This window comes from Podarcis tiliguerta (genome assembly GCF_965153285.1).
Source record: "Podarcis tiliguerta genome assembly, chromosome: 2".
In the NCBI taxonomy this organism is placed as follows: Eukaryota; Metazoa; Chordata; class Lepidosauria; order Squamata; family Lacertidae; genus Podarcis; species Podarcis tiliguerta.
In genome coordinates this window covers 82,597,886-82,886,243 of record NC_139535.1, presented here as the reverse complement: position 1 = coordinate 82,886,243, position 288,358 = coordinate 82,597,886, and the positions used below count along the sequence as shown (strand labels likewise).

Here is a 288,358-nt window from a genome sequence, read left to right as displayed (position 1 = left end):
TTCCCCCACCCCCATTCACTTTCATTGGAAACTTGCATGCTGACCGTCCCCTGGAACTTTTACAACAGACATAAAATCTGATGGCAGTAGAATGAAGGCATTCAGCCTTTGCACTTCCAGCTCCAGCTGCTATCCCTTTGCATTTGCAAAAAGCCAAGTCCTCAGCTCAAGGGCAGAACCCCTTAGTATGGCTTTTCAGGGCCAAAGGAAAGAAGCCTTACCTCATCTCAGAGCAGAGCATCACTTGGCAGCAGCATATCAAGACCATCCATGCCATAGATGGGCGAAGCCCCTGCTTGCCTTTGACAGCCTCTCTCTCTTTCCCTTGCCAGAAGTGGTTTGGTCAATGTGCGAGGATGAAAAAAGTGCACCAAACAACAGGAAGATTTCCTCAAAGGCAGCATCCTTCTCACCAGCACAGATGTGTTCCATTAGCAATATATTGCTCTGTCAATTAGAGCAACCATCAAATAAGAGTGTTTGATATAAATATTGGAGGTGAGGCAGAAGTCAAATCCCAGCTCTGCTTTGGGCAAGTCACAATGTCTCCAAAAAAATGCTTTGTCCCGGTACATTGCAAAATGCAGATAGCGTGGGGGGGACGACGACTTCGAAGCAGGTCATTGCTGAAGAGCTCTGAGGAGGTTCTGTTTTATTCTAAGGCAGGGCTGGGGAACATTTTTCAGCCCGGGGACCACTTTTCCTCCCAGGTAACCTTTTGGTGGGGGTGGCCAGAATCAAAAGTGGTCAGAGCAACAAATGTGAGCTTTCACACTCCTCTCTCATCCATCAAGGCAGACAAGAAGCATGATCATGTTTTAGCCAGGCAAAAACACCCAAGGAGGGTGCTAAGCAGATGTGGTGAAAGGTCCACACCTTGGGAAGAGCCAGGCAGAGTCCTGGAGGAGCACATTTGGCCCTCAGTTCCCCAACCCTCTTCCAAAGAAAAGTTGGTGTTTCTAGCCTTTATGGTTGCAGAGAATAGGCGATCTCCCTTAAGAGCTGAAGAAACCAGAAGGAGACTAGGTGGCCTTTACTCAGCTTCCACCTTCTTCCTATCATTACCAGTTCCTGCCCCTATATAGTCCTGTTGCCATTTATTGCTCATGAGTCTTGATCTTTGTTTACATGCCAGTACTTGACCCAGGGAACCAGCAAGAAGAGAATGACCCCATCCAGGTCAGCTTCTCCACAGCCAGCCAACTTCCATATGGAGCAGGGGAGGAGGAAGATGGGGGGAGAAACAAGATGAGGTGTGACACGTGCGGTCTTCTGTGGCTTTGTCGCTTTAGAGGAAAAACATTGGCTTTTGTGATTTTCACAGCACAAGCAATAGCAATGGCAGTTTTTAAAAGCATAGGGGGAAAACCTCCCAACTAGTGACCCAGAATATTTTTAGCCTAGTCACCGAACTGAAAAACAGGGGCATAAGAATGTCTCAAATGATAACCAACTGGAATTCTGGTGCGAGAGCAAAACTTGCACAGAAACCAAGCACATCTCTGCATTGCTAAGCTACCCATTGTCTTTCAACAGCATAATTGGGGGGGGGGGAGGGATAGCATGTAATCTTAAGCATTCTAGCAATGTCACAGTGGCACACATTAGGCTTTATTTCGTTTACCAGTAGAAGCAAGCTTTCTTCCCGCTTTGGTCTTCTAAGCTCCCAGTGAGCTAGAGAGATAAAACGTTCATAGCAGGTATCAAGTGTGGCCTATATGACTCGGTGCCTGTTCTGCATAAGACCCAGGCAGCCTCATCACTTGCTTGGGCACAAGGTCAGGCCTCAGAGAAGAGCTTGTTACCTGGTGTCAGCTCCAGGCTGCTCAGAGGCACTGGGTTTCTTTGCTGTCAAGTCAGGTGCAGAGTGACTGACAGGTGTGTGAGTGAGAGAGAGAAGCAGAGCAGAAGCACAGCAACCTGGATCTGGTTGTCAGGGAAATGCTGATGTCTCTCAGATGGACAGAGAGTCCCTCTTCTAACTTTATAGTTAGAAGCTACAGACCATAATGTAGTACACCGATTTGAGTCAGGATGTACAGCTTAGAAAGGCGGAAGAGGCCACCTTCCATAATAGGCATGTCATCCTTATTGTAGCAATGCTGTGAGGAGAAGAGATTCTCTCGGCATGGAGCCAGCGCCTCTCTTCAATCAATCCTTCCCCTAACAAATAGGTCAGTCAGCGTACCTGTCAAATATAGCTGTTCTAGGCCCTAATCCTGCAAAGACTCATTGCAGCCAGATTAAAGGTGCATTCAGACATGTGGAATAGTGTGTTTGTTTTCCTGATTATAATTGTTTTCATATTCCTTGCAACTCTACAATTCCATCATCCTGCCCTGTTTTCTAATGTTCCAGTCACACTGCAGTAACCTGTTGCATTATGGAACTGTGCCTTTTTGAGTGATGATACTGGCATGCCACACTAAATTTCATCCACACCAGTGGGCATGGTGTGACACAGTGAACATCATCGGACAATGATGCTATTCCCCCACCCTCTCTCCACATGTATGTTTCTGTTTCCCCATGATTCCCCCACAAAAAACCAGCAGGAAAGAACTGTATGCTGATATATCCAAATTTCATCACTTTATTCCCACAATTTTCTGGGTTAATTTTCTGGGCAAATTGGTGTGTTTTTTCTCTGAAATCAAATAGCAAAGAGTTCAACACTAAACATGTTCTGTGTTCCACTAGCTTTCAAGAAGTGACTTTTACATCATGTGGATGTTCAAATATAATGCAGAAAGTAATAGTTAAGGGGGTGCAAAAATTGTGAAAGAAAGATAGAGAGAGCCAGCTACTTCCATCGTTAAGGAAACATCAGGGAAAGATTGAAGGATGAGGCTTACTTAGACTCTTAACATGCTATTAGGTTCGTCTGGTGTTTTTCAGGGCCTAGCTTAACAAGAGGTGGTTAACACAAGAGATTAATGAGGGACTGCTTAGGATCTGGCTTAATTCCCAAGCAGAGAAATGAATTGTTTGCTGCTGTTTAATTCACCCTTTAATGAGACTACCTTAAAGGTAAAGGGACCCCTGACCATTAGGTCCAGTCATGGCTGACTCTGGGGTTGTGGCACTCATCTCACTTTATTGGCCGAGGGAACCGGCGTACAGCTTCTGGGTCATGTGGCCAGCATGACTAAGCCGCTTCTGGTGAACCAGAGCAGCGCACGGAAACGCCGTTTACCTTCCCGCCAGAGCGGTACCTATTTATCTACTTGCACTTTGATGTGCTTTTGAACTGCTAGGTTGGCAGGAGAAGGGATCGAGCAACGGGAGCTCACCCCGTCGCGGGGATTCAAACCACCGACCTTCTGATCGGCAAGTCCTAGGCTCTGTGGTTTAACCCACAGTGTCACCCGCGTCCCTTGAGACTACCTTACTGTTTACTATAATGAGGGTGTCCTGCAGGCACCCTGTACTCGCCCTCTTAAGACACTGCCCTGCTGCACTATTGATGTTTTAGGAATGTTTCTGGCTGATTGATAGAACTTAGGTCAACTCTGGTCTAGGAAAAAACATTCAGTGATCCTGGGTGTCATAAAAAAGGCCTTGGGAACATCATTATACAATGTGCTGGCTTGGGGCTGTTTGCATAACTTACAAAACTCAAGGTCTCGTGATGCATGCTGATGGCTACATAATATATGGTGTCCACATCATAATTCAAACTAAGATTTCCCAGAAGCTGAGTTAAAAGACACCTGGTGGGCTGAATAGGCAAGCCCCCTGCAGAAGACTCTCCAGGATCTAAAGTGGCAATTAGTCACAGAGTTAATCCTAAAATGCCACCGAAGAGGTTCAAACTTCCTTGAGTAACAAACATGCCACTGCCTGTGATTATTATCGTTGTGGTGCTGTAGTATTATTTTTCCTGCTGTTATTATCCACTGCTGTATAATTGTTGTTGTTGTTGTGCTTGTTTGTCAGTTAATAATGCACATTCCTTACTATGTTCATTCCCATAACAACCCTGGGGGGTGAGAAGTGGGGCCGTTGTAGTTTCCGGTCAAAACAGGAGATGCCCCAAGCAGCAGTTGCTTCTAGAATCAGGGAGGCGCTATGACTCATGCCTGCCTAGAACACTTGGTTTCCTCTCCCTTTGAGCCAAGGTCCTCCACATCCAAACCCAAAACTCTTACCAGACACCAGACTTTTTTGGACTGGGCAGCAGGCTTCCATTGTCCAAATGGAATTCCTGGCTTTTGTCATCATCTCCTAGCACACGGAGCTGGAAAAATAAGTTCGAGTGTGTCAGGGGTGAAGAAACCTTTTTCAGCCCGAGGGCTTCATTCTCTCATTCTGGGCAGTCTTCCAGGGCTCACGTGCCAGAGCCAGAGGTGGGTAGAGCAATAAATGTAATTTTTAGCTTTTGTACAGTAGACTAGTTTCTACACACACACTTCTCTCTGACTACCAGCCAGACAGGCAAGAGGCATTGCCAGAATTCAAGGCCACATTCCAGCCAGGCCAAAATACTGGCCTGGGAAGCATTTGAAAGGGCATATAGAGAGGCCTTGAGGGTCAAATTCAGCTACCAGACCTGAGGTTCCCCATACCTGATGTACATAGTGTGATTTCAAACCAGCAAGAAAATTAGCCAGCTGCCATTTCTGGCTATTTTCGTTGTTTGTGCTTCTTGCAGTGAAGAATGGGGCATTTTCGTTGTCGTTTTTCTGGTTGCTAAAATGATACTACAGTATCATCCATGGTGCTGAAAGGCATAATCTGATCCCTCTGTACAGTCTGACAGGTCATGCTCCATCCTGAAAGAATCCTTGTGCCTACCAACATGGCAGAAACACAAAGGCATTCCTGGTGTCTGCCCCCCCCCCCCCAAAAAAAATTCTGGCCCATAGAGCATAGATGTCAACATTTCCCTTTTCTTGCGAGGAATCCTATTCGGAATAAGGGAATTTCCCTTTTAAAAAAGGGAAAAGTTGACAGCTAGGCCATAGAGAGAGAGGCCAGAGCCTAAGCATCTTCTGGAAATTTTAAGACAGAGGTGGGGACAATACACACACAACAGAAACCTTCACTTCTCCCACCTGAGCAGAGAGCAGAGCTTTTAAGCGTGGATCAGGCCAGCGAAAGCCACTCTCAGCTGCACTTTCAAACACATCCCTCATCAGATATGGCAACCTCCTGTCAGGGAAAGCAGCATGTCAAAGGTGCAGTTTGGGCACCTGTCAGGCAACCCAATCCACACCTTTTGCTGAAAGACCTTTTACACACACTGGTGTTTGGTGTCAGTGCTTAATGGTGGTTTAGGAAGGAAATTAAGAAGAGTTACTGCTGACTCTTTTTTCTGATGGGATTTCTGTGGTATTAAACCAGTTGAATGAGGAGAAATCTGCATGCAGAATCTGAGCTTGTCACACACATAGCTGATAAAGGCACCAGATCCTGCGGGGGGGGGGAGGGACTTGACAATGTTTAATCTTGATCTGTTTCATTTTAATGTGACATTTTCATATGTTTTAAAATATATTGCTTACTGATTCATGCCTCTGGTACTAGGCAAGCTAAAGATGTAAATAAATTAACTAAGTATCCAGTGGCAGAGATTAACAATGGATTCCATGGAAATGATTACAGGATTATGTCATAAAAGTCAATGCACTGAAACAGTCCTCCCGCATCTTATCTGTGTGGGGATTTTTTTTTTTCTGCAAGGGGGAAAAAGAAAAAGAAATCCAAATTCTATTACCTTTGAAAATGTATTTCTTCTTAGATAATTAACTTTCTGCATCTTGATCTTTGCCGAGATTCAGAAGAAAAATGCCATTCAATTAGGAATTGTTACAAAAGAGCGTTTTAGTTGAAAAGAAGCTATCTTCCATCATGACGTAGGAAAGAAGCTGCCTGTGTCAAATCAACCACCCGCAGAGGAAATCCACAGGGACCAGGCAGAACCACCATAGAACGTCAACTGCATTCTGGTTTGGGGAGAATAAGGCTGATACTTTGAAGATAAGCAATTGGGGGTGAAGGAGGAGGGATTAAAAATACCCCAACGAAACCGAGTCGCCTTGCCAGGCAGATACAGTTTAAAGCAAGGCACATATATCTCTATGCTACACCTTATTTGCTACACCTGAATGTCTTTGATTGCAAGGAATGGGAGGGGGGAGTTGCACATACACACAGAAGGACAGTGTCTTTGCCCTACATACCTATATGTCTGCAGGTCATTAAACAATCCTATTCTAGCCTTGCCAGCTCTTGAAATACAAAGGATCAAGGAACAACACAGGATGAAGCTGGGAACTCATACAGGTGGAGCCACAGGGTACTGTTGATGTTTGGTGTAGAGCATGGGCATAGCCAGGGGGTGCAAGGAGGGGAAGCTGCCCCCCCCAAAATCAATAAAAATATGTAGCTAACTGAGGTTCTGCCCCCCTAACAAAAATCCTGGCTACACCCAGGAAACTTGGTGAATTAAGATTATATGAAACACAAACATTTATCTCACTTTCCATCTCTGTTCCATCCCCCCTCAGCAGTTGACATTTGGCTTACATTTATTGGCCAATATATGTATTGGAAAATTCAGGGAAAAATAAATAAAAAGGAAAAAGAATGCATAAATTAAAACAAAAAAAAGTATGCAAATGAACAGTGACAGCCTCTCCCCTTTTTGTCTATGGGAGAGAAACCCCACCATGAATATTGTGGTGGATTTTTATACCTGCCTTAGGGATTCTGGTCAAGACAGACCAGGGTTGACAGCAATTAAATATTTCCCTTTTCAAAGAGCCTTTGTACACCCCCTGCGCTCCGAACTTTGTGAATTATTCCGAGTAAAGCTGGCTTCAAAGCAGGATTTGAGACCGACATTGAATTAAGTTTGCTGTGTTTGGATTTGCTTTTGTGGAATCGTGCAAACGTTAGAAACTGCTTCACATGAATTTTTAAGAGACGCAGCATGGAATGGCTTTACAGAAACAAACAAGGAATTCAGGTCTGAGAACTGCTAACCTGCCCGGTACCTGTTATTTGCTCTCCTCTGCAGCTAATAGCAGCCTCAGGACCACTAAAGTAATGGCACAAAGAAAATGGGGTTAACCCCAGAAGCAGTGAACCTCTTTTAGCCCGAAAGCCACCGGTCCCTAGTGAAAAACCTTCGGAGCAGGGCGGGGCATGCATGCTAATTGTGGGTGGGGCCAGAGGCAAAAGTGAGCAGAGTAAGTGTTGTGACTCCTACCGCCAGAGGTTTCTGAACACTCTTAAAGCTCCGCTCAAGGAAGGAAGAGGAAATACACAGTTCAAAGACACATTCTGCCCAGACAACATCACTCCAGAAGGGCATGGTGCCAGACTGGTGATAGGTGTGGCCTAGGGAAGAGGACTGCTATAGGGAGAACCAGGAGGACCAGATACAAAGCCATGGAGGGCCACATTTAGCTCCCATGCCTGCTGTTTCCTATTCCTGCCCAGCCCCAGCACTGAATCTTCGATCCAAATCTGGAGAGAGGATGGGTGTTACTGCTTTTTAACTGGGGGGGGGGTATCTTTCGAGACCTGACCACAGATCTCCCGTTTAAGGCTCTTTCTGCAACGACGAAAAACTGGGAGGGGAGGGTCTTTCAATTTGTATTTCACCCTTCCAAGTGTCCCTATTTTCAATGGACAGTCCCTGATTTACAGAAGCCGTCCCAGATTCTGATTTGATCCTGAAATGTCCTACTTTTCCTTAGGATGTCCCTGCTTTCATCAGAGAAATATGGGAATGGAGTTATGCGACCCCCCAAACCTTTAGAAGACATCTGAAGGCAACCCTGTATAGGGAAGGTTTTTTGTGTTTTTATGTTTTATTATGTTTTTATATATGTTGGAAGCTGCCCAGAGTGGGTGGGGCAACCCAGTCAAATGGGCAGAGTATAAATAATATAATGATGATGATGATTAAATAGGACAGCCCTCTTTTCGTCAGAAAATTGTTGGAGGGTATGCAAAGAACTTAGGGCTAATACAGGTGGTGTTGTCTGCAACATACTTGTAAAATATGGGCATCATACATTGTCGACCCTGTGCCAGTTAGGGTTCCCAGGTGCATGAATCCGTGGACCTTTAATGATCTGTAGGACAGCCATAGTTTAGGTTCTTCCTGCAGGAAACACTAGTTTGAGACCTGTGTTTCCTGCTGCTGTCATCACTTGTGGGGCTAACCTACCTGAGTGTGATGGCTAGGCATGGCATTGTAAAGGGAGGGAAGGCTAACCACCACCACCCTGTGCCTTTTCATCAGTCAGAAAGCCCTCCGAAGTCACCAGCCTTTTATTGCCTGGATGAGAAGTATGACTTCAACATCACATGGGAAAAGCGACAGCAAGGCCATCTGTTATTCTCCAGGTCCATGAAAGTAATGTAACTACTAAGCAATTATTCTGGGGCGTGGGTGGCGCTGTGGGTTAAACCACAGAGCTTAGGACTTGCCGATCAAAAGGTCGGCGGTTCGAATCCCCGCGACAGGGTGAGCTCCCGTTGCTCAGTCCCTGCTCCTGCCAACCTAGCAGTTCAAAAGCACATCAAAGTGCAAGTAGATAAATAGGTACCGCTCCGGAGGGAAGGTAAACGGCGTTTCCATGCACTGCTCTGGTTCGCCAGATGCAGCTTAGTCATGCTGGCCACATGACCTGGAAGCTGTACGCCGGCTCCCTCGGCCAATAAAGCAAGATGAGCGCCGCAACCCCAGAATCGGTCACGACTGGACCTAATGATCAGGGGTCCATTTACTTTTACCTTTAAGCAATTATTGGGATGGATAGATTTTGAGATAGATATTTCCCATCACTCAAGCAAATGCAGATTAAACGGGGGGGGGGGGAGAGGAGAAGTCTGAGAAATGTTTTTTTTTTTTTTCTGGGATTTGTGTCTCACATCACTGAAAGCAGGTAGAAGATGCCCCGCTTCCACCCCCCATTTGGCAATCAACAAGGCCTAGAAACCAGAGAAGGAAGTTGAATGGGGAAAGGAAGGATAGCCAGAGAAACCAAACATGACTGGAATTCGATGACTAAAAGGGCCCTTTGTTAAAGGAGAGTTAAAATAAAACCATGACTTCGTGTAAATGCTGGAAAGGTGGGCGGTGCAAATGTGAACTTGGGTTTCTGTTTAAGAACAAGTCTTACAGCATTTTTACTTCTAAACACACACGTATGCAGCGCTCAACATTTCCAGTTTGTTCCCAGGGATGTTGAGCTTCAAGGACTTCTTTTGATGTCACTTTAATTCTTTGGGGAATGCTTAGCTCCCTCACCCTCATGTTTCAGGCAACAATATTAATGATATCTTTAACCTCCACAGATTCAAAAACTAAGAAGAGCTGTAACTCAGGTTCACATGGCACATGTGACTTCAATCTAAATGCTGTGTTTTAAGCTGTTAACGGCCACATGCATACTATATGTTTAAAGCACACTTCCCCAATCAAAGAACCCTCAGCACTGTAGATTAAAGGTGCTGGGAATTGTAGCTCTGTAAGGGGCAAACTGCAATTCACAGAATTCTTTTTTTATGTGGCAGGATTGCTTTGAATGTGCTTCAGAGGTGTAGTGTGTACACAGAGTATACACAGCCTCTGACCGCAGTCTTAACCCTACTTACCTGAGAAGTAAGCTGCTCCATTGAATTGAATAGGACTTATACATTATTAGGATTGCACTGTTATGTTACCATTTTCCAGCTGGTATCTTACAGAATGCACTACAGTGGTACCTCGGGTTACATACGCTTCAGGTTACACACTCTGTTAACCCAGAAATAGTGCTTCAGGTTAAGAACTTTGCTTCAGGATGAGGACAGAAATTGTGCTCCGGCGGCGCGGCGGCAGCAGGAGGCCCCATTAGCTAAAGTGTTGCTTCAGGTTAAGAACAGTTTCAGGTTAAGAACGGACCTCCAGAACAAATTAAGTACTTAACCCGAGGTACCACTGTACTTGTGCAGAGCTAATATTGACAAAATATCAGAGAATAACGTGTAAAGTATTTAACAGAGATGGGACGGTCAGATAGTTTTCTCTCAATGTCCTTTATTCCAAGTAGGGAAGGGTGAACCGGTCGGTTTCTATTTCTCTCAGTTTCTCATTTTTCCAATAGGGTTGGAAAAATCCGCACAGATAAGTTGAGCTTTTCTGCCCAGACACTGCTGCTGACTGCAGTATTCCAGATATGTCCAGGAAATTGCAGCTGTATGGCAACCCTAAATCTAACATTCGGTTTTCCACATTAGTTTGCATTTCTTAGTGGAAATGCCAAAATTAAATGGAATTTAATGAATCCCATCCAAGGGTACTGAGTCCCAAGATGTGTATTTTTAATGTTCAGGATAGTCAGATAAGCCAACCAGCTCCTTAAAAGCAGCACCCAGATTTCTACCTTGACAATGCCTGTCTCTATGCTTGTGGATACAAAGCCAGCTAGTGAGTTACTTAAGACTCAGACTTGATTTGTCAGCGTGTGGAATATACGGATTTTATATATAAAAAACTGAATTATTTCCATTTCCTCTGGAGATTTCTAACAGATGCACACAAACATCTAGGTCTGTCTTTTCTAAGGTATGGGTCCATAATTCAGGCATATCAAAAGCAATAGAAGCATTTTCATTAAATATGTATAAAAACCAGCCTAGAAATACTGATATCCCTTAAATTCGTTAGAATGCCAAACATTTAACTTTGGGAAAAAACCAATTCGAATTTTAAAATGTGCTGCTTAGAATGATATTAAAATAGGATTTTCATTCCATTCCCTCCCCACCACCCACAAAATGCATAAACTCTAAACATTCTATTTTGCTTAACTATTTTCAAAGGTCAGCAGGAGCCCAATTTTGTGAAAGATTAACATAAATATTCCAATTCAGTGTTATAAATATGGAGCAGCTTTGACTGGCTCTCGGATTATTTCCAGCAGATGCAATATTCAGGACTCAGGCTACAATCCTAAACACACTTTTTCCTGAGTGTAAATCCCATTGATCCCAGTAGCATTTACTTCTGAGAAGATGTGTAAAGTATTGACTGCATAGCTGCAACCTGAATTTCACTCCCTCTAAATCCTATTTGCTGATTTGTGACTTTGCACTCAAATTACATTCAACGTACAGTACTAGTGCTGTCCTAAAGATACATACCTTCTAAGCACACCGAAACAAACAGGACATTCCTTTTTTGGCACAAGATCTCGACAGCCATTTTGGATGCTGTGATCTTACGAGCTCTTGCCCTGTGCTCTTGCCCCAGGAAAAAAGCTGAAAAAGTGAGAGCGAGGCACAGGTCACATGACTCGCGTCCCAGTTTTGTGTAGGAAAAAGTTGGAATGTACGAATCTAGTAATCTTGATTATTCTATTGATCATGCTGTTCCCAACCTAAGTTGCCAGTTTCCCCTGAAGATTCAGGAGCCCCTTGTCTTCTTTCTGAAGGTGTGGCCAGTGTCCTGTCCAAAGAACAGAGCCAGGATATCAACAGGTTCCATGTCTACTTGTGAACCTTAAAATCACGTCCTGGAATATTAAAATGTAAACAAAGCACATGGACCTAGGTAGCAGACAGCAGACGTTACATCACAAAATTGACTTAGATCAGGGCTGACAGATGTTAAACCATCTTGAACTCTTTGAAAATTGGCCCAGGCTCCATTTAATTCTCACCTGAGCGCACACACACTGAATTTCTGCTTGGTAGTGAATAAAGTTACTCTTTGTGTCCCGTTGACAGTACTCTTACAATGGGTGTGCCAGCCTGTGGCAATTCAGTTTCAGTCGAAGATGTTCCAGCTGCTTCTTGATTGCCCTCCAGCCGAATGGGATTTCCCACTTCACTATGCAGGTGAGCAGAGAATGTCATCTCTGAAAGCACCCATCTCTAAAAGGATTAACCTCTGTGCCTTTGTTCAGGCCAGCAAATGGGGGGGAGGGAACTGTGTGGATTAGTTAATGTCTGGAATAGCCACATTAGCATTACATTCTGAATTACTTGTATGTGCAAATGGAATGTTAAGACTTTCTATATTTGGTGCATTCTTAAGAGAGTCGTTGGCCCAAAGGCAAGTAGCACGGCTTGCTGCAACCTGCTAATAATTCAGTCACATCTTTGAGCGAGGAAGAATCTCCTGAAATTAAAAGTGATGCCTGCAAAGGTCTCCTTTATCTTAAAGCTTCCTGCCGGAGTTAAATTATACATAACAAAGCAAGTTTAGCTGGTAATTGTATTAAAAGGTGGAGGTGGTGCAGGTATGAATGGCAGTGAGACAGGTGAGGGCTGCTTTCCCTGGGAGCTCTTATCAACCTGAGGAACAGCCATAGACATGCTTCATTGATTTTCAACATGAAAGGTCAGCTGCTAGCTCAGTTACCCTTCTGCTGTGGTAACTTATGCACTATGTTTGCGGCGGTTTCAGTGATGAATATGCATGGGAGCCAGCTGTTCAGCTCCACAGAGCTTGTATTTCCCAGCTTAGTTCGGCTCACCCCTTCAGAAGGAAAAATCTAGGATCTTTGTAGGAAGCAAAGTGCTACAGTGCACAGATAAAAACAATCAAATGCAGGGAATAACCAGTTAAAGCCCTCCTCTCTCAACTGTTTCAACCTCCCCAATGATGGCTAAACATGCCATCCCCATTAGTACTCCAAAGGACAATGGATTTACCTTCATTGTACATCAAAAGCTCACAGCTAGACATCCTGGTTGCTCCCTCTCCTGCTGGTCCCCTGCCTGCTGTCCTCACCAGACTACACCATGGGGACAACTAAACTAAGCAATGCAATCTGCCTAGCAGGAGCCATGCTATGTGCCTGCATAAAAAATGGTTTCAGAAACAACTCCAAACCACAATCCCCGTTTTTTGCAAGATTGCCCACTTTGCTTATTTTCTGCAAAAAAACCATCCATGATCAAGGAAATTTCGCATCTGGATGAAGCTGGCTAGAAGCAATGTGGGTAGGGTCACTGTCCTATTAACAATTAGGTAGAAAAGAGTGTTTTGGACACACTTGGCTTCCTCTCTCCTCTGCATGGAAAATGCACCTGCCAAAGTTTCTTCTACCCAGATGGCAACAGTGCAAAAGTAATGTTCTCCTTTGCTTCCACTCACCCTAGACTGACTGCTTTATGCTGTTTTTTCAAATAATTTTATGGATTTATCTTATTAATTTTCATATCTAGTGGTGTTGTCCATTTTGTAAAATGTCCTGGGAATATGCTGGAAGGATGGTATAAAAATAATCTTTAACAAGTCAAAACCAAGCTTGCCAGGCAGAGTCTACTCTAGTTCTATGAATGACATGAATCAGATCAATAGGAGAAGGATAGATAAAGACATGAGTTGAGGTTCTCCAGGTGAGTCCTGCCCAGAGGAAACAAAAGCTCACCTAAAATAGAAAACGTTTCACTGGCCAGCAGTGAATGGAACAAAAAGTGCTCACATTGTACCAATAGGAATGGGTGGCTGGTGGAAGATCAAGGTATTCAGGTCAAGGCATTCAGAAAGGGAAAATAGAGCCAGGAGCAGTTAGGGACATGAAGAGGCAATTTGGATCTTGAAACTTTGCAACCTGCCTTGGGAATGTTTGACGGATGGAGTATAACTATGCCTGTAATAAATTAATTACATAGCAAATAATGTATCCCTTTGGAATCATTTGCACAACAGTAGGGAAACCCATCTCACACTTAAGAGAATCAGTTTTCATAGATCTCTATAGATATGAATATGTCATGGAAACACTGGGTACAGACATGCATACAAATCTAAGTTTAATACCAAATCCTAGAGACTCTGAACTCCCAACAAACTCTCAGCCTCAGTTCCTTATCTGTTAAACAGGACTGATAATAGTAATGACCGAACAGTTGTGTGCATGATGACAGAGAGTGTAAATAACTTTTCAGACCAGAAATGCGAAGGATTCCTAATGATACAAACCTTCTTAAACCCAATCCAGAGAAGGCCTGAAGAGGCAAAGTGGCAGTCTGGATTATAACACACACACAAATTTCTCCCAGCAGTCTCCCACAGCAGAATTGATTTTACAAAGCAGCTGGCATAAAGTAAATTTAATATGTAAAAATCCAAATCTGAACTTTTCCCAGGCGGTGTAGAAAAGTATTTGGGTGCCCTCTAGCGGATGCATTGGCAGGTACAATGAATAACAGTACCCCTGTACACCTTTCATTGTTGCAGGGTGCTGTTACACAACTTGATTTACAAAAAATGTGCTTTCCCACTCAAGATTATGTTGACTGAAGAGGCAGCAAAGAGAATTGAACTGCAGTGGGAGGAATCTGTGCTTCTTGTTAGGTCATGTGATCAAATTGCCCAAATCCTTCTTTCCTGCCCCACCTTCAATCACGCACATTTTCCTGCTGAGCGGTTGGTAGCAAAAGCTTGGGATCTTTTAGGATAATGGAAGCTTTTAGCCACCAGCTTCAATAAAACCACAATTTTGCCTCAGATTGGAGCTCAAGGGAACCTTGAGCTAGCGAGGAAGAACATTGACTGGAAATCATTTTACACCCCCTCCCGTGTGTCAGGTCTGCGAGTCAAGAAGCGCAAGTCAATCCCATTTGCTCCAGAGATGATGCTGTGATGTGAGGCATGTGGAGGAAGGTGGATTAGGAAAAGGAAGGCAGAGGTTCTGAGATAAGGGACAAGCATAGCACAAAAATAAGGACACCGGGGCTGATTCACCAAAGCAGCAAGCTTGTAAGAACAGCCTCCACTGAAATTTTGTTGGAGGTGATGTGAGATTGCATGAAGGCTGAATCCATGTGCTTGATGGAGAACCCGTTTTGTACATGGAAACCATGTACAGATACTGTAGATCAGGGATGGGGGGAATATTAGCCCGAGGGCCACATTCCCCTCTGGGGAGCACATGACAGTGGTAGCAAGAAACAGAGGCAAAAGCAAGCAGAGCAACTAATGCAAACTTTGCCTTTGTACACCAGGCTAGTTCCTACACACACTCACCTCCCCCACCCTTGCATCCAGGAAGATTGCAGGCAGGCAAACATGCCCAAGTGGAACACAAGGCAGGGTTAGTGAGGGGGTATGGCCCAATGAAAGAGTGTTTTGCTAGGCAGGGGATGTGGCCTGGGCAGAGTCCTGAGGGTCAGGACTAATTTGGACCCAGGCCTAAGGCTCCCCATCTTTGCTATAGGATGTAGCAAATCCACATCCATTAGGGCCATAGCTGTCAACTTACAGATTTGAAAATAAGGGACCAGCAGCCATGAAAATAAGGGACCTGCAGCCTCACCTGTTCCAGGCACTCCAGTCTTCCTGTCCTCCTGCAGTCTGGTCAAACTCATGCTGGGTAGCTTCGAGAACACTGTCCAACCAACTTTGTAACCAGAGATTCAACTGAATAGAATCTGAATCACATGCACCACAAGGCCTATGCAGCCTCAACTTAAGATGGCTCCCCGGCCTGGCTTTGCACTGCAAAGTTTGCAGCAGCAAGTGCAACAAAATGGCGTCCAGCATTCAAAAATCCCCTCAGCTTGCATTAACTAGCCACACACAAGGCATGCAAGCTCCACCCCCAGTCGTTCTTAGACTTCTTATTGGGTGAGCAACACAGCCAAGCAACACAGTTGGAGCCTCCCTCCTCCCTGGCCGGCAGGGAGGGAGGGAGAGGAGCTGCTTCCTTTGAAATTTAAGGGACATTTAAGGGACATCTATCAATAAGGGACAGCGGTGGGACATGGTGCTGGAATAAGGGACTGTCCCTTCAAATAAGGGACACTTGACAGCTATGATTAGGGCATCTGCTGTCTCTTATGAGAGGGATACCGGACATGAGCAGGAATAATTCCCAATACCCCTCATGTTCAAAAATAATCACATGCCGTCATTTGGCGCCATGCCCCAGCATTTGTCTTGCATGGTCTCCTTGTATTCAGCCCCCCCCCCGAGGGGTGGATTAGCAGTAATACAAGCACACTCTGCAATTTTATTCCTCATTCAGGTCTGTGCCAGAAGCTAGATTGTTCACGGAGCTAATCTCCCAGTACAGTGAGCAGGAGTGACAACCACTGTAAAGCAGTTCCAACACTGCAGGGACAACAGAACCAAAATGCTGGTAGAACAGGCGAGATGTTGATTCTGTACTTCCTCAGAGAAAAGAGCTTCTCAGTTTTTTCATGACTATAGCTGGAGCTTAGCTTACAGGTCACAGGAAAGTAACTTGCTGCAGATTCCTATCACACCAGGATTGTTGGTCATTTCACGACTCCATAGGAGGTAGAAAAAAATGCTCAGAAAGAGTTGTTTGGTGGAAAACAGGGGTGGGAACCCTGCAACTCCCACCCCCACCCCAGCTACTAGGACTGGCAAGAGCTTGACTCCAACATTTGGAAGGCCACAGGTTCCTCATTGCTGATCTAAAGTGAACACCTAATGGCTTTTATGATACCTTAAGAGATGCATGCACAATATGTCACAATAATAAGTCCCATTCAGAATGGCAAGTAAAGACTTCCAGGATCACATGCAACTTGGCATATTCAAGGAGACAGAGGCCGCAAGTCAAACTAATCTGGAAGTAAGTCCCATTAAACACAATGGGGCTTCCTGCTGAGCAGACACAAAAAAGACTGCACTATTAGGTGCCAAACCAGATGCATCTCAAGCACTCTGAGCAACAGCAGGGTGTGTTGTTCCAGTCGCCTTTCCTATCCAGTTGGGTTTCTGAATTCAAACATATGAAAAATTAAGTGGGATAGTTTTACGAAGATAATATTAGGAAAAGCTTCCTAATCATAATTGTTCTGGATTATGGCTACAATAAACAAACTCAGTAATAACTGGTAAATGAAGTAAGTTTCTGAAGGACTTAACCCTCTCCTCAAAATATCAAGAGGAGACAAGTATCTTAACGAAGGGGAAGGACTGTAGCTTAGTGGTAGACAGGGGCACATCTACTATGAACTAATGAAGCTTAAGCTTCAGGGCCCCTTAATTCTGGAGGGGCCTCAGAATAAACTTTAGTCCACCCTGCTTAAAAGTTTGGGGTCTAGTAGACCCAGTTTGAGTCACACAACTGAAAGTGATTATTTTTGTTGTTGTATATATTTCAACAATCCCAAAGCTTGAGAGTCAGTAGCAGAGATGTTGTAAAGGGGTTGTGATTTGTCCAAGCTTCAGGGCCCCCAAAATGGAGGTCCGCCAGTGGTGTTGGAACACATGCAGAAGCCTGCAAGCAAGGCCAGGAAGAATTCCTATCTGCAACCTGGAGAACTGCTGCTTGTCCATGTAGACAATCCTGAGCTGGAGGGACCGATCTTCTGACTTCACATAAGGCAGATTCCTACACTCTGATCTTGTCAGGGACTGCTGGGGTTAGCATTCCAATGCATCACTGCATCCTTGAACACAATAGCTTTCGAGAGCCTTTCCAAATGTGCAGTGGCGTAGCGTGGGTTGTCAGCACCCGGGGCAAGGCAAGTAATTTGCACCCCCTAACCCGTGGATTTGCGCCCCCTTACCCTAACCCCCAGATGTTGCGCCCGGTGCGGCCGGCCCCCCCTGCACCCCCCATGCTACGCCACTGCAAATGTGGAATTGCTGCTATGATTCTAAGCTTTTTGTCTTTTTAGCAGAGGCGAATTAAAGATGCACACAGAGCGGTAGAGTTGCACAACACAGAATACATTGTGAAGGAGGGGGACATGACACAGTTTTCTGAACTGAAATTTCAAACAGAATACATCACAAACATAAATACGAATGTGCCAGGCCTGGGGTTCACAGCGCCATGTGACTAAGCACCAACTGAAACCAATGCAGACAATAGGCACTTGGATCTATGGACAATAATACTACGGGAAGGTCTGACTATTTCAAACAAAATGAACTATTATCTCCCTTAGGAACAGCAAGGGCTTCTAAGCTTTGAAAAGCTCATCAACTTAAAAAAGAACAGTTCAGAACTGGAATCTTTGTCTAGCAGCAGCTGCTATTAGGCATTAGTGGACATGGGGGTACTTCCAGCGAAGGATGGCACCATCAGCGCTCACGCTCACAATGTATTTGTTGTTAGGGCAGATCTTCAGGCGGGTGATGCTGCCACTGTGGCCAACCCCAACAAACATCACCTCACCCTCGTTGTAATCCCACACTTTCACTAGGTGGTCATCACCTCCTGAAGGGGAGAGAAGGAAGGAAGGTTAGACTTTGTGAAAGACTGCCAGCAATCCACTGAAGGAATAAGCAAAGAAAAGGGGCAGCTGCAACAAAATGCTGCAGTTTGGAGAGCTCCTGCTCAAGGTTCCAGGCAGCCTGCCCGTGGCAATATATTTCAGGAGTCCCTAATCCATCAGCACCAACGTGTCCTCAGCAACACGCAACCCTTCATGCTTACCAAGGCTCTCCCAATTTTTATTTTTAAAAGGTTGGGGGTATTTTGTTGGGAGGAATTGCTTTCCTTGTCCATGTTTTTGTTTTGGGAGGGCGTGGATGTTTTGCCTGGGTTTCGGGGGAAGGAGGAGCATTGCGTCTTTCATGTTTCTGATCAATTATTTTGTGGTGCAGAATGAGGTTCTTAGCTTTCCCAACGTACTTCCAGGCCCCAAAGGTTGGAGAACCATCTGCACCATCACTAAGTCATCTGCACCACTTCGTCCCCTCTAACAGTCAGCATTCTGAGCCAGTTAAGTCTACTCAGTGAGTTGCTTTGGGTTTCCTCTCCGCTCGGGATATTTTTCAAAGTGTTATTGTAGTTATGCAAACCTTTGACTTCCCCCAAGGCTGCTGATACCTTTGTTTTGTGTGTGGGTGGTGCCATTTTGGAAACAAAAGGACCCATACTCAGAGAAAGAGTATATATAGAATGAATTTTGGGGCTAAAATGGGCTGGAAAATGGTGGTCCGAAGTGTTGTGCAACATGAATGGAGGAAAGGAGCCACGAGCATGATACATGAATGAAGACTATGGGGAGCAGCTCCCTAATCCAACAATGGATTTCAACAGGGACCTCAGAGCGCAGTCATTCACAATAATGATTATCATAGAAGCCTATACAAGTCTACTCAAAATTAAGCACCATTGAGTTCAACTGAGCTTATTCCCAGGTAAATGAGTATAGGATTGCAGCCTTTCAGAAGTTGCCCACTACCATATTTTTCAAAGTCAAATCTCATTTTCTTTCTGGCCTTTACAGAGTTTATCTGATTTCTTTAGTTTCAGTTCTCAATAGCACAAGATCTTGTCAGGAACGAATGAGAAAAGGAGCAAGTATCTCTGCAGAAGGAGAACAATGCCTCTCCAGTATAAGGTTCATTTTTTAAAATTCAACTTACCAGTGACAAAGACGATTCCATCTGATGTAATATCCATCCCATTGATAGAACCAGACAGGGAGCCCTCCAGGTCTCTGATTGGGGACCCATCAAACACCTCCCAGTAACCAATCTAGAAACCAGAAGAAAACCTGGGTGAGAGAGCCTTCCTCTGTGCAGCAACAAGTAACCTATTTCATACATTTACTCCAAGAGATGTCTGAGACATGCAGCCGGGTACTTAGGCAGTAACCCGTGTTGCTGGGCTCATGTCCCAGTGTTTCCTTTACTCACCTTCCGGTCTGTGCCACTTGTAATAAGCTGGTGCTCATCAGGATGGTAACACACACATTTGAACAAGGTGTTGGCCAAGATCATCTGACGCCTCATGAAGCGACTGGGGATGGGGAAAAAACACCCAGTGTTTCTGAGGTTACATATTGTTAGGTTTAAGCAGATCCCTCCACCAATAACTCTTACTTTTCAGACCCTGATCTACTGATCTGTCATTTATAAAATAGCCAAGTCCCCTTCAGCTGCAGAGGCATGCACTGAAATCCCAGAAGTCCCTGGAGTCCACCCTGCTTTCCCCCCCTTTTTTGTCTCTTCAAGATAACCCTCTTAGTTGAAAGAAGAAATTAGCACAATACTGTGGCTGCAGACAGCCACGATTCCAAGCAAGAATGGCCTTACACAAGATCCCAGATAATGCATGTTCCGTCGATACTGGCCGTGACACACTCCTGGTTATTTTTCTTGATCTTGATGCATGAAATAGAAGAGATGTGCTCTTTCATGACCTCTTCCAGCTTGCGCGTCTCCTTGCCAACCTCCCATACTCTCACCTGTAACCCAAAAGCAGAATCTTCAGAAAATGCATTTATATAGTGTCTTTTTCTAAGTGCTTTATCTTGGCAATCTATAAATATCCCGTATATTTTGGGGCCAGTATCATTATATCCCCTGTTATAATGTGAACTATACGTTGATGTGAACTATCAACGTGGGGCTTGAGCTTCATAGGCTCTTGGGTCTGCTCTGCCACAGGATATATACACCACACAGTTATTCAGCATGCAATGGCGCACAACTGGCCATGTGTCTCATTAAAAAGAAATGTGTTGTAGGTAGGAATCAGTCAGTACAAAAGTTGGTGAAATCTGCAAAGGAGATCCAAGGACTTTGAGGGCTCATTACCTGGCCTTCGCCTCCACCACTGATGATTCTTTTGCCATCACTTGTGGTAGCCACAGCCGTCACACCCATGCTATGAGCATGTTCGATCACGTACATTAGCCTCCCAGTTTCTGGGGTGAAGGCACGGATCTTCCCATCATTCCATGCTAAAACAATATAGAAAGATTTTGCTAAGTCTCTTCCACTTTTCCTTCCTTCACCTGGTGTTTTGCTACTTTCACAGTCATTATGGCTGGAAGCAGCAAGAAAATGCACAGTTCTGCTATAGAGCTCGCCAATGTCCAGATCATATGGCTTTGGTGACCTGCTCTCACCAAGGAAAATGCTAAGGAGAAGATATGGCACTCACAGCATCACTCTTCAGCAGGTGATTTCTATGTAAGAAGAGTTTAGGTCTGTGGGGATTCAACAAAACTACTCTCTCTCCGCTCCATGATTCCAAATTATGCAGTGGACAATTGTAGCTCAATTACCCATAATGCAACAGCAGTAGTTCTACAAAGACCTTAGAAAGCACTGGGCAGACTCTAATGACAGAAGGGTCATTAGGCTAATGACAGAAGGACAATTTAAAGCAGAGGGCAACTGGCTGTGGATACAATTCTACAATAAACTGGAACATGCAAAATGTATTTACCTGAAATGATGCTCTTGCCATCCCTCATAAAATCTATGGCATGGCAGGTCATGTTGGGGACTGTTATTCGTAGCAGCTCCCTGTTTTCAGGTGTATACCACACACGGATATCATTCTTGGAGCAGGTGGCAAACAAGTCAGATGTACCACTATGGGAGGCAGGGAAGCTGGCTTAGGAAGATTCAAACAGAATTGCTGCTAACTCTCAATAACCGCAGTATTAAAATGCCAGAGCTGAGCCACTGGGCCATATTCCCCTGAAGGCCTTTCTCATTCAGAACACCCAACATAGTCTTTTGAGAAGAAACTTGACGTGTCTAAGTCCAGCTCAAAAGTGAATGTTATAATCACATTATAGCAAATCCACACAGTGATAATTAAATGACCATAATGGAGAATAAGATCTAACCACTTTCAAACTGGCTCTCAAGGTAATTCAGAAATGGATGAGAGCTTGAATGTCACAGATCTGGTGATTTGCCCAGTGAGAGAAGATAATAGATATGAAGCATGTAGAATACCATGAATCAATGGGTGAGCTTATTACTTGCCACTTTGACTGGTGCTACTGGTGTATAACTAGTTCCGGGCAATTCTGATGGAAACCAGAGCAGCAGCTCTAGGGAGCAGGTGTGAGTAGAAAAAGGTAAGGGACTTGTTACATTTTCCCCTCCACATGTTCAAAACCTCCAGGTTGACTGCTCAAAGGAGTTGCTGGATCTGGGGTAGGGCAAACCCTTTCCCTAATGCTGGACTTGGACTGAAAGTCCTTACAGCAGGGATGAGGACCCTGTTGCCCTCCCAATGTTGTTGAGCTCCACTTCCCATCAACCACAGCCAGCATGGCCAATGGTCAGGGATGATGGGAGTTGCAGTGCAGCAACATTTGTAGGCCCATGAGTTCCCCAACAGAGAGACATGTGCTAAGAATGTGCTAAGCATGTGCTAATTATGTTAAAGCCCCAGCTTTGAGGACATTGCATTTCAGTGCCCTTCATGGCTATCACACCTTAGCTTCCAGTCATGTTTCGTTACTCCCATGAGCTCTTTACTTCCACTTAGAAGAAATAATCATAATCATAATCATAATATTTATAGCCCACCCATCTGGCTGGGTTTCCCCAGCCACTCTGGATGGCTTCCAGCAGAATAATAATGATCAAGTGGTATATAAATGCTTTAAACAAATAAATAACCCCTCATAATCTTTGCTTAAAATAACATTATTCTGTCAATCTCATACTAGAGTCAAGCAGTCCATCCTCTGTACACAGAACAGTAGAATACTACAATCACTTTGAAGTATTTCCGAATAAGTCAAGACAGAAAAAAATAGTTCACAGGTTGCACTGTATGCTGCTCAGAAAGAGAAAAGAGATGAGTAATTCAAGTGAAAGCAAACAATAGCCATTCCATCAAGCTCATCTGAACAGCTCTCACACAGGAGGCATGAATCACACGCAAGCGTCAGATTACTGTAAACCTCACAGGGCTGTCTCATTAAACAGAAGATATGTCTGTTGGCACTCCGATGACAAGGGCGACCTGCAATTGTTCCCAGCACTCGTCTTGATGTAACTTAGCAAAATGTTTGACATTGCATGAAAGGTAGGGCAAGGGAGACAGCTGTGGCCTACAAAACCCACCGTGTCCTTCTGCCCCATACTGCCAGGCTCCATTTGCAGGAGACAGCAACTGAACCATCATTTCGAAGAAATGTCACGGTCTCCGTGCTGACAGCAAATGGGAATTCACCTGCCTATTCATGAGGGGAATTCAAACAGATGATGAGCTAGGACAGACAGCACAGCATATGGCACACCCAGAATCTAACCAAGCAAAACACCTTGTGAAACACAACATTGCCACTGCAGTGCTAGCCATGGATTAATTTACATTCAGCGCTTTAGAGGTGGAAAAGAGGGCAGTCAGACTTGCAACAAAATAAAATGCCATTCAACTGGCTGCAATGCACCCGTTTCTTTGTTGTAAGCTGCTTTCAGCATGAATTCTGGGTGGGAAAGTGGCATACAAATAAAATGAATGGATTAATGTCCCAGCTACTTGGGATCAGATTTCTCCCAATGTGGCTCCCACATTTCCATGAACAGATTGGCCACATGGTGGGGGCAATTGAAGTGGGTCTTTCTCATGGGATCAGTGTGATTCTGCACACCTGACTGAATCAATTACATACAACCCCAATTATAAGGGAACTTTTCATGGAAAAAGAGCTTCCATGAAGCTGGGGCTGCATGTAAAGGACACCTTAGAAATGAAATGGAATCTTTTCACAGAAATGCTCCAAAGGCCTTGCAGACCCAGAAAGAACATGAAGAAGACTCTGCATATAAATCTGTGTATAAATCTACTTGCAGTGCAGAATTTGGCAGGTGTCTAGTCATCACTGAAAGGTAAGAGAATGTGAGGGCCATATTTGCTGAAACATCAATGAGCAAAGCAAATCTTATTGGAGAGCAGCACTAGCGAGAGTGTAACCCCCCCCCCCCCCGCCAAGCTCCTATTATGTGAGTATCCAGCTGTTTCTTTCCATTCATCCTTGCCCAAAGTATTCTATTCTCTAAATTCTCTTCTTTTCCCCAGAATGTGCCAAACGCAGAGCACTGGGATTGAATAGACCTTGGGCTTATTAGAAAGAACCACCAACTTGAGGGTTGCTTCCAACATTATTTATTTGCTGGGTGTGCTCGCATCTTTTCTGGGAAAACTTACGTTTTGCCATGCATCTTAACACATTGGTTTGCATGCCAATATCTTTGAAAATAACATAAGCAGAAATGCTATGATACGTCTCTGTGCAGTGTCAGCATAGGGCGCCTTATCCAAAGCTCCAAGGCAAAGCTATTGTAACCATGCAGGGAAAGCAGAGAGAAAGCCTACAAAGAATCAGATAGTAAAACCACAACCTGGTGCACACCAGATGTTTAAGACTACAACCCTCCAACCCCATTCCATTGCTTTCTTGTCTGTCCTGCTTCCTGGAATTTCCTGCAGGCTAGAGCCTACAGTTTACTAGCTGGTTTTGTTAAGACTAAGTGCCCCCCTTTGCAAATCAGTGAACACACAGGACCATCCAAAAGATTAAGATTGCTGCCTACATAAACTCACTGTACCTTATACATATATGCAGGATTAACAAAATTCTTTGGATCATACTTACTATGGGAAAATGATATCATGAATGGCCTCATTGTGGCAGGTGGCTATGAGCTCATCCCTAAAGTCCGAATACGAGAACCGATAAATCTGTGCCTCCTCAGTGCCCACAAAAAACTGGTGTCCCTGCCCTCGTGGCGTGATGGATGTGACAGCACCTTCCAATTGAACTTTTCTGTAAAGCCAAAAGAAAGTTCGGTACTGAAAATGACTTTTTTAAAAGACCATTCATCCTACCCAGGCCTTGCTTGTTTAAGTTAATGTTTGTTTTGTGCATTGTTATCCTTTCTTCCACCAATAGCCCATGGTAGGACCTGGCTTCAGTACTCGGTCTGTAAATTGAGAGATTAGGAAGCATTTAATGTTCCTGTTTCTCCTATTAATTGTTGTTGCTGTTGTTGTTATTAATGCTTCTTTGTGATTTTTTTTTAAATCATGTTCCAAGAAAAAGCTGTGGATATTTTCCATAATCTATTAACTGAAATTGGCTGAAAAATAAAATTGGTTTATTTTTGAGCACAACTGGATGACAAGAATACACTTTAACAAATCTATAGTTCCGCATTGGATTTTGTGAACTGAAAGCCATCAAATTAAGCTAGCAATTCTTGTGTGAAGATCCATATTTAGTGATTTTGGTCTGAAGTTCTCTTGACAAAATGGAACTTCTAATTTCATTTTTCAGTCAAAAGCTCTCTTTTCTAGTGGTCTAGCTAAGAGCACCAACACTCTATTCTCTAGTTTCTCTGCTTACAAAGTAGAAACAAAATGTACTGTATTTTTTGCTCCATAGGGCGCACCGGACCATAGGGCGCACCTAGTTTTTAGGGGGGGGGAATAAAGGAAAACACACACATACACACCGGTCCAGGAGCAGCAGCAAGATTGTGCGCAACCTTGCCACCGCTCCCGGAGCTTGCAGGGCTGGGGGCAGGGAATCCCAAGTTTCCCCTGACCCCAGCCCCCAGAACAGGCAGATATCCACAAGCCTGGAGAGCGCAGCGGGAACTCCCGCCGCGCTCCAAAGGCTTGCGGATGGCTGCCTGAAGCCTGGAGAGCGAGAGGGGTCGGTGTGCACCAACCCCTCTCGCTCTCCAGGCTTCAGGCAGATATCCGCAAGCCTGGAGAGCACAGTGGGAACTCCCACCGCACTCCGAAGGCTTGCGGATAGCTGCCTGAAGCCTGGAGAGCGAGAGGGGTCGGTGTGCACCAACCCCTCTCGCTCTCCAGGCTTCAGCGAAAGCCTGCATTCGCTCCATAGGACGCACACACATTTCCCCTTCATTTTTGGAGGGGGGAAAGTGCATCCTATAGAGCGAAAAATACGGTATTTGGCATTCAAAATAAAATTCAAATTTTGTTTTAATAAATTCAAAACTGACTCCCCATGGAAAAAGTAGGTGGCATAATGTAATCATACATTTAGTTCATTGTCCTCTAAATTGTGATCATTAAGCCTGCTGTCCTATTGGAAGAAAGTCCCATTGAACTCAGCCGATCTGAAGTCCAGTACCATCTAACTAAAGCTCATGCTAAACAACTGTGAATTGCTGTGCCATTTTGTGCAATGTATGTTTCACATTATTTCCATGTTGAATGCAACTACCAGGGTGCACTAATATCCTTGCTAATGAATGTTCAGAAACTCACTTTATTACTTTATAGTTCGATTCTGAACAAAGAGCTACAATTCCAGCTCCTGTACCAATGACTAAGTCTCCCGTCTTCAGTAATAGCAAAGATGTCACTCCCTGTAGGGGGGGAAAAGCAAGATTAAGACACTTATATGCTAGCCAAATCACTGTATTTGTGCAGGATTATTGGACAGATCAGAGTATTTGCCTTGCAAAGGTGGTGTGTATGCAATTAAGATTACTCTTTTACCAGTGCTGACTTATCAAAAGAAGGAAAGTTGTTGTTATTCAGCAATGTAAAAATAACCAAAGAAAGAAACACCTTTTACAACTCTATTCATATCAGGTTGAACACCACCTCCCTGGACAGACAAGCACATTCATTTTATGTGGTCCATTAGTATTTGTGGTAAGCACATAAAATATGATGTGCATTCCCCAACACAAAGTGTGTATCTGCAGGAAGTGGGAGCTTCACAGTGTTCAGGTTCAGCAGGCTCTTCCTGCATCTTTTTCTGGGTCGTGGTGGTGGTGTGTGTCTCCCCTTCACACTGCATGCACGTGGCCTTTTCCTGAGAAGTCACATAAAATGTCAAGTGTCTTTTAGAGTTAAAGATCCAATTCAGGAAAATATAGACATAAATTTAGGAGAAGGACATTAACAGGATGAGTTTTTGAGAATGAATGGACAGGGCATGTAGAATGCTGAATGGCAATGAAGAAGGGAGGACTGTGAAGCACATAAGAGGAAGATCACGACAAGAAGTCTTCATTAAGATTATTTACATGATAAGAGAGTGCTCTCTGAGTGTTTCATTGCTCATTTAGCAGTCACATAAGAACTTCCTTCCTGAACCAGATTAATAGTTTATGCAGCCCTCTATCTTCTTCCCAAAATGTCTCCATTTGTCATTTCTGCATTTATTTCAGCATAGGGCACCAATGGATGATTCTCCTCCTCCCTTGATTATTTCCAGGTTTTTACTGCCAAACACTATGGGACACCCTCAGCAATCTTAGGTCTGATTTGTATCGCAGAGATAGCTAACCTGAGGCCCACCAGATGTTGTTGGTATGACCCACAACTCAAAGAAACTATGAGTTGTGTGGCAGAGAAGAAAGAGACTTCATCTTTGTCCTTGACAGAAGAACTTCCAAGACAGCACAGCCCCAGCTAAGGGACAGAGCCTTGCCAGTCTCTTCCAATTTGAAGGAGACCCCCAGTGCACCATTGTCTTTCCAGCTCCATAGGGGTAAAAGGCTGCAGAACAAGGTCCCTCAAAAACCAGCAGGCTGCAAAGATACCATAGTGAGATATTGGAACTATCCAAGGTCCTGCAAGTGTTCCAAGTGCTTTCAGTTCCTGCCTTGGCATCTTGGTGGGGCACTGCTGCACTTTCCATGAGCCTTGAGCTATTGTAGTTTAAGACAGTTGAATTTCAGCTCCTATCAGCACCAACCAGAAAGGCCAATGATCAGGGAAGACAGGAATTGTAGTCCAAAATCATCTTGAAGATAACAGGTTCATCACCCCTGTCATATATGCAGCCAATCAAATGAACATTTATGAGCAGAGCTCTTGTGAAGTCTGGGTAAATTTTAACCATGCAAACACAACCTCATAGTCTTCCTCAAACTGACAGTCCAAAACATCTGGAAGACACAGCTCCCATTATCCCAGACCATTAGGTTTGCTGTCTGGGGTTGATGGGAGTTGTAGTCAAAAACATATGGAGGGGGGCAACAGTTTGGAAAATGTCATATTGTTTCAGTGTTGCAAGATGTAGGGTTGCCATATTTCAAGAAGTAAAAATCTAGACATCCCAAAAAATTGTTGAGGTTGGGTTTTTTTTAGGAAACGCCCCAAAAATGTGATTTCTGCTGCCTTCCAAAAATTCCCACCAAATTATCAAATGTAATGCCCTTCTAAAACAAAGAGGCATAGAAGAAACATCTGTGAATGGTGTGGAACAAATTATTAGCCAAATGGTAGGTGTTCCTGTTCTCTATAAATTATTATCCAGAAGCAGGATTACTTTTAAACACAAATCTTTCTTAGGGGTGTCAATGGGACTTTACAAGTGTCCAAATATCAAATCCACATCAGCTCTGTTTTTTGATATGTTGCAGGATACTACTTCCTAAGACAGGACTTGGTTTGAAGAAGGGGAAAAAACACACAGTTGGCACAATTACATATAAACTCTCTTACATTTGAGAAGTTTCATGATGACAGGTTTTCACTACCTTGCTAGGTAATGTGTGGTGTTAACACGATCCTGCCAGGGCTTTAATTTTCCTGGATAGACTGCTGACATCACTCAGTCCTAAACAGCTTGACTTGGAAGCAAGTTCCAATTATTGCAACGGAATCATATCAGAAACCAACTAACAGCTACCAAAAAAGAGAATCTTCAGACGGACAAGGCCTGCCTGTGATGACTGTCCCTTGAATCACAGTGAGAAAGCAGATAGCTTTATAATCCACACTTGTTATTCATAATGCTCAGTAGTTCATATTAATGATGCAATACTCCGCTTTACACCCTGCCATTTCCCTTGTGAGCGAAACACAAAGGCTGCTGGATGGCTTAACATTTCTTTTATTATTTACATGTTACACAAAGAAATCACAGCCATGACTGATTCCGATTACAAGAGATAACTTCCAAGCCAAATAAAGCTCACTTATTTCCCCGCAGGAAAATGAAGCACTGCATCCATCCTAATTGCTTTCAAATGTAAACATCCCAATATCTCTGATAAAACCCCTTTCCAAGACACACAATTCTTTCTTTTTACTTGAATAACTCAGGCTGCAATGTGTCTATAATGAAATGCCTTTTTCCTTACTTTGCTTTCAAAGCATCTTTCATTGTCAGTTGAAAATAAAACCATATCCAGATAGTTACAGTATTGATAACTCGGTGGAGAACATCTCTGCTGCCTGCTTCAATGCATTTCCTATTAAACCAACTATAAAAAAATCCCAATGATTTAAATGGCAATATAATTGTTTTATTTTATTTCTTTTAAATCTGAAGCCCACCCTTCATCGAGTTAATGATCCCAGGGCAGGTTACAGCATGAAAAGATTAAAAAAAGATCCCAGTCAAAGAATGAAAGCAGATAAAAGATCATAGTCCAAACCATCACATATTATTCTAAACTGTCTTAAACCTACTATAGTTGACCCCCATTGTTTAACAGATCAGCTGAACACTATTAAGTAAACAAGGCTGGTACCAGCTATACTTCAGAAGGGAAGGGCATTCCGTAAGTGGGGGTCACCACAAAGAAGGCCCTTTCACACATTACTTCAAGAAACAGCTACCCTGGAGAAGGGTCAGAAAGAAGGGCCTATCCTGAAGATCTTAAAGACTGGACTTGGAGTCTGGAAACAATCAGCTACATATTTAATGGAGGAATATATTCAAAACTTAAATAAATAAAGGGATTTATGTGAATGGGGTTACTTGCTTTACTTTTTATTTACCTTTTTATTTTTTGTGGCATTTCATTCAGTAGATGTTACTGCAGTTTATTATATTTAAAATGAATTATGAAGCTCTGCTAATGAGATCCAAATTTGATAAAGTACTGAGCTCCAGAAGCCAGCATGAGAGTCTCCTTGTGTGCTATTTACAATGTTTTATAGAAAACATGTTTTCATGTACATTGTATCTGAAAGCTGAGGGGTTTTTTTTTTAATTAAACCAATTTCCTGTCTTGTGCTTCTGATGATATGGCTGAATCCCTCATAAGTCTGAAAACTAGAGAAAGAAGAGGTGAAGATATAGCAAATAAATAATCTTTAACAGGTGTTTGGTGACTGGAGATTTTGCTTCATGTCAAATATTTGGATTGTGATGTTCTGCTCCAGTTTTATAGGCCTATGATATCAAATCAACCATTAACATGTCTCTGGCCCATGTGTGTCATACATTAACAGGCAGCATATCCTGGGTCCTTCAGACATTATGTTAATGGAGTACACTATCATGAAATAGAATCTCTTTCTAATGTTTTTGTTGGCTCTAGACAACTACTGTCTGGCTCTAGAATAAAGAATATTTGAAGGACAGTATACTTTTTCTATCTAGTCTGTGCAAACGAGTAAGAATTAGCTTGCACATCTCAAACTGTCAAGAACCATCCAAGCTCTGCATCTGTCATCAACGTCATTTATGCAAAAGACTTATAAAGAACAAACAGAGCATGAGGCTCCTAAATTACAGTTGATGAACAAATATATATCTCCCTTTGAATAAAGATTATGACTGATTTGCTCACTACAAAAAGTAATTGTCCCTAGTGTGATGTCATGCACATTGAGCACCACTGACTTCAAGTGATTGGGTATTGTTGACTTTGTTGATTGGATCATGTATCGTATTCTGTCTGAGTACACTGCAGTTGTTTTACTGTGCTTGCCATTGTGCTTTTGAAGGTTTTTATTATTTTATTATTTTATGACTGGAAGCTGTCTCAAAGCTGCTTGATGAAGATGATGATGATGATGATGATGACAACGACGACGATGATATGAGCATAGGCCCAGGAGGGGATAATTATTTGCAAGATGGGATGAAAAAGATAAAGGAATGAATCCTGATACCATTTTTAAAAAAGAGTCTTAGGACATCTTAGAAGCTAAAACAAATATTGTGGCATAGGTTTTTGTTGGATAGAGCCTACTTCATCGTACACATTTTTGTGGCTCGATCTATATGAAATACCATGAGTAGAGCAGAGAGAATAATGTACCTTCCTTCAAGTTTTTACTTCATGTATGTAACAAAGCTCTAGTCCACAAAAGCTTACATGTTTAATCCTCTATAAACATACAGTGATACCTTGGGTTAAGTACTTAATTTGTTCCAGAGGTCCGTACTTAACCTGAAACTGTTCTTAACCTGAAGCACCACTTTAGCCAATGGGGTCTCCTGCTGCCGCCATGCCGCCGGAGCACGATTTCTGTTCTCATCCTGAAGCAAAGTTCTTAACCTGAAGCACTATTTCTGGGTTAGCGGAGTCTGTAACCTGAAGCGTATGTAACCCAAGGTACTACTGTATAGAAATATGTGTTTAATCTTAAAATGCCTCAAGAGTCATATCCTGCAACACACACACAAAGAGATATAGAGCAAAACACATATAGATTATATTAGGAAGACTCCTTTAGGTCAGCATTCCACAAGCTGGTGCCTTCCAGATGTTGTTGGACTACAACCCCTATCCGCACCAACCAGCATAGACAATTGGTTAAGACTGATGGGGGCTGTAGTCCAACAACATCTGGAGAGTACAAGTTGAGGGAAGAGTGCTCCAAGTGAGCAGTCCACATCCAAATTGTTGACATAATTTATTAGACTAGAATGGAGAGGGGAGAGAATCACACTGCTAGCCACATGGTATTTTCCTTCTCCCTTCTGTAGAGAAGAAATGCTGCTCCTCTCGCCATTTAATATTCAGTACCAGTCAATGCAGATGCTGTACAGTCATAGTTAGAAGGCTTATAATCTACAAAAGGCACATGATGTAAAGGCAAGTATCATAGAGCAGTGAGTGAAATATCAAATCAGGGTGAGTCTAGAGTAACTCAGGGAAAGCTTTGCTGATGAAGTAGGTTTTTCAGGAGGAACGGAGGAGAGAAGGGGAAAGCTTTCCTAATCACATGATCAGCATAGCACAAGACACAAAGATAGGAATGGGAGAATGGGGAAAGGGAAGCCAAGAGCAGATCTGGAGCAATTCTGACTTAGGATAAAGGGGATGCATAGGAAAAATTGAGTGGGAGGACAGATATGATTGAGAAAAATTGTCAACAGAGAGCAAACAGAAAACAAGTAAAGACTAGAATTCTGATACATAGCCAAGAGTCAGTGTATGTAATGAGGAAAAGAGCTGATATAATTATGAGAGTGTTGGGAAGTGCAGATTAATTTCACCAGGTATTCAAAACTGCCCACACAAAGATGCTACCATTTGGTCAGGTAGGCGGAGGAGCAGTTAGAAATATGAACAAATTTAGCACCCTACTAGATGTTATGTCAGGAAACCCATGCCCAGATTCCTGTACTCTACTATACATAATACTAGTGCTTTTGTCATTCCTCCTAACAACAGTTCTGAGATATTAACTTTGGGTTACATCTTTCATGCAGAAGGACCCATGTCTAACCTTGGCATCAACAATTAAAAGGATCAAGTAGCAGCTAGCACCAGTTAGCATGACAGTACTGAACTAGGTAGACAAACTGTCTGACTTTGTATATGGCAATTTACTATATTCCTAATACTTACTGTTAGGGATCCCAGTTTACAGTGGGAAACGAAGGTTGGGAGAGATTTGCCCACAGACACTTAGACATACCATAGTTTACTGGAGATGTGAACAAGTCCATGCCCAACTATCAGGTAGTCCAGAGAAAAGAAGCTAGGTAAGTGGTAAAACTTCCCTGCAGATACACACCAAAAGGCAAGGCGGAGGTAAGCTCAGTCTGCACCCAAATAACAAGTTGCTCAGAATGAAGGGTGCACCCAAAGTCAGGAGTTTTACACAGGATCAGATGCAACTATATTGGCACTTTGTCACCTGACACCTGCTAAATGTTTGTTACAACCAGAGATTTTGCTCAGCAGGAACTCAGCTCTGGCACCTCTTAGGTGGGCACCATTGCCATTATAAGAGAACAAGGGAGACGTTCATGGTTCTGGCACCTCTTTTTCTAGAAATAGAGCGCTGGTTACAATGGTTGGTTGTTGCTATACTATCTGCATGGCTACACTCTCTGCTAGTGAGAGGTGGAGCACAGCAGCCACTTACCAGGCTGAATTTCTCCTTCACTGGGCCAAAGGTACTCATCAATGTGCTTTTTGTATTGAGTTTGAGGACATCACCAGTGGATGTCCCAATATAAAAATAACTGTCATCATCAGTCATCTGGGGAAGAATGAAGAGGAGAAAGATTAGCACACGCCACACCTTTTAAGATGACAAGTAATCCTAAATTCATTGTCATAATTTCTTTTGAGTGATATAGGATAGAAATTTGATGCCATCTCACATAGGACCTGGAAATCACAGGGAGAAAGTTCTTCTTCTGTGTCTTTATGTCTCAAACACTACTGCTGTTCAGCTTATTTATTTACACACTCGGAGACAGATGGATGCCAATCAATTTACTTATTTTATTAAACTGTACCCCACACCTTCTAAAAATATTTTTACGTGGCACAATTAAAAAAAGACTAAATTGCCAAAAGGTATTAGCAAGCAATGAAAACAAGCGATAGCAAAGTAAAACACAACAGCCGAGTTCACTAAAGCAATCCAACTGTTAGATCAGCAGCTTGCTTACCATAGCACATGTAACTATTCTTTTCAGCTGCCCTGTTTGACACTCAGTTGGTCGGATTTTTCTGTTGGGTAAATCCAATTCCCATACGCGAATGGTTCCACTGCAGCCAAAAAACATATTTCAAAATTGATTCTAAATAGAAAAAAATGTCACACAAATTTCTTGATCATAGTATTCAAAGGTGAATCTACTATTTGTCTTCCACCTACCAATGCCTGGCAGCTTTCGAAAAGTATATGCCAACTAACGATGTGTCACTGCAGTGTATTAAGAAGCTAAACACAAACTCATTCTATTCTCTTGTTATCCAGGGACAGAAGACGGAACTGGTTGGTTGATTAGATCATTTCAGAGAAAATAAATATATTTTCTGACCATAACATAAAGCTCCCACATACTACATTATTTTCTATGGAAACTGCCTGCAATTGGCTATAAGTAGTAATCATTCAAGATACAGCAAGCCCCAACAAAAATGCAGGTGACTGATCCCTCTGCCTCACTCTCTATTAAAGCAGATGATTGCATACCATGGGTGATGAAAGAAAGAAACCAGCAATTTCAAAAACACCCTCCTTCCAGTATTAAAAGGCCACAGTGCAGAGCAATTTTACATTGCCCGGCCATTGTAAACGTTATAGGAGGTGTCTGCTGTACAACCTCTTGTTAATCGCAAAATTTGAAGATTTAGCTCTTTCTCAATACACTGGTAAGTTTAAAACTGGTGGAAATGCCTGTCAGGAATCCAAAACCATTCCATCATTACTACTACAGTGGTGGTGCCTTGGTTTTAGAACAGCTTAGTTTATTAACAACTTGGAAATAGATCGCTGGTGTTCCAGTTTGTGAACTTTGCCTTGGAAGCTGAACATGTTCCGCTTCCTGTTGAGTGTGTTCCGTTTGTAAATTGAGTCCCCCCGCTGCTAATCAGAGGCTTCCTGTTGAGTCTGTCAACTGCTGAGTCCCAAGCACCCATGCAACACAGAGGTGATATTTGGAGCTTTTGTTTTTGTTATTTTTTTGTGTTTTTGTTTGTGTGGCTTTTTCATTTTTTTTATTGTGATTTGTTCTTCGTTTTATGGGATTGACTTGTGACTGTGGATTATGATTTCGTTTTTGTGACTTGTTTTTGTGACTGTGTGGAACCCAGTTCAGCTACTGATTGATTGATTGATTGATTGTATGACTGCAGAAATGGATAAAAGCCCCCCCATAAAAACAATGACTATCATCAGTGCACGTAAAGAATTTTAAAATTATTTTTTATCACCTACAATCCTGTCTTATTTTATAGTACAGTACATTGATTATTGCTTTCATTTTATGGATCAATGGTCTCGTTAGATATTTAAATTCATGTTAAATTTCTGCTTTAGGGGTTGTTTTTAAAAGTCTGGAACAGATTAATCCATTTTGCATTACTTTCTATGGGAAAGAACGCCTTGGTTTTGGAGACAGACAGGTTTTGAAACAGACTTCTGGAACAGATTAAGTTTGGGAACCAAGGTACCACTGTACTCAGGAACACTGAAGGAGAAGCCACTCTCTTGCTCATTCAGCATTCCTGACATTCACTTTTGTACAATGAAATAGATTTGCAGAGTTTGAAGTTCTAAAATGAAATGGGTGCCTTTGTCACAAACAAAGCCATACCTTCCAGCAGTAATGAACATTTCATCCCTGCAGTTGGAACACACCAATGTGGTGGGGTTCCCAGCACTACGTGCAGCAGCAGGGCTACCACAAATGGCCTCTTTCTTTGGGATGCTCCACACCACCACGCTGCCAAAAAGGGGAAATAATTTTTAGCCAGTCATCCATTCATTTAACATTGTTCTCTGGTCAGCCTACAGCATAACGTGATAAAATACAATGAAGAACTTCCTGCTGAATTATGGCTCCAATGTAAGTATGCACAAAATCAGAATCTTAGAAGCGTGACACGTAGAATTGGGTTCAGGCATAACAACAAACCATGGCATGGCATTACAAAAACAAGCAGTCCAGGAGCTGCTCAGTCTTCCATGCTCCATCCTCCTCCCCTTGCACCTGCTGCTTTCCTATCTTCAAATGCTGGTTTCTGATTCCCATTTACAGGGCAGGCACAAACTATAGGTTGCCAGTTCAGATAAAATGTTTCAAATCAGGAAGATAGGCAGAAAATCATGGAGAACAAGAGACAGGAGCACACAAAACCCGCAGCTCCTTGACTCCTCATTGATCACTAAACCATCATTTTACATCATTTGTTACATAGCTGTTCTAAAGAAACTGATTTTTCCATTTTGAAACACTCCCCCTGCCTAAGTTAAGTCCAACACTCAAAAGATAGTTGGGTAGAAGTGAATCTCATCTGGACTATTCCTTGGGACATGAGTACCTTAGAATTAGACTGTAAATTTAACTTTGCCAGTGAATAGGACTGAGGCTATTGACTACAACATCTCCACAACATCACAAAACATATTGATGCCAATATTTCAGGTGTTGCAAGCAGATAAACTGTTACCAGGACCCAAACGTGGTGGGGGAAGATACACTTTACTGGGACTAAGATCAAGGGGGGGGGTGTCCAACCTAACTTATTTTGCTGTATCAATGTACAGTACTTAGTAGTCAGATGTTATGAGACTTGCTGGAGTCAATCAGGAGCGTTAGGGTAGAACAAGCATGATTGTGAAGTGTATGTGTTTGTGTGTGTGTGTGTGTCCAGGCTTCCAGGAGCCCACCCACCATTGGCATTGTATTTTAGTCTGCTTTATTACTTAACTCACAAAGATTGAAGGCTGATTCTCTTAACCCTTATTTTTCTATTTCTCTTACATTTGTGTCAAGAGTTAGAGATAGAAAGGCCAACAGTGTAAACGGTAAAACTAGATCAGTCAGACATGATTTTGACTTATTTAATTGACAGACCAGTTTGCAGCAGCTTTGGCACTTGTGCATATCAGCCTCATTTCAAAAATACAAATACATCATCTGCTAATTTCTCCCAGCTTCCACACATGTATCTTTGGGAAACACATGAGTAGGGAAATGTAATGTTGGAGTTGTTCTGAAAAGAACTCAAAGCAAATAAATGGAAACAGACATAGACAGACAGGCATAGACAGGGGTTGTCATCTACTTCACATTTGATTCCTGGTTTATATAATGAAAAAGGAAAAAGAAAGCCACTTTTCAATTAATGTTACCTTCCATCATCCTGACCTCCCAGCGATACTAGGTAAAGGTCATTTGGAGAGAATGCTAGACTTTCAATTTTACCCTTGTGAAGTGAGAGCCGAGTCAACATCTCTTTTTTCTGGTAATCCCATAAAATTATATCAGCCTGGAACACACAAAAATAAGTATCAGCATAGTAACAACACTTAGGTCAGTTCCAAAACATGTGATGTGAAAGATACTGGAACAAAACAAAACCTGAAATTTAAAAAGCCATAAACAACTCATCTTAAACAGCCCTACGGATCAGCTACAGGCTTACCGAGTAAGAGAGCTTGCTGAATCAGTTACCTAACACAAGCATATCTCACTTTAAAGGCAAATGGCAGGGCCAAGAAGAATGTACCAACACAAGGCAGAAGTGCTGAAAAACATGAATGGTTTGACGTGATCCATATTTTTAAAGCATTGTCAAGTTTCTATTCAGTCTTCAGTCTAGGTGTTTACACAGTAAGCAACACTGTTGGCTTCCATATAAGGAAGTAAAAGTTTCTAAGGCAGAGATGGCTAACCTGTGGGCCTCCAGATATTTTTAGAGGTAGAGGTCCAACTCTCATCAGCTGCAGGCAGCATGGTCAGGAATGCTGGGAGCTGTAAGCCAACATGGAGAACCACAGGTTAGACACTCTTGCTTGAAATGATTTGCTCAGGGCCACATGGTATGCTATGAAGTAAATCAGAAATTCAACATCTTCCTTGTTGTTTAAAATTTGGCTTGCAGCATCCCCCTCCGAATTGCATGTTTACAACTGCACTGGGCCCACATGAAAGTAAATAAAACAAGGTTATTCAGAGGTATTGCTCATGGGTGTAATGTTATGAGACCTAAACCAGTAGACACGACACAGCCTAAAGGCTAAACAACCAGGCCGGTATTGAGAAACCAGATATCAGAACCATGCTTTTGCTAGGTCTTTGTTTGCAGCATCCACTGCGTGTCCAATACATTTTTTAAAAGGTGTCCTTTTATCCACCTTGAATCCCATGAATGTGATCTGTCCAGAAGCCACATAGGATCCACTTGAAGAAACCGTGACACAGGAGACATTGTTGGTGTGACCGTGTAGAAAAGCCTGAGTGCGAATATTTATGCCTTGGACAATGACTGTGCAGCCCAAAGGGTAGATGAGGTGCTCTCGATCTGGGTGGCAGATGAGGCCAAAGGGTACATGCCCTGTAAGCAAAGGAAGGACATGAAAGAGAAAGTCAGAGTCATGTTCTAGGGAACTCTGAGCATTAGTTAGCTGCACTGAGGTGAGGGAGGGTTCTTCTTAGATACCTTCTACTTTCCTTTCCACATGCAGTAAATGACAGTTCGTGATAATACCGTATGAGCACAGGATGTCTGTTCCATGCTAACCCACGCTGCTCAGCATACAGACTGCTCTGCACTTCACAAGTGTTTGATAATGCTTCCTGCCACTCAGATTTTCTCCCAATCTCTCATTCCACTCTGCTCTTTCCAGGCATTAGGGAATATACTGAACTGAATACAGAGTTTGATCTAGCCTAAAGTTTTAAGGCAGAACTCTGTGCTCAGACCCTTTTTGATCCATACAGATTGGCTCCCAGTCCGCCCTACCTTTGGGCAGAGATCTAAGAGATAGAAGGTTGTGGTTCTCAGTTGCTTTAAATATTTAACCTAATTTTTTCCCCCAGTTATGGCTTCTGGGAGAATGCTGAAGGAGCTCCCATTCCACAGTCTGAACCGCAACGGGATTGCTGAAAAACTTAGATGCTCAAATCTTTTCCTGCAACTCTGTGCTTCCTCCAAATCAAAACGCACAAGTCTCACTCACTCTGTGAACTGAACTCTACATTTTATGTCCCCACTAAACCCTTTAAAATGCAACTATTGTACTTTCCGTAAAAAAAATGCCTAGTCGCCAATGCTGGTTTTCCATTGTTTGCTTTTCATGGAAAGTTCCCCAAGGTGAGCAAGTATTCTGAACTGAAGCTCCTCCTTTAATATATTACAAACTTACAGAGAATGCCTTCAGCCAGAGAGGGCATCTGGTTTGCTTCCATGAGGACTTTAAAAGCACACCAAATAAAGCCCAGCAACTGATCACTCCTCCATATCCAGACCCCTGAACCAACTCACTTCTCATTTCTTGGTACTGCACCCTAAAGACTCCACTAGACTGTAAACAAAGCTCACCGAGGTTACATCCCAGAACGTTATTTTATTTTTGTGTTGGTTAGACTTTCCCCTTGGTATGCTCAGAGCAACTAACAAAAGAACCATTGCACAAAACAGTTACAGCAGTTTGGTATAAAACCGTAAGAGGCACAAGCTTTGTCACAGGAAAGCTTATTCTTGATTGAGAGACTTGGAAAACTGGATTTGGGCACTTCTCTCGGCCGCTGTCAATTATACGTCTTGCTGCTGCAGCAAGAATGGAAATGGGAAATGTAGGGATGGAAATGGGAAAGCTAGATTTATTAGCACTACCCCCACTTCCCCACAACTGGCGGGTAAAGTACGGTATATGCACGTGCAAAAGTATTTTTTTAATACTTATATCTCGCCATTCCACAGCTCTGAGAGGCGGTTTTGAAAGCCACAGCTAGGAAAGAAGGCAGGTGCCCTTGAGCATGGAGTAAGACGGCCCTTCACCAGCTTCCGAAACCGGGGCGTCCCACTTCTCCAGGCACCCGACTTTGAGCCCCGCCACCTTTTCTTCCAGCGAGCGAGCACTCAGCGCCCCTGCCCCCTTCACCTCACTCAGGCACAGGCGACAACCTCCCCGCCCCTCTTCTCGCCTGGTACCATTGAAGCCGATGATCGCCTCCAGCTGGAGGCCTTCCAGCTCTTCGTTGCTGGACCCGCTCTCCCCGTTCGGGAGGGCCGCCATGGCCTCCTCCTCCGGCGCTCAGGGGTTGTGTACGGCCGTCGCCAAGGAAACCGCGCAGGCGCGCAGGAGGCCCGCGCGCTCTCACACGCCTCTGCCCCAGGACCTCTGCGCGCGCGCGGGCGCCTCTTTGGTGGAAAGCAAAGGAAGCAGAGCGTGGCTTCGGTCCACGGGAGGAGACGCGTCTCTTGGTTCCTCCTCCTTTTGAGGCGCCCGCAAAGCTACTCGGTCGGCGGGCGAGAGGGGGCATCATTCTGAGCTGTGTGGGGCAGCAGGTTCCTTCCTCCTGCAGACGCCTAAGTGGGGACCACGAGGGTTCCTTCTGACCAGATCATAATAACCCCAAGCACGCTGTTAAGACGCGGGTGCGGAAGGGGCTCCAGGCTCCCAGTGGCCACCTGCCCCGCATCCCTGGCTTGATACAGTTCGTCCTGTATTTCAGGTCTCCCCCCTCTCTCTCCTCTCCAAATACATATGTTTGAAAGGTCACGAATTTAAGCTCTGGGTTGCAAAGCACAGGCAGTTACAAATTCACGTGTGTGTCAAATTCCAGAGGCGCCATCCTGTTAGGCTCATAGCTGTCAACTTACAGATTTGAAAATAAGGGACCAGCAGCCTTGAAAATAAGGGACCAGCAGCCAAAATAAGGGACCTGCAGCCTCACCTGTGCCAGGCATTCCAGTCTTCCTGTCCTCCTGCAGTCTGGTCAAACTCAGGCTGGGTGGCTTCGAGAACACTGTCCAACCAACTTTGTAACCAGAGATTCAACTGAATAGAATCTGAATCACATGCGCCACAAGGCCTATGCAGCCTCAACTTAAGATGGCTCCCCGGCCTGGCTTTGCACTGCAAAGTTTGCAGCAGCACGTGCAACAAAATGGCGTCCAGCATTATGGTTAGGCTGCGATAGGTTGCAATGGATTGCTTTGAAGTCACTTCAACACCAGATGGAAATAAAATCCCAACCACCCTGCTTCACCTTGTCCTGTATTTTGTCAGAACAAAGGTGGCAACCCTAGTTGGACTTCAGTTCCCAGCAACAGCGCCTTTCGCCAATGGCCCATAGAGAGGGATGGTGGGAGTTGGAGTACAGGAATATATATGGGCGACTGCAGGGTTCCCCGCACCTGCTATGAGGCGATGCCCTCAGCTCCTTGAGGAGAAGCTGCAAATCTCAGCGAAGGCTTCATAGAAAGAGTGGGAAAGGCCAGCTTTTCTCTACGTTCTCCTCAAATCCTCCCCCCTCTCCAAAAGCGTTCTTTGTCAGTTTAAAAACTGTGTGATCCTATGCACGTTTACTCAGAAGTTAGTGGAGTTGTGTCTTATGGCCAGGAAACTATGCATAGAGTAGTATATGGGAAGGTTGGAGGAACTGGGTATGCTTAGCCCAGAGTTGAGATGTGATGCCACTCTTCAGATGCCCTTGCCGTGTAGAGAAGAGCAAATGGACTTGTTCTTTGCTGCCACAGAGAGCAACAGACCTAAGGTGAATTTCAGTTGAACAGTAGGAGACAGTTCTTTATAACAAGGGCAGTTCAACAATGGGATCAATTACCTGGAGAGATCAGAAGACTTCATGACTGGATGTCATCAAGCAGAGGCTGGACATGGTTTTCCCTCTAGATTTTCTGCTTAAAACAAGGTGTTGAATTAAATGGCCTCCAAGCCTCTCCCGCCTCCTTCCCAACTCTCTGGTTATTTTTGTTTATTTCTGTGTTTCTGTGCTGCTTTTCTGCCACCAAATGGCTCTCCAGGAAGTTTACAATTGGTGCTAAAAAGAAATCATATGTAAACAATCAATATCTCTGAACAATACTGTCTAACAAACAAATTAAAATAGACATCCAGTTATGAAGGACAGCAGCAGTTAAAACCGTCCTCAAAATTCAAAACAGGAGAGCAGGATGCATAAAATAACTGCTTAAGGAGACCTTTTTAAAAGGCTGCTTTTAAAAGCTTTTTGAAAGGTTGCTATGGTTACATCTTTTTTACACCACATAATAACCACATATTCAGGTGCTCCTGAATACATATGCATAGTCTGAAGTATGGAATGGGTTATTCATTCCCTAAACAGCGCTTCCCTGTCTATGCCTTCTTCTTCTTTGGCAATCATTCGTAGCCGAGTAAGATTGTCTTCCATAAACACAGTTTTAACAATGAGTCCGTAAGTGACTGTGGAAGCCAATTCTGGATCCACACATCCTTCCACAGTCGGGACATTGGTTTCCAGGTGGGAGTTGATCACAGTGTGGATTTGCCAAGCATCCTCTTAGCACTTTTTTCCTTTGCGTCCTGAGTTCGAGTGTCTTCAAAGCCCATGACACCTTTGATAAAGGCTGTTCTCCAACTGGAGTGCTCGCAGGCAAGTGTTTCCCAGTTGTTAGTGTTTATACTACATTTTTTAAAATTTGCCTTGAGACAGTCTTTAAACTTCTTTTGCTGACCACCAGCATTACTCTTTCCATTTTTAAGTTCGGAATAGAGTAGTAGTTGCTTTGGAAGACGATAATCAGGCATCCACACAACATGACCAATCCAATGAAGTTGATGTTGAAGAATCATTGCTTCAACACTGGTGATCTTTGCTTCTTCCAGTACACTGGTATTAGTTTGCCTGTCTTTCCAAGTGAAGTGTAAATTTTTTCGGAGGCATCATTGATGGAATCTTTCGAGGAGTTGGAGATGGCGTTTATAAGTGGTCCATGTTTCACAAGCATACAGTAAGGTTGGTAGTACAATAGCTTTGTAAACAAGCATTTTGGTTTCCCTGAGAATGTCCCAGTCCTCAAACACTCTGCATTTCAATCAGGAGAAAGACGCACTCGCAGAGCTCAGGCGGTGCTGGATTTCGGCATTAATGTCAGCCCTTGTGGAAAGATAACTGCCCAGGTAGCAGAAGTGATTGACATTTTCCAACGTTACACCATTGAGTTGGATTTGTGGTGCTGCAGAGGGGTTATTTTGTACTTGTTGGTGCAGCACTTTGTGTTTTTTGTGCTTTTGTTTTGTCTATGTACCATGACATCTGTTGATGTGTGAAGCAGAAGGGCTCAGAGTCATGCTCCCAGTCACCTCCCCAATACATATGGAAACAAAAGTCTCCTCTTTTCTGTGGCATAATTATGACTAAATGTTGATCAGCTATACAGACAGGGAGATTTACAGTGCAATGAATACACGTTTGCTCAGAAGTAAGCCCCACTGAGTTCAATAGCACTAAGATTCTGTTTAGGGGGAAATAATCGGTTTCTTACAGCTCTTTGAAGATCTTCTTTTATAATGTTGCCATGTAGAAATGTGGAGTAGAATACATAACCTATACAAACGTCATAGCTCCAAAGAAAGATAATTGATGTGTGCTTCCTCTCACCTGTTCAAATTCACCTACTCGTATCATGGGGGAGCCTGGTCCCTCTCAGGAAGCTGAATTGGAGGTATGTTCCCCCTCAACTCCACTGAAACTAGAAGTCTGGGCCTTACAGTGCAATCCTATGTGTATCCAGGCCTGTTCAATGCGACCTTATTTCCAGGTGAGTGATAGAGGGTTACAGCCTTAGAAAGCTCATCTTCATCCTCCGTGGTCTGTCCAAACCACTTCCAAATGGTTTCAGAACGTTGAATAACTGAACAAAGCATAAATAGAATATTGCAGGCACTGATAACAAGATTCAACATTTTCTGAGATGGGATCTGGAGGAGCTAAATCTTGCCTTTCAGGGAAATTCCAGGGCCCCATCACTCCCAATGAAACAATAAGGAGCCTCATATGCACTGCTCTGCTAAGGCCTAGTGAAGATGACTTGTTTCTTAGAAGATGCCATTGTATCAATATACTAAGTTTTAATCTCCTTAGCTACCACAGGGAGAGGAGAACAATTAGGAGATATGAGAATGCCATAGGGACAGTGTAAATCTCTTTATGTTTATTTTTTTAATGTTCTGTGCTGGTTTTTTATGTGGATTTTGACTTCTTTTGATGCTTTATATGTTTTCATCTTGGTTGTATTAATCTGGTTTTCAATTATGCTTTGATGTGTTTGAACATGCTGTTATATTGTTTTGTGAATTGCCCAGAGGCCTTGTTTTAATGGGTGGTATATAAATGTCAAAATTTAAATTAAAACAAATTAAATAAAATAAAGCCTGACATGCTAGAAGCTAAATCCTGGCTGGAATCAGGTCCCAGACAAGTTCTTATTTCTGCTCACTGATGCCACAGGACACCTAGCTCGCTCAACTGTTTGAAAAATGCTCCAATGTCAAGTAATCTTTTGAGGGAGAACCACTCTTCTCCTCAGGCCGTAGCAATGATTGTTGGGATCACTGCAGCTTCTTAGGGCTGCCACTATACTCAAGCTGTAAATGGACAAAAATGTGTAAGCTTCTGCCTTTTTCCATATTTTTAGGATTCTGTTGAGAGAGTAATGCCAGGATTAAATATTTATAGGGGCACTGCTAACAAATTCACCCAAAGTGTCATTAAGGGTTCCCTGGAACGTGGCAAGGCTCTTAGCTGGATTGGGTGGTTCATTGTCAAATGCACATTCTGGGAGCTTTTCCTTTTGCATGGAGCAAAGCAATCATTTTTATAAACTAAAGTGTCTTGAATCAATCTGCTTCCCGCCCGCCTCTCTTCCAGTTGACTTGCTTCCTTTCCTTCTAGCTACTGTAGGGTAGAGAATCCTGCTTTTGATAGGGGCTGCCCTACTTTCAGGCAAGCTGCCACTATTTTAGTTTTTTCCTAAGGTAGGACAGGCAGCCAATTATGCTATCTTTGGCAAGTGCTGGTGTGTGTATCTGTGTGTCCTACTTTATCAGGCATCTGTACCTGTTCTGACTAAAGGAACACTTTTTCTCATCAGGAGTCTGTGTGCTTTGTGGAGATTGAACAGCCTGTATCTGCCCTGACTCTGCCTTCTAAGTCTGGTTAAGGAGCTGGTGTGTTTCTCAATTCACGGAGCACTGGTCATACCTATGAGAAATTGGTCAGACAACCTATTTCTGCTCCTCAGGACAGTAGCAAGAAGAGTGACCCACTCAGGATAAGAGACCTCACTGGGGCATCTTGCCCAAGGGCCTCCCAAAATCTGGAGCTGACACTTAGCCATGTGCTTATCTGCCCATGTGTACTTACCTCAACTGGGTCTCAGTTCATGCCACGTTAAACTGAGATGGTGTGGCTAGTTATTGATTGGTGGCTACTGCCTGCCTGTGTCAATCTGTCACATTGATCATGCCTGCTTTCCACAGGACAGGTGCAAAGTCTTTCATTCCTACCAGTCTTTCGAATCTTGCCGCATTTATGCCTGGGATATCATTGGATATCAGTTCTGAGTTTACTTAGATTGAGAGATGGCTAAATAGTTGAATCTGCATTTTCATTGTTGAGTGGGCATTTGAACATACATTTCCCCCACGTCGCTCAGTGCTGAACTCAAACTGGTCTGCCACAGTGACCTTTGTAAAGAACATTATCCCTTAAGCATCTCTCATAGGCAGAGACATTCCAAATTGGCTTCCATTTTTAAACTTCATGCTACCTTTTCTAGCTATCTTTGCAAAATTCTGGCCTTTCACCAGAAGTTCTTGGCCGTTAGGATATTCTGATATTAGGATATTAGGATATTCTGAGGATTTGGGGCTCACATTTTAGACATTGTCTGGTCTAACATTCGAGAAGGAATTCGGCACAATTGGGAACTTTTGCTCCCCAAGCTGAATAAGTTGACTATTAGTGCTTTAAGTGACTGTCAGCCTTTAATCGCCCTATCTGATCCCCAGAGTCCACATCATGTGCCAGTTTCTTCTGCCAGGCTTATATTTCAGGTAATGGGGGTACATGCAGAAGCCTGCAACATCAGCTTCACTGCATAGGGAGGGAGGTCCCCTGGCAGAAAAGGTACCTGTCATTTCCAAGGACACTGCCTTTTGGTGTTGCATAAAATGTCAGAAGATGTGTGTGGGAAGCTGGTGAACAGACACATTCTGGAGTAATTGCAACAATGTGCATATACTGTAACATCTGAAGTTCCTCACTGGCAATAGGTGTAGAATAAATGGATAGGAATATATCTGTTTGCTGGATTTATGCTAGGGTAAATTCTATGCATTTATAGTTCTACTGAATGAGAGCATAGGGAAACAGGCTAACTCTTCTGGGAATGCTATTAAGCACAGGCAAATCTATGTGGCCTTTTCTGTCCTGCACTCTGGGCATCCAGTAAGAGGGTCAGGTAATGCCAATGCTGCTTCTAGTCAACGTTATTGATGTAGTTCATCTGTCCCCCAGAGCATATACTACAACGCAATTCCTAGGCATTAACTAAACATTTTTAGAACTTTATTCCCACTAAATTCCTAACAACTACCCTGCTTCATTTCTTGATTCTGAACCAGATCAATTTTATTTTAAGAAGTCTTTCTGGTACACCCAGGAAACCCAACAGCACACTCCCCCATTGGAAACAGCCTAAGTCAACCATATCTTACAACCGTGCACACAAAAATGTGCAGTTTGGAACAATCCCTTTAAACAGCTTATTCCCAAGCATTCAGACACAGAGTCCATTTAGACACTTGTTTTTGTCTGCTTGCATTAGAATGTATTAAAGTATCCCAATAGTACATTAAGTAGTTAATGCGTGTTGTCTAAATTATACTCTTCCAGGAGATGCAAGTTCTAGTTACCATGTGCGGAACATTTTTTTTCAAGTGGCTGAATGCTGAGTTAAAGTGATCATGTCAGATCTTCACTTCTCTCTATTGGCTGCCATTCACATTCAATGCAAAACTTATTTACTTAGTAGTATTTTCATGGCATTCCCCTACCCTGCTATTTTGGTCCTTTATTCTGATATATCCCTGCAAGAGACATTCCCCATCACTCCTCTGTCACCCATGTTCACTCCCAAGGTTTCCTGCTCATTTCTCTCTCTGGTTATCAGTGTGCTGGAACTCCTTTTTAGATGATCTGTGATGGAATTATTATATCTGTATCTGTCCCCTGACCATAATCACATAGTTAAAAAAAACTCAGTTATGACCTTCATTACATTTCTTTGTGCTTTTTGTCATTTTACCTTACACTGCCATAGCCTTTTTATGCTACCTTGGGTATATTGATCAGTTATGTGTTCGATAGATAAAGAAAATAAGAGCAAGAAAACAGAGGTGCAATCAGGAACATATATACTGAACACATTTTCCAGAATGGTAGTTGTGGTAATTGCTTGAAAACAACTGGAAAGAGTCTTGTTGTTACACTTTAAACTCTAAACCATTTATTAAGGCACAAAGCTCTATGGATTAGAGTCCACCTCCTCAGATGCAACAAGCCTTATCCTCAGGTACTCTTCTTGTTTGCCATCCCAGAAAGCATCTGGTTTAACAGATAGGCTCTAAAACCTACTAAGTGTTGTGTATCTCAATGCTACCCATATGTATAGACTCTGTGCTTTAGTGAATGTGCTATATACCTTTATATTTTGAACAACAATGATGCTTGTTGGTGTCTGGTGTCAACCATGCTACCAATCTCTTTGTTGTAAATATACATCTTTGATGACAGTGAGATGGCACATAGCATTGTTTATTCATCAGCACAGGAAGAAATGTGGAATGATTGGCAGCCCTGAAGGGCAGAGACAATTTTATTTCCTTTCATCTTTAGGATGTAGGTGAACTGGGAAAGTAGGTTCCCTGTTTTCATCCCTCGTCTAAAAGTATCCACTCTTTAAGAGGAAAGGGCCATTTTATGGCAAATCTTTTGCTGACATGTCTTGATTATATCCAGCATGATGCCCAGAGGAACTGCAGAACTGTTTTGAAGTGTTGGTGCGGTGGGAGGTAGTCCAGAGAGCAGCCCAGTCACCAGATGTCTCCTGCCTTTTTCTTGAGAAGGTCTGTGGTGGCTCAAGGGCATTCTGAACTCTTGTTTTGGCCATAGGGAGAGGCTACCTGCTTGTCTGTCTGAGTCTGTCGTACAGATGCAGAACGACACAGGTGTGCATAACAAGTGCTGCTGAATGTAACAGGAGCTTTACAAATGTGGCCTTTTATTCTCCAGAATTACATTTTTAAAAGAGAGGCAAGAATTAAGGGCCAAGGGAACAATGTTGGTTGTGCTCTCTCTCTCTCTCTCTCTGCTGGCAAAATCAGCCACCCTGCACAACAGTTAAGCCAATGTATACTATTTCTCATAGTCAGGTGATTTTAAAGACAGTTGTTGGTCCCTCTGCTTAATAGTATCATAATCTTATGGGGCAAGAAAGAAAGATCCAGACAGTAATCATTAAGTCACCGCAACAAAGTTTATATTATATTGGCTGCAGTTGGGGTGGGAATTATGTAAAGTTTGTAGGATGACCAAAAAAACCCCAATCAAGAATAAAATAAAATAGCTGGGAAACAAAGGATTTGGTTCTGATTTGCATATGAAGATTAAATATTATCTTAAGAGCCTCCCTTCCGCACTCAGTGTGGAGAAGTGAAAATGGAAAAAAGAGGATATGTTAAATGGAGCACATGGCAGCAACATTTCACATGTGGGAACATGCTTCAAAAGCATTAATTATTATAACAAAATTTGAAAAACAGTACATATCTCAAAATATAAAGATACCTGAAGGAAAATGCATCATACACAAAAAATTAGATTGATATACATTACCTTAGAATTTATTATTTCAATGATTTATACACTCATTTTAAAAAAGCAAAAAACAAAAACACCTGCTGTTCTTTTGCTCTAGTATATGACATTATTATTATTATTAAGCTACTATCTATCTTTGCCCCAAACAATCCAATATAAAAGGAGTTCTTGGAAATTTTCATTCAGTCTGTCTAATAAAAGTGAGCAGACCGCTTCTGTATCGTCATTAAAATTAAACCTTTCAAACATCTAAGTAGAACAGTTTTCAGAGCAAACGACAAAAGCAGAGGTTGGGAAGATGTGGCCTCCCAACTCCCATCAGCCCCAACAACATGGTCAGTGGTCATGGTTGTAGGAGATGGAGTCCAACAACAAGTTGGAGGGTCACAGGTTTCTCATCCCTGTGGTAAAATAATATATTTTTTATTATCACCAGAAAGCCTTAGAGACATACATTGGTTTTAGCTCAGGGGTCAGCAAGGTTTACCTCGCCTGGGTCAGTTCACTCCAGTGGAGATCCCTCCGTGGGCCAGATAACATGCATGCCCACAGTTTTCAGCATCTCCACATGCACAGACGTGATTTTTGGCGCCGCGGAAGTGAGTCACCGCGCTGTGCCGGTTTAGCACAGCATGCGGGGGCTTGCCAAGCAGGCAGCTCAGTTCAGGGGCAGCTCGTGGGCTGGTTAAACGACCCCTGTGGGCTGCTTGTGTCTCATGGGCCTTAGGTTGCCGGCCCCTGTTTTAGCTGGTATTTCGTCTTATTAAAAAACTTTTCATATACAGTGGTACCTCGGGTTAAGCACTTAATTTGTTCTGGAGGTCCGTTTTTAACCTGAAACTGTTCTTAACCTGAGACACCACTTTAGCTAATGGGGCCTCCCACTGCCGCCGTGCCATTTCTGTTCTCATCCTGAAGCAAAGTTCTTAACCTGAGGTAATATCTCTGGGTTAGCAGAGTCTGTAACCTGAAGAGTCTGTAACCTGAGGTACCACTGTACTATAGCTACTACATCAGTTTATTCACATTTTTATCCCATCCCCCCCCCCATCTTATTTATAGTTGGTTGGGACTATTTCCCTTTGTTCGTATTGTTCACTAGAAAGCCTAGTGCCAAAAGTCTTGCATTAGTGAACAGTTTCCAAAATGTGTGAAAATGTTCTGCTCCTGACATCTCCAGATATCACCTTGTGTCATTTCTTTCGCTACCAGTTGTCATGCCCAGTGCTGTGGAGACGAACGTCAGCCTGAAATATTGCATCTCATTGGCGCTATCAGGAGTTTTGAAAGCCCCAGACTTCTAGAAGCTGCACCTGGAAGTTTTCTTGGCAGAGAGGAGGGTTGTCAAATGTTTCGCAGTGCTCCGTTCTCCCATGATGCAGATCAGCGTCAATAAACAGAGCTTGGCCTCCTCCACCACCTGGGGGAAAACGAACAGAGATTTGTTATGGGCTGTTGCTGGCTATGAAAAGCAAACTGAAATGCTGTCCTCTGTTGTATGATCAGTAGCAGATTTCATTGCTGTGAAGTTAAATCTGAAACACTCTGATTGGAGGACAGCAGCATATGCAGGGACACAGAAAAGAAATGTGTGTACGGTATATCGGCCCCAAATTTTGTATTTTGAGCAAACCACCTGCTGAAACATAGTACCAACCATTCAAATGGCTTCATCTAAATAATTGAACTGGTGAAAGACAGCGAAGGGATTAATCTTGCATTTCCAGAGACTAAACCTGACCTAAATTTCAACACGGTTTGCAAGGAGCTCCAAAATAAGCTTTTAAACTGGAAAGGCATATGCCTATCTTACGCCAAAGTACTTGGGAATATTTTCTGTGCTAATGTGATCATGTAGCCTCCTAGTGGCTGTCATCAGTAGCCATAGTTTTCTCAAGCTGCGTGTGCTGCTAGGTTGCTCACGTATAGCACAGCACCCCTGCATTATATATGAGCACAAAGGTCTCTCAGTTTAGATTAATGCCTCATTCTGCATGCAAACAGTGTAGACCGTAGGTGTATATTGCTGCATGCTGCATGCAAGCAGTCAGGCCTCATTGTACCATCACTGGTAGGCTGTCAAGTTGATATTATTTGTGCTACCTTGCATAGAGCTGTACCTGATACCAGTGCAAGGCTTCTCATCACTCAGTTCCTCTATGAAATGTTTTGGTTTATCCTTTACTCCTAACAGCAGGGATGCGGGATCTGTTGCTAAACTGCAACTCCCATCAGACCCAACCAGCATGGTCAATGTTTAGGTGTTTGTGCAGGACAGGTCACATGGCACATTCAGTTCTACCCCAACAACACCATGCCACTGCTGCCTCCTTTCCCTGCCAGCAACTGCCGCTTGAGGCAGCTTCCCCACTCTAACAATAGGGCCATTCCTGGGCACCAGAAATGTCTGTGGCACTACGGTCTCTGTGACAGCTATAGTGTCATAGTAGAAGCATAGCTACCTATGATGATCTCTTTCTGAGTTCCAGACATGAACATGGAGGCTGTTTTGGAAGGCAGCTTGAAGTGTCGAACTGCCAGGAATGGAGAGAGGCGGTATTTAATCATGTCCAGCACTGGCACAGTGAGGTGGTTTGAGCTGGTTGTTGAGTGACCCTCGGAAGAGAAGGGAGACGGAGAGCGCGGGCGTGGGGATCGAGGCAGAGCTTTAGCTTGTTCCGGCTTCTTGATGAACACCCACTCGTATCGCTCCATTTCTGGGTGAACCTTTCAAAGCAAAAGGACATAAATCAAGTATATTTTTCCATTGCGGTTGCTCCGCTAGGGCAGCACAGGAACAGGAAGGCACGTAGGAAAGCTGCCTGAGCCCATCTGACTGGCAAGAGCTCCCCAGGGTTTCAGGCAGGGTTTCACTACTTGGTGAAGCTCCTCTGCAACTTCTGTACATGCAGGAAGCTCACAGTGTTCACATGCCATGCTGCACTTTCAGAACAAGGTGGCGCAGAAGAGGAAATTGCAACTCTTCTACAGCCGGCTGGCCGCCTTACCTAGTAGGGGTGTTGAGACTCACAGCTACATTTTGGGATAGGCAGAGTGGGCTTCAACTTAAGCCTGAAAATGCATTTTGAGGCCCACATTTAATTTTTACTGCTTATTTATATGGTGTTGGTGCTGCTGGTGGGACCCACTTTAGTTCAGACTGTGATCCAGTATTGGTCAGGATGTGACCTACCAGTTGAAGGCCAATGAATAAAAGGACTTTAAAAATTGTAAAATCAACCCAATCTCCATTGCGGGAATAAATTTTAGACTCACTGTGAAAACAAAGCATTCTCCTGTGCCAAAGAAACTTGATGTCCCCCCACTTTTTTTCCTTTCGCTCCAGTCGGAGGACAGAAATGCTCCACACACCTGTATGGAAGGAAGAGGCAAGAAGCAATGAATTCTGTCATTTGTCATTCCTAGAGGATCTCAGAAAAAGCTGAGGAGCCAAATATATATATTTTATCACAGAAGATTGATAGGGTCACTCCCTTCGAACGCTTTAATTGGAGCAGCACAGCCATAACTGGATATGGCTATGTACCAAATAGAGTAGTGTCACAAAATGAGATACCATCACAGTCTTTTAGCCATTTTATGACAGCATAATAAGCAGATAAAACTGGAGCAAATATTAGGATAGGGACTTTGGATTGACAGAGAGCTTAAGGTTTGTAATTTGTGATCTCTCGCTGTTAATTAAACTAAATTTTAAAATGTGTCTTCCCTTCAATGACATGCAGATCTGGGGTGTCTAACAAATCAAAGAAACATGAGTTACACGCTATAATTCAAGTCTTCTTTTAAAAAGTTTTAAGCTACACAGCATGAAACCAGAACATTAAAAAGTTAAAAACTTTAAAGAGCACCATAAAATTCCCCAGAAAAGTCTTGAAGGCTGAGCCTTCTTGGAGAGAAGATTGTAGAGGCAAAGCACCACAACAGAAAAGGCCTCTCCTCACTCACCTTTGATCACCTAGACCAGTGGTTCTCAACCTGTGGGTCCCCAGATGTTGTTGGACTACAACTCCTATCATCCCTGAGCTCTGGCCTTGCTAGCTAGGGATGATAGGAGTTGTAGTTCAACAACATCTGGGGACCCACAGGTTGAGAAAGGCTGACCTAGACAGAGAGGGGGTCCTGAGCAGGTTGAGGTGGAAGCAAGTGTTCCTTCAGGTACCCAGCCATGAAGATAAGCACCACCCACAATGTGTCAATGTCACTTTAATCTAGTTAAAGGAAAGCCTGGACCATTTCATGTGTTACATTTTGAAGTGTACACTTAAGATTGTGAGCGGAAAGCAATGCGTTGTCCTTGGCTGCAGCTCCCTGTCGAGTATGAAAACTTGGTGGAACAGAACTCAGTTGTGGTTCTTTTTCCTTTCTCAGGAGTGAAACAGATATGCAACTGGCATGTAACTGACATCCAAAGTAGTGTGGTTACGAATAAATACACTCATTCATTTGTTACGACAAAATAGCTTTGCCTGCCCAGTATTGCTGCCTTTAAGAGTGACCCAAGAAAAGTAATAGTGCCTTCTATCAATTCTGAAAGAACAGTACTGTTTGGAAGCATCCCTTTCACCTGGGGGTAAGGGAACCTGTACTGTCCCGTGTCTCGAAACAGATGCTCTTTATAGCCTTACTAACCATTCTGACCCAGATCTCAATTTGCCTCCACCATCCCCACTCTTTCCGATTTGGCAAGCATTAGAGTAAGTTACAGATATGAACAAACAAATGCTTGTGTTCACTATTCAGCGAGCATCCTTCAGCAGAGAACTTTGGAACTTGTTGCTAGTCCAGGCAGCATGTACAGAGTACTCTGCCGATGGTTTCTGACATTTGTTATTTGCGTTTTCAGCCTAGACCCATAGAAGAAAGGCCCGACCCGCAGGTCTCTCGGATGCTCAGAAGAGACTTACTTCCCCCAGTGTGGTTTTTAACAGCAGTACCGTTGGTTCGTAGCCTTCACAGCAGGAATAAAACCTGCAAGAAACAAAGATGGGAGAAGGATGAACTAATGTCAGGGAAAGCAATCCCATTATAGCACTGAGGTGGAAGTCGAATGGACTGTGACCTGTCAGCACAGTACATTCTACTTTAGTGCATTACTAGGAAGCCTGGAGCAATGAAAGCATCAAGGTGAAAGCTAAACTGGCTTCCTGCATATTCATCCAGATCCACTGCATGCTTTCCACATTAAGAACAAGAGTCCTGCTGGATCAGGCCAAAGGCTCATGTAATCCACCCAAGCTGCCTGTTGCACTCTATGCTCTTCTGTTTCTTCTTGGGCTGGACCCCATGATGCTTTGCGTCCTCCTGCCTGGGTTTGCGGGAGGATTTTCTGGATTAAGTCCACTGCTGGTGCAAGAAGAAGTAACGCAGGGAGGAGATGGGATGGCTCTGAGTTGCAACACTGATACTGCAAGGTCCCTGCAGAAGTTGGACGTAACTTCACCCCTTTGGTGTTTTCATGCATCACAGAGAAATCTGTCTGTGCATCTCTTTTGATAGGTCTGGACGTTACTAGTTTAAATACCTGGAGGAATAGCAGTACGTAGTGACAGTCATCAATCTCCTTGTGCTTACCACTGCTGTGTTAAACAGGCAGCTTTTGCAAACTCATAAAGGAGAGGTGGCAAAAACACTCCTCCGCTCATTTTCAGTATTGTTTAGGGATGTGTAATAACAGGCAAGGCTGGCATGCTATTTGAAGTTTGAAGCCAGAATTTTTGCTCAGTGGTGCAGGTAATTGCTCAGATAAAATTTTAAGCACAACATAATCTCAGGGGTACATGCAGGATCTTGACATATGATTCCTAGGTCTGAAATCAGGCAGCTTAATTGTGATTGTGAAAGTATATTTCTTTGGATATGGGTGTGTCTTAACTATTATTTGCCCCAGGACTGTGACACTGATCAGATATCTTCTGAGAGGGCAGGGGGCACTTTCACACTTCTACCAAGCAGACCATCTGGGCTGTTTTCTAACGAGATTTGCTGTTGTTACATGTGTCCCAGTGTACCTGGCCAGACTTCAATATTTACGTTCTTTTATTTTGGAAATGTCAATAGAAAATAGCTCTAGGCCTATCTTTTTGTAATGACAGAATGGCCAGGTGCTAGTATGAGATGCATGGCCTGCAAAGTGAGTCCTGGGAACTTTCCAAGGTAGTCATCACAAATTCATGGTTGACCCTTCTGACATTAGCAGGCTGCAACCCCATAGCCACTTCTGCGTGCACATTTTCAAAACAGCGGGGGGGGGGGGGAGGCAGCAGCCTCCAAATGATCACTGGCAGCAGCCTCCAAATGATCCATGGAACAAATTTAAGCAGTCTTTCCCCTCGCTTATTTGTGTGTTGCATTGAAATCCTAACATTTTATTGTCCAGCTTTTTTGCCTTTTGCTTTTAGCCAGTCCTGTTTCCAGAAGGCTTCTCTCCGAGCAACATGCCGTATTTTTTGCTCTATAAGACTCACTTTTTCCCTCTTAAAAAGTAAGGGGAAATGTGTGTGCGTCTTATGGAGCGAATGCAGGCTGCACAGCTATCCCAGAAGCCAGAACAGCAAAAGGGATTGCTGCTTTCACTGCATAGCGATCCCTCTTGCTGTTCTGGCTTCTGAGATTCAAAATATTTTTTTTCTTCTTTTCCTCCTCCAAAAACTAGGTGCGTCTTGTAGTCTGGTGTGTCTTATAGAGCGAAAAATACGGTAAATGTTATCGGTCAGAAGCATAGGAACACTTCCTTTCCATCAGCCTGCAGCAGAGGAAGAGAAGGGAAGCAGGGCCACTCCAGAGAGATCAGCTCCATTTTGCTCCTTCTCTTCTTCAGCTGTTTCCACCCCAACTGATCCTTATACAAACTTTAAAAACTGCTCCTGGAGTTTTCTTATTCCCTTTTTATCATGTTGTATCATGCTAGTCTGAGAGCGCACACTATTATCGATCTCATGTCAGCTACCTTGGGAGCCCTTTTGGCTGAAGAAATGTTTTAAACAAACATTATCCCTATGGCAATTTCTGCGCAAAAAAAATTAAAAAAAAATTCATTGGGGCACATTCTCACATTAATTCTTAAGCCTAGATAAATGCCCTGAATAATAAGCAACAGTCCAGAATCCTGTTCTCACAGTAGCCAACTAGTTGCTTCTGGGAAGCTCACAAGCAAAAGCTGAGTGCAACAGTAGTCTCCACACTTGTGATTCCCAGAAACTGGCATTCAGAGGCATACTGCCTCCAACAGATAACTTCTTCTTGTTGTTATTTATTAAATTTGTGTGCCTCCTTTCTAGGGCCAGATTTAGGTTCGATGAGGCCCTAAGCTACTGAAGGGATGCAGGTGGCACTGTGGGTTGAACCACAGAGTCTAGGGCTTGCCGATCAGAAGGTCGGTGGTTTGAATCCCCGCGACAGGATGAGATTGCTCGGTCCCTGCTCCTGCCAACCTAGCAGTTCGAAAGCACGTTAAAGTGCAAGTAGATAAATAGGTACCGCTCTGGCGGGAAGATAAATGGCGTTTCCGTGCGCTGCTCTGGTTCGCCAGAAGCGGCTTAGTCATGCTGGCCACATGACCTGGAAGCTGTACGCCGGCTCCCTCGGCCAGTAAAGCGAGATGAGCGCCGCGCTGCAACCCCAGAGTCGTCCACGACTGGACCTAACAGTCAGGGATCCCTTTACCTTTTAAGCTACTGAAGGTAATGGGGCCCTTTATATGTCCAACTGTCCTTTGTCAACAACAAATTGCCACTGTTTTTTGTGTTGAATATTTTAGGGAGCAGGCTAGCAGGCGGGGCCCATTACTTACACATCATAGGAGCCTACACAACACAAAACACTGTTGCTGTATGTAGGTTTTATTTTATTTGTTTTTTATCTTATATTTTGGAAATGTACATCCAGGTTTTTTTCCCTTTACATTTTTTTGGGGCCCCCAAGAGAGTGGGGCCCTAAGCTATAGCTTGTTTAGCTTATACGTAAATCTGGCACTGCTCCGTTTATCTGAAGGTCAGAGGGTGGTTCACAACATAAAAATAAAAAGTGAGAACACAAAATACATAATAAACCCAAACCCAAAAGCAACGCACCATTCCAAGGCAAACTAACACACTTCACAGGATATTACCTCATTTCCTCCACAACCTTGAATTATTCCCCAAGCCTCGCTGAATGAACTAGCCCTGTTGTGGCTTGTAACCATTGATACCCATATCCATGATTTTTTTCTCATTTCCTTCTAAAGCCATCCAAATTAGTGGTCATTCCATAGGTTAGCTATGCACTGTGCAAAGGATTGCCCTGAGTCTTCACTGGATAGTCCCAAGTCTTCTAGGGAGAAAAATCTCTCTCCACTGGTTTAGCTATGTACTATGTGAAGAAGTATTTCCTTTTATGCTTCTTGAAACTTCCCACATTCAGCTTCACTGGATGGCCCCAGGTTCTAGTATTATGAGAGATGAAAAAAAGCTTTTCTTCTCACCATGCGTAATTTTATAAAACCTCATCATGTCTCCCATTACTTGCCTTATAACTAAACTAAAAAGCCCCAAATGTTTTAACCTTTCTGTTCATTTTCTTTATCCTGTTGAGAATTCTGATGGTTTGAAACTCACTGTGCAAACTTACCTCTGCAAGCTGTATCCATTTTCTGAAGTTGAGAATATGCGGACAGGTGAGAACAAAGAAAATCGTTCAGGGATCCAGGACCAGACAACACGCATTTCCCGAGCAGTAACAATGGTGGAAGAGAAATTGTAGGCATTCACAGTGAGGTGAAATGGTTGCCTGTACAGCAGAGGAGAGAAGGGGGAAATAATTAATCCTGTACTGTAAATAGCTCCATAGATCCCAATCCTGAGGACAAAGATTTTTCTTCCAAAGATACTGCTAACCAAACACACAGCCAGCTCTTCATATGTTATGTCCAATGGTAGTAGACATAACAGACTGTTGTGTCAGTTCCAAAGAATGAGATCCAAAATTAGTCAAGGCAATTACTTTTTCCTACCGTTGGAGAGAATGAATGCAACAATTGGCAATGTGATATAGATTAATTCTAAAGCAGCTGATTCAGAAATATCAATTTACCAATGCCATGTGCCTTTGTGCTTCCTAAACCCCTTTGTCACTTGGGACAATCATGGTCCTTTTTGTGCTTCTACACTGAAGCCACAATCACACCATACATTTGAAGCATTATCAGTCATGATTTCCCCCCAAAGGATTATGGGAGCTGTAATTAGTTAAAGGTGCTGAGAGTTGTTGGGAGAGTCCTGTTCCTCTCCCAGAGCTACTATTTCCAGATTGGTTTAACAATCAATCCCCAGGGAACTCTGCAAATTGTAATTCTAGGAAGGGAATAGGGGGCTGCTATCAACTTTCAGCACCTTTAACAAACTACAGCTCCCAGAATTCTTTAGTCGCAGGTCAGGACTGTTTAAAGTGGGGACCATAGTGCTAGCAGGAAAAAAATCTGTATGAGATTATCCTATGGAGATTGAATGTCTCTGGTCATCTGTAGTTGTACTGTGTAGTGCTCTGTAACTGACTTAGCTGTGGTGTTTGGTGAAGTGCTTCTCAAAAGAGAATGTGCAATATCTAAAGCAGAGTTGGAAGGGACCATGAGGGTCCTCTAGTCCAACCCCCTGCAATGCAGGAATCTTTTGAACCCACAACCTTGAGATTAAGAGTCTCATGTTCTACTGACTGATCTAACCGGATGATGCCTCATGGCGTTTTGTACCTGTGCTGCACTGCGGTCACTCCTTTCTCCACTAATGCCTTCCTGTTGGCCATTTGAAGGAGCCAGATTTCTTTGCGGGAGAAAAGCCGGATGCTGAACGCCTTTTCCAGAAGCTTGTCGGTGGTCATGTGCTCACGAATGTCCTGCATGAAACGCCACAAGTTCCCTTTGATATCCACCACCTCCAAGCCTTGCGAAGCCACGGACAGCTGGAACTGCTTGAGCAGGGCCAGCGCGATCCGGTAGAGGACTTTCTGCCCCTCCAGAAGGTACACGTCAAAAATGCGGATGACATAATCGAACGGGAGGCCATCGAAAAGCCAGACCAGCCAGTCGGAATACACCTCAAAGATGTTGTCCGATGAGCTCGCTATCAGGCGGTGGGCAGCTGGGCAGTGTTTGTTAGCCAGGTCCCCAAAGGTCATGCACGAAGCCTCGTGGGTGAGGAAGGAGTGGTCAATGTAGGAGGTGTGGGGAGCATTGCAGTAGAGGAGCCGGCAAGTGTCCTCAAAGCACTGGCCCTCGCTTTGGCTGTAATGGAGCATCAGGGCAGTCACAGCAGGAAGCAGGGGGCAGTAGGTGATGTCGGGGTATAGGCTGGAAATGCAGATGAGTATCCTTTTCACTGCAGTTACCCCTTCTTCAGAGAGGCAGTATTCGGGCATGATGCTGCCTTCCAGGAATTCAGGCAATGGGTCAAAGCTCTCGTTCGGGGCTTCAAACAGCTTGCTGGCAACATCTCTGTAGACTTCAGCGTCAGGGGTCATGAGCCTGCATGGTATGTGCTGGATCACATGCTGATAAGCCTGCGCCCTCAGAGCGTGACTTCCTGCCCAGCGCCCTTCCCTCCCCAGCTTTTTGAGCTCCTTCATAGACTTGCCATACAGGTGCTCGTGACTGTCCTGCTGTTCGTTCAGCTTGGGCATCTTGGTCTGGTCCACAAATTCACTACAGCGTAAGCAGGAGGCTGCGTCCATGTCCATCGCAACCACCGAAGGGATTTGCAAGGAGGCCTTAGATAGATCGGCGGTCTCTGTGGAGCAAAAGCACCATGGTTCAGCACGATTCACATCTCACCATTGGGCAGATTGCTTAAACTGTTCCTGACAACCATGGGTGAAAAGCACTGGGATTTTATCTGGTCTCTTGGGAGTTGCAACCACAGACAATTCCCACTTAAAATTTAAACACAAGCACAGGCTTTCATTTAGTCTTCTAGGTATTTGGGGATGCTTCCATCTCTCATGTGAATCAAAGCTATTTGCTCATCATTAGTTATAAAGGTAGAACAACAAAACATTTAAATGTGAGTAAGCATAGAACATATGGACGCGGGTGGCGCTGTGGGTTAAACCACAGAGCCTAGGGCTTGCCGATCAGAAGGTCGGCGGTTCAAATCCCCGCGGCGGGGTGAGCTCCCGTTGCTCTGTTCCAGCTCCTGCCAACCTAACAGTTTGAAAGCACGTCAAAGTGCAAGTAGATAAATAGGTACCGCTGCGACGGGAAGGTAAACGGCATTTCTGTGTGCTGCTCTGGTTCAAAAGAAGCAGCTTAGTCATGCTGGCCACATGACCCGGAAGCTGTACGCCGGCTCCCTCAGCCAATAAAGCCAGATGAGCACCGCAACCCCAGAGTCGGTCACGACTGGACCTAATGGTCAGGGGTCCCTTTACCTTTACCTTTAAGCATAGAGCAAGGGTGGTGGACCTCAGGCCTGGCGGGCTGAATGTGGCCCTTCAAGTCTCTCTGTCTGGTCCTTGGGACTCTCTCAAAGCCATACCCACCATTAGCCTTGCTTCTCACCCTCCTTGAGTGTTTTTGCCAGGCTGGAACATGTCTTTTAACTCTTTACTTCCTTGGGTGGAGCAGAGATAAGGGGCGTGAGAGCGTGTGTAGAAACTAGCCTACTGTCCAAGGGTAAAACTTCCATTCATTGCCCCACCCATGTTTGCCTCTGGCCTTGCTCAGCAATGGCACGCGGCCCCCAGAAGGTAATGTGGCCCTTGGGCTGAAAAGGGGTTTCCAATCCCTGGCACGGAGAATGTAGATCCATATACACATTATGCAACATATAAACATAGGCTTGTTGGTTAGGAAATCAAAATCATTAGGCATTGTTAGAATGGATAAATGGTATTCTAAAACTGATTTATAAACCACACTTTATCTTAAAGTGGTACGAAAAGGCAAAAGGAACAATTTGCATAGCAACAGGATTTTCAAAGTGCATTTTCCCAGACTGTATTTGGAGCCTAAAATCTCCCAAGTAGGGAGTTCAGGAACCTAGGAAGTATTCCATAGGCTTCCTTCAGAAAGCTTCAACTCCATTTAGATCTGAAATCTCCTAATGTGAAATTGTTGGCATGGGCAAAAGGGTATCCACCTGCTTGATGATATGGGCCGTTCAATGTTCTAGAGGCAGACTTTTGAAAAGCCAATCAAGGAGCGAATAATATCATGCAATCTGAGCCAGGCAACTGCATCTTCTTCAAGTAACAAGGTAGATTATCATTTAAATGAGAGAGAGGTGGGGACAGGCAGGCAGGCAGGCAATTAATAACCACTTCCTGGGAAGGCCTCCTCAGGAGAAAAGAGATGCCATGCCTGCAGCTGCAGATGACAGCCATAAAATAAACAGATGGGTTACTTTGCTGATTCTCCCCATGATGGAGTTTAGGGCTTTCTAAAATAGAAGACAGAACGTAAAACCGGTGAAACGTTAGAAATCATGGTGAATATAGGTCACATTAATCACAGTGTGTTTAATACTTAATTGATCCTGCTTCCTGATCTGCTAAAACATAAGTAATAAAATAAAATTTAGGTTGGAATGCCCCATGCAATGTATTGTTGAATAATGTATACAGCTTTCTGTGTCTGTTAGCTATCAGGGTTGTCAAACTTTTTGTTTGCCCGGGTATCTTGCTGTAAATATCTGGATTGTGAAACATTGCAGTTAGAGCAAGGAGGCTACTTTTATAGTGTTGCAGTATTTATGTGATGTGTGTGAATGCAATGATGTAAGGACATAAGAGCCCTGCCAGTTCAGGCCAATGGCCCATCTAGTCCAGCATGCTGTTGGCCAACCAGATGCCTGTGCGAAGGTAAACACAAGACCTAAATGCAGCAGCACTCTCCCCTCCTATGGTTTCAAGTAACTAGTATTCAGAAGCATACAATGAAAGCATATCCTAGTCACTGTGGCTAGTAACTTTATGTTCCATCAATTTATCTAATCCTCTTTTTATTTCCATCTAAGTTGATGACCATCTACATCCCAACACTGCTTCCCATGGGTGTTTATTCCATAATTTAACCATGTGCTTCTAGATTCAGGTACGTAGCTGTGTTGGTCAGATGCAGTTAAAATATATATATTTTTTTAAAAAAATGTCCAGTAGCACCTTAGAGACCAACTAAATTTGTTCTGGGTACAGTGGTACCTCGGGTTAAGAATTTAGTTCATTCTGGAGGTCCGTTCTTAACCTGAAACTGTTCTTAACTAGCTAATGGGGCCTCCCGCTGCCACCATGCCACCACCGTGCAATTCCTGTTCTCATCCTGAAACAAAGTTCTTAACCAGAGGTACTATTTCTGGGTTAGCAGAGTCTGTAACCTGAAGCGTATGTAACCTGAAGCGTCTGTAACCCGAGGTACCACGGTATAAGCTTTTGTGTGCATGCACACTTCTTCATATACCTTAGAGACCAACTAAGTTTGTTCTGGGTATAAGCTTTTGTGTGTATGCACACTTCTTCAGATAACTATGTGTTGTGTAGCATATATTTGCATTTTGCTTTTCTACACCCAAGAGCACAAGATTGTGTATGTTTTCCTCCCCTCCCCATTTTACAATTGCCTCGGCCCTCTAAATTAGGCTAGGTTACATTAATCTATCTGCCTAAGCAGCAGTTCTTGTCAATAGATTGGGGGTTGGGAAGCAGGGACCGTAATCCCTATACAGTATACTGTTTACAGGAAATTCTGTTGACATCTCTGATGACATGATAGAGTAAGAACTTGCATGTTTTTACCAAAATCTGTTCCGAATAGCATGCCTCCAAGAATGGCTGCCCAGGTCCTAATGCTATTCACCCCTGCATTAGGTTTAGAAGATACATTGGCAAGAGTAATTCCCAAAGCACCTTAGAGGCTGAATAGTTAAAGCTGAAATATACTGGGAGTGATATCACTGTGATTTTGCAGGTGGGAGAGATAACAGTTCAGTGCACACTTGCTGTTGTAGGTTTGGAGTTGATAAGGTCCAGAACTGTTTTCCCAGAATCCTTCATAATGGCTGCAAGTTAAACTGTGCTAATGCTTAGCATTGAGTTAACACCTGTCGCCTAACAATTTATAGCATTGTTATATTATTAATTTGTACTGCAGAGATGCTACAGAAATAGAAATGCCAGAACAGAAACACGGGTGTCAGCTGCAATGGCTCATTGCTTGGGGAAAGAAGGGGTGGGGGGAGAGAGTAGCGAGTGACAATCAAATGCAAAAAACCATCTGGAAGTTGTTGCTCTCCTCAGAGCTGAAGAGGGTGGTGTTAGTTTGGAGCCCTGATTGCAGTTACAGAGTCTGCAGCTATGGTTTCCCCACATGATGGGTCTCAGGCACTTGACAAAGTAATGTTAATGTATTTAATCCCTGGCTTTTTAGTTCTAGCCTGGGTATGTAATATCCTTCAGGGTCTGGGAAAGTGACACACTCCAGTTCACTGGTGTCTGCAGGAATATTTTAGGTGGAGGGGGGGTATACATGCATACAGAACTAACATCGAAGAACATGTCTACCATTTCTGATAGATCTGGTGACAAATAGTCATTGAAGCTGGATAGGCCTGGCCTCTAAGAAACTTATGCACCATGTCTACGGCCATCTCTCTCTCTAAATGGCTAGACCTTCTGTCTATGTCTGGCATCTAGACAGTGGCGTAGCGTGGGGGGTGCAGGGGGGGCCAGCCGCACTGGGCGCAACATCTGGGGGGGGCGCTCGCACTCGCAGCTCTCTGCCCCTACTTGGCTCACTCACTCTCTCTCACTGCAGTGCTGGCTGTGCGAATCCGATCCGAGCCGCCAGGTCGCCGCCCACTGTGGAGGGGAGGGTGCCAGGCGTGCGGTGCGGTGCGGTGCGGAGAGAGAGCGAGGGACTATCTGGGGGAGGGACAGTGCAGCAGGGGGGGCGCAAATTACTTGCCTTGCCCCGGGTTAGGGGGCGCAAATTACTTGCCTTGCCCCGGGTGCTGACAACCCACGCTACGCCACTGCATCTAGATAACATCCTTCCACCCACAACTGAAACTTTTTCCCCTAGCTCCCTTCACCCCTGTACCTTTAATTAATTTCTCAGCTGCTACAACCAATTTCACAGTCCATCCTGCATTTCCCTTTAACAACAGCAGCAACAAACCAGAATAACAACAGCTGGGTTGTCATACAACACTCTTAACTTCGCCGTCCCTCCAGTAAAGTGGGTAAAGCAACACTGGGTGCAGGACTGATACAAACCATATCCTCTCAACCTCCCCACAGCCAGCAATACAGTGGTACCTCAGGTTAAGAACTTAATTTGTTCTGGAGATCTGTTCTTAGCCTGAAACTGTTTTTAACCTGAGGTCCCACTTTAGCTAATGGGGCCTCCTGCAAGTGCTGCGCCGCTGGAGCACAAGTTCTGTTCTCATCCTAAAGCAAAGTTCTTAACCCGAGGTACTATTTCTGGGTTAGCAGAGTCTAACCTGAAGCGTCTGTAACCTGAAGCATCTGTAACCCGAGGTACCACTGTATGGGTATAATAATGATGGATTTCTCTGCATCGGGAAGGTTTTCTCTTTCGTTCTTACAAGTTTCAGGGAGGGGGAGAATCACGTCTTAAATATGCATTTTATGCTGTGAACTGCTCTGAAATCTTTGGATGAAGGGTGGTATCAGGCGCGCCACTTTGGCCCCACGACAGTGAGTGCCTGGGGCATGCCGATATCATCACAGTGTGGCTATGTAGTGTTGGCACACCCTGCAGCAAGAGCACAAGACATCAGCATGACCCGCAGCATGCTGACATCACTCACACACGTAATGGGGGCGTGCCAATGTCACATGCACAGGCCCTGTGGTATGCTCACTCCGTGGAGTAGAACCTTGAGGGGGGAGGCCTTCATTAAAAATTTGTAGGTACCTGGGCACCCAGTGTTCCACATAAGTCAGGGCTTATGGGTGGTATACAAATTTAAAACAAGCTGGAGTTAGAAAATTCATAAATGCAGTTACGTTATCATCCTGGATTTCTGAGCTTCATTCTATGGGGCAGCAATGACATTTTCACCAGGGAAGACACACACAGACACACCTTAAAATGAACCAAGGAGTATGTCACATTCTCTTTCTCTAATTGGCTAGATCTACTTTGCATTATAATGGGACTGGCCCTGTTCTTATCACTTGGAAAGTGGGGAGCAGGTCAGAATATAGAAACCAAAGAACTGAGAGCAAGAAAGAAATGAAGAAAAAAGGCTTGCATGGGTGGTGGGAGAGTGGGGGCGGTCCTTACGTATCACTGGGATAGGCCATATGGAAAGTCCTGGGAACAAAGAAGTTACATGGCAAAGGAAATCATATACAAAAGGCAAGGTAAACAAAACATGTTGGAGAAAATGGATCAAGAGATAAAAGAAACTACTGGAGAGGCTAAACTGTGCCAGGGAAGGTCATTATAGTTGTCTACAGACCCAAGGTGTGCCTAAACCTCCTGCATTAAATGAAAACCTCTGAAATTAAATGTGTGCTGTGGGCAAGTTCTTTAGCTCTGCTGTTGAAGTTGAGTTCCCCTGGGGGAAATACTGTGGAATTGCTAAAAAGAGTTACCGTATTTTTTGCACCATAACACTCACTTTTTTCCTCCTAGAAAGTAAGGGAAAATGTCTGTGCGTGTTATGGAGGGAATGCCTATGGGTGGCATGCCTACGGATTTTCCTCCTCTAAAAACTATGTATGTGTTATGGTCGGGTGCGTGTTACAGAGCGAAAAATACGGTAGTTAACAATGACCTAAGAGTAGTTGGAGGGAATGTTTTGCAATTGCTGAAAAATTGTGGCTTCATTAGTAACTGAAACTTGTGGTTAAGTGTTTTTAGGAGGTGTTGTTGTCTTTTAACAGCACATGGATAAATAAATATATCTCAGATAACATTATGTTCTGCAGCTTGTGCTGTTCTGTAGTTAGGATTTGCTTTTTAAACTATGTTAGTAAAGCTAGCTTATACAACAGAAAGCTTCCTGCTTGTGCCATATCTACATGCCTTGCCTCTATCCAGAAATAAGGGCCTGGTTAGACTGAAGCTGTGTACACACTGTCATTTCTTGGGAAATGCTGCTATTTGATTCATTTCCTCCAAACCAGCTTCAATCTGAATTAAGAAAAAGAACGACTAGCATTTTAAACTGATAATGCATACACAAGCTGAATTGCTGAAAGTCTTGCTTTCTTTAGTACAGTACATTGTAACCCTATTGTGCAAATAAAACATGCATAATAAAAAAAAGAAATGAAACAGAAACAGCCTGTAAATGCATGCTTCCCTCTGTCTAGAACATCTCAGGGAGCATGCTAAATTGAGGGCCTGGAGCTTTAAAGCTGTATGTAGTTCAGGTGTGGAAAACCTGTGGCCACACAGTTTGTGTACTAGCCCTAGGAAGAGAACAGACATCGGGTCTACCCCAGCCAAATGCAAAACCCTGCAACACTTGGATCTAATACACTATTACAACTAACTACTCGTTAAGAGCAAATAACACTTCCATCCAGGTGAACAGCTTGCTAGCCTGGGCTGCTCAAGCCACCTTCTGGTATATAGATACAAGTAAAATCTAGGCTGACTCTCTACTCCCCCCCCCCCCGATGATCTGCAAGGTTGATTGGAGATGTCTTACCTTGTGTGGTCTCCAGGTTGCCTTGCTTTAGCTCACCCATCATGGTGTTTGCTGTTTTCCTTGCCCTTGCTTTGTCCAAAGGGACATCTGCTCTGGGGCGCCCAGTGGGGCTGGTATAACTCAGCCCAATCTGCAGCATCCCTTGTCCTTGCTCGAATGACCTGGTTGAAGCTTTGCTCCTGTGCCTCATTTATTGGGCCCGAGGCCTCCTGTGCAGCCAGCTCCTCCCCGAAGGAGATGCTTATTTGGTGTAAACACTAGTAAAATGTTCCCCCACCTACTCACTCATTCATGCCTGCCATATGCCTCTCTGACAAGCAGGATGTAAATAGGCAAGATACTGATCAAAAGATCATCAGGACCATTAAAAAGGCTCATTTATTTTTCCAAGGGTAAACTTTATTTCCCTGTGTGGTCCTTGAAATATCACAAGAAAACGAGTCCCATGTGTACCAGAAAAACAAACATACCAATATACAGACGAGAGGGGAGGGGAAGAAGGGGTGTCTCTCGATTTCTGTCCTTGTTTAAACGTCCTTGAAAGGATGGAACATAAACAACAAAACTGGCTCTGCAACTGCTTCCTGCTGGTTCCTTTGTTTCTACTTGAAGATAGAAATAGAATCATGTGAACAGTGAATGCCAAGTGTTTTAACTGACGAAGCTGTGAGGTTCAGAGTGTATAAAAACAAAGGGGGAAGCTGTTATAAATGTACCACAGAGCTACACATGGGAGGCCTTTTGTTTACACAGGCTGCATACACACTACACCTTTAAAGCACATTCAAAGCTCATGCCTTCCCTCAAAGAATTCTGGGCACTGTGATTTGTTAAGGGTTGCTGGGAATTGTAACTCTGTGAGAGGTAAACTACAGTGCCCAGAATTCTCCAAGGCAAAGAATGTAATTTCAATGTTCTTTAAAGTTATATGTATAAACAGTTTTAATTTTGAGTGGAATATAATAAGCACAGGGCTGTTGTTTGAGTTTTGTCTAACCTAGGAAAGCAGGACAAGTTCTGAAGTGACTGCTGTACTTGCACTGAGACAGAAGGTGGGACTGTTAGGATGGGAATATAATGACTGGGAATTATTTGCCATCAGAGTGCCTTCCTGCTGCTAATGTGTGTAATACATCAATCTGCAAGTTGTATATATGAATAAATAAACCATGTATCATAGAGATACCACAGTCTCTGCTGTCCCTCATTCTGAGGAAACCGAACCCTGGGTACTTGCATGGAACCCCTGGAATCTGGATTAGGGTGGTATGCAACAGTATTCCATCCCTCTTAATCACAGCACAACCTTCTCCCTGCAAACATTTTCAAACCATTCATTTGTAGCCCTAGAGCTGACCAGAAAAACAGAGTCTGGTATATGTCTGTGCCTTTAACAGAATGTTAATTGGCTGAGCATTTCACAGCCTGTAGAGATAAACATTATCATCTTCTAATTTTTATAGATCAAGCTGATGATAAGAGAACAGGAATGAGACTTTTAGTTAAATAAAAGTGGGCACCTGTTGCTACCTAATGGCCCCAAGCAATGAAACTAATTTCTGCCCCACGCGTTCTTGCTGCTGCAGCTACACTCTTGAATTTGCATCATGTGCATCCTGATCTGTTGCATGTTTACTCAGAAGTAAGTGCCACGTTGAGAAGAGTGCCAAAATGCATTCTTCCTCGCATATTCTTGACATGCAGCAGTCTGGAAGGTTGCCTTCTTCTAGATGAATCGAAGCAAGCCAAATGGAGGTGGATAAAAAGAACTAATTAAAGAATTGTGAGCAAGGGATCACTCTTTCTTAAAATTTAATGGAGAAGAAATGAAATATGCAAAGGCCCCATTCCCTCCCAATGAGGAATGCAGCTGAACATGATGAATATTTCATGATTACTTCATGTCAAATGTGCAAAGACAGGAATTGAGCCCAGCATCTTCTCAATCCACTTTGCTAAAGGGTTCAGAAAAGTGAAGCGGAAACAGAAAACTGCTGCATGGTGTGTTAAGACCAATTCTACTACAAGGGAGAGAGAGAGAGACAGAAGACACTACTGCCACTAGCAGAGTAATCAGTTGATCAGTGTTTCATGATGTACGTGTCCTGACAGTGGCATGGAGAATCCAGTGAGCTTGGTTGTAGGTAGGATACAGTTCAATGCACATTTATGGAAAGTAACGAAGCAAGCCTAACAGGGACATATGCAGCCTGGCCAGGGTGGAAGCCAGGAGGGGGCATAGTTGGGTATGTTGTTTCCACAATTGCCCCTGCTCTTTCAGGACCCCACAATGATTATGGCCAACAGCAATAATAGTGTGTGCTCTACCATGCTTCCTATGGGTCCAGTGTAGGCTTCTGCAGCAGCAAAGCCCCCTCCCCACAAAGTCCAGTGCACACTGGGTTAAGGATCTGCTTATCTTATTGAATTCAGTGAGACTTAACTTCTGGGTAAAATAAGGTTGGGTAGCTAGCTTGGGACAAGCCTTGAATGATACCATTATACTGTGCTGTAGTGTTTAGAGTGTTGGACTCTAGGACCAAGGAGATCTAGGTTTAAATTCATAGTCATCCATCAGGCCTTGACGGTTGGCCCACCAAACTGTTTTAGGCAAATGACACGCAGCTTTCCTGACCTGACATCACATATTAAATCAGGCACATGAAAGTTCAAGTCACTGCTTGAATTTTCAAGCCAAGGCTAAAAGGAAGAACCAGTGCTTCCTGTTGTTACGTTGTTGCGTTGGTCTTTTTGAATATGGCACCTTTTTCTGTGGGCTTGCACAGCTTAAAGGAATGGAGGGATAAAAATAGAATGGATAAATCATGCTCAGCATGGATTCATTGAGTTGGTTTGCACAGAATACTAAACCATGGTTTTAATGGTAACCATAGTTAAAGCTGAGGCATCAGTCACTTAAATATTGTTTATTACATCATAGAGCAATTAAAAGCACCAATGATAACAGCTGAACCTTGGGAATTTCACCACCCTTTAGTCACAGTTCTGTAGCTTTTCGGTAGTGGTGGCTCAGTAGGAAATGTATACTTTTTATGCCTTCTATAATTTCCTTTTTAAACAGGTGGTTGCATGTAACGCTAAGCTATGATTAACATTAATGAAGGTTTATGAACCAACTACAAACATTGTTTAATGGGCAACCTTTAAACATAGTTAATAAACAATAGTTACTCTGCTGGGCTGGATTTACACAGAGCACTAAGCCATGGCTTAATAAACCATAGATTAATGGACCATGGTTTACATCACTATGTGCAAACCATTGTGTGACCTTGGGTGTGTCATAATCTCTCAGGTTCAGCTTTCAATGTAAAAACTGATGAGTAAAATGAATACTGTCATTTAACTCATGAAAAGGGCACCAAATATTTTTCTTCTTGTGGTTGATGTGTCTGTTGTTAGTGTCAAGTGAGCAAACACTCATTCTGGATTAATCATGCCTCTCCTGTCCTGTGAAGCTTAATCAGCATCCTGCCCTTTGTTTACCAAAACAAATCATCCTGCATTCTGTAAATTATGATGGACACGCAAAGGAAAAGCTTCACTGTTTCTGTGATTCCAGGGTGTGAGTGTGAGGAAAAATCGTTTATTGAAGAATTAATGAGGAAGAGCAGGGAAGTCCAAAAATAGACTGACCAGAAAGAGCTCCTTGCCAAAGCCAGTAAACAGTATTCTCCTATGCTAAGAAGACAAGAGAATTTTCAAATCATGTCTCCCATTATGGAATGGCTCTCCAGATAAATATTACATCCCATTATTTTAGTCCTTAGAACTATTTTGCCTTCCGCTTGCTATTTCATAAGTGCTGCTTACTGATTTTATGCTGTTGGGTGGTTTCATGCTGCTTTTTATTAACTTTGAGCTGGCAGTACTTTTCTGCATGGATTGTTCTTAGTCCTGTACTTGAATTTTATTGATTTTCAATTGTGAACCGTCCAGAGCACACAGCCGATTGTGTGGTGCAGAAATGCCTAAATAAAACAAAATAAAGGTTGTTTATGAATACATGGAAGAATAGGAACAGACCAGTCATGAATTCAGTTCAGAGGGAGGATCAGGTAAGGGAAGTGGATTAAGATTGCTTCAATTGTCAAACTGGGAGATGCTCGTTCAAACGATCTGTTGTCAGCCATCAGGTCAATAGGCCTAGCCTCCTTCTTGAAAGAGGTGCTGTGCAGTGCTATTTACATCTAGGAGGCGGCTCATAGAAGGCTTGTTGGATAATATCAACCACCTTTTGTCATCTAGCTCAACACATAGCTGTCAACCGTCCCTTATTTGGCGGGAAAGTCCCTTATCCGAGCCGTGTCCCGCTGCTGTCCCATATTGATGATGTCCCTTAAATTTCCTGGGTTTCAAAGGAAGCAGCTCCTCTCCCTCCCTCCCTGCTGGCCAGGGAGGAGGGAGGCTCCAACTGTGTTGCTTGGCTGCGTTGCTCACCCAATAAGGAGTCTAAGAACGACTGGGGGGTGGAGCTTGCGTGCCTTGTGCCGATCAAATCAGCCGCGTTGCCTGGGGACTCGCCTTTGCTCAGTGCTTCCCAGCGGAGAGGTGATTGTGGTTTTCCTTGCTGTATCCCCTTTGCTGGGTTGCTGCGCTGTGGGAACCACCGCTTGACGCTTTGTTTGGCTGCTGGTTCCTTATTTTCAAATCTGTAAGTTGACAGCTATGGCTCAGCATTGTCTACACTAGTGATGGGTAACCAGTTACACCCTCCTGACTCATTTCAAGTGGCCCAGCAGATGCTGTGGCCCCACTCTTGATCTCTGGACCACACTGAGCAAGAGGGAGAAAGAAGTAAAAGAAGTTACAAGCCTGCCGGCTCTGCCCTCTTTGGGTTTTGGTTGCACCTACCATTAGCTGGGACGCGGGTGGCGCTGTGGGCAAAACCTCAGCGCCTAGGACTTGCTGATCGTCAGGTCGGCGGTTTGAATCCCCGTGGCGAGGTGCGCTCCCGTTGCTCGGTCCCAGCGCCTGCCAACCTAGCGGTTCGAAAGCACCCCCGGGTGCAAGTAGATAAATAGGGACCGCTTACTAGCGGGAAGGTAAACGGCGTTTCCGTGTGCTGCGCTGGCTCGCCAGATGCAGCTTGTCACGCTGGCCACGTGACCTGGAAGTGTCTTCAGACAGCGCTGGCCCCCGGCCTCTTAAGCAACATGGGCGCGCAACCCCAGAGTCGGACACGACTGGCCCGTACGGGCAGGGGTACCTTTACCTTACCATTAGCTGCAAGCCTCCCTGCCCTATAGACTTGTCCTGTGGGTAAATGGGTGCGGAAAGATCTTCACTATGACTGGCAGACGCTCTCCTTAGCTTCAGAAAGAAGTCTTTCCCAACCCTACCGGGAAATATCAGGATTTGAACCTGGGGCCTTCGGCATGTAAAGTAGGTGCTCTATCCCTGAGCTACAGCCTTCCCTCTCAATACAAGTAGCAGCTTCAGGTGAGTAAGTTTTGTTGAGACCATGACGGGGAGGGAGAGTTAAGGTCCCTTTCCCTTTCTCAGGCCATGATCCTGTTCAGAGGTCCTCTTGGCAACTCCCCCCCCCCCCACCCAGTGCAACAACTCATTTACTGTAACATGGAGTGTGGCTGTAAGTGTAAAATACTTTGTACTGTACACCCTAAAGCAATTGCTTTCACTTGTTTACCTATTTCTAAAGCGTCAGCAAAATAACATAGATTTACCTTACTACAGGAAATGAGCAATGGGATGGGAATGTTGCAAGGCAACAGATGCCAAAAAATGTGAACTGAGGATATAGTTCACTTCTGTAAACATTGCTGCTGTTAAACTCTTAACTGGTTGCTTTAAGCACCAGAGAGATGCCAAAATGCCCTGTTAATGATTATTAACTTCTTGATTGTCATGAATGTACTTAGGCAGACTGCCACATGATGATGCGATCAAGCTGAAACAGGAGGCTTACTGAAGATAAGGTGTGAGAGTTTCACATACAAAGGCTATTTGACACCCATGATTTAATAGGTATCCATTTATGCTTGTTTAACCCTTTTCTGTGCTCAGTGACTGGCATAATGCACCACTTCCATCCACCATGAGGACTACACACTCTACTCTGAACACACACAACAGGAACCTTTTTCAGTGTACAACCTCCTCCATGGCCTACTGTCCCCCCTTTTCACATGGAGCTAAGGTCTTTGCATGGGACATTTCTGCCATGGATGGCTGTAAATGTTAAGTTTATATGTGTTGAAAACTCTTATTGCAGAATTATTAAGGAACGCCAATATTATTATTTAACCCAGCCTTCATCAAAGGAGCTCAGGATGGCATACATGGTTCTCCCCTTTTTACCCTCACAACAACCTAATAATCCAGGACTGTCCCATACAGGGCAACATGAAAAGGTACTGAATTGAAAAAGAAGCAGATTTTTTTATTCACAGGAAGAATTGGGAGCAGAATGTGTGCTCTTGATTCTTCATTACAGCTGTTGCTTGAAGTTTCCCACAGCTAGGTACATAAATGACATCAGGCACAGGAAAAGGTTGCTGTGGCCTAACGAAATCTCTGTTGTAATGTAAGGTAGGTTGGGATATAAGCCACCCTGTAAATTTTCTGGTTGTGTGGGGATCTGAATCCAAGTCTCCCCAGTCTAAGTCCATAGCAGTGACTCTGAAGCTTCAAGTGATCAGAGTAGGATATGCTGTTTGCAACTAATGAATTGTGCAATCCTCTCCTGTATCTCTAACCTGTGCATGTTTTCATAGATGCCAGTCCTAGAGTTCAATGGGATTTAATCTCAAGTAAGTATACATAGGATTTCAGCCTTCAGTGATATCTGGATGTTAACCACTGTTAATGCACAACATACTGGCTATGTTTGAAGCAATAAATCTGTTTATTCTTTTGATGCATGAGCATCAAATAATCCTTGTAAGCATTTCTTCTGCCTAGTATTATCACTTTAAAAAACAACAACAGCAGTGCCTTTGATAACAGCTTGATGTACATAAATTGAGCAGGAGATAAAGTAATGTTAGGCTATTGTCAACAGGAGGGGGACTGGGAGGGGGGTGGAAGTGGCACTCCTACTGAAATCATCAACTCTCCTCCTTTCTTCTACAAAGCATTTGGGGACTCATCAAAGTTTAACTAGACTGGTGCCATATGGTACATGTTAAGGACCTTCTTGCATACTCCCTATTCCTGACCCACATTTAGTGAACTGTGCCCACTCCCTTAGTCTTTGTCCTGTCCCTTTATCAACTCTATTTTTGTGTGCACTGCGCCAGCCACACCACCTAACAGAAAACAAACAATGTCAATATATTTTTATTAATTGGCACAATAATGTTATCTTTCTGCAGGGCTGGTTAGTAGCAATAGTAAATTATCAAAAAAGCATTTATTTGTGTTTAGTTTTCCATTACACACATAATTTTTTTATTAATGAACATAAATTTTCTTCTCTGCAGCAGTTTGCAGCTCACAATTATTACAGTAGCATAAGTCAAATCATATTTATGATTTGGGATACACTTTACATAGTTCATTGCTTTCTTCCGGCAGGGATGCTTCCTGTGCCATCACTTAAGTTTATCTCCATGCCAAGAAAAGCTTCACCATCTAAATTTCTGCATGCCATGCTGCTATTGAAAGCACAGGACAAGGGCCAAGTCACACTATGTATTAGCCTCCGTTATGGTGGCTGTGAGCCCTAGATTAGCAGATCTTAGCACATGTAATTTTAAAAAACAGTAATAACAATTATTACAAAACAGCAATAACAATCAGGAAAGCAACATAATGCCTCAGGACCAGGGGATAGTAGAGTCATTTGTAAAGGAGTGTTAGACCTGTCAAGAAGAAATGGAGTAACAAAATTAAAAATAAGAGTGTGGCAACAGTTTTAACTGATCACTCCCTTGCGTGTTTATGATTCAAATACTGATGATGCAAGCTTTGCAGTCTCTTCAGAGGTTGCAGCCTAGGTTGCCAGAAGAGAGATTGTGAAGCAAGATTGGTGTGTGTCCTGCAGAGAACTGTAGACTGAGTGGTTCTGAACTAAGAATAATCTACAGCAGAGGTAGAGCAGCTGCAATGATGATGTTGGAAGCTAACTCTAATCAGTTCCAGGCTCCAGCAGCATCTGCAAGACGCGGGCTCCCTGCCCCTGATCTGCAGTATTCTATGGAGCTGTGATAACATAAAAAGGAACAACCCTTTTTAACTTAAGGGATGTTATATAATAGCAAGATGAGCCACGTTCCTGCAAGATTTAGTTACAGTGATCGCTCTTGCATAGTCAGTGCTATCCCAAATAAGCCAGCAGGATTGATATAAATAACAGTAATACTTAGGGCTTATCTGCACTTTCCAGGCATGGCCCTCGCTTTAAAGCTCCATCTCTGAGCATCTTTATTTTCCCTTTTCTTTTTTTGCTTTGGACCTTTCCCCGTGAAAACCCACTATTTGGCACTCAATCGGCGCAAACAACAATCCACAGAAAACCCGCATCTGTGTTTGCGCCGATTGACCGCTAAACAGCGGGTTTTAGTGGGGCAAAAAGCAACAAAAAACAAACACCACAACCACCTAACCACACACTTGGGACACTGAGTTTTATGGCTCAGACCCGTGCCTGGAAAGAGCAGGGCAAATAAGTTTGGATAAGCCCTTAGTTATTTCAGTCAGTGCCGCGAGAGCCTAACCCGGTGGCGCCAGATTGCTCGGGGACACAAAACAGGTACAGTGAATTATGCGCTGTTAATTGTTACCGATGCAACCAATGTGCAAGTTTTCCGCGTCGCACAGAATTCCTCACCAGGCTATGCCCATGGACAAGTCGCATGTAGGCATTCCACCCCGTATTAACGCCCTATACTGTATGTCTAGGAGCAACTTCACGTCTCTGAGCACTAGAAAGCGGGAGAAGCCCTGCTGTATCCCAGAAGCTGCAGCGTGGACCCCTTAAGCTGAGCGCGAGTTGACTGGCAGGTTCGCGCACGCGCGGTTTCCGTTTTCCCTGCCCCTCCCACCCTCTCCCTCTTTCTCTGTACCCGGCGCCCCTTTCTCTTTCGCTTTCAGTGACGCCCCGCCTTTCGGCCCCTCCGTCGAATGCGCCCGAGGGTCGCGCTTTCCTCCGTCTCGTTGGTCGCCTGAGCCTTCGCGGACGCCGTTGTCAGCTGACCTGACTAGGAACGGCTGCAGGCACGGAACTCGGAATACAGGCTTTTTGGGTGGCTGGGCGCCGCCATGGCTCCGGACCCCTGGTAAATGTGTGTGTGTGAAGGGGGGGGCAGACCTCTTGGTGGAGCGTTTCCCTTCGGGGCTGCTGCCTTTTTCCCAAGGGGTGGAGTGGGGGGGTGGGGGCTTCATTCTGGGCCTGATATCGGCCAGAGAAGGGCAGGCGCGTCCTGCCCCTTCCACTTAATGCTAACCGGGCGTGGGCAGCCTGAAGGCATAGTGCTGCGTACCGCCTCTCACCTTCCGCCTTGTTAAGGCAGGGATGGTGAGAGTTTGACCCTCTCCGCCGCCCCCTCCCGCAACACAATTCCTGTCACCTCAGCCAGCATGGCCAATGGTTAGGGACAGTGGGAGTGGCAGCCCAGAAACGCAGCACCCCTTTCCCCCAGCAATACAGCATGAGGTTTCTCCTCCTCTGTCCTCACCATTCTTCCCTCCCATCTCCTTTGTCTGGCATCAGTTGTGGGGCTACTGCTGTAGAGATGGGAGAATTTTCACAGGTGCAGCTTCTTCCACCTTGGTGCTGTGGCGATAGAAGACAAAAAAGCCCGCACCTAGCGTGGATACAAAGGAAGGCTTGTACTTGGATAGTAGCATAGCAGAGAGAATTTTCACATGTGTAGCTTTTCCTTGTTTTATTTTATTTATGATTTTCAGTTTTATACATTTCAGTAATTTTACAATCCTTTCAACATTTCAAAACTCAACTTCCTTCCACATTAACTTAATTTACTCATTTATTCATCTACTTTATAAAACTGCAGGTTATTACAATAATCCTGTCAAAGTTCTTATATGTTTACAGTTTATTTGTAAATATTCAATAAACCATTCCATTCTTTTATAAAAAGTTTGTTACCTTGATTTCATATTTTCCCTGTAAATTTCACCATTTAGGCATATTCCATAAGTTTTTGTATCCATTATTCTTTTGCGGGGACAACTTCTTTCCACCCCACCCCACCCCCCAGCTTTTCCTTGTTTGATTCCTCCTTTGATATGGCAAGTGCTTAGGTGTAATATAGTTGTACTACTTTGCAACAGAGAGAGACAAGTTTCTCCTCCATTAAGCACTCACACTTTATAGTAGACTCAATCTGTTTTGGGGACGGGGATTCCCTAACCTGCTTGCCTATTATGAGATATTTAGATAGACTGAATTAAAAAAACTAAATAAATTATATGTTCCTTGTGCTGGATAAAACACTTCTGGTTAAGACTTTTGCATTGTGCTTGGGATACAAGGCAATGCTCCCTAGGTTTGACAAGGGATTGGAATTATATTCAAGATAGCTTGCTTTACTTGAACAGGGATTATTGTCAGGGCAATAACAATAGCAATAAATACCTCAAGTGAGGTGCTTTATTTTTTCTTTAGGTTGACTTACCGTATGTTTGATTCAACCACATATAATTACTGTGAGAGGGGGAAGTTGACCACAGTGTTTGCATGTGAAGTCAGTGTAGCACTAAGGAGATTGCTCAGTCAGCACAAGCCTCTACGCTTGTCTAATGGAACAATCTTCTTCCCCAGTACATTGTGCACAGTGTTCAAAACTCCCATTGTTCTAGGTGCAGTACTGTGCCTAAGATTTCAGATTAAAACTGCAGAGTGGAAGGAAAGGACCTTTTTCTGCCTCCCCACTTCCAACTACTCTCTGAAGATTGGAGAAGAGACCCCCTTAAGAATATTAGGGGGTGGGTAGGGGAAGGACTAGACCATGTGAAAAATGAACATAATATTTTAGCTGCAGTTCATTCATTTTCAGCTTTGTATTCTTATAAAAAAGTGTGCCTAGACATTACATTGTTGTGCCCATAATCTAGGTTTAAGGTGCCATTTAGCTCCTAGCTTTCATATCTGTTTCAAACACTGATTGTACATTCTTCCAGGGATTCTCTTGACCCCTGAGCTGATTTGAGAGGTGGGGCCTTGTTGCCCCCTACGCTCATTTGGAGGAAGGGTGGAATAGAAATAAGATAAAATATCTTACCTTGGTGCTTTTTATGAATTGTGACCATGTGCTAAAAATCCTCAGTGGTGTTTCAGCATCCTGTGTCTTGTTACTTGCTAAAACTTGGTGGCAATTAATATATTGGCTTCTCTATAGGATGTTTGTTGGGATAGTTTCTTTAGCTATGCTCTAAATTTGGAGGAATTTTTTAATGTATAAGCTGTCCATATTTGTTTTATTTCTTGTTTCCATCTATAGACTGCCTTATTACCTAAAATATCTGAAAGCAGTCTACATATACAGTATGTTTCACAAACCACATCAAATGATTTACACCACAAAATACATTTTAAAAAATCCATAAACATAATATAAAATCAGCGCGAACTACTTGGCAGTATAATATAGAATTTCAAACAGCACAGCATATGTGCAATCATTCATTCAATCTCACTCACAATCCATTTCACACAACCACTACAACCATTTGCTACACCAAATATTACCTCTATCAATTACTTATACTTTCAACCCACACACAAAAGGTCATTGCCAAGCATACACAATAAGATACACTTCTAATACATGAAGCAGTATTGGACTTGTGTCCCACTCTTACTGAACAATCTAATACTCATCTCCCACCTCTCACCCTGGAGGGTATAGAACTATTTCCATCCAGGCACTGCCAGCTATGGAATCATAACATGCATGGTACTGCATAACCTCAAAACCTAATACAGAAACAATCAGCTTGACTTGAAATATGGATCGAGGGGCAGTAGATTGAATATTTTGATGAACAATAAGGGCAGAAATGTATGTATATTGGTTAAAAGATGTTAACTTGTTCTAGGTTGTCGATGTATGAATCCACTTGCTATACTGCCCAAGAGGTTGCTGAAAAAATTCAAGAACGCAATCGATGTCAGAGGAATGGTGAAAGTACAACTAAGGTACTGCGTAATTCATGGACCACCTTCCAGCTTTGCTTTACCTTCTCTTACATCTTTTAAGATCAGCAGCCAGTGTCCTCTTGACTGAGCAAGCTGTGTGCACCTGAAATCTATTGAAAGGTAATCTTGGTAGCTTATAACATTGGAGCTCCTATCCTTAAAAGACTCATCAGATTCTTCGAGGCTGAGTGCTCTAACAGACCAAGCTTGTAGAGATTAGTAACTAGCTATTTTATTCTGTCCCCACTCCTCTGCATTGGCCTGGATTTGTAAATTATAGTTACCTATTTTAAGTCCTAGTGACAGAGTGAGATAAAAACTGGAATAAATATTTTTGAAACAATAATATTTTGTTTGGTTTTGTAAGGGTAGGATACAGACTATGATATCAGTTGGAAAGAGGATGCTCTTGATGTAAGATAACCACCTCTGTCTCAGAACATGGACATGGCACTTTGAAACTCTTATTGTTGTCAGGTAAAATGAGTGAGCTGGACATTTGCTGCAGTTCTTTTACCTCTTAGTCAAGTCATTGCTTTCAGCTGTCCCCTGAGAGAAGGCAACAGCACCAGAACAAACCCAGTGTTGGCACAAAGCAGAGGTTCTCATTTCCATGGTATTGTTAATCCTGAAATAGGGAAGCTAAGCCATAGCTGTCAGGTAAAGGCCCAGCTCAGGTCAGAAAATATTCAGTAAGCTGGACTGAAATGACTTGCTTCATGTAAAATTGCAAAATCCTTTACACTTTCAGATGATAGGAGAATCCAAAAGATATGGTGAGCCCTAATAATTTAGGGCTACTTCACATGCAGCATTTGTTTCACAAAGCTGTGTTTCACTTAGTAGATACCTGAAGAAAGATGCACATCTTGAAATGTGTGTCTGTGACTAGAGCAGTGACTAAGTGCAGATGTGTCTGGGCCACCTATTGTTCCTTTGCACTCTCCCCATACTGTAGGAACAGTGGTTCATGTTACAAAATACACTGCTCAGTAGACGAATGGTTCCCTGAAGAAAACTTTCCATGTTTGTACGTGAGTAGAATTGGAGGCTCTTGCTCAGTGAGCAGGTAGGAAGCCAGCATTTGAGTCCAGTGTAAACAGGCTTCCAACAATTGCAATATTTATTGCCATAACAACTGATGTTATGGGCTGATGTTGAAAAACATTAAGCAGCTCAGTCATGTTGTCTGTGGCCAGGGAACGTTTTAATGAAGAAAAATGTTTTTTTCCCATGTTTGCCAAGTAGGGGAAATGTCATCAGTGTCTTGTTTTTCTGGGTTTTTGCCACTTTCGTGCGCCTAGACATTTTTTAAAAAATGTAGTGAGAAAATCAAGCATTTCTATTGCTATTCCGAATGAGAGACAAAAGAAAACTTACTCTTATTCATAGTCCTTCCCCTCCTCATCTCTTTGTTTGGTGGTAGTTAACGCTTAGTGTGAAAGATTGGAAACATACCTCAGTAAAATGTATACATTTTTTTAAAAAATGTGGAAAGCAAATGTAAGTCCACACTGGACGCAAATCTCTCAAAAATGTTTCCCTTATGAATTACAGTAACATAAGAGCACAGTTGGGTGGTTGCACAAGTCCTATAGTTAAAACTGGTCTTGTTTTGCAGAAATGAGCTAGTGGATTGTGACTTCAAACTGAAAAATGTTTGTTTTCTTAACCACTTCCAACCACTTTGCCCTGATGTAGCAAGTCTGTATTCCTAAGAAGTTAAGATTTATTTGGAAGTAAATCCCATTTTTAAAAATCAGTGGGTCTTACGTCCAAGTAAACATACTTAGTGTAGGGGCGTTAGTGAAATTTGCCATCCACCCCCTTTTTAGCTTTTAAATCAACTGTGTACTTGAGACAGGGCTAATGTTTCTGTTGTTGTTCTACAAGACAGTGGACAGTCGTGGGAGCTGCTAGTTCTCAAGGAATTGTCACCTGGGAAAGGTCCTGTGAGTGAATGGTATTGCTTCATTACCTTGGATTAAAGTGACATGAAATTCTGGGGAGTTCCTGGACTTTAACAGGGTTAGCTGTCAGCTTATGTCACCTTAGCAATACTTGCTGCTCTTTGACTTTCAGTAGATTGCCTCAAGAGTGCGCTTGAGATTCTGACCAGAATGAAGTCCTTGATGAATGCTTAGCACCACATTCCCCACAAATTACCAGTTCCCAGTGGATGGATGTAGTGTAGCCCTCTTCTGGTCATTCTCTGTTCCCAAGATGGTTGGCATTCTTTACCAGGCTGGCAATGCAGGGTCTGCTGCGGCTCCTTGGCACTATAGTATTGTTACAAGGGCTGACAGTTGCTCTTTGATTAAAATGGATAGGGTTTCTTGCTGGATCCTAAGGGTGGGGGGAATGATCTAATTTGAGTGTTCTTTTCCAAGCCTGTTGTGTATAGCTGGCTTCCTTTTTCATGAATGTCTTGCTTTTTGAAAGCTGTAGAAGGCATTGGCTCACAAAAGCAGTAGTTGAACTGGAAATCAGTGGGCCAAAAACAACTCAGATACATGAGTAAGTTTGTAAGTGCACCTTCCGGTTAACTGTCTGGAGTTCTAATAGGATTTTTAATAAAACTATCCTACATAGGCAACTCTTCTCTACTTTGATGGGGTAATAATGAGCTATACACTGTTTTTATTTGCTTATTTCTATGTGTTTCTGAATGGTCTCATCTGCTAATGTTGAGCTGGTCTCACATATTTCCCTTTTGCTCTTGTCTCCTTTCAGCTCAATGTTTCCATCAGGTCACTGTTGCAAAACCTCAAAGAAAAGACGGAGCGTCTGAAGGACCTCTTGCTTCACTCTGTATCAACACGTCAGATGTATCCATGTAAACAGCTGTATACCAGGAAGGCCAGTGAGACAAGAGTGGGTCAGCATTCTGTTTTGGAAAAGGAATGAGGCCATTAAATCTTTGTGTTTAGAAAATCCCCATCAACTTGGGAAAAACCCAGGTACAAAAGAAATGTTTGCAGTCTTCATTTTATTTCCAGGGTTTGTTCTGTATGTGTAAGCACTTCTTCAGGGCACTCCTAACTAAATAGGCTGCAGCAAATGTTGTGTCAGATCCAACTGGGGCCCACTTTACACACGCAACTGAATGGGCTGTGTAAAGCTGTGCCCATGTGGTTGTATTACAATTCGATGCTCACTTAGGTAGTTTCATGTGTGAGTCTGAATTCTGCTATAAGTACCTGCACAGTTTTGACTTTTGACACCTTGCTGTTTGTTTTTAAAACGTTCCATGTGTCTTATAGACTTATAAAATGAGGTAAATGTTGTAAAGTACTTTTTACACATGGAAAAGTGTTATAAAAATGATAGTAGTCTGTCCTCAGTTCTCTGCCTAGGACCAGATAACCTCATATCCTTATTTAGTCATAACAGAACTTAGATATTTTTTAACTCTGGCCTCTCTGGTATAGATCTAGTATGGCATTTCCTGTACTGATATGTGGTTCTTCCTGACTGGATAAAGAAGTCACAACTTACTTGATTTGTGACTTAATACCAAAAGTATGAGGTCTAGATGTTCAGTCATTTGTTTCTGGCAATCAACCTTAACCCAGTTCCTGCAGAACACAACTTGAAGGGGACAGGCGGCAGAACTTAGTGGATGACCTCCTCACAAGACATCGTCATCTTCAGGCATCTTTCAAAAATGAAGGGACAGAACCGGATGTGATAAGGTACAGTTCTGCCACTTCTAAATGAGAAATGCATGAGAGTAGCTCTGTCTTGAGCTATGAAGCACCAGTGTACCTGTACCCCAGGAAGCATCCTGATGACTGGTCATATTGGCTGGGGCCTGTTGGGAGTCCAACAACATCTGGAGGGCCACAGGTTCCCTGCCTCTGCTGTACCTTATTTTCACAGGGACCCCTCCTGTTTTGTGTGTGATCAGTTATGCTCCCCTTCAGGATATTGTTTTTCATGTATTCTGTGAGTACCTTGACCAGGTACCCAGACTTGATGGAGCATCTGCACGCAGAATCAAATAAAAAAATTGGAGCTGAAGGTTGCATCAAAGCCAGTCATGCTAAAAGGCTGAGTGTCTTAAGTGGTTCAGAGCCAAGGTCAAGCCAAAGCAGACTTTAACAGAGATGGGCTCAGAAGCCACGCAAGACAAAACTTCACATCACAATGGCCACAGAAAGCAAGCGTGTATTGGAATTTAAGAGTCATATGGTGTCAGGGATGGATGAGGGAGATAGATGAGAAATAAAGAGACAGTTGCACATAGTTTGTCTAGGCAGGGTGGTTTTCTGTCCTTAGGGCACAAGCCAGGAAAACTGGCCAATCAAAAGAAAGGCAGTTATGTGGTCCAGAGCTACAGGGGGATCTATGGAGTGGAATTTCCCAGCAGTGCATACCTTGTCCTTGCAGTGTTGTTCTGGACTGTCTGAATAAGGGAACTATAGAGATCTATGCCTTAAGAAAACCAGTCACACTACAAAATTTGGAAGGAGAAGCGTGGTGGTACATAGTATTGGTCTTGCAAATTGGTTCAAGATGTGCTTTTTACATTACATTGATGCATCTTGTAGTAATATTTAATGATTATGTGCCAACATTAATGATAATATTCTGATTAATTTCCCACTTGTCCTAAGCTAAAGGAAAAAGAAGCAACATAAATTTTGAAAACGATTCCAGCTGCTGGTTGGGTCTTGATGATCTCTCCTATTCTCTTTTTATATCTTCTACACAGAAGCTTGAAATAGTTAAAGCATATATGTATCACCCAATACATTTCAGGTGGAGAAAATGTGTTTTGGATTGCCTGTGTTGTTGAAAGAGGAAACTGTGGAAGAATGTCTAATCGATTAATTGTTTTTCTGGCCTTGTAATCCCTTGGCAAGCAGCGCAAATCCTCCCAGCTCTCCTGTGTGCTGGATTTTGTATTTAGCTAGTTTAACTCAGCATGAGAAATCAGGCGGGCAGTGCTTTCCATGTTGATGGATTATCTGAGTTGAGTCGTTGTTTATTTCATGCTCCAGCAACAGCATAAAGTGAGCCTATTCAACATTGTCTTGGGAATTTCAGTACTACTGAATTGCCACCAGGAGGAGCATGCAACTGTTGCTTCCTCTGTCCCTCAACCCACAAATACAAATTGCACCGTAAACAGGATTCCTCTTACATTTCAAGTTTTTTATAATTTCCTTTCCTATCCTCACCTTTCTGAAACAAAAATAAATGAAATATTGGAGACGTTATTGTGCCAAAAAAGGTGGATAGCGGTTAGAAACTGCAAGTACTAGAATTATTGTTGGCTATGGAAATTTCTGTGGATTTCTCTTGGCCAGCCAAGAATCTCCGAAGCTGTAACTCTTAGCTTTGCATGTGTATTTTAAAAGAAAAGGTATTCTAACTTGTACCTGATAGTTAGATCTTTCCAATCTGGCTGTAGTTGCTGTTGAGCTATGGCTCCTACCTTAGGGGTCTATAATTATTTCTATTTTTTCCCTTAGAAAAGCCCAACCATTCTATATTACAAGCCAAATTCTATTTCATCATGCCCATGCATATTTCTATTTTCATATTATCTTTTCAGAATTTAGAAGTTGTGTGATGTGGGTGTGGTTGGATATAGTGGGGTCATGGCAGTTTGGTCTGACTGTGAGTAGGCATTCTGTTTCTCTTTTCCTGTTCCTATATGCAGGCTTCACCTTTCTTTTATCTGATCCATCCTTAAATTGCACCCCACATTTTCAGGAGCCTTTTTCGCACTTCCCCCTCCACCGCCACCCCCGTCCTATCCCGTAGTCATCCCCTTCATTAACCTTCTTGCATCAGTGATCACATGTCTTATTGTCCTCATGGTGTGCAATTGTGAAAGCATTCTCAAAATTAATCTCCGTTTACGTTTGGTCACCATTCAGTGAGTTTACATCCTTTGAAATCTGCTTTAATGCGAGTGCTCTTGGTGTGGTACAGTGGCCTTAGTACTTCTAATTCTTATTTTAAGTGACAACCTGGGCCACAATACAGATCAAGGCATTGCTTTATGAGGCACCCAAGTAGCTTACCTTCCGGTATTGTCAGACTTAATTAGGACACAGCTCTCAGTATCCAAAAGGGTTGTGCCATTTGCATAGCTGCTTCAATGCAGTTATTTCTCCCGACCCAAACCATTTTATTCAGTTGCCTTTAAATTAACCATGCAATATCTGAATGTGAAGAAGACTTGTGTATCTTACATGTAGAATGCCAATTTCATGAACCATCCTAGAGATGTCATTAGGGGCAAAGCTGAGGTCCAGGAAATTGTGAGATATTAAACTTAATATTTTCCTTGCGTCCAAGGAGACCGTGATCCCTTTGCTTTCAGAGAATCTATTAAATGGATGAAGTTGTAATGAAATGGAGATTGTTATCCTGTAACAGAGTGGAAGGCAAAAAGAGCAAACCCACCCACTTCCTGCAAAACTAATAATGCAGCTTTTGCTAATGCTGAGAGTGAACCTGTATGGCAGGGTATTTATAATGCAGTTTGAGAAAAGTCCCCATCTCTAGCTTTCAGTAGCTGCAGTTGTGGGAGGTGTCACTGGAAGTATGGAGAGTGTATTGCTACCCTGGTAAAAGGAAATAAATTGAAGAGGGTGATGAAATGATGCATGTCACCTGTAGGAAGCTAGCATCTTCCTAAACTGGAAACCCTAACTAATGCTAGCCACAGTCGTGATTAAAACCATCTGCCTGGGAGCCTCTTTCTTCTTACACAGCTAGCATAGAACTGTAGAAGTCTCTTCCACCCTTGGACCCTTGCCAGACCCCAAGCTGAGAGTCTTTCAGCAGTGCTGAGAAGGCTTCCTTGTAGCTGGCTTTTGACTGGCTACAGGTAGAGCGCTTAATATTTGTATCATGTATTTTGAATTACCTATTGTGTGTGTGTGCTTGTACATATACTAAATGTTGCAAAGCCTTTACCCCAAGCCTAAGCGATGTAAGCAATTAATGGTTCTCAACAATCTGATTGCTAAGGACATAGATGGCAAAATCTAGATTCAAAATTATCTTGGCAGGCTGGAGCATGACCAAAACTGACAAGAGAGATAAATGTAAAGTCCTGTGTTTGGGTTTAAAAATAAAAGTAAAAATCAAGTGCACTAGTTACAGGATGGGAGATCTGGCTTGACAGCAAGACATGTGGAAAGGTTCTGAGTGTCTCTGTGTGCATTGTAAGCTGAGAGAGCCAACAGGGCAATGCAGCCGCTAAAGAGGCAAATGCAATTATGAGTTGCGCTAATCAAGAAAAGTAATAATGCCACTTTGTCCTGTGCTGGTCAGGCCACATCTCTGGGTGCCACATTTTAAGCAGGAATTAGCATGTCCAGAGGAGGGTGACTCTGATAGTGATGGGTCTGGAAACGTCCTGTGAGGAACATTTGAATAATCAGGCTACATTTAGCCTGGAGAATAAAAGGGGGAGGCATGGTTGCAGTCTTCAAATAACTAAAGGGCTCTCTTGTAGAAGATGGAGCAGACTTGTTCTCTTTTGCTCCAGAGGGCAGAACTAGAAACAGTGGGTGGAAATAGCAGGGAAACAGATTTTGGCTGTTAGAAATAGCTTAATAATGGTACATGTTGCTCAACAGTGGAACAGACAGTCTCAGGAGGAGGTGGGCTGTCTTTTGCTGCTGATATTTAAGCCAAAGCTGGGTGGCCCTCTGTTAGCGATGCTGTAGTTACATCCTGCATGGCAGATCTTGCATTGAGCCCAAGGGTTGGACTACATGGCCTCCAGCATGGCTTCCAGTTCTATATCCTCTTAATGTCACCTGTTGCACCAATACAGCAAATAAAATGAAAGCAGCACCCAGTACTGGGGGGGAAATGGGGAAATTCACTATATTGCCATGCAAGGGCCTCGTATCCAATGTTTTTCGGAAACCCCAAATCACATTTTACAGCAATTTATGAATCCAGATTGAAGTACTCAAAACACTTCAAATATTATTACTGTACTGCCATATTCACAAGGGGAAATGTGATTAATCACATAGACCAAAGTCACATGACCTGGGTTTTTGTTTTAAAATCACTCACGTTGATTGTTCTAAGGCTTGAAAGCCTTCATGTGTGGCCGTGGTCTAGGGAAAGGTCTGTTTGACTAATTTGTGTTTCTTGGGAAATTTTGTAAGAATTAACCAGTGAAACAATGCAGTTGGGAAGATAAGCTGCTGTTTGTTAAGTAGAGGCACAACCCTTGATTATAACCCTCCAGCTTCCTTTATATTTGGGCACATTGCTAAGCCTTTTAATTAGTTAAATCTGCTCCTATAATCAAAAGCTATCTGCACACTCCACTGTGCTGTGACAATTTCAAAGATTTAAGTGATTAACTTGGCAAAAGCAGTGGGTGGCTAATTGGATAAACTTTTAATCTTCACACTGCCAAAATGAAACAGAGGAAGATCAGAAGAAAGAGGAAGTTGGGCTGCCCTGGGTGGGAAGAGAGCTACCAAACATGTCAGAAAGATTATTTTTAAAATGCTAGCAGGTCACTTGCCACAACCAAAACTAGAAACCATGGTTGGGGGTAAAACTCTGCCACTACACGACATACACCCCCCTCTCCCATTGACATTTTCAAATGGCAAAAGGTTTTTCTCATTTGAGCTAGTGGAGCCACAGCTGTTAATTTTGGAGCAGAGGATTTGGCTAGACCATCTTCTCTTGGGAAGGCAATGATGAGAGCTGCACCTTTTTATTTTGACAACATTTAATGGGGACTTGGGCCCCTTACAGGAGTAAAAATGTCCCCTATGGGAATTGGCTTTTTAAAAAACACAAATGTCCCCATTATACTGTATTACACAATATTCTTGTTGAAGCCAATGAGGGTTGTTTTGCTAAATATAAATATATTTTTCCTGCATGTCACATGGCTGCCTTGTTTGCTTATTATTACTGTGAGCTCTTGAGGCACACAGTAATAATATGGCTGGTGAAGACTAGGGGAGTGCTTTGGCAGTCATTTTGCCAGTTCAATCTCTTCAGCTTGCCAGCTAGAACGACCCTCCCCCTCTGGGTGCTGTTCTGGGATTTCTCCCCAAACCCCCAGAGCCATTTTTTCTTGTGGGGTGTGTGTCCTCTGAGGAATGCTCTGTTGTGCTAGCTGGAGCCCTTCAACTGGCTTCTGCTAGTGGAACTAGAATCACAGAGTTGGAAGGGACCCCAAGAGTCATCTAGTCCAGCCCCCTGCAGTGCCATTGAATCCCGCCCTACTTCTTCTGTAGTAGTTTTAATTCAACTGCAAGTGAAGATGGTTTTAATTAGAGACAAAACAAGCAGGTAAATGACCTTTAGGCTCCTTCTGTCCTAGTGAGTGCGGCTGACATGTGTAACAGGTGACAAATTGAATGGCCAACTTAACTATAGTGGATTTAATACAGCTCCTTCCTGGGTTGTTTATTAGCTAGAGATCAATGCTTTGGGTCCCCCAAATTTCATTTTATTTGGATTTGTAAATGAAGAACTCTTCTCTTTGCTAAAAAAAGACCAAGAAGATCCTGTGGCATCTTAAGGCCTTGCCAATTCGTAGTAGCAGGGCCTGTCCACTTCTTCATATACCATCAGATTTGATCAGTGTAAAAAAAAATACAGCTATCTGCTAGCTAATTGATGTGGCTGGTGGATACCGAACAGGTGAGATGGCGGTTGACTGTAGAACATAGAAAAACTGCCTTATATTAGGGTAGATCATGTGTTCATCTAGCTCAGCAACCCCTGCCATAGAGAAATACTTGTTTTTATTTGGCCTTAGGGCCACATTGCGGTAGACCACCCCACTGAGGGCCACATGCTGGGGTGGATGTGGCCAATGCACACTTTCATGCACAGCCAGCAGAGGAGGAGAGGTCCCTCCACACCGCAGCTCTGGTCTAAGAACAGAGGTTCCTCTCCTCTTCCTTGGATGGGGAGGAAAGCCCTTCACACATTGAATGCCTCTTACTACCTTTGGAAAAGTGCTGCTTCTCCCCCTGGTGTAGCACCATTGTCAGAAGGCCTTAGAAAAACACAGCAAACAGTTTTGGAAGTATTCAGTTTTGGAAAATAGCTGTGGGCTACTAAAAATAACTTCGTGGACTGGGCCGATCCACAGGTTTGTCACTTCAGTAGACCTTGGAGGGCCAATGCTGATATCGGTCTCTCCAAGCCCTATCAGGAGGTGCTGGGGACTGAGCCTGGCATTTTTTTCCAGGCAAAGCAGATGTGCCAGTGACCCACCAGTCCTTCCATAAACTCTAAGCACTAGCATGTAATTCATTTGGTAGACAGGTATTTGATTTGGTGGACAGGGCACTCTTTCTAGGTAAAGTGATCCCCCCCTTTTTTTTAGCATGGCATATGCTTATAGTCAGCGGTTAAATGTATCTAAGGCATGGAGAACCTGTCTCCCACCCAACTCTCATCATCCTTGACCATCGGCCATGCTGCCTGGAGTTGATGGGACTCCAACAGCACCTGGAGAGTCACAACTTCCCCAGTCTTGATGTATCTGAAGGGCTTGTGCAACTTGCATTTTTAGCCAGCAGGTGTCTCTCTCATACTGAAAATCCACACATTTTCTGTATGCTGCAGAAATGAATTCGGTAGAGATCCTGGTTTTCATCCATTATACCTCATTCTTCTTCTGTTGCATAGATGCACTTCAACAGAATATGAGGGCCTGTCTCTGTCTTTCATTTATATTAATATTGCAGTGCTGCATAAAATCCTACCTCCAGGTTAAGTGCATGCCTGTGCACTATTCTGCATGCAAGTCCCTCTGAATTCAGGGGGAGTTCTCCCAAGTCTGGTCTGCTGGCCAGATACCACAGCAGCTCCTCTCCCAGCACCATCTGTTAAGTAGGGAGCAGCAGAGCTGTAGCTGCAGGAAAAAAAGGGCTTTGGTGTCATGCAAAGTCTGCAGTTGCAGCTCCTTCCACTGTATAATAATATATTGCAAGAATAAAAGTGGGGGTATGTTTCACAATATGTTGTGATCTTTGCAAATATGCAAAAAAAGTCATTCATACATTTTGTACGTGTGCAATTTTGGAGATGCAGTTGCACTTTTTTATATTGAGGCTTCAGAAACTGTATGGCCGGCTTGCTGCCCCCCCCTCCTTTGAATAAATTATTTTAAAATGTTAAAGCTTGCAGTTTTAATATATGTATATATTTTCAGGTCTAGCCTTATGGCTGGAGGTGTCAGACAAGGTGTCATAAACCCATGGCTTGTGGAAGAGCCTGAGGAAACAAGAGGGCTTGGCTTTCATGAAATCCAGCAGCAGCAACAGAGAATTATAGAAGGTAAGTCATCCTTCTTGGTTTTTAAAGCTTTCATCCTATCCTAGAGCCAATACATAGGCCTCATGGTTGATAGCCACTGGTGTTGATTGCATCCTTTTACTCCAGTGACCCAGGTCAGAAAATCTTCCACCACCTTCTTTTGTATAGGATGGAGGTATTGATTTCTGATGTCCAGCTTGTTTTGTCCCTGACCATCCAAAACATTTGAGCACTTTGTTAAATGTTTGTTTTCAGTCCAGGGGGCATTTCTCTGCTTAAGTTCACACACTCGTCATTTGAAAAACAATTCTGTGGGTAGCTAGGAGCTGGCTTGTTAAACCGGAATTCCTTAAGATGCCTCAGATAATTAGGCACCAAGCCTTAAGTGCCAGTGGAGTTTCAGTTCCTGAATTTTCTAGGCTCCTTGGAAGATATCAGTCTTCTGCATCCCTTGGTTGCTGGTGGAAGGTCTTGGACGTACTTCACACTAATCAGGCTAACGTATGTCAGTGTGTAGATAGGGAAACCTCATTCTTATCCAGGCTTGTTTGTGAGGGATGAAAATTCTTACTGGCCGTCAAGGCCATTTTGGCCAAGGGACATCTGCCTTCCCTACACCCGATGTCAGGTGTGGGGCAGGTAAAATCCTGGCTCAGCCAAAAGTGGGTCTGCAGGCATTGCCAATCAGCTTTTTAGCGGTGCCTACAAAGGGCTTGGAAGATAGTGCTTTGAAAGGGGCTTCTGAAGACTGATTGTCTTCAGGGGCCTGTTTCAAATTGCTGCGCAAAGACCCCTGTTAGCAAAAAAGGCCACCTGGTGTCATTGCCAGCCAGATCCAGTTCCCCACGCAGAATATAGCCCTTCCCTGCTCCTCTCATTGCCATCATTTCTCTCCTAGGCTCTATGCTTTTTCTTGGACAGTGATTTTATGTGAAGTAGTTGTGAGGCCTCTTTTGCTGATTAAGTTCTACGTCCTTCTCCCTGATGGTAGGAGGAGTATTTTTGGCCTTGGAAACGCTCTCCCATGCACCAGCAGTCATAACGGAGTGGTGCTTGGCTATGCCATCTGTATGGGAAACAGCGTCTTGATGCCAGTAAGCCAGCTTTTCCACAACAACTTTCTGCTCCTGTAGTGCTTGTCTTAAAACCTCGTGGACACTTTGGGGGCATTTCAAAGCAATTGTATACGCTGTCAAGTAGGGAGTTTAAAAAAAATAAAAATAACGGCTTCTGCAGAAAGATCTATTGAGCCATCAGTTTGCCATTAATCTTTTGCCCTCTTTGCTTAAACAGCCATTGGCACACAACTCTCCCGCTCCGGCACCTGTAAAAGAACCCCCTCCCCTTTTGCAAAACGCTACCCACAGTAGTTGATTGTGCTGTCTTTGGAGGACCTCCCCAAAAGCAACTCTCCAAGAGGGCTCCAGTACAAAAGAGAGCTGTGTACGACTGGAGTGTAATTCAGTGCCATTGGGACCAAGGGTGTGGTAATGCCATGTGCTCTGGATTACAATAGGGGGCATTTTGTAAGACTAGAGGGAGACTTCTATTGCGGCTGTGCTGGCTGCGGCTCCCCTTGCCAAGAGTTGGATTATCTCCCCCCATAAACGCCACATTTACACGCAGCTTGAGAAACCCTTTGGATTCCTTGGTGCTTGCATCACCTATTTGTTTCTCAGCCGTGTTAAACCTTCCCTGGAAAATCAAAAAGGCTTAATCAGGAAACTATATGAGTGTGCCAAAATGAAAAGAAAAAAAAAATCCAGTGCTCTTACGATGGAGGAGCAGCTGCAAATCCAGTTTCTGAAGGGTTTGGGACTCTTGGCTAAATTTTCTTTTCTAAGACACTACCCAGCACTGTCACTTTTACCCTAGTTTCTTAAGATCTGTCTGTTTTGGAATTCATTGTCATGCCATCGGTGAGGTCTTTGGGTCATTAAGTTTTTAACACTTCAGTTGCAGACTTTTCATTATGTTGCTCAGCTGTCGTGGGTCATAAATCTGGGGTTTAGCATCAGAACGCTGGAATTTAATTTGATTCATTTTTTTTTCTCCCCTGTGCAGAGCAAGATGCTGGTCTTGATGCTCTCTCTTCTGTCTTAGCCCGTCAAAAACAGATGGGGCAGGAAATTGGGAATGAGTTAGAGGAACAGAATGGTAAGGACCGTCCTGCTTTCAGAGTTTGATGGGTTCAAGAGAGCACACAGTCATTATTTTCGGTGTTGTACCTTCTCATAGTTCTGTTCTACTGAAAACCTTCGGCACATCGTCTCTGCTGCACCATTATTAACCACTCCCAATGATAGTTCCCCCCCCCCTCCGCGAACAGTAGTAGAAGAGCCACAATTAATCATCTCCATTTCTATGTGTGATGGTATAAAAGTGAATTGACAACAGAGTTTGCTTTCCCCTCCTAGCATTGGGTTCAGGCAGAGCAATGGGAAAGGGGTATGCTGAATTTTTAGGTCATCAAAGTACAGATCTCAGATAAGTTTTAAAAAGTGAAGAATTGTTTCAAAACTGTTACTCAATCTGCCCATGTCTGCCTGGATCATTATCTCATGTATGGTGTGGTATGGCCTAGATGCAACTGTGTTATAAAATATTTACTATGTCTCCTCTTCTCTTCCATCAGTTGCAAAATTAACCAGAGTACATTGGTGTGGATGCCTCTTGGACATAGAACTGGGCCTCAGGGTACTTTTATTTTGGTCCCTGTGCCTATGTTGGGGGTCTGCCTCTTAGATCTAGAAAACGAGCTGTAAAAGGAGGACAGATTATTTATAGCAGTGTCTCAGGAACAGTAGTGCCTTCGCTCAAGAGGCTACAGTTTCTGTTTGTAGGTAGGTGTAGGGCAGGGCCTTTCAAACTGTGTGTCGGGATACATTAGTGTGTTGGCCGCAGTGTGTAGGTGTGTCGCATGAACACTTCTCATGCTTCTCCCAGGGGTAGAAAGGGCTTAGTTTAACCTCCGAGTTGCTAGTAAAACTGAATTATTGTGTTGCGAAATGATGCAAAACTGAATTACTGTGCCGCGAAATGATGCATGTCTAAGAAGCGTGTCACCAACGTGTAGCTCTGGTTCAGGGTTTGTGTGTCTGTTCGTACTTGCACTTCCATGAGAGGAGAGAGAGACCTAAGCAGGTTAGATACGGTTAGCTGTTTGATTATTCCTGTCTGAGCCAGGAGGTGGCAGCACAGGACAGAAAAATGCCTAGTTCATGATCGGTTCTTGACCTTGAGGAGCGCATGATTGGTTTTTCGTTTTTTCCTAGAGCTGTGCAACGCACCTTTTCCAGTTTAGCATTATTTTTTACCTATAGTTTGCCCTTTGGTCTGGGAGTATGCTTACATATTCTCTTTTATTTTAAACGATCACATCTAGGGCTGACGATTAGAGCAGCCTTGCCATTATAAGCCCTGAAAAGTTGCTAGCCTGACTTTAAAACAAAAACGAAAACGAAAGAAAAGTAGCCTCTTAGCTGCCATGGCCTCAGCCTCAAGCTCAGAGTTAGGAGGATGAACTGGTCGAGTCTTTGGCTTTTGTACCACCCATGGGCTGAGGAACTGAACAATACTGAACTTGAGGCTAGCAGTCAGGAATGTGTGGACCCTGAGCCAGGACCTTCACAGGCACCTTCCGCTGAGCGTGATTTGCCAGAGCAGTCTAAGACCTCCTGTTTCACATAGTCCAGGAGGCAGGCCTGGCAGGAGGCCACAGAAAGGAGCGCAAGCACTCTCCTTCAGGACAGAGTGTTGGCATTTTAAAAGTTTTGGCCTCTTTCACCTAAGCACTGCTTGCTTTGCATGGATCACAACATTTGCGGGCTAGGTTTTATTATGATTATAAAGCCTCCTAACAGATGAAGCAGGGGCAGTTGTCTCTGCCCCTTGTCTGCCCGCCTACATGGTTTCCATGCTGGCCATGGGGGAAGAGGCTCAGCTTTACCAGCATGGAAGATCACTTGGTTTCTCTGCCAGCTGCAGAGGAAGCGATTTGCTTTCCTCCAGCAAGGATATGCAGGAAGCTCCTTCCTCTGTGCCTAGGAAGGAGAGCAGCAGGTTCGTGAGTGAGGGATAAGAGTGATCAGTCTTTCCTCCACCGAACGGCTGTATTTTCATTCTTGCTACAGAGGTAGATACTTCACTTCCTTCGCCACCAGTCTGATTGGAATGCCTTGTTTTTCCTTGTGGTGTCCCAGGCAAGTAGTTAGATACAAACACCCGGCTGTATTTTACATCCTGAAGTTTCAGTGGGATCAGTTGGAGCCTGCATTAATGTGGCTTGTAGAAGTCTGGTAATGCACACCCTTTTCTTTTTCCTGGACTAGTATGAGAGACAGATTTGAAGTTAAACCATACTGTAGCTCTCACTCAGTTGTTGAGATGACCCCATGGGAGCAAATCTATAGATTTTTGAGCTTTGCTTTTTTCTTACAGTATGGTAGAACTTTGAAATGTTCCCAGCTGTGTGATCTCTGCAAAGATTTGATCCATCTGGTCTTCTTCTGGAGAGGGTTGCGTGAACATTAAGTGACTGGAAGGCAGCAGCTCCGATACTTCCCCATTTGCTGAGCACTTTCTTCATTGAGAAGGCGTCACTGCCAACAACAACAATAACAACAACAAATTTATACCTCACTCATCTGGCTGGGTTTCCCCAGCCACTCTGGGTGGCTCCCAACAGAATATTAAAAACATGATAAAACATCAAACATTAATACTAGTAGTCTAAGGGTCAAGTGCACATTTTGTGTCCTCATGCCCTGTTTTTCACCCTTTCTGCTCTCAATCTGATCCTGTTTTTTTCCAGGGTTTTGAAGGTGCATATTCAGCCCTGGCAAGCATTGCACAAAAGTTAACAGACTTGCCTGCTCACATGATGTCCCTGGGTTTATTAATTTGTTATGTACTGTGGGAATGATGGAGTGAGATAAACCTTGAAAATTAAAATTCACAAAAGTTGTCCTAGCCTACAACAACTTTACTTGCCTGCCAGATTTGAAATGGGAAACTTTTTTTTTTTTAAAAAAAAACATTTCTCTAATCTCAGTCCTCAGAGAAAACAGATTAAAACCCCAGCTGTTCTGAGATTACTAAACTGAAGGCTTTAGGAGGGAAGAGATGTGGAGACTTTTTTAAAAAAAAAAATCTGTCTTGACATAACTTTAAAAGAGCACCATAGAACAGCATTTGTGAAAAGAGCGGGGGGGGGGGGGGAGTGTTCCATTGCTGGTTTCCCATCACAGATTTAAACTGGCAAAAGAACAAACAAATAAATCAAGGTAAAATGATTATGATCTGCCCACACTGATACCAATTCTCACCAAAACTTCACAGTGCATAGCGCGTGAATACCTTCTGCTGATCATGTGTATGTTTGTTTAGTCAGAATTGGAGTTGCTGAACTTCAATTTGGGTCTATTCCATGACTAGTGCTGAGAACTCCCATTCCTAGGCAATATAATCAGAACTTTGCACATGGGGTCTCTGATTAGCCTCGTGTGCGATGTGGAACACATATTTTTCCATAACTGTTCCGCCCTTGATTAATATCAACTCAGTATCTGCACAAATTATCGTTCAGTGATCTGTCTTGGACAGAAGACACAGTTCCCTCATCTGTGTATTTTTGGTCTGTATTGAGGCCATTTTCATAATATGTAATCTCTGACAAGTGTACAAGCAACTGTGAGTGTTTGGAGCCAGATGAATTCGTAATGGTCTGCAGGAAAGCAGCATTGCCAAGCCTATGAAACTAGCTCCCGTAGACCTCGTTGCTCCCCAAGAGCATGGTAAATGACTGTAATGCAAACCGCAGTGAATCGAACTACCCATCATATTTCCATATCACCACCAGAGTTGGGAGAGCCGGGTTCAAACCCCCACAAAGCTCACTATGTGCCTTGTGCTAGTCACACACTGTCCCCCTAAGCTACTGATCAGGGTTGCTGTGGTGGTACAGTGTTTACTGCTCCAAGAAGGGTGAAATATAAATGAAATTAAAATTAATTAATAGTAAATTAATGTTGTGGGCAATGACAGCATAGGAAGCAGGTGCTTTTTGATTTTTGTTTCTTTGAAGAACAAGATTGTCACCAAAAGTGATTTGCAGAGTGTTGCAAACAATATCTTTCTAAAGAGTGAGCTTTAAGTACATTCTTGATTCTGTGAATGTTCTAGTTCCTGTGGTATATTTAATGTTTTTCTCCTTCGGGAATGGCTGAAGTACAGCTCTGTTGCCCACGCATCCTTTTTTTACAGCTTTGTGACATGACCTGCATTCTAAGCCATCAGTTGTGCCCCGTGACATCTTGCTATGCCCTTAGTTATAGGAAATTTCATTGCCATGATGACACAATTCTGAAGTAAGCTGCATCATCCTTGGTGGGAAGAGAGGAATATCAAGCCTGCCTTCGTCCATCTTGGTGATATGCAGCCAAGCAAAAGAAAAAAGAAGTTTTAAATACTGTACACACAAAGAGAAAAATGAGCATTAAAACTTATTTCTTATTTGATTTTACTTTAATAGCAGGTCTGTGATATCTAAGCTCTAGTCTCATGAAAGGATGATATTTAAGTGTAAAATAATTTAAATGGGAAATATGAAATATATGCAAGGGTCTTCTGGTTTTTATTTTTAACGTAGCTTATCTGTCAGTCTGTTGAAGCTGGAATAGGTGTGCTAACTCTAAATTGATTCCAAACATAAATCCACTGAATAAAAATGTCCCACATCAATTTCTCCTGCATTATATCACTGCTACCATTGCATCCCTTTATTATGTGCAGAGAAAAAACAAAATGAATGGGAAGCAAATGATTAATTTTGAAGAGGAAGATACGTTGCCAGCTGAATTTTTTACCTCTACCTTTTTCCAGAGCACCTTATAAATTTAAATCCACAAAAAAATGTAAATTCTGAATTCCTGTTGTTCCAGTTGAAGAAAGCAAATCCATCAGCATCGTATCACCAGAATTGACCCTTCAAAAGCTCCCCCCCCCCCAGTATTTTGTAATGATGGGTAACCTATTTTTTGTCCCAGTACTGGACTTTGCATGCCAAAGGCTAAGAGTTTGACATACTGAGAGTCAATTGCATCCTAGTGATCTCATTGAAGATGCTTTTGCCTGTTCCTAGTTTACTTAATGCTTTTCCAAGAGGATGTGTAACCCAACCCAAGCATGAACAAGCGTACCAGAGACATGCAATGGAGCCTACATCCTTGGGCTGACTTTTGCCATGAGGTGTTACAGGAACAATCTGGGCACTCAGAATCCAGCAACCACAAAGTAATGAGTCACTTAGTCACATCCTGTCATTTACAGTAACTCAGGGTGATAAAGATATTTGTGTGTAATATCTAAGGAGCATAACCTCAAAGGGGACACCCTAAAAGAGTACTGTTCTATTTTGTAATAGGAAATACCTTGGACAATACATATTCTAGTGGTGGAGAAGAGTCATTGGTTGCTGGCATCAATCTTGCATCTCAAGGAGTTTATAAAGCTGATAATTTTGAGTACCTCAAACATTTCCTTTCCTTACATGTTTAGGAAATGACTAATTTTATATGGGTTTGGTATATAGATGTGGTTATTTATTTTGTGAATCTTTTTTTGCCTATTTTAACATTAATCTAGCTCTTTGGTTTTTTAATTCTCCATGAACTACTGCCTTCCTTGATACAGTATACTTGGACTTTCAAACAGCTGTCATCGAAGCAGCTCACCAAAGACTTCTCAATAAGCTTTAGCCATCAAGGAATAAAAGGAGAGGTCCTCTTGCAGCTCAGGAATTGGTTAAGTTGCAGAAAGCAAAGATTAAGAATAAATGGACAGTTCTCCAAGTGGAGAAGCCTAGAAAATTTAGTCCTCCAAGGATCGGTATTAGGACCTGTGCTTTTTAACTTGTTGATAAACGATCTAGAGCTAGGAGTGGGCAGTGAGGTAGCCAAGTTTGCTGCTGATATTAAATTGTTTGAGTTTGTAAAATGGCAAATGCAGTTCAGTGTAAACAAGTGCAAAGTGATGCATATTGAGGCATAGCACCTTATTTTCACATACCGTATTTGTCGCTCTATAAGACGCACTTTTCCCCTCCTAAAAAAGTAAGGGGAAATGTGTGTGCGTCTTACGGAGCAAATGCAGGCGGGAGGCTCTGCTCAGCGCTCACTTTAAAGAGTGCGCGGAATGTGTGTGCAGCTCTTCGGGGCTTTTCCCCGAGGAGGGAGAAGGGCTGCCCTTCTCCCTCCTCAGGGAAAAGCCCACAAGAGCCTCACACATATTCTGCGCGCTTTTTAAAGGGAGTGTGGCTCTTGGGGGATCCTTAGCCGCGCGCAGCCTCTCCCGGGCAGGGGATGAAGGCTCCCCTTGCCCGGGAGAGGCTGCACGCGGCTAAGCCAGAAGCCAGGACAGCGTGCGCGCGATCGATCCCGCTGGCTATCTTGGTTTATGGCTTAGCCACGCACAGCCTCTCCCGGGGTGGGGAGGCTTCACACGGCCAAGCAAGAAGCCAGGACAGTCAGCGGGATCGCTGCGCTGCGATCCTGCTGGCTGTTCTAGCTTCAGGCTTAGCTGTGCGAAGCCTCCGCAGGGCACAGGGAGCCTTCATCCCGCTGCCCTGCGGAGGCTTGGTGTGGCTATGCCTGGCTTTTGCAGGAGGTGGGGGAAGGGACAGAGCGCGCGCTCTGTCCCTTTTCCCACCTCCCAGAAAAGCCCCCAAGAGCCGGGGGAAAGCCTGCAAGCCCCGCACACATGCTCCACTCGGCTAGTGAAAGGGAACACTGAGCAGAGTCTGGGATGCATACAGGCTCTGCTCAGCTCTCCCTTTAAATAATACATTTTTTCTTGCATCCCCCCTCTAAAAACTAGGTGCGTCCTATCGTTCAGTGCGTCTAATAGAGTGAAAAAATATGGTATATGTTCATGGGGTCTGAACTAGCAGGAAAGAGACCTTGGGTAGCTTCATTAGACAGCTCAATGAAGATGTCGACCCAGTGTACAGTGGTCGTGAAAAAGGCAGATTCCATGCTAGGGATCGTTAGGAAGTGACTTGAAAATAAAACTGCTGATATTATAATGCTGTTATACATATCTGTGCCATGACCACGTTTGGAATACGTTTGGAGTACAGTTCTGGTTGCTGCACCTCAAGAAGGATGTTCTAGAGTTGGAAAGGGTTCAGAAAAGGGCAACTAAAATGATCAAGGGGCTGGAGCAACTTCCCTATGAAAAAAAGTTGCAGGACAACATCTTCTATTCTAGAGTTTGGGGGACGAAAAAATATCCTATGGTACTTTTAAAGAACTCTAATAATGTTTTAATTGGGCCCAAGTAAATTTTAAAGCTGAAGTTTAAAAACAAGCTGGTTTTATTCATCATTACTGTATGGCTTCTTCCTACTAAAAACATATTCAATAAGGGAAAAAATAATTATTCGTCAGCTGTATCTTGTAAAACACTTTATATAGCAACTACAATTATTGACATTAGCAAGAGATTTGTTTTTGGAAATAGAAAAGTTTTTGAATGGTTCCTGTTAATAATAATTACAGGGGGAAAGGAAAGTTAGTTACTTTAAAAAAAGGTTCCTTGCAACAGTCTTAATCCTCACATTCTTCTCTGATGGTTTGTAGAAAGTCTTTTGCTTGTACCAAAAGCTTCAATTGACACCACCAACCATTTAATTGTAGAGTTACAAATGGAGAGTTCAGATTGCTTTTTAATCCAATGTAAAAAAAAAAAAATTAGGAGCTGAATATGTTGTGAATAATATTTTATCTCTATTCAGGCAATGATGTTAAAAACTAGTCCTCCAGGGAATATATTATTTATGTAAAATGGGATATTTTGTTTTAAAGTTAATTTTTTAAAAAATATTTAACCTTTCCTGTGATACTGCAGCAAGAAGTGTTCCGGTTTGCGAACTTTTTTTGGAAGCTGAACGTGCTCCATTTTGAGTGTTACGCTTCAGATTTGAGTGCCCCACTTCCAAGTTGAGTGTTATTCTGAGGTCTGTCTGTTTTTGCTAGCTATTTTGCATTTTTGTTTTTGTTTTGTTTTTGTGACTGCGTGGAACCCAGTTCAGCTACTGATTTGATTGATTGATTGATTGATTGTGTGATTGCAGTACATTGTTTATTACTTTCATTTCATGGATCAGTGGTCTTGTTAGATAGTAAAATTCATGTTAAATTGCCGTTTTATGGGTTGTTTTTAAAAGTCTGGAACGGATTAATCCATTTTGCATTACTTTCTATGGGAAAGTGCACCTTGGTTTTGGAACAGACTTCTGGAACGGGTTAAGTTTGAGAACCAAGGTGCCACTGTATATGCATTTCTAGTAAGTTCATTTATGTGTCAAAAGCAATATTTTATATGACAGCTAATATACCATAGTGAATAGCATGAGCTGGAAAGGCCTCTGGTCAAATGTCACCTCAACCACAACTTTGCTAGATGGCCTTGGATGAGTCACTGTCTCTCACCCTCAGCTCCCTAATTTGTAATATGAGGAGAATGAAAATTATGTTCCTTACAGGATTGGTTTAAGGTTTGTGGAGATTGGAGGTGCAGAAGGCTGCTGTTAAAACCCTGTGTGAAATACTGGAGAGCTGCTTTCAGTCATTGCAGACAAAGCTGAACTAGCACAGCTTCCTATTGTGTTCCTGTTGTGCATCTGCAGTGGTAGGAGGGGAAGTGGGTTTCATAAGTGCAAAGTGTTATGTATTATATTCTCAGAAGAGCTTATTGTCACCTGTCCTACTTTTCCTTCAACTTGCGTGCAGAGAGTTTATAAATAGTGTGTTAGAGCTGTATGCCACTAGTGATGGTGTCGTTTCCATATAGCTTCCATCTGGTTCCAGTTGCTTATCTTGCTCATTCTTCACCACTTAAGTCTTAAAGGTTACAATGATTTTAACCGCTCATACAGCCAGACTTTGGCATCTCCCAAATGGGGAGAAGGAAGGGATGGCCAGTTGAGAGGATAGGCATTTCGCCCTTTTGCTTTCACAGCTCATGATGGCTTATTCCTTAATGAGCTTTTGTACTCAGTTTTTAGAAACTTACACTGCTCCCTGCCAATGTATTACTTTAATTTTATTCAGACCCCATATCATTGGTCTCCTCCTGGAAACAGCCCTGGGGCTGTGTGCATGTGAGATGAGGGTGGGCCCTGGTCTTCAGTGCTCCCTCTTCCATCACCCTCTCTGCTTCACTTACTTTAGGGAGGAGATCCTAAGTAAACCAAGGAAATCCTAGTTTTGAATTCCCACTATGATCCTGGGAAGAAATATTATCCAAAATGACCCACTGATATTTCTTTGTGGAAGAGGTTTAGCCTCGGACAGATATTTATTCTGCAGCTTAGCCACTTAGCATGCTGCCAAGGGGACTGAACCCACCTTAAGGTCAAATGCTGGGTTTAATGTACTTTGCATGGGCAGAATCTGTGTTGGGGGCATTCAGTGTGCATCTGATTAGCAGATCTGTGCCAGTACAAACATGCTTGGTTTTACGTGAAGAGTGAATGGTAATAAACACTCTTAAATTCTAGCTGTTCACACCTCAATAATGAGGTAGCAATTCCCATAACCACTGAGATCGTGCTCTATTTCTAGCCCTCTGAGAGTACATACTGATAAAGCTTGAGTAGCTGTTTATCTTGCGGCGTGTGTTCTTTTTTCTATTCACAGTGGTGCCGGGGCTTGAAGGGTATAAGCTACTTATACCCAACAGAAGACACACATTCATTCCAGAAGAGATGCTCTCTCTGCCTTGTAACAGTGTGGATGAGCTCACAGGAAAACTGGAAAACCCAAGCAGTGACCTTTGAGCTATTTGCTTTGCAGAGGTATGCTCAGTGAGAAAGAGCCCTGACACTGAGCTGGAATAGAAAAGTTTTTCCTATTTATCCAAGGATTTAACGAGTTATGGAAAGGGACTATATCTTATGATGATTTGCCTTTCTAAATGCTGGATCTCATTAAAGATAGGGACCCCTTAAATATAATTTAAACCATTCCTACAGGGGTTGTGGCCATCAAGAGATTTTTGGACTACAGCTCCCATCACCCCTGACAGTCAGCCATGCAAGTTGGGCCTCATGGGACTTGGCATCCCGACGACGTCGGAAAGAGTCTTCATCTTTGCCTTATCCTAAATTAAAACTTGAAGGCAAAAGAAGGTCTCCCTCCAGTTTTTCAGGAATCTGCAATGCTTTATAAATTCAAGAGGCATTTAAATATTCTCATTGGAAGCAGAAATGGTTGTTTTGAGAGTGAACAGCCGTTTCATGCAATCTTAATTTGTCAGTCACCACCCTTCCTCCCCACACAATCCTTCATCTTTTCCCTCAATTAGCAGGGGTTATTTGAAATAAAATGCTTTGAGGAGGAGAGTGGCAAATATTTTCTTTCCAGAGCCTTTCTTATTTTTCTTGCTTTTAAACACCACATACAATACTTATCTTCTGTTTTATAAGCACTTTTTGGAATAGAGGATGCCATACTGGCCAGAGCTGTTGGTTTGTCCAATCTATTATTCTGTCATTTTCAGCATGCAAAATCCTCCCTTCCAATCCTTCCAGTTCCTCAAAAAAACACCCCTGCATTCAACTATACAGTTCATTAGGGATGAGTGAGGAGGAGAATGTGTCCTTTAACTTGAATATTTGAAAACTCAACCTTGCAGTGAAATCCTATTATTCATGGTACATTGTTACCAACTTACTTTCTTCCTAGTAGATCAGTTCTTATCACTGGTATTTTTGAAGAAAATAGTCGATAGTTCTTGTCAAGCTGCAGATGGCGGTGGAATGTATATATTATATATTTGCACTTTGATCAATTTGGCTGCAGGGATCCCATCGCAGCAGATATTTGTGGTCTGCGTTCACTGTTGATCTGCTCCTTGGTGCAAAGCAGAATACGGTTTTGTGACCTTTAGATAGTTCTTTATGCCATTGTGTCTGGTTGGGTGTCTGCATTACTCACTTGTTTCAGATCTAGTATTTTCTAACTTCTCTTTTGTATATGTCTAATTGTAGCATATAGGACATTGCGCTGGGTTTTAAATTTTATGCTGGGGATTGCCTAGAATTTAAGAGGTAGGGGTTGACTGAGAGTTGCATCTTGTTCTTGGGAACGTCACTTTGGACAATTGTAATCTAATATTCATGAGCATGTGTGAGCCTGTAGTTAGCTTGGCCTTCGTGTTCCCAGATCAGGAATGCACAATCTACCACCCTCTCAGCTTTTCTTATATACATACATACATACATACATACAACAAAAAACAATTCAAGATCCAAATATCGAGATTACAGTGGTGCCCCGCAAGACGAATGCCTCGCAAGACGGAAAACCCACTAGACGAAAGGGTTTTCCGTTTTGGAGGTGCTTCGCAGGACGAATTTGCTATGGGCTTGCTTCGCAAGACGAAAATGTCTTGCGATTCCTGGGGTTTTTTTTCCGCTCCCCACCCCCTTTTTCTAAGGCACTAAGCTGCTAATAGCCTTTTAGCAGCTAATCCGCTAATCCCTTAAGCCTTTAATAGCCGCTAATAGCCGCTAAACCGCTAATAGCGCTAATCCGCTAATCTGCTAATGGGCTTGCTTCGCAAGACGAAAAAACCGCTAGACGAAGAGACTCACGGAACAGATTATTTTCGTCTTGCGAGGCACCACTGTATTCTGAATCGCTTAACTTCCCCCCATCCCTCCCATGGGTCCTAATAATATTTACAACTGCATATCAGTACTTGTCCAAATTTCTATTCTTCCAAATTGGCCATACTTTCCATTACTTTACAAGTGGTGCTAAAATCCTGCCAAAGTTTTAACCTGTTTACAATGGTCTTGTAAATAAATTATAAACGTTTTCCCATTCTTTTTAAAAGTTCTTATCTTCTTGGTTTCTAAACTTCCCAGTTAATTTCGCCACTTCGGCATAGTACATCAACTTGGTTTGCCATTCTTCTCTGGTAGTGGTTGTCTCTTCCTTCCATCCCTGGGCTAATAGCATCCATGCGGCTGTTGTCGCATACATAAACAGTCTTTTCTGGTCCTTTGGTATCTTGGTACCTATAATTCCTAATAAAAAAAGCTTCTGGTTTTTTAACAAAAGATATTTTAAACATTTTTTTCATTTCATTATATCTCATCTCCCAGAAACTTTTAGTTACTTTACACATCCACCACATATGATAAAAGGTACCTTCTTTTTCTTTACATTTCCAGCAAGTATTTGGACTTGTTCTGTACATTTTTGCTAACTTAACCGGGGTCAAATACCACTGGTTTTCAATATACATTTTCAATATACTTTTTTTGAGTACTGTACTGGTTTTCAATATACATTTTTTTGGTACTGAACTGGTACCTCCTGAAAGGTGTATGTTCTGAATCATGGTTAAGGCATTCTGAGATAGGTACCAGCTCTCAGGGATGGGCACTATGATCTTTTCACATGGAAGACTGAACTATGGATGAAAATGGCCCCCAAGGTAAATTCCTTCCCTAGTATTCTCCATATGTGCAGGAAAGGGAGTCTCTTTGTGCCTAGTGAGGAAGTGAGGCCAACAAATTGCAAAGCTCTGCATTTTTCACTTACTCCCAGTGGATGCTGCACAAGATGATTAATATTTTACTTTTAACACTGGAGCACTTTAAATCACTTGGGAAGAAGAAGGTCTGTCTATTCTCCAGTTACATAAACAATTGGGGGTACTAGGATGAAAAAGGAAAATAATTTGGGTGGAGTTAGGAGAGAAGGTAGGATGAAGAAAACTGTTTTACATGTAACGTCAAAAACTTAAATTTTTCAGCGCCTGGCGTGAGTGTGGAGTTAGATTCCTATGTTCTGCTGGAATTGAGTTCTACAGAACCTCTGAAAGTGTCTTGTAAACAATGTGTTGGAGAGTAGAGAGAATATTCCAGGTCTTCAAACAAATGCCTGTCCTGTTTTTCCACCCATCCCCATGTGGATAGGCCTCATTTATTAGAGGATGAAAAATGAGTCAATGACCTTGTCCACTGCCCTTCCCACATTTTATGTATTTGAGTCCCGTTTACTAGAGATGTAAAATTTATGGAACTGCTAGCAGCATTGATAAACCTCCCCCCCCCCTTGTGGGTAGGATGGGGGTAATGATGAACATTTTGTGAAACACTGAAATATTAGTGGTATGTGCTTGAGAGTTCATACTGCATTTGATAATAGCCATTGGGGGTCAAAGGTACTTTAAGAATAGAGATGCCCTTAAAATACAACAAACTAATGTTTGAAATAAGGAATTGCAAAGTTATATTGAATTGAATTTCCAAAATATAGTAACTGCCACCAGATGTTAATAAAATAATACTGACAGTGAACCAGCCATTTACATCAGTGTAACCATTTCTATTGTAGCTTTGAAAATATGATGTCCCCCCCCCCCCCATATTCTAAAACCAGTATTTGAAGACTCCATGGTTTGTCATCTTAACCCAACACACTGTTATTTCTACAAATTGATCCTCTGTACCAATTGGTCAGGATCCTTAGGGTTGGGGTTTTTGTTTTTTTACACTTAACTGCCAATCCCAATTTGCTTTTAAAAGTCTGCCAGCCTTCAAAAGGGGCTTGCCATGTGTATCGGAGGACCGCTGCTGAGATTACAAGCCCCGGTCCCGAAGTGGTTGATGCATCTCTCTGGAATGTGGTCCTTGAACTAGCTTCAAGCCTTTCACATCTTGGTTTGATGCTTAACTTTTGTGCATTTCCAAATGTACCTGATAGGCCATAATCAGAGAGGATTCCCCCCCTCCTTTTAAATTGCTCTTAATAAAATTAGAACAGGTAAAAAATATTTAAAATCAAAATAGTGGTTGGATATTAAATTTTAAATGCTCCCTTGTTTATTCATTTGTTTTTGGAGGTAAGATTTGAAAGATAGGCTTAACTGTGGGGTACAGACCCGTTTGAATGGAACTAAAAAACACCTGACAGGCATGCCACATTAGTCCTCTTGCCATTGTCAGTGTTTCTCTGTCTTAAAGTGGATATATGTTGACAGCTAGTGCAATTGCCATTTCACACAGCTTCCTTGTAAAAGACCTGTTGCCTGGCTTAACTTGCTTCATCCCAAAGGGTTTTTTTTTAAAAAAAATCTTTGAAATTACCCAAATGAATGATTCACATAAGTATATGTAATTATCTATGGAAGAATGAATCATCTTGCAGCTGCTTCCAATTAATGTCTATCATTTATGAAATAGTTCAGATACTATTTGGGAGAAATTGACACTCTGTGACTATACTGTTTGGGTCCCCTTCTGCATGTTTGTACTGCTCTCCTGGCCTGCATTCATCCAAAGATTTGGGTATTTGCGCTACCCTTATGCGGATGACACCCATTCCATCTCTCCATTCTGTTTGAATCAGTAGTAGCAGCTGTGCAGTGCTGGACCAGTGTCTGGAGGAAGTGATGGGCTGAATGAGGATCAGTAAACTAAGGAGCTGGGATGGACAGGCAATCCCTGTGTCTGGAAATTAGGAGGACAACCTGTTCTGGAAGGGGGTGCACTCCCTTCTCCAGAGGAACAGGTTTGTAGTGTGTGCTCTTGAAGTAGTATAAAATACTTGCATTCTGGCTATTTTGTGATGGCTGTGGATCCGCTGACAAAGCTCTGAAATCTTAATATCTTTCTTTGTGTTTCTTCTTGTGTACTAATACTTTATCCCTTGCTCCAGCCCTTCAGGGTGGAGGAAGCTACTCATCCAGTGGAAATGATTTCTTTTTACCAGAAAGAAGCTAAAGAACAGTTTTGGAAATGGCAACATTACCCTCTTTGTTCTTACCCCAGCACAAAATCAACGTTGTGTCATTTAAATTTTTTTTTAAAGCAGTTGCTACTTCCTCTAGAGGTCTATATTGCTGTTTTAATACAAATCACTCTCTTGATGATTACCAAATCCATTCCACTGCACGCTTGCAATAACTTAGGCTTTTTACTATTTTGCTTGACTGCTAGTGATATATTGATGTGATCTGTAGAGAGGAAGAGATGATTGAGCTAGAATAATAGCAGGGAATCTTAGGAGATTGCAAGGACGGACATTTTTTCATATTCTTGTGTAGTGGGAAGTAGAAATGTCCTAGGTGACCATTTAAGGGCAAAACAAAACATTCCCTGTCTAACTGTTATGGAAAAACCACCCTATTTTGCCTTTTTCACAACAAGATCTTCATTGAGCTGTTGACTCATGGTCAGTCACCATCTGTTAGGACCCGGTTCACATATATGATTTTATTTTATTTAGAAGATTTATAAACCGCTCAATTGAAGAGCTCTCTAAGCAGTATACAATAAGTCGTATCTTTGGTCTCAGCTTTAAATCATAACCAACTGTCCTTTGGATATCTTCTCTGTTTGAGTCCTTGCATTCTTGAATTTTGGGACAGTGCCATCACATATGGAGATCATCAGCTGCTATTTGTCCACATTTTCAACATCCGTATGTTTTGTTCTTATCAGTTTTATTTAATTTATTTAGGGTGAAATGCCAGCTATATTACAGTTGATAAAAAAGCTAAAACTGACACAGATGGCATTGCTTGCTGTGCCAGTAAAAACAGATGTCCATCTGCATAGAAGTGTCAGTCATATTTTACCCATCTCTTTCTAAAAGAATTCCTTTTTCTGTAACACTTATTTCATTAGAAGACGGTATATTTTTGATGGTAACCCCTTAGTATTGTCTGTTGTTAGAACTTAGTATTCAAATCCTGAATACAAGGTTCCTTTTCTAAGAATTTCCATGGTTACATAATTTCCCAGTTGACAAATTTGGAACCAGTGGGGGTGATAAGAATCTGATGGCTTTTCACAATGTCATTGACTCTTACAATACTGTTCTTTTTACTCGTAGAGCACTCCATTTGCAGTGCTAAGTGTTTCATTACAAATAAAATATGACAAAAGGGATAGAGAAGGACTTTAAAATATTTGTGCAAGATGTTAGCGTTTTTCATATTGTTCAAGAATTCTGACATTTTAGGCTTCTGATGTTTCTCAAACTCACTTTTAAACCCCAAGGTAGGTTAGTAAATGGCATTTAAGCATTACCTGGTTCCATTGCATACTCAGGATCAGTTTGGTGCTCTTGGGCAATTAAATTCTGTTTTAGACATTTATATTGCAGACTACATGATGCAGTTGCAGCTAACTAACCCCCTTTTATGGCAGGAAAAGTGAAAACTGGTTGTTCTGGAGCAGTAAGTAAGTAGAAGCTGCTTTTCTTCCGTTTTTCACAGTTTATGCTTCTGGGATGAATAATCTGTAAGTAATTTGCCCACGCAACATAGGCAGTCTGTACTGTAAAGACGAGGCACTAATAGCACCTTCCCCATTCTGACTGCTCATTCACCCATTGCTGCCTCTGCCTCTGAAAAGCTGCCTAGCATTTGTTTATGGAAGTCCAGAGCATGTAGTGAAAAAGCTGAGTAACAGTCCTTCTTCCTTTTCCCAGAGAGAGTGCAGGGGAAGATGCATTGGGCTTAATATGACCTCAGAAATAACTTCCTTAATCACAAGTTTGTAGAGGGGGAGTAAGCTTGATGCGCCACCTGTATCGCACTATTCCCTTTTCATATGTTAATCAGTAATTAATCTTGATTTTTGTTGGGTTTAGGAGTTTTACTCTTGGCACATGTGCAGAACCAATTATATCGTAAATCACCCGTGTTTCAGCAAATGTCATTCTGATAGTTCCCTACTGCATAGAGCACTACTAGTAAAACATTTGAGGTCAGGAACTTGGATTCCTCAACCACTGTATTCAAGGAAACCCATTTATTGTTCTGTCTCAGTAGAAAAGGTTCATTTCTCTTAGACTTATATCACATTGGCAGCCAATCAAGGAAAGTCATAATTGCATTTATGCAATTGGGGGCGGGTGAGCTGAGGCCGCATTAATCTGTCTTAATGAATTAATACCACTGGCCTCTTTTCACCCCCAATATGAATGTGGCAGATTCTTAAGAATACAGTATTTTACGTTCTTTATTGAGCAAGAATTACGCTTTGGGCACTCAAACAGAGTGCTTGACCTGCGTCTCTCGCACTGTAAAATTGCTAAATGTATTCTTTGTACTTGATTCTGCAGAAGGATTTAGAGAGACTTGCCATGGATTGCATGAAGCAGTATTCATCTCAAATTATCCCGAGCTGACTACTGGGCCTTTTTGATAGCCTTCTTGTGATGATTTGTGCTGTGGATGATAAAGATGGATGATTTTAAAAAATCAGTTAAAAGGATCTTTCAGGCTAACTATTAAATTAGGTCTATGTAAACTGGAGGGAAAAGCAATCATACCATGTCCTATTTGGGAAATGAGAATTGGCAGCTTTCTTCTTGTCATCACATCAGCTGCTTGAATTGTGCAGAGTCTAATCATATCTCCAGGTTGTTCAGAGAGCATGTTGATTAGATACAATATACAAAAGTGCTTATAAGAGCATCCTGCATTTAAGGGAATTGCTTTTGTGCTTGCCAAAATCAGGGATGTGAGCTCTTTAATCTTGCCGCCAGCTCAGTGGGAAGAAGATGGTGCATCTGTTTCAACATTTTCAGTGTCCTTGGTGCTCCTAAATGTGTCCAGCTCTCCTTCTCAGGGTGTCCTAAATGTGCCCCAGCTCTCCTTGGGCTAAATTAGTAAAATCATGACTCAAAGGCTGCATCATAGATAATCCAAATTAGATTTTCTATTTCTGTAACAATGTTTTGGCAATGGCTCGTGAAAGGCAAGGAAGGGCATGTGTTGGGCATTAGACAGGGCAACAAAGATAGGAAGACACTTTGAGACACATGGACCCAGAAGCTCAGCCCCATGACTGGAATGCATATCCGAGTCCTGTATTCCAGTTTTGCTCCACACTATACCATATGCAAAGGTAAATGAAGTATTTATTGGAATTCTTGGAATTCTTCTTGTTATGGCCCACATTCAGGCAAGCATCAACAGCCAATGCAATTTAGACAAATGTTTCTTAACACCAACTCAAGGATGAAGAAGTTGTTGGACTCTAATTGTTAGTAGCCCCAGCCAACATGATCAGGGTTGATGGGAGTTGTAGCCCTCCAACATCTGGAGGGCCACAGGTTACCTATTCCTGCTTTAGATCCCCACTGTGCAAACCAGACCTATTCATTCTTGCAGCCCTCTCCAGAGAGAGGATTTTAAATGTATAACTTCATCACAAGTCTATAATTCCATCTTTAGTTGTGCTCCTTGACGTGTCCTGACAAGAGCTGGTGTCAGGGTTTGACTCCAGTTTTTGCTAATCGGCCATTTATAATTAATGCTGGTTTTTGTTCCCACAGTTATTTAGAAAGAGCTTTCATGTATTCTAGGAAACAGATAGTGGAATCCCTTTGTAGAACTAAGGGCAGAGTAAGGCAGTTTAATCAGCAATATTTTTTGTAGATGACACAAGATGGACAACTCTGACTAAGAAAGTCTTCTATGCATTGTTATCCCAGTTTCAAGTTCTAGCCATGTTGCACACTTCAAAACCTGATTCCATCCTGGCCCAGAATTACCATCCTTCCACACAGTGCTGCTGTCCTGGCTGCAGAGTGGGTTGTTTCTTCTGGTTCTTATTACTTAATGCAGCCTCTGTATCTGTATGTACGCATAGCTTTCCTGTTTCCATTATTGTGTCTGGAGCAGACACAGCCTGACATACTTAGCATTACCTCCCCTGGTGCTTTCCATATAATCTGACTGGATGGGGAAGGGTGAAGAGAGTGAGGCTGCTGAGTGACTCTGCTGGGAGCACTGGAGCTTTTGGCTGGGGCGCTGTGGTCCTCCCCACATGGGCCAAATGCACGGCCATACTTGCCGTTCCATAACGATCCCATTCACATTGGCTTAGCATTAGCGCCCTGGTTCCCAGCAGGAACTCATTGGAAACTATTTATCATTTCTGACACAGAAGGTAAAATCCCTCTTGTTTTATTGAAAATACACTCTTCAAGTTTTCATTTAACAGCTGCTATGAGGAGTCTGCCGAGTGCTGGGAACTGTTCTGTGAGAACCGCAGCAATGCGCCAGAGAAGTTAGCAGTCAGAACTCAGTAAAATGAGGCAGTGTGGTCGTTAATCATATCTGTTTACTGACAGGAGGCTCATGATATATCACTTGGCCCACCTGTTGGATTAATGCTTTTCCTGAATGTTTGCAAATGGTTTTTCGCTAGACAGGTGAATGTTATCTTTTCCTCATTCTGGGAGACGTGAGGTGCAGAAGCATGAAGCCAGCGTAGTCAACGCGGTCAGTGACAAGGGAAGAGTTTCTTTGAGCTCCTGATATCTATGGACATTGATTATGCTCTATAATTTCTTATTTGTTTCCTTCTGATCTGGTCTAGAACTCTTTGTATGTCAAAATGTAGGATGCAGGAATGGACAATTGGGCATAGTCTGCCTCTTTTATAGGTTTTGCCATTTATGGATACCTTTCACCATCCAGTGGTTGAAATCAAGGCTTGAGCAACCATGATTGTGTTCTTTTCATTTTATCTTGTACAGTGGTACCTCTGGTTACAAACTTAATTCGTTCCGGAAGTCCGTTCTTAACCTGAAACTGTTCTTAACCTGAGGTACCACTTTAGCTAATGGGGCCTCCTACTGCCACCATGCTGCTGGCGCGCAATTTCTGTTCTCATCCTGAGGTAAAGTTCTTAACCCGAAGTACTACTTCCAGGTTAGTGGAGTCTGTAACCCGAAGTTTTTGTAACCCGAGTGTTTGTAACCCGAGATTCCACTGTATGAGCAGTTTCTTTAAAAATTTTGATGTATACCCCACCTTTCCTCCACATTGCTCAAATACATTGGTTTTTCTCTCCCCATTTTGTCCTCAAGAACCCTGTAAGCAGTGCTTTTTTTCAGGGGGTACTCAAGGGAAGGGCACTCAGTACCAACACCTCTTTTTTTGGTTAAAAAGTTGTGACACTTACTGTAACAACTTCGTGGTGAGTACTGGCACCTATTTTTCTAGGAAAAAAAGACAGCCACTGCCTAAGGTAACCCAGTGAGCTTCATAGGTGAGTGGAGATTTCAACCCCGGTCTCCCAGGTCCTAATACAAAACTCTAACCGCTGCACCACACTGACCCTTGCACTGTTTCTGCTCTGAAAACGTGAACCAAATGCTATGTAGTTGAAAATGATCTAGGTGCAAGTCCAGTCCAGCTCCCTAATTCCTGGAGAACTGCCACCAAAGGCTGTCAAGCCTTGCCATATGCACCTCGTACAAAGCTGAGATGGAAAATCCACTGAATGTTTCTGGGATGCACCCCTATGAAAAGAATCTCCTTGGCCTAGGAAGGAGCCCATTCCTAGCAGTAGCATTTGAGAAAATCTAAAGCTGTGCTCCAGGCTTGCAAAGCAGCCGGCATCTCAGCTTCATATCCTGTAATATATTTAGGGAGAATTGGCTTCCGGAAGGATGCCCCTGGTTTACTACTTTTTCATAGACTTGGATCCCAAAGTGCATCTCAGGGCTCTTTTGGAATGACTTGATGCATGTTAATTTAATGGGAGATAGAGACATGGGATGAATGCAGATGATCAACCTGCCAAGTAATAAATGTGGGGAAGCTTGTTTGTTTCTTTAAAAGTGGGTTGAAGTGCAGCAGTAAAGATGACCATGGCTGGCTTAGTAGGATTCTGTGGTTGCTCTTGCTCCACCCCTAATTAGTTAGTCAGTCAGTTGTTCTGTTGCCATGGAGTAAAGACGAACTCCACCATGCATCGCTGCAGTGTCTTGTCTCTAATTCCCAGCTCTTTGTTTCGGGAAGTAGATACTTAATATATCCTCACCAATAAAGCATTCTCTCTTAGAGGATTTTTTCTGGGGTGGGGAATTTGGGACATTTAAAAAAGTAGATTGTGCTTTAAGTAATAGATGTGAAGGCATATGCTCTGTGTACTTTTGCATCGTAAAAGCAATATTTAGTATGCACATCCCACAGAGACTCTCAAAACTGACCTCACAAAACCATCAGGATTTCACAGGGGTCTTTCCCAGGCCTATCAGGAAATAAATTGGGACCTTCTGCATGTAAATGCTGTACCCCTGGCCTGCAGTAATAGTTAGGTTCTGTTCCCTAAGGGGAAAAATACAGTAGTCATGAGATTAGCTTGGAGGAATATCTTCCCCCTCTCAGTGTCATGTGCCATGGATTCGGCTCACCAATTTACCAAATGGTAAATGTGGGAAGTCTCATTGAGAAAGGGCTCTCATCTTTTACCCCACAGTCAGATGTGTGACAGAAAAAACTGCACCACATTTTAGAAATTCTGTAGGACAGGGATCTCACATTAATGCCATTAAAAAGTGTATCACATGCTTAAAACAACTACATCAGCATAAACATTTAAAATTCACAGTGAAAAATTACAAATAAGCAATATCGCACAAAGAGCAGATAAAGTAAAAGTAGCCAGTTAAAAACATCTTTAAATTCAAAATGCACACTAAATGAAATTGTCAAACGGCTTAGACGAGTTACCCTATTAGCTCTACAGTGGTACCTCGGGTTACATACACTTCAGGTTACAGACTCCGCTAACCCAGAAATAGTACCTCGGGTTAAGAAGTTTGCTTCAGGATGAGAACAGAAATCGTGCAGTGGCAGCGCAGCGGCAGCAGGAGGCCCCATTAGCTAAAGTGGTGCTTCAAGTTAAGAATAGTTTCAGGTTAAGAACAGACCTTCAGAATGAATTAAGTACTTAACCCGAGCTACCACTGTATATTAAATTGGAGATTATATTTCTGAAGCTTCCTGTATAAGATCGGACTTTAATAGTCCTCCTTTTCTCTTCAACACTCAGTTTGTTTGGTTGTGCATTGTCTTTTCCCTTCTAATTCCAAAACATAATAAAAATGACACTTTACAATAAAAATGTTTCTCTGCCTTCCTCCCTCAATTATTTGACTGTTGAAGAAGGAATATCTTTTTGGTTCCATCTGTGTCAGGTAACTACCCTGGCAGCCATTATTGACTACCTCCAAACCCATGTCTTCATGTATTCAGACAGCTAAGACAAAGCATGGTAGAAAATTCCTTACCACTTAGTAAGTTGGTTGCCTGTGTGGAGCTATAGAATTAGAAGATACTAACCTCTTTTCAGCTTAGTAGCCAGAAGTGCAATCTTCTGAGTTTTATCAGACAAAAAATTAGTATTAATAGCATATAAGGGTGGCTTAGGCGCTTGCACTCTATACCTGAGGAGGCATGCCACTAAATGGTTTCTAGAATATTGTTGCACATCGGGGGTCAATGGCGCTCCATAGACAATTGACCAGCTGGACCACACATTGCAGTCTATCTATGAGGGGACTTCTACACCTTAGTTATTCTAGAACTATAGAAAAAAGAAATTCTATTTCCATATCCTACAACAGTTAAGCTTCTTAAATAATAATTAGAATCTTAAAAATTAAGATTGACACTTCAGTATCTTTTAAAGCATGTTGCTCATTTCACAGCCCTCAACCCCGAAAGAATAGAAATATGTGACCCAACTTGAAAGTGTGGAGGCAAAAATGTGCGGCCTTGTTTCTTCAATTCTTGCTGAGTCTGAAAGTGCTACCCTTTCTTCTCTTCCACTGCCAGCTACCTTTTTACAAGGAATCTTTTGTTGTTGTATGAATTCATAATACAGACACTGTTTCTAGCAATACATCAGCAAGCCTTACCATAGTCTGAGCATAAATGGGGGGAAACGTGAGACACTAGTCTGAAATTCCACTTTTCAATGTGGCTGTACTGTTTGAAGAAGACTGAAATCTATGTGCCATGTTCTGCCTGTGTAATGAAGTTTGCATTGATATTCTGTTAATGCTGATGCCACTCAAAGTCCCAAACAACTGCATTTAGGCAGCACATCTTCTTGCATGGGATGATCTTGCTTTTTAGTTGGGTTAACAGCCCGATGAGGTCACTTCTTTGCATATCAAGCTGGTGTGCATCACCTTTTGTTCCTAAAAACAAACTTCACAAAACCACCACACAAAATCATCCTTTTTTATTTTCCCCTATTGATCTTCAAAGGATTGCATTCTAAACAGTATATTGTGGCCTGTGAATGCAAGTTTCCCTAGTTTAGGACCATTTCCTCTGCTGATAGGCAGAAGTTGTAAGGATCATTATACTTTTCACTTAAGCTGTAATTATATTAAATGGCATTTGTGATTGGTTTGTAGCACATAAGGGATGTTTTATGTTGCACTCGTTATCTGTACATAAAATGGGCAAGAGTTTGGAAATGGTGTGTCTGCAGAATGAGACGAGGGAGGGTGGTCCCACTTTATGCAAATAAAGACAAAAGTCATAGCATGTGGTTCCAAAGTGGTTGAATAAGAGGTACCAACATTGCTTTTAATGAGGAGTTTCCAATACTAGGTTATTATGATCCAAGTGTTAAACTAGATAATCCTACCTTAAAAATTAGATTCTACAACTCGCATCTATTATTCTCTAATGAAGAGGATATTTGCTTTATATATGCCAAGACTTAGAACCTCTCATTAAATCACATTTACTTACAATTTAGATTTTAGTTTCTGTAATGGTAATGTTGGAGGACAAGCCCACCCCATCTAACCCAATTTGCCAGTGAAACCAAGGGGTGCTGGGCTTGTGGCACAAGCAGTCTGGAGCCCTGGGTTGCTTGTGGGAGATGAGTACTCAGCTTTATCAAGACTGCATGCCAAATATCAGTTTTTCCTTGCTGTAAAAATAATATGTGAAAGGGCTCTTGAGAAATCAGCAATGTATATATTATATGAGAGTGGGAATGAGGAGGAATATATGTGGCATTCATTCAGCAACCAGATGTAGAGGTCCCGAGCTTCATTTTTTCTTATTATAAACCTGTTGTGAATTAAAAACAAGAAAGAAACAAGCTACCGTGAGATCAGATGTAGCGTTACTGATGTCAGGTGCAGGATTTATTTTCAAGAGCAAGATTTATCTGTGCAAGTCCTTTGGAGAAGTTGTCCCAGGGAAAGCTAGCTGTACTGTGAGTTTTATCTTCTTTCCAAACTACACTTGTTTTTAAGTGCACGTTTGCTGTTTTCCATGACCAATCACCCTCTTCCTAAAGATTTATAACTCAGCTGTTTCAATTTGTGATGGGCCGAAACTTTGGAATGCAGATTGTCAGTCCAGATGTCAGACCTTTCCTTAAAAAAAAGAAAATGAAGGATTAAATTAGGTATGTGTGATTTCCCCCCCTTTTCTTTGAAGGCTCAAAATGTCACTTGAAGTCCTAAACTTATTTCCTGTTTCCTTTCAGATGTGATGGTTCACTTTTAAAAGGGAAAACATATTGCTGAGCACCAAGTGCTGAACTATAAAAAATAAAGTTAACTAGAGTCCTGTGGCTAATGTGTAGACTTAAATGAGAATCTTATAGTATCATCATATGTAGTTTGTTTATTTATAATAATATTTATATATCACTATTTCATTTTTTTAAAAAACAAAGTAGTTAACAACAATAACACATAAAACCGTACAATTAAAACCATATGGAAGTTAAAATCAGACTTCAATTAACTGTTGTGGGAATATGTGTTCTTCATCGCCTGCATAGGCTTCGCAGAATAGAAAAGTTTTCAGCAGGCATTTAAAAGTTGAAACAGAAGGTGCCTGCTGAATCTCTGTTGATAGAGTACCCCACAATGTTCTCTCTTTCTTGTTGTTATCAAATGAGCCTCACCAACTTGGGAAACTACTAGTGACACTCCTGAAGATGAAGTAGTGAGATTTATGCCACATACTGTTCAGGCCTTGCCCATCTGTTTCAGCAGCAGCAGCTCCTCAATATACCAGGGAGCAAAATTGGACTGCATAGTGCCAGAGGGGGCCTCCAGGAGCACAGATAGTTAGATGGCTTCCCAAATAAAGCAGAGACCTTCAATAGTCATGTCGTGATTGGTGTCACAGAATGAATCCTAAAGCTTTTAAACACTTTAAACTGTCTGTGTTTCCATTTTGAGCAAATAGGAGAGGAAAACAGATATTATAAGTAAGAATAAACACACTCGATAGGGGTGTGATCTAGCATCTGGTTACCTGAATATTAAGCACTTAATCCCTTTAGATATATACTAGTATCTGTAGCCTGCCTTCTAAAGCTGGGACATCCCTTGCTGCCACTGGATAGTCCCCTATCAGTCTGAGGATTGTTAAAGCACGTGAAAGAGAAAGTTTACCCAAAGGTGCATACAGCTTGCCCCATTTTCAGATTTGCTTTCCTGCTTTCACTAAAAAAAAATAAGTCCCTCCTCCAGAAAGAGGTTGATTCCAGTGTCAGTCATTGCTTTAGGAGCTGGGCTGGCATGCTGCCCACGGCTGAGACAGACTTCATATCCCCAAGTTTTGAGGGGGAGATGTATGAACTTCCTTTCTGACTTTACTAGCAGTCAGGGTGTTTTGGAATAACCAAGCACAATATCATAGAACCCTCTCAATACAAACAAATGACCCAATTAAAATGGTCCCAGGAAATGAGCGCAGCAGTGGGGCAAAAACTCACAGCCAACCTGAGAAAGCAAGTATTATCCAACTTAAAGACCGCTAATTCCTACAGCGATATTCCGAAAATTTATAATGAAATCTTCCAAATGTTCGTAGAACTCGGTACTCCACCTAAAGCTTGGGTACTTAAATATAGCGCTAGCCCTTGGTTTGATGATGAATGTTTCCAGCTAAAAAGAAAACTGCGCCAAACATTTAAAAATAATCGCACTAAACTAGAGCCCTCTTATCTTGATGAAAAAAGAAAATATCATTACATTCTGGCCGAAAAGAAACAGAAATATGCAACCCAAAAATGGCTACAATTACTCGACTCAATTCAGAGTAAAAACAACAAAGCGCTCTGGAACCTAGTGTACGGAGGATTGAAAGCCGAAAATCAACTAACTCTACCACCAATTGCAGAATCCAAATGGTCCCAATATTTTACATCTGTATTTAACAATCTACACAGTGAACTTAAAGGAAATGAAACCACTAAAAATAAAATCAATAAACTCCAGGAGTGGCCAAGGGTAGAAGAAGAGGAAATTAGAGAGATAGTTAAAAATTTCAAATCGGGGAAATCTCCTGGGCCAGACGGTCTACCAATAGAATTATTTAAGACCTATATAGATTGGTGGGCAGAACCCTTAGCTCACTTGTTTACTCTCATAGATAAATATGGGATCATACCTGAGATATGGTTAAGATCAATAATTATCCCAATCTTTAAAAATGGCGACCCAAAAGAACCAGGGAATTATAGACCGATAAGCCTATTATCAGTGATAGGGAAAATCTACGCTAAGCACCTTTTATCTAAACTCCTCACCTGGATGAAAAATCTAAATTTACCAGGGAAAGAACAAATAGGTTTCTCCAAAGGTTGCTCTACATTAGACCACTGCCTTATACTTATGCATTTGGTTGAAAAATACAGATCTCAAAGGCAATCTAAGATATATGCTGCTTTTGTAGATTTTCGTGGTGCATTCGACTCAATTGACCGCCCAAAGCTGTGGAGGAAACTCGCAGAATTAAAAATTGACCAGCGCTTATTGATTCTAATACAAAATTTATACTCTTCCAATATCTGTCAAGTCAAACTTAACACCAAAGGTCACCTTTCATCAGACATCCCAAACTCGAAAGGGGTAAAACAAGGGTGTATTCTTGCCCCCTTTCTATTTAATTTATTTTTATCAGACTTGCCAGATCACCTTCAAAAAATAGAATCACATGCCCCTAAACTTAATCAGAAACCAGTTCCTCTGTTATTATACGCAGACGATGCTGTTCTACTATCATTAACGAGCTTGGGTCTGAAACGTCTTATATCTTCTCTGATCCTTTACTGCGAATGTAACAAACTCTCTATAAATTACGAGAAGACAAAAATTTTGGTCTTCTCGAATGGTTGGAAATTAGAGAAATGGAAAATAAGAGGGCAAGAAATCCAACAAGTGAAAATCTATAGGTATCTGGGAATCTTATTCCAGAGCAATTTAGGGTGGGCAAATCATCGCACAAATGCCATAAAACAGGCAAAGTGCACCTCATCAGCAGTTGCCCGTTTTTATTATCAGAAAGGCAATCAATTTATTCCTGCGGCCAATCAGATATTCCAAGCAAAAGTGCAATCCCAGATATTCTATGGAATCCCGCTATGGGTCCAAGCATATAATAGTGATTTAAAAAAGATTCACTCCAGCTTTTTGAGACGTATTCTTGGACTCCCAGCTGCGATTAAATATGAAACAATGTGTGCAGAAATAGGCATACACACAATGGAATACTGGGCCTGGTCCACCTCAATAAAGTACTGGTTACGCTGCCATTTTCGCTGCCCTCCATCAAGTCTGCTCGCAGATTTGCTCAAAGACTCCTACAAATCAAGATGGTATCAGTACCTCGAAAAAAAGATTGAATCTTTAGGCATCGAGCTGGAGCCCCTGTACAATTCTAATGAGCAATACATTTTCCATAATATCCTAACTAGACTAAAGGATGTCGAGAGGCAAAATATTATGGCAGCTGTAAACAAAATTTGCTCTCCCATATTCTATGGTTTAAATATCTTAGCTGGCAGAGCCAATTACGTCACTAAATTAATAATCCCAGCCCAACGTAGGGCTTTTATGCTGGCCCGTTTGAATGTTTTTCCCTCAGCATTTGTCAGGGGAAGATATCAAAACATTCCCAGAAACAAGAGATTCTGCAGATGTTCTATGAATGTCCCGGACACCGTAGAGCATATTCTCTTTCATTGCCCATTGTACCGTACGCTCCGTCAACGCGTGCTGTCCCCTCTTTTGGGTGGTCTGGAACCCCAGCAAGGTGAATGTGTGGGATTCTGCCTATCCGACGTTGACCAAAGGGTAACGGCGGGGGTAGCCGAGTTTTTGGTAGCAGTTCTCCAAGGAGCAGGTTAACAAGGAAAACCACTGACTCTATATGCATATATATATATATGTATGTAGCCAACTGCTGCCTTTTTATATATATTTCAAGGCTTTTATATCTTATTTTCTCTTTTATGGTTTTATTTGTATAATGCCTAATAAAGGTTTGATAAGTAAGTAAGTTTTGGAATATGTGAGCATGAAATTTCAGCTTTCTGTATGTTCAGCGGCATATCAAATGTGGTCCAATCCATTTTTATATATAGATACCCCAGTGCTTGTATAAGTCTGGATATTTCTTTTAAAAAAAGAAAATTAGTTCCCCTCTAATTTTTCAGGAATTCCAGGTTTATTCTTACTTGTCTTCACCTTTGTAATTCAGGCATTTCCAGAATCTGAGACTCTTCTGAAAGTGGAGGTATTTAAGTTTGGTTTCTCTTCAAGCACAGATAATTGTCACAGTGACTTTTCTTGCATGGAAGAATAGTATGAGCGCTCTGATCAGTGAGTTAAAGCTCTTGGTTCTGCAACTAATGGTGTTTACTTTGATCTAGTTAAAGTAAACTGCTTGCAAGGTGTTTGAGATGCTATCGCTGTGCTCCCATGTGGCAAGGTCTTTGTATTGCAGCAGGATTCCTGCCTTTTGTGAGTTATCAATCAGTGCATAGCTTTCATCACTCAGTGCCAAGCAGGTCAAACAGAGGAGTTCACATCTGTGTCTTGCTGACCAGTGAGTGTTTTCTAATGGTCCTTTCACTGGTGATATATTGCCAAACAGGCCAGCAGCTCAGAACGGCAGTGGGGATTTATTGGGCTGAATCTCTTGTTGCCCATTGAAGTTTATGTGTGTATTGGCTTTGGGGCCACCTTGTTTCATAGTTCATGAAGGGCTATCCAGCAGGAGACAGTATCATTTCAACATAGATTTAATGGCCCAGTGACTAAAGGATTACATGTACATCTCTGTTCCCTACTTACCAGGGTCCAGTAGTTCTTCATTGGGATGTAATATGCATATATTCTGTCCAGTGTAGGAAATATGGACAGAATATATTGATATTAGGTGCTAATTTTATTCCAGGTCCAAAGCCCAGAGTTTTGCACAATGCAAACACACCTGTGGTTTAGATTCATACACACACTATAGCAGGAGGGAAAGTATAGGTCTTGAGGACATAGACAGGACAGTTATGCAAAACTAGGAAGTATCAGAAGATCCGTTGTCATTTCTTACCTGTTGGCAGATGTTATTCATGTTTTCAAACTAGCATTAGAATTAATCATATTTTGATTTTGTTTTTCATCAAAATGACTTCATGTACCAGTTTGGGGTAAGCGATGCTTAGAATAGAATGCTGTCAAAGTTAAGGTATCCACATCCCATTTGGGATGGAAAAAGGATTGGAGCAGCTAATTCCCTTTGATTCTTTAGCTTAAACTAGATTAAATTACTTTTGTTGCAGCTGCTGTTTGTATTTGTCTGTATTTTGATTTGTGTGCCCACAGTGGGAACAGAGTGGAACGGAGAAACGATGCACACAGAGCTGGAAAGAAAACAGGCTGCAGCTTCATTACAAATGTGTACAATTGCTTGAAATAGATGGCAGGAACCAGAGACTGACAGTACTCAGGCCATTGGTTCGGTTTAACTTTTCAGCTGGAAGGAGAATGGCACCAGGATGATGGCTGCTGCCCATAAACAAATTATTGAGGCTCAAACTGGACATGACTTTAAACACATGGTTTTAAACTGTGCTCAGACTAGCCATGCCTCTCTGTTTGCAAAAAGGTCCTTATCAGGGCCATGAAGTGGTGGGAAGATGGCTTACTTCTTCTCCCATGCTGTTTTCCTGCCAAAAACAATACCCTCTGAAAATGCTCTTACCCATAACTTCTAAAAATGTGGGAAAATAACAGTTGGGGAGAAGGAAGTTATCAGCAGGAGAATGCCCCAAATTGTTAGCCCTCATCCCGGGCAACATCTTCCACTACTTTTTCCTTTTTTGTAGACAAGATGTGACCAGTCCAAGCACCTTCTTACATCATGTGCTTAAAGCCCCATCTAGTTAGATCTTGAGAGGGTAATTGCTTTCAACTCTGCCAGTCACAGAATGTATTTGTGTGCTAAAAACCACCAAGGTCCTTTAAGGAGGCAGCCTTTGAATTTCATGCAACTCCTGTCCGGCTTCCCCATCTCTTTCCAAGCCTCTTCCTTAATGTAAAACCTTCTGTGTAACAACATAAACAGTGCTTATATTCACCACTCCTCTTAGGTATATTACCCCTGCCACACCCTTCACTGGCCCTGCTTTGCATCCTCCTCAAGTATGTATGTCTGACTAGATTAGAACATATCCCTGATAATGCAGCTTGCTTGCCTGGATGGGAATAGAGAGGAATGTGCATAAAAGATAAGTCTATTGTACAAAGGCAAGCTTGACATTTATTGTTCTGTTCACTTTGGTTTCTGGTCCTGCCCAGCATTGGCATATGCCCCCCTGAAGGTTGCCTAGAAGGCAATGTGACCTGACCTAGCATGTTGGAAAGCCACTTTGGTCAAGTTGTGTTCTGATTTACCCTAAACCCTAATCAAGTACCAAAACTGCACCACTGCAGTCCTAATTCTGCTTCTGTTGAACATCTAAGGGCCAAACCAGATGTTACGTTGCATGCATCTTTTCATTTAATAAGTACATTTTAGAAATTAAAATATCACCTGAGGGGGGCTTCCTGTATATTTTCGGGATCATGGAAGGCAAGGATGTGAAATTTAACCTATTCCTCCACTGCATTCATGATAACCATTTTGCTGAAGCTGCTATTTGCATTGGAAAGCAATTCTCCATTGGATCCAGGGTGACAGCCGGGGGGGGGGGGAGTTCCCTCCCAATACAAATTGTGATCATTATCAACTAGCCTTTCCTATTTGCATTTAAAAAATAATAATGTGCAGAGATGTCTAATTTGGCTCATTTGCTTTGAGGAGTTACATAAGGTGACACGACCACAACATTTTGCCCCCATGAGTTGGAGTGGCCCATGCAATGTTTCTTGTTAAGGTCTTTCAGATTGCAGATGTTCATGTTTTTATGATCTGTTGCTTTGCTAACTGTTGGTCTGCCTCACATTCAATTTTAATGAACAGCAAAGCAAGGAAAACTTTAAGAATGAGGGGGAGAAACAAGTGACCTCGCTTTATATTCAAATGCTTCCAATTAAGGGGTCTGTTATCTTACCCAAGATAACTGGAAAAGGATACTCAAAATACTACCTTGTGTAAATACAGCTATTGCCTGCATTATATCACCAGGAGTTCTCAACACATCTGGAACGAAAGTAGTTCCAGTAACATTAAAGCATCCTATTTTGGTTGGCACGCAGATGCTGTGGTATATGCCAGTCAGTAATGGGTTTTGGAAACAAGCTGCTCTAAAACTCTCCTGAACTATTCTCCTGGGAAATTATTCAATTAAATACAACTAAAATTAATGCTTGTGTGTTTTGTTTGAATAAAACAAAATAAGCAGCTGGAAAAGAAAATCCCTGGTGCGTGTTGGAGAGCAAGGGCTCCAGTTAATATTCATGTATTCTGAGCTCAGTTCTTGCCCCACTAATCTTTCCACCAGGTACTCATTCTAAGTGATGATTATTGCTGTAGTTATTCTTTCTTCATTCTCTGGAATAATTTTGCAAATATAAATAATTTCTTTAGTTTCAGGGTAGAGAACCTGTGGCCTTCGATATGTTACTGTACTTCAGTTCCCATCACTCCTGACCATTGACTGTACTAGCCAGGGTTGATGGGAGGTGGAGGTTTTTAAGCAGAGGTTGGATGGCCATCTGTCATGGATGCTTTAGCTGAGATGTAGTTGAACAAAATGTTCAGGGCGGTATTCGTTCATTCATTCATTCATTTGTAGATTTGTATACCAAAAATCCTAGGGTGGTTCACAACAAAAAAATACAAAAGGAGAACACAAAATACATAATGGAAACAAGAACAAAAACAAATGAACAACCCCCTTTCCACAAACATTTTATTATTTGCTAAATTTAGTAAATAGTCAGATGGAGAATAAAATCAAGGAGACATTCAAAAGAGGAAATGTTGTAGTAACAGGTGACTTCAATTACCCTCACACAGACTGAGTGCATATGTGCTCCAGTCATGAAGAAAAGATAAAATTTCAAGATACCCTAAATGACTGTGCCCTAGAATAGTTGGTCACGGAGGCTACCAGAAGGGCAATAACCCTGGGCTTAATCTTAAGCAGTTCTTGGGATCTGGTGCATGATTAAATGTTGTTGAGCAGACTGGGAATAGGGACCATAGTGCTATCAAATTCAATATATATGTAAATGGACAGTTGCCAAGAAAACCTAACACACACATTTGACTTGAAAAGAGGAAACTTAGCCATTACCAAGATGTTCTACCCCTCCACTGTCAGAGACAGTATGCCTCTGAATACCAGTTGCTGGGAATCACAATGGGGGAGAGAGCTGTTGCACTCATGTTGGATGCTGAGCCAGGTGGGCCTTTGGCCTAATCTAGCAAGGTCGTTCTCATGATGTCAAGACCATTGTGAGGAAAGCAAAGTTTATATCAGCACAACTTGCTTCCGTTTGTTATTATTTGAGACTAGCTCTTGTGTAAAGGGCTGCTTATAGGTTGCTTTCTCTTAGACATTTATGAAACTTTCCCATTATTTGGGCATAGATGAGAATTTATGGCTTTCATTTGCTTTGGGTTTTAAATTTTTCTTTGGGCTTTAGATTCCATTTGGTGCTCAGTATTAAAGCGCTCTGCTTCGCATGTGCACATTGGCCACAATCTTTTTCATCACTGGCATGATACACAATGTTTGCTTTCTTCTGTTGAGCATAGTGTTGCGTTGTTTTGAAGTGTGTAGCCAGGTGTTTTGCGTTATTCATTTCCTTGGCATTTCACTCTAAGGTGCTCCCTTGGATGGTGGCAGTGGCTATGGAGACTGGGTTGCCTCCAGATTAAGCTTCGTCATACTGTAATGTTCTTGGTATGATATGAAATGTTCTGGGCTTCAGGTTTTGAGATGTTTTTCTTCAACCCGGTTCCAGTATACATACATTTGCCATGTCCCATGACTAATTTTGTGGTGTATATTTTACAGATATACATTACTCTGTTGATATAGATCTATTTGGAGAAGCTGGGTTTTACACGGTGTACCTCCAGAATAAATATAAGGGATTTGAGCGAGGAAGCTACTGGGAGGCTTCCAGGCATCCTGATTCAAGCTAGCCAATGCCATCCATGCAGAGGCTGGCTGCATTGTCACTCATTGGTTTGCCAGCCAATTTATTTGTGTACTCCATCATAACCAAAATGGTAGGTGTGGGGTGTTCTTCTCTTGCCACTATACTAGTACAATGAACCCCTGGTACTAATGTAATCTTAATCTCTTTCACATGCTCATCTGTTTCTCAGTCCACATCACCCAGACCTGCAATTTGTCTATATTAGGATGGGGAACCTGCTGAACTACAATGCCCAACAGCCCTCCAGCCAGCATGGTCAAGACTGAAGGGAGATTTGGTCAAACAATATGTGGATGGTCAAAGGTTTCCCACACCTGCCTCTATACATACTCTCTGCTTGTCTCATGTGATCTTTTTGTCTCTCAGGTATCTCTCCCTCAGTCTTGCCTCCCTCTGGGCAAATTCACATCTCTAACTGCCTGACTTTTAAAAATATTTCCCCCCCCCCCATCATTTTCCATCATAGATGGCATCTTCTTGCTCTTCCAGGACATTTATTCATTTCTTTTTATAATTTATAGTCCATTCTTCATGAAACAGAGGCAGTTTCTAATAATGAGAATAATGCACTTTAGCCACACAACAAAAATCAAATCAGTCCATTAGAATTGGCTAACATTACAGGTGAGAGGAAGGAAATCTGTGACGGTTTTCTCAAACAAGAATATCCTAGTTCCTCACCAGACTTGCTATTATGTTCCTGTTTGTCATCAGTGCCCATCTTCTTCTACTTCTGCTGCCACCTCCCGCAGCTCAGTATGCATAGCAGCAAATCATATGTGGGACCTAGATGTAGCTGTTCCTCCACAGCTGCTGCCATCTCCAGATGGAGAAAACTTAAAGGGTTCTGCAGAAGCAATGAGAGGCTCACCCAACCCTGATACAGCATGCCAGCCAGATGGTAGAAGGACATGTTGAACATGGTCCTCCGCCTCCTCCATACAGAACTCCAGAAGAGTGACTAATTTCACCCCCCCCCCATGTTATGTCAAAGGGTGGTTTCTGAGGTTCTGGGGCAATAACTTTTACTTGCAGGAGGTGGCAGCAGCAGTAGAAGAAGAAGATGGGAACAGTGGCATTCTTTGCTTCGGTTACCTGTTATGTCTAGTTCTGAGGGCGCTGCCTTGCCCTGCCTTTGCCCACTATCATTCCTTCCCTTTGGAACAATGTGTGTTTGCCTGCACTTAAATCATAGGCGCCATCTCTCTGGGTGCCTGGGCTCCCACAAAATGTTAGTTATGTGTGCCTGTGGGTGCCCAGCCTTCACCTCTGCCTCCTCCGCAGCTGCCACTGCACACTGGGTGCCACCGCCACTGCCTTACCTCTTGCACTCTTGCACAGCCACTGGACCTGGGCTTCTGCCTCTGCCACAAGGCCCTGATCCAGTTCCCACCACGGTACAGGCCCCGGTCCAGTCACCACCATGACGCTAGAGTACAAGAGGTAAGGCAGTGGTCGTGGCACCCAGTGTGCAGTGGCAGCCTGGCGTCACGCTGTAACATCATCAAGTTCGAATAAAAGCCTGGCTTGGAACCTCACACATGGCAGAAAGGCTGGGTGGAACTGAAATAAAGGAAATCCTGCTCTCCTGTAGTCTTATTAATCTGTAGCTAAGATGCGATTGTACCTAGCACTGCTGCTAAATCCATTCCCCTCTTCATTTTGCAAGTGCAGATTGTATTTGGCTTACTCAGTGGGCAGGAACTGTGAAGCCTGTTCTTTAAGGCAGCTGCCAAATCCAAGTAAGGCTTTTACATATTTTAAATAAATCAGAAAATCAATTAGTACAAATACGAGGAGGTTATATGGCAAGCAGCCTGCTTTTCTTCTGAGTGCTATAGGAATCCCGCCATGCTTGGGACTCTGTGTGTGGTTCAGAAGTATAAAAACTCTCAAGCCTCTTGGGAGAGGGCACACCTGAGTAGCATACAGACAGAAACTCTGATTCAGGATGGGATGTAACCAAGTAAATCTTCCTTCTCCCGTGGGGGTGGAGAGAAGGAGCATTTTACTTGCTACAGAACAAAAATGTTATTTTCTTAAGCTGAGCAGTTTCCAGTTTTCCTTCTTCATTGCCCATCTGCCCTGAATTTCACAGAGTTCTCTTTCCCTCTCTACCCATTTCCCCCTCCAAATTCTTTCCTGGTGAATTCATGTTAAAGAAGAGTGATGGAAGGGAAGGCTGTTTATTTTCCTTTTTCTTAACATTTTGTAATGTCCTGGGTTCCTGATCGGTGCCTCACACAGACTGCATATTTTGGGCTCATAAAGATTATGGACTTCCAGGCTTGGTCTACCTGGAAACCACAGTGGCGCCTTGCCATGAATGCCAGCTTTCCTATACAATGTATAGTATACATGGAACACTTCAGGAATTCAGTACACTTCACATAATCTCAGCAGTCCTTGCTACACCCCTGTAAGGTACAGCAGTATTTCCCCTCTCTATTACTGATGGTAGGGCTTAACACCGAGAAGAATGTTAGCTTGCCCAAGATTATCTAGTGAATTTGTGGTTGAGATTAGCAGGCAACTCACAGCTCACACTCTTGGCTACTGAAATACAATAAAGTACAATATCATTTGTAAGGTTGGTATTCCAAATGTAAACCATCCCCATAGATGTAACTGTTTATAAAGTGAAGTGTTTATAATGTACAAACTACAGGGGTGGTTTAAGCAATGAGGCCTTGAAACTACTGTGGTTGCTCAAGAAAATGCTGTACAATTCCTCTTTTTTATTGAATGTAAATGGACTCAAAGTGGGGCATGGTCAATTTATACACTTGGCAGTTGTTCTTTCTGGAAACAGTTTTCTGCTTTGTGCTCCAGAAGCCAGAAAAACATAATTCAAAGACAGTGACACTATTTTTTTGTTTTAAAAACTACTTTAATGTGACTGTGTAACTTGTGAAAGTCATCAGTTTTGAATTTTCATCGTTCGAACTGAGCAAAGGTACTAGTAGAAACTTTTTCTCATAAATTACTTCATAACCTACCACCTGTCAGTTGGCCTCACCCCTGCCACACTGACTGTATATGTGAAGACGGGATTGAATTTACTAAAACGTTGACCTAATATCCAAGAGCAGGAGGCTTGCAACTGGAAGACAACATGTTGAAACTTCACTCGGATGTTGGCAGCTTGCTAATTTTTGTACTGCTTAATAATTTTCCTTGTTTTTTCACTCTGAATCCACTGCGAGGTCTGTGATGGAAACCACCCATTCTGTAAGGAGCTGTTTTATACAGAGTCACCCTTGTGAACCTGATGAGTTTTCAGTGGATGTATGGCATCCTTAGGAGATGCTTTTCTCTGCCGTTATCTATGATCTCTTCACCTGGATATGCCATCTCTGAAGAAACTGGAATGTTAACCTCTTTCTATACATATTTTTATGTTCTTATGCTTCTCAGTGCAAGTGGGACCTGTGCTAAGTGTGGAGTGCCAGGCAGCTGTTCCTTCTTTCCCCTCTCATTTCACTTTATCCCTCTTCCCTACAATGTTCCATTCTGCCCCCTGCCTTCCTTCGGCAGTCAGCCAGCATTCTGTGTCCACTGAACATGCTCAGTCTCTCCCACTCCCCTGCACCCCCCATTTTGGGGGAATACATGTGAATCCAGATTTGGAGAGTGGAGTTTGCTATTCACATATATCAATACCTGCACCTTGAATCTCAGCTGGAAACAAATAAGCAATGTTTTTTTAAAATGCCAAAGTGCAGTTAGCGCTTTCTTATAGTCATGCTGTCATTATTTGTGCTGAAAAATGGAATATTGGTGAGAAGAAGCACAACTGTAAGAGAGATATTCTATAAGGAAGCTGTTTAAACAGGATCATGCTTCAGTTTTTATTCTCAATTATAACTGAGCCTTAGAAATTGTATTTATACCAATATGCAAAGGTGCAAATATTTTCCATTTGCAGGTTTGGACAAAATCTGTGGGGCAATAGAGTGCAGTGCAAGTAGCATGAGGGCTGAATGTGTGGGGCCAGTTTCTAATCTCTGGTCATTTGCAGGTAGCTTTGGGGTGATCCTTGCCCATTGCAAAAGTGGAGGTTCTGTGCAGCCACTCCAAACAGCCCAGATAAAATTTTCACCCTTCTTCTGGTCTAAATTTATAAAGCATTTTGTTCTAACTACTAACCATGGGCCAAGGAACAGATGTGTCTGCACGTTCTTAATCCGTTATGCTAGCTAAGTGCAGCATCTACATGGGCTACACCTACCGTGATGCTTTTGGGTGGCTTCTGCTTGGCTTCTGTCACATTTAAAACAGCCATCTGTCTAACCTTCCTCAGAGGGCTGCCATGCCAATAAGTTACATCAAAGCTGCAGAGCTCTTGGTTGCTGGAAGGGTGCCATAAAATGATAACATTGCATTTGTTTGGGTGTGATGGTGGAAAACCTGGATATTAATACTATATAATGATATCTCTTTTTTAATAGAAATCATCGACGATATCACCAATTTAGTAGAAAATACCGACAACAAGCTGCGCAACCAAACCAAGCGTGTAATGACAGTGGACAGAAAATCATCTTCTTGTGGTAAGATATGGTTTGACTTAAAAGTCTACTTTTTAAATAATTTTTTTTTAAAAAAAGCTGCCATTTTGTAGCTTCTAATTATTGGCCTGAAGCAGTCTAAATTATTTTTCACTGTCATCTTGTAATGGTTAATGGCAGTTAATTAAGCACGGTTTAAGCAGCTACTGCTTTTGAGAAAGAGAGTGAGGAGAGAAAAGAAGACATGCTAGAAGAGGAGTAAAATTAGTATCCTCATATAGAGAAGGGGAGTTATTTGTAGAAGTGATTCCATTTGGTAAAATGTCTATGCCTACAGATACCCTACAAAGCAGAGAGTTCTCTTATGTGAAGGCCACCAATGTTGCAATTTGTGTTTCTACTATTGCACTTTCCATATTGTCAAACATAATAAACCAGGCATAGGTAAACTCCGGCCTGCCAGATGTTTGGGACTACAATTCCCATCATCCCTGACCACTGGTCGTGTTAGCTAGGGATGATGGGAATTATAGTCCCAAACATCTGGAGGGCCGGAGTTTGCCTATGCCTGTAATAAACTGTATGTTGCCAGTTAAGCCACGTGTGTACATAATTTTAAATCTTTATTTTCTTGGCACATGATAGGTATAGGATATTTAGCACCATTTTGTTTCCATATAATACGTTGGTTTAGTGCAGGGTTTCCCAAACTTGGGCCCCAAGCTGTTTTTGCACTACAATTCCCATCATCCCTGACCACTGGGATGATGGGAATTGTAGTGCAAAAACAGCTGGGGACCCAAATTTGGAAACCCTGGTTTAGTGCAAAACGGTATGAAACACTGGTTGGGCTGATAAAACACAACTGAATACTCTTCTACGATTCCTTGATGTTTCAGATAACTGCATGTGTTAAATTTCAAAAGACTTAGATGTAAAACCAATTGTGTGGGGCAGGGGAATCCTTGATCTTTATTGTTGAGTTTTGTGTTCACAGTGCACTTAATTTACTGAATGTCTTAATACTGAATGTCTCTTAAATGACTTAAGCAAAAAAAGAAGGAAGGCCATCAAGTTAGACTCTTCAACTGCACTTAGAAAGAATAATCCTGTGTTTGTTGGAAGTATTTGTATCCCTCCTTCTGTCTGGCAGAAAAGACTTCAATGCCGCGGACAGTAAATGGAAATTAATATTTGATAAACATAATATACTTGGTTAAGATAGTGGTGGTTCATGATGGCTCTGCAGGGAGGAGGGGATGATGATGGAAAATGTCTGATCTCCTGGCTTTAGATGTTGCTATAAATGTTGTCGTTGTTATTTATTAGCAACTTTACCATGGTACCGGGGGCGGGGGGAGCTTCAGAAGCATACAGTTTGTGCTAGCATTATTAGCATTAACATCTTAGGCCTGGTGGTAGTCAGCCATTTGATATTAAACCCCTACAGATTGCTGTGTAGTTGAGTTCTGAATCTGAAAGCAGGGATTTGCACCCATATCTAGTCATGAAATCATATAGTGTAGGCTAGTGATACTTTTTCCCCATCATCAAGCAGATGGCAGTTGCTTTTCAGATTGATTCGATTTTACCTAGCAACCTGGCTCTATGAAATGCTAAGAGTCAGAGAACAAAGGTATATTTCATCTGATATTTCCAAAGACAATTAAAGATGACTTAGTCTATCCTCCACGCTTTCCCCTCTTTCCCCGCCAGTTCTTCCAGCTCACTAGAAATGCATATGAATGGTAAGATATAGGAATGGGTTGTATTAAAACCTCCCATTTTCTTCTGTTCCACAAGGTGGCATCGCAGCGAGATGTCTCTTTGCTTTTAGTTTTTATGGTGTCTTTAGGGGAGAACAAAAATCATGGCTTTAATTTCTATCACCTAAATCGGTATGCGCTGCACTGTATTAACTTCTCACAGGAGTATTATTTTTTTACGGTGTTCCTCAGACTTTGCTGCAAACTTTAAATAAATCTGCGGGGTTTTTAAAATGTGGATGACATCCTAAAAGAATGTCCCTAGAAAGTAGGAGTATGCCCCCAGCTCTCACCTTATTCATCATTCTGGAGCAGTACCCACATTCTTTGGCTATTTTTCTCAGAAAGTCAATTGGCTTGATAAATTCAGGGCTGCAAGTAATCAGGTTTGTTCAGCTGATGCAAAGTATATATATTTTGACGAGTGAAAGTTCCATCCGCTTTATTTTTAGTATTGCGGGGAGCTTAGTTCAGTGTGACATGAAGTCAGCCTTTCCTGTGGCCGGTTTGCCAGAAGATTGTGCCAGCGTTCTTTCCAATAACTGCACGGACAATTGCCTTGGGTCTGAACCAAAAGATGATTTCCCTGAAACAACTTCTTTCCCTGGTTTATGAGCTGTTCCATTTTTCTCTTTGCTCCTTTTCATGTTCCCTAAGCCCAGCTATCTGGGTATTTGGAATCACTTTCCATGATGTTACTACCATTTGGTTTGTGATGTTGGCAGATCTTATGCCATGAAGTGTGTGTGACACCTCATACCGATAGCAGAGCAATGGACCAAGTTTGGAGAAGGGGCGTAAAAACATAGTAACTTCTTTTTGTAAGATGGGAGGTGGGTTCTTATTTCAGCTGCTATTTACATAATAAAAATGTGCATTAATTTCATTCATGAAGTTAAGATCAGTCTAATTTGGCCCTGAGACATAGAGATAACTTGTCTGGATGGTGACCAACAGTGGCCTTTGGCTGCAATGGGGCCCTGTAACTGCTGAGCTGTCATTTATTTCAGATTCAGACGCTGGGACTGCTGCGCTCATATATCATCCCCTTATGCCTGTCAAAATGTTTGTGCTTTTTGAGGACTTCAACTGCTGTGGCATGTTAATCAGAAGCTCAGATAATTGTGCCCAGCATGCTATGATTTGCAGAGTTCAAGACCCTAAGCAGCAGTGGATGCTCACAAGACAGCATCGTTTCATACATATTTTTTTCTTCTTTATATCTTGTCAAGAGCATCACAGATCCTAATATGCTCGCCTCCCACCACCATCAGATGCGCTCTCTCCTTTTCCCATTCTCCTCTGGTGAAGTGGAGTAAAGGATAAATTGCTTGACTTGCCAAGGTCACCCAAACAGCCCCATGGCATGGCTATCATTAAACCTGTATCTCTGGAATTCTATCCCAATGCTTTAATCACTGAGCAACCTCTTTGTCACTTGGCAGAAGTCCATGGTGAAAGCATTCAGAAAGAAATAGTCTGGACAGTAAAATCCTTCCAACTCCCACAGTCTCCCCAAAGAAAAATAAACCCCAAGCTTAGTTAATATTTTGTCTCGTTAGGCTTCCAAGAGCAGAAATCTAAAAATTTAGAGTGATAAGACGCAGGATTGTGAGCTACTCTGGTAGGCAGTTTGGATCTGATACTCATAATTATATCCTTGTTATTTACTCTTTCTTGAAACTCAGAAGAGGATTTGGCATGTCTAGTGAGAAAATGCTGTTGTGTGCCCCCCCCCCCCAGCCTTTCACCTTAAAGCAATGGGTAAGGGGGGTCTAGCATGCCTATGCAGGCTGGGTGAGCGGAAGAGGCCAGCAACACCTAGTTAATTACATTTGCATATGCAGCTGTTCAAATAGAGCCTCTCTGGTGCCTGCTCTCACCTCGTGGGGGATTTGGAGCAGCTGTTGCTAGACCCGGCAATCTGGCTCTGCCATTGGAGGGCTGGGGTGCGTCCCCGGGACGCCCCCTCAACCATCTATCATTTCAAAGGCCAAGTAATTAGTTATATTTGAATACAAAGAGGGGAAACCTGGCATTGTGTGAACATCCAGGGGCAGCTGCTTATAGTTTGGTTTCCAAGGATACATGTCCAGGAGTTAAATCACTGCTTGATATTTCTGGAAAAAGTGCAGAAATGTGATAATCAGAATTTGACGCCTGCTGTTTATTTTATAGCACATCCTGCAAGTCGGTGGAGGCTTCCCTGTGATTTTAGGTGGTTGTTTAATTTTCCTTTAAAAACAGAGGGGGGAAAATACAATTGGCTATCGTGCTGAGGTTCTGTTGAGATCATGACTTAGTTTGTTTTGTTTTGTGGGAGCTGGGTGAAAATCATATGTGGCCCGCTTTCTTGATTCTGCATGCGTTTTGTTGAAGCTCTTTAATTCCCTTCACCAGAAAGATATACCCAAGCATCTGCAAAAGCAGATGCTAGGCAGCAGAAATATAGGGTGCAGATAGTAGAAGGATGGTGGAAAGGTCCAGGATAAAGACTTTCCCCCTTATAAGGGCAATCTTAAGGTGCACGTCAGCCTCCAGAATAGAGATGATAAGGATTCATAGTATTTCATTCCTAAAAGCAAGGACATCCAGGGTGCTTTTTCTCAGTTAAAGATACCTTGGTTAACATACCTTGTTCCACCTGAAAGATTTCGCATATCCAGCCAGTCTGTTGCTGCTGCTGTTTTTCCTTTCCCTCCTTCTTTGTTTTCATATCTGAAACAAAACTGAGAGAGCCATTAGGAGCAGTGCACACATCTTTCCCTCCACCACATGAAACCATGTGCAGTGTGAACTGGCCCTTCCTCATGAGTGCCTGATCACATGCGGGACTGATCTGTAGCATTTCTGAACTTCAAGAAAATGGCGCGACAGTCACATAAACCAATAGTTTGTGCAGTTGGCCATTCATGCTGAGGGCCTGTTTGTGTAGTAGAGGAGAGGGACCAGCTCAAGTTTGCTCTTCATCCAACTGTTGGGCTATGATCTGGGGCCGAGGCATTGACCATTTTTTCAAATAAAATGAAAGTGAAAAATTTATTTTTCAAATAAATGAGGAGGCCAGTCTTGAGGAAAGCATCTGAATCCACAGTGTTGTGTGGTGGATTTCACTGTCTCATTGCTGCTGTAGATGGTGTTCAGCTAACTATCCTCCCTTTGGAGTCCTCAAAAAGAAGGAAGGGTGGAATAAATTGCCCCCCCCCCCCCGCCGCCGCTTTCACTAGAGAAATATAACTGCAAAGTAATTGATTGCCAAAACAGTGGTGAGTGACATTGTGGATCTGTGATGCCTGTCCTGTACATGGGACTGTAATGTTTGGAAATAAGGGACACGCATCATTTCCCTGTATTCATCCTAGTCTGTGGAGTCTGGGCCAGAGACCTCTGCGGTGCATATGTGTTTCATGGAAAGTGCCATAAGCCACACAAATCCCTGGTTACTCGAAAGGTCTTCTCTGTTGCAGTTTTCAGTCTTCCCAGTCGTATTCCTTGATGGCTCAATATAACATTTGATGGCCTTTTCATATTTGCCTTTGAAATGCTCTCCAAATTTCTGCGGTCTCTCTCTCCCTTCATTTCGAGGGTTCAGATTTGCTCCTTGTCTCTGCTCTCCGTGGATTCTCATCGTGGAGCAGGAGAGACTGCTTTAGGGTGGGTTTATTTACCTAATAAACTGGCTCTTGTATCGTCTAGGAAATGCTGACATTTTTGAAAGAGGAACTCCTAGTAACAGGCAAACAAAGGTCCAGCAGTTAGGTCTGGTGAAACAACGAAATGAAGGTCAGCGAATATTGCCCTCAGCCTCTTTCCCGGTGGCCATGACAGCAGCGGAGGTTTATTTGAAGATCCCAGACTCAGAGTCATTGCTTGCATTGTCACCCATCTGAGCGTTCGAGTCTGTGCCAACAGTTTGGGATATTAATGTATTCCACAGATCAGTGAAAAAAGGAATTCCTCTGCACGTCTTTCTTTTCTTTTCTTTTCTTTTTTTTTTGTTTTCCCTAATTTCTCCCCCTCTCACTCCTTTCCATACACTTTGTTTGCAGTGCCTTTGTCTGGCGGATGTTGCTGGGCATTTCTAATGAGAAAGCAAAGAATTGTGGAGAGGGAGGGGGAGGGGTGTGTTAGCACTTTTAAAACATAAGGTGAAAGTTTTTTACAAGCTAGTCAGGTGCATAGAAATTCGTATTCTGGTTGGGATTGTGAATGCAAATATACAGTAGAAAGCTCCCTTTCTGACACATAAATCTCATTGATTTGCTTCCTGGAGCAAGAAAGTACTTTAGGAAAAATTAAACACTGCTGCTCCACAGGATGCCATGCCTCAGTGCTTCTTTAGTATTCATCCGTGCTTCATTACCACAGCCACCTCTCAGCCCACCCTGAGCAGCTGCTAAAAGGGGCAAAATTACAGCAATTCATACTGCGGGTGACTTACTGCCAGGGAATAATTGGTTTCTGTTTGCAAGGGACATTATCACAGCGAAGCTTGGAAAACAGAAATTGTTTGCTGGTTTTGGGGAGGGGGGTGTTCAATGGAATGTATTTATCAAGATTTTCACAGGATTTGTAGAAAGGGCAGCTCAATGGAAAGAAAAGCTGTTGTTGTTCTTGCGAAGAGACAATTATCTAATAAAGAAATGGGTCAGGCAAAGGAATTTGCACAGGTTTCTTAAACGTATCTGTTTATGCGGCTTCCCTAGCAGGAATTGTACTTAATACTTAGATATTTTTTTAATATATTCTTTGATCCTTCATGGAAATGTTAATGAGACGAAATGGGCTAAAGAGCTCTCCAGACACTGCCTGGAGAGGGAGGAATGAAATGCAGACCCTCTGGAGGGCTTCTGACACACAAGAAGTCCCTTTGTTTCCTGTTTTACAAACCAGAGACATGTCTAAAATCAGCAGCAAAAGAGAGCAGGCTGAAGAGGCAGTGCCGAAGACTAGGCTTTCTATATTTTAAAGGGGGGGGGGATTGTTTGTTGCTGGCTGTGAATGCCTTGGCGTGCTTGATGGGCAGTGTTCTGTGGCTGTTTGAAGTCCAGAATGAAGGTACTCAGAAGATGTGAGCAGGATGTGGTTAGGCCGTCTTTCACTTAGACTTAATTAAGAATCTTGCAGGCTTTGTCTCTTGGGGAGCCTGTTTCTGTGAATAGGGAGCTTGGCCCCAAAATTGTATATACCAGGCCCACTGCCTTTGTGTTGGGTTGCCAAACTGAAGACAGTAGCAAGTGCAGGCCCCATGTTGCTGGAGGTCATCCTCTTGTTCGGAGAAGTGAGCCCACATCCCCAAGAGAAAGCGAGAGGAGCTGGAGGGAGTCTTTCTTAGGAACCGGAGAGTAACCAACCTTTATATATGTGTGCGTGTGTGTGTATAAATAAAAAGCCAGTGGGAGGTAGAAGAGGTTTTGTAACACTTTCCAGCGGATGATTGTTTAGCCTTAAGGAAGGTCAGAGGCTAAACCACAAAGGGCAAACACTTTTCCTCAAGGAGTCAACACTGGGTCCATTTCTGTATGTGGGACTATATCTGGGGTTTCATACCCAGATATTAATATCTGGGTATGAGTCCAGGTATACAATTGATAACCTATGATGTTCCCTTCTAGAGGAGTCAGATTTATTTTTAATACTTTAATGATTAACAAAAAAAGATTCATTGTTATTTTGGCTTTTCACAGGAGAAATCCTAGCACTTTGAGAGTGTTGTCCAAAGCTTAATGGCTGGCCTTCCATTTTCAGCAAAAACCTAAACTCCTGGTTATGGTTTTAGATAAGCTGTAAGGTCAGGTCTTTCTATTCATTTGCATGAGGATTAATGCCTATAGAAGTGACCTTTGCCTCTCAGTTCATCAGAGGTCTTGGTAGTTGTAACTGTGTTTAGGGGAGAGAAGTCGAACAGGTGAATAGTGAGGTGGCCTGGATAGGCACTTGAAGGACTCTCTATCCTCTATCCCATAGGCTGTGAACATGATTGGATGAGGTAGGTCAGGAGCAGCCGCTGTGTTCCCCTCCCCACCCTGCGTCATTGGCAATGCTCTCTGTGGTTGATGAGTTGCAGTCCATAACATCTAGAGGGACCAGGTTGGCTACCCTCGAGGTAGGGGTGATGTCTCTGCTAGAAAAGCAACTGAGAAGAAACTTGGACCATGCTCTTAACTTGCCATTCATGGGGCACAACGATAGAGAGAGTCTAACTCTGTGCATTCCTACATGAGACTGGTAGTTTTAAATCTGTTTCATTCTGGCTTTAGGCCAGATTTGGGCCCAGAGACTTCTCTGCTTGTAGTGGACAATCTCAGCTGTTGCTACTATACCTGCTGATGCCATTTGACAGTAGCATCATCATATTGCGGGGTTGAGGTGATTCTGCTTCCTTTCTGACTGGTATAAGAGGGTATTATTAACAGCTGTTCAGTCTCTTTCCCCACCATTCTTGTTTCTGTTTTGGGGAGTGGAGATCCACTTGTGAATCAGCATCTAAAAGCTCTTGTGGTTAGATAAGGTGGAATAGACTTTAAGCAGAAGGTAGACAAGACTGAAGATGCAGTGCTTCCTTCCATTCATACTCACTTAGAAGATCAGATACCTAACCTAGAAATGTCCCTAGTGGCCATGGGTGCTTTTTTCACTTACACTCAGTATTAGCTGCTGCAACTCTTATTGGAAGGTAAGACCTTCCTGGTGCTGGGGCGGGGGGGGGGGGGGCGGGTCATCACTCATACTTGAATTATCTTAAGAATTTGATTTGTATAATATGCTCTGTGTGAACATGCCTGGAAGCTTAGCTTATGCAAAACTTTACTTGTATGATGAGGTATGAGACGCTACCTGCATATTTTAAAATTCCACTTGTTACATGCTTGCTTTTTAAGAACAATTCATGGTGGTTAGCCTGCATGGCTAAGTCACAGGTATCTCAATAAACACATGCCATATTAAAGTATTCCACGTGTTTGGATCTTAAGGAGAGTTTCCTACTCTGTATATTTCTTTTTCCAAAGAGAGGGAGGCATTTAGTGGAGGCGTTCGTATTGAGAAATTTTGTTCTTTCATAGCAATATTAAAAATAGAACATCGGGGGTTGGAGTTTCTAAGTTTACTCTCAAGCTGAGTTGCTGTAGCCCTTCATTCTCTCTGCTGATACTTGTGCACACAGGAAAGAGAAAAATATGTGCACATGGATTAACATTTTCTAGAACTTATTGCCATTTGTAGGGCAGGGAGAAAACAACGGGATCAGGCAGAGATTCAAATTAACGTACAGTCATTTTGGATTCTGGTTTATGAGGTGAATTCATAGGTTTAATTTGCTGCCATGCAGTTTCCACAATGAGTTGCATTTGGAATGAGTTGCAGTTAAAGTTCTTTTGGGGAGAGAAACAGTCAGACTTCTGATTAACTGAGGCAACCCTAGTTAAAACTAAGGGTGAGTGCCCCAAACAAAATCCCTTATACTTTATAGCAGCCTCCCTCAACCTTGGGTCCCCAGATGTTGTTGGACTACAACTCCCATCATTCCTAGCTAGCAGGACCAGTGATCAGGAATGATGGCAGTTGTAGTTGAGGGTTGAGAGAGGTATTGGAGTACGACTTGGGACCTTGGGGTTCATTACTACTACTACTTCTAATGTTTTTCAAAGTTTTAATACATACATGTTCTACATATTTTCTTCCATCTATTCTTGTTGAATCCATATGAGCATCTTTCTGTCCTCAGTTACTGCAGAGCAGAGCAAATCCTTCTTTAAGGATTTTTCAATGCAGAACTGAGATTGGCTTTGCTTAAATTGTACGAGTAATAGCAGCTTCCTACTTTAGGGTTTGGTTGCTTACATCTCACTGTGTTTAAATCCCTTCCCCTCATAAGCTAGCTCATTCAACATCACTGAACAAGGTGGTTCAGTGGATTAAATGTTGGACACCGGAAGCCCTTCGGCAAGTCACTACCTCTTGGCCTTCTTTCTCTATATCTGCAAAAAGGGGATAACCCACGAGTGGATGTTCGTGAATGAATGAGGTATGGAAAGTTCAATTGCAAGTTTAAATAATCAGTTTGCACTCTTGTGGCTGTTTTATAACAACTATATGATCTACTTGTGGAAGTCTTTTGCTTATCTTTTGTTGTTGATCAGGCAAGGCTCCCTTTTTGGACTCCAGCAGCGCTTGTCCTTAGCAGTTTGTACCAAAGGACTGAGGAAGTAGCTTAGGGTTGGTTGTGTTGGTTTCCTCTCAGTAACTTTATCTGAGCACTTTCTGTTCCTATCTACTTTCTCATGGATAATCTCCTTTCATTTTGTTGAACTCTTCCTGTAAAACAGTTTCTGCTGAATAGCACATGAGTAGTGGGCTATTTTCACATCATGCTATGCTTCAAGCTTCCTTCTGTGCATGTAAACCTATAAAGAGGCTCATCATTTATTCAGCCACAGGTAATTCTCATGCACGCTTAACATACCAAAGAGAAAAGTGTGTGTAAGGAAGGAAGTAGGCTGAGAGGAAAGAGGCAACACTCTTCCCTTATTTTCTCTCTTAAATGAATTTGATAACCAAAGCTACTGAGGACTGTTGAAAATTATAAAATCAGGAAAGGGAGGAGAATATTTGGGCTCCAGTTTGTGGCTGATAATGTTCAAGACTGAATTATAAGGAGGAAAGAACTGGTAAAATCAGGCAGTGTAACCTGGTGTCAAGACAGCCGCAGAGTTTTTTCTAAGCACCCATTCTTGCCAGGGTATGTATGTGTGTCTTTAGTGGGCATGATCTATCAGAGTGATTTAGCCAGAGATGCATCTGCATTTTTGAAAAGGCTGTTTTTGCAGCAGCTAGCGATGAAGCTTTCTTTTGCACAAATAAGTGTGTTCTTTTCCACCTGCCATACCATTGGTAGAAGAGTATTGGAAGCTTCTTTAAAGGTTCTTGATAGCAGATTATCCAAATGCAGTTGATGAATGTTCACTGTCAGGAGCAGGAGATTTGGAGTCTGCATTTCCCAGGGTCTAATCATCTCATAGGGCAGCTGAGTGTGACTCCTTCCCCAATAATCTACTTAACTCAGTAGTTTTCCCCTCCTGTTGCCTCACAAGGAGAAAGAGGCTCCTAGGCTGTTTGCATGATAAGTAGCTTCAGACTCTCCAAGCCTTTGAAGGGAAAGCTGAGAGTTAATTGTGGCAGCTTGAACTAATGGTTTCCCATGTTTACTGGTAGGTTAAGTGAGAAAGAGAGCTTGAAAAACACCCTTCATTTAAGTGCAGTAATGGGCCTTACAGCGAATTTCAAGAGACAACATGTTAATAACTATTCTCTGATCTGAGGGAAAGTGTTCGCCATGTTCTAAGGCTGATGGATTTGCAGGAAGAGTATGGATAAGTACATCAGGGTTTTCTCTTGGGGGAAATTAACTGGGAGATACTCTTGTTTAACTTTTTAAACATCTGCATAACCACTGTGGAGAGTTACCAGCAAGCTGAGTGACCTTTAGGTGGTAATTGATCATGTCACACAAAAGTCCAACTCACTGCATGTAAAAATGCCTACCTGTGTATGTAGGAGATACACATACCCACAGGACTCATTTTACAGGTAAACCAAATATATGCTACTCCATAACTATTGTACAATGCTGTGCTTTAGGTTTGCGCTGTTCATTTAAGTTTAGAATCATGGTTAGAAGCATTGTATTTGCCGTCAAATGGTAAAATAATTCCTGCATTTTCATGCGAAAAGCAGCCAAAGAAGTGTTAATATCTTCAGCAGATTTATTAGACTGCACATAATCACGATGTCTGAAAACTTTACATAGAACTTAAATGCTTAAAAATCATCCCAGTTTCCAGGAACATTACAGGATGGTGCACCCTGGGCCACATCATAATCTACAGAACTAGCACTGGTTTGAGTTACTTAGGTATTCTGGAAACCAATTTAAGGTGAATTATTTCGAGACACTCCATTCAGGTGTGCAACATGAGCATGGAGCAATTCTGGCAGTAGACTTGTAACAGCTGTTACAAGCTGTTAGGCAACTGCGATCAAATTTGCAAGCTTAAAGGAATGACGCAGGCAACTGCGGCTGAGTGTATCATTTGTATCCCTTTTTTTCCTAATAAAATTGTGGTGTGTTCTTGGAGTTCCAGATGTCTCTAAATTGCATTGTTACCCAGTTTATAGATCGGTGATTCCTTAACATGGATTGATGATCTAGTAACAGGTCACAGGAGGCTTGTGCTGCTACCGCCAAAGTTTCAGCAATGAGCCTTGAAGACAAGCACAGCAAAAGGTGCTAATGGGGCTTCACTTTAGAAAGTTAGGCATGTATTGGTGGTTCTCCAGTAGGGCTGCAGGGGTGCGACACAGAGTAGAATATATTTGGTCTTAAGTCATCTACCTGTAAAATGAGTCAGAGAGGTGTGAGATCATACTCGTGATGTGAGCTGGGAAGGGGTGACAGAGGGACCCCATTTTTTGTTTTATGGTATGAAGACAGAATGCCAGCAATGCCTGATGCAATTAAAACTTAATAAAGATAAGGTGCGAGCTCATATTGGCTAGATTGAGCTCTATGGCTCTTGAAGCCAAGTTGGCATGATCTGTGCATTCTTTCAGCCCTGATGAAATGAAAAGTGAAGGAATGCTGCATGAAACAAATCAGTTTGGATACTTCAGCAAAATCTCACTTGTGTGCTTTGAGGGTGGAGGGGAATGCATCCCAGTCTGTTTGATTCTCATTGCCAAGTATTCAGTCAGAGATGCTGGAGTCCCTTGCCTCTCTTGCATTAGGCTTGTGTTGGAACTGATGGACAAGGGTTCACCAATAGTCGCAGGACTGGAAAAGAAATGTATATCCTCCTAGCTATAGGACGGCTCGAGTTGCTTGAGGGTTTAGGAATATAAATACTGAAGGTTAGATGATGCACTTGTGTTCTCTTGCTTTATATAATACCTTAGCTTCTGTCTTGAAGAGTGAATATGTATTATCAGGCAGAGCATAAACTCCAAGTGTGTGTGTTAGTGGAATTCTTAATATATTATTTAATATCTGCATTTCCCATGGGATGTGTGCATTAATCCATCACACAAAATCTGTTTGCTTCATAGGTTTGTTCTCTTCAAGATGAAAAATTATGTAGCTGGAATTTTTCATGCTTAATTTCTCAAAAACTGATTTATGATGGCAGTGGAGCTAAGAGTTTTTCATTTGTGATAACAGGGCTATGATGGAAATAGAGAATATGAGCCTGGGGACTGGGTAACCCATACTGAAATGTTTATTGCTGTCTTTGAAATGCAACATATTAGGATGAAGATGTGTCTTGGTAAAAGAGAACAGAGCAGTACCAGGCCTAGGGGATATTTTTAGTCTTCCAATAACTGAATACATTAAAGAGAAATCAGTTTCATTGTCATACTGTGATCAAGAATGCAGAAGTATTCCAGGGACCACAAGACCCATAAGGATCTAATATTTTCAATATACCCTTATATTTGGGTATAGACCTTTTTTGCATTAACATGGAAAAAAACCCCAGCCAGTGTATTTCTCCCAAAATATCCTTTCTTTTTGTTGTGCTGATGTAGTTGCCTGAGTCAGGGCTCACTTTTTCTTTTGCTGGAATGTCTACGTGCCTGCTCGTATGTTGTGCGTGAAGACGACAATAATTCTAGAGAAAATGTATATTCTGTAAAAGGTAAAGGCACCCCTGACTATTAGGTCCAGTCGCAGACAACTCTGGGGTTGCGGCACTCATCTTGCTTTTCTGGCCGAGGGAGCTGGCGTACAGCTTCCGGGTCATGTGGCCAGCATGACTAAGCCGCTTCTGGCGAACCAGAGCAGTGCACAGAAACACCGTTTACCTTCCCTCCGGAGCGGTTCCTATTTATCTACTTGCACTTGACGTGCTTTCAAACTGCTAGGTTGGCAGGAGCAGGGACTGAACAATGGGAGCTCATCCCGTCGCGGAGATTTGAACTGCCAACCTTCTGATCGGCAAGTCCTAGGCTCAGTGGTTTAACCCACAGCTTATGCTACATTTGTGGGTGGGTGGTTTTTTTGTTGGTGTGTGGGGGGAATAGAGACCAGGTTCCAGTAGCTTCGTTGAGAGCATGCTCAAGTGGCTGTTGCTGAACTCACAACTGGAGGTACTCGCTGTTCCAATTTGAGCAATTGTTGTGGCTCAGGAAAGGGCTTCCATGACGGGAAAATCATGATATGCTCCCAGTTGAGGATGCTAGTTAATACAAGCAGCACTTGCATCTCAGTGCTTCCTGGCTGCTATCTCAGCATGCTTCTGCATTATTGAGGGTAGGGAGGTAACCAAACTGTGCATCTCTTTAGTTATTGTCTTATCTTACTATAGAACGTGTTTGTAAGAAAAAGGTAATCATGCTGCAGCAGTTTGCCTCTTGGCGGCCATGTGAACTGCAGCACAACGAGAGCAGGTGGAAAGAGTGAGAAAATCGTCGCAGTGAGCAAATGAGCAGGCAGCTTAGTGGTCTTTCCCTGCTCCCCTGTCACTGCCACCACCCACCTGCTTGCTTCTTAGCTCGTTCACATGCACAAGCAACAAGCTGAGGAAAGCCCAGGGTCCTAGTGGGGAACCCGGCTGAGCGAATGAGCAGGCGAGCCATCAGGCCTTCATGTGCTTCTTCCTGTTGCTGCAGCCCTTTGTCTGCCATCACTGTCAAAAGGCACACTTCCTCCTCTTCATTCCTCTGTGAGGGGTGGCCAAGGAGGAAATGAGATTGTCTTAGAATTGTAGAGTTGGAAGGGATCCCTGAGGATCCTCTAGTCCAACCCCCTGCAATGCAGGAATCTCAACTAAAGCATCCATGACAGGTGGCCATCCAGCCTCAGCTTAAAAACCTCCAAGGAAGGAGAGTTCACCACCTTCCAAGAGACTCTTCCCAATGTTTAGCTGGGATGCCGTCTTATGAAGATGGAAACAACATTTGCTCATCTCGAGTCCACAAGGACTGTTCTCAAATATTATAGACAGAGGCTCTGAGATTACACTTTGGGTCAACTAATATCCTTATTTGCTCACAGCTTCTCCCATTTCATAGCCAACAGTGGGAGCTCCTTATGTTTTTGGAGCTGCAGACCGTGGGCTATAGGCATTTGAAATTATTCTTTTCCCACAATGCTATACAGAGGCAGTCTGTATCATGTGAGTAACTTTTTTGCTTATGCTTTTTATTTATATGTTTGTCACTGAATCATGTCTGTTGTCTCTGTTGAGCTTCATTTTATTTTCAAGCTAACAGGGCTCTATCAAGTAGTAGTTATGAACACACATGAGTGTTTGTAAGGGTAGAGGTATGATTGGAAATACCATAGAAAGACAAAGTAATATCTTTTGACTGGACTGCTACATGAAATGGAAATGTTTCAAAATATGCTCAAAGCAAGCAATCCTCTGATTGGAAAGGTTTGCTCTAAATGGAGGGTTTGAAGCAACTCTTCTTTCTGGAAAGAAAATAGGCCGTCTTTGAAATTCCACTTGGAAATAGCGATGCATATTATCTGGCATTGATTTCTCTTTTAGAAAAGTAGCAACAGATTATATATATATATGATGGAACCAGAAATGGAGGTCTAACAATGATAGATGAGGGGAAACACTTATCTCATTTCCTCTCATTCAGTTGGGTTATGCATGTGGTTTGGGACCATAAACTCTAGGGATTATTTCATCATAGAGACAATAAACATTTTGGACTGAAAACTCACTACACACTTTTTCTGACTGAGTTTGACATGCAGGAATTCTCATGGACTTCTGCTTTTTATTTTCTCTTCCTCTCATTGCTTTGCCAGCCAGTTTCGGTGAAAAAGAAAAGAGTGTTTCTTACCAGCTGTAGGATTGGGCTGTGAAGATTTTGAAACTGTTGTATCTGCACACATTTATTTCTGATTGACATTCCTGTAGAGTGATTATAGCTTTAATCATTTTTAATCTTTCATACTGGAATAGTGATCATAAATAAATGCGTAAAACAATCTCAGGTGTTCCCGTGACTAAAGGATGCAGTTTGCCTTGTTTGATCTTGGAGGAGCTGTTGGGGTCAATGGTTCGTACAATAAAGTTGATGGTGGCCTTGGAGGAAAATGTTATTAAATCAAAGGTGCAGGTTGTAATCCTTCTGGGCAGACTCTATCTTGCACTTGGGATCTCTACAGTGCCTAGAAGAATGACAGTTTTAAAATGTGCACAGGCATTGATTTAGCACTAAGAACTGTTGTTTACAATACAGGCTGAGTTGGAAACTGCAGCTATTTTATCAAAGTATTATAAATCACTTAAAGCATTTTAAATCATTTAAAATATGGATAAAAATGGAAGACAAATTGCACTTCAGACCTGAGCAACATATTGCATTTATGTGACACTAGAAATTAGACCAGAACTGGTAATTCATACAGGTTAGGGAGTGGGTGGCGCTGTGGTCTAAACCACTGAGCCTCTTGGGCTTGCTGATCAGAAGGTCAGTGGTTCAAATACACACAACAGGGTGAGCTCCCCTTGCTTTGTCCCAGCTTCTGCCAACCTCGCAGTTCGAAAGCATACCAGTGCAAGTAGATAAATAGGTTCTGCTGTGGCGGGGAGGTAAATGGCATTTCCATGTGCTCTGGCTTCCATCATGGTGTTCCGTTGCGCCAGAAGCGGTTTAGTCATGCTGGCCACATGACCCGGAAAGCTGTCTGTGGACAAACACCGGCTCCTTTGGCCTGAAGCGAGATGAGCGCCGCACCCCATAGTCAACTGTCCAGGGGTCCTTTACCTACCTGTCATATAGGTTCTTGAGATTTTTTGGAGGTGCTCAGGCCCAGTCACTAATTGAAACCCCACATTATAATTTTATATGGTTCAGAAACATAAAATTGCCAAAAAGAGAAATGAATTAAAAAACAGTGTTGCACAACATCTGCCTTTGTTTAGCTAATGGCAGGCAGAATTGTAGCAAGAGCGTCTGTCTCTGACTCGGCGCTTGTTAGTTGACAACTGTGTTGCAAATTTCATTTTTAGTTCCCGCTGGCATCCACAGGAGACACAGAAAATGTATCGGTAGCTTACACAAATAGTTTTTATTTTCCAACTTTTAAATCTGGAGGAACATTAACTTCACTTATGCCTTGCATGGTGTGTTAATTTTGACAAAGCCCTTTATCCTAGGTGGGATTTTGTAGCAGTGCTACTTTCTAGAACAATCCAGATATTTACATTAAAAACATGTGGCTTATAAATAAACATTTACTATTTTATTTAGTTCTTGTGGTATGGATCCTTTAATGAAATATTGCTACTAGGTTTCCATAATTTGGTCAGTAATCAAGCAATTCCATTAAACCTGCCTTTTTTAAATATTGATTTTTTTCAGTATGTTATCATCATGTCTGGGGCTATTGTCCATCTGTGCATCACATTTACCATTTATATACCGGTAATCACATCTTTTCAACTTCCAACTTCTGAAATTGAATGGTGCAAAGGGATGTGTTTCTTTTATCACAGATTTGACTCTCTATTTGGTGCCAAACTTGTTCTAGGAAGCCTAGACATTTTCTCAGGCTTCCTGGATAGTTTTTGTAGGTTGCTATTTCTCAGCCTCAGTGCCCCGTGTGTAAAGTGTAAGTGACCTACTTGGAACCTCTGTCACATAAGCCTAGTGGGAATTGTAAAGGGAAATTTGGAAGAGAATGTTGACTGGTTTGAATCAAAGCTGTCAACTTTTCCCTTTTCTTGCGAGGAATCCTATTCAGAATAAGGGAATTTCCCTTTAAAAAAGGGAAACGTTGACAGCTATGGTTTGAATACGACTGGCTTCTGCGGTGAATTTTAACCTGGGGTCTTTTGGAGACAATTGAATAAGGAAAAGCCTGTTCCCTTCCTTGAGATTTGGGAATTGGGCTAACAGCCAATCCAATAAGCTTACATACAGACCCTCACCATTGGATGCGACTTGCTGAGTCTTCAGCAACCACTCACCTAAGCCTGCTCTTGATAACAAAAGCGGACTAAAGAGCTAGCATTGTTTCCCAAGCTGTAACATTTAAAAATGAGGTCAAAGTAATAACGGGTCAGTTTCCTTGGTGCAGGAGGCCACATGTACACTTGAAATGTTTACACTGACACATCACTCAGGTGAAAGAGCCGGGCTGCCACAAAGTAATACAAGAGAGGCAGGTGAGGGTATTTACAAATAAGCTACCTTGAGGGTGTGGAATATTGACTTAAGTGACTGCAAAAGTGATCACTACCCAACAGGAAAATGTCAGAAAGGGAAAGGGTGAGTGCATGGGGGAAGTGTCTCTTTAACAGCAACAGCAGACTGGTTTCAGTTAGATTTATGCATTCATCTTCCAGTTCAGTGTTGCTAAACTGGTGCTTTCCAGATGTTTTGGACTGCAACTCCATCATCCCTGACCGTGAGCTGTTGTGGCTGGGGCTGCTGGGAGCTCCAAAACATCTGCAGGGCCATATTGGCTCTCTGTGTCTTACAGTTTGTTCTCTGATGTCTGGACACTGTTAATTAATTGGAGCTTCAACAGGAAAATGAAAAAGAATAACATGGAACGGCAGCTCTCTGGTTGCAGCCAATCTTCGCTCTCAAAAACTGGTGACATTTTGCATAGCAAGAGCAACTTGCCTGGGCATCTTTATCACCCATTCCCAAGGTGTTGAAAAAGCACCAAGAGAACTGCTCACTAACTTGGCAAGACTCTGGCACTTGGAAGCCCTGCAAGGCAGGAGACAGTGCCCATCATTGTGCAGTCCTTCTGTAATGTATGTGAGTGAGTAAAACAGACCCGAGTGACTCATTTCAGGGGTACATTTCTGTTTACATTTGCCATGCACGATTTTGCATATTTTCTTTGGAGGCCTAATTTCAGTCATCATGAAAGTAACTACTTCCCTTTTTTGAGGCATAGATCTCAAATTTGTTCTTTTCCATCCAGCTATACTAGTCTGGCTTTTCCTCCAGATTTCAATCTCAGCCCCCCTTCCTTTTCATCTTCCTCTTATATTTTAACAATTCTACCTCTCAGGCTATTTGAGGGAGTTTCCCTAGAAATATTATGTATCACAAATTTCCATCTATGATCTTGATCTGCTTTCATTCTCTAAGAATCTTGTATCTTTTGACTACTGATTTTAAATTAACACGTATAATCTAGCAATGAAAATGTAACAGATTTTTTAAAGGCACAGAGAAACCTAGCAGAAAACGGAAGTATAAATATTCATTGTTTTCCTCCTCTTGTGCAAAGACTGTGCCTTTAGCTGCGTTGCAGAGAAATGTACATCCTATATTTCAGCATAAGTAGTGCAATAAAGAACCAAGTTACATATGGCACAGGACAGCCTTCACCATCCTGATGCAGTCCAGATGTTTTGGATTACAACTTTCATCAGCCCCAGTCTCATCTGGCTCTGCTGCCTGGTGCTGATGGGAGTTGTAGTCCATCTGTAGGGCACAAGGATAGTGAAGGGTGGCATACAAAATGGCCATCACATCTCCAAATATTTTTAGTTTTCTTTTAAAGCTAAGACTTCCCAATTGGACTGGAACACCAGCTAAACATAAAAGTAGCCTTGTTGGAGGTCATAGAACTATAGAGTTGGAAGGGACCTTGAGGGTCATCTAGTGCAACCCCCTGCAACGCAGACACCCTGCCCACAGCCGTCCCTGGATGGGCCCGAACCGCCTACCTTCTTGGTTAAACAGCATCTCTCTGTAAAATTAGCCATCAGGGAGGTGGGGTGAGAATATCAGTGGCTCAGATGATCGAGTTATTTGTGATCAGAAGTTAAGTTCCAGAACTCATTTGTGTTTTGCTAATTACTGAAAATGTTCATATGGCATTTTTCATGTGCAAATCTCTTTTAGGCTTCTAATGTAATTTGCAACCATATTGCCTTCATTAGCGGAGATGAGCTTTGTTCCCATTTCAAACTAGGGCTGAGCGAGCGGCACTTGTGCAGAATCTACAAATGCCCCTTCTTGTATTACGTCAGCTACACGGGAAGAAGCTTTTTTCTACATGGGAAGAACTATTTTATGATGTGAAGCTGTTCTTCTAGAAACTTTAATTCTGTATTTGAGATTTATAATAATTACAGAGATAATTAGGTTTTGTTTTGATTTCTTTCAGGGATGATGGTGGTGATCGTACTACTGCTGATTGCGATAGTCGTCGTTGCTGTGTGGCCCACAAAATAACCAACGGAGCTATTACTTTGGAGCTATTGCACTCTGAGGCAAGGAAAATTCGATCTCATTACTGACACTTTCTGTGGACTTGGTTGTATTTGACTCGTTCTCAGTGCACTGGCAGAAGCACGGCTGGTGGAGAAATTCATTTTGCAAAAATCTCTATCCAGTAGGACTTGATATTTTTGAGAATGTTACTGGTAGGAGGCGAATCTCCTAACAAACATCAAAGCATAAATGCAATTAATTCCAATTCCACCTGTCTCTGCTAGGTGGGATCTACTGTTAATCTCTAGAATGCCAAGCTAAGATATTGGAGTTTTCATTCTAACATTATCTTTGAAGCTGAAATTAATACATCTTGGTTTTGAATGTCAGGGCAGTGGATCTGGTGGTGTTCAGGCAAACTGCTGCTCTGATCCATGTTCTGTTGCACATGGATATTTGCACAAACCTTTCAGATGCACATAAATCCTGAATAATCTTTGGCTTGAGATAGAACAGTTACTGCTGTTACATTTATATAGACAGGAGCAAATTAGTATTGTTTGGAAAATCAGATGATATTTCTATCCTAAAATGCAAACACTAACACATTATGCTGTGTAGTTTTCCTCCTAACTACATTAATAGCAGGGAAGAAACAGGATTACCTGAAGCTCCAAAATCTATATTTTAGATGAGAAATTAAAATAGTTGAGAGTAGCAATACAAAAAGTCGCTATTTAATGTTTGCTCACCTCCAGAAATCATTATTTTGCTACATATGTGCCAACTTGATTGATCAATTTACTACAATAACAAGACGGAATAAAACACTTAATTTCTGTATTACTCTTTGGGCACATCATTATTTCATTTTCTGCCCTTCTTTTCTTTGTTTTGTTTTCCTGTGGGTCAGGGAAGTTTGAAATCTAAAGAACTTTAAAGACTGCCTCTGGCCGTCAACCCACCTAAGCTCTGATATTTGTTGACTGCATGAATTTTGGGAAATGGTTCTATGAGAACAGTAGATTTTTAAAGAAAGCTGCATTAGGACGTGTGTGCCCACATCCAAGACAATGCAGGAAGCAGCTGTGCAAATCCTTTTATAATCAATACTTCAGTCTCCAGAGCATGTTGTTTTGGCCATGCTACAGTAAATAGTGAACCTCTAATCCACTGTTGGGAATGGGTGGTATACTGCAAAGATGAGAAATCCTAGATCAAAAAGATATCCACTGGAAGGAGATGGGTGCATGTGCAATCATTAGCCCTTTTGTTAAAGACTCCATAGAGGTGGTTGGTTCTAGAGCTGCTCACCATATGGATGTTCCCTTACAATAGCCAAAAACAACGTGGGAACATGGGAAGCTGCCTTCTACTGAGTCAAACCATTGGTCTATCTGGTTCAGTATTGGCAGCAGCTCTCCAGGCAGGGGACATTGTCAGTCACACCTGGAGAGGTTAGGGGTTGAACCTTGGACTTTCTGCTTGCAACGCTCTTATCACAGAGCAAGCAAAGAATGCAAAGGAGAATTATCATGCACAGTCATGCAGTGATTGCATAAACATGGCAGACTCTGGTGAGACATGGTCAGCAAAACTATGGATTCTGTTTGCGTTCTTCTGGAAAGTAACAGCACCACTTTCCACTGAAGAGCATTCAAACATTTTGTGTTACTTATTACTGGAGGTTATCTTTTGAACCTGGGGCTGGCTGAAAGTTGTCTTTTCCATAGATGGTTCCCCCGCCCCCGATCCCCCTTTCTAAGTTGTAATAAAGAAATGAAAGCCAAAAAGTAAGTAAAGCAGCTTTTCTAGAAAGAGATGCATTCAGCCAGATCTGTATTGGAAGCCAAGTTGGTTGAACTGTGTGGTACTGATTAAATGGAGGGAAGAGCAAGAGACATCACCAGAGTTGGGTGCTTCTTCCATTACCTGTGGTGTGGCTGGTACTCCCCCATGGCTTCCAGAAGAGCTGGTATGGAAATCTAGTGTTTCATTTCTAAAATGGTGCATGGAAGTGTCATCTTTTGAGCAGGAAGCCTATCCCTAACTTCAGATTTTGGAGAGGAGTTGCTCATGGTTCCTTGGTAGTAAAGGACTTAGTCAAGGTAAGTTCTCACTCTAATTAATCCATGGAGCAACAACAGTTGCAGGTTGGTGTTGCCACTGGAAAAACCTAGCAGTATTTCCAAGCTTCCCAGTGGGACCACCTTTACAAGAGCAGAACATACTTATTATCTGTGATAATGAGTAACAATACCCAATTATTTCTGCTTGGGAAGGCTGGTGTCCGGTGTACTTCCTTCCTTGGTTCAAATATATGCAGAATAATTGGCTTTCTCAACATGAAGGGTGTTTTGAAGGTGAAAGAAAAATGCAGTTGCTTCAGAACTTCACAAAGGCCGTAGTTACAGCAGAAGCAAAATTCAGTACCCATAAAAACAGCTTATGTTGTTGTGCTTGCTTGATTCTCCACTTCTGATCTAGTATTGTTGCTGTTTTTCATTACTTTTCGAAACCTTAGAGGGAACAGTTGTAAGAAATATTTGCTTATTTTCAGTGGAAGATATTGTATTCCCCGAAGCTCACAGAATCACACTGCCAAGTATGTAAGAGTCCTTTGGATCATACCAAAGGCCCATCCTGTCCAGCATCTTGATTTTCACCGTGACCAGTCAGATGCTTAAGAGATGCCTACAACAGAATATGAGCACAATAATTAACTCTCCCTTGTTTCCCACAGCTCTGGTATTTAGAGGTAGACTGCCTCTGATCCTGGAGTTAATCAGGATCAGCTATCCCGATTAGCAGCATTCGATAGCCTTATATCATCCATGAATTTGCCTAATCCCCTTTCAAAGCTAAGTTGATGGCAATTAGCACAACTTGTTCATCCTGTTTCAACAGAAGAGACTGGCATAAGGTGAGTAGAAGTTTACAAGAGTTTATTTGACAGATGTCTGGATTTAGTCCTATCAAATGGATCCTGCACAGTTACATGCTGCTCCTGGTTCAGTTGTCAGCCCATCTAACAAATAAAACGGAGGGAGGGGGAATAAGAAAATCCACAACTTTTTTCCCACGTGTCATTAAATATATTCATATATATAACCATAATATATTAGTATGCATTGTAAAGAAACATTGCCCCAAAACTATATGTAATAGTCATAACTAAACAACATTTACAATTCATGATATTAACAGGAATAATCAAAACACAGCTGATTTTTTTCCCTGCGTAATAGGGAAAAGGTAAGATGATCAAGGGAATGAGCATACAATGAACCAGCTAAAACAAAACATAAAATGGGGAGGAAGCCATTGTTCAATGCTACTCATGAGTGGTGATTGTTTTGGCATTTCAGCTGCTTCTCAGAATGGTTTGTGTTGCCCTTTTACCCTGTCAATGTAGAGCTTGGAATGTTTCTCAAGAAGACCTTGAATGTAGTCTGCTGTGTGGCACTCCTAGAGCAGGTGCAAGGCATCAACTTCCTTTTTTTTTTGAGATTCATTTAAATACTAAATTTGGTGGTAGTTTTGCTTATTTTCTCAACTGCAAAAAAAAATAGTTCTTTAGGAAACTACGGCTTGCCATTCTGCTTCCTAAACCACCACCTTTGCTGGGCTGCTCTTGCCGAGTTCTAGTCCCTTAAATTTTGGCTGTGAAACCAACAGGAAAGGATTATTGACCTTCTCTGTTATGAAAGGTTGCCGAACTGAGTGTTAGCCTCCGAATAAAAAGGGCAACCCTAAATGTAAGAGACAATCCTGACCATATACTACCTCCTAAGCACATTTGATGGTGTAGAAAGATTTGAAGCGCCACCAAATAAGTAGCCCCAAGTATGCTGAGGCTGTGCTGCTGTATTTCTGTTTTAGAGAAAAACGAGAGAGGGGTTCTAGAATGTAAGCCAACCCCCCCAAATATAACTCCTTTTATTTCATAGTTTACTGATTGAAGCTGAAAGTCTTTCTGACTCTCCTATATGCTCATTGCAGTATACCTAGACAGGTAAATTCTTTAAATGTGGGATGTGCAAAACAAACCCTTAAGCCTGCCAATATAGATGACAAGGAAAAGGCTTTTCTTACTAATTTGGGATGAGGAGAAAGTAATCTAAAAAATTACATTTCTGGTTAATATACAGTTTCTGAGATCTAGCCTATTTTACATTTTGTACTATACAGTCAGCATTCTTGGTTTTCTCTATAAGCCCCCCCCCCCCCGGCTGCCTTTTGCTATCTTGGTGTCTCCATGCCCCTTTACAGCTCTCTAGGATATCGGTGTCCACTATGGAAGCGCAGGTCATTTTCCAGCTGTCCTATAGGGGATTGGGCAAACGGTGAGGGTATCTGTTTGTAAACATTGTTTTGAGGAATTATTTAGTGGTTATCAGTACTAATTCCCAAAACCAAACATAGAACTGGCTCCTGAATGCTCACAGGAATATATATGTGCTGCTGTGTAGCTAAGATGCAGAACAGAACTGTCAAGGGGAAACGACATCACACCAAGATCTGTATTGTAGCCAGAGAATTCCATATGGAAAGCGAGGAACGAGAGGTTTGTGTCAAGGAGAAGGATGCTCTCGTCAGGCTGAGATGGATTTTTAGGAGCTTTGATTTTTCTTTCTGAATTTTCAGTCCGGGATAAATCTTTTGTCAGACTACTAAGCACGTTATATGAAAATCAAATTGTTTTCTGTTCAATGCTGGAACGCTAATGAGAACTCAGACAAAAGCCCCCCTCCTCCTCCCTGTTACCTTTAGGACACACAGAAAATATGCAGGCACTGAGCTACCCCACAGGGCACAGCTCAGAGAAGAGTATGAACCTGACTAAGTTACAGCTTAGGCAGAGTATCTTTATACCCTGTTTTACCCAGGCTGTGTGACTTGTAAAACCCCTGCGTTCCATTGATTTTAAAATAAAAACCAGGCTTTTCGAAGGGCTCTCTGTTTTCTTTAGTGTCTAGGTTCTATATGAAAAATAGATGAAATTTTGAGAGGGATGTTTAAAAACATTAATTAAAAAAAATCAACAGTAGCAAAAGTGAAGATAAACAGAGGGTTTCAGTTCAGCTTTAAACCCAATTACTACTTAAAAAATGAACGTTCCATACAGGAGTACCTACCTCACCACTGATGTTTATCACTAGTGGGCCTGCATTCAGAGTCTATATCAGTGCTAAGATTTTACAGGCCGCTCATTCAATACAGTACACTTCAACATGCTGCTAACACAAGAAAGCTGATGGCATTTGGAGAGTTTTGAGCAGTGGTTTTCAAATTCTGGTCCTAGGAATCCTAGAGTTCCTTAGAAGGTTATTCAGGGTTTCTCCTGATGAGAAGCAGATCCTCTTCGCTCGCATTGCACAGACTGAGTAGAATGCGGGGTGGGCTCTGGGGAGCGTCTCTCAGGTAGGCCCAACGAGCATGGCGGACATTGCACAGCAACAGAGTGCACAGTTCCTCAGCAGACAAATCAGTGTAGAACAGGTATCCTGAAGATAGGAAGTTCGAAAACCAATGACCTAATAAGATGCAGCTTTTCCGGAGTTACTTACTTTGGTTCTGTCATGCAGCAGAATGAGGCGGTAGAATCTGGAGGTGATAAAATGGATTGTACTACTCGTGGGTGAGAAAATAACCATTTTGAATGCTGCCCGGCATGCAAAATTCCCTGCAAGTTAAAAAAAAAAAAAGGAAGCAAACTAGAATGTCAGGACTAGCTCTTCCTGCTGTGCTAATTTTCTACATTCAGGGAGTATTTTATGGAGGGCGTCACTCTAAAATATAGAACCCCACTATCTATATTATGCTACTTAATTTCACAGTATGAGTAGATCAGGGCAGTGTGTGGCTGAAACAGGACATGGCGACAAGCACTTTTTGTTTCAGTTGTTGGCTTGGCTCTTTTTTGTCTTCTGTTTAGTAGGTAAACTAATTCCCTCTGAATCTAAAATGAGAGTCAGTATGAACAACACTGATAAATGTGCCTTAGCTGTGAGAATGTTCTGCATATTTCTTTTTCAGCAACTAGGTTCATATAAAGAAGTGGGAGCCCAGAAACTCTCAACAGTGTGCAGAGCAGTTGAGTCAGAGCACTTCGTTCCAGCCCCCTGCCTTCAGCCAGGGATCCTAACTCCTGTCCCCCCTATTCTCCGCTTCCCCGGCATCTGGCCACTTTACACCTATTTGTGCTACAGTTTGTTTTATGGTAGTTTATGTCATTATATAAATATTGTCAATTGCTATAAAACAAGGCAAAACCACTGGAAAATGTCATTAAAAGGATGTTTCCATATTTCCTAATAGGAAACATCTTGGGGAAGTTTGTATTTTGCAGAGCAGGCGTCCCTGAGCTCACGCGTGAACCGCCTGCCTAGACAGTCCTAGTTTGCAAGTTAGGGCTGATGGGAGATTTGCATGAGTGGAACAAAAATCTCCTTCAAATGGAGGTTAGGGGAAGGAAAGCGTAGAGAGCTGCTGTGGGAGTGTTTGAGAGGGCATCTCCTTTATTCTAGGTATGTTATTGGCTGCAAAACATACGTTAATTAAAGCTACATTTTGGGTTCTTACAAACATGAGTTTCCTTGTCCGAAGTGACACTCCTTGCTCCATGTAAGGATTAGTAACACTTTTGTTCTTTTGTGTCTTTTCCCACTTGGTCTTCCCTGGAGCAGGTATAGTACACATCTTGGTCAATTCATTCCCTGCAGACAGAGCCAGCACATAGGACTGTCTGCAGCTCAGCAACCCTCCTGGTAAAAGAGGAAGCACTGAATGGATCTTACACTGAGAGATTAATAACCATTGCTGTGGAGAAGCACAAAAGTGGTAGCTTTGTTTGTGTGTGTAGAGTCAGTTTGAATCTATCAATGCTAACTTTTGCTTTTGAGATGAGTACTGATAGTCTAGTGGGTGTCTAAAGAAGTTATTACTACTTAAAATTACAGACAGAGTTTATTTCATTTCCTAGTGAATGCATTTAAAAATAATAATAATAATCCAGTGGTCTCAGGGTAGGGCTATATTCACAAAAGCAGCAGTGCAAGGACAACTCCTAAAAATCCGAGTCATTTATATTTGACTAATTCTTTAGATTACCCATTAGATCGGTGGTGGTCATGTTTTCAGATATTGCTATTAAGTAATTATTATTTCAATTGCTCCATCAATGCTTCATAGCTGTCAGCTTTCTTTCCTTAGCAGAGTGCCTTTTAAAGTCAGGCAATAAGACCTTAGTCTGGGGCTGCATTTTCAAGAAAGCATACCCCTCTCCTGACTGCCTTGTATGCAGGGTAAGTAGCTTATATCTCTGTGAACTTTCATTAGATTCTTATAAAAAGGGGACCCAGTCCATTAAATGCTTCATGACAGATAATGGATGAGCTACTCAGGCTGCTTGTTTGCTGTTCATTTGATTGTAGCCCCAGAAATTGGTTTCAAGCCATGATCCATATGCTCCATCTTTCCAACCAATAAGAACGTGATTTAATCTCCTTTGGAGGAGATGTATTCAAAGGGCAATTTCTGTGCAACTTCAACATCTCTCTTTATATTTGCTTCAGTGACAGGTTGAGTCCTTTTTGTGCCTAGACTTTAAGACTAGTTGATGTTAGAGAACTTAAGGCAGTTGGTCATTCTTCTGATTAGACAGAAATAAAGAGAGAAGGAAAGTCAAAGGGGATGATGGGAACTAGTAACTGGCCTAACATTTGTTACTATGGTGAGTAGGGTCTCGCGTGGCTGTCCTTCTCTAAACTTGTCACTTCTCACTACATTTTGTGTTTTTTCTGTATTGTGAGGTACATAATTGGCATGTCTCACAGAAGTTATTAACCCCTCCTTTGCCCCCCACCCTGTCACACATAATGCAAAGTGAGCTTCTTGCCAGTGACCCTAATCCCATTCGCGTCTGCTTCAAGTCCTACACAAAGCAGTATGTTCAGTCTCTCTTCCCATCTCCAGTTCTCTCCCCCTAGGCTTTCTTGCACTTCCCCTTCTTTTCCCGTTGCTGGAACTTCCTCAGTCGCCTAGCCCATGTGTCCCTCCACTGTATAACAAGGCTGCTTTTGTCGGCCACGATGCCGTTCTGATCAGGGGAATCCTCGTCGTGGCCCAGCAACAAGTATTTCTTCATGGGTTTGATTTTCGGGCACTTGCAGGCAATGTCCTTGGAGCGTATCCAAAGGAACTGGTCACCGCGCCGTATCCGGTTTGTCCCTTGCTTGTACACAGAGATGATGTTGACTGTGAACTTCCACCATTCTCCAGCCTTATCTGCTTTCAGGATGTGGATCTGGACAGCTGGGAACAGAAAGCCAAGAACAGGGACAATCAATTTAACACCTCAATTCTCCTCTCAAGGACAAAGCAAATGTTGCTTGAACAGCAGTGGTTAACCAAGAGCAATCCAGAAATATGCATGAAGGACGTCATATTGCTGTAAGTGACAGACTTGTAAGTTACATGATAGAAATGTTCTTAATGTCCTTTATGGGGTAACTGATTTGATAGAGGAATGCTGGGGATGTAACTGCCCAGCTGCATTATGTTACCTAGAAAAAGTGTGATATGTAGTAGATTCCCTTACAGTGCCTTCTCTTTGGAAATTGACCCATTATATATATTTTTTTAATGGGATTGAGTATTCAGTATTTTCAAATGGGTAGACCGTATGTATATAATCTGCAGATGAGAGGAGTTGCCTGTACTTCAGAGTCTGTTCCCATACTGGAAGGTCATTGGAGGGGCAGTGGGGGACTATCGGCATCTGTCTGTCATTGAAGTAACTGGTCTGTTTGTCCTCGATAGATGGTCATGGGTTTAGTTTTAAGAGAAGAGTTGCCCTTACTTGTATTGCATTCAGATTTCATTTGATCCTGCCTATTTTTTCTGGAGTTGTGACTGAAATGTACTTCAGAGAGAAAGAGAGAAGCCATCCCATTTTTTCCTGATTGTAATAAGTCACTTTCAGTTTGGTTAACTACTTTGTTCCAGTCTTTGCTTAACCCTTCATCACTCTTTCCTGTGACTACATATGTGCCTGCCCCAAGCAAATTGGCATTTGGGAATAATGTATCCAGCTCTCTTCTGCCTGTGGAGACAAGTCTCTCCCTGTCCAACTCTCCCTTCTTTTCATGCTGGGCATCTTGACCTCTGTGGTCTCTGCTAGTGTCCCACATTCCAAGTCTAAGTATGATGGTAACCGTTTCCATGTTTCCCTTACCTAGGGATTTGAGGCTCAATGAGAACTTTAAAAAAATAAATAAAATGTGAAGGAAGTCAGGGTCTTGTTTGGCTGAAGTCATGAAAGGTGGCCATGGTAACAAAAGGCACCCCTTTCATTTTGAGCAAAAGGTTGGGGGGAAGGGAATTAAAACCCACCAAGAACTTTGCCACACTGTTTGGTTTTTTGGCATGTACTGGGACTAGCCTGTGAAAAGAATCTCACTGCAATGCATCCCCACAGAACAGAGTCCCTACCTTTTAACCCAATGCTTCTAGCTCATAAGCATGCAAGATTTGTCACACTGGGTAGGATGAATAGACTACCAGTCTACTGCCTTATCTCCAGTAGCAGCCAGTAACGGTCTTTTAAAAAATGCCCTGCCTTCCTAGAAGTACTTGTGATAGTATACAGAAATGAAAAGGGAATCGGGTGACCCGGCAAAAAGTTTACAGATGGGTGAATCAAATCACAAGCGTAGACATGGTTAGACTAACCAAATCATCTCAAACCCACAAGATTTTCATGGTGAGAAAAACAGCCCCAACCTAAAATCTCAATGTTCGGTGTTAGTAATGCTGAGTAGAAACCATTCACAGCTTTGCTTAAAATAAATACGATATATGCTGCGCACCAATTACTTTTATTAAATTTCCTTATAGGCTACAGAACCTTTATCCTAAATGGATACTAATACAAAGGTTGAGGAAACTCAGCTGAAAGACCTGAGCAGTGCTCATGTAAGTCTCCAAAAGGACTGACCTAGAGCTGGCTCCCTACAAACTAAGCAACTTCTTCTGGTGTGCCCCCTCCAAGTCTTGCCTTGGCATTGAACAGCTTCCCTGGATGGTCCGTTTTAAGACTCACTTTCAGCTGGGGTTGCATAGTTCCTCCAGGCTTATCCATGGGCTTCATCCCTCTTGGGCTACAAGAGCAACTCCCCTTGTTTTGAGAACAATTTTTCTTTCACACAGAAAAAGTGGGCAATCAATCTGTAAAGTTCCTATGCTGTCAAAAGCACAATTTTGATGCGAAAATTGAAGCTGGCGACTGTTCAGCTCCATCCTAAGTAGGCTAAGTACTGCTGAAAAGGGAAGTGGTTGTTTGAGAATTCTTCCTCTGCCAGATTAGACAACTGAGAAGAGTCACACCCACAGTAAATGATGTGACAAGGGGGAAGATCTTAAATCATTTTGGAAAGCAGAGCATTGCTTGATATGTGGGAGTAGGGTGATTGTTGGCTGGAGTGCTTCAAGTTGTTGAAAATAAAGAGAGCAAGGGGTATTTATAGTAGGTTCAGTTTAAAACCCAGTGAAGCTAAACTGATTTGGATCTTTGGTGGTCTTTTTTTATAAGGTTGTGTTTTTTATGTTATTTTATTTATTTCATAAAATTCATACACCCTCAAGTGGTTTACAAAAAGATAAAACAATAAAGATGTGAAAAAATCATGACCATACTTTAAAGCATACAAAAGTTAAAATACTAGAAGTTCCAAACTCAAGCATATTTGATCTTCCAGGAGGAAAACAATTCCTGCAATCTAAAATCAAGTGATGTTCCTTAACTCCACAATTATACTCTTCCCCTAGGCTGACTCTCAAAATTAACATCCCCATGTCTTAGATTGTCAGGATCAGAAGGACAGCATCTACCAAGGCATTGTGTGAATAGGGCCATTAGGAATTCTTATGCCATACCAACAACCTCCACGGGCCTCACCATTAACAACATGGATAGCAGGTATAGGAAAATGAGATGCACCGGAGTCTACTTAGTGTGGGAGCTGGCAGTTTCCTATTATTCAGTAGGGAGGGGCAGGTGGAGGAAATTATGGTTCTGGTCTGGAGGAAAAGGGATAATGGCTATTAATTAACTCTGGAGTGCCAAACTCAAATGGACTGGAATGGGGAAAATACTTTGATTGGATGAAGGGGTTGGGGGGAGGATGAGGGAGCTAAGGGTTAACTTCTGAAAAGCAAGGTGCTGGGGTTCAAGTCTTCCTGTAAGCTTGGAAGTCTTACTCCTTAATCCTAGCTATGTTGGGGCTTGTTCAGGTTGCTCTGCAGTGAAGGAAATACACTGAGAAAGTTCAGAGGCAAACACTTTTTATTTCTTCCACATAATGATCTGGTATCAAATTCAGGTGGAACTGCATTTTTGGGTTTGTTTCTTTTTAAGCGAGTCTGGTATCTGTATGTGGTGGGTGGTGAAGTTGGCCTTCTAATCCATTTGAGTTTGACATTCCTCTTTATTGTTTCCTTTGTGAGTGAAATTGCTTCAAGGAGAAGCTGAGTATAATCCAATCAGTTTCATTTCCATCACTTCACTATTTAGCACCAAGAGGAGTCACTATAATTTTAAATGGCTTCTTCTTACATCTGGGACCCTACCTGCTCTAGCGAATATCAGCAAACCTTATATGAATCTGACTACTATAAATACTTCCCAGACACCCAAGAGTGTTGCAAATACCCCCCCCCCCAAAAAAAAAAGAAATTGGTTGACAGATCAATTTATGAACATTTTGGCATTGTCTTTTTTTTTTGCTTGGAGATTAGGGCTGCCATATGTCCAGATTTTCCCAGGCATATCCAGAATACCGCAGTTGACAGCAGCGTCCAGGTGGAAATCGGGAAAATCAGGACATATGGCATCCCACGTTGCTGCTTTTCCATTAAAATAGTGATTTTGCCCAAGAAGTTCAACAACTTTGGGCCAAAAAACCCCTGAAACTCAACAACTTTTCTGTCCGGATTTTCACTGTTTGAAATACGTCAAGCCTAGTCTCAAACTGTGGTAATGTAAGGCACTGAATATTTTTAATTATACTTGGATTATATCTCAAGATGCTGCCATCAACTAACTGCTTTTTTAAAAAGCATATGCTGCACTGTAATGCAGCCTCCCTGCTTCACCTTGCAGTTCCAATGTGGCACTGCTGATTGCAAACCCAAGACACATAGGTCCGATCCTGGCATCTCCAGGTGCAGAAGGAAAAGAATCCTGCCTGAAACCCTGACTGTGTAAGGCAGCTTCCTATATTCGTAGAGACCTGTCCGACTAGTCCACATTACAAGCAACATTCAGCAACAATGATATGCCTGTTTCTTAGCCCCACAACCACAAGCCCACTCCAATTCTCTACCAGCCAAGCTGTACTGCACACAATGATACAAGGCAGCCTGGCTATGCTTGGAAGCAGTAGTTTACTGCTAAACTTATAGTGTGGTGGGAGGGGGGCTCTGGCTTTAGTTAAAATGAGGACAACCTATCCTGAATTATGCTGGATTTAGCCTTCTGTCCCCCTGCGAGAGTAACACAGACAATCCTACAGCTGCTGGCACATCCTTCCACAGCCTGCCAGAGTAGAAAGAGAACAAGTCAGCATTCAGTTAAAGGAAAGAACTGACAAGCCAGCTGGTTAACAGGGTTGGTAACCTCTCTCAGCAGGGAAGGAGGGAAAATTCCACCAGGGGCAGCATCTCTGTTCCATTCATGGCTGAGCTTGTGCTGTGAGCTACAAAGCCCCCCTCCCAGTCAAATCAGCACAAGCAAAGTGGATTAGACTGAGCCCTGGCACCAGGAAAAATGCGATGGGCAAAAGGATTGGGGTTGGTAACTGGGGGCAAGTGGATGAAGCAAGCAGCAGGTGCCCCGTAAGCAGCTCTGCAAGCCTGCTGTGCTCTAGCAATGTACCCCCTGAGGGGGAGAACAAAATAAAATGAGTCACAGCTTTCACATTGAGCTTGCTGCTGCCTGGGCCCCCGATGACACTAGTTTCCGACATGGTGTGGCGTGTGTCCAGCTCCTCGCTAAAAATATCTCAGGCATGCACCATTGGGAGTATATGAGCAGAAGAGGGCAGGGGTCCCCAGGCTGCCATCGGCTCACGGCCCTTACTGTGCAATTAAAAAAAGCAGCAGACTTGGTGTTTGTAAACTCTTCTTTTAAACTCTTGTTTAGAGAAGAGAAGGCCAAGTCAGCCAAGAGTCATCTTTCTTGGAAATTTAAAAACAACAACAGAAAAAAAACCTTCATGCATGGCCAATTTACACAGCCCAAGCCTTCTGGGAAATAGCTGGACAATAAGCTGAGCAATGAGCAGAGCTAGGATACGGCCTATTTAAGCCAGGAACACCTGTGGTGCTGGAAAGATGTCTCCAGAGAAAGGACTGCATCAATAAAGAATAGAAAACAGAATCCACCAAATCCTTACCTACTACCCTGTAGGAGTTTGGTTGCCATTGCCTTCCCAACCTCCATTCTTACAGGGCTTTTAAATGCGGTGTTGAGGATAGATGCATATCCTTTGAGTGCAGGGCCAAGGCTCTGTTCTTCACTGTGCTGTTAACCAGCCACCAGGTGGCATTGCAGCACTTCAGGCAGCTGAGAAACTGGCAAGGGTCACAATCAGGGAGGAGGCACAAACCTCTTGTATTTCCTCCGCAATGTTACAAGTTACGCATTTATAAACACGTTATTTGAGGGCTCTTAACTGCACCTAAATGTTGTAACATGGATGCAGCGCCACACAAGCAAACCAAGAAATCTTGCTCACTGTGAAATTCCCAGACATGTAGCAAAACCTTTTAAGTTCTTTAGGAATTATTGCTTGGACCAACAATATCTGATTGCAATTGCCCAGAGGTTTGACTGCAAGACAATCTCTCCCCACAAATGCTAGGAGTTGCTTTCTTACTCACAATACGTCAAAGACTTGGGAACAGAGGAAAATTCAATAAATTCACTGAGAGTTCCCCTCGTTCACCTTCCCATCCTCTCCAGATGTCCACAGGCCCTGAACAAATATGTTTGATATGGTCCTTCATTCTTTGAAAGTATCTAAGCCTAGACCAGGTCATTCTAGTTTCAACCCCTCTCTGGAGCAAAGTTTGTCATTATTATTATTATTAAAATCTTACTTTTGAAGTGGGGCTAGAAAAGCTTATGGGGTTTACCTGTTACATCTGAGTTTAATATTGAAGATTTACGAGGTTTAATCTCTGCTTTTTGTGAAGGGTGTGACCCATCCAGTCACTTTCCTCCTTCGCAAGATTTAATTCATTTCCCCCTCTATCCAGTTTTATGGCCACCCTGGCAGGGCACATTTCCGCACAACTTCCCTTTATCACAAAGATACCCATGCACTACATATGGATGCAGTTACACCCAGGATTCGCCATGAACGAACTGCCACCCCAGAAAACTCCCCCAAAGCTCAGAAATATGGTTTCACCATATGAATGTTGGGAAGACTAGCTATTAGAACAGCATATGTTTCCTCTCCCTCTTCAGCTCTATCCTCAGGAGTTTTGGGTTTCTATGTGGAATACTTTTTTTAAAAAAAAAGGTCTTTTGAAAACATATTTTTTTATTTTTCCACGTACTGCTGCCAAAGTGCCTTTCAACAAAGAGGATGACTAACCAGAGTCTCCATGAAAGAAGGATTTTTCCAAGGATGGCTGAAGGTGGCAGGACAGTGATACCACCTTTTGGGATAGGAACCCCCAGACTCACTCCTCAGCCCTGCTCCTTCCCAAAAAATAAATAAAAATGACAATTGATTGGTGGGAAGGCAGTGGGAATTGCTAGGTTCCTACTGGTGATTTGTGAGTCAAAGGGAAGTCCTGTTTGGCTGGTTCTGTTAAGTACCAAATAGGGCCTCAAATGATTTATGATTTATTTTTCATCCATTTGCTTAGTGACCCTAATGGGCCATAACCAGAGGCATCCCTGTTGACCAAGCACCTTGGAAAAAGAAGTCTACAATATTTTACAAATGCATGGAAGTGAACTAGATCAAAGTGACTGCCTGCCTGAGACGCTGACATTCCATCTGCTGTCTGGGGATGAAGGGCGGGGGTGCATGTGTGTCCAGTCAGCGGAGGAGAAGGAGTGGTGTGAACAATGCATAAGAATTAAGAGATTAAACAGCCCAGGAAACTGAAACCATCTCTTGCCTTTCCCAGTCCAGGTGTGGTGCTGCGCAAGCACACTAAGGTGCAAGGGAAGTTTATTCCCTTTGCATGCAAACGCGTCTGATCAGAAGGTGATGGTTACCTGGGAGTGTAAAGGTGTCTTCATGCCCCACCAGATTCGGCCCAAACTTACTGCTGTTGCTTTACCTTCTCCACATGCCTATTTATGCATTCACCCACATCTCCCTCAAGCCCAGACATCAGACGTGCCCAGTATGAGAAATGAGTACAATCTAGGGATGAGCAAATCTCTTCTCCCCCCCCCCCCCAACATCCCCCCCATTCAATTTCATTATTATGCTGTGGTTTGGCTCTGCCCAGCATTTCATTCTGCCTGCCTTCCGGTTTAACTTGAAGAATTTCTGGGATTAATTTGGTGCATGTGCAGTATGCTGTAATTTTCAGTTTGTATTCCCCTCGACCCTTTTTTTACAAGTTAGCACCAGGCATGAGTGCATATGTACACTGATTAAAACACAGCACAAAACAGAATATTTTTAGATAGTGAGCTTGTATAGTGCCCATTGTAGTTAAGGCACTCTTAAAATGCAATTGGGACATAATGGTTATGAATAAAATAACAAGATATAAGCAGTTATGGGAGGGAGGAGGGATTCAGTGAAGATTTTTAGGAGGAAATTGTTAACATTTTTGCACTTTGAAAAGAAGGAAGCAAATAAGTAGCCATCTCTTTTCATAGCCCATGAAGCAGTGGCTTCAGCACTGGTGTCTCATGGCAAACCCTGCCTTTTAGTATTCTGTGGCTATGGAATGAGCTACTTATAAATGTTCCAGAATCTCACAGACTCTCCAAGTCTACCAGCTCATTTCCCCCCTAGCCTTCCTGTTGAAGTTAAGCAAAGTCATTAATTAATTCAACTTAGAGGCAAACCAAAGCAATTTTGGTTTGAGCCAAAATAAAGGTGGTTGAAATTAAGTACCCTCTGGCATTATTCAGCTCCAAATATTTGAACAGAATTAAATTTGCTTGTGAATCTTTTTTCCCCTAAGATATAAATAATAGTAAGAGACAGGATTTTTCTTTGTTTTGTATTTTTAAAGACACACTCCCCCTTTTGAGCCAGCAAATTAAAATGATGATAAAAGCTCTATAGAAGCTAGTTGTCCAGATGATAGCACCCCAATTTAGCTCACAAGGGAAGTAACCATGTTCAATCTAATTAGGACCTGTTAGGATATTCAGAACTGCTATCATTCCATAAAGTTGAAGAAAACAGTCTCCTAATTGGCTTCCTGCTGGGAAGTCCCGAAAAAGCCTTTATTGTCCCTCTGTGTAACCCACTCTGCACTTTCTTTGCAGCTGGACTGTTTTGAACACTGTGCTGCCCTCACCTAAAGGCATGGCTGCAAGAAACTTTCATGCTACTAGTACGTGAATGTTACTTGGCGTATCAGGAGTTGTCTCACAATCGTGTGTGCAAGGTCTCACATGCCTATTTGAATATCATTTGATTTTGAAGCACTCCTATCTGCAGTCTGTTCTAAAACTGGGGGGAGGGGGGGCTTGAAACATTTAAATACCTGCATTTAAATTTTCCTCCTATCCATAGGTGGGACCCAAAAACTGAGATGCAATGGGGTATGGTGCTTGCAATCTCTAAAGAATGGATTCTAGAAGAGCCAAAAGAGCAACTGCACCTCGGCTTAGATTGTGAGTTGAGAACACAACACCTTACCCTTAGGCATTAATTTAAGTGAACAGGCTTCTGGCACCTCCCCACCCCCGTTTTACTCAGCTTCAAAAAGAAACTGAGATGACATTTCTGATTTTATGAAGCATTGCCTTTTACTTTCCTAGGGAGAGTAAGGTTATGTAACAGCAGAGGCAACTTAACAAAGCAGAAAGTAACATCACACCTCAGTGCAAGAGAGGACAGAGAAGGTGGAAAGTACAGAAGTGCAAGATGGCTCTAAGCTAGATCAGAACTGAGTACTGAGGGGAGGCAGGACTGGCATAAGAGATGGGAGTATTTGGGCACCTTCAGGGACATATTGCAGTTCCCCTAGGGTTCTTGATCATGCTGCTGCTCAGTGCTGTCACTGCCCCTTCACCTGCCCTCTCTGAGTATGCAAGCAGTAACAAGGGAGAGGAGGAGATGTAGGAATATCCAGCCTTGTGCTTTCCCTCTGGGTGGTTTTGTGGGTTGGGTCCAGAGAGGGGGAGAGTATGTGAATGAGCAGTGGAGATGGAAGGAAGGGTGATGTGGGCTCTCTCAGGGAGTAGGCCTACTGAAGGCATCTCCTCTCCCCCCGCTCCAAAAAAAGAGAAAAGACTAGAGCTGGCATTGAGATGTGTGCTGTGCTGTGCTAGATATAGCCTCCCAACTCATGTTTGCTCATAGCCATGTGACTCTTCTTTGTAGCCCTGGTTATGAATATTTATTGTGGAAGAAAGGGAGGAGGGGCTTTCTCATTTAGGCTTCAGAACACATTTGCCTTTTTGTAAAAAGCAAGTCGAAACAACAAGCTTTTGCATTTGACCCTCTCAATGGGGGACTGGCAAAGAAACTAACAACAGTACTTTTTCACTAAATGTCACATACATGCACAGTCTGCACACTGTCCTTCCATGGGAAAAGGATGTGATAAATTATTCAGGGTTTATCTCTGCAAATGCAAGTTGGAATTTTGTTTTGCTGGAGTGGGCAGGTGGCCATGGCCTGGTGAAGTGGGAGGAGATTTTGTGTACAAGGAGAGGGCCGTTTTGTTACTTGCCTGTTATTTGGTGCAATCTTGCTCCCATGAATTTGCAATAAGCTGCCTAGATACAAAGCAAAATCCCAACACGTCCCCTGAACAGAGCAAACTGAGTTACTGCCAGAAATTCCCTTGTGGCAAGAAGAAGTTGCGAAGGCGTGCTACCTTGAATTTAGTTCAACATTTGCAATCACATCCAAAGTGTGCCTTAAGTTTCAAATGAGCAGAATGTGGTGCTGCTGCTGGAAATTCTGATTCAGTGAGGAAACGGGGGGGGGGGGGGGGAGAGAGAGACAGAGAAATCTTTTCCAGAGACCTCCAGCAATCAGCATAGTTCATCATGTGCATACATGACCAATAGGCATACCAGCAATTTAAAGGCTACATTTTCAAGTTCTGCTAGAATAGAAACAGACCATGGCCAGGATTAGCCTGAGAATGAGATTAGGCTGAGAAAGGGATTGATTTCATTACCACTAAAACCAATAGTAAGGGAGCTAGAAGAAACAAGGGTGATATGCACAAGCCTGAGCAGGGCATTCCCAATCTGGGGAGAAAGAAATGCTGCCCAAGAGCAAACCTTAAGTGCTTCTGCCCCCAAGCATCTGCAGGTGCATAAATAGTGTTAATGATAACTTCAGACTTCTCAGATATGCCCAATAGTATAATAGTTAGACTCAAGTTGTATAGATTTTTGTACCACTGTTTAAGCAAAGAAGGTACCGTCAGCAATAATCTGGATAAATACTCAGAGGTTAACCATTGCCTATTTTTTTCAAGGGAGGGAACTGGTGTCAAAGAATGTTGTATAGAATTCTAACCTAGGCTGCATATGCACCATTCATTCAAAGCACACACACCCTTCCCCCCAAAAAAAGAATCCTAGGAATGGCAGTTTTTTAAGGGTGTTAGGAACTACAGTTCTTTGAGGGGCAAATATAATTTCCAGGATTCTTGAATCCAGGAATTTAGGGTGTCTAGCACCCACAAACTCTTAACACTGTCAAACACCTCCTGATCACTTCTACAGTGTTCTTAAACAGTAAGCAAAGTTAAACACACCATACTCTTACGAATAATTTGGGCATGCCTCAGGTACAGAATAGCCTATTAGTTCCCATTGATGTCCTTTTAGTTCCAGTTCTACGGTTTTATGCACAGTTGTACATATTTTAACATGAATGGTCAAATGCAAACTAGTTAGGTTTCTCATCTGTGACCATCTCTGTGTCCTCAGATGAAGCAAAAGATAATTGATGGCATATTACGTGATTGCTGACTTTCGCTGGAAAACCACTGACAAATCACATCAGAAAGGAATGAATAATAATAATAATAATAATAATAATAATAATAATAATAATAATAAACCATCAAGCAGCTTTTGCAAATCGGAAAACAAGGAAGTTTCTCTTCCTTCTCCCACTTTTCCTGCTTCTCTCGCACTTTTGCTTTTTGCTTTGAATAGAATACACTGCCAAAAATACAAGACCTGCTGCTTTCTGCTGGGGCCTGGCTTCACTCTGGATTGAAGTTCCAAAGTGGAACTGACCACAAAGGAGTTTGCATTCCATGCTGATTCAGACAGTCCCTGCTGCCAAACACTTGTGCACTCCCAATTGTTCCTTGGCAGTCATGGCTTTGCTAGTCCTGCACCTGATGTCATATGCTATCGTGTGAGTGGCAGGTGGGTGTGGCCAGCCAAAGCAGCCATGTTTGGCTGGACTGATGGACCTAATTTGGCCTACAGCATGAAGGTCTCTCTCCCTTCCCACACATACACAAAATATTAGATAAAAACCACCAACCAAATTGCCAGTGAGGCATTTACCATCATGTAGTTAGACTGTCAGTGAGTGACAAGACTGAGTGGTCATTTGAAGCTCTCTGAGCAAAACCAAACTGTCTACGTGCCACACCGCTCCCACACCTTCCCAGTATTTATGTCCCTCTGCTGCACCCTTTGGCAGGGGCTTCTCCAGAAACAAAGTGTCACAAATCCTGCTTACCACAAATGCAGGCCCAGGCCCATCAATTTTAGAGAGGAATCCAATGGTATTTCAGAAAATAAATTGAACTTAAATTGAAATTTCTGACATAAGGCAGGCGCGCACTAACTCTAGGGTGCCCTGGGGGGGGGGGGGGAGGGACGGTAGCTCACCATAGTCCTTCTTGCAATACTTCTTCATGTTGATCTTCAGTTTCCCTTTGGATGCCTTGCAGTATGAATCACAGTCTTCAGGGGAGCCGAGGAGGAAGAGACAGAAGAAAACATTAACAAAACAAATTAGTCTTAAAATGAATGAAAGACTTGGGAAAAGAAGGGAGTGTGTGTGTGAGGGGAGAAGGGAACAGTGAAAGCTGTAGCCTGCTATGAATAAGCAGCATGCCTGTGATATCCATCTGCCAGGACCTGATTGGGTCATCTAATGGGGGCATTCACTGAAAACCTTCCTTTCTAAAGAAAGTAACTCACAAAAGAAGCTATCCTCCTCTCCCTTTCCCTCCCCTCCTATCCCCGCCTGACAAATTCTTTAAGCTGTCCTCTGCAGGCTGCCACAACTTGGTTGCCTCCATGGGAGACCCCAGGGCCTCGCTTATTGTGCCACCCAGATCTTTAGAGAGCCACAGCCCCCCCCCCCCCAGTTCTTAAACTGCAAACTGGAGTCTGATTAAAGCCCACAGAGGCCTCTTTGTCACCCCCTAACCCAGACCTGTGTCAGGCTTTGGCATTCATTGCAAAGGGATTCTGGCTGGGGTCACTCCTCAACAAAAGGGGTCAGGGAGGAAATTAGCAGCCTATGAAGCATTAGCAAAGCCTTTGGCGTCCACTCTACTGGAGTGTGCAAATAAAATGCCCCAGTGGGACTGCTTCATTTCTATGGGCCTTACTGCTGTGATACGATGGATTTACTCCTCCTGAACATCATCCTGTGTTCCAGTGCCACTAATGTAACGCTGTGTTGAGTTTTTTGGCACTGCCTCCATCCTGCTTTGGCTGTGCTAGAACTATTTTCATGCCACTTTTGAGCATTGGGAGTGCAGCTTGACCCTGAGCATGAAAAACTGTTATTTGCTGTGGTATTTCTTTCTCTCTCCAGTCTCTGGCAAGGCTGGGCTGCACATAGCTCAGCCTGCACTATGTTTCCCAGGTATGCCAGAGTATAGTGTTTCTACAGCAGTGTTCCTGCTTATCCAAATGGTGCACAGATCTGTCAGGAATTATACTTTGCTGTTAGGAAAACATATGATGATGGGCAACTTGCTTTTCTGCAGTGATTGGTAACAGTGGCGTAGCGTGGGTTGTCAGCACCCGGGGCAAGGCAAGTAATTTGCGCCCCCTAACCCGTGGATTTGCGCCCCCTAACCCTAACCCCCAGATGTTGCGCCCGGTGCAGCCGGCCCTCCCTGCACCCCCCACGCTACGCCACTGATTGGTAAATATTATGGTTCATTATATGTTCATGTCCTGCTCTTTCTTTAGCATGCTCAAATCAGCTAACATAGGTCTCCTACCTATGACTGATCATATTCACCTCTTGCTTGTCTGCAAGCAGTATGCTCAAGAACGAGAGGCCCTATGACCATACAGGGGACTATACAATGGAAATGAGCAACCACAGCAATATTATTTACTGAAATCCCTCCTTCCTAGCCAGAACAGCATCCTTTAAGGTTATAAATCTGTATAGTGTAATTGCCTACCTGATTGTGTTGCAAACAGGATGTACAGATAAAGGTAATAAAAATACTTAGAAATTTTCATATTTATACTCACGAGCAATGGAGAAAGAGAAAAGTCCAGCCCCACCACATTCACACCTACAACCTCCCTCTGCCCTTCTTTTACACCACTGCCTGATGCAGAGCTTTGCCTACTGATTAAAATATAGCTCAGTACAAGTACAGTTCAACAGCTCTAATTATTGCCTAAGAGTGCATCCCTTGTGGAAAGACATTGGCCACATCAGGATTAGAAGGACCAGAAATGGAGAAGGTAGGCAGCCCCATAAGGACAGTTAAAGCGATCTGCCCATTGCTATAAAGCAAACATCATGAAGGATTGGGTGCTTCTTTCAGACTGACTAACTCTCCTTGTTGTTCATGGTCCATCATTTACCATACACTGAATTGTTCTGGGCCCATCTCACACTAATATATTTGTCCTTGAACTATTTACTATGGAACAGTTCTGTGGATCTACTGACAATATATATATTTTAAAAGACTCATCTCACCTAACCTCAGTTAGTTTACCACTATCAAAGGCTGCAATTCAGTTAGATTAAACGGGGGTCTTGCCATTGTCTTCTGTAAGAGTAGGGCTGCATTATTATAGTCATTTTCCAAGTCCTGGAGGAAAAGGTGAATTCTCTGTCCCAAGTCAATGAGCAAAAGCCTGAATGTGTGTTACCAGGTTGGCTAGAGCCCCCATCCACTGTGTTGAACACTGTTCTGACTGCTTCCAATTACTGATCCATCAACAGAAGCTGAGAGCATGCAGGCAGCAACAAAGAAAAGTAAGACAGACATTTTCAACCAAGAGATGATAAAAGCAATTTTGGGTCAGTTTGGGGTTGAAACAAAGGTACTTGTATAATATATCACGATGTATAATTGAATAATAAGTCAAGCTTTCGTTTAAGTTCTAAATGGAATTGTGGTTCAAATTCATGTTTCTATGCAGTCCTTTTTATTTACTTCTACCTTTCCCCAATATCCAAGAATATGCACTTTCTGAAGGAAATTTTGTTTCTTATTTTTTCTATGTTTTGCCCTCTGCATGCCATTTCCTTTGTTGTGACAATAAAAGTACATTGTCTCAATTGAGTTGATAAATCACTAATATTTCTGGCTGATCCCCTAGGAACCAAGGCAAGGCTCAAGAGTGTTGCATACAATACTGAGGTGGTGAGTGATCTCCCAGGCTTTAGGCCGTGGACTGCTGCTTGAGAAAATGAAATGTACACTGGCAGTACCCCAACAGAACCTTATTTCTGCATGGAACTTCTGGCGTTATTGCTTCTAACTGTTTAGCATCACTGGTCTCAAGCTGAGCAATACTCTTCCAACAGAGATTCAGCATACACCCTTGCTTTTGACTTTCAGGCATCTCTTGAAGACTTGTTTAAGATTTCATTGATGGCAATTTCACTTGCCATCTCAATTTAACACTTGAGAAAGGTGGAAGAGTACAACTCCAAATACTTTTCACTAGTATTCCTGCTTGCCTCAAACTACACATAGCCCCTTCACAATTGACACAGAAACTATCTAGCAACAACAGAGTGCATTTAGGTTATCTATTAAGGACAGTGTTGCTAACCTGCTGCATTATGGCAATGTATGTTCATGAAACTCTCTGCAACAGCAGTTAATATCAGTCCAAAATGTATAAATAATCACAGGAAAATTGAAAAGTGAATTATTCACTTGCTGCACTTTCAACTTCTGACTCTGAACAGAGCTCAGCATTTATGCACAGAAACAAAACAGGACTACAGATGTGCTGTAGTAGATGATGCTTTTATCCCCCATTTCCTTCACTGTAACACAAGGCATGTACAGCATATTCACTCTCCTGCATCTTGATTCTCTCTCTGTTTGGACCAAGCACTCTTCTGGTGGGGGGGGGGATATGTGAGAGAAGCTTTGTGGAGTGTGTCTACTGCCCTGACCAAGGCCAAAGTACCAAGGCTCAGCAAGTGGAAGCCCACTTGTGCAGTTTGTAAGAACAGCAAGGCTCTCCAGGAGCTGGGGTACCACAGGGGAACACAACACACATAAACCTCCCCAGATTGGAGAAAATGTTAGTCTTATTTAAACAAACAAACAAACAAACAACCTTGGCAAGCTGCCACCTCAAACCCAGCAATCTCATGCCCAGTCAAAACAAAACAGATTTGAGAAATGGTACCTTTCATATATATATATATAATTTTAAAATCCTTAAAGCAGGATGAAAAGGTGTGGCGGCTATTTTGTCTCATTTGCAGCTTCAGAACATGTCAGGAGCATCCCCCCCCCCTTTCCTATCTGTTAGCTTAGTTATTTTCTGAACGATTCCTTCACAAATCAGTTTTAGTGCTTCTTGTATTTGCACAGTGTGGACAGGACAGCATTAAAAACCCATCATTAGGGTTTCCATGTGCTGGGCAGCAACTGCCACACAGCCTTGCCTGAAAAACCTCCCTGCCCTGATCCTTCTATGATCTACTAATCCTTGAACAAGGAATTCCCAGCATGCTGCTGTCTGTGCTCACAGGATGGTGTTCATGTGGAGATGGAGATCATAGGATAATCAGAATGCCTGGCACTAAAACCACACAGCACTAAACACTTCTTGAGCAACGGTGCTAGAGCTATTTGGAGCCTATGACAAAGTGCACTTCTTGTGTCAGCTGGGATGCATCATCCCAGATGGAAAGCCAGATGCTTGAGAGACAAAGTGGACATGTTTGCAGTACATGATATTCTGGTTGTATTTTGTGGGAGATTGGTTCATATTGTTCACAGCACATCTGTTTTATTCCTTCTTCTGCTTCGTGTTTTATTTCCCTATGTATTCACATTTCTTGGGGTTCATTTCTCATGGCTGCTCACCAGTTGCCCACTCAGAATGGTCATCATCAATATCATCATCTTGATTTCTCAGAACTATTCAGCACTGTTGCACTTGTGTCTGATTCAGGAACAGAACGTATCTCACAGAGAAACAAACTGGGATGGGGAGAACACAGAGACATGATGTCTCCGGGTTGTGTGGCAACTATTATGGCTTTCCCATTATGAGCTCCAACATAAAATTTGCCATACAATTTTAAGCAGGATAACATGCTTAGGTGAGACAGAACACTACAGATAATCTCCAAGTCACATGAAAGTTACCTGTGAAGCAGACTTCAGAGCTGATCTTTTGGAGGAATTGGCTCTGTTTCTACAGCTGGATGAATCAAACACCCTAAATAAGAACACTGCTTAAGCATTTTCCATGCCTGTAAAATTCCTTGTTCTCTTGTGCTACTACGTCACACCCAGTGTGTAGGAGCAGGCAGCACCTGTCTCCTGAGAAGATCGAACAGCTAAAGATGACAAGAAAACTACCAGTGGGTACCATGCGGACACTTCATTAAAAAGGGATCAATGCATATTCTTGGGTAGCTACTAAGCTCTATACAGTACAACACACATAGCGAAAATATGGGCCAACGAGTCAACAGACAGCGTAATTTCAAGTTAATCCAGTCTCTGTGGAACTGCATGCTCCAGCTGCTTTGAGTTCCAGCTGCAAAGCCAGGTCTCCAAACCCCTTTATAAGAAGCTGCTTGACCCCAAATCCTGCAGCAGGCCACAATTTCAGCATGAGGTATAGAATGTAAGAGAAAGAGAAGGAGAGGGAGAAATGGTGTCATTGAACAATGGGCCAAAACTGTAATAAAATCCTGCTCTGAGGAGCAGGAAAAGAACTAGTAAAATTACCCATTCTCCATAGCTGATCACATCAAAGTGTTAAAAAGGAATGAGACACGAGGGTTGACTTTAGGTTTCCACTAAATCCCAAAACAAATTCCAGTTAGAGAGAATAGCCATTTCCAGATAATCCATCTGAACATTTTCAGACGTTTCTCCAAAACACAAATATGAGGCACATGGCCCTCCATAATCATGCAGCCAGTGCTGGAGATAAAGGGTGCAATGAGAAGTCAAAAGCTAAAGCAGGAAACACCTCACAGGTAGGTTACCTGGGGTATTGCTTTTGGTAACCTTGTTCTTTTACTAACAGAATATCTGGCACCATTTCTATCTCCCATGTTAAAATACAATTCAGATTAAGTAGGCCAATCAATTAGTGATGGTTCCTTACTCTTGCTACAAGAACTCAGTGATATGCAGGTCCCATCCCATCCTGCAATTCTATGATTTTATGTTCAGGCTCAATCTGTCCTTGGAGTGAGTTTATTGGTTTTAATATCTTCAAGATCAACTTCAGAGCAGCAAATGGTTCCATGGGTGACAGTAAAAATGCTTTTGCAGAGCCAGTGTCTGCTTTCTCTGCCAAGTAGCTACAATTTCCTCCAAATGTTTTGCTGCTTCAAGCCTTTCATTGATTGAGCCTGCCTTTATCTTTGCAACCTTAAGGTGACGGGTCACTGAGGGGCTGGGGGCTGGAGATGCTGTTCCCATTGCAGAAAATGGCATGCAGTGGTTCTGCCTTGGTACCATAATTCAGCACAAAGCCTGGGTGGATCTATCAGACAGAACACTAACTGTTGTTACATGAGAACTACTTTGCAGAAGAAGATACTTCTTCATAGAAGGCATTCTGAGAACAGGATTAACATGAAACCTCTATGCAAGTTATGACGTGACATCATACATGTGTAAACTGCTTAGCATGCCTTGTGTGGATTAGGAATGTCATCATGTGGCACTGATAGACAGGGCTCACATTAGGCTGAAGAGAAACTCAGTTTTATTTGTTCCTTTGACTCCAATAATATTTTATTATACCTCTCTTTAAATTTTAAAAAAGCAAAAGTCTTGTCAGTGGTGAAGGAAAGACAATAAACCAACTACATCAAGATTTTGAGTCTGGTGTAATATTTGAGGGGTCAAATGTCTCCTCTATTTAGAGGGTTATTTATTAAATATATGACATCACAATCACATGGGTAGCAAATCCCATCAAATTTTATTTTATTTGGTGGAGTCAGTGAACAGGCAAGACCTTTTTCTCTTTTTTTATTTCCTTCATGGTTCAATGTACATTGTGTTTTTATATCCCATTTATAATTTTATAGATGAATCCATTTCATCCACTTCTGAATTTTTTTTTTACTTTACTATCAAAAGGGACTTGTATAAATTATTTTGTTGTTAAATTTTTGTGTGTGTGTGTGTTTTTAGTGTATTGTCTGACTCTGCTATTCAATTTTTAAAAAGCTATTCTGGAACCATTTAATGTATCTTTTTATATTTGATTTTCAAGAATAGCATCACTCTTGACATGTCAAGCATTACTCTTCCTTTCCTATAGCATTTATATCAGGCATGCCCATGTTAGAATGAATGCCATTATTGCAGAGATTTGTCCATTCTACTCTTTGTACAGGGCTTATCCGTATTTTCAAATGCTTAATACACAAATAACAGCAACAAACAAATAAATATCTATTTACTTTTGGCCTGGCTAAACATGTCCAGACTTCCTTAAACCTTCTAGCAGCTGGAGAATGGAAGTAAGAAACAAGAACATAGTTCAATAGCCATCTGGTTTTTACTTGCTTGCTTTGTAGCGGTAGAGACAATGGCTAAACCAAATGGATTTCCTCCACAGTTTGGCACTAGCTAAGGCCCGTACCAGCTGCTCCCCCATTATCACCTTTTAAAGTGTGCAAGGCTGCCTCGGTCTTGCAACTGGGCAGCATTTGTGCAGACATGTCATTTATAACAAGCTATGCAAGTAGCCAGAGCCAACTGTTATGTGAAAGCACTAGCTCTCACAAACAGGGTCTAAAACCTGACAGTGGTTCTCCCTGAATCCCAAAGCAATTGTGTGGTGACACTACTTTGCTAGTCCTAGGTTGTATAATAGAAATTACATTCTGTGTTGCAGGTGCAGTTCATATGCTCAAGGTGATTCCGAGGAGGCTGGCTAGATAATTCTACAGATTCACTAGAGCAGAGTTGCAGCTTTTGTCCTGACAAATGCCAATTCACTGATACCAGCTCCCTCTGAGCCACACTGGATATTCTAAAGAAGCACACTTCCTCTCCCCATGCTTCCATGTCTCACACAAAGCAGGGTAGATTGGCCCTGCCCTTCATAGATATTTTCCCCACTGTGTTTGTTCCTGCAGTGGAAGAACACCCAGCTCACCCATGGGGGTGAATATGCACCACACCCCTTTGGATGAGATCTAGGAGAATGGAAAGGGGAAGTTTGGCTTCCTCTCTCTTGCCACTTCTACAGCACGCCTGGCATGGCTCTTGGTCTGCTCATAGTGTTTAAGCAGCTTTGTAGTGCTTCTTATAAGTAACTGTAACTTCCTAATTCTGAATTTTAAATTATTTGTAACCTGCCTTGGGATCTGCTGGTGAAGGGCCTGTGATAAATTTAACAACAACAATTGCAGAGACATATAATCTATTTTAAGAACAAAAGTCCTACTGAAGTCAAGTTGCAGGGTTCTGTTGCTCAAACTGGTTCAAGTGCCCTTGGTATGTAAAGCGTGGTTGGTATGTAAAGTTAGGGCAGAAGAGGATGTGCCAGATGCAAACAGGGAGCTGAAGTGAACAAGTAAAGCTCCATGAACCCTGCAGCAATCCCAGCAAAGCATAACTGCTATTAACCTCACCCTTGGAACAAGACCGAACAAATAAGCCCCTAGCAATATCCTTTCTTCTTGCTGAGCAAGATTGATTGAAAAACAAATTGGCGCAAATAAGGCATGAAATTAGATTAAAGCCTCTCACTTGGGGCTGCCAGGACGGAAATCAAGACTTGGGCAGGCTTCTGTGGGAGCCGAGGCACCATTAATAAATCTGTCTGTGGCCCCTCCTTGTCCCCGCAGCCTTACAGCCCAATAGAATATACTCATAGCCACCACAGTATTATAATCAAGCAGAAAGAGTTTTCTTCTTGTTCATGGGTTGCCAAATGATAGTTCATGAGGGTGTACTTGTGAACTGCTGTGTGCTGGCAAATTTAAGAGTTCCTGATTACAGCTCCCTTTAAGGAATATAACCCTGCTGATTTCAGATCCTCCCAGTTAAAAGCAGGAATAGGAAACCAACTTGATGAGATTTTTCCTACTGTCTGAACACAGGGCAGATTTTCTGCCTTGCCTGTCATTCGCAGATGACGGGGAAGACAAACAGGAATAAGAAACAAGTGAAAGGTGAGTTGAATCTTTTAGAAACCTTGCAAGATGGCGGGTAGCAGAGGGGGGAGCACACAATCAACTGTGTGCTCCCTGGGCTCCCCAAATTACCCCAAAACAACAATTGTCCAAGTATTCAGCTCACCCTTCCAAGGGCTGGAATACACCTCCCATCTTTCAATCCAATGCAAGTCCAACTGTGCAAGACTTTAGCATATGAAAAGAAGCAGCAAAATACTAGTCCAAGGATAGACAGAAAATAGTATGTCATCAAGAGTGGGACAATGAGTTGAACTGGATGCCACAGGGACCGTAGAAGTTTCTATTTCTTGAGTGGCAGCAGTACTTCTTTAAAATTCTTATTCACCCTTCAGAGGCTTCTAGAAGCAGGGAACATACTGCTGGGGCTCCAGAAAGGAAACTGACACCATCACACTGAAACTGGGTTTAAGAAAACAAAAAAGGAAGGTGGGTTACACTTGGGATTACTTCAACCCTGGCCATCAGGGGTTCACACATTTTGTCTGGTCTAGATAGCCTGCTAAAATTTGTGATTGCCAGATTCCTGACCCTTCACTAGCAGGGGAGGGGCAGTGTCTTACCGCTTATGAGTTCCAGAAAACAGTCTGGAGGCACATGATAAGCAAAGCAGTTCTGATCCTTGTCAGTGCCTGCATGGCACACTGACTGAGAATCCATGTATGTTAACTTGCATCCCATCACAGAGCAAAAACAAGGCATACAGGTAATAAAACAACTATGTTGAGCTTCAGAGGCAATCCAGGCACTTGAAAGTGTGGTGTGAGATAATGGATGATCCACTTCCTTTCTGTACTGAGCTTCAAGCTCCAGATAAGAACTGGAGCACTTCCATATTGCACTGCACTTCCAAGAGTAGCAAATCCAGAGTAATACTACCAGTTTAAGAGAAGGGACTTGCACAAGTAACTGACGGCAGAATCTGCTCAATAGATTTTCACTACACAAAATTTCATTCATGTTTCCTGGTTCACCCCACGGCTAAAAGTGCAAACTGCCTATGTGACTTCATAAAGCCAATCTTGAAGTGAAATCATTATACCATCTTTGGTTCCCACCTACTGTTTACAGTGGTACCTCGGGATGTGAACGGGATCCGTTCCGGTGCCCGGTTTGCATCCTGAATGCAACATAAGACATGATGGCACGTCTGCGTCTTCCATGCATGCACGTGACGTTATTTTGATGGTCTGCACATGCGCGAGCGGCAAAACCTGGAAGTAACACGCTCCGTTACTTCCTGGTTGCCGTGGAGCGCAACCTGAAAGCACTCAACCTGAAGCACATTCAACCCGAGATATGACTGTATTTGGGTTGGGTTGGGGAGTAAATTTACATATGGGACCTCCCTTCGGAACAAACATTTTATTTTTAAATCATGCATCAACCCCTTTCTCACCCCCACCCCAAAACGATGATACAATTATTGGGAATTAGAATAGTATTGTAAAAGAATTGTGGGAAAGTGGCATATTAAAAATGCACATCTATTTTAAATGACAATGAAGAATTTCTGCTATATGGAAGTGTTTCAGAGGAGAATGGAATGCAGTTGTCAAGGGTACCCACACCTGCTTCCTTCCCTTCTAGCTTCTATCAAGATGCCCTATTGTGGAAAAGCCGCCATATCCACCCGCAAAACCAAAGCAGAATGAAAGGGCTCAAACCCAGAGGTGGCGGTGGGGTGTACAAAGGACTTTGCTTTATGTTTGACAGCAAGTCATAGCCCCCGGTGGGCGCCTTCTAACCCTTGTCATGACCTTCGGCTCCCTCCATTGTAAGGGGGCTCCATTGTGAAGTGTTTTTGCTGAAAGCAAGGGGATAGCGTTAACTTGCTGAATGCCATTTTGGGGTCTCTCCCATTAGGGTATGAAGGCAGGAAGGACAAGGAGCAGCCAAGACGTTTTGTTATTAAAGCATGAGCGTACTGCTTAGCACCGGAGTATCTCATTCAGAGCCCACTGCGGCAGCATCTGTCTCCCCCACTTTGCTGCATCATATCAGAGCTCAAATGGAGGTGTCACAAGGTACTTCGCATTTCAGAAAGCAAGAAAACTGGAACCCAACAGAATCCAGCAACATGATAACAATAGGGGCAGGGATGGGAAGCCTGTGGTCCTTCAGATGTTGTTGGATAATGACCATGGTAAATGGTCAGACATGATGCAAGTTGTAATCCAACAACATCTGGAGGGCTAAAGGTTCCCCTCTAGGGAATACTTCGTGTGCATTTTCAACTACATTTCTGATATTTCTACTGAGATGCCGCAACATAGTCTCAAGTTCAGTGTGATCAAAAACAAACTTCTCATCTTTCCTCCCAAGCCATCATCTCTTTGTCCGTTACCAGCGTCAACATCCACCCAGTTGACCAGGCACAAAGCCTTGGTATTCTATTTGATACTTCCCTTCGCTTCCCAGAATTATTAAGCTCTCTCAAAACTTTGACTTTTTGGCCCTCATCTTTAATCCATTCTTGTCTTCAGCGTTCAAAACCTTCCATAGCCTCATCTGTTCTTGTCTCTGCACATATTTTGCAAGAGATCATTTTGTCTAGCTCTACCATCCTCAGCCTTTCAAAGGTATCCTTGCTACCTGAAGTAACATTTTCCCTTGCTGCTCCTTATGACTGGAACTTCCTCCCGCATGGGACTTACTACCAAGAAATAAGCATAGGATTGAGCGTCCCCATGCATACTTGTACTAGTTGCACGCCTTTCACATGACAAGTGGCAGAGCCATAGCTATGGGGGTAGCCAGGATTTTTTGCCCTGGGTGAAGCCTCCAGAGGGGTGCCATTGAGGTTCCCTGTCTCTCTCTGTGTGTGTACACAAATGCGCATGGGAGGGGGTACCAAAGTGAGTCTTTGACCCTGGTGAAATAAAGCCTAGTTTCTTCCCTGCAAGTGGCTAGATAGAGTCTGGCAGGTAGCCCTGTCAGAAAAACTAACTTGCCATGCCCAGCTTGCAGGGGGAACCACAAAAAAGACTCATTCTATGCTATATGACACCCATTCATTGACTTTATCAACAAACAGTGGGATTTATGCCTCCTCCCAACAGCCCATACAACTTTCTGGAGAGGTCTAATCCTCCATGTAGCTGATCCTGTGTAAAATGACAATCCCCATGCAAATGTTAATTAAATGTCTTTTCATGTTAAAAGTTTAATAAAAATATTTGTTGGGGTGTGTGTGGAAATTGTGCTGGTTGCATGTCAGATGGAATAACTCTAAACCACCAACCTACAGTATCATTCTAATCTGAATTGTCATGTATTTAATTTAGAAGATGAATTTGTATTACAATGCTAGCGGCAAGGTCAGTCAACATAGCCATTCCAGAGTCACAGTGGTTCGCCTTCCTGATTATCAGGAAAATTACCAGAGTTTTCTCCCCACCTTCTCTCTCCTACCCCCATTTCTCTCAGCTAAAATGTTTATGGAACTGCAAAATGAGGAAATTGAAAGGCCAAATGCAGCCCATCTCCAGGGGCAGAGAAAGAATGTTCCCTACAGTATGGCCTCTGGGCTGTTGTCCTGCCCAGCTTAGGTCAGTCCAAGCATTTGCGTAACTGCATTATATCACAGCTGCTGCAAATGAAGCACACAGATAGCCAAGATAGAGCAGGTCATATCTTACACTATTCTGCTCCTATACTTTGTGGGAAATCCTAGGAACGTGATAAGACCTACAGGAAACACTAGCCCTACAACAGAGCAAAGATTTTTTTCCAGTTATTATTTCCAGTAGCTGCCCAGGGTATACAGATTAGCCTTTTGAGCAGCAGCAGTTCTATAATCCAGGAAAGAATTTGCAGCCAGAAATGAATGACGCTAACAGCAACTAGTAGGGAAAACTGGCAAGGCAGGATGCTGGTGCACCAGAAGAGAGGTAAGTCGTGCTGAACTTCGTAATGTGGCTCACAGGCCAAGTTTACCATATGGAATAATTCATTTAAGTCAATGAAGGTTTGTTTAGCTGAAATAATCCATGTCTACAATCACAGTTGGAATGCACTAAATCAGGGCTAGGCAAACTTCAGGGCTGGGGGCCATATTGGTAGGGGGCTGCATACCACTGGTGGTCAGGGCCAAGGCCAAAAAGTGGGCATGGCCACTCCCACTCCCCCTTTTCTCTCTCTCTTTCTCTCTCCACTTCATCAATCCATCCCCCTCTTCTCTCTCTGACATGCACAGACGTGCACACACACACATCCCTCACACAGACATGGATGGTGTGCCTGTTTCTCAGCCAAATTCCTGCCTGGTCAGCCCCTTCAGAGTGAATGTCAGAGCATCTTCTAGTCATCTCATCCAACAATACAATCCTCTGCTTGAAGCTAGAGCTATATTCCCATTCAGTAGCCCTCCACAGATATACCTGCTGCATAAGCCAGAGGCCAATGTGCTAGGAACAGAGCAAACAGACCACAGAAAAGTGCTTACATAGCAAACAGATTGAGATGACTCAAACAAACAGCCATAACATACGCAGACATACAAGCAAAAGCAAAAAAGCACCCTGGAATCATTACATTTTGGGGGTAACATTTCTCAATTTATAGATTGATTCTCTACCACAAAAGTGACAAGTAAAGCAGTGCACAATCATTATAAAACCTGCAGTACTACCACTAACAAAGGCACAATACTAGGCACATCCCCACAGTGCAGCTACACTAAGAATGTAACTGTAGAAAGAAACAGCAAAAACCAACTCCTTGGTTACTTACTATACTGTGAAGAGTGAAAGAAAGAGAGAGAGAGAGAGAGAGAGAGAGAGAGAGAGAGAGAAGCAACGTATTAAAAATTGCCAGAAAAATGGCAGCAAAAGAGCCAACTGCTGGCAGAGCATTCCACAGGATGGGCTACATCAGTAGGATATAGAGGCCCTAAGACAAAGTTTTTCCCAACCCAAAAATTTCAGATGGACTGCAGCACCCATCCAAAATGTTCAGTTCCAAAATGCTGGGGGTAGTTGACCTAGCCTGTACCCTGGTTTAAAGTTCATCACTCGTACTGCTAACTGGGCCCAGAAGCTAACAGGAAGCCAGCAAAGCTAGAAGCAATTTTACCAAGACCTGTCATGAGTAACCTGTCAAAGATGAACTGCAGCATATCATACTCCCCCAAACTTCCCAAGTGTTTTTGAAGGTGCACTGCAATAACCAACATGAGAGATTAAATCCTTGTCTAAGCAGCCACACGGCTATCCCATGAATTGCCCACCTGCCCATTGCTAACCTCCAGCAGCAAGACAAGGTCTAGGAGTAGAATTATAAAATGAGAGAGAAGTAGAAAATGTCCAGGTTGCTCAGCTTAAAATGTTCAGCAAGGCTGCTGGCTCAAAATGTTGGCAAAGAGCAATTTTATAAAAGCAAATGAATTTTAATTGCTTTTCCAGTCAAATGCAGATGTTATATAACTAAAGCAAACCCTGGTGCAGAACCAGCAATGGCAATGTTTTCTCTCTTTCACACTAAAGCTGGTCTTGGCTCGTGATCCATTTGAGATTTCTCTACAAAATATACATTCCCCTTTCTTTCAGATTTGGAGCCACTTTCAACTTGAGCATTTATTTATATCCTGCCGTTCCTCCAAGGAGCTTGATTCCCCACATTGGCATTCATTCCCACATTTTATTATTCCAACGACCCTGTTTGGCAGATTAAACCTCGAGATAAGTGACAGGCCCAAGGTCACCCAGCGAGTTTCATGACTGAGGATTTGAAACTGAATGTTGCAGTCTGACCAGAGCACTCTATCCACAACAACACACTCACTCTTGAAGAAGTGTGGCAAAGTGATTCTGTCCAATGCGCTGCTACATATAACTTCCATCCAGATTTCTTCTTTTGGATTGCAATGTTCAGACAGCCCTCAGATTGCATTTAGGGGTGGCTGTGCTATCACCTGCGCTTATGCCAAGTGACATGTAGCCAAGACAGTGTTGTGGACTTCTGGGGAAGTGTGCAATGATGGAATCTGAAAGGTGCCACACTCCCAAGTGGGCTAGGCAGTCAAATAAAAATGATAAAATACGGGAGCTCATCCTCTCTGACTAAAGTGGTGCTTAAAAACATCAATAAAATTGCTACTGAAGGGATATCATGCACTTAGGGACCCACCGCCAATCAGATTGTTCAGTTTGGCTGAACTTTCCTTGTGCTTTTAAAGAGAAGGCGCCTTGTGCTGCAATCTGCTTCTGAAAAGATGGATTGTTCCATTGAAAATGATATACGCAGGGGAATGAATAAATAATAATTTTTTAAAATTTAGGAATCCAGGAGATACTGTTGCAAGTTTGAGTGTTTACTACTCCCTCTCCACCCTGTAAATAATTTTCTGTGAAAAGAGAATAAAAACTTGCACTTCTATAGCTTTTAGCCTAAACTGAAAGTAGCAGATGACGACAAGGATAAATGAGTACCACAACAGTGCTGTTGCTAATGTTCCTTAAAAGATACAATAATAGCATATTTAAACAGCTGGTTCTATACTTCCATCTGTTTGTCAAATTTGTTCTGCTCCAGGTCAGGCTACCCACAAGACTGTAAAATACCCAACCAAAGGCATTACAGGCATCTCCTCACTTACACAGGGTTTACATTCCCAGGTACTGCAAATATACAAGAAAACACATATAGTGGGGGACACCATCTGAAATGCCTGTAAACACCCTCTAAACCTCTGGAAACTCTTGAAAACCCCTTTAAAAAGTCAGCAGCACTTACCAAACTGGCATGAATGGTGGCAATGGGGGCTCTCATTTTTCCTCATCACTAGAGGATGATGTTGAAAAAATGACAAAGGGGGCATCCTGAAGTACCAAACTCCACAAAATCCGCCAAACTCCACCACAATCACTCCCTCCAAAGTTTTCTCTCAAACTCAAACTCTCCACAGCCCTCAAAGGTTGGTGCAAAGACTTCTGGGATTGCTAGCCATTCTTTTCACACAATTTTTGCCTTTTTCATGTCTTTTTGCAGTTTAAATCTATGTACTTAATTATTCCCCAGAGCCTGTTTTTTTACACAATACTACACAAACACTATTTCTTTTGCTATGTAACAACCTGTTCTTGACATTTAATGTTAATTATTTTATTCTTAAATGAAAAAACCAAAATATTACGCTCATGACCTCCCCCCTCACCTACAGTAAAAAAAGCCTTGAATAAGTTTCAGTCCTGCTTACTTTGTTGTTGCTATAATTTGGTCAGCAGACCTATCTTGTCTTTGGAATAGGATATCCCCCCCCCCCCCCCCGACAATTTGAACAGGATAAAAACAAAAGTATAACATACCTGCAGGTTCTTCTGTGCTACTGGCCACCGTGGTGGGAGGAACAACAGGTATCTCTGTGGTAAAGAAGAAAAAGCAAACAAGGGAAGGATAAACAAGAAAAGGTAAAAGTTGTTACTCTCTCCAGGAATGAACGTTTTCACAAGACAAGTTCAAAAATTGTCAGAAAGAAAAGTGATTGTGCAAATGAACCTTCAGGGACCAGAGAGGGTGTTCAGCAAGTGTGTGCATGTACATTTTAGTGCAGCGCTAACCTAGAGTTCGCCTTCACCAAGCACATCTAGTTATGTCCATCTAAATATCATAGCAAACAATAACAATGTCTCCAATGATTTTGATGTAATCAGGACTCCATCAGAGAAGAGAAAGGCATATATTTTCTGCAGCCATATTGGTTCTAGGGATAATCTCATTTCAGTTCCTTGTAGTGAGTTCTAGAGTCTCATACTGTATGTGATGAAGAGGATCCATGCTCAGATGTTTCTCACATCTTTTATCTTATTTTAAAGAAGCTGTAGGGAGAGGCCAGCTGCAGTGAGGTTGCTGCATCATATGCCTTCAGACCATAAATACTCCATCACAGTATAAGAGTATGAAATTTTTGTGACTATTCCAGATTGTCAGAAATGCATCCTGAGAAGTTATTCAAAGACTTGATTCTTTCAACCATGACCTTATTTATTTTATTTTTGCATTAGTATTAAGGAAACAGGGTAATGGCCATTATATGGCTGTTCTGTGTTTCTTTTTGGCTTTTCAAAGTTGCTTTGGTCTTTGCTTTCTTTTTCTCTGTATGACAGAGACAGAACCAACTGCTTTGGTATGAAAGTTGCTCTGAACAATGATGGAACCCAGGCTGTCTAATGCTTTTAGGAGGAAAACATTGACTACGCCCAAACATTATTTTAATCAAACATAATTTAAAAACAGTAGTTGTTTATTGCTGGCATTGCTAGAAAAAATGGTTCTGCAACACAGAAAATCATGTTTTGAACTTTGAAACCTTTTGTTTAAGTGGGAACTTGTACTTGCATCACCTTACTAGTGTGATCAATAAGATATATGTATAATTCATCCATATATTTATATACATAGAGACATGCAAAATGCGACCTGGACATACAACACACAGGGCCACTGCACAAATTACAGCTTTAATGGGTATACATTACACAGTTTCACTGTGTACTCACTAAACCTATCCCAGTTTCCAGGTTCATATATGTCTTTCCTTGCTATTAGCCCCAGCTTTTCACTGTGCATTTTCACTGCATAAGCGAGTTGAAATAGTGGTGGAAGTGAATGTGCCTTAAAACCTGAAGTTTTAGGTTCACAATGTGGACCTGTAACAACTACCCATGAAAACTGCAATGTGAAAAGTGGCCAACAGTATCTCTAGCTAAATTAATTAAGTCTATCCAATCAGGTGTTAGTAAGCAGACCAGATTTAGGATCCATTACGTTATGGTACCAATGTCGGAAAGAGCATCCACCTACTTATGCAGGGGGCAATGGGAGATCTGCTTTGCTGGTAACCTTTGGCACATCGGTTGCAAGTGATGCCTGTCACGCCATCTTTGCAGGGACATTGCCCTGTGGTTTGATTACAGGTTTTTCCAGCTGCACCCACGGGATGGCAATCACATGCTGTGGGGGGAACACACAACAAGAGGATCAGAGGTGAGGAGCTGGAGAGGAAGGAAGGATTTTCCAAAAAGAACAAGCATTTTCAACTAGCAAGAGTATCCAAAGACAGCAAGATTTTTTGTAGCAGAGCTATAGGAATGAGGTAGGAGTAGCCAATGCCCTGGACTGCAGGTATCATCTCATTCTTATAGCAGTGCTCTATAAGCACAGCAACTTTCCCCAGAAAATCTGAAAGCAACATGATGGACAATCAGTGCCAGCTACTACATTACACCACAAGGATTATACTTGTGGCCTAAAATGAATTTAAAAGTTTTAAAGCAGACATTTACTGCTGCTGAGTGGACTTGACTAATGCCACACCTAGAATTATTTCCCCACCATTCAGTTTCTGTACGTTTGCTCTTTGTTCAGTGCTTCAGGAAATATTCTGTTCCAGCCTCACTATCAGCCTCCAATCATCACAGCTGGTGGGAGCAAGAAGAGAAGGAAGGGTTTCCTTTTCTCTCTAGAGGTCATTGAAACACCTGTTCTGTAGCTGGAACAATAACTAAACTCAGCGGATTGTGGTGAATTCTCCTGGCTAAATTCCTGTTGAAGAGCATTCAGGGGGAGCTCTGCTGAATCAAACCAATGGTCCATCATTAGCCAACAAGCGACAGTCATAAATTGTCAATAGCTAACCAGATGCCTCTTGAGAAGGCAAGCAAGGCATGAAAGCAATAACCCCACTCCTTTCCTTCGGCAGCTGGCACTCGAGAGGCATACTGCCTTCGCAATCTAGTCAGGAAAGGGTTATGGCTCAGTTGTAGAGCACATACATTACATGCTAGAAGGTCCAAAGTTCAATTCCCAGCACCTCCACATTGAGCTGAAAAAGACCCTGGTCTGAAACCCTAAACAGCTTCTGTCCCTTTGTGGTACATATGGTACAACTCAGTTTTAGATAGCTTCCTATGTTCCTATATATCAGGGGCAAGGAACCTTTTCAGCCCAAGGGTTCTGTGACCCTTCTGATGGCCGCATGCGAGTAGGGGCAAAAGGCAAAAATGGACAGAGCAACAAATGTAAATTTTACTTTCTATATATAAGACATAAACTCCTTTCTATCCTCAAACAGGACAAACAATGCATTAGAGTTCAAGGGCACATTCCAGCCAGGCAAAAATACTGAGTGTTAAGCAGGGCCAGTGATGGGTGTGGCCTGGGGAGAGTTCCAGGGGCCAGACAGAGAGGTCTGGAGGGCCACATTTGACCCCCTGGACCTGAGGTGCTCCACCTCTTCTATAAATAAGCACAGAGGGTGCATATAACCATCATAACCAGTCAACATTAATTCTTCTTGCATTCTTTTCACTTTTAGAGTTAAGTTGCCTACTAAGCCAGGACTCATGGGATTATGAAATGTTGTCATCCCACCTTTTGAAAACTTAATTCAACATTTAGAGCTAGCTGTTTGCTGAACCAGAGCCTACACAATTCAGATTATTTCTCATTTAAGTCTCTAAGATAAGCTTGACATTTGAGCTATTGAATCTTTGTCAATCATACTAGTCAGTCTCCAGTGATACAGCTCATGACAATCAAATTATCTGTGAATATGTATTTTACTGGGGTTGCATGGCTCTTGTTGGGGAAATCTAATATGTTTCAGCAGCAGGTATGTATAAGAACATTCAGTACTCATTGTTTACTTATTTTTGTCAGTTCCCTTTTTAAATCTAGGTTTTCCCTCTTGAGGTGGACTTCTTTTTTCTTTTCTTGTTGCTTTGCATTTGAAACATTCGTATTTTCAATGACACAGAGGTGTGATTCAAAGCTCAAAAATAGTGAATGAATGTGACACTTGGAAATAAAATTAAAGTCCAGCCTTGAGTTTATGGTCTAGGGTTGTTGTTTCTCTTTCTATCTCTATCACTAAGATGTTCATAGTCATACATTTAGAAGTCCCAGAATCCATCTGTCAACAATGCTAGAACATGTTGGAATATGCCTGTCCAAAGACAGGTCGGTCAAGCCAGTTCACTAAATATGTCACAATAATTTCCAAACACTAATCTCTCTGTGTGTCAATGTATTGAAAGATACAGAAAAGACTAAATCTTCTGTCAAGCTAGATATTGATTTAGAATGTGACCATTTAACAGTGAAGGAGTAACAGAAGGAATTTACATTCTTCTAAGATCAACAGCTTTTTGTTACACAGGAAGCTATACTTTGTCAAAGGAGACAAAGTTTATGAACTCAAGAAACACAATTTACCAGTATCAGAGATCATTTGCCTAAATGTATCTTACATATTTTTCACAAGTAAGCATTATTTTAGCTTTTATGGTATGCGTATTAATATACCCTGTATGCGCTGATTTGTCTTCATGTTCTAAAACAATCCTGTATCATTTTGTATGGTTATCCCCACCACCACTAGTGTGCTATGTGCATCATTTTTGTATCTATATTTTATCACAGTGTATATTATACATTTCTTTTAACAAGTTGTGTATAACTGGCTGTGAAACGAGCAACGATTCTGAATTCTAAGCATATTGCATACATTTAGTGATAATATAATTATAAGGGTTTAAGCTGCAACAATATCATCATCATCATCATCGATTGAATTTGTATACCACCCTTCATCTGAGGATCACTGGGCAATTTACAATATTAAAAACACACACAAAAATACCATAGTAACAAACAAAAACAAAACTCCCAGTTTAAAAGGTGATATATTGTTTAATTAACCAAAGCCTAATTTATGCACTTTTCATTCAATCCTTTCTCCTCAACAAAGGGTGGTGGTGGTGAATGCTTGTATGTATGTACAACCCACCTCACAAGTTGTGTTACGGAAGTGGTGGGGACATGCAAACTCTCAGAACTCCCTAACTATGCAAGGAGGAAGAACGACTGTGGCTCACACAGTGTTACATTAGCACCTCACAATTGTCAGCTAAGGTTGTCCAGCTTTTCCTCCATTCTTTGGGTCATTCTATTAGCCAAATTCTATGGATCCTTAAGTCCCACTGAATTCAATGGGGCTTTTGCCAATAAAGTGTGCACAGAGCTGCAGCTCAGGTTCTGCTACTATGTGTTTCCTCACAAGTCCTTTTCATTGCTTCTAAAATTCCACATCAGTGTTCTTGTGTGCATTAATTTGAATGACCTGTACATTTCAATGGTCTCAATTATCATTCTTTAGATGGCTGTGTTCTATTAATAGTTTTGTCTTCATGTGAGATTCCATATTTGTGCATTATTAAATTGCCCCAGCACCGTACACAGAACCACTGGTAGTTTGTGAAGATTGTTATAGCAAAATGCTTACTTTTTTGGTTTGTTCATTCTTAGAGTTTGGGGGGGGGGGGAACAGAGGTCAGCAGTACCTGAATTTTCAACCCCTTTGGTGAATACTGTAGTTTGTAATGTGGCTTTCCTTTAGAAATTCTCCTTGATTGACCATACCTTGCCTTCTGTTATTGCCATAGTGGCTTGCATTGTGATGACATATGATGTTGCCATTTGAGTTTGCATTGCTGCTGCTGCTGCTGTTTTTAATCGGTGATTCAATTTTGTTCAGTTGATAACTTTATTCCACAAGGTGATATGAAGCAACACTTCTGAAGCCCACAAAATCAGAGAAATTTTGAACCAAGGTTTGATCGTCTATCTGAAGCAGCTAAATACGATGAGCAGGAAAACAGTCCCCAGCATGTAGGAATAAACAAGCAGCCTTTCTGATCAAGAGACCACAACTATCCCTTTGCATTTCTCCTCCCTTCTCTACCACAGCTCTTCTTGGGCAGTGGCTGATTTGGGCCCTGTTTACATTTTCGTCTGTGAAATAATCTTGTTTCCTGAAGCCAAATACCAAAGGTATGACAAATGAGAGCATCTGTGCAAGTGCAGAGCTCCTACGCTTTAGAAGCTGCAAGCACGTGCACCAAGATATGATCACAAAAACAGGGAACCCCTGAATAGTTCTCATCCACTTTTTGACTGAGCTGTGTCACAGGGGATGTCTAGCAGATATGTCAGCACAATGTTCTGGAAATCACACCGGAGGTCAGATGCAGTTCCAAGAAATCTTTGTCCTGTTTATGACCAGATGTGTTTCTGGCCTTTATGAAGGACCACGGAAAGCCTCATCCTTGTTCCCCCACCCCCTGAAGGCCTTTCTGTTTTTAACATTTGACAGGGAGGGGGAAATATGACAGGCTTTAATAAATTCCTAAAATCCAGGAGAGGATGTCCTAGAATCTTTGAACTGGAGTGCAGGGGAAAGCAGACTTAAACTCTTAATACTCTTTTCTCAGCTGAAGAAGAAAATTCACTGCCTTTGTATTTTTTATAGCAACAGAAAGTCAGAGTCCCCAGTCTGCTGAGACATAGGATAAGAAGTTGTGGGGGAAGAGACCACCTGCCAGAATTGAGGTTCCAGAATATCACCATCTGAACCATAACAAGTCTAAAGGGAAAGTGACGGGATGATCCTTTCTGGGACACAAAACTGGACTTAGATGTAATCTGGGTGGAAGTGTATGAAACCACTGGCTTCTCTGGAGCTTCAAGACATCTGCAGCATGATTGAATTCTTGGCATCAGAGTGACTTCACTGTAGTGTTATCACTGCATGTAGACAGACTTTCAGTTTGCTCAATTAATGCTCATGGAGCTGTGGCTGGGGCCTCTGCTGCTGTAGCTCATTGATGGCAAAATCCCCACAACTTTCTGTTTGTGCTTTTCAGAGCAGAAGTTGATTTATTCCTTTTCTTTCCTCCTCCTCCTCTTTTTCTTCTCTTTCCTGCATTTTCAAGCATGCTGGGGCTTCGTGCCATCAAGTCAGTGTGCTAGGAGCAGATTTAGGGAAACTGGAAACCAGACTTTTTAAAATAACTGGGAAAATTACAATACTAAATATTAGTATTAGTATGCCTGTAAGTCCCACTGGATTCAACTGGCCTTACATCTGAGTAAGCCTGCATAAGACTGAGGTTCACACCAGCTCCTTTCTTCTTTTAAGTCAGATAGCTTGCTTTGGGAAAAGGCTCTCTGTGCTTGCTGGGCATTCAGAATTTTGCCCCAAGCGTGATATAGTAAAAACAGAGAAGAGGATGTGGCATGACTGGGGTGGAGTGAGACAAGGAGATTTTTAAGCAGAGGATTAGAATGTCGGGGGGGGGGGAGAAAGAACCAATTAAATAATTAACCATTACTTGATTTTAATGATCTACATTTAACAAAATCAAATAATTTTACAATGAAGTGGAAAGGGCTGTAGATCAGTGGGAGTCATGCAGGAAGTTCAATCTCTGGAATCTCCAGGTAGGCTGAAATGGACCTGCCGCCCCACACCGCCTGAAACTGCTGCTGCCAGTCACAATACAGAACAGAAAGCAGCTTCCTATGTTGCATTTACTGATTATAGTAGAAATGATTTGTGGCTCCAAAATATCCAATAGGTAACCTTTTAAAATCTACTGGATTGCTCCTGCAATGTTTATTTCTTCTCTCTTTTACAACAGATAATGCATATTTGATTACCATTGCTTGCTATGCAAATAACACTGTTCTACTATTGCTATGGAAATATTTTTTTGTATTTGCATATGATTTACCTTTAAGCTTTCTTTTCCCCTAAGCATGTATTGCAACTTTATGTTGCAAATACTAAGAAGAAAGAAAACAACAAAAGCTTTAAATAGACAAGAGACTACAAATATAAAACTGTAGCTTGTTAGCAATTCTGAGGGATTTCACAATCATTATATACAAAAAAAACTGAATAGCTGCGCAATCCTCTACTTGTCTAGTCACAAGTAATCCCTACTGAGGCAAATGGGACTTACTCCCAAGTTATTCAGTGTAGAAATTGCAGTGTTGTAGTGACATCATGACTTAGAAACAATGCTTTTTCAATTGGGATAAAACACTGTTAACTGTGGGTATTACTGATTTTTAAATTATTTTAACCCAGCTGGAAAAGCATTGCTTCCAAGGCACCAGATCACTACAATACTTGTTCTTACCTCAAATTTAACTGCAACCATTTATCTTTTTAAAGCATATTTCAGGAGTGCTGTTTGTTACCATGGAGATATAATGTACTGTAATGTCACGAGCTTTTTCTCAGTGAACTGTGCTAATTTGTTTTAAAATGTTATAAACCCTTAAAGGTTGGGCTTTCTTTTAAGACCGTTGTAGCCATTTGACAGAAAGAAAGAAAGAAAGAAAGAAAGAAAGAAAGAACTTGAGCAAAGTGTATTTGATCTGGATATATCAAAATTATGAGCCTGCCAATCTTGCCTCTGTTTTCCATAGAAAGAAACCCAAGGAAGCAGACTGCTCCATGGCCATGCAGCGAGCCGAGGTTCAGCTCACTATAATTCAAAATGCTGTTGTTCATAGAAGAAAACTGGTTAAGGCTTTCCTTTCACAAAACTCAAATCTCAGTGCATGTGAGAAGGAGCAGCAGCTATTGATTCCCCAGGGGGAGCAAGCTGAGCAATGATTCTTTACTGAAGCCTCAAAATTTGGCTGAGAATCTCTGGAGCAGACATTTAGGAGGAAGATTGGCATCCTTAATTAAAAGTTTAGCCTGCATTAAGCCAACTTGCCGCCTTTCCATATGTTAAATTCCACTGCTCCCCAATAGGTTTATATTGGCAAGTGGAGCCTGAGTGCATTCATGGTTCATATCATTCATCATTTTTTCATCAAAAGCATGGAAATCCTTTCCCCCGTGTGCAGAGCAGTTTTACAGAAATACTATAAAACTCGACAGGGGCTCTGTTTCAATAGAATTACATTGGTATCAGTAGCCTGGTAAATATCAGAGTTGAAATTAATCAAAGGGGCTTAGGGAACCAATTCCAAATATATTATACAACAAAACAGGTTTTACATAGAAAGGTCATTTGGAACTTCCCTATCAACCTCACTCTTTTTAAGAAGATGGGGGCGGATAGGGAGGAGTGAGGAAATAAAAATAATGCAATGGTTTATCTAGGAGGACAGGAAGGTGAATGTTCCTGTTTCACCTCCTGCTTCAGGAACTCTTTGAGAAAGCTATGAAAGGTGAAAATCATATTTGTCTCCAGTTTCTAAGGCACAAATCCAAAACTTCAGCTGAGCCTACCTTTTTTTAAGGCCCCTTTTTATAAACAATCCAATAATGCATAATATGTAAACAGGATGTGGAACATTTGCTAGTGGCACAGACTCAGCATATGCAGCAAGAAGCAGTCTCATGCTTGCAATTGTCCACCTACACTGCATATGTTTCCATAGGGTTCCATATTTACGTAGACAGCTGCCCAACAGCATGTCCAGTGCTTCAACAGAACAGATTGGTAGCAGAAGTTGTGTAGCCATTCCTGGATCAATGCTATAAATGTATTTGACCACAGAAAGGGTTCTGCGTGAAAACATTCTTCTAAACAGAACAGACAGAGCAGAAAAATAGAGTTGCTTATTTTGAGGTAGATGTTCAATGAACGGTTTGACTGTTGAGAATACAATGTAAGATTAAAATAGGCACTTAGGTTGCAACACTAATTTACTTACTCAGGAGTAAGCCCAATTGAACTCAATAGGATTTATTTCTAAGTTGGCATGTATAGGATTCTGGGGTTAGTTTCCCTTTTAATTTGGAAACTGTGCTAGAAATTAATCCTCCTGGTGAGATGGCGCAGGGACAGCTGCCAGGAGAGAGAGAAAGAGAGAGAGAGAGAAAGAACAGGAGCTTTGGGTCATTTCTAAGTCCCAATAGTGCCACTGTAGTGATAACGCAACTCTTTCTTGCATTAATTTTATGGGACATGAATTATATCCTCCATCTCTCAAACATGATGCCTTCTTGAACCACTGGCATTTCATTTCTGCCTTTGACCACCCAGTAGCATACAGCAGCCTGGCTCCTTTTCTGCTTCCAGGCTGCTTCAGTAGGCCTTGGCATGATCCCAACCCTGCCACTTCATGTGATATCCCTACTCAATCTGTCATCTCTTTTCCTGTTGTGTGGCTTCTTTCCAAGTTGCAGTAAGGAGCTCATCACACTTGCTGGTCTAGCAAAAGGTTTCCTTTCCTTTCCTTTTTCCATTTGCTTAGTATTGGCTTCTCTGAATGGTGCAGAGCTGAGGGTGCCCGCTTAAATTTTTCTATACAAAAAGCTAGCAGGACAGACAAGTGACAAAGCAGCATAATTCTATAAGTGATAAAGTTGCAATTTATTTAAAAATTATTTAATCTGACCATTTTAGATTCTTAAGAAAAGTATTACCCATTTCATATGTCTTTCGTTTCCTCCAATAAAAATGTTCACATTCCATTAAATTGTTTACTTTTGTTTGTTTTTGCCCGCTGATTTTTAAAGAAAGCTGCTGAAATTAAGGGATTGCATTATTCGTTTTTTTCCCTATCCCTGTCACTCCGAATCTGACCGGACACAGGTTAGAGCTCAACGTCGAGCCTACCAAGTGGCGATAGCGACGGCGAAGAAGACTTTCTTCACCGCCTCTATTGCATCTGCAGAAAATAGTAGCAGGAGACTCTTTCAGGTGGTTCGCAATTTAACGGAACCACCTTTACCACCGGGGCCTTGTAAAGACCCCAAGATCTCCTGCAACGATTTTGCAAAGTTTTTTGCAGATAAAATCACTCATATTCGGAAGGAGCTAGACACCACCGTGGGAGCAGGGCTGGGGCGGGAGAGTGCTAGAGCTCTGTCTGGTCAAGTTGCATGGAATCAATTTCAATCCGTTACCCCCGAGGATGTGGACAGGCTGCTTGGACGCGTGAAACCAACCACCTGTCTCCTTGATCCTTGCCCATCCTGGCTAATAAAAGCAAGCCGGGAAGGGCTGGGCGATGGGCTCTGCGGGGTGGTGAATGCTTCCCTCTGTGAGGGAACATTCCCAGATCCGCTGAAAGAGGCGGTCATTAAACCGCTTCTTAAAAAACCATCTTTAGACCCGGCCAGTATGGCCAACTATCGCCCAGTCTCAAATCTTCCATTCTTGGGCAAGGTGATTGAGCGCGTGGTTGCTGAACAACTCCAGGCACGCCTGGAGGATGCGGACCATTTGGATCCCTTCCAATCGGGATTCAGGCCTCACCATGGGACCGAAACTGCCTTGGTCGCGCTGGTTGATGATCTCCGGCGAGCTAGGGACAAAGGTGAGAGTTGTTTCCTGGTTCTGCTGGATCTCTCAGCGGCCTTTGATACAATCGACCATAACATCCTTCTGGACCGTCTAGAGGGGCTGGGAGCTGGGGGCACTGTTATACAGTGGTTTCGCTCCTTCCTCCTGGGCCGTGTTCAGAAAGTGGTGGTGGGGGATGAGTGTTCAGACCCCTGGGCCCTCACTTGTGGGGTGCCTCAGGGTTCCGTCCTCTCCCCCATGCTTTTTAACATCTATATGAAGCCGCTGGGAGAGATCATCAGGGGGTTTGGACTGGGTGTCCATCAATATGCAGATGATACCCAGCTCTACCTCTCTTTCAAATCAGAACCAGTGAAGGCGGTGAAGGTCCTGTGTGAGTGCCTGGAGGCGGTTGGAGGATGGATGGCGGCTAATGGATTGAAGTTGAATCCTGACAAGACAGAAGTACTGTTTTTGGGGGACAGGAGGCGGGCTGGTGTGGAGGACTCCCTGGTCCTGAATAGGGTAACTGTGCCCCTGAAGGACCAGGTGCGCAGCCTGGGAGTCATTTTGGACTCACAGCTGTCCATGGAGGCACAGGTCAATTCTGTATCCAGGGCAGCTGTCTACCAACTCCACCTGGTACGCAGGCTGAGACCCTACCTGCCCGCGGACTGTCTCGCCAGAGTGGTGCATGCTCTGGTTATCTCCCGCTTGGACTACTGCAATGCGCTCTACGTGGGGCTACCTTTGAAGGTGACTCGGAAACTACAACTAATCCAGAATGCGGCAGCTAGACTGGTGACTGGGGGCGGCCGCCGAGACCACATAACACCGGTCTTGAAAGACCTACATTGGCTCCCAGTACGTTTCCGAGCACAATTCAAAGTGTTGGTGTTGACCTTTAAAGCCCTAAACGGCCTCGGCCCAGTATACCTGAAGGAGCGTCTCCACCCCCATCGTTCTGCCCGGACACTGAGGTCCAGCTCCGAGGGCCTCCTGGCAGTTCCCTCATTGCGAGAAGCAAAGCTACAGGGAACCAGGCAGAGGGCCTTCTCGGTAGTGGCGCCCGCCCTGTGGAACGCCCTCCCAGCAGATGTCAAAGCGATAAATAACTACCAGACATTTAGAAGACATCTTAAGGCAGCCCTGTTCAGGGAAGTTTTTAATCTGTGATATTTTACTGTATTTTTTGTTTCTATGGAAGCCGCCCAGAGTGGCTGGGGAAACCCAGCCAGATGGGCGGGGTACAAATAATAAATTATTATTATTATTATTATTATTAATTTAATGTTTTAAAGGTCATGGAACTATCTTTTTTGAAATTACTCTGTTCATGTGCCATTCACTTATGAAGCTTTTGCAGCAAAGAGCTCTTCCTTTTTGAGCTCCCATTTGTACCTACAAAGGCTACAATGTTACCTTCAGATCAAAAATTGGAATTAAACGTTCTGTCAACTAGGATTTTGTTAAAACACACAACAATAACAACAACAACAACAACAACAACAGACCTTCATAAATTTTCAATTTTTGAACATCTATCATGTATATGTTTTTAAAAAGAAGAAAAACTGTTTGTACATATGGAGAATTAAAATACATATACAACTTCAGAAACAAACAAATCAAATTTACTTTTCCAGTGTACCTTCAAAGTAACTCAGTCTTTCTGTGTTTTCTTAACAGTGAATCTATTGCCTATTCAGAAATACCAGCTCAGATAGTATGGTGAAGTGACAGATGGAAAGCGCAGGGATGAAGGAAAGCAGTTTAGCACAGCATGTCTGTTAGAGTAAATGGATGAAATTGCATTATTATGGACAAACACCCCACACAGCCTCTTAACAGAATGGCAGGAGTTACTTCATATCAGCCAACAAATACTTGCAAGAATTATGAACTTTGCTGCATGCTTGTTTGGCAGGCAGTTACTCACTTTTACTCTCACAAGGCATAGACATTTCATTAGATGCATTGATTTAAATGTATTAAATGCAAGTGCAAATGAATCAGGACTAAATGGTTGAAAGAATCAAGTCTTATGAAGAAACATTCTCAGCTATATAGGATGGAAGATGAGTTGCTGGTAAAGCTGATGGCAAATGCATAAAGTGGGTTAATTTCTTAATCTGAATTGTGTCCAAACCTCATATTTCTACGAAGATCAGCCTACTAGCAGATTATCTGATGAAGTGGAAATTAATACTATTTTCAGTAGAGATATGGCTCAGACTGTTAGAAGGTAACTTTTCACAAAACTGTTTTAGCACGATTGTTTTTAAATGCCCCAAAAGCAAAACATCCCTAGATGGACAAGAGTACTCTTTGACAAAGCCCATGCCTCAGAAGAATTCCCCCTCGTGCAAAATACCACACCAGTCAGTTTGCATTAAATAACAGAAAGCAACCAAAAGAAACCATAGTGTTGAGCTGCTATTGAGCCAGGGGTTTCCAACCTGTAGCCTAGCGCTGCATTCTCTTTACATCCATTAGCCTTGACAGATGTGTTTGCTGTGGCTCACATGGCTAAAAGGGAAGAAAAATCCACCAGCATGTTGCTCTCACATTCTGAAATCAAGGGAGGTTCATACGCCGAATCATAAACTTCAACAGAAAATATTTTCCAGACTTTTGGCAAACTTCGCAAAACAATATTCACAAAGCAAACAGTCAGCCGGATGTAAAGGAGACAAACATTTAGTTACAGTTTTTATAGTTATGGATTAAATATTCTGCGGCTGATGGAACTTGAGCGATGCAGTGTCAGACTCTGAATTAGCAAAGTATAGGGGTCCCCCACAACTCTTGCAGTCTAATGTTCAGTGCTCTATCCTTCATCAATCATCAGGCCCTGGGTGGTACAGCATGACTAAGATCTGTGTTTTATAATGTCTGTCCCACTGCATGGAAAATTAATCACATCCATAGAGTCAGGAGCACAGGTTATGTTGGGACGAGACTTTTGTTTCACTGGGCCACAGACAAGTTTTAAGTGCTGATCCCCATTGCACTAGCCACCACATTAACCTGGCCCAAGCTGAATAGTTTCCACCTGCTTGGTTAAAAACTAAACAAAACTAAGCAGAGTTTTGGAAATCTTGCACAAACATGACATCATTGTTTTTTAAAGGAACAAAATGAAACAACTTGAATTCTTTGCAGTCCATCTAAAAGAGAGAATGTCAGTTGAAAATTGTAATACTAGCAACATTCATTGCACAGTCAAATGTAAATAGGTTTCTATTAGGATAAGCAGGCAAAAAACAAGGTTGCTGTTGTGTCAGTGGAAAAACGGATATTGGGCAGCACTGATAATCTTTTTTTCAGAGGAGGAGAGAAGGGTACTACTTTTTAAAGCAAATTAATGAAATTAAGCCCACTGTTATGAGGACATTAATAAGCAAACCATTCAACAGAAATTTTGAGTACAGTACTTTAGAAGTGGTTCCTTAAAATCAAGGAAACTAAGAGGCAAATGTTTTATTTAGCTATGGAGCTTCTAAACTGACCCTTCTTGTAAAGAGATTCCAGAGTAGTTTGCAAAAATTAAAGAATCAACCAGTAAAATGCAATTAAAATTTTAAATCCTACACCAACATTTCTAAAGACCCTCACAGATGAAGAGATAAAACAACCCAAGGATTTTGGATAATCTAATTAATTCTACAAAAGACAAAGGAAATCAAAGGTGTCTGGGCAATATTCAATGACCACATTCTGTCCATGAGAGGATTTCCACTTGTGCAACAGGTGTCCACCCTCTCTCCTCCCCCCACATGCACACTGCACCCTTCCCAAATAAGCTCCAGAGGGTTGAGGGAATCCCTATAACAGATTTAGGTGCATTGAGTTAGAGGGACTAGTGGTATATTGTTGTTCTGATGGTGTATAGCAGGAAGCCAATGAACCCGCTATCTTCCTGAAGATTTCCAAAGATATGGGTGCTGTTTTCCCTCTGAACCTGATTCTAGCTGGTAGTAGATGTATGACATCCAAATCCAAGATCCAAATCTTGTTTTGCTTGAAGAGGTGCCAAGCCCTGTATAAGTTCCTTGAAGCAGCCATATGCTTATTCGAACCCAGTTGTCAGCCTAGTCAACATTTTGCATCCTCAACAACGACCTAGACCTATGATAGTTTGGCAGGTGGGGAATGTCACTAAATAAATGGTGGGGGAAACCCATAGCCACAGAAAATTCTGCAGATACAGTGGTACCTTGGTTCTCGAACGGCTTAGTTGTCGAACAAATCGGCTCCCGAACGCCGCAAACCCAGAAGTAAGTGTTCCAGTTTGCGAATGTTTCTCGGAAGCCGAACATCCAATGCGGTTTCCGCTTGAGTGCAAAAAGCTTCTGCAGCCAATCAGAAGCCACACCTTGGTTTTCAAACGATTTCGGGAGTCGAACAGACTCCTTGAACGGATTGAGTTCGAGAACCAAGGTAACACTGTATTTTCTTATTTGTGTGTGTTGGGGGGGTTGTTTTCTTTTTTAAAAAAATATTCTGATAAATGTTGGTTTACTTCTAGTTCTTGTACCTCTTTCTCTCTGCATCTCTCTCACCCTTCATCTGTGTTAGGAAAGGGGCCATGTGTTAAGCTTTCTCTTTGTTGCGTGCAGCCTTTGTTACTTAGCTGAGTTACTTACTCAGAATTAAATTGTCAGCTTCATTACCAAACATACTTTCCCAGTGCTCTGCCAGCAATTTGCCAATAAGCATGCTATCCCCCTCAGGAAAGCAGAGCAGCTTGAAAAATATTAAAACTTTGTTGTGTCACAGTTGCTTCCCTCCCAACTGCGGGCTTGATTTTCTTTCCTCTTTCAGATCTGCCTGCTCTTGTGGATTCCAAACCTGCCAAGCAATGATGTCAAGAGATCTTTTCTCTCGCCCCCTCTCCCCTTACTTAGTGCCCACATTCAGTGATGTGGCTGTTTCACCCTCCCCTGCTGCTGAAATTCCAGCTTATTCAAAAGGTTCAGGCTGTTCTGAGTGGCCCACATTAGTTGGGCATGTTTCCTTTCTATCAGATGAATGAGGTGGGTGCACAATACATCTGCCTCCCACAGACATACACTTAGCTGAAATGCAAGGCCTTGCCCAAAGCAGAGAGAGAGAGATTGGAGAGCATAAGCAGGGGCACTGTATATGGCTGCAGTTATTCCATGAATTTCAAATATTGGCTTCTATTGCCATATTCCTGAGATTCTCAGCTTTCACTTGTAGCCCTCCTGGTTCCAAATATAACATTTTAAAAGTAAAAAGCAACATCTGCTAAAAGCTATGAGACGGGGCTGGGGGTGTCTCAGAGGAGCTTCCAGCATGCAAGTTTCTTGCAGTTTCCCTGTTCACAATTCCCTGTCTCTACTATACACAAAAACACATTCCTAACAGTTTTTACCTCCCATACCTCACTCCTCCTTAGGAACATAGGAAGCTATCTTATACCAAGTCAGACCATTGGTCCATCTAGTCATGTACTGTTAGTACTGACAGGAAGCAGCTCTCCATGATTTCAGGTAAGGAATCTTTTCTAGCCCTACGTAGAGATGCCTAGATGCCAGGGATTAAACCAGGAACCTTCTGGATGCACTGATCTACAGCCTCCTTCCCCTTCACTTTTGCATTCATTTACAGTTAGGAGACAGAACATGCTTAACTTTAGTGTGGGTAGCATTGTCTTATCTAGCCTTTTATCTCTTCTGTTGATGCTGAACAGATTTTGCATCTAATGCATAGCAAACATTCAAATTTTAAAAGATGGAACACATAGGTAGATAAGTAGATTTTGTATAAATCCTCCTGTTGACAGGAAGAAATCATCATCATCATTGTTATCATTATTGTTGTTATTATTATTATCTGGGTTGCCCCAAAGGCTTTGTAGGAATGGCTTGGCTGCCATTGTCTTTTAAGTTCCTGTTTCTTTTCCACTGAACTCCAGTTTTCATATGTGCAACTGCACATTTTTACATCATCTTGGAAAATGAATCTGGGGTAGAAACATAGTAACGGATAAATAAAATCCTTTATTGTAAATAAACTTACTTTGCTTTGTAGGGTTTGCCAAGCACTGAATGATGAGCCACTCAATGAAGGGAACTTTTAGCTTTCTATTATTTTGTCCAGATAATAAAGCTGTTTTCATATGGATTAGGGATATATTTGTCTCTCTGTGTGTATGCATGGTAGATCTGTGTCTATGTGTATTTGCAAAAGAAATAGTCTTTGTCTTCCCAGATACTAAGCCTATTGAATGGAGCCCAGTGTTTGCTGGTATGCACACCTGTGGGAAGGGGAGGGAAGGCGAGCTTTTGTTTTGATGTGAGAGGCCCATATGCTGATCTGAATAACCTCAACAATCCATTCACACCTTTGTCTTTCTTCTCCTATGTCTGAGGTCCCTTTTCCACTTCTTTGTTTTTACTTGTCTAGTCACACGTGTTCTGAATAGCTGCTCTGAGCCATTCAACGTTTCTGCATGTGTGCCTGTGCTTATGCGTTTGAAGGGCGGGAATGGTGAGGAGGGGGGAGCGAAGAGGAGGGGGAAAGGCTGATAAGCTGTGACAAGTTGAACAAAACAGACTTCTGATCTCTCTCCCCCCCCCCCTTTAAAAATCCTGAAAGCATTATGGTTTCTTGGACATAGCACATAGTCCAGACAAGTGGAGCTTTCAGAACTGAACTGCCCAGATATCTTTCCTGTAATAGCAGTTGCAGGACCAGCTTCTCATACAGCTAAATTCCGTACCTTTCAAAGGGGAGGGAGGTCTGTAAAGGTTTGCACAAGCTCACACATCTCCCATGGAAGTGGAGCTGGGGTCAATCCCTTGGGCTGCTCCAATTCTCCCACAGTCCAACAGGCAAAAAGAGAGAGAGAGAGAGGTTCGAAGCTGGATTGTTTCTCTCAGGAGTAAGATTCCAGCTCTAGTTCCTGACAGTTTCTCCCTCACCTACTATGAATCATCCAAATCCTGAACAAAAGTAGGGAAAAACTAGAAGAAAGCACTGTTGAGGGTAGGGAGAAGCTGCTGCTACTGCTGCTATCACTGCTACTGTGATTCCTGGTCACAGAGCCAGCCAGAGCAGAATAATCCTCAGGTGCCATATTGATGGATAGCCTGCATGGGCAGTGTAGGAGAGGGAGAGAGAGAGGGGTATTGTCGCCTAGGATTCCCCACACCAGAATCAATCAATACCCACAGCTTCACCAGTGACACCCAGAATTAAAACCATGAAATGATTCTGTGTTTTTTTTCCTAACCAGAATAACACCTCAAGCTTGCAAAAGGGGCTGTGCTGCTTACTTAAAGAGGAACAAAAATAGTTCAATTTTCAAGCAATGGTGCCATCCTGACAAGACTCTGGGAGCAGAGATCCAGGGCCCTGTTCAGTAGAATGAACAGGATGGTTTCTCAAGTTGTGAAATCATTGAAGTAACACACATTACAAAAAATGAAAGGGGGGGTTAGGCACCTAAGACTATTAAGTTCAGAGACTAACATTACCTAAGTGCATCCCTACTTTTGAGCATGTACATCTGGACAAGCCAGCCCTGAGGACTCTAAGAACCAGGTCCTGCAAAAAGAAGTGTCTACCTAACACTGTCATTGTTAGATAGCTACACTTTTTTCAGCATGCTAGACAGGGGGAAAAAGTTGTAGGAACCATTTTAAAATTAGGATATTAGTATGTTTCCTCCTTTCATGCAATATATGAAACTCTTCTTTCCCATGATAGACTGCTACAAACGTACTTAAGACCCTTTCTTCCAAGTGTTGCAAGCCTAAGCTTCCACATATAGGGATCAGTGTAGAATAGGCAACTCACTTTTTCAGCTTCAGTTCTTTATAGTAAGCTCAGTAATGGATAGTATATCCAAGTTTATGAGCCGTACCTCCTTTACCAGTACCATAAGACCAGCTGTGTAGACACAAATCAGGCTCTGAAGAGGTGTGATTGCTCTGTTTGTGCCTGGCTTTTTCCTTTAATTCCCCCACTCTCAACCCATGAGTGTGGCTGTAAAGAAGAAAAAGAGGAGAGGCAAAAGAGTCCAGAGAATTCAATGCAATTTGTAATATTGAATATAAATAGGCTGGAAGCAGACAATAAGTCTGCCATTTTATGCACATTTACCCAGAAATATGTGCCCCATTGGACTCAGTGGAGCTTAGTTCTGAATAAACATACCAAAGACTGTTGGAAAGAAAACACTTACAGATAGGGCAGAGAAGGAAAGGCATTAGTAAACCTGTTGCTGTTCCCCTGGCTTCTGCTACCCTGACACACATACCTTTGCATGCTTTCCTGTGGGTGATTGGTTTGGTCATGTCCCGATAGTACCCTTCCTTACAGTAGTGACAGTGACGACCTGCTGTGTTGTGGCGGCAATTAAGGCAGACACCTCCACTCTTGCGACCAGATAATTTGTAGAGTTCCATATTAAAACGGCACCTTCTGGCATGTAGGTTGCAGTTGCAAGCTGAAAAGAAAGGAGACAAAAAGAGAGAGAGAGAAGAAATGTTGCTGCCTGTGGACTATGGCACTCATTTAGGATTACCCTTGACAAAAGTGATACATACTTGTCCTTAATATATCTGAGCAAGCCTGAGAACACCTTAAGCATGTCCTAAGCCCTAAAAGTTGTCACCCCTGCTATTCAGAGTATAGAAGGAAATAATACAAGAAAACTTATAGCTGGAAATGTTTGGCAGGGCCAACCAAGGTAGTATAACAAGTTAGCATTAATACCTGAGCTTCTGTTTTCTCATGGAAAACACAAGACACATTTTAAGCATATAAATTGTTTGTACCAATTCAAAATCACAATTTATCAACTAAATCCGAACTACACAAGGCTCCAATTTTCTTTCCCACAGAAAATTCTGGTGTCAACCAAGTCACCAAGATTTTGATTTCACACTAATCCAGTATGATCAAAAGGGTTGTGGGGCAACAGCTGCAAGTACTCTTGGATGAAAAGATTTATCTACACTCATTCATTTAGGTTCTGGCTTACAAAGAAGACAGGTGCTGCTCTTACTGTCCTTTTGGTGCCAGTTGAAGAGTTTCCTCTTTCAACAAGCTTTCTAAGTGAAGGTGTGGGGTTTTTTAATAATCCTAATCAGTATCTGTATTGGATGTGAAATTGCTTTTATATATGCAATTGTTGAAACTGTTTTCATATATGCAAGTGCTTTATATATGGTTTTACTGTATTGTGGCATCACCTTTGGATGCTTCATAGGAATCAATTCATTCATTCATTCATTCATAAACAAATAAATAATGAGAAATGAAGATACATCAAAATTGACAGATGCATCTATGTCTAACAAACACTGCAAATCCACACCTGGGCTTCCTGCTTGATCATGAAGGTCTCATGGCTCATCGTTTCTCAGTTTGGTTTGGAAGAGAAAACTCCTATACCTTTTTTTACCTGATACAGCTGGTTGGAGATTAAGGCATTATATTTGCTTAATTATCACATTTCAGTCCTAAGAATTACAATGTAGCTTCTTGGTGGGTGGGTGGATGTGTTAAGTGGTCATAACTCTAATGCGGACTGCCAAACTATCTCTTATTGAAATAGAATAATAATAGAATTTTGATAATAGAAAAATAATAGAGGGTCATTTCGTCCAACCCCCTGCAATGCAGGAATCTTTTGCTTCAGTGTGGGGCTCAAACCCACAACCCTTAGATTAAGAGTCTCAGGCTCTACTGACTGAGCTATCCCAGAGGTTTATCTGTGTGTCACGTCTATTTCAACTGAGAAGAAAGAACAGTTATTTGCTTTTATCTTGTGATAAAACTTTAAAGTAAATTACATAATATATGTTGGTTTCTTTTACCAATATTACGAAGTCTGCTGGGTCTTAAACAGGTGGCCTTCAATCCCAAAGCAACAAACCAGTCACTTGAAGTAAAAGTAGCTTCTTTAGCAAAGGAAATGCTACCCAATTTTAAAAGTTTAAAAACCATTCCAGGCATAGGAGGGAGGGAGGAGAAAATATGTTAGGACCTGGGCCAATAAAAATGTTGATTTTTTCCCCCCTTCGGCATAGAGCTGGGGAGAGGATTTATAGATCCCAGGGCAAATATGAGTCAGTTTCTCCCCCAATACATGCACACACACCAACCAAACCTAGCCTACTAAATTCAGTCCTAGCACAATAGGCCACACGCAATGGGTAGGATTTGTTATCAGTGCTACAGACCAGCAAACAACAATTCAGATACAATTAGTCAAGGTTAAAAGTCCCATTGATAACACTGTAGCAAAAAGCTATAGCCAAAGTCTGTTGTTCTATTCTGCCCACAAGAAAGTAACAGAAGTAACAACAAGAGTAGAACTTCTTCACCTTCTCTCACACAAACTCTGGTGTCATCCATTCTTGCCCTGCCTGCCTGGTTTTTGTCCATAGGTGGGGAACTTGTGGGGCCCCAGGTTCTGCCGAACAACAGCCCCTATCATCCTTGACCATCAGCAATGCTGGTTGCAGGGAGTTATAATCCAGCAACATCAGGAAGGCCACAGGTTTCCTTCCCCAGCTGTAGTGATTGAATTCCTGCCTATAGATGCACGCTCCATCCTAGAAACTATCTAAACCGCGTACACAAAGCACTCATAAAACAGTATAAAGTATCCAGCCTGGCAGAAAAGCTGTCTGCATCTCGCCTCCTCTCCTATTTCTAATCCTGGTTTGGAATGCAGCAAGGTTTCTGCTTCCTTATCGCTCAAGTAATCACTGGAAGGCTGCTCTACTGTGCCAACTCGCAGGGGTTTTGTTGTGTCTGGGGTTCTGCCACCATTGTCCTGTACCACACATTACAACACATCCTAGCTGCTTTAGATCCAAAGCAGACACTCTTGTAACTGCTTATTTCCTGCCTTCACCATGCACCTGTATGCAGAAACCAGGCCCTGCAAACCATGCTGGCACCATTGGAACGGCAGCTCATACAGGCTCTAATTTCATTAGGAGTGGAGATGGATGGATTAGAAACCATTGTCTTCACCCTGTCCCTGAATGCCCAGCTTCTGAAAATCCTGCCGCTGGGTTGGCCTGGCCTCCAGCCAGCACTCATTGGCAATTATGCTTGTTAGCCTGCTGTGCTTTATGATGCCCCGTGGAAGAATTGGGCTTGCTAAGAAATACTCTTACCATTACAGTAACTTCCAAAATAAAAGAGAATGAATGCCATTGGCACATTTAATAAAAAAAAGAAACAACTAAAGAGTAAAGGCTGGAAGAGGCCCAGGAGGCGCAGAGTTACATCCTATCGCTCCCATGTACCATTCCCTTGGAAGCCCGGACGTGATGCAATTATGGTGTTCCTCCTTAGCTGCTCACTTCTGGTGGCTCTGGTAAACATACTGCTGCTGAACAACTGCTTCCGTAGCTGTTCCATTTTGTTCAAGGGAACACAGGGAACCCACGGGGGGGGGGGGAATTCCAGAAGAGTGGAGCAGCTTGCTTTGGGGTAGTGCGTCTACATCTCACAAGTGTAATACTAATAACACTAATACTACTACTACTACTACTACTACTACTACTAATATACTCTGTTCCAACAACTATTAAAAACATAATAAAACATCCAACATTAGAAACTTCCCTATACAGGGCTACCTTCAGACGTCTTCTAAAAGTTGTATAGTTTTAAGTGTTTTGAAATGAGAAAGTCTCACAAGAGGCTCCTCCCCATACTTCATGATTCCTGTAACAGATCAGACTGGCTTCTCTCCCATTGGCGAGAGCCTTATTTTCTTTTAGGTCCACTTTGTTGGTGGTGATGGCCCATTCTTTTTTCTTTAAAGATCTACTTTCTCCTTTGCAATATTTTAGCGAATAGGAAAATGCAATTAAAAGACAGCATCACTTTTTAAAAAACCAAACAAAACACATTTGCTGCCTTCCCTTGCCACAAAATAGGTAACTGGAGAATGTATGTACACATTGGAAATCAGATGCTTACTCTGAATGAAATGGATTAGCTGAAAGGGATAGTGATTAGGTTTAGAGAAAGTCAGGCAAATCCTTTCCTTGTCCTTGTGGTGACTTTAGAAACTAAGCAATGCCCCAATGCAACCTTAGGGGAGAGGGGAATAGGATCTTACTTAGACAATGTACCAGAAGGTAGTGATCAGGCTTCCTTCACTTTTAAAGGGAGCAAGGGCAGCAAAAACACATGGTAGCTCCCCCTGTTGGCTGGGTAAGACTCAAGCTGCACTACATTTCCCACTCAGCCAGCAAAAATCCCCTATTCCTCTAAGCCCCGGGATATTTCCAGAATGATGAAAGAAGAGCTCATGAACAACCACTGCAGTTCCATGTCCAGTTTTGGGGATTTAGGGATGGGTGAGGATGTTCCAGCTCTCTTAACTTTTCTGCAAGGGCTAGAAATCCCACCTGTCAGTAAAGACTGCCTCCTATACTGCCCCCTCCCCAATATAGTCATCCCACCCATTCTCTGGATGGTTCAAATGCAGACATTTACAAATGTCACAATTGGAAATTAGTCTCAGGGTGGCATCCGACAAGATATCTTCTTCCTAAACCAAGGGGCTATTTGCACATTTAAATGAGGCTTGGTGCTCGTGGGGGGTGCATATGGAGGGGTTAAGAAAATAGGTTTTTTTAAAGTGGGTATTTGAAGCAGCAAATTAGAGATGGGCTTTGTTTGACAGTTTCTCCTCTTACAGTTTCCCACTCAATTATATTGCTAAAAATGCTTGCTTGCTTACGTGGCTGGGCACATGGGCTGTTCCTGCACTCCTATAGTTCTGCTACTGCCTTACTACCCAGGGATAAACCATGGCTTGGCTTAGGGTTGTGTCCAATATGAGGTGATAGCCAAGATTGTTGGGGCGGGTTTTTTTCTTTTGTCATCTTTTAACTCCTTGCGGTTTGTCTAGGGGAGATAAACGACGTGCCAAGGCTTGGACGTGATGCTAAGCCAAACCATGTCTTAGACCTTGATAGCACAACAACAGGAGGACCTGGGAGAGGTACACAGACTTTGTGATGTTCACTCCTGCAAGTGACAAATTGGCTTGCACTAAACCATGGTTTGGCTTAGCATTTCATGCAAACTGGGCTTATAGATAATACAGATGCCAGGCCTGATGCAAGGTTAATGCATTAAATCCCTATTTTAGTTGGGGAAGCGAAGAGCAGCATGTCCAGTTAGAAATAAATGCCTAAGGGCTTGCAAAATGTTTTTTTAGCACTCAATTGGAATCCACTTGGGAACAATTTGTCCGCTTAAGCTATTTGTCTGTACAATCACAGTCTTATCTGGTTAAGATCTTTGTTGCAGCTTTCTCTGGCTGCAGGGAAAACAGAACCTCTCTGCACACAACTTCTACCTGCTTCCCAAATATTCTCAAGGCTTTTATATTCTAGATTTGTTGCTGGTTGTTCTTGTTAATCTCAGATGCTGATGCTATCAAACTTTCTTTTTTTAGAATTTCCAAATCTTTGCATTGCTAAATACAATATAATGAGAGGAAGACCTTTTTTTGAGGCGCCATTGTGATTCTCATCACCTTATTTTCGAATTATTTGTTTCTACCTATTCTTTTACTCACATTTTTATAGACTTATTAAAAAATAATTCTCCCCTGTGTGTCTTGGAATTATGCACTTCAACCAACCTCTGCAGCCTTTCTCTGGTTTCCCTCACCATTGGAGGTCGTGGGGACCAAACAGCCAAGAGAGAAACATGAAATGCTATATATTCCCTGCCGACTTTTATTCTCTGAGCAGCAAATGTGATCTTATTCCAGCAGGCTTTTCTCAGATACGATCTTTTAATGCTCAGCAATACTGTGAAAGAGACTAGTTGACTTGGCAGCTATATTAGCTGAACATACCCAAGCATCATCACTTGACCAGAAGGAATTGGTGACAAAATTTGCAAAGGCCACAGCACACAAAGTGAGATACTGATGTGCCTGAAATTGAAACTTCTTAAGAGACTTAAATTTTAACATCACAATTCACAAGATTATTCAAAAACGATCTGTGTGCTAAAACATTGTCTTCTGCATATGAGAAAGATAATCAAAGACTGTTGTGTTACTTATTCTTGCAATTTAAAATAAATTTCACAGTTTCAAGTTTTTCGCTTTTCTTTTTTCTTTTTTCCGCAAGACATCTGTTTTTTGAAAATTCAAGTTAGCAATTGGCGAGGGGGCTGTGCAAGTAGTTAGTCTTGCCTAAGGTGCAAAATAGTCCAGCACCAGCACTTACAGTAGTCAGTGATGGTCAATAACTAGGGTGTCTTTTTAAAATGATGGGGCAAATTCATGAAGGATAAGGCTATCAATGGCTTCTAGCCATGATGGCCATGCTCCAACTCCATTCTCAGAGGCAGTGTGCCTCTGTATACCAGTTGTTGGAAATCACAGGAGGAATGACTGTTTTTGTGCTGAACTCCTGCTAGCAGGTTTCCCACAGGCATCTGGTTGGCCACTGTGAAAACAGGAAGCTGGATTAGATGGACCATTGACCTGATCCAGCAGGCTCTTTTTATGTAAGATTAAAATCAGTTCTCTTTTCATGTTATTTGGCTTTGGATAAGACCTTGGAAAAGGAACCACATTGTCCGTGGGATGTTGCAAATCCAGTCTGGATAGAAGTGACTCACAGGGTGAGCCAATGGCTGGGCAATGACTACAGTTTGGGAGCGATGAGATTTTTCATTTTTGTTCTCACTCTTAAGGTCACACCTTAGCCCCAAGCTTGAAATGTTACGGCCGCTGCCATGGTTTCAATATGAAGATGTTAAGCAACATAAAAGAGGTCCTTCCTGGATAAGACCAGAAATCTACCAACTCCAGCATCTTGTTTCCAAGAATTGTCAACCAGATGCTTCCAGGAAGCCTACAGTCAAGGCATGTAGGTGACAGTGACAGCTGTCCCTTTCTCTTGTTCTCAAGGCAACCTAAAGCAACTTACATACAAGCAAACAACACCCATATAGACACATTAAAACCAAAACATTAAAAACATTCCATCCACTTATAAAAGGCCACAGATAGTTAAAGGCCAAAGGCCTTGTTATACAGGAAGGTTTTGTCCAGCACCTGATGGTGACAGGCCATCATTCCACAAATGGTGGAGCCACTGCAGAAATGGCCCATTACCCGGTTGCTACCCTTCAGACCTCTCATGGAGGGGGCGCATGAAGAAGCCATATTGCCCTGAGTATCCATATAGCCAACATGGATAATAGGTAAAGGTAAAGGTACCCCTGCCCATACGGGCCAGTCATGTCCAACTCTAGGGTTGTGCGCCCATCTCACTTAAGAGGCCGGGGGCCAGCGCTGTCCGGGGACACTTCCGGGTCACATGGCCAGTGTGACGAAGCTGCTCTGGCGAACCAGCACCAGTGCAGCACACGGAAACGCCGTTTACCTTCCCGCTATAAAGTGGTACCTATTTATCTACTTGCACTTGGGGGTGCTTTCGAACTGCTAGGTGGGCAGGAGCTGGGACCGAAAGATGACCATACGATCGGCAAGAACCGCCGACCATACGATCGGCAAGTCCTAGGCACTGAGGTTTTACCTACAGCGCCACCCGCGTCCCAACATGGATAATAGGCATTTATTAATAGGCCAATCATCCATTAATTTAGCAACCTTGCTGCAAAGGTTTTCATCAACTGCAGCTTCTGGACCAGCCATTAAGGAAAGCACCACACAGAAAAATTCAATATTATTTGCTTATTTATTACCTGCCCTTCACTCAAAGGTCCCAGGGCAGATCACAATAGTGAAATATATTATTTTTTAAAAAACAGTTTAAAACAACTTCCAATCACAAAAATATGGGGATTACCAATGCCTGGACTACCCTAGTCAAGCTATCCTGATCAAGGAATGGTTGAAGTTGTCACACCTGCTGAAGATGTCAGAAAGCACACCTAGCTTGGGCCTCCAGTGACAAATATATCATTCCAGTGACAAAGATGTATAGGAATACCCACAAGTGATGTATCTGCTCCTTCAGATGGAGTGCAACCTTGTTCAGAACAGCCAACTGACACAGACCTGAAAACCACTCATCCACAGAGCCTCCATCTTGTTGGGATTCAAGCTCAAACTATACAGTTGTACCTTGGTTGTTGAACACCCTGGAACTCTGACGTTTTGGCTCCCAAACAATCAAAACCCAGAAGTGACTGATCCAGTTTTTGAACGTTTTTTTGGAAGCTGAACATCCTATGGGGCTTCCGTGGCTTCCGATTGGCTGCAGGAGCTGCAGAAGTCACGATTTGGAAGTCAATCACTTTGGAAGTCAAACAGACTTCAGGAATGGATTCCATTTGACTTCCAAGGTACAACTGTATTCTATATGTGGAGATAACCTGCCGGCACACTTTGATATCTACTAATAACCAATTCATATAGGTGAGCAAACTAAACACGTAAGATTGGGTCTGTGGTCCACAATTACTGCAGTTTAATGAGCATGGAATACTAAGATGTAATCTGCATGTAGCTCAAAAATCAGGTCCCTGTAAATGCAGAAATGTCACTTCATTCCAAGTACAGTGGTTAAGTATTGCCAATGAATGGGTGTTACAACAGCTTCCAGGAGAGGGAACTGGCAACTTCACCTGACGTGTAACATTGTGCCATTATAGATGAATCTTGCAGCCTTGGGGGGGGGGGTAGGGACTCAAAAGATGGCCACTAACACACCAGAACTGACTTTTTCACACAGTCAGCTTGGCAAAACCCTAACTTTCCCTATGCCTGGTCTCCTGACTCGTGCTAGGGAAACAGAACACAGTGTGAGCTCTTTGGGAGCACTTACTGGGTCCTCCTCCTGATGCCAATGAATTACAAACCTCAGCTCAGCCTCTTGATGTGCCAGACATGCTAACAGAGGCTTGACAGATTGCAGCTCTTGGGAAGCACTGGTTTTCCCTCAGATGTAGAGCTGGCTCCAGGGAACAGTTGGCAGGTCAAGCTGCTTGTTTCTGCCCAACAGAGCAAAACCAAGTGTTTGTGCTGCCGTAGTACAACTTGGCCAAAATACGCTTGATCTCCAGTTTCCAAGGTGGAGCTTGGGAGCAGGGGGTGGGAGATGATTTGTTTGCCCAGGATAAGGATCATTCAGTGGCTGATTCTCCTGCTGTGAAAGTGTGTGCATGGGGCGGGGGTCTCAGGAGCCAGGCAGGATATTGAACAATGAGAACCATTATGTGGGTTTCATGCTTTTCCACAGACATCTAGTGTGGCTGATTATCAGAGAAAAAGGACCAGCCGTTGAGTTTGCTGTGGTAACTCCTCTAAGCTTAACTTTTGTGTTTTTCCACATGCCTACTCCCTACCCCGTGCAAGAGGCGCTGGATGCCACTGAGCACGTCAACCTTGATAGAGTTTTCTAACAGGACGCTAAAGGTTCATTGGGACACTAAGAACCCCCAAGAGATCATATGAGAAAGGAAGGAGTAACTGGGTGGGATCTGGACTCTCACTAAGGGGGGCAGGCCTGAAAGAATTCTGAAATGTTTGCATTTGTCAATATTATTCATCCAAATTTGAAAACTTCAGAATGTTAAAATGCACACTTCGTTTGTTTATTTCTTTAACTGAGTTCATGAAGCTTTGAAAAATATCTGTGACTGTTTTAAAACCAATCTGGGGAAGGGTTGCAGCTTAGTGGTAGAGCATCTGGTTCAGGAGGGCTGGGAAGAATTATCTGTCTGAAACCCTGCATAGCCATAGCCGGTCAGTGCAGGCAATAGTGAGCTAGAGATGGACCAATGGTCTGATTCAGTGCACGTGTGTATATGTACTTGTGTTGTATACTTGATGTTATAAGATTAGTTAGTATGGGGAAGGAGTGGGGAACCTTTTTCAGCCCAAAGGCTACAGCCTTTCCAATAGTGGGGAGAGCTGAAGGCAAGTAAGTTGGCCAAATAATGGATGTGGCTCTTACTGTTGTCCAGTAAGCTACATCCCAGCAAATCCTTGTAGATTCATAATCTACAAAAAAACAAGCTAGAAAAGAGAAGGCAATAAATGCAACATGTAAGGGGAAGGCGCCACAAACATGACAATACATCTATACCCCTTTTTAGATTTGGTATTACTATGCAAGCAACAAAGACAACTGGAGATAATAAATGGCTGAAAGGACTGGATGTGTTCTACCTAGAGAGAAGAGAATTGCTGATAGATGACAGATAGATAGCTAGATAGCTAGCTCGATAGATAGATGATAGATATATTTTTAAAAACCTATTTATATTTTAGAATATATTTCTATTCATCTATAATATTTAGAAAATGTGTAAAAATAGATAAATCAGAATAAAGAATGGGGGAAACTCTTCTTCCTATTAGTTAGAAAAAGAAGCAGAGGTTTTAAAATTCACAGAAAGTAAAAAGTGAGTGAAACAGTGAAGAATAAACTGCCAGTGGAAGATACTGAATTTCCTTCAAAAAAGAAAGGAAAGGAAAGGAAAGGAAGGGAAAAGAAAGGAAAGGAAAAAGGGGACCAAGGTTGATGAGGAACATGGCAGGAGTGTTTGTGGGTAAATTTGCCAGCAATTTGTGAACAGGGTAGAGGTTCAAATGTGGAGGGAGGAGTTAATTCTTTACTCCATGCTCAGTGAAAATTGCTCCCCAAGCTACTATTTTCACAGCAGGGAAAAACATACAGGTATGATTTTGGTAGAGAAGCGTTTTTGAAGAGGTTTGTGGGTTTTTTCCCAGGAGACAAATTTATTAACCCAGGTAGTATAAAGCTGAACACATTTCAGGCAATGAAGCTGAAATCAGAATAGGAATAGCTCACGTGTTGTACATGTGATGCTAGAATGACAGGGTTTTTAAAATATTTTTAATTGCATCTCTGAGTTTTCCATCACTTAAAATCCATTGCCTTAAAATCTGTACATTGTCAGGATTGCAAAAATAGCCCCCTTTTGATATATTGAAGGAGGGGAGGTTTGATTCAAAATTTATTTTGTTTAATAAAATGTATATAACCATTTGATTGTAAAAACAAACCTCAAAGCAGTTAACAAAATAAAATGATCTAAATAAACAATTTACCATTTTGTGAATGAAATGTATCCCTCATATATAAAAGGAAAGGCTACTTTTAAATTCTTTCATTTTCATTCCATCGGTGTAGCTCCCTTTTATTAGCTTTATTCACAGGAATGCAGTGGCCGTCAATCCTCAGCAACACATTCCACACTGAAGATTTCTCACACCTGTGACATTCTGCACAAACTTTCAATATCACTGTTGTACTGTAATGGGCTCTGTTACTTTTTTCTGGTTGACATGCTGATCTACATGTATGTTGCTACTTGCTTTGGCTATTGATAATATTTGTTGTGTTGTTAAGTTTAAATCAACGAAAGCAATGTTTTTATAAAAACAGCACCACCACGACTCTTTAAGCCAAATCCGTATCCTTATATTTGTGAGAGTTCCCTACCTAAGGTCACTGCTTCACATCTGTGAAGATATTCAAAAATTCTAGAACCCAATACAGTATGAGGAGCAGAAGAACTGCACGTCTGGCATATGGAATTTAATTGGTAAGCTAAGAAAAGGCGCCAAGTCTCATAGTTCTGCTTATGAGAGTACAAACATAAATTGGGAGTGCAGTGAATAATGAGAGAATTGTGGGGCTGCGATATATGCTTCACCATATCCCTCAGTCCAACACCAGCATATCCAAACAAGAAAAGATCAATCAGCTAACGACCTGCAAGACATAGGCCAAGGTCCCACCCCAGAATAGCACCACGGAAAGTCAACATGAATGGATGCAAAGGGAAAGTCTCTGTGTTGCCAGAGTCAATTCTGAAACACAGGGTGTTAAAATCAGCAGTCCTCCCTTTCCTTCCTTTTGTTTGCTATCTTCAAAAAGGAATCAGCCTTGGATGCAGCTTGTCAGGCCTAGGCTTTGCTTTCAAAACATTAAACAGGTGTGAAGAGCTTGTTTGCTCAGATATGCTAGCGCCCCTTGAGGATTGTTGACAGAGCACTCTTTTGTGAACAGGGGCTGGCTGACCCTTCAGCAAACACAGCCAGTTTATGCCCAGGGGCTTTATCTAGGAGAGATCTAAGGGAGAAAGAGACCCAATGGCTTCTTTGACTGACACCCTGGCCAGAGTTATCACCAACTTGCCTAGGATATGAAAAGCATTACAGGGAGGTGTCAGGGCAAGTCTTGGGTCAGGGCAAACACCTCACAGCTGTTTGGATGTTTCACTAAAGCCACATCAGCCAGCGACAGGCAACATGTTCAGCACCGAGGTCACCACCTGGTGTGTGCTAAGGCACTCTGGCTGTTTTTCTGACTCTCTTCTTTTCAATAAAGTGCCACTCACAGTTCTACACTATGATTAGTTTCTACATTTACAGGAAATGATTTCACAGGTATTAATAAGCAATGGGCATTTTTTCCCCACTGCAGGAAACGGCAGTCCCAGGGTCAACATTGGACTCATGTTATAATATAAGAAACATAGGTCATTTGCAGGCATGATAACCTGGTTTATAAATCGCTTTTGAATTTTTGAATTGTAAATTTAAACTTGGAGAAAATATAAAATATGCAATGCTTCTAAACTCTGTGTGGTTATAGATCCAATAAAATTTCAGAAACCATGATTAAATAAATTCAAACTTATTTTAATTTGCCTCCTGGCTTCTGAGTGTGTAGTATTTGTTGGTAGTACAGTTTCAAAATTATTTCAAGAGAAGGAGAAAAGGGAAAACAGCAAGCAAAGCAGCTTTAAGGCTTTACATGGAAGTCTCCAAGTATGTTGCTCTCTGAGCAAAACAGTGTCATGGAGGGCACTGCTCTATATTTCTTTTCTGTCTCTTGAATACTTACTGTGCTTTTACATACCACAGTGAAATTGTCTGGACCACCTTTTCTGTGTCTATGAATACTCCTGTCTAAAACCTAGGAAATCTTTGAGCCCTAGAAGGAACTTACACCCTCAATAATGGACCAGGCGACACTACTAAAAACTACTTGCCAATGTTGTTCTCTTGCTGACCAGTTTGCTCTATATTTTCCTCACTGATTTTCCTCTGCAAGATATTGCCAAAATCATACTAGCTACGGCCAATACTATCTTGATCGGATAGTATTGATGAGAAGTATGCAGCAGATGAATCCCAAGCTGAAGTGCAGGAGTTCTAAGTTTATCCAAAGTGAAGCAGGATCTGTATGAGGTGCCCCAAACCAAAGCAAGGATCCCCTAAAGCATTTTGTGATGTCTTGGTGATTCGGGTATCAGAACAATGCTACAAACAAGTGTCAGCTAAACATGAAACTAAAGGATTGTATCCAAATAAGTTCTATTCAGAGTACGCTCATTTAATGTAATGTACCCAAGTTACTCATGTTCCCTAATTCTATTAATGTATCTAGCATGGGGTGAAAGGGGAGAGAAAGGTCCACGGTGGCTGACAGGCAAAGCTTGTCATCAGAGGGAATTATTTTACCTGGACTCTCCAACCCCCCTGCTTTGGGGCAGGGGTGCTGAAGTAAATAAACAGCCTTGGTTTTATGCGCTTCTGGCTCTTTCACAAGTTCTGTCTCTGAGAAAGAAGAATGCTATTAAAAGAGTTCTAGTGGAGCAATTGGAGTGAGACTTTTCTTTTCCTTACGTCCAGCCCAGTCCCTCCCTTTGCCCACCCTTTCTTTTTAAATCCTATAGTTCTTTTCTTCACATTTAAATCTTCCATTGTTAGCTTGTTCTTATTAGAGTCAGTGGACCCCCGCTTTTCCCCTTTGAATAGTTCTGGTCTGAAGAGTTGATGTAAGTTCAGTAATCTGTTTTATTTAGTCTGTCTCAAGTGATTTTATTCAGCCATAGTCTACTTTACATTATTAAATTCTTAGTGTGTGTTTGTGTGTGAATTTTTCACATGCATGCACAAACCTTAGTTTATCCAAAGTGATACGGTATATTTCCTGTATTATTTATCAGCTAAGTCTGCCTTAAGTCATTCTATTATTACTAGAAGTTGCACCTCTGCTCTTCGCCACCCCTCCCACCCCTCCCACCTCACCAACCCCTACTCCCTGGACCTCACCAACCCTCCACTCCTGCCCCCATTAAGTCCTTTGCTTGCCAACTCCCTCCTACTCCCCCCACTCTGCACCCCCTCCCCAAGGAAACCCATTAGACCTTTTCCTTTTCATCTCACATCAGCATTGCTTCTGCAATATATTACAAGGCTGCGGCCTAAGGCAAGGAGTGGGAGAGCCCTCAACTCAGGTGCCTCTAAGCATCAACAGAATACTCTTATCTAGAGCGAGGGAAAGGCTTGAAAAGCACTAAGTAGAGATAAATGGCCCCCTCCCTTAAAACTTTCTCCTAAGAGGAGGAGGGCCTATTATGCCTACACATTTCATCCACTTATACCAAATTGAGCAACAGTTATAGCAATAAAAAGAAATACAACATCTAGCAGCCTCTTAAGTGCTTTGGACTGAGGTAGACTGTTTTACGAAGCACTAAATCATAGTCCAGAGCAAATTCTGGAGTTGCAGCATACCCTTATGGAAAAAAACAAAAACAAAATCCAAAGCAAGTCCAGCATTTACTGATCCAGACTAAGGGCTTTAGTGGACACTGAAACTGATGACAGTATCTGCATGTCGAAAGCATCTTTAAACTTGGCCAAGGCAAAACTAAAAACACAACACACACAAGCTGGAACATAAAACCCCTCCTGCTGGATTAGGCCAAAATTCCATCAAATTCAGCACCTTGCTTCTCCCAGACAACCAAATGCCTTCACGAAGCCCACAAACAGGGCATGCAGGCAAGAGCTCTTCCCTACTTTTGTGCCCAGCAACTGGCATGTAGTGCATATTGCCTCTGAACATAAACATAGGGGCATAAGAAGCTGCTTTATACTGAATCAGAATGTCGGTCCAACTAGCTCAGTATTTTCTACACTGACTAGTAGCTGCTCTCCAGGATTTCAGATAGAAGTCTCTTCCAACCCTACCTAGAAATGCCAGGGATTGCACTTTCTTGAACTAAAACAATGATAAAAGCTCACCAAATCATTTCTAGAATTACCAAGGCATCTTTGAGGCAGGTGATTGCTGTGTACATATCCAGTACCCATCCCACTGTGTCCACTTCAGCCCCATTGCTCCCCTATAACAAGGGAGCTTGCACTTTCTCTTTTATGGACATAAGCACTCTGATCTCAGCAGCTCTGAACTGCAAGCAAGCTTTCGTTAGGCCAGGGGTAGCCAATATGGTACCTTCCAGATATTTTGGACTCCAACTCCCATCAACCCCAGCCAATATGGCCAATGGTCGGAGTGATGGAGCCTGTGGTCCAGCAACATCTTACACATGTTTGGCTACCCCTGTATTGAGCATTTACCTGCCTTTTGCTCCTTTAGGGATTCACAGAGTGTTCACTCTGTACCCAATACACTTCAAGGTGAGTAAGAATTAGAAAAAGGATTGCTGCTTCATGAAACCAAAATTACCAAAACATCAGTTTAGTTGAGGAATACACACACACCTTCTTGTTGAGTTAACAAAGAAGTTGGTTAAAAGTTCTGAATACATTTGAATAGAGCAATCAGAAAATGTAATCACTATATTAGAAAATAAATATGATTGCAAGGAGAGATTTAAAAGGGAACATTTTGCTCTGCCACTGGGCACTGGTAGCTCCAGCAACATAGTACCAGCCATGGTTGTCCCATGAAGACAGCAAAGCAACCTGTTCTGCCCCAATCATGCACTGTATTGTCCATTAGGAAAAAAGATGCAGTATGACTGGTGCAGTCAGTGTACTGTGTGAATGTTTTGAGAAGATACTTGCTGACTGAAGTGTATGGATGCGGGAGTGCAGGGACCATACCATACCATACATTATTACTCCGAATAAGACCTGAGTTCAACACTGAATATTCCATCAACAGAGAGATACAGCCTATCCCAGCTCCCTGACCTGTGTACCTGCATGACACATCTGTTTGACACAGTTACACTTTGGATGTACTCTTAAAACATCTTATTGTGTTCAACTAAAAATGGAATATATGCAGGGACCCTTACAAAGTAATATTTCAATTGTCAGAGACCATATATAGAGTCTCCCATAAATGGGATGGGGGGAAAGCAGGAAGAAATCATGCAAGAGAGCTGCCTTTTGACACCATACCAAAATGTGCAGATAACTCCCAACTTCTGGCCCACATTACTGGTGGGGGTTTGGTGGAGGTACCCCTTGTTGGACTCTGTGGGGTTCTGGTGGTGATGGTGGTAGGCTCTGCCAGCAAAGAAGCCTCCATTGCTCCTGCCAAAAAGTGCAGTGGAGCACATGCTATTACTGGTGGTGTTCCTGTTGGGAGTAGTTGATATCAGGTGGCAAAATGAAATGTTTGGGGAGCAGGGGCAGACCCTGGCAGTGATGGATTTGCTAGATCCAAAGCAGGGCCTGTTCCTGGAGAGGGGCACAGTCCAGGCCCCTGTGAAGTGTCAGCCTGGAGTTGGTGCAACAGCATATGCTGGAAAACTGGGCCCCACCTTATATCCTAGCCAGCAAAACTGTGGAAGTGGCAGACAATCCATTGGTGTGTGCCCCCTTCCCCAATTAAGGTACCTCTGTAACAGCTGGTACAAGTCCTTCACTTGGCAGACATGGCTTATAATCTCTTTAGATAAACAGGTGCAGAAGAGTGTGACATAGTAAGGAGAATAACCAGGAAACGTTCCCTTAAATGTCGATAGCTTTCAAAGCAAGTGCCTACACAACTAGTTTCAAACAAGCTAAGCAATTTTACCCTCAAGGTCAACCTAACTAGTGACCTGTTGCTACTGCTGTTTTTAGACTCGCCTGCTCACTTGCTTGAGCCATCTGGAGCTGTTTTACTAGAATCAACTGTGCAAGCACATCTGACAGACATATGGTTCTTTGTTTGCTCCTGCTACCCACCTGTAGCATTCTGATATAAAAATAAAATGAGCTAATTGGGAACTGGTAGGAAGATGAATGGTGTGCATGTGATTCAGTGTATAGCTCATGCAACCTTGGGGTGGCAGGAATGAGCTAAATTGCACGTGGATATATTTAATCTTCCATGCTTTTGTGAAAAGCATTTAAAGTGGTTCATATTGTTTGATTGTTTAAATGCTAATATCTCTTTGCATTAAAACATGCAGTATCTCAAAGCAGTAGAATGCTTAAAGTGGGTGCTCTTGTCAGAGTTTTGAACTCTGCAAGCCTGTTATGATTGGCTGTAACACCTTCAGCCCCATGTCTATAATCCTGGATTCCCGATTCCCTGTCAACAACAAACAAGTGCCAGGCATAGAGAAAAAGCACAAGAAAGGCAGGCAGTGAAAAGAGCAGGTTTAGATAATTAATGCTGACAAACTGAGGTGGAAGGAGGGATAAGCATGGAGAAAGACCCGTTTGCTTCACGATGGCATGGCTACTGGAGTCCCAAGTGTGCCAAAAAAGATTTATATCAGAGTCATTTAATTAGTTTATTGCAGGCAATTAGCTCCATCACTTATGTTTCCCCTCAGGGCAGCTTAAGCAACGCAGAAGGATGTGGAAGGTGCTCAAGAGAAGCTTTGTTTTCCCATGTAAACCAGGGAAATTCTGAGCTTTCCCTAACACACGAAGCAGAACAGGCTAGGAACAGCAGATACTAAGGATATCTGTTTAAGCTCTGGAGTGTCAGGTGCAATGACCCTTGAGCTTGCATGTTCTTGGAGGGGAAGAATTGATAGAACAAAGGCAGTAATAACAGTAACAATTTTAGTACTTATAACTGTGCAATCACTCTGTATCTTAACAATACTGTAAGGAGAATCAGTATTATGTCGTCTAGAAATCTGTAGCACTTTTTCCATGAATCACCAATTCTGGCAACTCTTCCATAGGCTCTTTGAAGAAAACCTGCCTGCCTTCAAGTTCTCCTTGGGGGCCCTCTTCAGGACACCCTGTAATCTGAAATGAGGTACCAGGGAGATTGGAAAATAGGACCTCCTCAGCTATTAAGGGAGAATTACCTGACAATTTGTTATCATTTCAGGGCCAGGCAAAAACCCCTTTTGTATTCCCATGCCGTTTAACAAATTTAACAAATTTAGTTCTTTGGCTTAGTTTTCTTCTGCTTTTGTCTGTTATTAGTCTGATACTGATTGCACTCTAATAAGTTATATTTTATTTTTATATTTTGCAAAGCTGCTCTGAAAAAACCTTTTTGTAGGGTGGGATGTCAGTTCTCTAAATAAATGAATACACAAATATATAAACATACTTTTTCACAAGAAACAACAGCAACATGTTTCAAATCCCCTGCCCTAAGAAGTGTTTCTATGGAATTCAAATTCTAATGCCAAGAAATATATTGTATATATAAGAAATAAAGGAAGCAAACAAAAATACAATCAAAAACCATACAGCATCTAGCACAGTGTAATCCAGCTGCTTCAACAGGCAGAAAAATCATTAAGTGGTCCTCCCAAGACTCTCAGGAATTTTCAAGTGCTCCTTGGAAACTTAAGTTTGAGAACCACTGTCCTATGGTCTATGTGGGATGCCCTCCCCAGAAATGTAGGATTACACCTACAGAAATCTTCAATTTTGTATATTTGGTAAATATAATAAATGAAACGGGGGGTAAATAATAATAATAATAATAATAATAATAATAATAATAATAATAATGTATTATTTACACCCTGCCTATCTGGCTGCATTTGTCAAGAACTCCAGAAAAGTAGGTGAGCAGAAACCTCCAGCAGTTCACCATTATACATCCTAAAACCATTCCTATAAACTCTACTCCCACTTATGCTGCCACTATCTGGACAGAATAAGGCAATAAAGACTTTTCTTATTTGTGGAGGGAAATGAAAGGAAGGAATTCTTTTTCTTAACTATAAAGATGAATAAAATATACATAAGACTAAAATTAACTTGTTACATTATTTTAGCCTAATTTAAAGTTATGCAGATTAAATTACTAGAAAATATACATTAAGTGTCTAAAATCAAGTAATAAATTTATCTTGAGGTCTTTATTTGGATGACAGTCCTAAGAGCTTTACGGGGGACTCCACTGCAACATTTTGTTGCAGGCCCCACATTCATCATCACTCCAGTCTTTGACAAAAAGGATAAGTAAAATAAAAAGGCATATTATTATAATTATTAAGACAATGGGTGTAAATTAAGAAAAAATATTTCAGCATTTAATCATTTAAAATATTTAATAATTAAATTAAAATAAGAAATATATTAAGTAGTAAGTTACAGAATTCAAAACCATCCAATGATAACTGATGAGTAACTGGGACTGAGGGTCATTGACTTGCATAGAGCAAGTCAAACAATGGATCTTAGTGGGAATCTCAGACCAGCCTAGTTCACATAAGGACTCAGAAATCAAAGCCTCAGCCTCAAGTGTTACATGCAGTGCTAAGGGAGGGATTATGGCAACGTGGCGTCATTGCATCATTTAGTCTGTAGTTTGTGAAGGATCCAAGTTTCTCTCAACCATTATGAAATCTTCTCTGCAGTGCTCATGTTACTGGGGAGAAGCTAACCTAAAGATGCAGTTAAAATATTTAGTTAAAAACTTAAAAAGTCAAGAGAAACATCATCAATGTAGGTTGATGCAAACAAACAAGAAGAGTGACTCTCCACTGCTTTGCAGATTGTTAACTCCAAGTTAGTTCAAAATGCTGGCATGGGCAAGAACAGAGGATGCCAACCATATAAGCAGGGTGTCAGAACCAATATGATTCTCTTCTCCCTTTTTTGTTTAAAAGGCTATTTTTTAAATTCTCTTCTGTAGAAATTGCTTGAAAGTCACACTGTGCAATATATGCATAGACTTTTCAGCAACAGTGATTCTCGTCATGAAGTTCAGCCAAGTGGAGACTGGACAGAAGAACTCTGCAGATCAAAGTACTGCCAGGGAAGTTGTGGGAGAGAATCCGTCTCCCTCTCACTCCTGCATTTTCTCTGGTGGGCTGTATGGGTTGGAACTGTGCCACAAGCAGCCAGACAGAATCTCCCTGACAGAGAAAAGGCATAAGACCACCTACACAGCAACTCCTCGCAAGCATGAGCAGAACAAGTGCTGCACAATGCCACCAGTATTCTCTAATGCTGCAGCAGTTCTAAGTGAAGTGATGGGGCCCCGTAACATAAAACAGGGCCCCACAGAAGCTCCCAGGGCAGCCCAGATTCTAAAAAGGACACACTCTCCACCACTGGCAGCTTTGCAGTGTACTATCCTTTAAGCATCACCATACATAATATCTCAACTTGGCTCTCTCCAGCTAGGTGTTGCAAATTATTATAGTGATCACAAAGCTCTGGTGCAAGAGTCCCTCAAGCACTTTTCATGACAAAACATTCTAAGTTTCACTCGGTTCCAATTATCTGGTTTAATAAATGTTGTCATCCCCCATGTAATAACTTTTAAAAAATTATCTAATTTTTTTTTGTTTTTTTGCTGGGGAGATATACTGACAAATCATTTCCTGAACTGTGGGAGGGAGAGGGGTTTTCTTTCCCCGCCGTGTGGATGTTTTTAATAACATCGATTGTCTGCAAAAGGCTTTCTGACCTCAAAACAACTCCTGGTTCAGTGCATTCCTTCCCAACCACAAACCCAGTTAGAATTTCTTTACACAAACAGGAGGACTGTTTTCAACAACAATACACAATAAACCAAGGAGCTAGATCTTAAGGGGGGCAAGCGGGAATCTCCTGGAATTCACATTTGACCTGAAGGGGCTGGTGCAAGCAGAAACCTGCCAGCATCTGACTTGTTTTTAACTGATCTGCTGTGCCAGGACTTTTACACAGGCCAAGTCATCTTCCTAATTCTCTGGCATTTCCCTACACCCTCCATGTGTAAAGAGAGTTGTACTCTGCAGAGACGTCAGTATTTGTCCTTACGCCACTTCAAGCACAAAATCACTTAAAGATGTTTGGTTAATAAACGCTTCTGGGACATGCAAGGGGCCCTAGAACAGAAAGCAAAGAGAAAATGCTCATCTTGAGAATTTCACAAGCAGATCCAGCTTTGGGGCTTCGGTATTTAGCAGAGTTGAACAACTTTGCACATATCTCATTTAAGCCCCACACATGTGCAGAATTTTGTATCGGTTGGGCACACAGTTCAGTATCTTGAGAATATTCTCTCTCAATTGGGAGAGAAGGTAATATATATATTACCAAAATTCATGAGTTTCTAAAACAGTTTGTGAGATTATAAGCTCCTCAGGACAGGAGTATACGTTTGTACTCGGAGGTACATGCAGTTATTGGTGCTATAAAAAATATAGTAGTGGCACCTCAGCCTTAGATACCTGCTTGAAAACTGTTACACCTATCTAGTTCTTGCTCATTTGAAGAAGTATAAATGCTACACTTTGAGCAAGGGGGCCCATTTAACACTAGGGTAGCTACTCCAGCCTCAGAACCCACCCTTCTAACATTATCCGAATGGAATAGGGGAAAATGCAGATTCATATTTACGGAGGTTAGCTGAAGAACTTATGAATTACCTTGAGCAATATAGGAAATTGCAAATAGAAGGAAATGTGCTGAACTGGAGTGCAAGCCAATGTGTCAAGGGGATGGGGGAGATGGTGTACCTCCAGCTACTCCCACAGGCAGCACTGGAGATGACTTGAGCATGGGTAAAATCTTAGGGCCGGATTACATGTTTCATGAAGAAACAAAATGGGGCTGGGATTTTGTCAAGGAAACAGAACTTTTCTAAAGCCAAAAACCACCAACAAGTCTCAAATCAGCTTCTTTGATTGTATTGTCCTTTTCCTGAGGGAGGACTCTCATCTCACTTTGTATATATTAGCATCTTAAAATGGAGCAAGGTCTTTCCCGCACTCCCCAGCTGCACTTGTAGGAGTGAGGATATCTTCACCCAATGCACTTTACTTGTTTGGTTTTCCAGTGACTGCAGTCCCCACCCCCACTCCCAAAATCCTAGTCACGAAGCTGTGATCTGTGCATGTGCAATGGCTGTCTCAAATATACACACCTCAGCTTAACTGTGAAGTGGATATGCTTTACATTTTCAAATCAAATGGAAGCTGGTTTGAGGGAAAACCAATCGAACAGCAATAGAAACTACAAGATGGATACTGTTTGTAGCTAAAATTATGTGCAGGGACACGGGTGGCTCTGTGGTCTAAACCACTGAGCCTCTTGGGCTTGCCGATCAGAAGGTCAGTGGTTTGAATCCCCGTGACGGGGTGAGCTCCCGTTGCTCGGTCCCAGCTCCTGCCAACCTAGCAATTCGGAAGCACATCAAAGTGCAAGTAGATAAATAGGTACCGCTCTGGCAGGAAGGTAAACAGCATTTCTATGTGCTGCTCTGATTCGGCAGAAGCGGCTTAGCCATGCTGGCCACATGACCCAGAAGCTGTATGCCGGCTCCCTTGGCCAATAAAGCGAGATGAGCACCACAACCCCAGAGTCGGTCACAACTGGACCTAATGGTCAGGGGTCCCTTTACCTTAACATTATGTGCACACGACTTCAAACACCAGCGGTTAGAGGACACTTATTTGGAAACCTTATTTCATACTCAGAGCAAATTTCAGGTTGTCTGGTCTGACATTATACTTAAAAAAATAATCACTGTGTATATAAAGTATGGCTGCATTTGGTTAAGAGATGTACCAAATTAATATGCAGAATAAGGAAACATTCACTTCTCCACACTTATTACCAGTGAATGCATTTCAAAAACACAGTTTACCATAATTCTGTGCTATTTACACAGGCATTAACAATATACCTCCCTCCCTTTTTTATTTTATTGTGGGGTCCAAAGCCCCTATGGCCCCTAGGAGTTGGCTCCTATGCCCAGAGGCCATGGTGATATTTCAGTGATGTAGATAAATATGAGGCCAGCCCAAGATGGGGCCAGGACCTTTCACAGCACCTGAGGACAGCAAGTTTGTTCAGGGAGCAGAGGTTTGACTGCACAGTATGCATAGCTCTGTCCTCCAATGGAGGGGAATCCACCTGAGGCGACAGACTACTGTCACTGCTCAACACACACCGGTATCTGTTGGCTAAGGCAGCTGCCTCACTCTGCCTAACAGCAGAGCCAAACCTGGACAAAACTAATATTCTGCTCTGTACAGTGGTACCTCGGGTTAAGTACTTAATTTATTCCGGAGGTCCGTTCTTAACCTGAAACTGTTCTTAACCTGAAGCACCACTTTAGCTAATGGGGCTTCCCACTGCTGGAGCACGATTTCTGTTCTCATCCTGAAGCAAAGTTCTTAACCTGAAGCACTATTTTTGGGTTAACAGAGTCCGTAACCTGAAGCGTATGTAACCCGAGGTACCACTGAATAACAAACACACTTGGGTAGCGTACGGAATGCTTTAAAACTCTCCATTTTCTGCTCTGGATAATATGTCTCTTTAGATTCATCCCATAACTATCTTCTTCTTTGTCACAGTCTGGTGTTCAAATGCATTTGAGCTGTGTTTACAAACGACTGGGCCCTTAGGAAATACAATGTGTACTGCCATCTCTTTACTCTTTGTTAGCACTCAGTAAATTATATTCGTTTCCTTCCTCATGCTCAGAGTTACTGCAAGTGCTGTGGTGAAGCCCATGCCAGACTTCAACATTGTGACAGTGAAGAGTAAACCACAATGTTTTTTTATTAAAAAAATTCTGGCGCATGGGAGGGATCGTTGTGTAAAGCCAACTTAGGCGCTGGGGACTCTGCCTATCCTAGGCTCCTGCAGCATGCACCAGCAGGAAAGCATTTGATACGGTCCATAATATTTTATTCTTTCCCAGCCGCTCATTAATTCTCCTAGAAGTCTTGCCAAGCCTCAGCTACAAGTGGTAAAGGCCATGTGGAGTTACAAAGACAGCAAAAGATCTGCGTATTACAGAGATGGAAGAGGTCTGCTTGTATGTTCATGTTTGGTAGATGCAGGAGGGAAAGCTTGATTAGATCAATTGTAAAGGAGCACATCACCAAAATAATGTTAAAAACTGCTAGCATAAATCTGCATGTTGTTTCTGTCACCTGTGAACAGTGTTGCACAGTATGAAGAAATTAAACCCTAATAGCAAAGTAGATTTTGCCACAAAGAAAGAACTATTAAAAGATAAAAATGGGTAGGACCCTTCAAAGAAAACATTCAGTATGAACTTTGCATAGTTTGAGAGTAACTTCACAGGAGACCCAAAGAAAATGAATGCAGAGTCGGGGTGGGGGGAACCCATAACCGAAAACATAAAAGTCAGGCCTGAAACTCAGCCAGCTGCAATATATTCAGACCTAACATATGAACATAAAATACATACTTTCCATATCTTGGCTCACATTTACAGCAACAATTAGACTTGAGCCACAGAAACTTGGGAAACTGCCACTGGATCATCTAGCACAGTGTTATTGACACTAATATTGGCAACCGTTATCCAGGATTTCAGACAGGGATCTTTCTCAACCCTTCCTGGAGATGCCATGGGTTGGACCAAGGATCTTTTGCAAATGTTCTACCAATGAACTACAGCCCATCAAACCACCTACCAACCCTTTGTTTTGCCAAACTCTCTCCCTAGCATCTCCTCTACCTGTCACCAGCTCAGCTGCACCAAGTACCTGAAGCCAGCCTAATCCTCAAAGCCAGCATTGCTGTTCCACTCATGCAGCAGACTTCTACCTGTACAACATAACTTCACCTTCTTCTCCTCTCCAGTCCCCTGTGCACCCTCAAAATTTGCTCAGACTGGTTTGGGAGGGAGCACGGGGACAGGAGGAGAAGGGGAAGTCCTGTGCAGCTCTGGATAAACCCTTTGCTGCTTGTGTGCATTTCCATCAAGCCACTAGGTGCCCACTCCAGCGCCAACAAACAAAACCACAGGAAGGAAAGTTAATTCGGTTGAGTTCTCCCCTTCCCTGCCTGCATCAACTGTAAAGCACCAAAACTTATACATCTGTTTGTCTGCAATTTGGCATGTTTCTTACCCAGGGACACTTCTCTCATGCCTGTTGTTTGCAGACTACTTACCCACAAAGAGGTTAAGTGATGCCAGTGCAAAACAGCAGCTCCAGCCTACCACAAACACCCCTACTGCAATCATCTTGTGTGGAAGAGAACATACAGCCTGAACCACAATGTTAACAGTCGGAAACCTCCAGGGTAAACAGAAAGGTCTTTGGCTGTCCGCAAAGGCATCACATGATTAAGTGCTTGCTTGATGCCCATTGGGAACTCACTGCATAAAATGGGTGCAGCAGTAAAAAAAGAAAAAAGGGGGGGAAGCCCTTCGTTGAACCTTGGGCAATCAAACTTTGGTAGGTTATAGTACTTTCAGGAGGTAATTACCAGGTAAACCAGGCTTCTGCAACCTTGGCCCTCCAGATGTTTTTGGCCTACAACTCCCATAATCCCTAGCTAGCAGGACCAGTGGTCAGGGATGATGGGAATTGTAGTCTCAAAACATCTGGAGGGCTGAGGCTGAGGAAGCCTGAGGTAAACTGTAAAAGGCCTGACAATTTGTATCTTACTCACAAGTGGAACTAGCATAGTTATAACTACGTATCTCTATCAAACTAGGGCTAGTGTATAAGACAGAAGGGTATTTTATTTGCATATTTTAGCATTAATGTATCAGCAAATTAATAGGAATTATATTTTTCAATGCATCCTTATTAATTAACCTAACAATAATTGCTCGCTTCTCAAACATTGGATGAGATTTGCTAGAGGAATAGATATAGACAGAAACCCTATCTACATTTACATAGAAATTAGTTCCATTGCACTTAACTGGACTTCCTTTTGAGAAGACATTGAGAGGATTGCAGTGTAATTACATCAACCCCACCACCCAGGAGCATCACACCCAGTCCTGATCTGGAAGGGTTTAAAGTAGGCTGGGAGATACTGCAGACTTGCGTACACTAATCCAACCTTGGACGAATTTTTGGCCTGTATTTTGTTTTAAAAGAACAGAAAGACAAAAGGGTAAAATCTCAAGACTAAACCAGCAGCATCTTTCACCACCCAGGCAGGGAAGGAGCAGCAGGGGGGGATGACAGAGGAGTCATGGTAATTGACTCAGGCCAAATCCTCATTTAATATGAAGTAGCATAGTTCCTCTGACATCAGCCTTATAGTGTCTCTCTCACACTGGCTGCAATAAGCAGCCCAAGCAGCTTCATGTAACTTGGCTCCAGCTCTAGCTTTTCTTTCTCACCTACCTCCCACCAAATACCACCCCTAGAAACTGTCAGCAGCTTCCCTCTACCCCCACCTCTCAACTGTGTTGGCCAAAATGAACAAGACCTCACATTGGAGGCAGTTATGAGATGTCTGCTCATAGTTCTGCTTAAGTGAAAACAAGTACCCCATGCCAGTTTAAATATAAATTCCCCTCAGATGACGTGGAAACCATCTTTCAACAAATTTCCTTTCCCCACTGTTCCCCCTTCATTGTACCCTAGACTCCACATATATTTCTTGGCTGCAATGGCATGGACCCTCACAGGACAGCACAGCTCCATGTCAGCCAGACTAGCAATCCTGCATGCAGTTCATGCTAACCTAGGCAAGTGATGTCTACACTGAGTGTTGGATGTTTTGCTAAGCTCTGAAGCCGGTGCTAAATCCCAAAGCATCCCTCCTTACCCACCCACACATACTTGTCCTCCGCTCACCCTCTCTGTTTCACGTCATCATGTATCTGTTCCTGCTTGGAGGTCACTAAATTTGCCAGCTCTCTGCCAGTCAACACAGGGTGTTTAACATGCCCTGTAGTGTATCACTGCCAGCTACCCTACACAGCTGGCATCTCCCCTAGGCATGCTTTTTGGCTATTGTGAGCAGTGCAGATATTAGAATAACCTTAACCAGATTATGGCAAAAATGAACCCAAGTCCATGCACCATAACCATGGATAGACTGATCCTTGGGGGACAAGGCATAGTAAGATGACGGCAAAAGGAAAGCACAGGCATGTCTGTTAGAGACAAGCAGCTGCCTGACCTTTTGGGAAGAGAAAGAGTGGAGATGGATCTACCATCCATTACTGCTTTGCCATTGGATTTTGGACTAAGGGGTTAGTTCATTAAAACAATTCTTTTGGACAGAAGCCATGATGGCTTGCACTCTTCCAAGAGAATTAGAATCTTGGCAGGAGCTGGAGACCAGTCTATTAGGTTAAGGAAACAAGATTTTTGAATCCTTTCATTGAAAACCACCTGTTTATTGATAAAGAGGAGGGTCAGGTCTTGAGCAGGCTAAAGAACGGGAGGGGGGGGGGCTATTCCACATAACAAAACCTCCCCTGGAAGTGAAAGTCACCACTGTCAAAGAGCCCAGAATCATCACTCATTTACCTCCCACAGCAATGTCCCAGCAGAGTGTGAGACATGAGCAGCCTCCATCCTAGGGAGCTTTGAGAGGCACAGGCTGCCTGAGCTCCTGCAGGCACTTATCCACTACAAACTAAGGCCACGGCCAAAAGCAACCCTTCAGCCATCCAAGAGGCTGTCTCCTTCAGCGGTACTTGGGCTTCAAGCAGCTGCAACAAAAGCCTCAAGGGACAAACCCTGCTGGAAATATCATTAGTGTGTGTCACCCTGCTTGGGAGGATTAATCTGCATGAGGAGGAGCTGTGCTTTTTAACAAGACCTTCATGGTGCATTAAAGAGGGAAAGAAATAATTCCCCCCGCACAAAAACAACACAACGGAATCTGATCTCCCAATAAAATTTATAGAGCATGGAAATAGCTTCAAGCTGGTGCAGTTGGCATAGAGGATCGTAGGTTACCGACCTCTTTACATTTTGAGATACTCGCTGTTCCCTTGAGGTTAAGGAACAAACACCATAGTGATGAGTCAAGATAAATCTATACATCTGTTTTGACTGTGGAAGAGCATCTTTTAGAGAATAAAAATAAAATCATTCTCCTTGTTTTGCTCTCTCCTGGAGCAAAGAGAAGTTCGCTCATAAACTATCAGACGACATCCAAGAAATAATCCAACATGTATCTGTATAATGGACGAGAATTAGAGCTGTGCTATTATTCAGTTATCTTTTGCTTTAGTACAGTAAAAAAAAAAAAAGGTTAAACATGAAGACATTGTTCTACAAGGTCTGAAGTTAGAAGGATGTACACTATGTTTCTAGTGTTCAGTACCTCAACACCCATGACATCTCCCTCTTCCTTCCTGCAACCTCTTGTCGCTATCTCTGCCTCACACATCTACTGCTCCCACCCCCAATTTCATTCATATATCTCATCTGATAACTCCTGTCTTTTTCACACACACAAAAATGAATCTAATTTCCTCAAAACACAGAACTTGGATTACTCAAAGTGAGCTCAATACATGATGTTACTTTTCCTGTGGATAAGTTAAGACTATGGTGTGAAATGGCAATGAGAGCTTAAAGTTACTCTATGGTTACTTCCTGTTTCTGCCAGGAAAGCTTTCCAACTCTGTTCCAACTCCATACAGTTTCACTACATAATGTGTGGGGAATGAAAAGTGCAACATTCCAGTAATAGGTACTATAGCACTTAATCACATCTGCTTCTTTGCAAGCTGTCGGCTAATAGCTTGTTTTTCATATTTGAGGTTGGTGTTTGGTTAATAAATATATAAAATACAAGTTCTCTTGGCAATGAATCTAGAGAGAATTTTAGAGAGAGACAGAGAAGAAAACCAATAGACCAATTGTCTATGACAAGGGTAAGCGATGACTTCTGGTGAGTTATAGCCTAGCCTTAGTAGAAGAATTATTTTCTACACAGAGAGAGCTCTTTAAATAAAAATAAAAATGAAACATTAATCAGTCCTTTTTCAGCTAATGCATTAAACAACTCCCAGTGATCTTATCCTTTGGTAGACTGAGAATGCTCCCTTTATACTGTTTCCTACCACTCAATTTGGACTCCTAGTTCTCTATTTCTTTAGAATCCTCCCTTCTGTTAGCTTCCCACATTTCTTACTTGGCGCTGTAGCAGTTTCATGGGACACACCCACAGAAATGTATAGGGAGCTATTCCTGCTGATGCAAGCTGAGGTGGTACCCTACATGGGGTCGTAGGGACCAGAAGCACTGAAGCATCATTTTTGGTCACCCAAAACAGGAATCCTACTGGGGTAATTTCTTCCTCCTGCTCAGAGTTTGTCCCTTCTGCTTGCATGCATGCTAATTGTAGATGAGCTCCTTTTCATGCACTTAACATATGCTGTAAGAATATATTTCATTTTCAGCTCAATGTGTTATGTCCAAAGAGTAAAAGGAAAACACATGCTGGCATTGTTCCTCAAACGCTTGTAAGAACAGAATGCTGGACTAGATACGTCTCTGGTCTGATCCAGAAACACTCTTTTTATGTTCTTAAGTCTAGTGCAACATTGTTTTTTTCCATGCTGCACCAACTGTGTAATGTCGGGCATGTTATTTCTATAGATGGGAATATCTGAGAATATTAATCACTTAATGGAAATCTCAATTTTTGAGAAGGTAAAAATCCATGATGATTATTATTATTGCATTACTTCTATCGGAGCCCTCTATTCTTCTAATGTAGAACACAAATGTCTTAAATGAGACATTTACTGACAATTAATGGTAACCGCCAATTTTGTAAGCTGCTCTCAGGTGCCTCACACATATGGAAGGGCCCCTGGGCAATCAGTGATCATTATTCTCCTATTTTATGATATTTGTTAAGGAGCTAAAACAGATAAAGGAAGAATCAAATCTGGTGATTAGACTGGAATGAATAGGTCTCAGCTCCCTAGTGAGGTAGGAAAGGGTTGAACAGGAGGCACACGCTGTTAAGGCTCGTTCCTCATTTCAAATGTGGTATAGTTCACAAAAGGGGTGAATAATATCAGTCTCTAAGGCAGTGAGTCCATGCCTTGCCAGTGATAATTATAAAAAAAAGTGAGGAAAATGGCTCAGATTAACAGCTTCCATGTCCCACCTGCTGGCTTGGGCTATTATTCTTCCATGCAACAGGGCCTCTGGCTTCCCCAAACCCTACACTCCCCAGGAGCCACCCTTTTCCGGGCCACCATTCAGAAGCCCTACAATGCATTAAGGAAAAGATCCCGGAGAGCCCATCCTGTGCATAAAAGGACAGTCTGTCAGCAAGTCCACTTCAACACAAATGCTTGGCTTCTGAAGAAGGGAAGAGCTTGGATTTCCTGAAAGCTTGGCGTCAGAGGGGAGGGATGGACTGCACAATAGATTCTAGTTAATGCGTGAAGTGGCCTGCATGTGCTGGTTCCAGAAAGCCTAAGTATCTCAATGGCGTCCTGGGGACTCCTAATCTGCCATTATGTCACTGTTCTGAGGTAGGGAACCTATACGACCTAAGGAGAGCCATTAAGTCTTACCTCCAAAAGTGAGGCAAGGCTGCTTGACCAGCCCTCTCCTCCTAATGCCATAATGTATAGATAATTATAAGTTTTTCACATGACATGACATCAGTCATTGTCTTCCTTTCTACTAGCCCCAGGTTATCCTGCATTTCTCAAGATGAGCAGAATACCAGGCCCAGCTTTACAGAAACCAAGAGCCATGACTTCTTCCATATTTTAGCTTCCTTGAACACTCTTGTCTTCTGTTTCCCTATAGTATTAGCAAAGGTAGTCTTTTTCCTCCTTGTTGGAATGGCCGGAGATTATTTAGGTCTCTCTCCCCCTTAAGAGACATGCCACCTCCAGTGTTATTTTAGAATGTCCTTTGAGCAGTTCTTAGAATTCTGGTGATTAAGTGTTTCAAGTTGAGTTTTCATTGTGTCAAAAAATAGTTTTATAAATATGATGGCCAAAGTACTAAATAACTGAAAAGAATGTAGGAAGTTAAAATAATTTAGGAGCCTGTACTCATTCCCCTACCCCACCCACGTATTAATATTTCCTGAGTCAAGCTCTGTTTCATTTAAAGACTTCAGGGAAATACTACTATAGATGGTTCAAAGCTTTCACCAACTGTAGTTTTAAATCTGCCACTAAAGTGAATATTAAATGAAAATTAATATTAATGAACATACAAACTGAAGAATGTAATTAGCTGTGGCTCCATCCCATGATGCATTTCTGATGTAGCCATTGCACAACTTTTTCCTCATTGGTTTTCGGAAGAAATGTTCATGTATCGTGTCTTCACACAGTTCTGTTAATTAATTCCATCTTTTCTCCCCTCCCTCACCCCTTTATCCCTCAGTCAGACACTAATCTTTACAACTCATGCTATGAAACCAAATGGACCAGGCACAAGAGCTTTAGCATTTTCCAGCTTGTCAAGTCTAGCTGTTTTCTGAACATTCCATGACTTTGTTGAGCCTTTATTTTCTTCAGTATGCACAGAAAGCCCAAAGGACTGTGCTGTCATTAAAAGGGACATGGCACATAATGAGTGACCAGCACAGGAGTGGGACCTGAATCGCCAAAAGTGCAAAAAGGCCAAATTGCCACCACAGTCACACTCTGGTTGGCCTCCACTGCAGCTGTGATTCCAACCCACCACTGTGCACTATTCTCAGTAGGTGCCTGAGGCTCCTCACTCATGACCTAAAAAGAATTAGGGGAAGTACTTCTGCCTCCATAGACTTAGTACCTCAGCATTGACCAATTTACTTTAGCATGCAATTCAATACTAACAATTTGTGCCAAGTTATATTCAACCCAATATGACTTTATTAAGATTAGGGAAGAACATCTGGAAAGGGCTAGGGAACAAGGTGGAATGGAATAAGGCTGCACATACTATCCTGCATAACGAAACAAAGGAAGTGGGGGCTTTTTTCACAATAAAGTACCTGCCAGAGCATATGTATCCCACGTAAATGATTGACCTTGAGCTTTTCCAAAATGTATACTTTTAGCATTATTAGCATTTCTCCACCACCTGTTGCCTTACGTTCTTCCTTCCTTACCTTTCTTTGAAAATTTAATTCACACTCATGGAGCCAAACGCATGTCTCAGCCCATTCCCAGGTATGAGCTAAGCACTGACATCATGTTTGCCTTTTCACATGCAGCCATCTGGTCTGTCTGGAAATCTTAACCATGTACAAATTCATTATCCTGATACTACCCAATCTTTTAGATTCTTTGCTCAGAGGCCCTGATCAGTGTGTCCCCACCAAGTGAGATGGGTGGGTGGGTGACTGCCTGGGAGAGGGCATTATCAGTGGTAACTTCCTTAGCTGTGAAAATAGCTTCCCTGGAGATACTCACCTAGTGCCAAAAAGACCATAAAGAAACAAGTGGAGACCTTTGTATTCACCTGAGTCTTTTAAAAACTACCATTTTAAACCAACATAATCTGAGCTGTCATTATGCTAACCATGTTTTGTTTTATTGAGCAGCTCATTTATTGTATCTATTTCTGTCAAAAAACAGAAGTTTATTTGAAGCTTTCAATTATTACCTTGTATTTTACTATAATACGTTGTTGTTGTTGTTGTTTTTACCCTGCCATTTTCCCTGATGGGACTTTATTCTTTTATGAGGACACATCTGATGGGTGACCATATAAATCTGCTAACAGAGATTATTATTTGCTGTAATCACACCCATATAATGCCTATGTAGCAGAAGTAATAGTATTATTATTATTCATGTGTAGTACAATAACAGTATGATATTAACTAATACTATAAGTAATAAGTATCTGTGTTATTAATGTACCATTATTCTCATGGTGGGAGGCACAGAGTAACATGGGAGATCCAAAGTTAAGTACAGGGCAGTAAAACTATAAGAAAATATGACTCCTAGTACATTTCCGAGCACAATTCAAAGTGTTGGTGCTGGTCTTTAAAGCCCTAAACGGCCTTAGCCCAGTATACCTGAAGAAGGGTCTCCACCCCCCATTGTTCAGTCCAGATGCTCCGAGGGCCTTCTGGCAGTTCTCTCACTGTGAGAAGTGAAGTTACAGGGAAACAGGCAGAGGGCCTTCTCAGTAGATACCCCATGCAAGTAGGGAAATTGAAATATGCTGTACTTGGCTGAACACACTACTTTCTGAAGTATGTATGTGTGTTTGTTGTTTTGGCCAGAATTCAAAGAAGGGACATGTAGATACAGAAGAGAACAATGCTTACAACTTAAGGTTTGCTTCCTTTTCTCTCTCTCTCTCCCCCCCCCCCCCATGGAGCATTTATGATTACAGTGGTGCCTCAGGTTACATATGCTTCAGGTTACAGACTCCGCTAACCCAGAAATAGGGCTTCAGGTTAAGAACTTTGCTTCAGGATGAGAACAGAAATCGTGCTCTGGCAGCACGGCGGCAACAGGAGGCCCCATTAGCTAAAGTGGGGCTTCAGCTTAAGAACAGTTTCAGGTTAAGTACAGACCTCCAGAACGAATTAAGTACTTAACCTGAGGTACCACTGTACATTTTAAAAAAATAATCCTTACAATTCTGTGAGTCAATCAAATGAAAAGACATTAAGCTCCTTTGGGTGAAAGTCACATTCCAAGCCTTGATCCTCTATGCTAAGTCTTTGCATATTAAAATTATAAGTCTCAATCCAGGTAGCTCCATCTCTGGGACTTCCTTTTGCTTCTGGCTCTCTTGAGCCTCATCTTAAAATAAACACCTTATTTCTAACCTTTTGCATTTAAATTCATTCATAAAGCTCAAGTCAGTTCAAATACTTAGGCCAGGACATAAAGAAATTGGCAATGACTGTAAGCAGAGAGGATATAGCCCACAGGCTTACTCTGGAGTGGGAATGATGTGTCTATTGGGCTACTGAGAAGTGCTCAAGGAAGCGGCAACTTCAAAGGGCAGGGCTGGATAGCTGGCACCAGAGGGAGCCCAACTGACCTGCTGTCTTGAGAGCAGAACATTCCAGAGCAATCTCAGAGTAGCATAGGTTGTACAAAACGTGGTGGGATAAGGCCTTCTCGTTTAGTCATTTGTAGTTAAATCTCTCGTCCAGCATACAACTGGATCTGATCCCAGGCAAGTATCTTAAACCAACAAATACCACCAAAATAATAAAAAGTAACAAAGGTAGTAAAAAAAGTGAGCACCACACCACAGATACATGAAGCAATATCCTCATATTACACATATTGTTGTTGTCATTTAGTCGTGTCCGACTCTTCGTAACCCCATGGACCAGAGCACGCCAGGCACTCCTGCCTTCCACTGCCTCCCGCAGTTTGGTCAAACTCATGCTGGTAGCTTCGAGAACACTATCCAACCATCTCGTCCTCTGTCATCCCCTTCTCCTTGTACTCTCCATCTTTCCCAACATCAGGGTCTTTTCCAGGGAGTCTTCTCTTCTCATGAGGTGGCCAAAGTATTAGAGCCTCAGCTTCAGGATCTGTCCTTCCAGTGAGCACTCAGGGCTGATTTCCTTCAGAATGGATAGATTTGATCTTCTTGCAGTCCACATATATATTCTATTAAAAGTATAGTAACGATTTCTAAATTTACATCTAACAATATAAAAATTTGCATATGAAAAATATATCCAGTCCTGGGTCCTTTCTTGTTCCTTATTTGGACAAAGAAGCACCAAGCACTTCATGTGACTGTGTATGCAATGAAGCAAAGTTGCCACTTGGTAAATGTTTGTAGGAAGTCACGTTAGACTTTACAGCTGTATAAGAAGAAGTGTGCAACATTAGAGACTGACCTCCAATGTAGCAATATAAGTTTACTTTTCAGATGTCAGAAATGGAATTGACCACAACAGGTCATCTGCATCCACTCTTAGAGCTGAACTTGAAGAAGGCACAAATCAGCAATCCTTGGGAACCCAGTCAAGTGCCCTAATGACTTGGCCTCTGCATCAGCTGAATGTTGCTCCTTCAGCTGGTTGTTGAATATTCTCATCCATCATGTCTTCCCCCAGGCTCAGCTCTAGCACCGGTGTCTTGCTCAGCACAGTGTATTTACTGCTTGGGTGTTCTGCTTGATGCTCCACTCCCCATCCGCAAAACTATTGTAAGAATGTGTCAGGGGAAGTGGTTGATATTTATATATGCCTTGCCAAAAGACTCCCATTTTGAATTAAATGGTGATAAAGTTTACTGGGCTTTTTTATGACACTGCTTCATGAGCTGATGACATTTTTATGGACTAATAAACCCCCTAGATAATTCTGGCTGTTGAACACTGGGGCTTCTTGGACTAATGAATTTTCTTTCACCAGACACTTGTGTTAGCTAGAGAGGATCATATAGAAATGCAGTTCTTCACTCTACACTGAGGTTCTGTAGTCCTGCCATCCAGTCAAAGAAAAACCCAATCTCCATCCTGCTTTGCAGTCATCTTCCAACTGGACTGTACTTACACCACGCAGTACAGAGAACAGATTTTTGACTTGCAGAAGACGACTTTGGAACCAGCTTTTTTTCATACAGTTTTTGTAATACAGCATTCTAGAACTACAGAACCAGAAAGGACATTGGAGGTTACCTAAAGCAACTCTCTGCTCAGTACAGGTTTTTTGATGCAGGATGCAACTATAACATCACTGACCATGGTCGTCCAGACTCTACTTAAATATCTCCAACAAAGGAGAGCCCACCCCAAAGGAGAGCAGTGTATTCCACAATTAAACAATTCATACTGTTAGGTTTCTCCTGATGCGTAACCAAAATCAGCTTCCTTAGAGATGACATATCACACTTCAGCAGAGCTTCCAATGTGTGTAGTACATAAGCAAGATAAAATGCACCAATAAAATATAAGAGCAGCATGTTAAAAGAAAAATGCATTAAAACACCCGGGAAAATAAAAACACATTTTATGTGATAACAAAAAGATAGCAATATGTGTGCCAGGCGGGTCTCTGAAAAGGGAATTCCACAAATGGAGTGCCACCGGTGCTTTGTTTTTCAGGGGGTACTCAAGGGTACGCAGTACTGGCACCTCTTCGTTTTTGATTTAAAAGTGTGACACTTACTGTAACAACTGCTGTCACTATCGGCAAGCTCATAATAGGACTTAGCCATTAGGGAGCAAGACGGAACACCTGGACTGAGTTCCAACACTCTTTCCAAACACAAGCACAACACACACACAACTCAAGCCATTAATTTGCAGGGCTGTCCTAGGCACGCATTTATGTAACACTCAAACCTGTTATGGCCAGAGGTCCACCACCAATCGTAATTGGGCACTGATCAAAATGATGCAGTTGTATCAGAACGTAATGAATGCAATTGAGCTAGTCCAAAGGTAGCAAAAAATCCTCCCTTTCCACCCTGGCATTGAAAACTCCTGATTAAGGCTTCCTTGTATGGGGAAGTACATCCTGGCTGAATTAAATTAATGATTTGTTGGTGGGTAACAAATGCCCTTCAGCTGCAAATGTTTGGTACTGTAGGGTTGTTTTTTTTCCTTTTTAAAAAGTGTGGGGTGGGAGGGTACAAAAAGAAAGAATAAGAAAGAGAATTCTCCCATGCAGAACAGTGTTACAGGGTCAATGGAGAGAAACCCTCCTGCCTGAATACCCAATCTGGGGAGGACTCAGAGCCTGGCAGGAACAGCTAAGGTCTGGGTGTCTGTGTTGTCACACTGGCAGCCAGGTTACCATGGCTCATCCACTGTGCATCCACACCCCGGGGGGTGCCTCTCTCCCCCATTCAATGGGACTCAGCTCTTCCAGCATTGAGAAGGACAGTTGATTTGCAGAAGAAAAGAGAGCCCTTAGTGGGGCTGTCATGTCATCACCCCAGGGTTCACAATGGATTGTGGGTGCAAAGCATAATAGAGCTGGCTGCTTATGTGTGCACGGCACTGGACAGTTCTCATGGCTCAGAGGTCCCTCCACAGAAGCCACACAGAAAAAGAACTTCCTTCTTGGGACTACACAAATGGTGCCAATCCAAATATAACTCAGGGCTCATCCACACTTCTGCTTGTGCCATGGCTAGAAAACATGGGTCCATGCAGTTTTCCGCTTGACTCACACTTTCTAGGCACGGGTCTGAGCAGTTTTCCCTTTGCCCCACACTTTTCCAAGGGAAAACCCACCCTTTACAATAGATCATAACAAAAGGAAATGTGAGGGGAACCTGAATTGTCATTTGCTTCAATTGAGTGCTAAAGAGTGGTTTTTCCAGGGGGAAAGCAGGGGGACAAGAGGAAGTGTGGAAAAGCCTTCAAATAATGTGTTATATAGAGAGTGGGGTTCCCTTTCTTACCATGGGGTGCTACTTATGCTGTGAAGTGCCTGAGATCTTCAGATGAAGGGCAGGGTGCATATTGAATTAAAAACATATAAAATACCTAGCTCCTATAGCACCCACCTTTTCTGTTAAGTGTTGCGAACTTCCTTGTATGGAAGTTCCACCTTGTCCTCTGGTTCTTCAGTTGTCTCCCTCACCATCACTTCACAGCTTCACAGAATAGTGAGTAGTCTAAAATGTCTACCTCTATCTGTTGATTATTAAGAAAGCGTGATTCAATAGAGACTAGACACTGTGTTGAAAGACCAGTGTTCAAATATGGAGCTTAAATCCCAGCTCAGCCAGGGGCTCCTTGTGTGGCCTTGGGCATATCATTATCTCTCAGCCTCACTTTCACATCTGTAAAATGGGAATGACTTACTACTCAGGGACATTGTGTGCAGAAGCACAACATAGGGACTACAAATTTAAAGAGAGATGTAAATGGGTAGTGATAATAAAGCATTCTAAATCATTTCTAGCTGATGTCAACTAGGGTTTTCATATATCCCAGAGAAGAAAGGTTAAACTTCATATATTAAAAACCAAATAAATATATGGAAGTTTTAAATGGCTGATTACCTATCAGGGAAGGCAGCCTTTACATGCCCTCAGGGTACTAAAACAAAATGTTCAGCTTAATTTAAAACTTGCTAGCCTTATTTCTGTCTAATGTTCTGTTACTTCTATGACTGTGCTATATAGCCCATAATAAACCAATGATTTGATTCAAAACAGGCATGAGAATTATGAATTCACCAATTTGATAATAGAATTCATATATGCTACCCTAAAACTATATACCTCACATATAAGAGTCTTACTTGCAATTCTGCCTTTCTCCTGCTGCTCCTCCTGGCTGATCCCCACGTTCACCTGAGATGCTGGGTTTCATACAGCCTTGAGAGGGTCAGTGTTTGAAAGTCTGAGCTTCTTGGTGGTAGAGAGAGAGAGAGAGAGAGAGAGAGAGCGCATGGTTTGGGCCCTTATCTCCCTCAATGCATCTAGCCATCCACCCCCTCCTCCTCTTCCCAGGGAAAGAAAATTTAAATAAAAGCTCAATTTCTTTAGAAAGCATGTCTGGCTATGGGAAGGGTCCCTGTATCCACGCAGCTTTTCCGTCCTCCTCATCCCATCTGCGTAATCTCACTTCTGGGCCTGAATTCATTCAGATGTTGTGAGGGATTAGCTGACCTTTCTTTCTTTCTGTGCTGGGTAAGCTTGTGATGTTAAAGCTTCCCAAAAAATTAAACTCTCAGGAGAATGGCTCAGCCGCTGAGAAGCCTGGAAGCCTGTTCGTTTTGTGCCGGCAGTTTTCCCCCCATTGTCCGCTCCAGGGGCACTAACAGCCATTCATTCATACAAGTTGTATTGTCCACTTCTTCTGGAAAACATACAGTTCCACCTACCACCCCTCTATGCTTTTGTATATAATGAGCAAAACTCCTCGTGACAGACACAGCGTGCTGGGATTGTAAAACAAACAATTCCAACCATGCTGGTTGTTAGCAGTTTTTTGGGAAATGTTTGAAATTCTGAAGGGTAGGAAGTTAAATGCGTTTGTCCAAGGCTACCTCTGAGATGGGAAAAGCAATGCCCATCCACTTTCAAGCACAAATGGTCTTGTGCCATGTAGCCTGCACACAGAAACTATTCATTTACAACAGTGCAAAAGTGGGTTTCCAACATTTCTGCCAGGAATGAGGGGTTTTATTTCCACTTTCCACTTGGAGAAATGTGCTTGTTTATTCACAGCATTTGCAACCTGCCTTTCACCAATTGGTCCCAGGACAGGAATACAAGAATAAAGAAAAACCGACCCACAATGCAAATAAAACAATAACCATATGTATCATAGCCATATACAGAATCAAAACATTCTTAAATACACAAGATCAACTAGCAGCAGGCAACAAATAACTTCCTACAGTCACTGCGGTTCTCATTCCCTCCCAAAGCACAGCTTTGTGAAAATAATGTTTTGGCATATCTAAAATTAGCCATGGTGGATATTTTGCAACACACAAATATCTGCAAGTGAGTACCCCCCTCCCCATTATCTTCCTAACATGCAGGGGGAAACATGTCACATTTCCTGCCTTAAGAAATGCACACATCCATATGTATTAGTACAGCAACGGGTAGACTTCAAGCCTGAGAGACCTACCCGTATTTTTCGCTCTATAAGACGCACCAGACCACAAGACGCACCTAATTTTTGGAGGAGGCAAACAAGAAAAAAAATCTGAATCTCAGAAGCCAGAACAGCAAGAGGGATCGCTGCGCAGTGAAAGCAGCAATCCCTCTTGCTGTTCTGGCTTCTGTGATAGCTGCGCAGCCTGCATTCGCTCCATAAGATGCACACACATTTCGCCTTACTTTTTAGGAGGGAAAAAGTGAGTCTTATAGAGCAAAAAATACAGTACTTTGTTTTTTCCTAAGATGCCAAGGACTACCATCTGCGGCCAAAGAATTAAGGAACAAGTCATCTCTGACTGCACCATAGTCCAGGAATTTGTTTTCAGCATTGTTGTCATACAAAAATCTATTCCTAATTTCCTCTCACACTCCTTTGTTTCAGCAGCCTAATTTGGAAACAAAATTTCCGCTGTTGTTAAACAATTGATGATCAACCCTATCCATGAGATCTACCAGTAGACCGTAATCTACCTTTTGGCCATGCTGCAATTTTTTTTGTATTCAAATCTAATGTGAGAGAATAGAGTAAATTCTGGATTGCCAAACACAGAAAGAGGATTTTAATATGGGCCAGCGTCTACCACAGGGATGGAATCCTTTGGCCCTCCATATGTTGTTGAACTACAACTTCCTTCAGCCCCAGCAAGTACGGCCAATGGCCAGGATGGTGGGAGAAGAAGAGTAGCATATGGAGGGTTGAGGGTTCTCCATCCATCACCTATCCGAGAAATTTCCAATATGCTGAACATTCAGGTATAATGTTCATTGTTCATATGCTGCATTGATACCTAAAGAAAATCTAAAAGTTTAGGTGGTAAACCATAGAACATACCTTGGCTAGAGGCCCATGGCTTGTCTAGAGCAAGATAAGCCATGAGCCCAGATTTAGACCTAATACTATACCAGACAATGCCTTTGATATATACTGTACCAAACAATTCTGCATTATGTTCACTTAACCAGGCCATCTTGCTATCCCTACAGAATAAATGGGGGTGGGGAAGTGTCTGCCCTGGATAGAGAATCAGAGATTATCAACCCTTTGCCTGATCTGTAGCAGCTGATATTTCAGTCGTGTTGGAAATAATATTTGACTCAAGTTTCATCCAAATTGCACCTAATGGTTTGTGGCTTCTTTCCATAGAAACTTTCTTCGTGGGTGAATTGGTGGAATCTTGTGCCACCAAACTCTGTTGCCAACATATACTTGGATCCCAAGATAAGTGAATGAAAAGAAGTTTGCAGATGGAAAGTTTCCCATCCCCTCCTCCTCCATTGTAGCTGCCTGCACCCCCTGCAAAGTCTTTTCAGAGTCCCTACTGAATACTATAGGATGAGGTACACAGGCTTGTGTAGAGGGCAGGAAACTTTCCTTTTGCAAGCTCCTTTTGCAAAGTTATTATTAATCATAGCCCTTAGGCAAAGTATACTGCTATATGAAAGTTAGATGAAAACTAAATACCTGCATTTCGTTCCCCACCCCCACCTCCAGGAGTATGAGAGTAATCTAGTATTTGAATTTTGAATTTTGAACTGGCTCCCATTGCAATGTTTTACTTACAATTGCATGAGCTTTGTTTCCTTGTGCCAGTTTTGAAATTCATTGTTTTGTGAAAATTTATGACAAGATCCATATTTAATACATCTTCCGAAGCTGAATAATTCGGTACACCCATGGGTTTTCACCTGTTTCTGTCAGAGTTAACATGGCTTTGCCATTGAACTTTTTCTCCCTTGCTGTACACATTTCTCCACTGCATTGTGGCTGCTATTTCTTCTATGCTTACACATCCAGTGCATGCTGCGGAGTTAAATTGCTCTTACAGTAATCTGGATCTTACATCTGTCTGACCTTATGCTATGTGCTGTGATTTCAAATAAATAATTCGGACAGCTCCCAAAAGTTGTGCCAACAGTTTTAAAATCCATCATACATTGCTCTATGTTTTGCCCTCCACTCAGTGTGTAGTGAATATCCAACATTAAATCAAAGCAAACATGTTGTCGCAAAACCTAAAGCTTTTCATTTTCTTTTGCATGACTGCAGTTACAATTCTTTCAGCCCTGCTAAAACTATTGAACCAGTCCTTAAGGTGCTGTATTGAAACAAACCTCATTTTCTTTTGAGGAGCTTGCAGCGCATGAATGTTTCAACTTTAACATTTAGCGGGGGGGGGGGGGGACATTTTTGTGTGTGTGCTTCCCTGCAGTTATTATTTTGTTGTTGTTTTTTACTATAGATTTCCGTCCTCCAGCAATAATGTGCCTTAAATTTTCCAGACTTGGTACAGCACCCAAGGATTAGAACCCTGAAGCTGGATATTGTGCAGGTTTCGGAAGCTCAGTTCACACTGCAAGCCTTGCTCGCTTCTTGTACTGTTTCCAGCACTTTAATAGGACAGTATATGCCTAATTGGTCACCTCTGCAATTATCCACTAAACAAGTAGTTATTAGAGCTGTTTCAGGGGATGCACATCCTCTCTCACATTCAGACACACTGCTCTAGCATGAAGGAAACCATCTACCAGTGCTAAACTGACAACCGCTCTGCTACTCAGTTGAAGGTCACGGCCCTCGGAAAGCCATCGGCTTCTGGCACAAAGGAAGCTATTTAGAAAGAACCCTTACATACATTTTTGGACCCAGTTTAGCTCTTATTATTAATACCTCAGCATGTCAGTCAATGTGAAGGTATCTATTGATGTGTAATTGTTTGGAAAACTTGTTTTAAAGCTTGATCACAAAAATATAAGTCAGAAGAAAAGGCCCTTGTTTCCTTCTGTCATGGTAATGAATTATTTACAATTCCTTGCATACTGTAGCTATCTTGGTTGGACCTGACCAGATGCTTCCTCACCTATTGCACTACAGTCGTACCTCAGATCCCAAATGCCTTGGGAGTCGAATGTTCTGGCTCCCGAACAATCGAAAACCGGAAGTGAGTGTTCCAGTTTCTGAGCGTTCTTCGGGAAGCCAAACGTCTGAGAGGGCTTCTGCAGCTTCCAATTGGCTGCAGGACCTTCCTGCAGCCAATCCATAGCCGCGTTTTGGTTCATGAACATTTCAGAACTCGAATGGACTTCCAGAATGGTTTCTGTTCGACTTCCGAGGTACAACTGTATATTCTTATTGAAGAATGGTCTGAATACACCTGAGAGGCAGATGAGTTCATACTTACTGGTTTATTGTGAACTTTTCAGGGCCGTATCCCTCCTCCAAACCAACACACAGAGAGTGGCAGACCTTGGGGTGTCAAATTTCAGTGGCACCTCTGCAACGCTGAAATTCACCACCACCACTCCCGTATCCCATTCTACATAATAGTTGTGGATCCCCCTATGGCACCCCCAAGACTCCACGTCCAGGGCAACCAAACCAGTCATGCTCCCCTAAATCCGCCTCTGCACACAGAGAAAATAAACCATGACCTCTGCCTTCATGTTTGTCTGATACAGAGATTGCAGCTTTATTTGCTCTAACAAACCATGATTAGTAAGCCAAGAACAAACCTTGGTTGCAGGTCCTGGAGTGTTAGAGGCAAAACAAACCACGATCCCAGTGATTTCAGTTCCACTGTAATTATCTGTACCACCTGACAAGTTTGCCTGATGCTAAATATAAATTTTGAAAAATAATGTTGCAAATTCTGTTCAAGTTAATTGACTAAAGCTTCACTAGATTAACTAATTGGTCCCAAGTTTAATTACTGAGGCTGCAAAGTTAAGGCAATCTTGTTTGTATTTGGGGTTGTTTTAATAAGTTGAATATTGAATGAAAAAGAAATATAAAATACTATGTTTCATTTTAATAATGAGTGGTAGCTTTTTTTTATTAACTCGTGATTCCTTCAATAACTCATAAAGACAACAAATACTGAGGGTCTAGAAATATGTCAATATATTTACATTTAATTTAACTGAATGATAGACTGGTTAAAGATAGTTGATTAAGCAACTACAATATTTAATCAGATTAAATCCAATTTTTGTCAAATATTTTGGTTTCCTTTTTATGGATGTGCAGGTGCTGGGTTGCCCTTGACTTATGACTATCCAAATGCCAACATTTCGGAAATGTAGCAAGGAGCAACGGTGACTTACGATTTCACAGCCTAAGATTTTGATGCATCGAGATTTGGGGGTGGGAGTTAGGGAGAGAATAGGGGTGGCATTTACCCAACACTGAGCCTTCTCATGTTTCACTCAAATTAATTCTGAAGGGAACTCCTCACATTCCTGACCAGAACAATTGCTGAAATATTAGCTAAGCTACAAAAACAAACAAACAAAACCCCATTCGGGTCTATTTTATTTGTCCTCTTTTGTTCAGCTTGCTCCAGCGTGAAAGTTGCTATTTAAATTTCAGCAAGGGGCTGGGTATCTGTTCCAAAGCATCACCCTGAGAGCTTTTCAGCAGAATGTTTGCACAGTTCAATTCATTTCAAAATGCTCAGCAGAGCCTTCCCCCCCCCCCACCACCTCACCACCCGCCCCACTCTAGCCAAACTCACACCAGCAAACCTCTGCTCTCAGATCCAATGATGTAAAGTATAGGGCCTGGGATACTGATCCACAAAGCTCTTATGTGCAAACACAAGCCACTGTTTGTATTTGACTTCACACAGTCAGGACTCGATTGTGCAAAGCCTGCTGCCAACCCGCTTTCAATATCTACACATCCATCCTCAAGCTTGCCAGAAATGCTTCTAAACTCCTCCCCACTTTTCCTTTGAAGCGAAGCAATTTTTCTTCTGTGATGCAATCTCAAACATTAGCCAGAACTGACTCTACTATCCTTAAGGAGGAAAGGGAGAGTAAACAACCTGATGGCTGTAACCGCAAACAAAGGAGGGAGGCAAAAGCTCTGCAGCTGTTCTGTGGGTTCTAAATGTCTAAGGATGCTATTTGGGGTGGACCAGAAGCCACTGCTCTTCCCAAGGGTCTGGGATTCTAGTGCTGGCAGGCTCCAGGCGCGATACACAACAAGTTTTAAGGAAACGACACAACTTCTTGTGGGAAACTCATACTATTTTAAAGGCAGCTTCTTTTCATGTGCACAGGCACCATAGAATAGCCCCACTATTGTGTAAGCACAGCATTCACTTAGAATTCAGCAGCAGTTACAAGAGACTGCCTGATACAAAGTCAGTGCAAACCCTATGAAATAGCACCATGCAGATTGGGGCTGTAGTTAAATGCAACATAAATATGCAAATGAATTCTGAAAGATAGTACTTTTGCACTCTAATGGCATTTACTCTACCATTTATAGGTAAAAGTAAAGGGACCCCTGACCATTAGGTCCAGACGCAGACAACTCTGGGGTTGCAGCACTCATTTCGCTTTATTGGCCGAGGGAGCCGCCGTACAGCTTCTGGGTCATGTGGCCAGCATGATTAAGCCACTTCTGGCGAACGAGAGCAGTGCACAGAAATGTCATTTACCTTGACGCCGGAGCGGTACCTATTTATCTACTTGCACTTGACGTGCTTTCAAACTGCTAGGTTGGCAGGAGCAGGGACCGAGCAATGGGAGCTCACCCTGTCATGGGGATTCGAACCACCAACCTTCTGATCGGCAAGCCCTAGGCTCTGTGGTTTAACCCACAGCACCACCCGTGTCCCACTCTGCCCTTTAACACTTCCCCTATTTTACACCCACTGGGAGAGAGTATGAGAATGAATGCATTGGATGAAGTGGATAATACTAATCCATAAGAGTGTATACTATAATAAAATGTATGAGAGTATTTAAAATAACACAAGACTCTGTGTTGCTTTTGCAGCAATACAACTACTCCTCTGGAAATTCTCAGTGATAACTTTTGATTTGTCCTCAATGTTCATATAAAAATTAACTCGAGACTGCCAGTAATTTAGGGCAGGAAACTTGCTCTGTGTTCAAAGAACTAGGCGGATGCTCAGCAGAATAATCATGATAGCTACAGTAATAATTTTTCCTTTCATCTTAGAAAAAGTTCTTATAATATTTCCTGTCTTGATCATCATCTCTGATTAAACACTAAGCGCTCACTGCAGAATGTGCTGGCTTTGGCTCCTAGGAATTCCTCCTTCTTCTGGAGCTCACTCGCTGTGGACCAAACCACATATGACGTTAATAACATGGTTTGTCTTTGAGTGCAAGCTTTTTCTTTCCTAAACTTCCAGTGTAGTGAGCCTGATCTGGATTGGAACCCTGGCGCTGTCACTGTCTCTCTCTCTCTCTGTCTGTCTCTCTGTCTGTCTTTAACCTTCTGCTCCTTCCTGAAGTCCCAGCCTGGATCAGGGTCCTCATGACTGCAATTTTCCTACATGAAAGAAGGCTGTTCTGACAATTTGCAAAAGGAAAAGCTTGCACCAGAAAGGGCAAAGGGCATTCTAAAATTTAACAAAGCAATAACTGCCACAAGACTGGTACGGTAGTGACTGGTTTACTGGATTTTGGAATGCCCCTTGCCCTTCCAGGCAGCGTTTCAAGCTCATTTCTGCAATGTCCTTTGAAGCAAAACAATTTTTATTTCATGATGCAATCTTAAACATTATACAGAACTGAGACTACTATCTATTATTCTACAGTGGAAAACTGAGAGGAAACAACCGATGGATATAACAAAAAAACAGAAGAGGCCAAAAGCTGTTTGGCAGGGGTAGTCAATGTGGTGCCCTCCAGATGTTGTTGGACTACATCTCTCATCACCACCCCTGGTCATTGGTCATCCTGGCTAGGGATGATGGGAGTCGGAGTCCACAATGACTACCTCTGCTCTTTGGATAGGGTGAGAAGCAACTTTGCTCTTAGCAAGGGACTGCTGCTAGGCTTGGCAAGCCCCAAGAATGATGCACAAGGTTGACCAAACTACCCATATATTTTATAGGAAAATTAGCAGTAAAAAAGCAGTTGGAGGGGTATGTAGGGAAGATTTAAAGTGGGACAGGGAACTTGTGGGCCTCCAGATGCTATTGGACTTTGACTTCCATCAGCTGCAACCAGGATGGCCAATGATTAGGGATGGTGGACATTTGAAGAGCCACAGGTTCCCTATCCATGCATTAAAAGGTTTTGTTCTTGGCCATCTGCTAACATAAAACTTCTGGGGATTTAACCTGGGAACATATGAATGCAAAGCAGATGCTCTACCACTTAGTCACTGGCCTTTCCCCAGAATAAACGTGCATAAGACTGAGTTGCAAGCCTTCATCCAATCCCCAGTGCAACAGAAATGCTTTTGACTGAATAAAATAATGCCATGATCCATACAGTCATTAGCGATACCTGAAACAGCAAAGGTTGTTTTCCCCTGTGGATGAGGGTATGGCTCTTCATTGGAAGCAATAGGTGGAATGATACCTAATTGGAACAAAGTTTGTTTCATGCAGAAGGAAAGGGCGAGTGTTGTTTGCTATATGACCAAGGGAAACAAAAGCTTATGTTCTAACTGTGTATGCTTTCTGTTGAACTATGGCAACGAAAGGTATAGTGCTGAATACACTTATTTATAAAGACATTTCCACTGAAATCAATAGAGCTTGTTCTCTAGAGCGAGAGAATCAAAGCATAAAAGAGCTCGTCTTGACAACATTGTTTTGTGTTTTGTTTATAGTTTGTTTTCCCTTCTGGCTACAAATGCAATCCATTGGAAACAAGTGCAAAGTGTCGGGGCAAAACGTGTTAATTTCATGAATACACTCACGGGGCCTGAAATGGAGGTGACTGTGCACGAATGAGAACTTGGGGTCAGAGTAGATAGTTCAAGGAAGATGTCCACCCAGTGCATGGTAGCCAAAGAAAAAGGCAGATTGCATGCTAGGGATCATTAGGAAAGGAACTGAAAATAAAACTTCCAGTATCATAATGCCATTATACAAATCTTTTGTGTGACCACATTTGGAATGCTCTGTACAGTTCTGGTCGCCTCACCTAAAAAAAGACATTATACATCTGGAAAACAGAAGGGGGGGGCAACCAAAATGCTCAAGTGGCTGGTGCAACTCCCCTGTGAAGAAAGGTTACAACATTTGGGACTTTTTAGTTTAGAGAAAAGGAGAGTTAGAGGTGATATGACAGAAGTTTATAACATTATGCAGGGCATGGAGAAAAAGGATTGAGAAGTTTTCTCCCTCTCTCACAGCACTAGAACTCATGGACATGCAATGAAGCTGAGTGTTGGATGATTCAAGATGGATAAAGAAAGTACTCCTTCACACGATGCACTGTTAAACTATGGAACTCTCTCCCACAGGAGTAGGATGGCTTTAAAGAGGATTAGACAAATTCATGGTGGAGAGGGCTACTGAAGCTGACTCAGAAACTCCAGCAGGTGCAGAATGCCGCGGCAAGGCTCCTTACGGGGTCCTTGCCACGGGATCACATTCATCCAGTGCTTTACCAGCTGCACTGGCTCCCGGTGGAGTACAGGGTCATGTTTAAGGTGCTGGTTTTGACCTTTAAAGCCCTTCAAGGCCTAGGACCCTCGTACTAATGGTACCGCCTGTCCTGGTATGCCCCGTGGAGGACCTTAAGGTCCATAAATAACAACACTTTGGAAGTTCCGAGCCCCAAGGAGGTTAGATTGGCTTCAACCAGGGCCAGCGCCTTTTCAGCTCTGGCCCCATTCTGGTGGAATGCCCTACCACTGGAGATCAGAGCCCTGCGGGATTTGATATCTTTCCGCAGGGCCTGCAAGATGGAGCTGTTCCACCTGGCCTTTGGGCTGGACTCAGTCTAACCCATCCTCTCATTTATTTATTTTTGATGGAACCCCTTATATGGAATTTGTATATAAATTTTCCCTTGGCTCTTTTTGCTGGCCCATGTAGGACCAGCATGGATAGTTGGCCCCGGTGAATATTTGATGTTTTCTCCCCTTATGGCTTAGATCTATAGGCTACCACTAAAACTAGGCTGCATTTTAAGTGCTTTGGTTGCATTTTCATGGTCTCTGGCAAATACAATTAACAAAATCAAACATCAAAAAAAATTCAAATAATAAAAATGGTTGCTGATCTCACATCAGCATCAGGCTCTCTTGCTATGGAGTTTAGCAAACACCATTACTTTCCTAGAGACAGTAACACCCACACACAATATTTATTAATATAGAATACTTTTAAAGCATCAAATAGCACTTCAGACAAGTTTGTTCTGAATCCTAGGAGGATACAGAAAATCATGAAAACCAGTATACTTGTTACAGTGACTAACGACAGATATTAAAGCCAAAGGGGGGGGGGGGCTTTGGCCTTCTTCAGTCACTGAGATGTGAATAATCCCAAATGTAAGCATGAATTACTGTAGTTTTTAAATGCCACACTGATCTACGTCAAATCTGGATGTGAGATAAGTGTGTTGGTTCAGTTATCAGCTCCTAGACCTGTGCCATGCTCCTCATTGCAAAAAAATGCAGATGTTTTCATGAAGTTTAAAACTAATGAAATGAGAGAATGGCATTGTTTACATTTAAATAATAATAATGTGGTGGGCATATTAGGAAATAACCCTTCTACATTGTCTCACTGCAAGGATGCCAAGGCTGACAGGGCTGGAAGGCAGTGCTATTGCTTGCATCTCCCACTTTCCCAAAAGTGTTAATGAGAATCCCAGCAGTGCCCCTCCTGCAGCTGCTACAGGCTAAAGGAGATAAATTACAGCTCTAGAGTGTTTGCACATTTTAAGGGTACTTAAGGACTTCCCACAAGGGACTGAAAATGCCCTTTCCCACCAAGACCATATCACTAATAACGTGACCCTGTTAGCCCCTCAGATGCCGGTACTCTAAGCACAGGGGGAAGCAAAACCTTTGAGATGTCACAGGATAAGCAGAGCACAAAATTAAAGTAACTTAAACAAAAGCTGTATCTCTCTCTCTCCCCCCCCCCAAAAAAAAATAGGGTTCTCAAATGTGAAAACAAACAGCAGTCTTCACAAGGCACTAAAGTCGATAAAGTCTATACACAACTTGCATGCTGAAAATTATTATTAGATCTCTCTGTAGCAACCAGTTCCCAAGATTCTGTCATATCCCAGGATTGACAAACTGGAGGATGTCCCAAGAACTCCCTTGCCAGACAGATTTGCCTGGCCTGGCACCATTTTTATTAGCTTTTCAGCATCAGTTGAAAACTTTTTTATTTGCCCAGGATTTTTTAATTGGTGTTGTATATTTTTTATGCTGAACTTTTAACTGCTGCTGCAGTTCATTATTATCAGTAATTTAGGACATTTACTGTGTTTTCTGTTCAACTGTCTGAGCTGTCTGTTCAACTGTCTGCCAAAGAGTTGCAAAGATGTGTTCAGACAGATCATTATGAGTTATTCCAAATCATAATGAATTAAAGTTAAAAGATTTTTTAAAAAGAGCCAGAACAAATTCTATTCATAAATCCCTTCTGTGATCAGATGACTATCCCGAAAAAAATCTTTTATTTATTTTGTACAGTACTTGCACACTCAGGAGCATTAAACCTTAAATAACCTAATAACCTTGTGTTGCATGTATCTTCTGGGCCTCAAAGCTCTGATAGCTCAGGGAAATGCTCAATATGTGCGTTTTGCTTCATTACCATCAAGAGATCTCATAGGTAGAGCTAATACAACGTAGTACCAAGGGGCTGGTTTTCACAACCCTGACTTGCTGTGGTTTTAAATTACAGATGCTTATTGCCTCTGGCTGTGACCGCTGAATTAGTTTTCCTAAACTTGAGCCCAACCACAGACTTGAAAAGCACTGCAAGCATTTGCCTTGCAAGTTATTTTAAGTGTTTTCAGCAATAAAACGCCCAAGTAGGACATTCTTCATCAGGAGTGGATTAAAACATCAGCAAACTTTGCATCTCATTCTGGAAAACAAGTTTCTCCGCCCCTTGGAAATATTCTTCAAGAGACCTCCCCAGCCTGAACTCTGTAGGAACAATTTTTTGTTTGCATGCATGAGACACAGATGGGAAGTTTGTGAAGATTGCATGGAGCTCCATGTGTGTTGCTTTAGATTATATAGATACTGCTACTATATAATCCCATTTATGGGTTTTTTTGCAATGGAGAACGAAATTAGTAAATTTTCATTGGCCTACAAACATATATGCCAGATGATGCCTTTTAAGTATACAGTGGTACCTCAGGTTAAGTACTAAATTCATTCCAGAGGTCCGTTCTTAACCTGAAACTTAACCTGAAGCACCACTTTCGCTAATGGGGCCTCCTGCTGCCGCCAGGCCGCCGGAGCATGATTTCTGTTCTCATCCTGAAGCAAAGTTCTTAACCCGAGGTACTAATTCTGGGTTAGCGGAGTCTATAACCTGAAGCGTATGTAACCTGAAGCGTATGTAACCAGAGGTACCACTGTACATCATTTGTACCTCAAAGCTGCAGCTGAATTTAAAATCTTGTTATTTCACCAAGGGACATAATAACTTCACAGCTATGTCCTTCTCTTTTAGACTTTTTCTAGAGCAAATTTGTACTTGAGAACACTGAACGGGAAAACCAAGTTTTCCACTCCAGAATTTTAGCAATAGCTGGAAATAGTATACTGCTGTGCATTCATTCTCTCTCTCTACACACACACACACACACACACACACACACACACACCAAACAGTAATAGTAAGATGGAGTGTAATGTCTGCAGCAGGGGTGGGGAATCTCAGATCAGGGGGCCCAAATGCAATACCTCCAGTCCTGTCTGGAACTCAGGACTCTCCCAAGGTCACATGCTCTATTCCCAGGGCATGATCTCCTTTTGCCCAGGCAGCAATGAGCCCTTGATGTAATCATGTATCTTGCTTGCCTGGATGGCAGATAGAGAGAGGTAGTGGTGGTAGGTATAGAAACCTCTGACTTCTGTGTTGTTGTCTACTGTACAAACTTAAGAACTGCATTTGCCGCTCTGCCCACTTTTGCACCTAGACCAATGGCACGTGGCCTCCCCAAAAGTTGTCCATGATGGAATGCAATCTTGGGCTGAAAAAGGCTCCGTACCCCTTCGGGTTCTGAACCCAAGCGGGTTGTGAAACATCTCAGTAGAAAGAACACAATGAGTCTGTCATTTAATTCAATAAATCATTAAGTTTGTTGTACTAGCCAAAGGCATTACAATTTGCCAGGCTGCAAACCATAATAGAAAACATTTACCAATAATATAAAACAAACATCAATAATATGAAGGAAGAGAATTTGGTAATACTATCAGCTAGCTCAGACCTGGCTCAGATTCAGATTCAACTTCCAAGTCTTCAGAACAATTTATAGCAATGCTGAATCACTTAATTTGATTCACAACACAAACCAAAGGCTATGTAATATTAGCAAAACAAGACAAGTATGTTCTCAAAGGCAAATTGAACCATACTCCACTACAAGAACTCAACCAAAATGTGGGAGCTGATGTCTCTCAAAAGGAACAAAAAATCCAACAAATAATATTGCAAGAGCCCATGCATGTCTGTATTTAACATTGTTGTGACATATTCAGCTGTATCCGTTTTCTAAAGGAATAAATCTCAATGAGCCAAACAACAGCCATATGGTGACAATATTTTGTTTTGTTAACAATCCTGGTGTTCAACAGCAAGACAAAGACATGAGAAATATCTTTAAAGTCACATCTGAGTACCATTTAATAGAATGGAACTGCACTTGTGCAGAAATATTATTCTGCAATATTATTCAATTGCAAATCATTCAAAGGCCAAAGAAAACAGCACTCACTGCCCATTAAACAACATGATCCAATAGTGACAAATGAGTCATACATAGAGGATGGAAAAGCCCTATACTTTTTCCTGCATTGGCTTATACAGGAAATAAAGGCACTGGAATTCATGGGTGAGCAGCCTGTTAAAGGACTCAAGCAGACAAGTTAAGATTTATTGAAAAGGGAAAGAGGGGAAATTCAGATTAGAGCCACAAAGCTTGGGAAGAGAGGGTTAACTCTGTCTTTCTTTTCCATTTCTCCATCTGAATTGATATGGTGAGGTGCAAAGAGAAGTTCTGGGAGCAATTCAAAATGGCATGGGGGAAGAGTATTAGCCCTCCTGCACAATCCTGCAACCCAGAGCCTAACTCTTCCTCCTTTTTTTGTATTATCCAACTACTTTTCCAGTATTACAGAAGCAACGGTTTAATCTATGCTGCACAGAACCTTGCTATAGTGTGACTAAAACCTAGGGGAGCGAACAGAGTAATCGGAAATATTCTGCAATAACACTCACAATCCCTTGGAGTCATCCTTGTGGTTTAAGAAACTCAAAGGGGTGAATGACAAGCGGAGAATAAAAAAAAAAATGTCTCAAAGTGGCTTGTATGAAAGACAGTATGATTCTAAAATAGAAACACTAAATGTACTCTTGTTACTTACGGAAAATCTTTTAATAAAAACATTTTTTAAAAAAATGATAGAAACCTGTTTGGTCCTTCCACAGCATGACAAATTGGGGAGGGAAGTGTTTGAGCAGCACACAAAGCAATGACAAATCGAAAAGAAAGGGACTGTATGACTTGGGGTCATGGCTGATGCACGGGCAATGACTGAACTGTTCCATCTGTGAACTTTTTATAATTACTTAAGGCTCCTTTGTAGGTTTTGAGGGTTTTTTTTGGGGGGGGGGTTAAGGATACAATCACACATTTAGCAAAGAAATGATTCCTTTACCATTCTCTTACGTTATGTGAGAGCCTGCGGAAAACAAAATCCAGAAACAAGAAAAAGCTTCTCTAACACATTTTTTTAAAAACAAAAACTCTCAGAAAATTTAAAATACTCTCTATCCAAATTAGTTTCTCCCTTTTTAAACAAATAGTGGCTCTCCTTTTAAAGACAGCTGACACACATACACATATTGGGAGGGGTTCTAGCTCTGTATTTATGCATAAACAGCAGTTTGTGCTAGATGGCCTATAACCTGCCCCCCAACTCAATGTTTCTCGTGTTTCCCAGGAATAAATGATAGTTGTTTCACAGGTACGGTAATTGCAGCTCAAATACTGGATAATTCTGTCATCAATACGTGAATGAAAAGTGTTGGATATAGTTACTAGTTCCAAATAGATACTAGTTCCAAATAGTTACAAATATTCTTAATGGTACTCTGTTTATATAGTTATTGTTACTAAAACTGATACAGTATTCCTTAGAGCAGGTCCCCTAACTTTGCTTTCTCAGAAGGTATCACTTCTCAGAGAAGCTTGTTACCAGGTTAGTGTGTTTCAGCTCTAACTCCTATGCATGCGGAGTGCAGGGTACAAGTTTTAAAGATTCAACCTGAAGTTTAATGACATGTAAACTGATTGAAGATTTTGGAAGCAAGTTTTATTTCCGGGGGGAAGGGCTTCCATGCAAACCTTTCTTGGCAACCTGAGTTGCTTCCCTCTTCCAACAGTAATCCTAAACAAAATGCATCAAAACCAGTCAAAGTTTGCTTTCAAATTCACCTGCTTAGCAGTGAGACTGAGAAGGAAAGTTGAGTTTTAAAAAGTGTTTCATTTCCCCCAGAACACTTTGAGCATTTTTAAGTGATGTTTTATCACCTTATCAATTTCTCCCAGCAACAGCACACACCTGGCACAACAAGTAAGATAATCCTGATACACCCTACTCCTCTCTCTATCCAGGAATCGCTTGAGGCCAGTCAACCTTCCTCTCAGTCTCTCTGGCTGCACCCCTACTTCTGTGCTTTTCTGACTACAGCAAAAGAGGACCGAATATTGTGCCTGCCTCGGCCCACCCATCACAGATCAAAGAAATTGGACTGCAAGGAACAGATAGTATCTCTTTTTTGAATCAGCAGAGTCCCACAGCAACGCCTGGCCCCTGTGACCAGGCAGCGGCACAGAAGGAGGAAAGGAAGGGCTCAGCTCAAAATCTAGGCTGTACGAGAGTTCACCGGGCAGCACAAACTCGACCTTGGGTTGGATTCCGAAGCAGCGCACCACTGCTGGGACTTCCACCAAACCAGTAGAGCTCCCTAATCTTTTACTCTCCCTAAACTCTAACTCTGTCCCCCTTCTCAAAGTCGCTTTGGGGAGACCGTCTGAGAGAGTCCCCCCTGCCACTTTGCTCTGTGCTTCCTATACCGGCCCTGGCCCACAGGAATCTGGTGGAAACGAGCTTGCAAGCACATCTTTTCTAAGGGAAAGACCCACTCTGGTCTGACCTGGCCTGCTTCTTTAGGGGAGACATCGTGGCTGGGTGAGGTGAGGGGGCCAGCCAGGGTCACGCAAGATAAACCTACCATTTGCCGTGCCTTTCCTCCACCAGTTTGTTCCTCAGCATACCAAGACTATGTTGAAGAAGGGGACCCATTAACTTTGGAAATTAATTTCCTGCCAGGCTTATTTTAACTAGCCGAAATACTTGGACTGAAGCCGAGTGAGCTGAGGAAACAAGTACACGGGATGAACTGCGTTGTGAGAAAGATTGCCTTCTTGCAGCTTTGCCAGAATCACCTTATATCCCTGACCTCATCCCTACATGCTCCTCCATGGATCACAGGAATAGTGAAGCAAAGAGCATCACTGGGCAACTGCAGAGGTGCCTTCTCTTCAATCCAATCGTCCCTTTAAAAAACCTGGGATTAATGGTGGGGGAGAAAGTGAAACACTCCAAGGGTTCAGGACTTCAGCTTGTTTTTGCACAAGACCGCTGCACCACTAACAACTGTCTTGAGGGTTAGAAATTCAGCAGGTCAAGTTTTCCTCCACACTGGGAAAAGCTGCGTCAATGTATTTTTGTCTCTTGTGTTTTACAGGCATGCAGGACATTGGGGGAAAGAGTGGGAAGGAGAGGAGCCTTAAAATGGTGTGTGGCTTTACTTGAACCAGGGTTTAGCCACCTATTAAGAAATACAGGAGAGACCCTTTCTGCACATGCTGAGCATGTTTGACTTCCCAGCCAGGCCACAAATCGCTCACCCATTTAGGATTATAGTAAGGGTATTAATCTGCCTGCAAGGACAGCAGAAGGTTCAGTCCCGGAATCTGGTTTTAATACTAAGGCTCAGAATCAGGCCAGAGACTTGCAACTCATAGCTAGAACAAACTGTTCTGTTTGCAGACAACATGTAAGCGATATCGCCAATAAACAAACTAACATAGCAGAGTGCCTCTGAGCATGTACGAAGCCTCCAGGGCATAAACCCAGACATATCCCACCTATCTGAGATGGGTCAGGCAATTATTGCAGTGTGGGTGGGAGGGAATCTACTGCATTTATTGCAAGACACATCACTGTATATTTTGGTGACTAGCAGCCCCCCCCATCCCCCGTCCCCCACTGATGTGAACAGACTCCACTGAACAGGCTTGCAGCATTTGCCCTCCCACAACCCCTCATATGGAAGGAACCCCAAGGGCCATCTAGTCCAACCCCCTGCAATGCAGTAATCTCAACTTGGTGTAGCCTCCATTCATGGCCATAGCCATGGGGAAACTGCTCTCGCCTGAATCCAGTAAATAAATAAAAAAAATACTTAACTAAAATTACAAAACTGTAGAAAGATTGTGACAGATTTTTCTAACACTCGGGGTAATTAAAAACAACTTTAAACTCTGAATCTGCTAGACAGAGCTAGGCAGATCAAGACAGATGTGGAGGAGGACAGGTGCGTGTCCTGCCTCACCACCCCAACATAAATCCATGCCCCCATCCAATATGAAACCCTACCAACTCCTGCTTAGCTTTTGCAAAGGTTCTGGCAGTTTTCTCCCTGCGCCACTCCGAGGAGCCCCTTTCACACCTGGCTCTCTGCCTGCGCACCTGTGAAGAAGCTGCAGTCCCTCAATTACCAGGCCCTCCAAGTGTCCCTATTTCCCCAAGGACAGCCCCAGATTTACAGAAGGCATTCCGGTTTCAGATTTGATCCCGGAATGCCCCTTAGGACGTCCCTACATCAGAGAAATTTGGAGGCTACATGGCTATTAGGATGTTCATAAGGAGAAACCGTTGGAAGGTTATACAGTACAAAGAGTCCCCGCTCCTCCTCACTCACCGACGCACTCGTTGGCCTCTCGGGCGGTGGCCCTCTGCCAGGGCCGGTCGTAGTGGAAGGGCTTGCAGCGGTCGCACTCGGGCCCGGCCGTGTTGTGCTTGCAGTCGCACACCAGGTTGTCGTCGCGGTCGCGCACGCAGCGGGAGGCGTGCCCGTTGCACTTGCAGCGCCCGCCCACCTGCAGGTCGGAGACGGCGTAGTAGTAGGAGTCTCGGGCCAGCTCCGAGTCGTCCTCGTTCTCGTCGCCGAAGGTGTGCAGGCGGCTGAAGACCACCTTGATGTCGGTGGCCGTGACCCAGTCCTGCAGCACGGGCGAGTTGTCGAAGTCGTGCGCCGAGGGCCGCCCGTCGAGGGTGCTGAAGGCGATGAGGCCTCCGGCCAGGGGCCTCATGTCGGTGTGCGAGTCGGTGCAGATGGCCTCCTGCTCGTTCTGCTTGGTGATGGCGGCGCGGCTGGGCCGGTTGTACATCTTGCGGCACTGCGTCGAGTAGAACTGGAAGGGCACCCACGTCTTGCCGAAGTCCATGGACTTGGCGATGGCCATGGACTCCGGCCGAGGCGAGCAGAACTGGAGGCTCACGTACGTCACCTCGAACTTCTTGCCCAGCGCCAGCGTCAGCGTCACGTTGAGCGGGTGCTGCACGTAGCTCTCCGACTGCCAGCACGTCAGGTTGTGAGGGTTGTTGAGGTCCGTGAGGTAAGCGGCCGGGCGCGCGCGCTTGGGGTCGGCCGCGTCGCACAAGTGGCAAGTGCGGCTGCGCTCGTCGCCCTTCTCGGCCAGGACGCAGTAGCGCGCCTGGGGGCGGCCGCACGTGCTCGACACCTTCACCTCCTTGCCGAAGGCGGCGTTGACGAAGTCCGGGATGCAGCGGCGCGGGTGCCCGTTCTCGTCGTAGCAAGGGTCCGGCTGAGGAGCCGTCTGCACGGCGAACATGCTCAGGCCGCCGCCGCCACCTCCGCCGTAGCCGCCGCCGCCGCCGCGCACGCCCTCCGCCAGGCAAGCGGCTACGGCGGCCAGAGCCACCAGCGCCTCCCAGCCGGCCGGAGACATGCCGGGTCGCCGCGGGAGGGCGCGCGGAGGGGGAAGAAAGGGCGGGAAAGCGAACCTGCAGCGGGGAAAGTGGAGAGAGAGAGAGACAGAGAGAGCGCGTCAGCCTCACAGGTGCTGCCACTGAGGTTGAATTAAGACTGCCGCTTGCTTGGGCTGGCCAATGAACAAGTTTGGGCGGAAGAGCAGGAGCGGTCAGTGGGCGCCTTCCAAGCTGACCCAGCGCCTGCCGTAGGATTAAGTGACGGTCGGAGTAGGAAGCGGTGGGTGGGGCAGGGCGCGCGCGCGGGGAGGAACCTGCGAGGCAGAGCGCGCCAGCCGCTGAACCACTTTTGACGGACAAGCAGCACCGCCCGCCTCTTAACGCGGAGGGAGATTCCCGCTCAGGTTAAGCGGGGCTGAGTCAGCCGAGTTTTAAGTTGAGGCCGTTTCTCTCGCTCTCGTATCAAGTCCCAACTTTCATCCTTGGAACCGGCGAAGAGAGCCTTTCCTTCAGCGTTTTTCCTGTGTTTTTCTAGGCGCTAGACCAGCGTTTACCGAAGGTGAGTTCTCCAGCCGTTTTTGGACTACAACTCCCATCATCCCTAGCTAACAGGCCCAGTGGTCAGGGGTGATGGGAATTGTAGCCCGAAAAAAACAGCTGGCGCTACAGAAAAGTGGCACACTATCTAAAGTGAGTAAGGCTCGTTGAGCCGTGCGGCTTCTTAGTCAAGCGGGAGAGAAGGTGAAGAAGTCTCCGCTGCATGAGCCAAGTGTCATTGAGGCCACATCACCACATATAAAGCTGGATTATACGACTTTAAACAGCCATGGCTTCCCTGCAAGAGTCCTGGGAACTGTAGGTTGTTAAGGGTGTGGAAAGCTGTTAAGAGAACCCTGTTCTCGCAGGGGTACTCTGTAAATTGTAGTTCTACCTGGTGAACTGGGGTCTCCCAATATCTCTCTGCACCTTTAAACTACGGTTCGCAGGTAAATGGCATTGCTGCTGCTGCTACTTTAAATATATACTGTACCGCCAATGGGGCCTGAGAGTGAGGACTTGATTCAAGATAAAATGCTACAGATTTTATCTTGCCAGCAACATCCTCTGTCCTAAGCGGTGGAGGAGGAGATGGAAAGGCGTTCCGCTGAAGCCATGGGGATGAGGATCCATCGACTCCGAGCAAGCAAACCTCCTTGCAATCCGGGAGATGGGCGCCCGCGCAACGGGCTTGAATGGCGCGCGGATTTCCACGGCAAACTGTCCAGTGGCTTGAGGGGTGTGTGGCGGTTTCGGCAAGCGAGAAAGCAGATGAGAGAGAACCCCAAGCTACCTTCAACTGAAGACCCGCTGACTGGCAAGAAGTTCTGCGGAACCAGTAGGACGCCGTTTTAAATGGACGACGGGGCGCCTTCAGACTGAGTTTTCCTAAGGCATGCCAGTACTTCGACCACCTCACAGACACCTGCTATTAGTCCTTCTGAATATGGGTCCCCATCCCACGCGCTTCTTCCACAGAGAGCGCCTTCCTTCACTCTTGGGAGGGCCTTGCCCCGAAAGATCCAGAGCCATTTAAAGCAAACATACGCACCTCATTTTGATGCAGGCAATTAAACTGTTCTGCAATTAGGGGAAATTGGGCGGGAGGATTTCAGCCGGCAGACCCAATCTATTTAGGTCTTCGAAACCCATGCACGTGGGCAGTCCCATAATGTCTGGAACTTTTTACTGCGTAAAGAAGACCCAGTGATTTCTGGTGCATCTGAACCAGTAGGTTCTCTCTTAGGTAAATCTAGCGCAACAGTAATGAAGTTCAGGACACAGGAGCCTTGGTGGTGCCTTCTATGCGAGGAACTAACAGCAGAAAATCGCTTGTGGGACTTCCTTCCATTGCAAGTGGCGTTCTGGTCAATCCTAAACAGGTCTACTCAGAATCAAGCCCCATTACGTTCAGTGGTGCTTATTCCCGGGAAAGTTTTAGAGGATATCCGCCTTGGAATCACAACCCTGCAGCCTGAACCTGTGCGTGGTTCAGCCCTTTCTGTGGGAATCGCCCAAGCGAGCGTGCCTAGGATTGCCTTCGCTTCTATGCGACACTAAACCAAGCGATGCGGCTTACCACCAGGCTTGTGGTTCTGGTTGTCAGAGGATGAACGAGGGAAAGTGGAAGGTGAGGAGAGAGAGGGCTCATCTCAGCTCCATCCACAACCCAGTTCGTCCGACCTACCAGGGTTTAAACGGAGCCATTCAGCGAATGCTACAGCTACTAGTGAGTAAGCCCCATTGAAGACACTGGATCTGACTTTTGAGTAAACATGCATAGGATCGTACTGCACATATCTCTTAACGAGAGAGAAACGAAAAGCGGCAGATGGGACTCCAAAACGGCTCGGGGCGGGGGGGGGGAAGGCTTTTTTCAGTTATTCCAACTGTATTGGCCAAGAGAGCAAACTGCTCTTTCCTTCCCTCCAGAAAATTCGCTGCCCTCGCCTGCTTAGGAGAAGGCGACTGAGCTTGGGGCTGCTTTGAAAATGCCGCCTAAGTTTCGCCTCAGCGTCACACACACACACACACCCTAGCAAGAAGGAATCTGGGCACACTGGTGGCCGAGAGAGAGAGAGATCGACGTCCGGCCCACAAAAGTAGGAACAAGGCATGCGGGAGGTTCCCCAGCTCCGGGAAGCATCCTGCAGCCTCCGGCGGGGATGTCCCTGATCGGTTCTAGCGAGATAACTTCTCCGGAAGCGCCACCCAGGACTCCGTCTCTCGCACCGGGGGATCGTAAAAAGGCAGACCGACCAACAGTTCATCTGCCAAAAATGCTGCGCCGCACAGTGACTCTCTGGAGTTTCAAGCAAGAGTCTTTCCGGGCCCTACCTGGCGACGCGAAAAAGGAACCTTTTGCGCGCAAAGACGTGGGCTATGCCCCGGCGTGGCTCTTCTTCCCGGAGAGCTGAGGCAGCCGCGACTCTCTTAAGGAGACCTCCACCCCCCCCTTCCTTCCCGCCTCGAAGCTCCCCTCCGCCGCCCTCCTAGGGTCCCTCCGAGCTACCTTGCTTGGTTTGGCAGCAGCAACCGCAGCTGCTGGGGGGCGGGCAGTCGTTTCGCGGGTGGCGGACTTGGTTCCTCGGCGGCAGCTGCAGCCAGCGGGCTTCGGTGGCTCAGGGGTCGCGCTCGCTGCCCATCGTCCGGCCCCAGCGAGCGGCCAGGCTCCGTGGATGCCCGGAGCTAGTGACGCGCCCGGCTCGGGCCGGGGCTGAGGTCATCCCGGAGGAGTGACACCCCGTGGGCTCGCGCGGGGGAAGAAGCGACGACATCCACTGGGGGGCTGGCAGGGCGCGCGGCGGGAGGGAGAAGGGGCGGCGCCGGAGGGGGAGGAGCCGGGGGAGGGGGAGTTGGCCAGCCACGGCAGGATCGGGCCCGCCTAGGTGACTCCTTCCCCGCGAGCTCAGAGGGTCGAGCCTGGGCAATCAAGAGCCGTTGCGCAGGGGAAACCGGGTGAGCGAGCGCGGGCTGCCGAGCAGGGAAGGAGGGCGACGCGTGAAGCTCCTGTCCCGCGGCCAAACCCGAGCTTGGCTGCCCTAAGCGAGACCGAAGTGCCTCGCGCTCCGGCTTGCGTGGAGGAGCCCAGGAGAAGGAAATCCCGCGAAGGGAAAAGCCTGGGCTTCGTCCCGACGAACTGCTGTTGGGGCTCAGCTCCTGCTAGTGGTGCTTCTAAGGAAGGACCGGGTGCATCCCAAGCCGGTTAGCTGCCTGGGGCGGGGCGGGGGCAAATCTTCTCGCTTAGTAAATCAGACATCCCCGAATTCCCGTGTCCAAAAAGATATCACGCACAGGGGCCTCTTTAGCTACCTCCGGTCGCGCTGGGCTGCCAAACTTCCCACCAGCCTAAAATACTTAGTCGAAAATACTGCGCCAGACAAAACACGCAGCCATCCAGCTGGGCTCGAGAAAGCCTTCAGCCGCCCTCCTCTTCCCTCCTCCGAGTGAACTAAGCGTATCTGTTGCTCACCTCCCGGGGCAAACTCGTGCGAGTTGTTAAAATACCCAGCGCCTTCTTCCTTGCTGGAGGCAAAACTACAGTGTTTTGGCAGCGAGGATCGTCAGAGTTACTTTCTCTTCCCACCACCCGGTGTTTTTTCCCTTGCCTTCCTTTATTCCTCCGATGTTTAAAGCCGACTTGGAGCGACACACCCACACCCCTGGTTGTTCCAGGGTGTCGAATCCTGTCAACCTGTCTAAAGAACATCTATTACCAGCTCTTCCTGCTGTTCGTCTATTACTTGCATAATAAATCCAGCTGCCTTTTATTGTGCACCCAATTATGTGCTCATTACAATTCCTTGGGGAGGAATTCCGGCGTTATCTCTGTTCTTTGGGCAGACCTGTGTGGCGAAATCCCGTCGTTTCCTAACAAGTCCTAGCTTCCCACAAGCACCTCGCTCACTCTTATGGAGCGTTTGTCGGACTCGTTGGATACAGAGGGTGAAGTCTTGGCTCCATCGCCAATTTCTCGTACTGTATGAGTATATGTGATTGTAGAGAAGTACTTTTGTATATTGGGTTGTGTTTGGCGGTGGCTAGCCAGCCTAGTTTCGCCCAGACTGCGTGTTATGAAGTGTTAAAACTGAATACGCGCACTGCGCACACCACGATCCGTTTGTTTGGGATCCCGTTCAAAGGCCGCAAGCGACTCGCCAAGAAAAAGGATGAAGAGGCATCACACGCACGCAAATTCCCAGAGCCCACGTAGAAAGTCCATTCGCTCTCCAGACTCTTCCGAGAAAGCTGGACACCACCACCTCACCTCCGCTCCCAGAGAGATTACTTCTCTGGCGCTGTTGGCCGGGAAATAAGTTTTATTGCAACATCTGAAAGTGACGACTCCTAGCACCGATTCGTCTGCTAGAAGCCGCCCTGCCTAGATCCCTCGCTACAGCCCAGGGCCTAGAAGTGACCCACTCCCAGTGCTGATCCCTTGCTTTCTCAGTTCTGTCACCCGCAGCACACCTGCCAAGGGCTACAAGACAACCGGCACTCCCTGAAATCCCCTCTTCCACGCAACTTTTAAAGGCGCGAGAGCCCTGGTCTCTTTTCCACCTATGCAGCAGAAATGCGGAGGGATGGCAGCTCAGAAGCGGAACTGAGAGTCCCAGGGGAGGAAAGGTCCGCAATGTCGTAGTAAGGTTCAAACCCGGCACGAGATTTAAAACGGAGTTTTCCAAGGGCTGGCAAGGGCTGCCTTGTTGGAGCCCAAACCTGCATTGGGATCCTCGAGCTCCGGCCTAGAAGGAAAACCTGGTCCTTCATTTTAAGTGGTTGGGGGACAGTGGTTGGGAGAAGGCGCTCTGTACATGCTCAGAGGTGCTTTTCTTTATAGGTTGTCACGTCTGTTTCATTCGAAGGGGGGCGGGTGATATGGCCACAGGTGGGAGAGGATTCTAAATGGGCGTGGCGAAAGGATGAAGGTGGAGCCACGAGGCCCGTAGCGTCTGCAAAAAATAAAAATAGAAATCCTCTTTTGACACAACGGCTGATGCTCTCACAAGCGCACATACACTGATGCACTGAGATTTATATTTGTTTTGTTCGTGTACATACACAGAGCACGAAGTTGACTAGGCACTGTCTGAAGGCAGAAAAGCCTGTAGGCAGGAATGCACATGCACCAAGAAAAAAGGAGAATGCTTTCCTCTTGAGATGCAGCTACCTTAGTCTGCAGAAGTGGTGCACGCGCACCTGCCCTTTTACAGTCCTAGCCAGTCTACCCTCCTCCGGCCCTTGTCCTTTCTCTTCAAGCCAGCCTGTCGGTCAGCTAACCAACTGAAATTGCCTGGGAGCAGAGTTATCTTCCACATTTTTTTTAGTGAGGGTCTGTCCACCACCTCTGGAATATTGAATTAGGACACCCTGGTTCCTGTGCTCTAGCTACGCACCCGTATCCTGCACGGAGGATCCTGTAAAACGGGAGATGCGCCTACTCACTCCAGAAAGACACACACTAAAAATCATAAACACAGAGTAAGCTGAGATCCGCCAGCTGATGGAAGCTTTGCTTCCGGGTGAAAAGGGCTAAGGATAGCGATGGAAGGGTGTTTTTAACTGGCAGAAAGCAAACTACAAGATCAGACTTCTGGAAGAAGAAAAAGCCAGAAAGGTAGCCTTGTTCGTCTGCTAATTAAAAACAAAAACCCACGCCTCCCCGGCTGCCACCACCAAACTTTAAATTAGAGGCATTGTGACACAAACGTTGGTGTACTGGAATCCACTGCTGCACCTGAGGCATGAAGGGTTATGCACAGTTGGCGGAGCAGGGCATGTTTTCTACGGGGGAGCGGTATAAACAGTGAAGCCGAAGGTACAGTCAGTGTCTGCGACATATCTATGCAAAAGCTCAAGTGTATACAAGATCAGCCGCTGACCGAGCGTTCAGTGCAAGCTGCAGTAACTGGCAATAATACAATCTTGCAAGGTTCGCCATGTATTACTTTGGTGCTTGTAACGTATGTATAAGCGTGGGGGGGGGGCGTGTTGGGAGGCCCTTAGATCTCCGCTGGGATTACACTCCCGAGTAAACTCTGGAGAGAAGTTAAAAGGTTCCCATCGATTTGAGGCGCTGGATGCTGTGGCTGACAAGCGGAACGCGCTCGGCAAACTATTTGTAGGAGCTGATTCAGTTAGTATGTGGGTTCTAGGAGGAGGCAAGGGCAGTTGGGGGGTTCCTAAATCGCAGGGCAACGAGCTCCAGCCGGCTGCCAATGACTAGCGCGTCCCTTAGCACCGTTACATTACTCCAAATCACCCCAAGCAGCACATTTTCTTGTAGTTTCTTTAATTCTAAATAGGCCCGAGTTCCTACTTTCATACAAACTTCCTTCTGCCACAGCGATCTATGAATTAATTCGTTGATTACAGATGCAGAATATGGGGCCAAGCGCCTCTCTTTTCAGTCTGGCCTTTGGCCGGTTCCTATCCAGGGTGACTTCTGCAATAATAGCTGCTGTTCGTAATTAAACTGTGAGTTAGATGATGTTTTTGTTTGTTATTAATTCATTAATATATAAATTAACTTGCAGCAACGAATCTCAAAACGCATTACAAACAATTTCAAAAGTATCACACACACACATAATGAGATCCAGCCAAAATTAAGTGCTTTGAAATCCATTTACTTTTAAGCGGGCGACATGAAGCGGGAACCTATAAGCATGTTCCGCAGGAAGCAGGACCTGCTGAGCGCACTAGGGTCTAGGCTACATACTAGGACAGGTCTGTGATTCCCTTCCAGGAGCTTTTAGGACTTTAGCCTTACACAGGCAGCTAACTTCCTCACATTGAAGTCGATGGGGCTAAAAGGTAATTAACGTCGATTGGATCGAGCTCCGAGTTTTTGCACAACGCGAGCCTAGTTTTTTGTTTTTTAACGTGCTGATGATGGTCTTGCGAGCAATGGAAGTGCGTTTCTTGATTTAGAGAAAGCTGCTATTTCCACAACAACAAACAAATTGTAATATTTAGTGGAAAGCCATTTTTAACATTTCTCTACTCAGGCACTCTAGAATTAATTTCGTTTCCCATGAGATGTACGGATAAAGGGCGGTATACAAATTCAGTTGGTGGTGATGATGATGATAATGGGCCCCTCTAGATACTCGTTTCTTACCCATCCCGCCTATGAGGCTGCTATGAAAAACACAAAAGATTTTCACTCTCAGATTTTCAGGACTGATTCTTAGTTTTAAAGGTAAACTATACGTTTATTCTAATGATATTCCGATCGTTAAGGTGTGCATCGCTGCGCTGGTGGAGCCAGTATCCCGTTTGGATTAATAAAATATAACGACCTCTAGAATCTGAGCTGCTATCTGGATGTTTTCAGAACTGTGAAGCGTGCCGTTAAGAGTTGCTTTTGCAGTTCGATTTAAATCTATAGGAGTTCTGTCAAAGCCTGCTCATTTAGCATTGAGGTGCAAATATGCTGGCTATCAGGAATATCCACATTTTACAAAAAAAAACAAAAAAAAAAAACAAAAAAAAAAGCCAGGGAGCAATAATAGAGAAACTAAACGACTTCTGATCGAGACTCCGTTTTTCATCGTTGCATGCAAACTACTAAAAGAGATTGCACTCGCATCTACTCCTTCCACGGGTCTTTGCAAATTCCCCATCCCCTCTCGGTCTTGAAAGGAAAATATCCAACAACTAGGACCTATGCAAAGGAGAGGGGGGCATTTCTTCAAATATTATTCCTGCACATACAGTATATTGGCCTTATAGAAAGGGTATCATCCATAATATTGAAAGAAGAGGCTCTCCACCTCACCCCACACCCTGTGGGTGGCTGGGAGGGGCGCGCGGAATTTTTCTGCTTTAGCCACAATTTATATTGTGCTGAGCGAGGTTCAGCAATCAGAAAATTGGGTGAAGGAAGGCACATATGTACGTAGCAGAACTTTTCTTTTTTTTACTTTTGTCCCCTCTTTGAACCTGCACTCGGGTGGGCAACCCCCCCACCCCCTTCCCCTCCTCTCTTTGCAGGGTCTTTTGCCTGCTTTCGCTATAGCGAAGACTTCCAATCAGAGACTTTCCTCCGTTATTCTTCTCTCTCGCTCCAAGCAGGCATTGCTGTCCCTCTTCTAAGTAAGGAAGTTGGTGCAATTTGTTAGAGAGCTTAAGACGCTAATCGCGTCCAACCCTGCGCGATGCTGAATAGTTTCTGACGCAAGGCGCATAGGATCGGGTTGTGCATCGCAGCCTAAGAAGCAGAATAAGGAAATCTGGCGCTGCTCTTACTGCACATGCAGAAGGCCTTCTCTGGTGTGATTTCTAATTTATTCCCCATTTTCCTCCTCCCACTTTGCCTCCAGAGTTCAGGTAACAGCTTGGAGATCCCAATAATCCTCTTCCTTGTTGGGAAAAATAACTCACCCCCTAAGCATCTCCCCCGTCACACCTCTTCGACCCCCTTCCCCCTGAAACCCCTAGTCACTCAGTAAGGGTCAAACTCCAATAGTTTTTAGATTATTTAATTTTCCAAAAGCTGGGACCCCCACTGGAATTTAAATATTGTTATAAATAATAACAAAATTGGTCCCCTCTAAGCAGACATGGCGTTCCTTTCTAAGGCTACTGTCCCCATCCCCATGCACTTACCTGGAAGTAAATCCTACACATTGAATTCTATGGGGTTTATTTCAGAGTAGACATGGTTAGGATTGCAGCCTAAGGCTTCTCAGACACCATGAAGGGCTCTGGGTTCAGGTCAGGCACTTTGCAATTCCAAGAGTAACATGCAAGTGGAGCCCCAGATCAGCTAGGGTCTACACCTATAGCAAAACAAGTGGACGCTTATATATGCCAATTTGGGAACTATTTTTTTTTTGGGGGGGGGGGGTTGACCTGGAATCAGATGCTAAAGGACTGTATGAGAGGCATACATTTCAATTTAGTTCAACATGTAGGCTGTTATAAGCTGCTTTTAATGAAAAGATATGTCGCAAAGCAGTGTACAATAGCAAACTGCTCTCCACATCAATACAAGTGTTATTTAAAAATATCAAAATGCCGCCATGCTTCATGGTAGTCAAAAAGCCACCATAAAAACAACAAGCAAGCCTAGCATCAACTTGACACACTATCCACAATTTATTAAAACATCATATCTGCCACCCAACTTGCATCAGCCACTGAAATCTACAGAGGGTGGCAATGGGGGAGAAGGGAGAGTCTTCCGTGTAACAATACCACTTCCACAAAACCTCTAGCAAGCAACTAATTTGATGGACAGGTCACTTTGAGGAAGGAGGTGGTGATGATGGCCTTTGAGCAAGTACCCCTGCTATAGCTGAGCCATCAGCACCTTCTAGATAACAGTCCTCTCTCTTTTGCAATTGTGCAACCAGTTCATATTACTCAGATTTGTCCCCGGGGACCCTAACCCTTCAAAGCCCTCCCATATCCCCAAACCCCTTCCTTACACCCACCCCCTGTCCACAATCCCTATCAAACCTTTCTCACCCCTCCCACTTCTCTTCTCACAAAACCCAGACATTTCAAGAAATCTCATACCCAGGCCTTTCTAAAGAGATGCCCTCTGATATTTGTATTGCACTCCAGCCAGATCCCTCCGTCTCTGGGGTTTTTATTCTGCAGCATACTTCAGCCCAGTTTAGCCTCGTCTCTGGGGCCAACACAGCCATCGCTTTGTTGCCAGGGCTGAATTAAGACACACTGAGGCCCTAAGCTGTGTCGCGTTGAAGAGGCCCCCAGAGCATTACCCAAAAGATGTGTATTAGTCTAACAGAAAGGGCAATAAATATAGAAGTAATGACATTTTACATTTGCATAAATACTAGTGCATAGTTGAGGATGCAGCCAAAAACTAGCAAGCTAGCTAAAGCATGTAGCTTGCCACAAGCCTGTTTGCATATGAAATAATTTCAAATGGATATACCTTATGATTTCTTACTTATCAAATATGGAAACCATATTATAGTTAAATCTGTACAAGTTCAAATGCAATATATCAACTAATGGTGTAGGCATGAAATATATATTTGTGATGCGATAATGATGTCTGTTTTTCCTGTTTCTATTATTATTATTATTATTATTATTATTATTATTATTAAAATCTTGACAATTAGTGTTGTTGTTTGTATTTAGAGGCTCCTCATAATTTGTGGCCTTAACTGTAGTTAATTTTTCTTATGCACAAATCCAGCTCTGTGTACTGCAGACCCTTGCTACAGCCCAGGTCAGCCCCACTACTCCCCAAAGCGGTATCTGCTTCCACTGGTTGCCTAGGTACCTCCATACAGCCAGTTTTCAGAAGCTGGCTAGCTTGCCACAGCTCTTCGCTTAATGACCATGCAACATTCCGCTACCAAATTATACCAAAAAATATATATTAAGGTTAAAGGGGGGGGGGGGGGGACAACAACTGGATAGTATATTGGAATGGAAAACAGTTGAACCGCAAAATTAAATTTAACAAAATATATATTTGACCTAAGGGATGCAGGTGGCACTGTGGGTTAAACCACAGAGCCTAGGACTTGCTGATCAGAAGGTCGGTGGTTCGAATCCCCGCAACGGGGTGAGCTCCTGTTGCTCTGTCCCACCTCCTGTCAACCTAGCAGTTCAAAAGCACGTCAAAGTGCAACTAGATAAATAGGTACCGCTCCGGCAGGAAGGTAAACGGTGTTTCCATGCACTGCTCTGGTTCGCCAGAAACGGCTTAGTTATGCTGGCCACATGACCCGGAAGCTGTACGCCGGCTCCCTCGGCCAATAAAACCCCAGAGTTGGTCACGACTGGACCTAATGGTCAGGGGTCCCTTTACCCTTCTTTATATTTGACCTACATTTATCTTCTAGTACCAGTTAGTGCACAGCGAGCAGGATTCTCTATTAAGCATCTTTCACAGGTAAGTGACAGTGGGTTTCTCTGCAACCTCTGCCTCCATCCTAAAATATCCAGGGTTGGTAATCTCCCAAAAAGCTCACCATCAATCCCTTTGCAATCAGGTGGTGTGGCAGCTACTCCATTGCACCAAATACTGTATGAAATGCAGCTAGTTTTGCTATTTCCTTCTTATTCTGACTTGTGCCTGGCTCAAAAGTATGTTAGTGAAAGTATGGCTAAATAGCTGAGCAATGCACTGGGAGGCATATAGCTCAAATCTCACCTCTGTTATGAACTCACTAGGGAAACCCTCTCTCAGCCTTTGTCCTTCCTTTACAGTGTGGGGAAAATGTTAAGACTGTACAAGTTTTCATTTTGCTGGTTTTGCTTTCATTACCTATGTTCTCCAAGCAAGAATTTATTTCGATAGGAAAGTGTTTACCTTCTGGAGTGTCTGCATTGGCAGCTTGCTCCCAAACAAGGATGGTTTATTAAGGGTTTTGTTACACTCTCTGCATTGCCAGCCTGAAGGAGGAATAACCTAAACCTGCAGTTTGGAATGATGTGATTTACTGCTGAAGTTACTTGCTAAAACCCTGTTTGAGAGTGCAGATGTCAATATACCTGTGTGTAAACTAGCTTTATTGTATAAACATGATTTTAATCTGTTTCTCTGCCCACTTTTATACAATAAGCTAGTTTACACACACACACACACACACACACACATGCACACACACACACACACACACACACCCCTCGATCTTCCATTCAGAGAAACAAGAAGAATTATCATAGTACAGATGGCCACACTTGTCCCCCAGGCCTGAGATTCCCTACCCCTTGTTTTCATTGCATAAGGGGCTGATAGGAGGAAAGCCCAGTTTAATGTTGCCATTGGTAAACTAGGCTGGACTGGATTATGTTGAAGTGATAGATGTATAAATGAGGAGTCAGCAGAACATTGTAGTGCATCACCTGGACCTCTTGCACCGGATTTTTAAAAAACGAGTGGGGTTCGTTTCTTAATATATGTCCTTAGATCAGTTGTCAGCTCCTCTTTGCATAAGTCAGGCAATGGGAATCAGGCACCAGGAACTGGATAGAGGCCTTTTCTTGCATTCCTGTCTGCCTGTCTACTTGCAGAGGGGTTGGGTTTTATTTTATCCCCACCCTCCCCCTCCACAACTGAAAAGGTCTGATTTTCACATCATCTGGATGCCCCTTTGCTTCTTGGCTGCAGCAATGGAATGAACCAAGCTGACCTCCAGGGAGGTTTGTTTAGGGATGAAACAATGTTTGTCTTGTCCAAACACCATGAATTTCCCGTGCTTCCTCAACAGCGGTGCAGCCAACAGATACAATATAACAAATGCTTTGCCATATTTTACCCTTTCAAAGGGAGAGAGAAAAATAACCCTCTAAAAATTCTAGCAGCCTAGCACCCTGATCCTAAATGCCTTGCATGGAAATGGACTCTACCAAAAGTTGTACAGGCTACTTTTAATAAATGGCCATGATTTAGAAAAGAAAAGTCAATCACATGAGTACAAAAGACAGGAACAGGACTGAAATTCAAAATGTCCCGGATAGCCAGCAATATGACAAAACTGCATAAATACCAATGTGTCACACTCACATTGAAAAAAAGATCCAAATTTTGTAGGAATGCAAAATTGACCAGTTGTATCCTCACTTAATGCTGCTAACCTTTTGACCTAATTTCCCCTAATTTTTGAAAGGGCAGAACTGTGCAAAGCAGCAACAACAATTTTATATATTGTGCCCGATGGTGGCAACTTTCTCACAGAGCAGCTGCTCTAGGTAATGAGCCTTGTTTATTTGCTGCAACATTCCAAGAGTCAAAGCCCTCTGCAATCAAATGCACAAGTGAAAGAAAGAATGGGGGAAGTTCTTTCTTTATACATCTGACTTTTGGGCAGGTGGGTTCCCTGGGATGGCATGCAATTCTCCCTGGTTTTCTGAACTAAGTGCCATAGAGGAGGGAATGGGTCCTGGGCCTTGTCAGCCAGTGTGATTTAGCAGTGGGCAAAACATTGGGGTAAGATAGAGACAGGCGGATACAAATCCCTGCTCCTTGGGTGATGGCCTATATTGGCCTATAGTGTTGCTATATTACAGGGTGCCCTAGATTATCTTTATTATTCATGCATTTATTTCCTTCACCTTTGAAAACTCATAGCAACTTATCTGTGCCTCCCAGGAGTCTTCTCTCCAGGCCACATCCACACCTGCTTAGCTTCAATAACACTGTAGCATCGGTTGCTCCTAGACCAGGCATGGCCAAACTTGGCCCTCCAGCTGTTTTGGGACTACAGCTCCCATCATCCCTAGCTAACAGGACCAGTGGTCAGGGATGATGGGAATTGTAATCCCAAAACAGCTGGAGGGCCAAGTTTGGCCATGCCTGTCACCTAGACCATTCTTTGTGTCTCATCGTATAACAAAGTAGCTGGAAATAACCACAAGAGTGATCAGGATCAGCCTTCCCATACCTGGTGTTCACCAGATATTTTGGACTTCAACTCCCATCACCCCCAACCAGCATACCCAACAACCATTTCTATTTTATCTAACAACAGAAGACTTGAGCCCCTAATTGCATCAGGGGCTTTGGTCTTTCAAATTTCAGCGGCTCCCTGTGTGAGGCCAAAAATCAGTGTCTCCCTTCCTCTCACCTTCCATTCTGCACATGCACAATGTCATAGTTGTGGTGCCCTGCAGTGCCCCCCTTGGCTCAGTGTCCAGTGGGGTGTGTGTGACTGTTTGTGCTTCCCTAAACCCACCTCCAATTGCATTAAAGCATAGCATGGCCCAAACTAGCTGGTCATGGCTTTTAAAGTTCTTAAACACATTTATTTGGGAGTAAGCACCGTGGAACACAGCAGAACTTACTTCTGAGTAAACATGCCAAGGATTACATGGCACAAAAGTGGGAGAGTCTCCTTGACCTGCAGTTTTTAATCCTAAAAAATAATAATAAAACCAATGGGCATTTCTACTCACCTGCCAGCAAATATATAATAGTAGAGGTACCAGAGCAGTGAGGTCTCTTATTTCCAGGGCTTTTTTTCAACAGAATGATCTGTACTAACATTCCAAAGACAAGGGGATTATAAGTAAACCATAATGACATAGAAAGTGGGGGAAATGATCAAGTTAGCTTTTTATTATGCTCCTCTACATAATTGATAATTGATAATATTAATGAGTGAGCATTTCTATGCTGTAATCCGCCTAGTTTCAGGACACATTTTTGGCAACTAACTTCTTTTGTCATACAGAGACACCTTATGCAAAGCTCTCATATTTGTAAGTGGATTTTTCTTTGTTTTTAACAAAGACTCAGGAAGTGCTGCAAATTATTTTTTATTGCTGGTCTCATCTTACCCTATACTGTTAGCCTTTTAACAGGGCTAATGAGTGCCCCCCCACCCCTGATTTGTGCTTTAATCATTCGTTTTGTTTGTTTGTTTTGGCAGTCCATCTGGAGATGGCCCTAGGTTGAATTAGGGTTTTCTTTTCTTTTCTTTTCTTTTCTTTTCTTTTCTCTTCTTTTCTTTTCTTTTCTCGGATTTCAAATTCATGGGGTATAGAGCTTCCAAATTCACAGGGAAGTCTTAGAGCATTGATGAATGATAGTGGGAATGGAACTTCCAGGCACAGCGACCTCTGAACTGGAGAGCTATAGACAAACACTATGTGAGGACCTTCATGTGGACTTCCAGAAGCGACCACTCTAGGAAAAAAATACCAGGGATTCCCAAACTGTGGTCTGCAGACCACCAGTGGTCCACAAGCTTCTTTCAGGTGGACTTTGTGGCATGCCTCTAAACAACACTTACGACATTTACAATTCGATTTTGATGCCTCTAAACAACACTCACACTTCGATTTCCTTAGAGTCCAGATTGCCAGTCAATGAAATACTACATTTGTGTATGCACTTAATTCTCTATAGTAATCTTCAACAATGAATCCTGGATATCTCCTAGACCTATTCTGCATATGACTGCAATTCTATGCACAGATACCTGGGAGTAAGATCCACAGAATACTGTAAGGGATACTTCTCAGTAAACATGCATAGGATCACGATGCACAATGCTTAGTCAACCTGCTGGACCTTAAGGCCAACTGCTGCTGGGTTTGCTAAAATCCTTATGCTGCAGAATCAAGGAAGCCCAAACTAACTTTCATTTCGAGAAAACAGTTCAAGGGCAGCATTAAGATGATTTCCACAAGGCAACCCTATTATATTCCTTAAAAAAAAAAAAAATCTAGTCAATTCCAAGGCAAGGGAGCTACCACCACATTCTCAACAAAGTGTTACACCAGAGGTGGGGAAGTTGTGCTTCTCCAGGTGTGGCCGGACTCCCAACCCCCATCAACCTTCAGCCAGCATGACCAATGCTCAGGGGTGATGGGTGCTGCAGTCCAGCAACATGGGGGGAGGGTGTTCCCTGTGGGCCAGTGTGGTGTAGTGGTTAAGAGTGGTAGTCTCGTAATCTGGTGAACCGGGTTCGCCTCTCCGCTCCTCCACATGCAGCTGTTGGGTGACCTTGGGCTAGTCACACTTCTCTGAAGTCTGTCAGCCCCACTCACCTCACAGAGTGTTTGTTGTGGGGGAGGAAGGGAAAGGAGAATGTTAGCCACTTTGAGACTCCTTCGGGTAGTGATAAAGCGGGATATCAAAGCCAAACTCTTCTTCTCCACTTCGAATCAGTTGCATAGCTCGCAACCAGGTGTGTGTTTTGCATTGTATGATGACCATCAGGTCAAGCCGAGTCTTGGATACATAGAACAGTTACCCAAGACCAAGCGCCATCACTGACGGCGAAGCACGGTGACAACACGCCTCTGTTGTCGCCAGCCCACTGTCTCCTAAGATCAGTGACGTATGAGGCGCCAGGTGGGATACCTGCTTGTGCGAAGGCACCTTTATCTGCATGGATGTACCCCACTGCCAATATTTCAGAATTTCCCGACCCATCTCTCAGCCGCCCCCCGCCACCGTTCTTTCCTCCGCAATCCTTTCCCAATAATGTCTCTTCACATATTATAGGCACCTCTCCTTTCCTCTCTTTACGCGACGGAGGGTCCCCGCGAAGCGCAGCTCAGTGGCTCACAAGCTCGACCTCCGTTTTGCTCTGTCCCAGAGGCTTCAGGGCAAAGTTGGCGGGCGGGATTTCTCGGTTTGGAGAGTTCCCTTGGTGGGGAACGACGCAACGGCGAAGGAATAAGGGCGCAGCGGGGAGGAGGAGGAGGAGGAAATGATCGTATTGTTCTCTTTGGAGCGTTTTAGTATTTTAGAAGGAAGGGCTTTTTGCATGGTAGGACTTCTTGAGGGAAAAGCGGGAAGCAAACTTTCTGGCGCTTGATCCCGCGTTAATCAGATTTCCCACGCCCCCCTCCCCCCAAATAATAAAAAAAGCATTTCACCCGCGTTCCCCAAGCTTTCCTCTCTCCTCTGGGTATTCTATCCCTCCTACCTCGTGCCCATTTTCCCCTTGTCCAGACCCGGGTTCCCCGAGTTTTCATCAAGGGCTACTGAAACCAGCGCCTCGTCGGCTGCCGCCGCAGGGCCCAGGGGTGACGGGGTCAGCCTTGCCGCCCGACGCGCGCTCTCTGCTTAGGCCCCTTTGCTTCGGGTTAGAGACCCTCCATTCCGCGCAGCGATTGGACAGGGGTGGGGGAGCTGCCAACCCATCACTCTCTTCCCTGGGGGGGGGGCGGTGTTCTCGCAATCGGGGTAATTTCTTGCGCCGCAGCCTCGCCATTAAGGAGGGGGAAGCGCGGAGCACGCAGCCCAAACGAAGCCCCTTTGACCTATCCTTTCCAGGGGGTGGAAGGATGAGCTTAATTTTGCCCGGGGGGGTACTTTCCCCGCAATATGGGGAAGAGGAGGCCCTGTCCTTAACTCCCCGCACCCACCCCCAGCGGCTTCACCTTTCAGGGTAAAGTGAAACTTGGCTAACTGTTGGACCTCGGAGACTTGATAAAACAATGGAACGAAATCGGAATACTTAACCCCTATAAATATGTTGTTGTATTTGGGCCGGGGGGGGGGAGAGAGAGACCACGATGGAAACTATGCTAAACACAATATGCAGTACATTGCCTTATATTGATTGCAACGGAATCACAGCCTTCAAGTGGTGCGCGCGTCTAAACTGTTTTGAAAGACAGCGCATTTTGAACTGAATTCCGGATTTCGGACGTGATCTCTCTCCCCCCTCCTGCTTTGCACATGTCCTTCTTTTCATCTCTGAAACAACACGCTTATTTTCAACTCCCTCTGCCGAGGATTGTTGTTTTGGCCCTCTCTTTCTGGTCTAGAGGCAGCGCAAAAAAAGAAAGAAAAAGGAGTTAGGGAGAGAAGGCATTTTCCCCTTTCTGTAAAAGAAAAAACGCACTGCAGCCTAAATATATATTCTAAAAACTATTAGTGCAAGGTTATTTTTTAAATGGGGTGGTGGCTTTTTTGGGGTGGGGTTAGAAAAAGAAATAATTATTGGCTAAGGAACGGGGGGGGGGGGAGTTCGTGGCGCAAAGGCGAGGCAGGAGCCCGGGTTCGAAATAATCAGGAGCTATTTATTCCGACGGAGTGACAGCTCTTTTGAACGCGAAGCGAAAGGCGTTTTCTGTCTCTCTGAAAGCTTTTCTTCCAGATTGTGTTCAGATTAGGCTGGGGGGATGAATGGCGGCTTTATCCAGACCAGGGGCTTTTCTGAAATGCCAAATTAATTACCAAGGCCTGAATCAACGCACTGGGGACAGGGAGGAGGAGGAGGAGGAGGAAGAAGAAGAACTGGCGGAGGGTGGGGGTGAAAAGAAGAAAAGAGAAATCTAGGGCACTTTGGCCCGGGTTAAAATTGTCTCTTGGGGTCGTTTCAGTGCGAATCGGCTGGGGAAGAGAGCGGGGGTAGGGGAAGGAAGAACACCTGTCCCATCCTTTTGGGTTGGTGTGGTTTTTTTTTAAGCTTAACTTATTTGAGCTAAGTATTTTTAAGGACCAGCGAAGCAGCTTCCACATTTCGGCTGAAGAAGCCAATGCGAGGCGTGCGCCGAAGGATAGAAAAGGGACCCGCCTTAGGGAAAGAGGAACCTCGCAATTGGGACCAACGAGGTCTTAATGAGCGAAGCGAGGCGGGGTAGTGGGAACAGCTGGCGCTTCCTCAGCCCGGACACGGTCACTTGCCCGGACGGAGCCCCGCGTGGTGGGCCTCCAGATCATCCTGCTTCCTGGGGTGGATCTCCTTTTGCCGTCTCTTCTCCCCCAAAGAACCGCCCTGCCCCCGATCAGCAGCCCCCGGGGTTAAGGTAAGCGGGGTAAGCGGGATTCCCACGCCGCCCGCGCGCCTTTTGGCTGCCGACGATTCACCGCCATGGACTTACCTTTGCAGGAAAAGGGACTCGGCACCCCTCCAGCCCTCAGTCTGAGAGAGGAGAGGGGAGGGGAGATGGCGCGCCTTCGTTCCCAGTCAGCCCACCACGATCCAGCCGAATACCCTCGTAGACGCTGGGGAAGGGGGTATCCCTCTCCGGATCGCGCCCCCACCCCCACCGGGGTCTCCACCCGAATAGCCCCGACCTCCTTCGTGCCTGGCGTCCTATCGCGTTTGCGATGATCTAGGGCCTCCCTCCTCTGGGGGTTTCTCGGGGGGCACTTAGGGGGTTCGCCGATCTGGACGCGCCCCCAAAAGGGGGATTCGGGTCAGGAGGGGGTCCACTACTTCTTCTTTTGCGTTCCTAGAACCGCTGCAGAGGTCCCTCCAAATGTCCCCACTCTGTTGAGCAGAGAGGGGAGGGGCGAACACTCTGGGGCTTATCCGCGCTGTGGACCCACGGGACGCGAAGGGAATCGAGGGAGTTGGGAAGAGAGCCTGCCTTCAGACCTCCCCACGATTTCCTCCTCTTGCAGAAATTGCGGGGGGGGGGGGGAGAGACAGAGGGGGGGGGCTCGGAAAGCTGGATCAATAGACGAATCACTAGAATAGACGAATCACTAGAACCTGGGGAATCCTGAGTTCGAATCCTCGCCTGTCCTCGTGGCTCGCTGGGTGGTCTGGCAACAAGCCACTCTCAGCCGGGGCCTCTACGTCGGGGTCATTTTCTCACCTCTTTCAAATCGTGGGGGGAGTCTGGGAATGATCCTCGAGAATTGCGGGGGAGGGGAGTCGCAGGTAGTCGGGGCTGCGGCGAGATCAAGCAAGCCTTTCCGGTCTCGTGCTGATTCTCTCCTTCATCCCCCAAAAACCCGGTGGCCTAGAAAGCCTGGAAAACAATCGCAAGGGCCAGAGGGAAGCCCGACGTTGCTTTTCCTGAAAGAAAGCCACCTGGGGCTAGAACAGCAGGGGATTAGCAGGATGCAATCCAAAAAAGCATCCGAGATCTAAAGATGCTCCCGAAGATCAGGGCGTGAGGCCGTATTGCCAAGGATCGATAACAACGCGCCTACGTTTTCAGGTGCTTTGCATCAGGAAAAGCAGAGCAGTGGCACCGTTTCGACTCCCAGATTACTTTCGTTCTAAGTGTGACCCTAAACTGGTTTATCAGCCTCGTCAGCGGGAAGGATCCTCATCACATTATCAGGCGCATCATCAGTTAATGGTAGGTCTATAAAACCACCTCGTGAACAGGTAAGAAGACTAAGCTCGACGGTCCCATCAGCACGGCAGGAAGAGGACAGCGACCAATAAAGACACTCTTCGAGAGGCGATTTTTCATTTTTCATTTTGGCTCGGTCCAGGTGGAAATGAAATCCAGGAGTGAATGTGTTGGTCCAGGAAGTGTATGCCAGCTCGGCCACGCAGCCACTGCATTACTTCGAGTGATTCCTTGGCCTCAGTTTTTCATCTCTAAAATGGGGATGACAATGACTGGCCCCACGCACCCTTGTCCTGAAGATAAAAGAGGGAAGGAGATACTGTGCTTGAGCTTTGGGATGTAGACGTCAACATCAGAGACGTGCAGCTCTAATGATGTTAAACCAATGTCTATTGAATGGGTTTTTTGATATTATGGAGGTGAGATGGAATGGAATGCTTTAATAAATAAAATAATGCAACATGCTTGAAGTTTTGCCCTTCTTGCCCCTCCAGAAACTGGACATGTGTGTTCTCTTTTCTGAGCTCATTTTCTCCCCCACTTTCCTCCCTGTTCACTTGCCTCCCATGACACCAGGGTTACCTTCATCACATCTGCTGCCACTGACTACACCTCATTTTGTCTGACTCAGCTTCCTATCTTCCTCAAGACACACATACTCTCTCTCTATAAACTTTGTTCTTTCTGTTTCCTACCACTCCCCTCCCCTCTTCCTACTGTGGCTGTTTCTCTTTCCACCCTCTTCCTCTTTCACCACTCCTTCCCTTGCCTTACTGCTTCTTCAGCTCTCTGCTGCTTCCTGCCCTGATGTCACTCCCTCTGCTGACATCAGGGCAGCTCATCTAATAGCAGCCAGGGCAGGAGGTTTCACACCAGTGGTGGAACATATGCAAATATTTGATTAGCGTGGTGGCTTTTCATAGGGGGAAACCAGGATTTTAATCTTTATAACTTTGGTATGGAAATGAAAATTCATTTTGAAACATCCTGAGATATCACAGAACACAAAAGGTTGGTGTAAATTATATAACTCGGCTTAATTGGCTATGATAAATGTTCCAATATGAAGGATCCAAATGGTGCATAGCTTGTCATATCAAGAAGTTTTGGAGGTCCCCTCATATTTGAAATATTGTACCAGAGTTTCCTGAAATGAAAATGGCAGAGCTGGAGCAAACTCCACGTTTGCTCCATCCCACAGCCATCAATCACACTCTCCCTTCTTCCAGCACCTGCATTGTCAGAGCACAGTCTTGACCCAGGGATTTGTTTTCAGTGTCAGAACTGAACTCACAGTTCTTTCATACAGAAATCCATTCCAGGTTTTCCCCTTCCCAAGCTTTCCTTATTTTAGCAGTCTAATTATTTTTCTTATCTTTGGCATATTTATTGTTGTTTTCAAAACAACAACAACAACATACATATAAATGACCACATGCATTTCCACAGGATATTTATTACTTTTCATAATATAATTCTTTTTTTAATCTTCCAGATGGATTTGTCAGAGATGGGTATTGGACAGCGTCGGGTTCTGAAGGAACGGTCCTAGTGTTCTCAGACAGTCCAAATCCTTCTATATGCTTCCCGAATCATCCTGTTATTGCTTGATGTGTTGGTGTATGCAATAAAGTTGTACCAGTCCACAGTGAATGTATCTATGTATCCATGTATTAGTAATGTGTTAAGTTTCTCCAATGGTTTGCCTCTTATTTTGCTCAATTCCTGAAATACATAGTTCCAAATTCTTATTATCTTAGTGCATGTCCATCACATATGTTGGTATGACGTCTCTTCTTTGCATCTCTCCAGCATAATGCTGGGTATGTTTTTTTAAATATATGATAATTTTAGGAGGTGAGGTTTCAAATATCGCCTGTGCATAATTTTTAACATAAGCAGTTTATTTATTTATTTTTAGGTAGTGAGAGGAGGAGCATTTTTGTTGCTGCTGTGTTAAACCTTCGGGAATCAGACGCCTTTGGCAAATCTATTGCAAATCAATAGAATTTATTTATATGTTTAAGATGCCAGCCTCAGTGTGTTGCTTGATCCTGAATGGCTGGTTTTGACCATGATAATTTGATGATGGGGATGGGTGGGATTATCTGAGTCCGTTTCTTCATTTAAAAAACAACAGCTGCATGGAAATAACAATTGTGGAAAGTGCAACTTCTATGGATACTGTCATAGTGGTAGCAGAAGCTGCATTTGCTGAAATTCCCCTTTCTATGCCATTATTAAAAGCATTGGAACTTGGTCCACCATTAATTCATCAAGTCAAGATTTTTTTGTTTATGTATTTGAAATTTGTCAGGCAACATTATTTGCTATTTTCCATTATTCCACTAAAGAATGCTACTGAACTCTCAACTTGAACCCAACATGCAGCTCTGGTTTACGTAGGGGATCATATTCTGCAGGCACTGACCTGCCTGATACCTATGCCACTCTTTGTTCTTCCTGGAGACTCTCAGGCAGTCAAACATCTGCTTATCTCTGCGTCCAAAAATTGCTGCCAAGTTGCAAGCAGCCCCTTCTGTAAGCAGAGTTCAATTTCCCACACAATTAGAAAAAATGGCCACTGATGCTGCAATAGCTTAGCCGGTAGAGCACAAGACTCTTAATCTCAGGGTTCACGGGTTCAAGTCCCACATTAGGCAAAAAGATTCCTGCATTGCAGAGGGTTGGACTACAGAAGATGACCCTCACGGTCCCTCTCAACTCTGCAATTCTATGATGCCCTGAAGGAACAGCCACCCTATATTATTTGTTTTAAACAGAGCATTTGTACCCCACTCTGAAGAGCCAAAAGGGCTCCCAGAATGGTTTTCATAAAATCAACTAAAATAAGACAGGCCCTGCCTGCAGTCTTGCAATCTAAGAAAAGTGAGAAGCAAGGGGGAAGAACAGGGAGGGAAGAGATGCAGAAAGCAAACTAAGACACTAATGGTTAAAGAGCATTTCTTATCATGAGCAGCAGGTGTAGAAATAGTTCAGGGGTAGGAGGTGCCTGATGCAGCTGGTCTTTCCGCAAAGCTGATGCGAGAAGCCTTGTTTCCCATCCCTCCCACTAAGGCAGCCTGATGGGATGGCCGCTCTGAGCTGTGGGAAACTTTAAAGGATGCCAGCAGTGGGAGTGGGAGAAACTTGTTAATTCACATGAAAGTACTTTTTATTTTAAACAACCATTCTATTGCAACGGGTCCCAGGTTTTCTGGAATGACTGCATAATGGTTAATGCAGCCCTATTCAAAGCACCAGGAACTACAAAATAAATGGGGGAGGGGGGAATGAAAAAAATGGGGGGTGGAGGTTTTTTTTTGCCAAAGCTCTAACCTTGACCTAGGATACACCAAATACCTATCTATACGGTTTGCAACCCACCCACTGCAACATTAACCACCAAGCACGCTTAACTTTGCCTCAGCAATAATTGTGTCTTTAGCTTGAAGAGGTGTATCTGCACTTTCTGAAGAATGAAATGTGTGAAAGCTGTAGGTGACAGCTTGCCAGGATATTTTAGCTGCCAAACACTCCCCAAGCCCTTGATCCTGCCATCCACTTCCTATGAATGATACCTTATCTAGGAGCTGCTTTTTAGCTTCCTTCTTTTACCACTTTTCTTAATTCTCACTGTTACTGCAGGCTTTGCTAATCATTGCTGTCAAGTACTTTGGGTAATAGCAAATTAACCCAATGCGACGCAGGCAAGCAGAACGAACAAAAGCTTCATATTTGTCCTGGCAGTATGCTGCTGTTTCCTTTGCTAAGGGCCAGCTCCATTCCTGGCTCTGCTTGATAACCCTTATTCACCTCTCTCTTGCCCAAACACAGCAGCTTGCCCAGCCCTGTCACTTCTTGGGGGACCACCGTCCTACCCGATCCATCTTCCTTAAAACAACAAAGTCACCTGAAAGAGGCCTTGTTTGCCCACTCAAACTCCAAGGAGCTTGACAAAGTTATTTTGAAGGGGTTCAATCTCTTTCAACTCAAACACTTCCTGTATGAATCAATTGCTTGAGGTATATGCCCATGCAAGGAATAGATGCATGGATGCTTCAGTTGAGATTCCAGCATTGCCGGGGTTTGGAGTAGATGATCCTTGGGGTCCCTTCCACCTCTATGATTCTCTGAATGTACCTGGTTCAACCCAAGTCAAGGCAAGTGACCCGCAGAGAGTTATGTCAATGTCCCAGATTGCCTTGAGATGGAGAGAGAGACCTGTTTCCTGCTCTGGTAACCCTCAGCAATGGAAACACACACACGCACCAATCTTGCTATGAGAACAACATTAAAAAGAGCCTTGAGGCATGTGGTTAGGAAACAATGGCAAGCATTGTTATCAAATAGCAGTAGCTGCATCAGTGTTATAGGAATGGGGTTGTGGAACAACAGAGTAGATAGAGACCTGTGCATTTCTCTTAAGAAGTTACCGTGTTTTTCTGTGTATTGGACGCCCCCATGTGTAGGACGCCCCCTGTTTTGGGGAACTCCAAATTTAGAAAATGGGGGGAGATTGCTCTGACTTGTTGAGGAGCTGGCCGCTGCCACTTGTGAGGAGCAGGCTGCCAAAGCTTGTGCAGAGCCAGCCGCTGACAATCCTCTATGTGTCCATTTGGAAGATAGTTGAATTGAGTTCAGTTGGGCTTATGTGGTCTAAACCACTGAGCCTCTCTTGGGCTTGTTGATCAGAAGGTTGGCGGTTCAAATCCCCGTGACGGGGTGAGCTTCCATTGCTCTTTCCCAGCTCCTGCCAACCTAGCAGTTTGAAAGCACACCAGTGCAAGTAGATAAATAGGTACCGCTGTGGTAGGAAGGTAAATGGTGTTTCCGTGCACTCTGGCATTTGTCACAGTCCTCTGTGAGCCAGCAGTGGTATAGTAATGCTGGCCACATGACCCTGAAAACTGTGGACAAACGCCGGCACCCTCGGCCTGAAAGTGAGATGAGCACCGCAACCCCATAGTTGCCTTTGACTGGACTTAACTGTCCAGGAGTCTTTTTCCTTTACCTTTTTACTCCCAGGTAAGTATACGATTGTGGTCTCAGAATTCTAGCTAGGATTAGGGAACATCACCTTTGCTCCACGCAGGAACCTATGCACCCACTTCCTTGATGGCCTTTCCAGACAACAATGAGATTTTATCTGTAGCATTACCCTGACATATGGCTCCACTCAGTGCCAGTAGCATGACTGCAAAATGCTTCTCTACCCCTTTCAATCTGATTTCCAGCCTGGTTAGAGACTGAAATGAGCAAGGGTGATGGTGGGAAGCACTGAAGTCAGTAGAAAGAAGAGGGGATCTGGAATGGTCTGAAAATCAGGAGAACATGAAAGAACCACAAGTTTTACCATGACACTTTTATAATAAAGGTTACCCATCTAGGGTTGTAGAATCAGCCTTGAATAGGACCAACATCTGTAGATTCCGAGCAGTACGTTTCCGAGCACAATTCAAAGTGCTGGTGTTGACCTTTAAAGCCCTAAACGGCTTCAGCCCAGTATACCTGAAGGAGCGTCTCCACCCCCATCGTTCTGCCCGGACGATAAGGTCCAGCGCTAAGGGCCTTCTGGCAGTTCCCTCATTGCGAGAAGCAAAGCTACAGGGAACCAGGCAGAGGGCCTTCTCGGTAGTGGCGCCCGCCCTGTGGAACGCCCTCCCATCAGATGTCAAAGCGATAAATAACTACCTGACATTTAGAAGACATCTTAAGGCAGCCCTGTTCAGGGAAGTTTTTAATCTGTGATATTTTACTGTATTTTTTGTTTCTATGGAAGCCGCCCAGAGTGGCTGGGGAGGCCCAGCCAGATGGGCGGGGTACAAATAATAAATTATTATTATTATTATTATTATAGATGTGTTATCATGTCTCCTCAAAGAAGAATAGCAAACAACAGAAATTCATTTATTTTTTCCCATTCAGCCAGGTCACAAAAAGATTTACAAATGCACATATGTTCCAAATGGCATGTAGTACAAGACCTGCCACGTTTGACATCAAAAAACACTTGGTGGTTTTAAAATCCATGAGATTATGTCCATGGCCCAGTCTGACTTGCAGGAGTAGTTTTTGTGATTGCATATTCCCACAATAAGATTGTGTTGTGTGTGTGTGAGTGTGTGTGTCTGGATGCCAAAACCCAAGTTTGGAGCAGGTACTCTTGGGTGAGAGAGCCCCAGCAGATATTTAAAGTCTCAAAATATGCAGCAAAGAAGCATGTGGAAAATCTAGGCTGTCAGACCTTTGAAATACGCCCTTTTAAGCGAGTTCCATAATTTCCCTCTGCCACCAGCATAGGAAAAGACCACACATTTGGTTAGTCAAAATTTTGTTTACTTACAAACTCTTCAAAGTCCTGCTTCATGGTTTTAATTAGACTTCATGCATTAATTAGACATAAGCATGTTGGTTCTATGAGGTTGGTTATCCCACAGATCTATGGAGGAAAGACATCTAGGCCACTTGCAGCATCAAAGAAGGGGGCCTCAATTAGTAAAACATTTTCTTGAAGAGCAATGTAAATGCAATAACATTATGTTGTGATCCATTGAAAAGGTCAGTGGTGATGAAAGACCATTAAGTAAAAAGGAATTGTTTTGGACTGTATCCTATGAAAGTCTGGCTCCTAGGGAACTCAGTGAAGATTTTCTGTACAAATATAATCTTCTGTACAAATATAAACAAGATTTGGTGTATGAGATTTAATGGACCTGTTATGCTAGAACAATTGGGATGTGGATAGGGATGATGGGATAATGGGAGCCCATCAATATTTGGAGGGCCACAGGTTATTTGATTTACATCCCTGATTCACATGGTTACAGAAAACAAGAAACAGAATATACCGTAACAGGAAGAGGGGTCATTGGACCCCAAACAATGATCCACAATATTGATTCAAGTAAAAGAGGCCCAACATCACATAAAGTCTCAGCAACCTCTCTTTCAGGGTATATAGGCAAC

General features: G+C 43.0%; 4 protein-coding genes across 8 annotated transcripts; 1 reads left to right on the top strand and 3 right to left on the bottom strand.

Moving 5' to 3' along the window:
- Nucleotides 1-17,647: 17,647 nt before the first annotated feature.
- CFAP52 (cilia and flagella associated protein 52) lies at nucleotides 17,648-39,491 on the bottom strand. The gene is made up of 14 exons (XM_083428771.1): nucleotides 39,305-39,491; nucleotides 37,506-37,705; nucleotides 36,501-36,637; nucleotides 34,960-35,088; nucleotides 33,307-33,406; nucleotides 32,772-32,888; nucleotides 25,959-26,059; nucleotides 24,313-24,483; nucleotides 21,132-21,280; nucleotides 20,495-20,640; nucleotides 19,991-20,142; nucleotides 19,592-19,694; nucleotides 19,319-19,430; nucleotides 17,648-18,161 (listed from the first exon to the last, which is right to left on the bottom strand). Exons 1-14 carry the CDS (start codon nucleotides 39,387-39,389, stop codon nucleotides 17,986-17,988), a joined length of 1,878 nt encoding a protein of 625 aa, XP_083284897.1. The 5' UTR covers nucleotides 39,390-39,491; the 3' UTR covers nucleotides 17,648-17,985.
- Nucleotides 39,492-48,178: 8,687 nt separating this feature from the next.
- LOC310673144 (TBC1 domain family member 24-like) lies at nucleotides 48,179-65,907 on the bottom strand (the record flags this gene model as incomplete). Its single annotated transcript, XM_083431078.1, has 7 exons — nucleotides 48,179-49,462; nucleotides 50,505-50,769; nucleotides 51,319-51,414; nucleotides 52,971-53,034; nucleotides 56,674-56,832; nucleotides 57,791-58,823; nucleotides 65,718-65,907. The coding sequence occupies 7 exons, from the start codon at nucleotides 65,905-65,907 to the stop codon at nucleotides 49,317-49,319; spliced, it is 1,953 nt and encodes a 650-aa protein (XP_083287204.1). The 3' UTR covers nucleotides 48,179-49,316.
- An 8,851-nt stretch (nucleotides 65,908-74,758) lies between these two features.
- STX8 (syntaxin 8) lies at nucleotides 74,759-149,766 on the top strand. Its single transcript, XM_083429799.1, has 8 exons — nucleotides 74,759-74,980; nucleotides 77,766-77,865; nucleotides 80,599-80,693; nucleotides 81,450-81,560; nucleotides 89,051-89,175; nucleotides 91,219-91,311; nucleotides 128,888-128,989; nucleotides 148,874-149,766. The coding sequence occupies exons 1-8, from the start codon at nucleotides 74,964-74,966 to the stop codon at nucleotides 148,939-148,941; spliced, it is 711 nt and encodes a 236-aa protein (XP_083285925.1). The 5' UTR covers nucleotides 74,759-74,963; the 3' UTR covers nucleotides 148,942-149,766.
- A 2,082-nt stretch (nucleotides 149,767-151,848) lies between these two features.
- Nucleotides 151,849-280,419, bottom strand: NTN1 (netrin 1). Of its 5 annotated transcripts, XR_014508632.1 has the most exons (8): nucleotides 264,405-264,682; nucleotides 260,325-261,430; nucleotides 204,171-204,359; nucleotides 186,582-186,731; nucleotides 185,087-185,140; nucleotides 169,019-169,093; nucleotides 154,059-157,236; nucleotides 151,849-151,948 (listed from the first exon to the last, which is right to left on the bottom strand). XR_014508632.1 is itself a non-coding variant. In XM_083429790.1 (7 exons), the coding sequence occupies exons 2-7, from the start codon at nucleotides 261,373-261,375 to the stop codon at nucleotides 156,908-156,910; spliced, it is 1,848 nt and encodes a 615-aa protein (XP_083285916.1). In that variant the 5' UTR covers nucleotides 261,376-261,430; nucleotides 280,178-280,419; the 3' UTR covers nucleotides 151,849-156,907. The 5 variants fall into 5 exon arrangements, 4 of the variants coding, with proteins under 4 accessions (XP_083285916.1, XP_083285915.1, XP_083285914.1 ...); XM_083429790.1 differs by lacking the exon at nucleotides 264,405-264,682 and adding an exon at nucleotides 280,178-280,419 and having other exon boundaries at nucleotides 151,849-157,236; XM_083429789.1 differs by lacking the exon at nucleotides 264,405-264,682 and adding an exon at nucleotides 265,365-265,638 and having other exon boundaries at nucleotides 151,849-157,236.
- Between the last annotated feature and the right edge of the window lie 7,939 nt (nucleotides 280,420-288,358).

Bases quoted from the DNA above. Each gene is read 5' to 3' on its own strand.
- CFAP52 (XM_083428771.1), bottom strand. From the start codon at position 39,389: ATGGCGGCCCTCCCGAACGGGGAGAGCGGGTCCAGCAACGAAGAGCTG. The intron at 21,281-24,312 runs GTAAGTATGATC...TGCCTCCCATAG, and splicing joins CATGATATCATTTTCCCATA to TGGTACATCTGACTTGTTTG. The intron at 20,641-21,131 runs GTAAATACATTT...ATATTGTTTTAG, and splicing joins TGGCAAGAGCATCATTTCAG to CATGGAATGATGGGAAGATC.
- STX8 (XM_083429799.1), top strand. The intron at 80,694-81,449 runs GTATCCATGTAA...CAGTTCCTGCAG, and splicing joins TCTGTATCAACACGTCAGAT to AACACAACTTGAAGGGGACA. The intron at 91,312-128,887 runs GTAAGGACCGTC...CTTTTTTAATAG, and splicing joins TGAGTTAGAGGAACAGAATG to AAATCATCGACGATATCACC.
- NTN1 (XM_083429790.1), bottom strand. From the start codon at position 261,375: ATGTCTCCGGCCGGCTGGGAGGCGCTGGTGGCTCTGGCCGCCGTAGCC. The intron at 204,360-260,324 runs GTGAGTGAGGAG...CTTTCTTTTCAG, and splicing joins AGAGGCCAACGAGTGCGTCG to CTTGCAACTGCAACCTACAT. The intron at 169,094-185,086 runs GTATGTTATACT...GCTCCCCTGAAG, and splicing joins TAGCACAGAAGAACCTGCAG to ACTGTGATTCATACTGCAAG.